The following is a 252,923-nucleotide window of genomic DNA, read 5'->3' as shown; positions in this document are numbered from 1 at the left end:
ATGTAACACATGCTCTCCATATAACTACTAGCCTGGTTTAACCCCTACATAGCCAAAATAGTCTTACAATCCCTTATCTGGAAGCCCATTGTCCAGAAAGCTCAGAATTTCTCCCATAGAGTATATTTAATCAGGGGCGCTGCTGCCATGAGGTGAGTTGAGAAACTTGCCTCAGGCGGCAGCGCCCAGAGAGTTACCAGGGGCGGCAGTGTTGGACTGGACTACCAGGATACCAGGAAAACTCCCAGTGGGCCCAGGTGTTAATGGGCCCTCCTGCTCACCCAGCCATTTTTTTTGTATGCCTATACCATGGTCATTCCTCATTTCTATATGTGAATAAAGAAAATAAATAGAAGGAGGAATAGAGAACTCGAATAATATTGTAATATGTATGAAAGGAATAATAATATGTATTGAAAAGTGATTAAGAGAATAAAGAATGTGAGTGAAGAGAGAAGGAAAAATTGTTTAGATACTGGGCCCACAGTGTAAGGTTTTCTGGTGGCCCCCTGGCATCCCAGTCTGACATTGAGGGGTGGCAAAAAGCTGCTCATAGAGCAGAAATTCCAATTTTTAAAGTGGAATTTTGTCTCACCTAGTGCAGAGTATGCTATTGCGCTCTCTACACTAGCAATGCGGACCCCCCTCTGATGTGAAACAGCCCCAGGGGAACAAGGGGGGGGGCGACATCAACTTGACCGCTTCAGGCGACTAGGACCCCTGAGGCGGTGCTGCATTTAATGTTTACATAATTTTTAGCAGACTTAAGGCATCGTGATCCAATTTACAGAATGTTCCCTTATCCAGAAAATCCCAGACATTCTGGATAAGAGATCTTTTATCAGTAACGGTTTAAAAAAAAACAAAAAAAACAGGGTTAATGATGTAAACAGAATGGGAACATGAGAAAGCACCACATGAGCATTATAAATATTAGGATTAAAAAAAACTGTTATTAGAAAAATACCTTTCATTGGTTTCCACAAGCAGGGAGCAAATACTTCACAGTAAGCACTATTCTGTCTTCTGCTTCAATTTTATTAAACACAGCTACATTTTTAACTTAAATCACGCCAGTGTCCGGCAAGCTCATTTTGTGCAAGTGGTTGGCTTTCATTAGCAAAGGCAAAGAAATAATAAACCATAGGAGCCAGGAAATTAGACACAGTCCTTGGATCCTCGTGTTTAGATTTGTGAGCACCGCTTACTGGGAAATTGTTAAGCAAAACAGTCAAATAACTAATCCCAAAAGGCATTTTCATTTCAGCATATCATTTACTGTTATGTACAGTCCAGCATATTAGTGCATGGATACCTGCAGCCTGAGCAAAATAATGATTTGTGATCATACCAGAGCTCTTTACTTTAACTGTGGAGCATAATTGTACTTTAAATGATACATATAAACATTTCAACATATAAAAGCTATTCATATTACAATTTACATTACAGAACACGGATGCCACAGCACAAAATTCAATACAGGCATAGGATCTATTATCCAAAATGTGTGGAACCTGGGGGGATCTTTCTGTAATTTGGATCTCCATACCTTAAGTCTGCTAAAAATAATTTAAACGTTAAATAAACCCAATAGGATTTTGTTGCCACCAATATGGTTTCATGCAGCTTAGTTACGATAAAGTACAGGGTACTGTTTTATTATTACAAAGAAAAAGGAAATCATTGAACTATTAGATTTATTTGCTTATAATTGGCCATATGGGAGATGGCCCTTAATTCAGAGCTTTCTGGATAACGGGTTTCTGGATAAAGAATCCCATTCCTTTATCTATATGATTCCCATTTCCCCCAATAAAGATAACAGAACATTGGTAGAACTTCAGTTATGCAGGGTGCATGCCACTTAGGTGTATTAATGGGTCACAAAGTTACAAATTATGTCTGCTATTGAATGGCACTCTTTTGTTTGTTCAGTTGCATACTGCCTTAAAAAGAATTCAGTCTATTTACTGTATAATACAATATATTTTGCTGTAAGAAATTAGCAGAAATCTGTACCAGGAATAAGAAAAGGTTTGAAAAATAATACTTATCAGTAAATTCAACCTTTCCAAAATCCCCTAGTTGATTCAGGTCAATGCAAATAAAATCCCCAACGTGAGCCAGCTGTCACTTCAACCTTACAGGAAGAAATCAATTCTATTATTAACCAAGGCATGCTGGAAGTTATGGTTCAGCAGCAGGCAAATAGCCCACAGGTTGCATATCCCTGTTGTTCAAGTACAAAAAAATGTAGTAAATGTACCTTACAATAACCACTGGCATCAAACAAACAAAAAAAGGCAAAAATATAGAACCTCAGTATTCAAAAGTGCTGAAGTCATTCAGTCAAATGAAATGATCCCACGACAACCAGCCAATAGTCCCATAATGCAGTGGTATAACAATATGCATTGATCGGTAAATACAGTGCCTCTTTAGTCATGAGAACCTCTAGCGCACAGTCATAAAACTGTAAATAAATTGTAATTGAAGTGCACTAAACATTGCCACATTAACATAATAATATTCAATTTAAATCCCACATACTTTAAGGCTGTGTAATTATTTTATGCATGTGTGTAGCAGAGTGTATAATTCTGGTAAAGATAAGTCACTGGTTTGAATTCAGTGGGTTACAGAAGGTATGTGCTTTATGGCTTACAGTCTGTTCTGCATCAGCTACAGAGTGTTATGTTGAAGCATTTCGTACCCATTACAACAGGGGTCCCCAACCTTTTTAGCACCACGGCCCAGTAGGAGGCAAAAAATTTTTTCCACGGACTGGAGGCAGAGGGGAGGGGGGCGGGGCACAGCGCATAATACATGCAACGCGCTGGGGGGGGGTGCGCTGCGGCCCAGAACTGGTCCGCAGCCCGGCGGTTGGGGATCCCTGCATTACAAGACACAATAAATGGGAACACTGTTAGCTAAAGGCTGGTCTCTCAGTTTTCACCATTAGGATTTTCTAATTATTATTATTTCTATCACCAACATATTCTACATCATGTTTCACAGATTATACATCATCCCCAGCTGAGCATACAGTTTTAGTTTTGCAAAACCTTTACCCTCCTACATACATAATATTAATTAAAATAAAGTGCATACTTAATCCTATGCAAAGGTACATTTCTCAGCCTGGGAAAGAAGTCCAAGCCCTAGTATCCCGAGTCTATCACATATACCCAATACTGTACTGGGAACAGTGATTACTCCCCAGTATTAAGCTGTGACTGGGTGCAGTGGGCTGAGTCTGTTGCAGAAGTTAGCAAGCAATTGTAACCTCTATCTCAGCTCAATAGCTGCCTTCCCGGACTAGTACCAGGAGAACATGGGTTACACTGTACTCTCTTACCCAGAATGGGCCTTTCTGTTATGCAGAAAAATGAAAACAGAGGGCGCCAGAGGTTCTTGCAAATAGTTACATAGTTACATAGGGTTGAAAAAAGACCAGAGTCCATCAAGTTCAACCCATCCAAGTAAACCCAGCACACACAACCCACACCTACCAATCTATACACTCACATACATAAACTATATATACAACCACTAATTCTAACTGTAGATATAAGTATCACAATAGCCTTGGATATTCTGCTTGTTCAAAAACTCATCCAGGCCCCTCTTAAAGGCATTAACAGAATCTGCCATTACCACATCTCTAGGAAGGGCATTCCACAGCCTCACTGCCCTCACCGTGAAAAACCACCTACGCTGCTTCAAATGGAAGCTCTGTTCCTCTAATCTAAAGGGGTGACTTCTGGTGCGTTGATTGTTTTTATGGGAAAAAAGAACACCCCCTATCTGCCTATAATCCCCTCTAATGTACTTGTACAGAGTAATCATGTCCCCTCGCAAGCGCCTCTTTTCCAGAGAAAACAACCCCAACCTCGATAGTCTAACCTCATAGTTTAAATCTTCCATCCCCTTTACCAGTTTAGTTGCACGTCTCTGTACTTTCTCCAGCTCATTAATATCCTTCTTAAGGACTGGAGCCCAAAACTGCACTGCATACTCAAGGTGAGGCCTTACCAGGGACCTATAAAGGGGCAAAATTATGTTCTCATCCCTTGAGTCAATGCCCTTTTTTATACAAGACAGCACTTTATTTGCTTTAGTAGCCACAGAATGACACTGCCTGGCATTAGACAACTTGTTATCTACAAAAACCCCTAGATCCTTCTCCATTAAGGAAACCCCCAACACACTACCATTCAGTAGATAGTTCGCGTTTATATTATTTCTACCAAAATGCATAACTTTGCACTTCAACATTGAACCTCATTTTCCAGTTTGCTGCCCAGTTTTCCAATTTTGTCAAATCTCTCTGCAAAGCGGCAGCATCCTGCATGGAACTTATAATTTTGTGTCATCAGCAAAAATAGAAACAGTACTGTCTATGCCCACCTCCAGGTCATTAATAAACAAGTTAAAAAGCAAAGGACTGACCCCTGCGGTACTCCACTAACCACACTGGCCCAATTAGAAAATGTTCCATTTACCACCACTCTTTGTAATCTATCCTTCAGCCAGTTCTCTATCCAATTACAAATATTATGTTCTAGGCCAATATTCCTTAATTTGATCATTAACCTTCTGTGAGGTACTGTATCAAACGCTTTAGCAAAGTCCAAGTAGATGACATCAACTGCCATTCCAGCATCGAGGTTCCTACTCACCTCCTCATAGTCTGGCAAAATAATAAGTGTTTATTGAACATCCACAGGGTTTACTCACAATACAGCTTCAGAGGCCAGTGGTACAGGCAACACATAAAGAGTGCAATACAGACTGACACTCCCCTGCGGGCAGACTTGGCAGGAACCTCCCTTCACCTCTGTGACACACCCCGTAGTGGGTCCCTCAGGGAATTCTCTATCCTGATTCCCTATTCACTTGGATCCCTACACTACAGGCAATGTGGCCTGGGAGAGATATCTCCAAAACTTCAAGTCCTATGCAGGAGCTCAGTACTGCTCAGTCTAGCTCAACCCTAACTGCCTTACACTCCTAGGGGCTGATTTACTAACCCACGAATCCGACCCGAATTGGAAAAGTTCCGACTTGAAAACGAACATTTTGCGACTTTTTCGTATGTTTTGCGATTTTTTCGGATTCTGTACGAATTTTTCGTTACCAATACGATTTTTGCGTAAAAACGCGAGTTTTTCGTATCCATTACGAAAGTTGCGTAAAAAGTTGCGCATTTTTCGTAGCGTTAAAACTTACGCGAAAAGTTGCGCATTTTTCGTAGCGTTAAAACTTAACGCTACGAAAAATGCGCAACTTTTCGCGTAAGTTTTAACGCTACGAAAAATGCGCAACTTTTCGCGTAAGTTTTAACGCTACGCAAAATGCGCAACTTTTTACGCAACTTTCGTAATGGATAGGAAAACTCGCGTTTTTACGCAAAAATCGTATTGGTAACGAAAAATTCGTAAAGAATCCGAAAAAATCGCAAAACATACGAAAAAATCGCAAAGTACCGATCATTACGAAAAAAACGCAATCGGACTCCATTCGACCCGTTCGTGGGTAAGTAAATCAGCCCCCTAGAGTGTACTATAAAGGGAGCTACACCTGCCACTATCTAATGCCTCATTCACGGGGCCCTGTTCCCCGACTTCACTGGGCTTGGGCCCATGCCCTGGGCTCACAGCACACATCCACCTTGTCCCTAAGGTGGAAACAAACAAACAGGAAGGTGCCACTCCTCTCCCAGCACTATACCAAAGTCAGGCAGGAAGTGGTCACCATACCTTCTAACCTATAGCACACATATGTTAATGAACTTTCTTAGATACATTCCCTTCTGCCCAGCAGCTAAGGGAATTGAACCTGTAGGGATTTAAAGCCATAGGGGCCATTTAACCCTATGGGTCCCTACACAATATTAATTAGAGCACCAATATAAGGAATCGCTCACTGGTAAAAACCAACATGGCCTTGGTGCAGAACCTGTAGCTTGGAAAGAAAATTTGCCAGTCATGTAGGCTTGCTCAATGGTCTTGAAATCAAACCAAGACAAAAGTGAAAGCTTTAAGAAGTTTTATTTTATATTTAATAAAAAGTACATGATTTACATATTTTGTACATAAAGGTACAGTATGTAATCATGCCCATTACGACTTTAGTTATTACACCTTGTATAACGTCAGGTCTGGTGCGCAAGCCTTTATGACTGATGCATACTTAATCCTAAGTATTTGGTAATGAAGCTAACTTTTTATCTGGTTCCCCTAAGCAACCTGCATTAAAGGTGGAAAGAAGGAATGAGAGGTATTTAAGGAGTAGAGAACTGATAACAAGAAGGAGAAGAGCAAAAAGTAAAACAGTCAGATGGAGGTGTAAAAAGAGATTAACAGCTATTTATAGAACACCAGCAAATTATGCATTGCTTTACAGCAGTGCTGGCCAACTGGCGACCTGTGACCCCCTCTGTGTGGCCCCCCACCTGTCTGGCTGCTTTGATGGCTTACATTTGAGTAAGCTTTAAATGGTATCAGTACTGAGATTAACTGGCCCCCTGCGTGGCTCACACCTCACATTCATATAAACTAAAAATTCAAAGACACACAAATTTAAGGCACACCTATCAATCTTAAAATGTAACTTTTAATTCTGACCAAATTAAAATAATTTAAAACTATTATTTAGCAAAAGAAAAGAAGGAAAGTTAAAAATAAGTAATAACACACCCTAGATCTCTGTAACACACTAGGCTTACTGCCTCTTAGGTACTTGGATATGATGTTGTTAGGTTGCCCGTAAAAGAGGTTTTCCTACTAATATATATACACACCTCAGATTCAGGCTGTAATCAGGCTGTATTGTTTACAAATGTAATTCCCTGTGTTGTTCACACCTTTTAATCCCTACATTGTTCACCCCCTGCACTGCTCACACCTCAGGCTCAGACTGTAATCATCCACATTGTTCACTCCTCACACCTGTAGGAGCGGTAGTAACCCACAAATAAACCCTGCACACTATAAAAAGAACATATACTGAGATGGTACTGCAATTAAAAAGTTTTTTCATATATACAGTAGTTATTTTGCAGACTGTAGGAGCAGTTAAAGCATTGTGTCACAGTATGCTGCCTGTGTGTGCCATACTCTGCCTGCCCTATGCTGCCTGTGTGTGCCATACTCTGCCTGCCCTATGCTGCCTGTGTGTTTCATACTCTGGCTGCCCTACCCTGCCTGTGTGTGCCATACCTTGCCTGCCCTACCCTGCCAGTGTGTGCCATACTCTGCCTGCCCTACCCTGCCTGTGTGTGCCATACTCTGCCTGCCCTACCCTGCCTGTGTGTGCCATACCCTGCCTGCCCTACGCTGCCTGTGTGTGCCAAACTCTGCCTGCCCTACCCTGCCTATGTGTGCCATACTCTGCCTGCCCTACCCTGCCTGTGTGTGCCATACTCTGCCTTCCCTACCCTGCCTGTGTGTGCCATACTCTGCCTGCCCTACCCTGCCTGTGTGTGCCATACTCTGCCTGCCCTATGCTGCCTGTGTGTGCCATACTCTGGCTGCCCTAGCCTGCCTGTGTGTGCCATACTCTGCCTGCCCTATGCTGCCTGTGTGTGCCATACTCTGCCTGCCCTACCCTGCCTGTGTGTGCCATACTCTGCCTGCCCTATGCTGCCTGTGTGTGCCATACTCTGCCTGCCCTACCCTGCCTGTGTGTGCCATACTCTGCCTGCCCTACCCTGCCTGTGTGTGCCATACTCTGCCTTCCCTACCCTGCCTGTGTGTGCCATACTCTGCCTGCCCTACCCTGCCTGTGTGTGCCATACTCTGCCTGCCCTATGCTGCCTGTGTGTGCCATACTCTGGCTGCCCTAGCCTGCCTGTGTGTGCCATACTCTGCCTGCCCTATGCTGCCTGTGTGTGCCATACTCTGCCTGCCCTACCCTGCCTGTGTGTGCCATACTCTGCCTGCCCTACGCTGCCTGTGTGTGCCATACTCTGCCTGCCCTACCCTGCCTGTGTGTGCCATACTCTGCCTGCCCTACCCTGCCTGTGTGTGCCATACTCTGCCTTCCCTACCCTGCCTGTGTGTGCCATACTCTGCCTGCCCTACCCTGCCTGTGTGTGCCATACTCTGCCTGCCCTATGCTGCCTGTGTGTGCCATACTCTGGCTGCCCTAGCCTGCCTGTGTGTGCCATACTCTGGCTGCCCTACCCTGCCTGTGTGTGCCATACTCTGCCTGCCCTACCCTGCCTGTGTGTGCCATACTCTGCCTGCCCTACGCTGCCTTTGTGTGCCATACTCTGGCTGCCTTATGCTGCCTGTGTGTGCCATTCTCTGCCTTCCCTACCCTGCCTGTGTGTGCCATACTCTGCCTTCCATACCCTGCCTGTGTGTGCCATACTCTGCTTGCCCTGCGTGGTGTGGTTTAAAAAGGGGGAGTGGTCAAAAGTAGCTTCCATTATTGGACCTCCACCATGTAGGCCGGAAAAATTCTGGCCCTCGGTACCACAGAAGTTGGACAGCACTGCTTTACAGTATTAAAAAAAGACATAAGACCTAGAAAAATGAATGATGAAGGGCTGCAAAATAATGCAAGAAGATATGAGAGAAATGGGGGTCTTTCTTGAAGTTTACAATGTAAAACTGGAGACCCTAAAGATTTTGTTTAGGCTTTCAGTAACATCAAGTTCCAGCACACTGGTAAACAGCACAGATTAGAATACAGGTATAGGACCCATTATCCAGGATGCTCAGGACCAAGGGTATTCCGGATAAGGGGTCTTTATGTAATTTGGATCTCCATACATTAAGTCTACTAAAAAATCAATAAAACATGAATTTAACCCAATAGGATTATTTTGCATCCAATTAGGATTAATTATAACTTTCTTGGGATCAAATACAAGGTACGTTTCATTTTTACAGAGAAAAAGGAAATCTATTTTAAAAATCTGATTTATTTGATTAAAATGGAGTCTATGGGAGGCAGGCTTTCCGTAATTCGGATCTTTCTGGATAACAGGTTTCTTTATAACGGATCCCATACCTGTACATATATTTTGCTAAGTTGGCTTTGGTTTAAGCACCTTGGAGGGCACAGCCTGCAAAATTAATTTTTACAAATGGGCATTGCATTGTGCCTTTTATTTTGAGGTAATTTTCACTAATTCAGTAACCCATGGAAACCAGTCAAATTCTTGCTTATTATTATTCTTTTTGCAACTGTCAGCCTAACTAATCACTGATTGGTTGCTATAGGTTACTGTCCGGGGCAAATCTTGACTAAATGAGCCCAAAAGCCCAAGGATCTCAGTTCTGTGACCTGGGGTTTTCTGGATAATGGATCTTTCTGTAATGTCTATCTAATACTTTAATTAAATAAATAAATAAAAAAAAACACTTTAACATTAAAATTTTTCTCCAATAAGGATTAATTATATCTTAGTTTCAATAAAGTACAAGGTACTGTTATAGAAAAAAGGAAATAATTAAAAAAAAATAATCCAGCTTTCTGGATAACACGTTTACGGATAAGTGATCCCATACCTGTACTGGAAAACAGATTTTTTTTGCAGATCTTCTCTCTTCCAGGAATGTATTTTGCCATTGTACATGTTTTTTTTTTTCTTGGAGTCTAGAGAGTTAAACCACAACATTGCTGCTCACATCTGTATTTTACCCTAGATTCCGGGATGCTTTTGGATCACTTTAGAGATTGGATGTATTTTCCAACCAGCTGACATTGTTCATTATGAGCTACACGCAGGATACACATTACTGAATTTTACACAGGCCTTTTAATTGAATATCCTTGTCTGGCTCCACAAGCCCAGCTCTGCTCGTTGCGCTAAAGAAGCTAAATGGCCTCATTTCTCATTACTAAACTAATCCATTAGCCTGACAGTTCCTTTGATTGGGATTGAAATTCAATTCCTACCCACAATTTCAGGTGCTTAAGACAGGGGATGGAGTGCTTTATTTTGCTTTCCCAGCAGTCCTACCAATGCCATGGCTTTGCCGATACAGGAGACAAAGATGTAGGAGATACAAAAGGAACAGTCAGTTATATTTGCACACAAGATATTTTCTTTGTCTTCTGTATAACAGCAAAGCTTTTTTTTTTTTTACCAAGATTTATGAACAGACTCTATGTTCAAGTACATACATTGTTAAATACAGTTTTACATACACAGAGTTTATTCTATGGATTGGGTGTGAGGAGAGCTCTGTGTTTCTTCTGTTTGGCGCTGGAATAAAATGAATAAAGACTACAGTTTATGGGCTTACACAGATAATAAAAAATGATATACATATAAATACATTTATGTATGCTAAAAAGTATATTTATAAAAAGATGGCTGACCAGTGTCAAAGTAAAAGAGAAAAGAGTTTGTATTTTCCCTTGTTGTCCTATCAGGGTGGGGGGATGCAGGGCCCACCAGGGTTGCTACCGCAGGGGCCCCACACATCCCCCCACAGGGGAGAGGTCACCAAAACCTTTGGGCTCAATTTGCCCCCACATGCAGGGCCAAACCAGGCTGATTCAATTGTTAGTCATGGGCCAGTGATCGGTCTATGGGATCTTGCATCGGGAAACCCATTCTCCAGAGAGATTCCTGTTACAGGAAGCCATCTACCATACAGTACATTTTAAGCAAATAATTACATTTTGTAATACATTTTTATTCATTCTCTTTATTAATAAAATAGTAGCTTGTACATGATCCTAACTATGTGCATGAATCCATATTGGTGGCAAAACAATCCTATTGGATTATTTAATATTTAAATCATATTTGATAACTGTAATGGGCAGTTTTCAAGTTTTTCTAAATCAAATAAACTCACATATCAAATGCTCGCTTATTTATTAATAAGGAAAAACTCTTAAAAACTCAGATATCTCAAATTGAAATATGGCTTTGCCTAGGAAAACTCTCATTGACTTCTACAGACACTCACATACTTTCAGATGGCAATTTTTTAAATGCAAGTTTTTGGGGGTTTTTGCACTTAACAAATACCAGACATTTAAGTTTTTGAACCATAATTAGAATTTGAGGGTTTTTTGCGCAAAAAACCTTGAATCATGAAAAAAAATCAACCTCAAACGTTCATAAATCTCCCCCTTATACCTGTACATGTAGTGCTTCTTACTCTGTAAAAGAAATATTGGTTTTTCCATCTTGTCAGAGTTCCTAATTTTCTGCAACTGGTGCCACTGGAGTGGACACGGGATCATCCAACGGTCTCAAAAATAATTTCTAAATCTACCTAAAAGGTGCATCTAAAAAGGCAGAAAACCTTCATACAGAATTTTGCAACATTTCCTTTTGATGCCCCCACTACTGCCCCTTTTTTACATTTCTGTAGCAATCATAATTACTAATAAATATAATATCGATGTCAAAACTGTGAGCAGTTTTCCTTCACTGCCAAATACAGAACATTACATGGAATACTGGAGGCAAAACATGGAACCTATCAGGGTAGAATCCCTTATATTCCAGAATAATGCAATAAGGCTTCACAATAACAGTAGTTCAGATTATGCAAGATCTGGTAAGGTTCGCTGCCAGCAGGTAGAGATTCCATTAGAGGACCATGAACCATCTACATTTGAACATTACCTTTCACTCTTATAAACCTACTGTAAACAATTATTTTCTTAAATTCTCTGAAGAAGCAGTAGCTATGAAAAATTATTTGTGGTCAAAAACTCTCACATACAAGTTCATACCTAACAAGTCTTGCCAACCTATGCACTTTATCTGATCATCCATTACCTGCTTAGCCCACGTATCTTGTGTACTTAGTTCTATGGCTGACATATTATTTCACCCTGGACAGTCCAACTGGGCCCAAGTCATGTGTAGAATATATCCTACCTAATCTGGACCAGGTGCCTGGTAAATGCTGCTTTTTGGATCTGTACTACCACTATGTCATGCCATGATAAAAAAAAATGCCCTTGTAACAATTACATTCCAGCACAGTAACAGTGAATCCAGCCCTAAATTGGGGTACATTGGAGTACAACTATTATTAAGCAGTGAGTCCATTGTGAACCATAATACCAGCATTGCACAAGACATTAACTATGTTACAGCTCTATATTCACATCCAGAACAGTACATGCAACAGAGTGTACACCTTTTGTTCCTCCATGACATTCTGTTTGCACTTAACTAGTCTCCTCTGAGGCTGAGTTCTGAGTTTAGCACAATTAATTGGATATCAATATGTTGTATCTATCCTTTATTGCTTATGACTTTTTTGACTTACGTTTATTGATTTTAGTAAACAATAAAATAGTAAGAAGAAACCAAACGTGCCAGGTTTCATTACTGACAGTACATAATGTGAAGAGATATATTTCACTGACTGTTAATATAAATTTAGCTTTATATCTAATAATGGGTCATTCTGTAAGGGTATTGTTATACATTATTATTATTATTATTATTATTATTGTTGTTGACTAGTGTTTAGTCTTTTTATACATTCTCCTATTTCTTTCTACTTCACCTATGGATATAGACATGGTGGGCTAAAGTTACTGTATATGGTCTTTGATCAAGGCTCTCCAAGTCTGCATTGTCTGTGTTTCTCTAGAGAGCAAGGAAGGTTGTCCTTTGTCACTAATTCTTTTTGCTTTTCCTGTGAAATCCAGACACTAAACCTTTTAAATTAGATGATAGCCATATGCCCTTACCTCATGTTCTTTAAAAAAAAAACACACATCAAATTTAAAAACTCTACTAGATCTTTAAAAGAGAAATAACTGCCTTTTAAGTCTGTGCTACAATCCAAAAGAAATATAACTTCAAAGTATATCCTAAATTAGGGTTCAAAACCACATCTAACAAATATGCTCAAATGTAGTATACGGAAATATATATATATATTTTTTTTTTCCCTATCTGCCACCGTCCAACAGTTTTCAGACAGCCCCCCTTAGCTTATAACAAGTCACAAGGCAGATATAGGACAATATTGGCGTATCAGTCCTTCGGCCACAGTTCCAAGAATCTCTAGAAAAGCAAAGTTTTCACCCTAAATCTCAACCTTAATTACAACCAAGCTGGGCTTTCAGGTGTATGTAGGAGAGCAAATAGCCCAACTCTCACCTTAACTGGCATTTAGAGACCTGACTGTCACTACTCCAAGCCCTGCACTCACATGGGGGCTATATCATCTATTTCGAAACCACTACCTTACAGACTACCTTGCATACATAGTCCCTAAAGGGTCTGTAGCTTGAGTTTAGCACTTCAGTTCTCAAGGTAGCACTATATTGCTCATTCATGGCACACAAGTGTGGAGGGGGCTTTACAGTCTGCAGGAAAACAATTATTGGATTTATTACACATCTGTTTTGTACAGTGGAACATACATCACAATATAACCACTAGGATAGTACCTTGCTTGGGGGGCATGGAGGTGAGTACTTCCTGTGTTTTTCGGTTATTTAGCTTATTGTTCAGCAGCTCTCCATTTGGTATTTCAGCAGCTATCTGGTTGCTAGGGTCTTATTTACCAGGTAGTGGTTTAAACAAGAGATGGGAATATGAATAGTTAAGGGGCTGCATGGAAAAATAAAACTGTAGCTTCACAGAGCAATACTTTTTGGTCAGTGACCCTCATTTGAAAGCTGGAAAGAGGCAGAAGCGAAAGGCAAATTATTCAAAAACTTATATAAAACACAGTCTATATATACAAAACCAGCACATTATATGCAGTGAGACGCAGTCTTTATATACAAAACCAGCACATTATATGCCATGAGGAGCAATGGGTACTGATGGCAGATATTCAGGCCCTGGCACTATAACACTGGCACTGATACACAACATTGGCTCCACTGTAACTAACTAGAAATGAAAAAAACAATGACAAAAGTAAAAGAAAAATAAAAAGTGCAAAAAACCAATCTAATATATAAAAGCACAATGAGCTTTGTCAGGGGGAAAAGTTAACTTACCCTCCATCTGTTAGGGTAGGGGATAGGGATATTATAGATGTGAGGTGACAAAAAACAATTTAATTTCAGCTAGTGGGTCAGTCTTTAGAACATATACAGTATAGTATAGTGCCTGGGTATAGTGCCTGGGTATAGTGCCTGGGTATAGTGCCTATGTATAGTGCCTGGGTATAGTGCCTGGGTATAGTGCCTATGTATAGTGCCTGTGTATAGTGCCTGGGTATAGTGCCTGGGTATAGTGCCTGGGTATAGTGCCTGGGTATAGTGCCTGGGTATAGTACCTGGGTATAGTGCCTGGGTATAGTGCCTGGGTATAGTGCCTGGGTATAGTGCCTGGGTATAGTGCCTGGGTATAGTGCCTATGTATAGTGCCTGGGTATAGTGCCTGGGTATAGTACCTGGGTATAGTGCCTGGGTATAGTGCCTATGTATAGTGCCTGGGTATAGTGCCTGGGTATAGTACCTGGGTATAGTGCCTGGGTATAGTGCCTGGGTATAGTGCCTATGTATAGTGCCTGGGTATAGTACCTGGGTATAGTGCCTGGGTATAGTACCTGTGGGATGAAAACTGCAGCAAAAGTTCAAAGTTGGTTCTTGGGTAAAGTTTCCAGCCTGCAGATTCTTCTTTTTTTAGTCTTCAATTCTGCACTTGCCTCCAGTTTGCAAAATCTCCCGATCCCTGTCTGCATCTGCGCCTTGATTGGTCAATTTTACTGCCTGTCAAGAAAGCTGTGCTCTGATTGGATAATCCACAAGAAGAAAGATCCAATCAGAGCACAGCTGATTTCTGCAGAACCCGGAGAAGATTTTCAGGACAGTGCAGAAACGGAGCCAGGTTTTAAGGTGGCAAAGCAGGTTTGGGGAGGCTTAGCCTCCCCAAGCCTTATTGAAAATCTGCCTATGATACTCTGCCCTATGCTGCCTGTGTGTGCCATACACACTGGCAGCATAGGACAGGCACTGCATACAGTGACACAATGCTGGCACTGATCCTACAGTCTGTTTGAGGTATGAACAGGTGAACTATGCAGGGGCCACTTAATCTCATCACTCATACCATTTGAAGCTTACACAAAAGTAAGCAGTACAGCAGCCAGACAGGTGGGGCCGCAGCCTGCAGGTCGCCAGTTGGACAGCACTGCCATAGGCCAATAGTACATTCCGGTGAATGAGAAACATGCTGCCTGTTACCTACAATGGGAAATTTCATGTTTGTGCAGATGGGGCAATTGGATTGCAATGAGAGAACCCCATCAACTACTTCTTTACACAGTTTGATTTGTATCCAGGCTGTATGATTATGGGCCATTGTGCTGATCCCTTATTAAGCAATTTGGTATATCAAACGCAATCACACCAGCAACCACTGCATAAGGACTGGCCAACATGCTGAATAATCAGTACAATTTGGCCAGCCACATGCATGGCTTAATTGGTAACAATGTGAGCATTTCTGACCAGTAGTGGATCCAATGCTGCAACTTTGCTAGTGGGCAATATAAGCAGACGGCTGCAGTCATTAGTTTTTGACCCCCTAATGCATGCTTGTGAAAAGTATTGCTTATACGTGCGTTTCAAATGGGGGTCACTGACCCCGGCAGCCAAAAACAATTTTTCTGTAAGGCTAAAATTTTATTGTTATTGTTACCTTTTAATACTAATATTTGTATGCAGGCCCTATCCTATTTATATTCCTGCCTCTTGTTCAAATCACTGCTTGTTAGCTAGGGTAAAAAAGACCCTAGCAACCAGATGTCTGCTGAAATACCAAACTGAAGAGCTGCAGAGCAAAAAGTTAAATAAAGACCAATTACAGATCTCAAAATATCAATGTCTACATTATAATATAAGGTATTTAAAGGCATGGACAAAGGGGCATCTCACTGCACTGGCCCTTGTAATAAATGACCCCTATGTATAATCTTAGCTCTCACCGGTGCACAAAACCACCCACCGGCGCACACACCCACCGGCCGACCCACGCAGCCAACGCACACACCCACCGGCCGACCCACGCAGCCAACGCACACACCCACCGGCCGACCCACGCAGCCAACGCACACACCCACCGGCCGACCCACGCAGCCAACGCACACACCCACCGGCCGACCCACGCAGCCAACGCACACACCCACCGGCCGACCCACGCAGCCAACGCACACACCCACCGGCCGACCCACGCAGCCAACGCACACACCCACCGGCCGACCCACGCAGCCAACGCACACACCCACCGGCCGACCCACGCAGCCAACGCACCCACCCCAGCCCCTATTGTTATTATGCAGGGGTGGGGAGATGTATAGGTACCAGGGAAACTGGATTATCTGCCCTCCCACCCGCTCACAGACACGTGTGCGCCCGCCCTGCCACCCGCTCACCGACACACGCACCCGCCCAGGTTGGGGAATGACACTTTAAGATACAGTGGTTCCAGGTATGGGACCTGTTTTCCCAAAATGCTCGGGACCTGGAGTTTTCCAGATTAGGGATATTTCCGTAATTTGGATCTCCATACCTTAAGTCTGCTAAAAAATCATATAAATATTAGATAAACCTACTAGGATTGCTTTGCCTCCAATAAGGATTAATGATATCTTAGGATCAGGAACAAGGTACTGTTTTACAATTACAGAGAAAAAGGGAATCATTTTCAAAAATTAGAATTATTTGCTTATACAGGAGTCTATGGAATATGGACTTTCCGTAATTCTGAACTTTCTGGATAACAGATCCCATACCTGTACAAGCATCCAGTGTTTCTAGGTTCTCTGCCCACACAGGTAACACAATATTTTGTAATATAACACCGTGCTCTCACACAGTGATTATTCATTTACAGTCTGAAATCTCCAAGGTCCACAGTCCTTAAAAAGGGCAACATCAGCCCTGAAGGTATGAGTGAATCAATAGCTAGTAATTTAACGCTTATGCTTTTTATGGGGTTCTCGCTGCATTGCAAGATGTAAACCAAGAAGTGCTTATTTCTCTGAAGTGGTCTCCCTGCTGAGCAGAATTGCATCTAACTATTAGTTTATAAAGATTGTTTTATTAGATTTGACCTTCTGTCCCTCGTGCCTTTGCTAGGTGAATGCTTGTTTATGAATTCTCAAACAAATCCCAGAAAACCTTGCAGGGAATATTTATTAGAAGCACAAATTTTGCTGATTTGTTGAAACTTAATGGCTGTATATATTAATAAACAGATAAACTAAACTTCATAAACTAAAAGCTTTGGTTATTGAGACAAAGTTAATAATATGATGGATTTTTAATACTAAAAGTGAATTAACACATTGTACATAATATAATAATGTTGCATACATACAGATCTCTTAATCAAAAGTGCTCCACTTCAGTTGGAACTCATAGGTAACACAACTTTACTAGTTCACAGAATTTCTCACAAGAAATGTAATAGTAATAGAAGTATTGAGCAGAGAAATAAAATAACCAATATATTCTGAGTAGTGTACTATTTAAGTACTGCATACATTATTTGCATTTATGTGGAATCAAAATAGAGAATAAACAAACTCTATCTTCTCCCCATGCAGTAGTTCCAAATTAGAAACTCACTCAGTAGGCAGGGCTGGTTATCTGCTTTGCTGGGCTGCGTGTTGCCCCTCCCAAGAAGTTGACAGTGGTTTCTTGGGGAATATGTTTAGTTTGCTGTACACAAATCCAATTCACTTCTTTGTAGATTTAGGCATCTTCATTCAGGATTTCATGCCCTATTGCAGACATGGAGACATCAGGTGCATGCCCAGAGGTAACAGTTATGTTCCTATCATAGTTCTCCAACCTTTAGGGGCTGATTTACTTACCCACGAACGGGTCGAATGGAGTCCGATTGCGTTTTTTTCGTAATGATCGGTACTTTGCGATTTTTTCGTATGTTTTGCGATTTTTTCGGATTCTTTACGAATTTTTCGGATCCAATACTATTTTTGCGTAAAAACGCGAGTTTTCCTATCCATTACGAAAGTTGCGTAAAAGAAGAAGGTTAATTGAAAATTGATAAAAAAATTGCAAACTTGCTAGGGATAGGACATGTCCATATCAGTTTACATAATTGGTTGACACTAAGGGGCTGATTTACTAACCCACGAATCCGACCCGAATTGGAAAAGTTCCGACTTGAAAACGAACATTTTGCGACTTTTTCGTATGTTTTGCGATTTTTTCGGATTCTGTACGAATTTTTCGTTACCAATACGATTTTTGCGTAAAAACGCGAGTTTTTCGTATCCATTACGAAAGTTGCGTAAAAAGTTGCGCATTTTGCGTAGCGTTAAAACTTACGCGAAAAGTTGCGCATTTTTCGTAGCGTTAAGTTTTAACGCTACGAAAAATGCGCAACTTTTCGCGTAAGTTTTAACGCTACGCAAAATGCGCAACTTTTTACGCAACTTTCGTAATGGATACGAAAAACTCGCGTTTTTACGCAAAAATCGTATTGGTAACGAAAAATTCGTACAGAATCCGAAAAAATCGCAAAACATACGAAAAAGTCGCAAAATGTTCGTTTTCAAGTCGGAACTTTTCCAATTCGGGTCGGATTCGTGGGTTAGTAAATCAGCCCCTTAGTGTCAACCAATTATGTAAACTGATATGGACATGTCCTATCCCTAGCAAGTTTGCAATTTTTTTATCAATTTTCAATTAACCTTCTTCTTGCCTCTTTCCAGCTTTCAATGCAGGCCCCCGACCCTGGTAGCCATAAACTATTGTTCTCAAGGCTTCAATTTGATGGTTATTTTTACCTTTTATTATTTAACTTTCTATTCAGTCCCTCTTCTATTCATATTTTAGTCTCTCCTTCAAACCACTGTCTGGTTGCTAGGGTAAATAAGACCCTAGCAACCGTAAAGCTGCTAAAATTCCAAACTGGGGAGCTGTTGAACAGAAGGCTAAATAACTAAAAAAAAAATAAAAAAAAAAAAAACAGTTGCAAATTGTCTCAGATGACCAATGTCTACATACTTAAAGTTAATTTAAAGATGAACAAACCCTTTAAGGTTCTCATGTTTACGATAACACTAAACCGTGCCAAGCCAGACATATGATAGATGAGGATAAATATGGATAATACAGATGGGTCTGCCAGTGGGAGGCACTGGTGCTGGACACGATGCTCAGAAGCACTCTTTGGCATTTCCTAGTAAATGGCTGTGTGCATCTGCAAGAGGTAGAGTTTCCCATACTTTCCTGACACCGTTATCTTTCCTCCACAAAGAAACCACAATGGCGCTGCTTGTGGGCCTGCTTAAGACCCGGGCATCTGCACGTGACCCCATCTGAAACCCGGGCACCCAAGAGGGTTACTATGCCTGCGGCCCTTTCAGCAGCCTGGCTTATCTCCAGTACAGTTTCTGTTCCTGCAGTTCCCAAAGGCCGATCTGTTCCTGCACACCTAAAAGCAATGGTGTACAGTATTTTGGTGCCTGGAATGTAACTAGTGAGGAGGGGGACAAAGTTAAGATCTGCTGGATTTTGAACTGGTTAATGGCTGCTCTGCCTGGGCCAGGAAAACATCCAGCAGCTTCCTGGTGATCCTAATTCCTTAACCTCCCTTTCATTGCAGCCTGATCATTTGTAAAAGTGTTTATTGTGCCATCAGAACAGGCAACATTTCGGGCTCCAGCCCTTTCTCAAGCCTACTTTGGGGATTTCCAAGCAAAGGCAGAATAAAGGTTTATTATGCAGAAAAATCAGAAATTAAAGGGGAATAAAATGAAAGCATGTCTTTGTGGGATTAAATGAGCATCAGGCAGATAATGTTCTCATGGCATATGCAAAACCCAGACATTTTCATAAGACTGCCAGATAGTTAAATGCCATTTATCACTCCATAGAAATGTTTGGCAGCAAAATCATCTCTCTACTTAAATTCCACACGATGCATGACACATTGTTAGTGTAGATACATATTGCAGAATTTTTTATAAAAGTTGTGTACTGGAACCGATTAGTATTAATTAGTATTGCAACACAAGGAGCTTTTTATCTTTTAAGGGCGCAGTGCTTTTAAATTGCCCAAATATGCAGCTGAGCAACAGAACTGAGCAGAGAAGCCACAGAAGATGCTTCCAGTAGCAGTAACTTTTGTTCTGCCCAGCCCACACCTAGAGAGACAAGCAGGGCGTTGTGCTCCTACAAGTTAAAGGAACAGTAACACCAAAAAATGAAAGAGCTTTAAAGTAATAAAAATATAATGCACTGTTGCCCTGCACTGGTAAAACTGGTGTGTTTGCTACAGTAACACTACTATAATTTATATAATAAGCTGCTGTGTAGCCCCGGGGGCAGCCATTCAAGCTGGAAAAAAGGAGAAAAGGCACAGATTACATAGCAGATAACAGATAAGTTCTGTAGAATACAATAGTGTTTTATCTGTTATCTGCTATGTGCCTGTGCCTTTTCTCCTTTGAATGGCTGCCTCCATGGCTACATAGCAGCTTATTTATATAAATTATAGTAGTCTTTTTGAAGTAAACACACAACTTTTACCAGTGCAGGGCAGCAGCACATTATATTTTAGTTACTTTTATACACATTCATTTTTTGGTGTTACTGTTCCTTTAATGATACTAGCAATGTTTGACAACTTTATCAAAAAGATGATCATCAAAAAAAAATACTTCATGTAAAATATTACATTACATTACAGAACAAGGAAACTGGCCAATGCTGCTTTGCTGCTAAGTGTTTTTTAAAGGTGTGAGCAATGCGGGCGTATTGCGGTGTGGCTTGTACGGGGTGGTCCTTTTCAGGGGCCCTGTAATATATATACATGGGTTAGCTTTTTTTTTGAAGATTTGTCAGAGGTTATGTGTCTCTTTTAATGTAGGACATTATATGACTTGATAAACTGGAACAGGGAGGAAATAGAGCAAATAAGGGACAACAGACATGTAAGGTAATACTCTCTTATATCAGATACAAAAATCAATTTAAAAGGGCCAGCATACACATATATACAATTCTTTTTCAATATGAGCAAAATAAACAGACCTAGAGGGCAGCAAGCAATATGTAAGGAAACCAAAAAGTTTTGAAACATATTCTACAGTTATAGGGGCGACAGAGCACAAGTTTGGAACTAGAAAGGGAAGTTTGAAAAGAAACTTCATGTTGGGTTGAAAAATGTGAAGTCACTGAATGAAATCTGATCTGTTGTTGGCTCTGCCCACTTTTTCTAATCTTGGGCCACAGTTAGAAGTTTGGGGACCCTGGTTTTAATAGTGTCTGAATGGCAGCAACTTAAATTTTCCCACTGAAAGTCAACGAGTGACATCTGATTGGCGGCTCCGCCCACTTTTTCTAACCTGGAACTGCAGTTACCCAGTGAAGTCTGCAAAGTTTAGGGACCGTAGGATTAATAGTTAAAGAATGGCAGCAGTTTAAATTTAAACTAATAAGTCAATAGGTGAATTTGGATTGGTGGTTGGTGGCCCCACCCACTTTCTATAACCTTGAGTCGAAGTCACCCAGTGACAAACAGTGGCACCCTGGCATAAATAGTGTGAGAATGGCAGCATTTTAAATTTAAACCAATACAATTCAATGGATGAAATCTGATTGGCTGTTAAGTGGCCCAACCCACTTTTCCTATTTTTGAACTGCAGTCCCCCAGTGACCAACTTTGCAACATTTTGGGGACTGAGGCATAAAAATTGTGGGACTGACAACATTTTATACTTCACCATTGAAAGTAAATGTGATTGGCTGTTGGTGGCCCGCCCACTTTTTTTCTAACTTTAAACGGCAAATACCCAGTGAGTAACTTTGGAAAGTTTAACAACCCTGGCATTAATACTTAAATAATGACATCAGTTTAAATATAAACCAATGAAATTTAATGGGTGGAAATGGATTGGCTGTTGGTGGCTCCACCCACTTGTTCTAACCCTGAATAGATAGTCATCCAGTGACTAACTCTGCAAAGTTTGGGGACCTTAGTGTTAATATTTAAAGAATGGCAGCAGTTTCAATTTAAACATGAAGTCTAAAGGTGAAATCTGATTGGCTGTCTTTGGCCTTGCCCACTTTTCTAAACTTGTAACATAGTCACCCAGTGACAAACTGTACAAAGTTTGGGGACCCTGACGTTAAACATGTAAGAATGGCAGCAGTTTAAATTTCCCCACTGAAAACAATGAAAGAAATTGATTGGCTTTTGTTGGCCCCGCCTACTTTTTCTAACCTTGAGAACATAGTCACCCAGTGACTGACTGTGCAAAGTTTGGGAACCCTGGCATCAAACCAGTAAAATTCAATAGGTGAAATCTGATTGGCTTTTGGTGGCTCCACCCACTTTTTCAAAACCAAAACTGCAGTCCCCTAGTGACCAACTGTGAAAAGTTTGGGGACCCTGGTGTTAATACTGTGAGAATGGCAGCAGGTTGGATTGAAAGTTAATAGGTAAAATATGATTGGCTATTGGTGGCTCCACCCACTTTTCAAAACTAAAACTGCAGTCCCCTCTTGACCAACTGTGAAAAGTTTTGGGGCCCTGGTGGTCATCTAAGCTCAATGCCAGGGTTGAAGGGAATGATTATATTAATGCCTCCAAGATAAAGGGATACAAGCAACTAAGTTGTAAGAGTTTGTTCCAAAAGGTGTGTGAGAACAATGCAAAGGCAGAATTTGGGCCTATATAGTGAGCTCTCTTAAAGTGTGACTAAGGTATAGCCCCACCCCCACAGAACAATGTAGAAGGTGAGACTGTCTGTAGAAGAAAAGATTTTTCAGTTTATAGCAGTAAGAATTGCTTATGTTTCTCTGTAAGTATTCTATTTTCTTCATTTCTTATCTTTTTGAAGGACAAACTGTCAAATGTGACTATTGTTGTACAACCTATGTATAAATAGTTTGTCATTATTCATCCTACATGAGGTGCCAAATAAGGGCTGTGATTGGCTATTAGGTAGCCTCTATGCACCCTATCAGCTTACAGGGGGCTTTATTTGGTAGTAAATCTTGTTTTTATTCAACCTAAACAGGAATTCAAAAATAACTACCTGGTTTGGGGGCACTGAGAGCAACATCCAAGGGGTTGGTGAGCAACATGTTGCCCCCGCGCCACTGGTTGGGGATCCCTGATATAGTGTTTCCACATGAACTAGGATAGGAGTGGGTTGGCCTTTTCTCCATGGAGGTGAAGGAACTGATTGTTGGTCTAAGTTGTAGCTTTCTTACAACTGCTACAGTATAATGACCAAACTGAATGCATATGACAGGCATGCACATTTAGGGTTGCCGCCTTTTAAAATTCTTATCGGCTGGCCAGGGGCAGTGACAGAAGAGGGCAGGCCATTATGTAAATAGAGTGTGACGGGGGGGGGGGGGGGGGGGGGGTGATATCAAAAAGATAACAGCTAGAGGGAGTATCTAAGGGACATCAGGGAAGGGAAAGGGTAAGACTGGGGCAGGTTGAAGGCTTTGGTGGATGGGTCAGGGGCTAAATGTAAGAATATTACAAATTTACTGGTAACTACATTGCTGGTAAATTTGTAATACTGGCCCTGGCAGGTGATTTAGCAGCTAGGCTGGTACAATTGTAATACTGGCCCTGGCAGGTGATTTAGCAGTTAGGCTGGTAAGATTGTAATACTGGCCTGGCAGGTGATTTAGCAGCTAGGCTGGTACGATTGTAATACTGGCCCTGGCAGGTGATTTAGCAGCTAGGCTGGTACGATTGTAATACTGGCCCTGGCAGGTGATTTAGCAGCTAGGCTGGTAAGATTGTAATACTGGCCCTGGCAGGTGATTTAGCAGCTAGGCTGGTACGATTGTAATACTGGCCCTGGCAGGTGATTTAGCAGCTAGGCTGGTAAGATTGTAATACTGGCCCTGGCAGGTGATTTAGCAGCTAGGCTGGTAAGATTGTAATACTGGCCTGGCAGGTGATTTAGCAGCTAGGCTGGTAAGATTGTAATACTGGCCTGGCAGGTGATTTAGCAGCTAGGCTGGTAAAATACTGGCCGGGTGGCACCCTATGCTCAAATTATAATTTACACCTTTTAAGTACTTTGGTTTTGATATTGGATATTGTTATTCATTTTTTATTTATTTATCTTACTATACCTTTGCCAGTATTAATTGCAAATGGGTCCTGCAAAATATTAAACCCCTAAGACCCATATTCCACTGAAATATCCAGGAACTGTACATTGATCCTGTGCTGCATTTTGTGCTGGGAAAATGGTGTCACTGAATTTATATATGAAAACTGTAATTGGTCAAATTTGCTTAAGAAATAGATTCATATCACACATATAAGGAAACATAAATGCTATTAGCAGTTAAGCTAGAATTACTGGCAAATGTTAACTCGTTATACAAATATTTATTAAGTGCGAAGGTCTCTGGCAATGTTGCATCATTCTTTACACCAATAAAAGTAGAAACTCAGGATTTTTAATTATGAGCCAAACAGATAAGCAGATACTCAGGAGACAGCATCCCTATGCTAGTTGGTAAGCTTACAAATAAGCACATTATACAGTGTTACAGTGAGTATACTAAGCAAAGCAATAAACACCCTTTATTTGTTTGGCTTACCTGGTCTTGTCATTGGTTTCACATATTGTGTATTGCCTACAAATGTACACATTTTTGTTTTAAAAATATGCAATTATTTTAAATACTCTTTAAAAGTCTTCAAACTCTTTGCCTGTGGGTGACTCTGGCACTAACAAAGCAAGTTACCACCATCTCCTATTTACAGTTGACTTCCTTATTGCCAATTGGTGGAAATCCTCATCCACCCCTATAGTCTATCAGATTCTTACTCTGTCAGATTCAAAAGGGATTCTGTCACAGTCTTTATGGAGTACTTTTTATTTCTCAGTTACACTATTTACATAGCCTATAATTCACTCAGCCATTTAATTTTTTTCTTGAACCAACTAATATATATATATATATATATAATTTTTTAGTTGTAATATTGGTGTGTAGGCAGCCATCTCAGTGCATTGAGCCTGAGTCTGAGCTTTCAGAAGAAGCCAGCACTACACATTAGAACTGCTTTCAGTGAGTGCTGTTCTCATAACTACTGGGAGCTGCTATCTTGCTTCCTTCCCATTGTTCTGCTGATTGGCTGCTAGGGGGGGGGAAAGGGAGGGGAATGAATATCTGTCAACACCCACCTGAAATCAAGACCAACCTAGAATGACAACCACATAGCAGACCTGGTGATCAGAGGTGCCAGACCCATACCCTATGATAACACTACCCCCATTTCTCCCTAACCCTTTTTCCTACTCCATGGAAACTGTGAAATGCAAGATCCACTTACATATCCTGAAATCCAGGGTTTATAATTTGTTCTTATTGTAAAGCTAAATAAAGACATATTTTAACAAAGCAAGCTACCATGGGATTGTTCCAAGTGTTTCATGACTATCACTGTCAGAGCTATGCTAATCTTTGCTATTTACAGTACATCAAATACTTTTGTAAGATTTGCTCTAAGAGTCACAACACTAGAGGAGAGTATGAAAATATACATACATGTAAAGAACAATAACTTTGTCACAAGTAAATGAATTTCTATAATTCATTAAAAGAATACTGTCATGGGACAAAACCCATCAGTTAATAGAGCTTCTCCAGCAGAATCCTGCATTGAAATCCATTTTTCAAAAGCTCAAAACGTTTGTTTATATTTAATTTTGAAATTTCACATGGGGCTAGCCATATTCTTCATTTCCTAGGGAGCCACAGCCATGTGACCTGTGCTCTGACTTCAGTCACACTTGGAGTGATATCATGCCATCCAGCAGCCAATCAGCAGAACAATGGGAAGGTAGCAAGATAGCAACTCCCAGTAAAAAGCTCAGACTCAGGCACAATGCACTGAGATGGCTGCCTACACACCAATATTACAGCTAAAAAAATACATTTGTTGGTTCAAGAATTTTAAATGCTAGAGTGAAATATTTGCTATGTAAACAGTGTAATTTAGAAATAAAAATTAAACCATAAAAAAACATGACAATATCCCTTTAAACCATAGACTTTCCAACAAAAAAAATAAATTTGTTTCTGACAGTGTCCCTTTAAGAAATATTAACGGAAAACGCAATAAGAAACCTTAGTTGAAAAATACTTTCTTGTCATCAAGATCTCTAATTTAACAATAAACCCTGAGCCAAATAACCCTGAGCAAAAACATACGTAGAAAAAAGAATCTAAGAGTAAATGATGTTATGAACCTCATAAAATTTACAGCACTGACACTAAAGTGCCAGCACTTTAAATGCCATTTTCTGGGTTACAGGTTAATGAATGAAGAAAATTAAATGCACCACCTTCTAAAAAAATAAAAAATAAACAAATGGCAACCTAACCACCACCACTAACTGCCCTTCTGTTTACAGTTCTAGTTCCTAGATCTAGCAAGTTGCCAGCAATGTAATCTCACTTTAATGCCATGATTGTCAATTCTGTGGGACATTTTAGACATCAAAATGTCTGCTTGCAATGTTAACAATAATCCTTGGAACATTAAACAAATCTAAGGTATTTTAAAATCATCTGTTCACTTATTTCATGATAATGTACTTGGCACTAGATGAAACTGTGATAAATTAAATAAAATGAACAGACTATAACCGCTAAAAAATGCAAAAATTGTTTCTAGAAATTGCATAGTTTACTGCTGCCCAACTGGCAGCCAGCAGTCCCCCTTGTGTGGCCCCCAACTGTTCGGCTGTGTCACTGTACAATTCTGCCTGTGTGTGCCATACTCTACCTCCCTATGCTGCCTGTGTTTGCCATACTCTACCTGCCCTATGCTGCCTGTGTTTGCCATACTCTACCTGCCCTATGCTGCCTGTGTTTGCCATACTCTGCCTGCCCTACCTTGTCTGTGTGTGCCATACTCTGCCTGCCCTACCTTGTCTGAGTGTGCCATACTCTGCCTGCCCTACCTATGTGTGCCATACTCTGCCTACCGGACCCTTGCTGTGGGCCATACTTTGCCTGCCCTACGTTGCCTGTGGAGGGGGAACCTGGCAGGGGTTTGTTCTGAGGGTTGTTAGCATTTGGAAATAGTTGTTGTTAGGGGGTCCCACCACTAAAAGCTCAGAATCCCCCCCACTAAGGTGTGTAATTAAGTGCTTGAGGTTGCTGTGCTATCCACAGGAGAGGAGAAGCCATTTGGATTTAAACAACAAAATAAACTTCTTTCACATGAGTGAAGAGTGCTATCCATACAGTGAGCACTATATATATATATATATATATATATATATATATATATATACAAACAACAACAAGAGATCCTCTGAACTCACCCATTATCAATATATATAGGACATTAAGACATTCTGTGCATTAAGCTACTAAGAAATGCCCTCCCCTTTAAGCAAAACAGGGATTGTTTGTCCATATATTGCAATATACTTCAAGCTGGCCAACTGCGTCAAAGTCATCCCTTCTGGCCAGTCCTACACTGACTTAAGCGATTCATTAAGAATTCTACTGCTTCAATATACATTTAGCCAAGGGACTAAGTTTTACCTGCAACTTACTTGCTTTCAAGGTTAAAACCCCCATATGGTTGCCCTTTTATTGGCTCCACTGGGATCACCTAACTGCAGCTGGGAAGGGTGGGAGCTACAGCTATATATATATTTATTTATTTTTGTGTGCTACCACCATTTATGCGAGTATGGTCTTAAAAGCTCTTGTGATAAAATGGGTGTGGCTTGAAGTGGGTGTGATTTAAGGGAGTGGTCAAAACTGGCTTCCATTATCAGCCCTCTGCCATGGAGACTAAAAAAATTACGGCCCTTTGTACCACAAAAGTTGGACAGCACTGGCACAGTTTATAGGAGGGTTACTGGGAAACATATACAACTAACACAAAAACAAATCAGTAACATGATGGTTGTATCGTTACAGCATTTATATTGTAGCATTTTGAAGGTAATATATATGTGTTGATTCCCATTGACTAACACTAGAATGATGGACTGGGCCTAGAAGGTCCACATATTCTTCACACAGGCCCTGCATAAAACCTTTGTTGACCTGGTACTGTGCATAAAGACCAGCACCTGTATTCCTGGCTGGACTGCAGAGAAGGTAAGGATGTCAAAGGAAATATTCTTTTAGTGAGTTCAATTTGAAATATTATATTGCAACATCAATCAACAAAAAATATTAAAAAACACCCAGCACAGTGCTTAACAAGATTTAATGTACATTTATTCTTAACATGTGGAACATATAGTATAAAGATTTTATACTGAATAAATGATATTCATTAAGCCAGAGGAAAAGGAGGAATTTACAAGTTTTTTTTCATTTTTTTTTTTTTAACTACAGTTCCTTGAAATACAAATATGTTGAATTTTATCACTGAAAAACCCCCAGAAATTTTGTTGCTTCATCCATAATATTGATTTCACTTTTATCTGTATAATATAACCATTGTCTAATTCAGTTGGCAAGCAACTAATTCCACATTGTGACCAGAAAGCAAAGTGTCCCGCTGCTGATCCGAAATAGAGCATGAATTTATACATACAGAAACTTGACCCTTTTGGGTGGAAAAATGGCCAGTGGAGATGATGAATAATAAGTCATCAAAACAAACAAACAAAAAAAAGTGTGGAAAAATTGGTAACTCACTGTAACCACATCATGGGGAGAAAAAACTAAACATTCTATAAAATTAAAAACAAATGAAAATATTTAGACCTTTACATTTTGTATATACATCACAGCCCGTGGGCAGTAGAAAAAAATAGAAAAAAAAACCTATTATGAAATATGTAGAGACTCTCATACTGTGGAAGGTCAAACAAATACCAAACATGGTAGAACTGGTGCGTACTTGTTAACTTATTTTATGTATTTTAAATGTTCAGGTTTTTTTTTTCTTTTTTTGTTTTTAGTCATTACCCACTGCTCTGTATTCATCCTGTACCTATGACAATATAACCATCTCCATAGGATATAAACAGTATATTTTCACTGACACCCCATCTCTGAATATGCTGACAATATCACTAAGTCCTATTGCACACAAGTTTGGGTTCAGTGCTGTAACTTTTTTTTGAGAAAAGTGTGCGAAACAAAAACAAAAATATATATATATATATTTATCTTGAAAGTGGAAACAAAAAGTGGAAATGAAATTGCCATTGTAGTGGTGCTAGATAATAATATAAAACTTGCACAAGGATATTAATTTGTCCCTAAAAAACATGAAACAACCAAATAAAATAACAAAGATAAACTGGAACGAAGCAACCGACTTTTGATTGCAAAAACAAAAGAAAATGACTGTATGCAACAAACAGAAAATATTTATTTCAACAGCTCATTAACCATTCCTTAGAGTTCCCAAAATTTGTAAATTGTAACTGGATATAAGGAGCAAAGACTTGTTCTGGTATCTTTCTTGCAAAGTTTTTCTTTCTTCTTTCTAAAGTCGATAAAAGTAACAGAAAAATAGCCAGTTATATGTGACTTCCTACTTTCTTCTCACACATGCTTGGCTTCCCACTTGTGTCATAACTGCCCTATTTGAAAGAGTACATCACAAATAACAGAGGCAACAACAGTGTTCAGAACAGCTGATATAGATATATCTAGCAGTCGGCCTTCCTGTAAAAGGAATTCAGATTGATTTTCTTCCACTTTGGCCATTGCCAGTAAAGCCTTGGCAGCCCTACACATCATATCCGCACTAGGTGGCTCCAGATGTGGAGGCTGCATGTGCATGAGGTTATGCTGGCTCTGCTGGTATTGGGCCATAGTGACTCCATCTTCCAGGAAGCTTATTAAGTTCCCAATGCTTCCTTTCTGAACAGCTATGGCCCTTGCTACCAATGTGTCCCCCTGAGCAAGGTTTGACAGCAGCGCCACAGACATTTCACGACAAACTGGGTTTTTGCGATCCCCAACATACCTAACAAGAGTTGCATACAATTTCTCTTGGCGGCTGAATGGTGGAGTAGCTAATATAAGATCCACATTGTTGTCCTGTATACTAAGTTTACACAATGTTTCCAGCACAAGTCTCTGAGGGGAAAGGAAAGAAATGGGCCCCACAGTCGGGAAAGGATCCTGTGCCTCCGCAGATGGACACACCAACCAGTGTAGCATGCCATCTAAAATTGGCAAACAGATACTTTCTGTGTAAGCAGACAAATCTAGCTGTCCAGAGATATTGGCTAATGTGACCAAAGTATTTTCCCTCAGAACCTCGAGACAATCCCACCACCATTCATCCTTGGTACATAATACCCCTTTGTTGTTGTCTTCTCCATCTTTCTCATATGTTTGCGGCGCTCGCTTTCTCTCTGGATGCTCATGATGAAGAAGTATTAGCTTCCCAAGGATCAACACCAAACCTGGGTGTTTTGACATCTCTGTGTCATTACCAGGCACAAATGATAAACTACGGATAATGTTTGAAACACATATACAGCGTTTGGCCAAAGAGTCTTTCCATACAGCTATTGTACACAAAGGAATTTCATCTCTGCTTCTTGGTTCATCTTCTAATAATGTAATATTCCTATGTTGTTTGGCTTGATGAATTCCTAAGGAAAGCTTGCCACTTTCTGTCTGTAAAAAATCATTTTTGGAATCTTCAGGAAGTGCCCCTGGCCTTGCAGAAAGAACATCATCAATGGTCGCTGTTATGCTTTTCTCTGGTTGCTCTTCATATTCTGCTACAGCTATATCCTCATGGCCTTTTTTCTTCTTGACTGGGGAATTGCTAGATTGCGGAGTCCTCCTATGACTGGGAATTTCCATTTTGCTTTCAAAGTGAGTTTGAATGTGCTCAGTGGTATCACCCCCACCAAGCTGCCAATGAAGCAGGCCACTATTAAATTCCTGAACACGACCAAGTCTGTCAGATCTATCAATGACAAAAAGATTGCTCTTTTTTACAACCTTAATTGGCAATTTGTCAAATTTACTGGCCTGTTTGGGTCTCTCACTTGAATCGGTGAGTAATTCCGAATTTTGGTAGGAAAAGCCCTTTTCCTCTATTTTGAGGTTATCATCTTCTTCTTTATCATATTCATCATCATCTTCTTCCTCTGTATCTGAATATTCAAGTGAAACCTCCTCCTCCATTGCAGAATAAGTATCTTCTGTGGTTGGTGAAAGAGCTTTCTGAACTGCTTCACCCACTTCATATTCCTTCAGAATCCCAAAGATGTCAATTAGGCATTTTCTAAAGTATTCCACCAAGAGTTCCAAAAATCCAGGCAGCTACAAAGAAATATATTTAAATGGTGAATATTTCCATAAATATTCAAATGTCATAAAATTTTCTGAGAAAGAAAAACTCATATACACAACAGAACTCACAACTTAATTTTAAATCACAACATCAGAAGTTAACATAATCTTTAGTATAGGTACTCTCAATGCATAAAAACAATTACTTAATTCACTACTAAATTCATTCAGCGTGATTTTTAATGTACTTGCATAAAGCCAGAGATAACCAAGGTTAAGGATAAAGTTTAAAAAAATTTTGTTTACAGAAAAGTTGATAAATATATGGAAATGCCTTCTTGCAAATCTGGTGGAAATTAATTTTCAGTGAAGGATTTCAGACATATACACTATATCTAGACTAAATAGTTATTTTAAGAACCCTGAATTCAGATTTTATAGTCAGCTACACAAAAATAATTACAAAACTTACACAAAAACACATCTCATTTTAAAGAACATACCATGGAGTAAATGGTGTGAATTAATATGATCTTCTGTGAGCTCAGAAAAATCCTTCAGGGCATGGCACAAGTCTGCTCCTCGCTCCTCTGCCTTCTCCCCCTCCCACCTTAGCTCTCTCTCCCCCACCCATTTGTGCTGTAATCTGAGCTACCAGCAGCTAGAGATGTAGCACGGAAGTTACTGAGACCATGCTATCTTAAACAAACAGAAGGAGCTGCTAGGGCTGTTTACTCAGGTATAGTAAAGCTTTCTGAAGAATAAATAGAGCGTTCTAGCGTGCACTGTTGGCTAATCTATGGGCAATTGAATGCAAAAATGTCCTTCCTTCTCCTTTAATTTCTAAACAACACAAACTATTGACTAGACTACAGTCTAGTGTAAACGGTTATCTGTGTAAGCCGATTTGAAGATGCAGATTCCCTAGAATTAGAAATTCATAGGTCTGATTGACATATCAACCTACCTGAGACAGGTTAAAAGTGGCAACCGTGCTGTCATCATATAGCAGGATATTGATAGTATCTAAAGCCCAGGTACTTTCAGCCAACAGGCCAGACTTCAGTGACATCATCACTCTCCAAGCCTCAGGTGTCACTAAATAATCCAAAAACAAATACACAAGCAAATATGTTATAACTTTTTAACTCTGCCATTACCCCAAGTATGCACTTCAGTATTGACTGATACAATTTCTATGGGTCTATTAGATAAATAGTGATAATGGCAAGAGGGCAAGTATAGTAACTATCCTATTAAACCTTCAACATAATACAATTATTACTTGTGCAAAAAAGATTCTCTAAAACTATGGCAGTCCAGCCCTGAAGAACAATTCATTCATTTTCAATTATGTAGTGATGTTAATTTCCTTTTAAAATAGAACTAAACCTTAAAAATAAATATGGCTAGAAATGCCATATTTTATATACTGAACTTACTGCACCAGCCTAAAGGTTCAGCATGTCTATAGCAGAAATGATCCGGGTCTACAATGTTGTCACAGAAGCACCCTATCTTGGATTCTGTTAGAAGTGTCAGTGACACTCATATAGCTCAGTGTGCAGCTCTTGAGAAGCTAAGCTGTTCATATAAGCTGATTCTACAGAGATAATTATTAAATTATAATTCTAAGTGCACTGGTTTCAGAGCTGTGACATTTACATTCTGTATATACAATATATTGTGAGTCGGTCCCTAAGCTCAGGTAACAGAGAGCAGCACAGAACATGTGCAGTGAATTAGCAGAAAAGAAGATGGGGGGCTACTGGGGCATATTTTGAGGCAAAGATCTTTCCTGCTAAAGGGCTGTGGTTTCCTTGGGCTGGTACAGCAGTCCCAAACATAATGTTCAACATTTCTGCCCTACTTCTTTAGTTAAGCTTTTCCTTTAATACTATGGATGCAAATTACTACTGGTAATTTTCTGGTTTTCAATTATTTTTTGAAACTTTTTTTCATAGATTTCAGCAACAACAATGTATTTGTGGGGTATAGCTGTAACAATGAGCATTATCAATTGGCAATGAGCATTTGTATTATTTCTCAATATTTTTGTAGTTCTATACCTTTACAGAAAATGCAATCAAAAATACTGTTAATCAAAATAAAGCACATAAATTTGGTTAAAGCACAAATTTGGTTATTTTTTATTCCTGCCATATGTCACTATGGCACAAAATTATATTTATAGGATTACTGTTTTCATAGGGGAGCAGAAAGGAGAGAGCACTGCTGAACTGATTATATGCAAAAGGGAAGAATTGTATTCTTTTGTACTACACTAGCCCTTAAAATCACATCATTTACTAGTAGCAGCCAATGGGCATCTGTAATGAACTCTAATGCAATGAATTATATAAAACACAAATCTGTAAGATTTGTAAATACTTATCAGGAATAGCACAGGATAGTTTGACTCTGCTTGACTGATGTATACAAAATTTCAGCGTACCAATATCTTTTGCTGTGAGTTTTCTTCTCGGTTTCAAGATTGGCTGAGTGGCCTCCACTGATCCCGGAGGAAAAGTAATTTCTCGCCTAACTGGAACCTGAGGAGAAGTCACCGTGCTTTGTGATGTTGTGGTTGTTGGCAAAGCCTTTTGCATCTTCATGGAAGGCAGAAAAGGAGACTTGCTAGGCGACATACGATTCTCCAGGGAGCGCTGAAAAGATGCTGGACTGGGAGCTCTGGAAATATGATTTGGCATCGATGGAGGGGTCTGATAAGATGATGGAGGAGCTCTTGTGATTGGCTGCATAGCTGCAGTGGGAGACATATATGAAGGCTGCCGTTGATTGCCATGGGATGACCACTGGTTGTCATGATTCATTCTTTGGTCAGGACCCATCATTTCATCAGATCGATTCATGGCTGAGTATGACCCTGTCTGTGTTGTGCTTGCGGGGCCTTGCCTAACTTGGTATGAATAAGGCATGTCATTTCGTGATGTCCACATATTTTGTTGAGCACCTTCACTTGCTGAGGACTGCATGGATCCTCCCATAAGCTGAGACCCCATGCTGTGTTGTTGCATTTGTCCTGGACCTTGCATTCTCTCTCTGTTGTATGGATATGGATACTGTCCTTGTACGGGACGCCTTTCTTGGCCAGAATATGAATTTCCATACTGATTATACATATCTTGTTGCTGGCTGCCATACTGCATATTGTACATATCGCCTTCATGACGCTTGGCTTGAGGAACATACATGCTATCCATATGTCTCTTGTAGTTCTGAAATTGTAATTTACAAAACAAAGGATTACATTTTATAAATATTAAATTAGGACAGAGGTTCCCAATCAGAACTAAACTAGCAGTTAAAACAAACCTTTGGAAATTAAAACTCCATCTGCAATACAGATATTCAACAAAAAATGAAAACAAAAATCTTGGTGCTGTTGACTACACACCATTCTAGAACTTACCTGTTGCTGGGGGTACATTCCTGGCTGGTGTCCTGCATATGGTGGTTGTCCAGAAGGTGGTCCTTGTCCAGAATACTGCTGTCCATAAGGTTCATGTCTAAAAAAAGAACATTGAAAGTATGTTTATTACATTAAACACCAGTTTACAAAGTGAAACTGAAATGCACAGATTACATATTATGGTTGCAAAAATAACAGCACTGAAGGCGGGATTTATGGGATGGCAACATAGGCACAGGCCAGACTATCCAAGAAAGAACATCCTGGAGCTGTTTTATATTCACATATATGCAAGAGGAATGAGATGCAAAGGTGGCAAGCAGGAGGGGCAGCAGATCACACTGGGCTAAGGGGCACTAAAAATGTGACAAGCAATGTGTTGCATATCAAGATGGATATGACAAATGATTTCACCTTTTTATTTGTCTAACAGAAATACAGGTATTATTTCTCTGTAATAATAAAACAATACCTTGTACTTGATCCTAACTAAGATATAATTAATCCTTATTGGTGGCATTACAATCTTATTGGGTTAATTTAAATTATTATTTAGATCATTTTTTTGCTGACAAAGATATGGAGATCCAAATTATAGAAAGATCCCTTCTCTGGAACACCCCAGGTCACAAGCATTCTGGATAACAGGTTCCATACTTGTATTGTGAGGTAAATGCACTATTACTGTATTTTCTCCTGGCTTATATTTTAGAGCTACTAGAATGCTGTTACTCACTCATACTGGAGTTCAGCCTAGCCTTTGTCTGCTGGCTGCCCACAATATTCCTTCATTTTAAGAGCCCTTCTGCAAAAAGCTAGAAGGAAAGGAGTGTTGTTGTGTGACCAAAATGAGTGATCTGGTGTCATTAGTGTAATGGCAAGCTGAAAGTGTTCATGAATGGAAATGTGTACATGTATGTATGTACACATGTATGCGTATATATACTTGGGGCATGACGTTATATAAGTTATATATGTCATATATGACAATATAAGGCTGATTAGTTATTCATTTTGGTTCTCATTACATTACAGCTCAGAAACCAGTGCAATTAGCATTAGAATTTAATAATCAGCTTATATGACAGGCCAACCTCATTTTCTGCTTGATAATTTGAGAGAACCCCTAACACGAAGTTATGTCCCAGTTAAAACACAAAGGGTAGTACTGAAAATACTGAACAGAGGTTGACCTGTCAACACAAAAAAAAAAAAATAATGTGTTTCTTCTACAGCAAAATAAGCATGGGAACACAAACATTTCCTATTTGGTAGCTCATTTGGCTTGTCACACAATGGTAACAGTAATGCCACATATAACCAAACCGATCTGAGATCTCCATATAAATGATATGTTAGAACTTTGCTTAGTTGCTATAAATCTAACCAACAGAACATACTATGGGCCTTTATTTATGCATTACACTATTTATTTTACACCAAATTTTGACAGACAAACCACATTTTCTGCTTGTTAATTTGCAACAGTTCCTAAGCTTAGCTTCTCAACAGCTGCCCAGAGCACACTAAGCATGTGAGTGTCGCTGACACTTCTAACAGATTCCAGTATGGTGGCCCCCTGTGATAATTTTGAAGTACTGAATCATTACTGATACAGAGATGCTGAGCCTTTAGGCTGGTGCAATATGTTCAGTATATAAAATATGGCATATTTATTTTAGGGTTTAGTTCTCCTTTAAAAGAGAAGATTTTAGTGGCCATCTCTGAATTAAAAAAAAGACTGTTCACCTTTGCTGTCCATGATAGCGATTTGGGGAATACATGCCCGGATCACTGTTTGAAGGTGCCATGCTGTTCTGACCTGGTGGCCCCATACTCCCTTCAGCACCCATTCCATATTCAGATCTAAAAGGTGAACAATACATTTGGGAAGATACTTAAGAGGCCACATATGATTCATTAAAGGGACAGTATAAACATAAAAACTTTAAAAATGAGCACCAGAAAGAAAAGTTGTGTTGAAATTACATTCTGCTTACAGTTAATTTAAAATAATTATTTTTTCTCCTATTTTATTCTATTATAAAGTACAAATTTGAAAGTTGTGCCATTTTCACTGACCTTACCCCCTCCCCATTCCCTTACTTTATACACAGGACAATTTGTTCAGAGCTCCCTGTCTACCTTTGAACAAACAAACTCTTCCTTCTCTAAGCAGCAGGGTGAACTCATTATCAGGGGCTTCTCTGTGAACTGGTAATTAGTTTTATCAGATCCTCAGGTTCTGTGGGACAGGCAGTTCTAAAGTGAAACTGGATTCATATTCTTGTTTAGTTACAGAAAACACAGAAACCATAGACATTTCTTACTTAAAACAATAGTTAGCAAAAAGTATGTTCAGCACAAGCTCTATTGACTGAGCATATGCTGAAAAGGGGCATATCCTGTCAGTAAGAAACAAAATAAATAGAGGAGGTCCTAAATAGAAAGATAAGTACTAAAAAGTTACAATAACACTGAAAAAAAAATAAAGACCAACTAAAAAGTTGCTAACAATAGGCCATTCTATAAGTTATCCTGAACCACCCCTTTAAAGTGGTGCCTGTACCCAGAGCCATTGCATCGACCGGGTGCAGACAAAGGGAGTGGGTTTTCAGCTCAGAACTGCCCGAGTATGCAGCTCCGTGCCGAAATCCTGTCTGTCTCTCACGAGAAAACTTCAAGCACTTTGGAAAGTGAAGTACTGCATATGTTTTGCCACCAGCGATTCACTTCATCACTGGTAGGAAAGCATTTAGGAGAGATTTGTTGCCTGTCGTAGCCCAGATTTAACTGCAGGCGACAAATCTCCCCATCACCTTTACTTGCAGTGAAACCATATCAGTTGCAAATTTTATGGTTATCTTATTTGTCTTTGAAATGATAAATCAACATGATACATGTGAAAAAACAATAAACATAGAAGTAGATTTGTTAACTAGATCCTTAGGAAAATCAAATATACCTGACATTAATCTACAAAAAAAATATATATATTCATGGATTCCCAGATGGAAAACTTTTTTCCACAACTGATTAGCTATATTACTGCATTACAGAGTAGGCAAGTGATGATAACAGGTAAGCCTTGCTTTGTAGTGTGACTGTTACATTGTACTCACCTCCTGTCATAGCCTCCAGGCCCATAAGAGAATTGCTGCCGCTGACTCATTCCTATATTGGACATAACTCCAGAGGGAGTCTGGTTGTACATATCCTGCATGTTGCTGCTGGGCATCTGGCCAGGAGCCATAAAATGCTCACTGCTTCCAGGTACTAAAATAATAAAATATGGAAAGAAAAAAACCTGAAACATTTTCCAATTTACCCTGGAAAAAAGAAAATCAGTTGCACATAAAGTTTCTTAATAACCAAGCCATGAACACGACAGCTGAAAAAGCTGAGTTCTAGAGAGCAAAAAAAACCCAATGTGTTCAAATGTGTACAAGATCACAGAAGGAACACGTAGAGTTAAAAAGAGAGTTTCAGTTTCGTTCGCTGCACTTTTTAATCAAAGATGCCTTCTGTCCGCAGATACTAAGAAAATACTGGATTGCACCCTTGTAACCTTGTAATGTCAAGATACATGAAATCTGAGTAAAATACCTATATTTACAGGCTCAGGTCTTCAAAGAGGATTAAAACAAGCAAGCCAAACGTAAATGTTGATTTACATCACTACATGGGGTTGGTAGGTCACAATGACCAAGCTGACAGCATTACGAAAAATTGAGCCAGACCCCATAAGTGGTGCACAGCCACAACTTGCTTTATTTACTCAAACACTGTATCAACTTAAACATAGCATTTAGTATGCTTTCATTTTTTCTTACAGAACAGCCTAGCCCCTGCTACACTCAGCAGGCCACCTTACTCACAAGCATCTTGCCCTGCATTCTCCTGCAGTGGATTTCTCCTATGTTCCACTGAAAGGGAGCACAGGAAGCAATGAAGACCCATTTTTCTTATCAGCCCGTACTGACACAGGCACATCCAATCGCTGGTCACATGTAGAACTGACTGCGCCTGTGTCAGTACAGGCCGATAAGAAAGAATAGGACAAGCGCTCATGTGTAAGAGCCCTAAATGTCAGATTTTTTTTAATGTACACCCTTTTATTTTTTACCTTTCCTCTAGCAAGCTGCAACAAAACCAATATTTTTTAAATACATCTATCTATCCATCTATACAAGGGGGGCACACAAACATGGATTGCTCCTCCTAAAAGAGCTAGCAGACAAGAAAGTTAGCACCTGTGCTCTGTGCCAGCTTTTAACCACTTGGCTGCTGTGTCTCTCCTGCCCCCCAATGAACTTCCACCACCATTCCAGAGGTAACCAACCCCCCCAATTAAACTACTAGCTGAAATAAACCTCTCCATTCTCAGCTTTCACCAACCCCATTGGTTTGTAGGGGGTATTTAATCCCTGCTCATTTCCCCCTAAAACCCAATCTCCAACCAAGGAGATCGAAACATGAAAATTAAGGGGCCTATTTTTAAAATGTGTTAAAAAAAAAACAAAACAGTGATCAAATACAAGCAAGTAAAGTAAATTCTAGCAGTAACAAAAAAAACGCATAAAAATGGCAACGGATGATCTCTGTTTTTTACAAAGCATATTCATGTGATGTGAATGTGAGGTGCATGTGGATTTTGGACCAAGTGCATTTATATTAAGCAAATATCACATGTCATACACAGCTTCATTTACTTTATTCCATTAAAAAAACAAAACATTTAATGCATTTAATATTATAGCGGTTTAAGTTGGGTCAGTCATGGGCTTTCTTTTAGTATTAAGTATGGGTAAGTTTCCTTCCCAGTTAAAGTTAAAGTTACAGTCACACCATTCCACATTTAGTAGGAAGTTTTATCACTAATCCTTTAATAAGCTACCCACACTTTCTTGCTATGCTACCATAAGGGCAGACTGAACCAGATATTGGATAAAATTATTTAAGTTCACCTGTTTCATGATGTAAGTTAGGTATATATATAAAAAAATAAATGCTAAAATAGTTAAAGGCAGTCATTTTAGCTACGGTTATACATGACAAAACACAAATGTTTTGAAAAACCTAGGTGCTAAGCATTCGGGATAATAGATTCAATTCATGTACAGCTACAGTTCACACTTCTCAACAAAATAGTAAAATAGCTATAGAATTCCTTGGTTTTACAGTTCTTTTCTGAATTGAATTTGACTATTACACACATCCTTAATGGCTGCCCTCCCTTTCAAGCTAAGAGACATGATGAAAAGATGTGCTTTCTAAGGAACTCAAGTACACATTTTGATTGTTGCACCTCAAGTAAATTAGGAAAGCCATGTGCTCAATCAACACTTGCTGATTACTCACTCATGCTCCCTATCAAATGTTATAACATTGATTAAAAGCAGCATTTTAAGCTTAAGGAGGTGTGATAATCTTCTTTTACATCCTTAAGGCTTGTAGTGAGAAGTGTTTGCTTCTGCATTCCCCTGCGCTGCATTCTACTGCAGGGAAGTGCAGAAACAAACGCAACCTATTCTTCCTAAAGTGATACTGACACGAAAAAAAGACTTTTCAAGTCCTAAACCTGACTCCTGCAGCACAAATATGGCAGTCCCCTTAGAGGAACATGGGGGATCAGATAGGTAATGTAAAAGCATCAGTAAGTACTTTTTTGGCATAGATATAAAGCTCATGCAAAGACAATGTTATAAAATATTTTAAAAAGTTTCAGTTTAGGTATCAATATCTCTTAAACTAAACAAGCTTCACAGTTTCAGCGTTCACAGAGGAAAGGAAAGCCCCTGCTTAAATCAGAAAACTAAAAAAAGGATGCAATTGAAACTCCAAAGGCAATTTCTTCTTCGTCCCTTCCATGTCAGTACGCATGGGCAGTATTGCCCCCACAGCTAGGAGGTAGGACCTATATACCAAAGCCAATCAAAATTAGCCCTTACCTATAAGACCATGTGACTTCCTCCTCACCACTGTTATTTTTTGTCCTACTGAACAGGAGGTAGGATCTCTCTCCTCACCATTTTGTGATTTCACAGTTTGATTTTTCTTTTGTTTTTGTCATTTTATTTATTTATTTTATTTTTTACCTCTGTGTATACATAGAGGGATGATTCCCAGGTAATGGAGAAGATTTTACCTGATGCCCCAATAAGTAAAGTAATCAAACTTTCACCTATTGGGAAGAAATGCAGGTGTGGGCATACCCATGGTCCTAGCCTTGTGCTAAAATAGCCCCCTGCTCTATTCCCATGTATGCACAGTATGCGAACAGCTGCTTAGTGGGAAAGTATACAGGCGTGGGTATTTCCACATTCCTGCCTGTGATCAATTGAGTCTCCTTTTTCCTATGGTGTTTTGAGCCTTTGAAGACTGATATCGGACTAAAGGGCCATGGGTATGGATATGGGCTAGTGATAACTAAGCCTGAATCTTAAGTATGAATCTTCAGTTTCCACTGTATGTTTGAAATGCTCAGTGCACTGAGAAGCCTGCATAACGAGCTAATTATGTCCCTCAGCTGAAGGCTGTCTGGGTTTTTGTGGGAGTTGCCATTGTGCTGACTACTCACTGCTATCTGGTAAGGTGTAAGTGCTCCTTTAGGGAACTTTGCTATTGATATCTTTAGTGTTTTTACTGTAAGCCTGAGTCCTCTGTGCAGACACAGCAGGTATGTGTGCAGGTATGGGTGCTCATTTACACCAGGTGCTTCCAAGACTGTTCTAGGAGTTGCACTGCTGTAGCAGTATGGTATCTCCTTTTCTTACAGGGAGTCTGCACCTTATAACCAGCCACGGTTCTGATTGGAGTTTGCATTTTGCCTACAAGCCAATTTTATCCTGTAAGGTGTTTGTGTGCTTCTAGGCCTCTTTGCTATTGCTGTTTCATATTGTTAGCCTTTCCTGGTGAGTCGAGTCTGCCATGCAAACTCTGCAGGTATTGGGGCTCATTATTACACTGGGTACATCCAGACTGGCTGGGAGTTGCACTGCTGTAGCAGTATGGTATCTCCTTTTCTCGCAGGGAGTCTGAACGTTATAACCAACCTTTCTCCAGGGTTCTGACTGGAGTTTGCCTTTTACCTACAAGCCAGTGTTTATCTTGTTAGGTGCTTGTATGCTTCTTGGGCTCCTTGCTATTGCTATTTCATATATGTAGAATTCCTTGTGAGTCAAATCTACTGTGCAGACACAGCAGGTATAGCAGCTCTTATTTCATCAGGGGCTTCCTGGTTTAACTGGGGTTTCTGCTATGGCAGTGTTGTACCTTTTCCTGCTTATTTTATTTCTGCAGGCCCTGGTTGGGTCTTTGGCTTAAAATGCAGTTTTTTCCTACCAGGTATGAACAGAGTTGTAGTTCAACAACTCCTTTTTTCTTTCTGGTGTGTTTTCAGGTATATTTCTGTCTGCTAGCATGATAGGAGCCAACATTAGTAAATGTTTGATTGCTATGTGACTGTCATTTTGCATGACTGCCGGCTTGTGCTATGACCTTTGCTTACGTGCCTGTTGGTCGTTGTCCTGGTTATGGCCTTTGGTCAGCGTGACCGCTGTTCTTGGTCCCTGTTAGCCAGTTTTTTGCTATGTCTCTGGCTTGCATGACTGATGTTCCTTGTTTTGGGCTTTGCCTTGTGTGCCTGTTGACCCTGGCCGTGATTATGGTTTTTGGTTTGCTTGGCCGTTGGTTCTGTCTATGGCCTTTGCCTTACTTGGCTGCAGTTCCTGCTTATGGGCTCCGGCTCATCTGTCTACTGCCTCTGACCCCTGGCTCAGACTTTCTGCTATAGCCGTGGCTTGCTTGACTGCCGGTCCTTGTCATGGACTTTGCCTTGTGTGCCTGTTGGCCCAGATTACGGTCTTTGGCTTGCTTGGCTGTTGGGTCTGTTTATGGCTTTTGTTGCCCTTGGCTGTGGTTCCGGGTTATGGCCTTTGGCTTGCTTTGCTACTGCCTCTCACCCCTGGCAGCAGAATTTTTGCTATAGGCTTGCCTGCTGGTCCTTGTTTTGGACTCTGGCTTGCTTGCCTGCTGGTCCTTGTTGGCTTGAGTGGCCACTGGTCCTTGGTTTGGCCGTTTTCTTTGCTTGGTCTCTGGCCTTGGTTCTGGCCTTGACTCACTTGGCTGCTTCTTCCATTCTGGCTTTTAGCTCACTTGGCCACTGGTTCTGTCTTCTGGCTTGCTTGCCCATTGGTTCCAGTTTTGACCTTTGGCTCGCTTGGACATTATTTTAGTCTTTGACTTGCTTGTCCATTGGTTCAGACCTTTGGCTCTGGTTTCAGCCTTTTGGCTCTGTTTTGGGCCTTAGTTTGCTTGGCCATTGACTCTGGTTTTGGCCATTGGCTCCAGTTTTGACCTTTTGGCTCACTTACCCATTGGTTTTGGCCTTTGGCTGGTGTGACCGTTGGCCCGGTTCTGGTCTTTGGCTTGCTTGGCCATTGGCTCTAATTCTGGCCTTTGGCTTGCTTGGCTCTGGCCTTTGGCTTGCTTGGCTGCTTGGCTCTGGCCTTTGGCTTGCTTGGCTGCTTGGCTCTGGCCTTTGGCTTGCTTGGCCGCTTGGCTCTGGCCTTTAGCTTGCTTGGTCTTTTGGCTCTGGTTCTGGCCTTTTGGCTCAGGTTTTGACCTTTGGCTTGATTGGCCTTTTGGCTCTTTTTTTGGCCTTCAGCTTGCTTGGCCATTGGCTCAGGTTTTGGCCATTGGCTCCAGTTTTGACTTTTTGGCTTGCTTGCCCATTGGTTTTGGCCTTTGGCTTGCTTGGCTGTTGGCTCTGGCCTTTGGCTTGCTTGGCCGTTGGCTCTGGTTCTGGCCTTTGGCTTGCTTGGCCGTTGGCTCTAGTTCTGGCCTTTGGCTTGCTTGGCGATTGACTCCAGTTTTGGCCTTTGGTCCTGGTTTGTGGCTCATTTGACCCCGGTTTTAGCCTTGGTTTGCTTGCAAACTTGCCCTGTTTTCTGTCCTTTGGCTCTCAGGGAGACTGGCCCTGGTTAGGAACTTAGGCTCATAGGATGCTGGCAATTGTTTATGAGGCTGCCAGTTTTGGTGTGATCCTTGGCGCAGGTGGCTGCTGGCCTTGGCTTAGTCCTTGGCGTATATGGTTGCCAGTCATGCTGTGGTCCTTGGTGTAGGCATGTGGTTGACTGCCTTTGATATGGTCTTTGGTTCATGTCATGGTGTGCCTTGGCGCTTGTGGCTGTCTACCTTAGCTGCTTTCTTGGCATGTGTGGGTGCTTGTTTTTCACCTTGTATTCCACTCCTTACTAGCAGTGGCTAGTTTGGGGAGCGGTTTCTTTGCAGTTACAGTATCTGAACAGTCCATCAGTGGTTGCAGAGTCATGTATTGCTAGCACAGCGCGCTAGCTTTTTGCTATTGCTTGTGTGTTAGCTGTCTTTCACTCTGGGCTCTTGCATGCAGGGATGGCAGCTGGCGTGTTCTCCAGTGCTTTGCTTGACATGTCCACCGCTGCTTTCTGGCAGGGTGTTGGTTTGTCCGCTGGTTGTTTAGCATGCATAGTATATGGCGCTTCTGACTTTCATGCAGGGTGGCTAGATGGTACATTGAGTATGGGCTGGCTGTGCACCAGTCGTTCCATGCATGATTTCCAGTTGATTCCAGTCATGTTTTACTGGTTAGCTGATCTTCCATCTGCAGGTCGTGTACAGTTCCTAAACCTGGCCCTAACATTTCTCGTTAGGTAGCCTCTCAAGATTGGTAGCTACAGTGAGTGGTAGGAAGTTGGGTTTCAGCCTGTCATGCTCTGTTACAGGCTGGAGTCCCTAGCTTGTTTGTGCCATAGGGGGGCTTGATGGCTAGTGAGTGTGCCCTTTCACTGTTCGTTGCTTCAGGTCTGTGCTTGGATTATCTTTGGCTGATCTGGGGGTTGTTGAGTTTGACGGCTGTCAACACCAATTTAAGCTGATACCGGTGTGCTTTGGAGCTAGATGCTTGTGTGTCACAATTATTTTTATAGGGCCCCATGTTAGTGCTAAGGATCGGGGGCATAGAGGCCGCTCTAGTGGATAATGCATCAGAGTTGTGGTTAACTGGTCGGTTGCTGCGGGGCTGGTAACACCAGTGAACTGCCCAGTGTCAGAGTTATGATTGTGACCATTTTCTTCTTGTTGGCAGAGGATCCTCCCGAGCCGGGCTTGGATGTTTATGGCAACCGTAGTGTGGTAATTCCTCTGGTCCCTGAGAGGATTCTTGTAGCCGGGAATGGTCAGTTTTTTCTTGTGATGCTTGGTTTGTTTTTAGCATCTGTTGATATTATTGTTCCCACCCCTTATATTTTAGGGGCATGGCTTGGTAGATCCCATGCGTACTGACATGGAAGGGATGAAGAAGAAAATGAGAATTTCACTTACCTCTTATCGTAAATTCCATTTCTTCTAGTCCCGACATGTCAGTACGGGGTTTCCCATCCCAATTATTTGCTTCTTGCATTGCTTGGCAAATGTATAACAGTGGTGAGGAGGAAGTCGCATGGTCTTATAGGTAAGGGCTAATTTTGATTGGCTTTGGTATATAGGTCCTACCTCCTAGCTGTGGGGGCAATACTGCCCATGCGTACTGACATGTCGGGACTAGAAGAAATGGAATTTACGATAAGAGGTAAGTGAAATTCTCATTTTTCATTTCATCCCAATCTCTTACACCCTTGGATACAAAGACTAAAAAATTGGGCTGTAAACTTTATTTACACGAAGTGTAAGGACAGAATGTTTCACCAGGTTTTACTGTTAAAAAACACCCATACACTCAAATGTATTGTAAGTTGCACAGTTTGGAAAAAGTTGCACAAAAAAACATCCATTGACTTCAATGTATTTTATGAATTTTCAGTGAAAGCGAACCCCTGGATGCAGTGCTGGATAGAATAGAAATATAGAACTATTGCGATCAGGCCCACACTAGGATTCGAAATAGGCCCAAAACAGCCCCCAGAATAGTGACTAAGGTATGTTACTGCAGCCCCTCTTGTATTTGCCGGAATCCACAGATTGCCAGTCCAGGCCTGATTCCAATATGAAGTAACAGAACACATACCTTTCCTCATTCCACCAAATGGATCTTTGTTGGGCTCAAATGGCATTCTTCCCATCATGTCTGGTAAATTCATGCCTTGCTGGTAGGGGACATTAGGGGTCATGGAATTACGCTTTTGAAAAGATGAATCACTTGTATCAGAGAAGGGGTCCTGTACACTCACAGCACTATTCCTGCAAGAAACCATAAAATGTCATGTGAAAAAAAAGCAACAATACACAAATGCAAAGACACATCAATGGGACTTTCTGAACCACGATTACCATACTTCCCAACATTTGAAAAATGAAAAGAGGGACAAAACGATTTGGCTCGCGCGCAGCATGCCAATTTTTTTGACCATGGCCACTTTTGTGGCCATGCCCCAATTACCACACCCCATTTAAAAAAAAATACTTTTATACAGTTGAAATGGCAGGATCATACATATTAAATACAAATATAGAGAGAAGGCATTCAGTTATAAGTGAGTTATAACTATGTACCACTTTTGCCCCCCACACACAGTACCCCCAATGGCCCAATAGACAGTACCCCCCATAGACAGTACCCCCCATACACAGTGCCCCCCATACATGGTGCCCCAAAGACAGTACTCTCCATACACAGTGCCCCCCATAGAAAGTGCCCCAAAGACAGTGCTCCCTATACACAGTGCTCCCATAGACAGTGCCCCCCATACAGTGCCCCCCATAGACAGTACCCCCCATAGACAGTACCCCCTATAAAAAGTGCCACCATAGACAGTACCCCCTATAAAAAGCGCCCCCAATTGACCCCATAGACCGTACCCCCCATACACAATGCCCCCATAAACTGTACCCCCCATACACAGTGCCCCCATAGACAGGTGCCCCCCATAGGCGCTCCGGCTTCTTCTGCTGCTTTGCTTCTTATGCGGCGGTGACAGGCCATTTATAAGGTTGTGCCCCGTGCGTAATGACATCACACGTACGCACGGGGTGCAACCTTATAAAAAGGCCTATCGCACTGCACAAGGAGCAGCATAAGAAGTAAAGCAGCTGACGAAGCCGTAGCGCCCAGCTCCAGCCAGCGTATCCCGCTGTGCTGGATAGTTCAATGAATGTCCCACATATCCGTAATCTATTACGGAAATGCGGGACATTCATTGAACTATCCGGGTCAGTGGGATGCGCTATAAAAACCGGGAGGGGTATGGATAACTAGTACAGGTATGGGATCTGTTATACAGAAACCCATTATCCAGAAAGCCCATCCCCCATAGACTCCATTATAATCTAATATTTTGAATTTTTTTTTTTTTCTCTGTAATAATATAACAGTACCTTATACGTGATTCCAACTAAGATATAATTAATCCTTACTGAAGGCAACATAATCCAATTGGATTGATTTAATGTTTAAATGATTTTTTAGTAGACTTAACGTATGATAATCCTAACTACTACTGTATAAAGAGAACATCACTTGTAGGCTTTTTGTTACTCACTTGTTAGGGACACTAAAATCTTTTTGTAAGGGGATTACTATAGTTTATAAAGGAATATGAAGTTTTGCCTTTGTTCCTATTCCTATTACTCTACCGAGCTATAGTAACTATTCAGTGGTAAAGTAATGAAATGACGGATGAAAAACTCCCAGCAATTACTGACATGCTTTGGATATGGGGACTGTGGGAGGGTTATGTGGTACTGTGATAAGGCAAATATTTGGTTTGCATGCTTATTCATTATAGGTTTTCTGCATTTAAATTGTATGTATTGTAATGGGTTCAGCAAAAGAATCGATAGTCATTGATGGTTATGTAAACCAATTATCTGATGATTGTTGGTTATAGACAAAAATGTAAGAAAGTAAAACTTACGGCCCCTTCTAAATGTCATCATTTATTGAGAACATTTTGCTAGGGTGTACAAAGTTCAACAGATAAAGTTCCACTGGTTGAATATCTGGCGGAGATTAAATACAATATTGTGTTGGGTCCCAATTCCATGTGTGAGTTAGGGAAGAGGGAACACTGACCCTTATTTTTAAGTTGGCGAGGGAAAAAAATATGGGAAACTTTGCCATCCAAGCAGTTGCTGAACCACAACTTCCAATATCTTTTAAGTTAGTGATGGTACTGTATAGTTGAATCCTGCTGCAGGTATGAAAGCCCACGGTGACAAGAATGAAATGCATTTTAAGAACATACCTTCCCCCTGGCATGGGCTGCAGTTGGCCGTGTGGAGTCGAGGCTGGTGTTGGAGGCTTTAGTTCAAGTGACATTTCTGCCATGGAGTTGCTGCCAGTGGACTGGGGTGTATGAGGACCTTGAAGCGAGCCTGAGTTAGCTGAACAAGAAGAAAACAAAAAGTGATTAGTACTCAACTCCATTAAGTGGGCATTACACAACTCCATTTAGTGGGCATCCTCAGGGCTTGTGTGTAAGGCTAATGCACCACAGGGCCTGCGTGTGCCTGCACTAACAAGAAGCTTTAACAGAAAATTCTCAGCATACAAGAAATGCCACAATAAAATCATGATCAAATGTGTCCAGGGACACAAATGTAATGGGTCAGACAGTTAACAGAGTACATTCCCATAAAAGGAAGGGCAGTTTGCAACTAAAAAAAGTGATTTTATTCATTGGGGTGCAGCAATCAATAAGGCAGGTGGTGCGAACAAGCGCATGGGGGGGAATGCAAAAGCGAGGGGGAACAAGAGATTCAAGAGGAGGGGGAGCGCGTGCAGTGGGCGTGGTGGAGGGGTGAGCGACCTTGGGGTGGACCACGGAGAAATCTGGGCCTGGGTGTGCATAAAGAGTTTTTGAGTGAACACCCGCCAAAAAGGTTTTTTTAAAAAAGAGCACATGGTTTTAAAAAATTTATACGAATGAAGAATTTTTTTTGCACTCGCCCAAAAAATCCTTATTGCCACCCGGGGACTCGGGACACGGTTTTCCTTGCCGTTAAGCTACTGCAGTTGCAGCTATGGTTCCTAGACTATAAACAGTACTGAAAAAGGTTGGTCTTACTGAGAGATGGCAATGCTAGGGTTTTTTTAATACAGCAATGTCATATTCCGTATCTTTACCAAGTTTATACATCATTCACAACAGTACCTGCCCCAGTGGAGCTTACAGTCTAAAGTCCCAATCACATTCACACACACACTAGGGATAGTCGTATCATGACAACTGCCAGGATGTTATTTTGTAATGCTACACCAGTCTAGAAAAAATGATTTTTAATTAGTCACATGAGACTAAAAAAAAACCCCAAATTGTTGTAGAAAAATGGGGCATAATATCCATTTGCATGAGCCAGTGATTTGCCAGGGACTGAGAAAAGACAAGGCAGTCTCCCAGACAGTAGGTTAATATCTGGCAAGAGATGATATGCATACCTACTGGCTGCAGTCTGAGGCGCACACTATAAAGTAAACAAAGGAGAGGTTATTAGAGGTTAAGTGCAGTGCATTTCTCAGAGTGAGCAGCCAGCACCACGCTGGGAAGATAATTTACACAGCATGAACCTACTGGCCTAATTCTGGCTGAGGTAGAGGGATAGGGTGGGGTGGGAGGAAATTGCAAGCGCCCAAACACGTCACTAGTTTTGCTCTGAGCAGAGGTCAGAATGAGGACATCTTTGTTTACTAAAGCAGGGAAGCCCATGAACAACCCCCTCCCTCCTCTGTGGGGATTCCCTGTTGGCTTCTGGACAGATTCTGTGACATCACCTGTCAGCTAATAATAGCAAAATCAGCCCGTTTCATGCCTGCAAAGATTAATGGTTTTTGTAAGCTTGCTGATTAGGGCCAGGCTCTCAGCTGTGCTTGGATTGGTCTCTTTTATTCCCTTTTCTGAAAGCCTACTCAGTGGAATTCGCTTTGATGACTGGGCTTATATCTCTGAAGCGAGGCTATTATTTATGTAGGAAAATGCTATGGCAACTTTGCAAATGTAAAAATGGAAAGATTTACTGGGTTTTTGACATGGACCCATTTGTATGGAATACAGATAAGCGGTGAGGATCTGTAAATTAGTAAATGTAGAAACTGTGCATCTACGTCACACCCTGCCTTCTGAGTGTCCATAGTGGGGTTTCCAAATGCAGTGGTGTCTAATAGCATTAAAGGATCGCTGTCATGGGAAAACATCAGTTAATAGAGCTTCTCCAACAGAATCCTGCATTGAAATTCGTTTTTCAAAAACACAAAGATTTTTTTATTTTTAATTTCACATAAGTCTAGCCATATTCTTCATTTCCCAGAGTGCCACAACGATGTGCTCTGATAAATTTCAGTCACACTTTACTGCTGAGCTGCAAGTTGGAGTGATATCACCCCCTCCCCCCAGCAGCCAATCAGCAGAACAATAGGAAGGTAGCAAGATAGCAGCTCCCTGGCACCTGTATTGCTAAAAGTGGTAGATATCAGAACAGCACTCAATAGTAAGAAATCCAAGTCCGGCTTGCAGCTCCCCCAGTTACATGGGAATAGAAGAAACAAAAGGTTATCTGAAAGCAGTTCTAATGTGTAGAGCTGGCTCCTTCTGAAAGCTCAGACTCAGCCTACACACCAATATTACAACTAAAAAAAATAATATATAATATATGAATAGTACCATAAAAATCATGACAGAATCCGTTTAAATGCTCTCCCAAATTCATTTCAGCTTGCAAAATCGCGATTTCGTCTTCATTTATACACTGCTGAAATTGAACTGGGTTAGGCATGGGCACATGGATTAACAGTAGGTGGGTGGGTCTGAAAGGTGTGGGGCAGCGAATTGGGGCTAGGGTGCTGTGCTTTGTTGTTTAATTGGTCAGGCCTAACCTGCAGATATCTTGGCAGTGGGAGATGAATAAGTAGACCTTTTTAAACATACAGTATCACACTTTTGAGTGCTCTATTGAGTTGCATATTACATTATAGGTAAAGTAGCATTGTACGTAGAAGCTGTGTTGGTGCACAACTAATACTCTCTCAGAAGTAAGTGGTTGCAAATGTGAAATAGATAATCTTGAAGCTACACCCTGCTTACTTTAGTGTCCTAGATTGGTACTTTAGGCTTTTTAAGTGTTTTATCTTTTGATCATCCCCTCAGCGATGTGCCTTTTAGGATTGTGAATAAATATAACTTTTTTTTTTTTTTTATAAGTGCACTAAAATCTTAAACTTATAAATACTCACCAAACCAGGATGAGCATCATTCGATGTGTGGGTTGCCAGACATAGCTCTGAAGATGACACACTATAGATGAAACCATATTCAGGCAAACTATTTGTAGGCTGTAGAACATAGGAGCTATCGCTCACGCTTTTTTAGAAATTTTTTTTTTTTTTTTCATTTTTTAATTTAACATTTTCTGTCAGCTCAATATTATGTTGTGTGTGCACAGGTCAGAATTTGTGTGTAAACAAGTGCACAGGTCAGACTTTGTGTGTAAACAAGAGCACAGCTTAGAGGGATAGTGGTGGAATGAAAATAAAGGTATGGTCATGGCCCAAGACAAAATGGAACAGCAAAAGCACTTCCACGCCATGATCCAATCGATCATCAGTCTGTTGTCCATATCCATGTTAATAACTTCACACTGAAGTGAACCATAATCATTTAGATGCATTTAGCATATCAATTTCATCAAGAAACTGTGCTGATTTATGCAGTAAATTCCTTGCTTACAGTGGATCCCTGAACAGACCTTTAATTGGCATCTGATTGTACCAATTAATTCCTAAAATCCTCCATAAAACACATGAATTGAGAAGAAGTGGGACAATGAACAGCTTTTACGCTCAAGATAACTGAACCAGACTACATTTTTGTTGTTTTCTTGCTAAAAAAATGTTTTGTTTTTCAAAAAATGCCCAGCCATATATTCCTGTCATGGGGTGGGTAGAGGTTTCATGGGAATTATAACTGGACATGATTTCAGCTGCTGCTGTGGCACTTGAGGTAGAACTGGATGCATTCCTTTTGCTTACCAGGAGATGGCGGCTGAATCTTAGGCTGCTTCTTTGACTCTCCAGGATTGAAAATCTCTGGAGGTGGCTCCTCCCCTCTCTCAATCTTGCATTCAAAGGCAAACAGATACTGTATGTACTGCTTTTTCAAGGAGCTGGCTGCACTGCTAGAGGTGCCAACATTCAGATTGCTTGACAGCTCTCGCCACTTCTTGTTTTTATTAACCTACAATAAAAAGAACATTATTGCGGTTAAGCACATGGTTCTGTAATCAGCAGAGGGGGTAAGGAAGAAAGCATATAGGTTATTCTGTGGTTTATCTCCCTATATTTTCTTAATATGCCTCTTTTAACTAACGCTCATTACTCCCACTCAGGGGGCGCACTGCCGCACACTTGCAGTTATAAAGCTATTAAAGAACCTGCTGATAGCAAATAAATAAATAAATATAAAAAAAGGCATCTGAGGCTTGTGAATGCTGCATCCCCTAATGCTGAGCACTTTACATTAGAGACATGCATGGAGCCAGCAATTTGCATCCCAGTAAAGTACAAGAGCATGGAAACGCTCACGCGCTCCTGATTCAATTAAAACAGGCCTTGCTGCTAAGAACTCATTTAAAAAACAATAAAAATAAGAGCAACTGTGTTATTCCACAATTTAGTATTATTGTGGGAGCTGTAAATGCGGAAAGAAAATATGTTTATTTTCAGAAAGCTCCAAGGGTGTATGTGCCAGGATGCCGATGTCTCTGTAGTGGAAACGATCTGCTGTGCTGCTTATGACTGGGTTAACACTTCATACAGACACCCAGGGGAATTTCTCAGCAAAGCCACTGATTTTTTTTTCTTTTTTTCAGGGATTATGAGATAATGTAAAATAATTCATTTTGGAGTATCGTGATGTATGTGAAGCACCTAGCGGTGTAAAAATGAATACAAGTATATTTAAATGGATGCCACAAGAGCAGGTACAGTAGTATTTTCAGAAATGAAGACATGGGGAATGTCATTAACGTGAAATTATTCTCAACGTGAATAATTATTCCTTTGCGTAAATAAATTTTTTCTTTGCACAAATTTACTATAGCTTTTGTGAACCTGGGAATTATTGTGATTATTTTGTTTGCACCAAGGATACACTGCCTGTAAGTAGGCCTTTATATTTATCCCACAATGTAATAGAGGTCTAATGAAGTTTATTACATTGTGGAATGAGGATTTTTCTTATTTATGCAAATTATTTTTTGGTTAACAACTTTTATTATCCCTTATGTTTGCCAACAGAGTGATTCTGGTCCCTGAGCCGCTCTGTACTAGAAGAGCTGTTTTTTTGTGTCCCCTGGAAACCTGCAGGGCATTACTGCCTAAGGTAAGATTCTCAACTCAGCAATACCCCTGCCAAATGTAGACTCATATGAAATGAATCTGAATTCTTACAATTAATTACTTAATAACAGTGCCATAGAGTTTACAGCAATAACCGTGGTAAATTGTAGAAAAATGCTATAAAAGTAGGATGCTAGTATTCTTTTTGCGTAACCACATGAGCAATTGGTGATGTAAATTATGAATGTGCACATTTGTATATTTATGTTCATGTATTCTATATGTAGTTGATACATATTTCTGAAAAAAAATATTCCTCACAAGCTGGAAAACAGGCGTTTAAATTAAGTGGACCATTTTAATACACCTCAAGTGATTCTCCTATTCAGTTTGTTCCATGATTTAAGAAACTGGTAAATTCACATACCTGTAAGTGGCAGACAAAGCATTATGCCATTACAATAATCATCAATTAAGTTGTATTACCTGAGCTAAACCGCCAATCTCTTTAACACAAAAGTACAGCCTGACAAGGTCAAGAGGTTTTTTTCCAACTGCAGGCAGATTTGCAACAGGAGTGCCTCGTTCCTCCATGAAGGTCAAGTACCGATCCACCCACATCTTCCTCTCTGGCTCATTTCCTAATTCATAAAGTTTTGTGATTTTTTCTCCAGTGGTTGTTGAAGAACTTGCTTTCTGCAGCATACAAAAGAGGGACAGAATATTAACATAGTCGCAGATAACTTAATACGAATATCTAGGCACACACCTTAATATGGCGTTTCTCAGACTGGTTAATGAATTCATATTTCACCTATTACATTAAAAATTGGTCTATAAATTTTCTGAACCACGACCTTCATTTTCATTACAAGTGCAATTCATGGTGTTTGAAAGGGTTATTGGCACTGTCTATACAATTCTTGTTTTTAAAATTTAATTAATTATCATCATCAATGGTTCTACATGGATGCCATATGGTCAATTGTTTTACATAGCTTCAGAAAACCCTGTGCATACCTTATATAACTACAGACAGTACAAACGTTATTTTATCAAGTTTGCCTTTGCAAGCAAAGCTTTGTGGTGCTTAATGTAAATTATATATAACATAAGAAAGACACAAAAAAGATGGTTGTGATATACAGATAAAATATCAGATTATCTTTTGGGTCAAATCAACAGCATGAGGGTGCCTGTAAGTAAAGGCTGCAGGACTAGGTAACTGGATCACTTTTATGCAAGAATAAGGAAATTGAGATGATATTTTTCAGAAAGTAAAGATATTCCTTTGCCCACATAATAAAGAAACAAATAACAAAGAATACAAATCTTAAAGCAAATACAAAATCATCTATCAACTGATTAAGCATATCAAGATTTCTTTAAAAAAAACAGGTGCTTTTATGAAATTAGGTAAAGTTGGTCAAAATAATAAAAGCAAGGTACAGCAAGTAAGAATCTGGAATGTTGTCTATAAAAAAAAAGCTATTGCATCACTGACTACTAGCTCCTCATTTAATCCTGTGTGGTAAGGTGTGCTTTTACTACAGTAAATAATTAACCTTGCAAGATACAAATTGAACTCTGAAAAACTGTAATGTTAAAAGTCTCCACTTAAAAAGAAGATTCTTCTGGTGGTGTGGTCAGATTTCTTCCTTCAGGCTGCAGCTTGTGGGAAAGTTTAAAGTAGAAAAATGGAGCAAAACAGTTTAGAAAATTAGATAATCAAAGGCTGGAAATGTCTCACGTCTGTAGAGAAAGTTGGACATTTTCTAAACAACATACGGTAATGCTGCAGTATTGTTCAGTTCTGCAACATTATGGAATGATATCACCCCAAATCATTTATAAGCGCTGTAAAAGAAGACATTAGAAGATGTATTTCAGATTGCCAAGAAAGGCCAATGGGCTGCCAGAGTCTGAAAAACTCTAGTAGGTCAGTTCAGGGAGGGAACTGAGCTATCTGGAGCGAACATAGCTACAGACATGCTCAGCACATTACAAGGCACTCCTAAGGTGCACATGAGCAGTCCAGACAGCAGCCTCCATCACACCAGTACAGGAAAGATAGTGGAACATTGCATTCCCAGACCAACAGCATTAGATTAGAAGAATGTATCAGTACCAGAGCAGGAAAAATTACATTTACTGACTCAGGTCATAGGTTGGGGGGCTGCTGTGCACAATATATGGGTGATAATACATTACATTTCCTTTTTCTTTAATTCATTACTTAGGTAATTATAAAAAAAAAACTGTACATGGCTCTGGGTAAGAATGTTTGCTTATGCAGACCCAGGAAACTTTTTTGAACCATCATATATAAGCACACTAAGCTCTGACAACACTGAGATTTCTTTATAGGCTTTGTAAACAACATGACTTAATTAGATTTTTATATACTGGTAATCCTCCACATTAAATGTGTCATTATGTAGTAAGTGGTTATTTGATCTTAAAAAAAACAAAAATCTACAAGCACGCCATACCAGCAAGATAAGAAAACTGTATTCTGTCACGCAGAATTGGACTTGCATGCCAGGAGGAGAGTAAAACCTTTCTTACTGGCCCACGCAGCAGGATTTTAGCTGCCATTTTCCTTCATGTTACAAGGTCCTGGTATGACTCTGTTTCACAGAAATTAAGTGTACTTCTTTTGAATCCCCCTGTAAATTTTTCTAATCACAGTACAGCTTACCCCCATGAATGTCCAGAACCCAGCAGCAAGGAGGAAAGTAGCTTTGAAGGGAGTGACCATTTGCCTGTCCAACATCTATGTGTCTTTAAACTCTGGGTGTCTCTGTGTCATTTAATACTGGAAGTTTTTGTGTCTTTAAATGCTGGGAATCTCTGTGTCATTTAATGTTGATAGTCGTCGTGTCATTTAATTTGATAAGTTAAGGAGAGTCACACAATTTATAGCAGAGCTCCATGGAAATCTATTAGAGGATGTCACTTCCAGCAAACGGTCAACTGGTCAGTTCTGGTTAGCACTATTCATTTTGTAGGTCGATAGTAGTACACCTTGACATTAGGTTTTCTGGTCAGCCCATTGTGACATAGTCCGCAACACAGGTATCAGCTTATGTAGATTCATTAAGCATAGTAGATTTGGAAGATTTGGAATACGAGTGGGTGTGCAACAAGTGTAAGTGCCATAAATTGAAATTAAAGAAAAACAACATAAAACAATAACAAAACAGATAACTACTGTTTAGCCAACAGCATGCAAACAATAATTAAAATCTATTTAAAATATTGAATAAACATAACATGGCCACTTACAGGGCTTGATGGAGTCTTTGGCCAGCCTGGGCTGCTAATGCTATCACTTTCATCTCCATGAAAGGAGGAGATGCTAGCAGAGCTTGGGGACAATGGGGAAGGGACTGTCAGGAGGCCTGGGGTTGGGGGCTGAGAATTACCCTGTGAACTGTAGCTATCCTGCGGTAGAAGAATACAAAACAAAATATGACAAGAATAGGGCAAACTTTACTGAAATGTAATATAATCAAGTGGCAGTGCAGTATAGTTGCATGTATGGAGAGAAACAGGTAAAAAGGCAAGCATATAAAATGCATTAACTCAAAATTGTTAATTTGATCGTTAGATATTAGTGCATTTGGCAAGTCTGCCATTTGCTTGGTAAAAAGGAAATAGGTCACCATGTTTATTTCAAGCAAACATGAAATGCTTAAGCATGGACTGCACCCTAATGAAACAATAACAAGTAAAGCCACTCGCCTTATGCCTCATGTAAGACGCAAAGCAAAATACTAAGTATGCCTATGATGGAGGTGCTGTATAGACGGCCAACAACAGAAGCTTGAACTGAAGGCAAGAAGGGGTAAATGGCTGCAGTTTGAAAACCAGGCACAAAAGTCTTTCCCCAACCCCACACTGGATATCCCCAAGCTCAAATATCTCTACTGTATTCTCTAAAGTTAAATGCATTTAGACTAGTAATGTTTAGGTTTATGGAGTATAGACATGTACAGACCCGCAAAACAAATAGGATGGAAGAGGCGTGCAGGAAACAAACCAAAGAAGGCTGGCTAGAATCAGACGATGAAAGACAATATGGCTGACACTGCTTGGCCATAACACCACATGCAGTTGGAAATACCTTTGACTTAGTTTCAGGTGGAGCAGGTGAATCTGCTTTACCATCAAGTTTGAGAGTTGATGCCATCTTAGATTCTCCAGTATTTATCATGTCAACAAGACCAAGGTGACCTAAAAAATAAAAAAGGAATAGCAATAATAAGGTCTCAGTGGTGCTTCAACAAATTACTACAGAGAACATACAAGAGACTACAAGAGAACATTGGCGCTATATAAATGCTTAATAAACTTGACCAAAAAACAGGTGGCAAATTGTAAGGACACAGGCATGCATTTACACAACCTTCCTTGCACCAAAGAGCCCTGGGCCCTTTAACTAACGCACCAAATCGCATAATGCTATTATAGTTAAGCACAAGTAAGTAAATGTCTTTTGACAATTAAGTTTAATGGCCCAGTTTTGTGCCTAAAGCTAGTAAATTAACACTTAGAACTGTTGGGAAATTTACCACATTGTGGTGCTCCAGCAAATGAGTGCTGTGGCATCACATTAGCTAACAACCTGTGGACTTTGGAAAGAAAACATACTTAGCACAATTCATCAATGAACAGCAATTGACAGGGCAAGTCACAGGCATATGAATGTTGGGGATATGGATATGACTTTAGTACACTCTATTTAATGTTCAAAAAACTAAAAGTTGCCATGTTATTACATATATATTTATATTATAAATACATAAAAATGCAGGGATTATCCAATATGAGCTGATAATACCTATATTGACAGAGCAAAAGCTTTTGAGCTTTTTACAGATCAGAAAAAAGGCATCTCAGGAAGCCAAATCGAAAAATAATTGAACATTACTACACAGATTGCCTTCTATAAAGTAATACAGCACATATTCATGTATTTCTTTGTTTTTAAAAATAATTAGTTTTAATTACAGCAATGAGAGCATGTGCAGGACTCTTGTGAATAAGCTGGCAAGCAGTACAGTGCTAATTTGTTAATATCTGTAGCATCGCTGCAGGTTCAGAAGAGCCCATGTCTGCCAAATTACCATCTATACACCATTGTGCTATGTACATTTACAATTATTTGCTGTTCACTGGGTAGGAAAACAATTTAAGCTTATTGATGTGAGATATCATATCTACTAAACTATCCTTATGTACATTCTATTGTCTGGTGACTACAATAATATAATATATCAAATTATAATAAAATAGTATACAATGAACATTACAATTAAACAGTTTAACGATTACTAAAATTAATATGATTCCATTTGTGGTACTTATTTTATCATTTTCCATTTTAAAAGTCTGTTGCACTAAACCAAAGTTATACAGATATAAAATTCCAATTTTTTTTTTTTTAAATTAATCCTTAATCCATTTTTGACTCCTTCACCTCAGAGAAGAACAGCATTATCATGCTGGTCCCGTTATGTTGCACCTTTAGTCTCCATTTTGAGTTGGGGCAGTATGAGTTTCCAATTGGCTGGAAATACTTCAGCCAATTCCAGCCTTATAGAACTTTCGTAATTAGTCTGTTTGTTTGATAAACAGCTGTTAACAATGTCAAGGTATGACATTTCATGAAAAAGTCCTATGTAACAGACGGAAAGCATCCAGTGTGTGCAAATTGTTAGAAGTGGAACCAGCCTATCACTGCACACACAAAGTGGATTTTGGCCACAAAATGCAAACAAGCATTTACAAAAAAAAAAAAATCTAAAGCTTATTGGTAGATATTATATTTTTACACTTTGTTTGGCTTCTGTGGTTAACTGTTCAAGCCAACTTAAAGCTTTTCATTTTTACACTATTACCATGAAAAACATTTAATCCAGTCATGGTCAAAAATCATGTAGAAATACTGAGTCACTAGATTTTGTAGATGTATTGGTGCGCATGACATTTACATTAAAAACTGCATATAGAGAGAATAATGACATGTTCCTTTCTGGCTCTTACTGAATATTATCCCCTTTGCCATTAAATATTCAGGCATAACCCTGTAGTAAATGATGTACACTTTTTATAAAAACATTTTGTAAAAACAGTGACAACTCTATTCTGCGGTAAAAATAATGTGTGAAAAGACTTTACAGCAGTACAACGCAGTAAGTAAATAATACAAAAGATGGGACATGGTATTCACAACCCAGATTTTATACTAATTCTCGCATGGGTACATGAGTAGATCTACATTTGGACAGGTGGAACAGGTGCCACAAGGTATTTTTCCATTAAATAGAATCACAAAACTAGCAAAAAAGAAAGGAAAACAATTAAACAAAGTCAGTCTTCAATTAAAGCAGATCAGTAGCTAAAGGCAGAAATAGGAGATCAAAGGACTTTAGTTAAACTCTGGTTTTTGCATTGGCTGCCAACAGGCACATGGAAAATATAAAAATATTCCAATATTTTGTTTTTTCTTTTTAATTAGCAATTTATTTATTTTTTAATCATTTTTCTAGTAATCATAGTTACATAGTTACATAGTTACATAGGGTTGAAAAAAGACCTGTGTCCATCAAGTTCAACCCATCCAAGTAAACCCAGCACACCTAACCCACACCTACCAATCTATACTCACATACATAAACTATAAATACAACCACTAGTACTAACTGTAGATATTAGTATCACAATAGCCTTGGATATTCTGATTGATCAAGAACTCATCCAGGCCCCTCTTAAAGGCATTAACAGAATCTGCCATTACCACATCACTAGGAAGGGCATTCCACAACCTCACTGCCCTCACCGTGAAAAACCACCTACGCTGCTTCAAATGGAAGCTCCGTTCCTCTAATCTAAAGGGGTGACCTCTGGTGCGTTGATTGTTTTTATGGGAAAAAAGAACATCCCCCAACTGCCTATAATCCCCTCTAATGTACTTGTACAGAGTAATCATGTCCCCTCGCAAGCGCCTCTTTTCCAGAGAAAACAACCCCAACCTCGACAGTCTCACCTCATAGTTTAAATCTTCCATCCCCTTAACCAGTTTAGTTGCACGTCTCTGCACTCTCTCCAGCTCATTAATATCCTTCTTAAGGACTGGAGCCCAAAACTGCACTGCATACTCAAGGTGAGGCCTTACCAGGGACCTATAAAGGGGCAAAATTATGTTCTCATCCCTTGAGTCAATGCCCTTTTTTATACAAGACAGCACTTTATTTGCTTTAGTAGCCACAGAATGACACTGCCTGGAATTAGACAACTTGTTATCAACAAAAACCCCTAGATCCTTCTCCATTAAGGATACCCCCAACACACTACCATTCAGTAGATAGTTTGCGTTTATATTATTTCTACCAAAGTGCATAACTTTGCACTTATCAACATTGAACCTCATTTTCCAGTTTGCTGCCCAGTTATCTAATTTTGTCAAATCGCTCTGCAAAGCGGCAGCATCCTGCATGGAACTTATAGTTTTGCACAATTTAGTGTCATCAGCAAAAATAGAAACAATACTGTCTATGCCCACCTCCAGGTCATTAATAAACAAGTTAAACAGCAAAGGCCCAAGGACTGACCCCTGCGGTACTCCACTAACCACACTGGTCCAATTAGAAAATGTTCCATTTACAACCACTCTTTGTACTCTATCCTTCAGCCAGTTCTCTATCCAATTACAAATATTATGTTCTAGGCCAATATTCCTTAATTTGATCATTAACCTTCTGTGAGGTACTGTATCAAACGCTTTAGCAAAGTCCAAGTAGATGACATCAACTGCCATTCCAGCATCAAGGTTCCTACTCACCTCCTCATAAAAGGCAACTAAATTAGTCTGGCAAGATCTGTTACGCATAAAACCATGCTGGCACAAACTAATAGTATTGTGAACTGCAATGTATTCAAGTACCCTATCCCTTATTACCCCTTCCAAAAGTTTTCCTACTACTGATGTCAGACTAACAGGCCTATAGTTTTCAGGCTGAGAACGGGATCCCTTTTTAAATAACGGCACCACATTAGCAATCCGCCAGTCTCTAGGCACCATGCCAGACCTCAATGAATCCTGAAAAATTAAGTGAAGAGGTTTGGCAATCACAGCGCTCAGCTCATTTAATACCCTGGGATGAATCCCATCCGGCCCTGGACCTTTGTTTACCTTTACATGTTCAAGTCTCTTTTGAATTTCCTCCCGAGTGACCCATGCGTCAGTAGCTAAATTACTAGCACTGGGCATATTACAAGGGAAGCCTTCATTATCTGGCTCCTCAGATGTATAGACAGATGAAAAATAAGAGTTCAAAATTTCAGCTTTTTCCCCGTTTTCATCAACCAACGTACCCCCCCGTGATAATAAAGTTCCCACCCCTTCTTGCTTCATTTTTTTACTATTCACATAATTAAAAAATAATTTTGGATTCTTTTTACTCCTAGCAGCAATATCCCTTTCCATCTCTATTTTAGCTTGCCTGATAGCTTTTTTGCATGCTTTATTTGCTTCCTTGTACCTGATGAAAGTTTCTGCTGTCCCAGCTAACTTGAATGCCCTAAAAGCACGTTTTTTCTTACCAACCTCGACAATAACACTTTTATTCAGCCATAAAGGTTTTGCTTTGCGATGCCTCTCCTTGCTTACTAGGGGGATATACTGTTGCGTATACCTACAAAGCAATGTTTTAAAGATGTTCCATTTTCCTTCTGTGTCTAACCCCATGAAAAGCCTTTCCCAGTTGACACATTGCAGAGATGCCCTTATACTGGCAAAGTCTGCACGTCTAAAATTGAGCGTTTTAGTTACTCCCTTATAGCGCTGTCTCTGCAGCATTATCTCAAAGGAGACCATGTTGTGATCAGCAGAAAACAAAATCCCACAGTACAAAGAGACAGCTAAAATAAAGACAGTGAAGCTGTCAGGATTTCCAGCAGGATGATCAGCAGGCAGGCATTAGTGTAATATTGTCACATATGTGGATGGGCAAAGTCTATGTACCAGATGTGCAGGTCTATGGGTTTCCATGTCAGCCAATGATAACACACACTGAGTAAAAACACTAAATTGCCTAATTTCCTATTCTGGTCAGTCAGTTTTGGTGTGACTGCACCATTGTCTGATGAGCAAATTTTATATTTCTCAAAGGGTGACAAGAATATTCTTAAGAAACTTCACCAAGCACATAAATTAGATTTTAGAATATTTTGTGATAATGTAAGAGACTTAGGGGCTGATTTACTAATCCACAAATCCGAATCCCGAATGGGAAAAAATCGGATTGGAAACAAACATTTTGCGACTTTTTCGTATTTTTTGCGATTTTTTTCATCACTGTCACGACTTTTTCGTAGCTGTTACGACTTGCGCGAATTGTCGCAACTTTTTCATAGCCATTATGACTTTCGTGAATTGTTGCGACTTTTGCATAGCCATTACGACTTTTGCGAATTGCCGCGTATTGAGCGCTCGAAAAATTTGCAACAATTCGCAAAAAAGTCGCAAAATACCGATCATTACGAAAAAGACGCATTCGGACGCTTTTCGGACGTTCGTGGATTAGTAAATGTAGAGTTGATAAAAGATGAGCATTATATGTGAAATTCACAATATGAATTAAACTGTCTTTCTTGAATCTCTCCCCTGGTCTTCTCTTTCTGACATGCTGTGCAGCCTTGTAGTAATAAAAAGGGTGCACACAAACAGATATTTACCTTCTAAAATTATAACTGTTCAATTAAAGAGTACAGTGAGCTTGAATATGCTTAAAGGATAAGTAAGCCTTTTACTTGATAAACTCTAAGAAGACTCTGAACAGCCTCCAAAATACCATAACTTTCTCCCTGCATTCAGTCTCATGTCGTTTCTACAACACATGCAGCTTTAAGGGGGATTTATCATGAAAATGTTTCATCATAAGGAAATAAGAAACTTTCTAAATATAATTAATTATGAAATAATTAATGCTTGCTCTTCAATTTCTCTTCATGCAAGGTTTCGATGGACAGTTCGAATAATTCCTTTGGAGGGTTGCACCCTTTGCCTAGAACACGTATTAAAGTGCACTCTTCCAAAATAACCAGCTTTGGCAGAAATCCTTTTTCTCTAAATAAAAAGGATTTGTGCCAGAGTCAGTTATTTTATTAGATATTGTTTGCACTGGAATCGGTTATTTAAGCTGGCTCTAATTAAACTATAGGGCAGGTCTCTTATAGCAAAACAGTAGGGCTCATTTATATGAGTTACTGCCCAGGTGCAAAATTGCCCTGTGTTTATAAATGACCCCCAATGACTGAATTGACTGAATGAGGGCTGTGTGCCTAATTAATATTTTGTAACTCCCTGGAACTTTAACCAGTTAATTGGTATGGTTACAGTGGTGTGTTAATATACCATGTTAGCAAATCTTTGCCCAAAATAACGGGCCTAAACAGTTTAGTACCTTAACCAGGGAGAAAAGCAGTACCTTTGTTATGGGTATACAAAAAAGTTTTGTAAGATACTAACTCAGTAACACAACAGGAAACCTTTTTACCACTGTAACAATTTTGCAAAGAGAATACAAGTTTAGAGCTCCTTCATACAAATATTAATATATAAACCAACAAAAGGAATGAGTGGTAAAAATAAAAGCGAGGATGAGAAAATGGGTGTTGAGTGAGTCATATATCATCATCACACACTTATAAATCAAAGTAATTTATTACACTGCCATATGTTTAGCAGAGAAAATCCAGGGATGAAAGCCAAGTTTCATTCCTAAAATTCTCAAACACACCCATAAGAGCAAGATTTACAGGTTATCTGTATTAACAGCAGGTTGATCAATCAAATCAAACCAATGTAGTACAGTTTTGTCAAAATAAACTAAATATCCTTGTGAAGCAGAAAGAAGAAATTATTTTCTTTTTTTATAAACTAAACATTGTCTTTTGGTATTTCATATTACTGTAATTGGGAATAAATCAAATTATGTTTTGCTTAAGGTAGACAACACCAGTTATAATTAAAACATGCTAGAACAACATAGTAATATGCAGTATAACATACATATACATATATATATATATACATATATACACTGGGACTTTGCAAAAAAAATATGAAGTTTATTTGAAAAGAAAATCCAACGTTGGATTTTCTTTTCAAATAAACTTCTTACTTTTTTGCTAAGTCCCGGTGTGTGCGGCTCTCTGCCTCTATACTGCTACTATTTTGTGCCAGTACCCTGGGCGTTTGAATCATCATTTATTTTTCATTAAGACCTGTGAATGCGGCATCAGACCTGTGAATGCGGCATCTATTTATTTTTTGTAGTATATATATATATATATATATTATATATATATATATATATATATATAATATATATATATATATATATGGCTGTGTCTGGGAGCATGAGCATGCTTCTATTTAAACGAGAAACTATTTCTCCTGTTTACTTGAGAAAATATGAGATATGAGAAAATGTATGTGTGCTAGCCATAGTCTTTAACCATAATTCCCCCCCCTTATCGAAATAAGCAGTTGAGGCCTACCAAATAAAGACAAGAAGAAGAAGAAATAGAGCAAGAATTGCATTGTTACCTGTGGAACTGTTCATCATATTATATGGGGATTGTTGGGAATTCATCATGCCAGAATTATTACTCATTGACTGGTTATATGCAGAATTTGACCCCATAAGCCCACTCTGGTTCATGCCAGGAAACCCGCTTTGCCTGTGTAAATAGGGAAAAAAAGTAGAGTAATTTTCATTATGCCAAACATACTTCTATTTTTCCATTTGGAAAGTTTCAGGATTACATGTGGTTAACTAATTAAACATTTACTTCCTTTTGCATTTATTTTTATTTTATTCTGAGGAGGCAGAGAAATGCGTGGGCAAAAAGTGATCATGTTAAAGTCAAAACAACATCCCTGAAGTTAGATTGATAAAAGGCGCTAATCACCATTGCTATAAGAGGTTCAGCAGCTGTCACATAATGTTTAACAAATGGCGATACAACCAGAAATGTTTGGAGTACCTGTCACAATAACAGCAAGAAGAGAAAATTGTATGTTGAAATTATGAAAAAAAAACCTACTGTAAATTACAGGAGAAAAAAAATAAACTAAACCAAATAAAAAAAAAAAACAAACTGTAGGTAGAAACAAAGGAATTCTTTACCCCTATCTAACGATTCAGCATTAACTTTATGGTGATATCCAAGGCTTTTACAAACATTGGTCTCCTCATCTCCCATTATACCCATGTTTATGGATACCTTAAGTCCAGTAGAATCAATTTAAGTAAGCATAAGTTTGGTTTAAAATATACTTTTTAAAAAAAATATAGAAGTAGCAGAGAAAACCATAAGGGTTCATGAACTGCAGGCATACATATGCTACAGCAGATGCCTTATGGGCAAATCTCATACAGACCAGACCTGATTTTACACTTACTTTTTCAATAAAAAGAGGGAATCATTTTGGTCATATTGAGTTTAAATCATACTGGATTTCCATTCGGTGCCATAGAAATATATGCAATTATTAAAGTGACCAAACTTGCAGTTAACTTGATTCCTAATGCTCAGTGCAACTGCTATCGGAAGTACTGAAGTGCGAGGCTATGCAATGTATGTGCATGAGGCAACAATTAAAGGCCATAATTCATGTTTATACACAAATATATTTACAGATGTTTACGATGGGTTTAACAGACAGATTAGGATCTGCTAATATAGTAATTTAGTTATTTTTCTTTGCAGAATCTTTCCAGTTCAAGTTTGCAGTAGGAGACTGCTATTAATTCCCTGTTCACAAGTTGTAAAAGGCTTTGGTTGCCTAAGAACCATTCTTCTGAGAAGACACTGTAGATTATATTTTAAAGAAATGTATATTTTTAAAAATTCTTGTTTCCACATTTCACGTTAGTTTCTGCTGCAACAGACCCATTTCCCCCAACTGGAAAAGAAGCACCTCCCTACTATCATTCTAGCCTGTCTTGACTTCACTATGAACCCAAGAAACAAGAGGTGACTACATTCCTTTTATCCCTTCGATGACACCAGCAGTTCCAGCCCCAGCAAGATGGGTCAACAATGGTTATAGTTTTAATTTGACTACACACTGTATCTAATAAGATCCTTTTAGTTTACAAAAAAAAACCAATTATTTAAACTACAGCTTAAATATCATTACATACCAGATTTTTATGTTTTACTTAATTTATATTCATACATTATTTACAATTATATATCTGTAAGATGCTAAATGTTAAACCAAAGCAATGAGAAATCAATTTTGCTATGACAAAGACATCATTTTAGATTTTTATCATATTGGCCATACTACACATGACCTAGTTCAAAATGAATGCAATAGAAATCTTCAAAGATTATACTGATGCTGAGGCAACAAAATAGAAAGTCTTTCACTCTACTACTTAATGTGCTCCCTACGTTAGCTAAAAAAACACTGTCTTACATCTGTAAAATGTAGATTATGTATTAACATTCCTTTTAACATTTTAAAGTTTTCTTGAAAATTAAAAGCAACGTCTCATTTCTTGATGTTACCGATCGTTTAATTACCTCCTTATATTCAAGCTGCATGTGTTTCTACAATTTCTGCTAAAAATGAAAATTCTTTACAAGCTTTTAAACGCCATTTGGCCTCATTTATGTTTCTCCTTTATCTGGCCTTTTCCTTAAAAGATTGGTGTAGAAAGACTTTTAAACAGCAAACAGATTTTTTTCTCTTTACTATTTGGAAAAGGCACGTTATGCTACAGTAAAAATAAAACATGCTTTCAAAGCGGTAAAAAAAGAAATTTATACAATTCCAGCCTACAGAACAAAATTGAAAGAAGGTGTCAAAATTGTGGGGTGTTCATTTTTTGTTTGGTCTTTAGAAAAACAGTTTGGAACAAATAATCCCAAATCCCCAGCTAAACACTGGTGTGTATTGAATAGAACAGTGCTGTCCAACTTCTGTTGTACCGAGGGCCGGAATTTTTCCGACCTACGTGGTGGAGGGCCGATAATGGAAGCCAGTTTTGACCACTTCCCTTTTTGAAACCGCACCCACTTGAAACCACACCCATGTTATCACATGACCGTACCCATATTAATGGTTGTAGTACAGCAAAAACCTGCCATACTCTGCCTGCCCTACCCTGCCTGTGTGTGCCATACTCTGCCTTCCCTACCCTGCCTGTGTGTGCCATACTCTGCCTTCCCTACCCTGCCTGTATGTGCCATACTCTGCCTTCCCTACCCTGTCTGTCTGTGCCATACTTGGCTGGTTTGTGCCATACTTGGCCTGTGTGTGCCATACTCTGCCTGTGTGTGCCATACTCTGCCTTCCCTACCCTGCCTGTGTGTGCCATACTCTGCTTGCCCTATGATGACTGTGTGTATGGCACACACAGGCAGCCTACAGTGACACAATGCTGGCACTGCTCCAACAGTCTGCACAATAACTATATATTAAAAAACTTTTTAATTGCAGTACCACCTCAGTATATGTTCTTTTTGTAGTGTGCAGGGATTATTTGTGGGTTTCTACTGCTCCTGAGGTGTGAACAGGGGAACAATATGGGTGATTACAGCCTGAGCCTGAGGTGTGAACACTGCAGGGGGTGAACAATGCAGAGATTAAAAGGTGTGAACAACACAAGGAATTACATATTTAAACAATACAGCCTGATTACAGCCTGATTCTAAGGTGAGAACCATGCAGGGGGCCATTTAATCTCAGTACTGATACCATTTAAAGCTTACACAAGAGTAAGCCATCAAAGCAGCCAGACAGGTGGGGGGCCACACAGAGGGGGGTCGCGGGCCGCCAGTTGGACAGCACTGGAATAGAACATGCACACCTCAGACCACTTTCTATTAAAATTATGAAAAACTGACCCTGAATTTTGACCTTTGTTTTATATAAATATTTCTCTGTAGGGCTGTGCATTTATACATCTCAAACAGAAGCATATTTTCATGTAGTACAGCAAAATATATTGAGGTCAAAGCATGAAGAAACCTACAGAAATATTACAGCATTATGGCAAAAAAGCTTTACAATGCCTGAATTACTGCAGTGTCTTATTCTTCTTGTCCAAAGGGTTTAAGATAAACTCCTGTTTACCCTCAAAGGCTAAAAAAAACTGATTTTAATCAGAAGAGCAGGGGGTGTTAAAGGAATAATGTCATGTGTTTTTCCAAATGCATCAGTTAATAAAGCTTCTCCAGCAGAATCCTGCATTGAAATACATTTTTCAAAAACACAAATAGATTTTTTTTACATTTAATTTTGAAATATTACATGGGGCTAGCCCTATTCTTCATTTCCCAGGTTGCCCCAGCCATGTGATTTGTGCTCTGATATACTTCGGTTACACGTTACTGCTTCGCTGCAAGTTGGAGTGATATCACTCCCCCTCCCTTTTCCCCCAGCAGCCGATCAGTAAAAAAATGGGAAGGGAGCAAGATAGCAGCTCCCAGTAGATATCAGAATAGCACTCAATAGAAAGAAATCCAAGTCCGGCTTGATACTCCTCCAGTTACATGGGGGAAGGAGAAACAGGTTATTTGAAAGCAGTTCTAATGTGTAGCGTTGGCTCCTTCTGAAAGCTCAGACTCAGGCACAATGCACCAAGATGGCTGCCTACACACCAATATTACAGCTAAAAAAAGATCCATTTGTTGGTTCAAGAATAACATTTTAAATGGTAGAGTGAATTATTTTCTATATAAACGGTGTAATGAGAAATAAAAAGTACACCATAAAAATCATGACAGAATCCCTTAATGAAAAAAAATTATCATGGCTTGAAAAATTCACATGACGTAACCCGTGGGAAAAAAAAAAAAAAAAAAAAAAAAAAGATTTAAAAGAAAAATATAAAGTAAATGTACAGTTCATGGCTAATGGAAACCACAGAACAAGACAACCAAAAATCTTGAAATAAAAAATAAAAGAATAATGTCTTCTAATACAAAGAGCAACAAAAATCTTAAGCTGGCACGACGTGGTCATAAGAATTTTAGATGGGAACAAACTGTGTCCTTGCGTAACCATAAGATTGTCTGGGTCTGCAGAATATAAAAGGTAAAAAGAAGAGCAGTAGCTCTGAGACACCAACTTTAGCACATCCATTAAATGAGATTTCTAGCCCTAATAAAAACTTTCTTAAAACCTTGCAGATGGCTGTCTTCCAGGGTTCACATTTAAGTGATATTTTGCTGATCAGAGAAGGTCACAAATATAAAAACCAACAGATTTTTTTCAAATAGATTAAAAAAAAATCCCTGTAAAGCACCACAAAATAGAAGTGTACTGTTTAAAAATTTAATTTTAAAGAACATCTTCTATGGTTTGCTTTATATACTTATAAATATATATTTTATACATGAATAATTTCTCATGCTTTGAAGTTTAAAACCTCAAGTTGTTTTTCCTCTGATTTTCTTCTCTAAGTCTAACGTACAAGTTTGTTTCAGACCAAGTTCTCACTACTAATACAATTTCACAAAAGACTGCAGGGTAAAAGAACAGAACAGTAGGGCAACTGGTAAACCAAACTCATTAACTGAAGGGACAAACATCTGTATGTTCTGACCTATTAAAGGAAAGAAGGAAATTTGTGGTAAAACAACCTAGGAAATGGCAGTGTAATCAAGACTGAAATTACAATTTTCATAAGACTCTAGACAAAGCAGGGCAATTGGAAACAAAGGGAAATAATAACTGACAGGAATAACCTTAATCTGATATTGTGCTTTGACAGTAATCGTTCTTAAAGCTACAGAAGCCTTTGAAATAGGGTCACTATTTAGATAGACTTCAAGAAACTGAAGGTAAATACAATCAAAATCACTAATATCCTGCTTTTTATTTTTATAATCAGAGAGCTCAAACTGATTTTATATTTTAGCATACAGAACTAAGAATTAAAAAAAAACGAACAAGGAGAAATTGGCAGTAGGAATCTGCCCTGGATACGACATACACGGAGTATGAATGCTTTACCTACACCTACAAGGGTTTCCTCAGATTTACAGACAGTTTAATCGGCTTCTGATGAAACTGACCCTATTATGTTGTGTGAATGTGACAGGGGCAGGTAAATAATGCTTTATTTCTGAATGACAAAATAAGCCTTTTTTTGTTACTCTCTCAATTAAGATTTGTGCAAACACATGGGGGTTTCTACCCAATGTGTAACTTTTTTATTATAATAATATTGAATATAATTCTGCTTGAAGGTATAATACTAGTTAAAAAATTAAACTAGCTAAAAATTAACTAGCTGCCACACTGCTCAGCAAAAAGGAGGGCCATCAACCCTCACTAGCAAAAGGATTGGGGTGCTTTCTTGTTTCCTATTAGAGAAAATATTTTTTTTTCTTACAAACTATAAAAATAAAGAAAATACACTGCAAAGTGGCTTGTTTTTGCTCAACAGTAGATAATGGTTGACACCGCCCTCTCCTGACAGGCCTGCAAAAGTCTTTTCATCATGATCCGATCATATAACTATCATGTAACTGGATCAACCTAATTTGGCTCAGCAAGTAGGTAGGTGGCCAAATTGGAAAAAGAACTGCTCATTTGGTAAGGCTGGATCTTTTTGTGTATGGCCATACTAAATTAAACACCAGACAAGTTAATCAACTCTGGTTTTAAAAATAGCAAAAATAGCTTTATAATAAATAGTTCAATATTATTTTTTTCTGTCTTTTAAAGACATCAAATAAAGAGTAATTCTTCAATAAATATATAAAGGATTAGTTATCACTTAATACAGTACAGCAGGTGATAGAACAGAAATTCCACCATCAAACTGTGAGATTCTTTTAATACTGTTGTGAGCAGACGGACACTTAACACAGATAAAATGGAACAATACAATATAAACCATATATGTCACACAGTACATGTCCAAATAAAAACAACTAAATAAAAATACAAAAAACTGAAGAATAATATTTTTCCTAAAAAGATTATTGTTACCCCTCGTACGGGGATGAATGGCAGAAGCACCAGAAGCCATGCAGCACAAAATGACAGTGCCTTAATAGGCATGCAGTTCTCTCCACATAGGTTAGTAACAGCACACAGCATCAAATAAGCACTGTGATGAAGGCAACACCATTCAAATGTACAAGTGCCAGCAGCAGGCAATAAAGCAGCCCATTCTGTTAACAGCCATATGCCAAGTTCACAAACAGTTAATTGCAGAGGGATAAGCTGGTTACAAAATGCTCAAGGATCCAAGTCCACATTTCATTGCTACCTACCCGTACTGATCAGTCTGATGCATCATTGAAACCTGAGCGTTGCCATAGTTGGGATGCTGTGAAGAAAACATGGGGCGTCCGCCAGCCCCAGACTGGCTGGGATAAGTAGGTGACCTAATGTATGGTGGCCTAAAGCAGGATAAAAGAACAGGCTACTTTGGATTTTAACTAAATAAGCAGGAGATAATTCAAATACAGCTATGGAAAGGCATATTCTACATTTCCAAGTTACATAACTAATTAAAATAATGCCCAGTAAAATAATAAAAGTGTGCTGCATCTGCTATTGTCACCTTTTCGTTGTTCATGTTTCAGACAGATGTACCCCGCAGCCCTGTAATTTATGCCTTAGTATCAACATCCATGCTTACACAGGGTAGATTTATAGCAAACACACACAGACCCCATGGGGATACCAAGGTGCACTGCTTATAAATATACAGTTAATTTAGTCATTGAAGCCTGAAGCTACACTATTCTTTTACTTACTATTTTACATTATTGGATACAATTCGCCTACAACATAAGCATGTGACCGTTTTCTTGCACTAAATATTAGTCTCATCGGCAGAAACTGAATTGTTTATATATATATTCAATGTAATGTCCTAATTTTCCACATTGAGTCTCATGAAGACCTCATTCTAGGACTGTTACAGATCCTGCTTTCCAGCACAGTGGGAGAGTTGCTCACTAAGGCATTTAGAGGTAAACTATTTGTAAGTACAAGTTACCTTTCTGTTTTTCTGGAAATTAATAAAAGAAATCAATTAGGGGTCTGCCAGCTAATTCAAAAGTATATATATGAAAGAGAACTGCCATATCACTTCCCATAATAGGGCAAATTTGCCCATTGTTGATAAAAGAATACCATAAATATAACATCATGTTTTGAGGCATAAGAGGATGCTGCTAAGGGAATGCTTAGAGGCTGGCACCAGCGTGGTTGCATAATAGATTACCTTTTTGGCAACACATGTTGTGAGCTGAAGGGTTGATACAGGATCCATGCCAGGCCTTTGGCAGTCACCTGAATGACTGGATCAGGCAGTAAAGTCAGTAAATATGCTCAGCTGATATGTAATTACACTCCCCCTTCAATCTTCATCTGAGCATATTTACCAGCATATTTAGTTGGAATCACCTTAGCAGACAGGCAGAAAAATCAGAATGAAAACTAGTTTAAGTCAAACTGATAAAAGTGTCTAATTTTATCAGTATTTGTGCCCAGCTTTATATAAAGGAAATAATATTTCAGCTCTCACTCATTTGTATACGTGTAGATACAATATACATATACTATGCACTAATGACGTAAACATAGCAGTATCCTGGTAGAAAATATAGATTATATAAACTGTAAAGCACAGACCAGCTAGTTTGCTGAAACTACCTAATACTGACTGTCAAAAAACATACGTTTATGTGGATTCAAAAGCTAAAGGACCTAAAATGGAAATTTTTGTTTGTACATGAAGTCATTTGTATATAACTATACATTGTTCCCTTATTGCAAACACCAAGGATGCCACCTAAACGGCTAGTATATTCAAGGACCAAGGCTTCCTAAAAGAGGTCAGTAAAAGAGGTGCAGGTTGGGTAGGGTCACCATTGCACAGTACTGTATGTGGCGTTACCACAGCCCTCCCCCTCCCTGACATCATCTTTTATATCAGGTGAAGAGATAGGGGTTGGGCCTTTAAGCTCCTTGCCCAACCTCAGGGCAAGTCAGCCGATGGTTAAGAAGCGCAGGGGTTAGGGTAACTGTTTTAAAGTAAGCATATTTATATGACAGTAATACCAAGTGTAAATTCTGGCATAAAAGCAGCCAGCAGTTAAAATTCTACATTAATTGATGCATTCAGCTACATCACTTATTGTGCCAAAATCTTCCAAAATGTTTTCTATTGACTTGAAATGGTGATGCCAGCTTTGAAGGACCGTAAAATAATGGTACTATTTATGGAATTCAAACCAGGTAGGAACATTTAAATAATAATCTGTTATTGTATAAAAGCATGCACATTTTTGCTAGTAGTGATCTATATCATGTGTCTATCATAGATTATAGCTGGTGACCAATGGCAACTGTTATTAACTATAACCAGCGAGTGACCACAATTAAATGATTGTATTGACTACTGCATTCCTGTATGTATTATGTCATTTTTTGTAGGCACTTTCTAGTTACCAATGCCTAGGTTTATTCCCTTGTATATATGTTGTGCTATTTGTGGGGACAGTGACAAGTTTTTCCCCTTTCGTTTCTGAGCTATTTTTAATTCATTTTTAAGGTGCTCTGCATTAATGTAAATTTTTGGTAACTTGCTTGCTTAGTTGATAACAAAAATATATGAGAGTGTCACACTCTACAACTATTCTTATTGGATTGGTTACAAGACACTTCTTATTACTCAGTGCTATTTAATATACTATCAATGAAACAAACCTGTTTTGGGCAGAATTTGCGGCAGCCTGCATCACAGCCGCAGCCGCTTCCTGTGCCTTACGATTCACAGTTGGCATTGGTGGTCCCATTCCTGGAGTTCCTTGCTGCGACATGCTGGAAGAGTTGGGGGGCAAGTTACCCATATTCGTGGCATATGTCCTGTTCTGCATTGCATTCCCAGGCATCCTGCCCATACTCATAGATCCACTTGGCCCTTGTCCATGTATCTGGCTGTTGGCATTCATATTGATGCCTGGGCCAGGACCACTGTAGCTTGTGTTTTGGACTCCAGTGTAAGATGGTGACCTTGAATAATTGCCTTTAATACAAAAAAAAAACAAAAAACCTATAAATAATTTCACTGCAAATGACTGGCTGGCATTTATGTCACTGGCAAAGATCTAAACTCAAGAAGCAAACAACAAGAAACTGGGCCTTAAAAGTACTTTTAGTTTGAAAAAAATGTGGGGCCTACTGACAACTTAATTTATTCCTTTTAAAACTAAACTAAACTAAACTATGGCTCTGCATTGCCAAATGCTATCTGAGGTTGTCTGGTAATGCAATTTTCCATGGTGTTAATAAGTCAGCTGTAATATGAAATAGGCTTATCCCCATCCTTTTTTTCCATTTGTGAGGAGCACCTCAGAAAAAATCCTGAAATTAAAAATGTGGTTATTGTTGAATTAGAAAAAAAAAGAACATAGCATATGAAAACGGAATGCAGGAGCTGCAGCCTGTAGACAATTCCACCTTTAGTGAAGAGGTTAAAATAAAAAAAAAAAAAATATATATATATATATAACACAAAGCTTTTCAAGAAAAAGCTTCAGGGCACAAGTAGCCTACATTCATTTCTGCTCATAAGTTACTACTGAAGTTAGCTAGACCACCCAAGGCAAAATGCGCGACTTCTAATCAAAGCTGTCAGTTTTATTCCACCCAGTTCATTTTGCTATTAAAAGAAAGGGAAATCCAGTGTGTTATTTTCAAAGGAGCAGTGCCTATTGTTATATATGACTGCTATTTAGTCAGTTCAAATGATCACAATCACTGCAGAAGACACAGAGAAATGTATTGTTGTAGGTTTTAGCAGTTTGTTGTAACAAGAACTAAACAACTGCAATAATTAATCAGATGGTAAATTGTTCCAAACTTGTAGGAGCAATAGATGAGTGGAGCAAGATTGCAGTGATTAAAATCAGCACTTAGAAGCCCCACTGATTTTAGGATCGCACATCTGCTAAAAGATGGTGTAAGGTAGTAAAAAAAGTAGTTCCAGCTTTTACTCTCCAGACAACTGCTGCCTAGCAAAAAGATGGGGAACTTCTGTCTGGGGGGCAGCCCCTGTAAGCTGACCCTGTCATTAACAGCAGATGTCAATGTGAGTATGATTTATACCACAATACTCTTACTCTCAACCCAAGATGACTTCAGATTCCAGTGTCTGCTTACAGGACTAGCCCAAAGTTGACAAAATATGGGATCTGAAGTTACTCCAACTTTGAAAGACTTCTTATAGCAATTAATGGAACTTTGCCATATCCATATCTGTTGAATTATATTCATATTTTATTACAGGGCTGCAAAAGTGTGCTTTCCCCCTATTACTCAATGCTACTATCAGCCTGCCTTTGTTAAGGAAATTTTAATTTATATATCAGTAAACCTAAAACGAAACCTTCTACCATTAAACCTAAACTAATATAATTTATGCATATCACAGATTAATCATTAATTGTTTTAAAGAAACAGGACCTGAGGTTGTTTCAAATGTACCTTTTCAGCTAAGCACTTGAGTCACCTATAGAATGAGTAAGTCTGGTTTCTTGCCTTAAAGATTAAAGTAGTTTGAACATAATAAAAATATATATTCTAATATAAACTAAACTTATTACCCATTTATTACACTTTGTCATTGAGCATCAATGTTAAATCTGACATTTACACCTTACCCTGTGGTCCATATTGACCCATCTGAGACCCATAGCTGCCACTTGAGTTGCTCTGGGGAAAGCTGCCCATACCAGGATGCATTTGGCCTCCAGGAGGAGGAGGATGAGGCGACATCGGTGGGCCAGTATGCTGAGGTCCATACTGCGGTATTTGATTGTTCCTTTGCACAGCAGATATAAAGCCTAAAATATAGTCATTAGATATCATAAATATGCATGTTAAATACATCTACATTTTCTCGAACATTTGTCACCACATGTGTTTATAAATCAAGTCTACCACAAACTGGATCCTAGAAACATTTAAACAGTGCAGTAAATCTACAAGGACAACAGAATTACATACTGTTTGATATGACCATCTGTATTTACCAACAATTTTATCTGAATGGATGGGGTAGCGAACTATGACAGTTTTTACTTTGGAATCTGCTTGTGGCTTTTTCATGCACCAAGTAGAAGCATGACCACATACTTCATAGACCAACTGCAAACCAATGGTACAAGAGTATTTGCCTCCCAAAGGAGCCATTCACTTAACAATGGTTTGGCCCTATGACCACAATCAGCCAAACCAAATTGATGCATGTGGAGTGCAGCCAGGCCTGGTCACTAAGACCAGCAGACCCAATGACAGATTGATCTCTACACTAAAAGGCTGAATTTCCAGTTAAAAAACAAAACAAATTACAGTTTCAGTGCAGTAAAATGACAACTGAGGTAAGTATCTCTTTCTAACTTGCCTCATGGAATCAATGGCACAGAAGAAACAAATTTGCCCTGAGTAGTACCAGGTGTTAAGATTAGGGAGCACATGCCAAAAATAGCAGCAGTGCATCAATCAATCAATCAGAAATCAGTCTTCCTCCAGCAAGTGCAAATAAGACAAAGAAAGGTAATGTATGATTGTTTTCTAAGTATTCTGAATGTAATTTAAAACCTGTTAAATAAATCCTCTATACCTCATTTATATAAAGTATACTGCTATATCTGGCAGGTTAACAGTTTGTTATTGTAACATTTTCAGTGTAGGTCTACTGAAATATTTATGCTTTCCAGCAGGACAAGTACACTTCTCTCTTGATTTAACAGTATTTTATCACTATATGACATCTCCCAATCATATAGTTTCTGCATTTAATTATGGTCTCACCCCTCTACAAAAGTGTCCGGATCTGTTCCTTAATACACTGACATCCAGTCATTTCAATGGCACCAGATATATTGGAAACAGCTTAAGAACTCTGAACAGATCTGAATGTTTTTGTGTTCGGTGACTTTACTGGGGTCTGACTTCACTAGTAACAATAACAAACAGGGACAAGTCTTAAGATATCTAAGAAAGTGCAAAAGGAAAAGCAATTCTCCCTTTGCTACTTCAAGCAGAAACAGAATGTAAACCAAATAATAAAGTAAATGGCAATGCACACCACACTGGCATCTACTTTATTATTTGCTTCAGTAGGAACAATCTCCAATTTGCACTGTGTGGTACTTTGCAGTCTCCTGCAGTTTGATAAGTTTGGCTGAATTAGCACATAAGCGGTGGCTCCTGTTGTTTTTATTGGATGGAAAGGCCCACTCATGTTAACTAATACAGATTCATGATGATAGCTTGTTGATTCTTTGAACTGCAAAACCTTGAACACTGCCTCTAAATAATTTCCCCTGTTTTCACTGGTCTACAACCCAGATAAAAGCCCTACACTTCCCTTATATCCTAAATGGCTATATGACTAAATGTATGCATGTTTATGTGTGTATATGTATATATGCATGTGTATAAGCTTTTGTAAATATATACATGTATGAATATATGTGTCTATGCATAAATGTGTATTTATGCATGTGTGTCATATAACTTAGGATGAAATATTAAATGAAAAGCGCACAGAACTTCTACTGTTTTTAATTTTAGACCTGGCAACCAACTAAGTAATATTCAGGAGAATGTAATTGCTTGGCAGGCTTTACACAAGTAACACTGTCAGATTCAGAGCCTGAGTAACATAACAATGAATACAAAGCTTCTGTTTATGAACAAAATTATACATTCTTCTGCTTTTTGCAATCAAAATGAGAGATTTTTAATCTATTTTCTTTGAATGACATTTATAATGAAAAAGCACAGTTTGCTTTTAGCTTGCTTTCCATCACCATTCCCAGCATTATGAACCTGTTAAAAGAAGCTGTTAAAATTTCACCAAAGTTTCTTATTTATGTCTGTCTAAAAGAGGTTAAGATGTGTATGTTTACTTATGAGGGGTCATTTGCGACTGCAAGTGCAGTGCACAAGGTGCAATTTCCAGTGCATTCGGCATGTGTTTTTTTTACCATAATGCAGCATTCCAGCACTGTTGCACATGCCAGGGGGCATTAAACATTACACAATTGCAGCTGATGCATCAAATTTAATGCAATTGCCCTTTACTTTGCCGCAAATCAGATGCAAATGTGGCTGATGTCATTCCTGGTGCTCAGCAAGCAAGTGATGTGTTGGCACTATTCTTTAGGCACTGCGCCCATTGATATAGGGCACTGAGGGAACCCTGGCGATACATGACTGGTGGGAGTTTTCCAGGACTGCAACTGCATTTGTAGTCGTAAAGGACCCCTACGGTTTTGTTGAAGAGTGAATTCCCTCAAATCTCAGTAGATGTTGCTTATATTTCTTGCAAGTCTAGTCTGCACCAAACATCTCTCACTTTACACAAAATTTAGTATGGGCCTGTTATATTAACCAAGTGGTCAGGATTGGTTCAAAATGCAAAAAATGTCACATTCGGCCATAGTTTTTGGACTTTGCAGGTAGAAAAATTGCTGCAGGTCTGTGTGCTTCGGTGACTGGGAGCACCAAATTTATGAGGGGCAGACAAAGACCCCGTGCTCTTGCGTCCGGTGTATCAGTGAATGGCCACTACTGATTTTCTTCTCCACTTTCGGAATAGCAGAGACTAAACAGTAGGGGTTATATTGACTTTAAAGTGCAGTTAAGCCTTCATGTCACAATGCTCCCTTCTATAAAAACAATTGTTGTTTATATCTTAAGCGGAGATCTAAATCTTGTATTTTAAACTAGTGTGCCATTACACCCAATCTTGCTGCTGATATTTTTAATATTATAGATGCAGATTTGCGTGTCTCAATCAACAGCTATAAATGGACACCTTAATTAAATTATTACAATTGTATTTATGGCAGAAAACATTTTGCAATAAATGAATAGAATGCAGGTTAATATAAATTGTGTTTTTGCTTGGACAAAGCAGTTTATTTACTGTTACTCATAAGGTTGTGTCACCTTCATTTCTCTCAAAAAGCAGCAGCACTTGATTAACAGCTAAACATCTAGCTTTATTTATAAACTGAACATTCTTTCACAGTCATTAAGGATCCTATCTAAAACAATGATTGTGTCATTAAGGATAAAACAAAATGATTGTGTAATCAATGAGAAAATGAAGATAGCACAGTAATATAAAACCCAATAAAGTAATTTTAAAATATGTAATTTTTAAAATCTGTATTATAAGGAGGTTTATACTCTTGTATACTTAATGATATAAATTGTTTTAATTGTTGTTATATATAATAGTTTTGTTAACCCTTTTTTCCCCTCCCATATTTTTCCATTGATTGTTTTTTCTTCATAACCAGATGGTTATGTGCACATGTAGCCTATGTCCTGTAACAGGGAATGCATCAGGCTTTTTATTGGACATGTAATATTCAATAAATATATGTTGTTACTTCATTTTTTTGGAGTGCCTGTCCAATTTGTTAGCAATATAAGTATCAACCATACCCACTAACAACACAAATCTGCTCTGCAGATCAAATCTAACCCGCTGCGTTGGACAAGGTGTTTTGTGACAAGTGTTTAGGACTATAACGGCAGTACTCTCCTGCAATGGAATCTCTAGTTAGTCACACACTGTACTGTAACAGACAAACTTGACACCAATTAGAATACCACAGAACAGATGAGAGACTGACTGTCTTTGTTGCTTCCTTTCAAACTGGGTCAGCATTCCAGAGTGATGACAAAATATTTTTTTCTTTAGCATTTGTTTTATTAAGAAATGGGCACTGGTGTTAAGGAAGAATGCTGTTTGAAGTGGGACAGGCAATCTTCTGTTGAGATATTTAAAACCGAAAAGCACTAACTTCTCAAACAGTGTGTTGTCTAGGGACAATGGAAAATCACTTGTTATGTGCTAAAAGCATCTACATGGTGTCAGCACAGCTGAGGGGATCTGAAAGAGAGCTGGCATGCCTTTCTGGAAACAATGACATTATTCTCAGGCCAGGATTCAGAACAAATACGTGTTTACTTTATGCTCGGTCCCAGCACTGTATGAAATCACTAAATATATCTGTTATAACAAATTTCTGTGCCCCTTCTATGAGCGAGAACTCCTAATTTTAAGTAATAAATAGATGAAAGTGCATTAACACAATTTTAAAGTAACATTTATAAATTACAATATTTTGCTTCTGTCCAGTGCTCAGTGGCTAAACTGGTTGTAGGTTTTACTATTAGTTCTTTAATGCCAGGTGGAGGGTACATAATATACATATAGGTATGTACATGTATAACATTATAGCAGTATAGTAGTAAATAAACACAAGAGCTGTCAATGCTGTCGTTTTGTAAATCTCTCTCCTATAAAAGCTAATGGCAGGGGAAGATTAAGCGCTGTACCGGACACCAATGCCAAGGGCGGTGCCAGCCTATGAATATAATTATTAATAAAAACCGGAGGTAAATAGTTAGAATCACTATATGGGGTTAATGTGGTAGGGTGGCTTGTTAATTTTATGATCATAAATCTACACGATCATGCAACTAAACAACACCTGTTTTTCAAAGTACAGGTATGGGGCCCCTTATCTGGAAACCCACTATCCAGAAAGTTCTGTATTACGGAAAGGCCATCTCCCATAGACTCCATTTTAATCAAATAATTCACATTTTTAAAAATGGTTTCCTTTTTCTCTGTAATAATAAAACAGTACATTGTACTTGATCACAATTAAGATATAATTAATCCATATTGGGGACAAAACAATCCTATTGGGTTTAAATAATTTTTTTTAGCAGACTTAATGTAAGAGATCCAAAATACAGAAAGATCCCTTATCCGAAAACCCCCAGGTCCCGAGCATTCTGGATAACGGGTCCCATACCTGTCTAAGCATTTGCACAGCTACTAAATTACTATTGAAATGGAGGACCAGGGAATGTGCATTGATCAATCCCCCTTCTTTTTTATGTTTGCAGCTAATTTGGCCAGATCAGTTGCAATTCTGTTGCAAATTTTTGTTTGCCAGGCTATAAATAAGGGGCTTTTCTATTTAGTGGCTAAAAATCCCTAAATCCTTGTCACTGTCTGCATATGCAAACAGTATCAAACATACAATCAGACCCATAAGACTGAAAGCACTTCAGTGAAAAAAAATATCTACCTACATAAATGTTTTGGCAGCTATACACTGAAAATTAAACACTGAGAATTAAACAAAAGTAAATAATGGGGCTATTTTTCTACAACAAAATCTACAGGAAACAGCTATAATAATGGACATATATGTATCTGCCTATCTGCTGGTGTTGGGAGCAGTGTAACATATCTCTAAACTTGATTAATATTTCAGAAGCATCAACACAGTAAAAGAACAAATATTACCAGCCAATGTTGTATTTAAAGTAAAAGTAAATGCATTTTCCAATAATTTTGTTTCCTTGCTGTACAAAAATATGAATATAAAAATACTGATGTGTGCTGAACAATCACACTTTGCAACTTAAGCACATAGAAGACGAAAACAATGCAGGAAATAGGTTGGAAGACTAGTTATTCCATGTATTGGGAAAAATTTGGTGGAAACATCCAAATCAGTTTCATCTTTGTTAGTTCCAGGTTAGTACATGAGATCCAAGAATGGGCTATAGCCTGCTTTTAAACACTATGCATTGAAAGATGAATATTTCAAGTACTTGTGCAATTTATTTCATTTTAGTTGCTGTTTCTACATTTTAGTTACTGCAGCATTCCTCTATAACTCCCACCACTTCACTACTAATAGTCTAGGATCCCGCATAAGTGTCTAGATATGGTGCAACTGTATACAATGGTTTGAATGTTTACTGCTCAACCATTATTGGTCTCTGTTCTGTTTGGATTCCCACTCTCTATTGGTTTTCATTACTTGCTTGCAACCTGGGAGCCTGCATGAAGAGTAGAAACCCACTGAACAACTGTTAAACTTGGTACAGGTAAAGGCTTAGCCTCAAAGCTAATTGTAACTGTAATATTGTGGACATTGTGGACAGACTGGCTTGAGTATTAGTATATATTTATAGAAATATTACATTAACTATGACAATAACAATTTATTGATAATCAAATTCAAATCACTATGGTCTTCAGGGAAAGGAAATACCTGAATTGGTGACTATATATATTTTTTGAGAAGGGTTGAATGCAACCAAAAAGTCTAATTTAAAGTTGTTGTTCAAAAAGCTTTAAACAACAATAAAAGCATGCCGTCTGAAGAATGGCAAGAAAACAACTCTTGTGCTGATGTGTTTCTATTAAAGTCACTAGCCTGTAAGCTCAGTCTAATAAATAAATTGTTCATCAGCTTTATTACACTGCACAACAGATCTGTAAAAGACAAGGAAAGTCCCATACTGAATAGACTGATGCATGTATCAAGCACAGCAGGAAGATGGAGAAAGCAGAACAAGGCAAATGTAAAAAGAGAAATGGTTTTGAAATGATAGGTCAAGATACACTTGGAAGTTCAGTGCAAAATCCTTGAAGCCACAGTAGCAATTTACATGTATAGTGGAATGGCTTCATGCCAGCTATTGACCTTGAGGAGCTCTAAAGAAATAGGGCCATAATTATTAAAAAAAAAATGTTAAATGTGGTCTAAAATACATTACCTATTTATAAAGGTGCAACATTAGTAGTGACACTTAGGTTTCCCATTTGGTGTAAATAAGTCTAAACAATATCTGGGAAACCGCAGTTTTTTTAAATAACTAGGAAGTCATTTTGAATAACACATTCTCACATACTAACCCCGATCCTGTGGCATTGGCGACTGGCTCAATGCAGGATGTGAACTGGATTCCGATTGGCTACCTGGAGGCTGTGGGGGCATTTGGTTTCCTACAAAAAAAAAAAAAATACAAGATCACACACATATATCAACATCCTTTTGCCATGGATATAACAAACAACAATATACCACAGAGCACCACAGATTGCTTTCTAATGACAACTACCAACAACACTGGTACAAACTTCAGACTATAAGCACTGAGAGTCCTGAGATACAGTGCACATTTCTTGGCAGTGTGAGGATAGCTAAGGCATTCCCCTTAGCTTTGAGGAATTAGAAATGGTTGGAGTGAATGCTCAAAGTAAGGACCTGTGATGGAAATGTTGCTAGATTGTAAGCTCTATGGGGCAGGGACCTCCTTCCTATTGTCTCTCGTACCATTGGCACTTATTCGCTGCGTATTCTTTGTAGCACTTTATAAATAAAGTTATACATTATATATATATATATATATATATAAACAGCTAAACCAAAGGATCCTTGGTCACTGAGCCATTTGTGTAATGCTTTGCCAGGGCCCAACAACTTATAACAACTGAAACCTTTCCCCTTTTAAGACTTGAAACCAAAAGAAACTTCAGCACCAAAGGCTATAGGATAAAACAACATAACCAAAAACTTCTTGTTTTATCCCATTGACTTTGGCGCTGAAGTTTCTTATGTTTTCATTGCTTAGAAGGATTATTTGGGTCCTACAACTTTGGCAGGGATTGGTTTGGACATTTATACATTCATTATACATTCGTTTATACATTATACATTCATTGTTCTTTTAATTACCTTTTTATGACACGCACAATGAACATGAATGTACTGTTCTAACTACCCAATATTAATAAAAATATAGTAATTTTAACGCTTGGTTATTATTTCCAAGAAAAAAAAAATATATATATATCTCCATAAATAATAAAAGGCAATAAGTTTGCTGAAGTGCAGTAACCCCTAGCAAATAAGATGCTTGCTTTTAAACAGGTAATTAGTAAATGGTAGTTGTTGATTGATTGCTATAGGTCAGTGCTGCCTAACTGGTGGCCTGCAGGCCGCATTCAGCCCACAGCCCCCCTGCATCTGACTCCTGTTATCTTTGTGTAAACTTTAAATTAAAAAATCAGTACTGAGATTAACTGGCCCCCTGCATTGTTCACACCTCAGATTTAGTCCGTAAGCCTCTGTATTTACAAACACACACACGAATCATTCACAAACTATATAACATTAGGACTGAACTGAATAAACACGCACATGCACAATTCACCCTGATCTACAACCTTCTCACAATTGTCCTGAACTATACTGAACTGTACTGAACTGTACTATACTGAACTGCATATGGGTGGAATAACAATAAAAGCCTACTTGACTTGACTTGACTTGATTGTTCACACCTGACAGAATTTAGGAGTGCCGCCAGGCACTGTGTCACTGTACACAGTACAGTATGTACTGTTCACCTTAGTGTGGTCCTGGTTGGTTACTTGCATGGTCCTGATAGGATTCCCTGTCTCCTGTCCTACTCTGCCTGTACCTGCTCTACCCTGCCTGTGTGTGCCATACTCTGCCTGCCCTATGCTACTTGTGTGTGCCATACATTGCCTGCCCTATGATGCTTGTGTGTGCCATACTCTGTTGGCCCTATGCTGCCTGTGTGTGCCATACCCTGCCAACCCCAATGCTGCCTGTGGGTGCCATATTCTGCCAGATCCATGCTGCCCATGTGTGCCATACTCTACCTTCCCTATGCTGTCTGTGTGTGCCATACTTTGCCTGCCCTACAAAGCCTGTTTGTGCCAAACTCTGCCTGCCTTATGTTCCCTGTGTGTGCCACAATCCACCTGCCCTACTCTGCCTGTGTATGCCATACTCTGCCTGCCCTATGCTGGACCCATAGGCCTTACCAAGAGACCTATAAAGAGGCAAAATGATGTTTTTAATCCTTGAGTCAATGCCCTTTTCTATGTAAGGCAGCACTTTATTTGCTTTAGTAGCCACAGAATGACACTGCATGGAATTAGACAAATTGCTATCTACAAAAAACCCCAGATCCTTCTTAATTAAGGATCTCCCCATTTAGTGTATAACTCGCATTTATATTATTTCTACCAAAGTGCATAACTTTATATTTTTCAACAGTGAACCTAGTTTTCCATTTTACTACTCAGTTTTCCAATTTTGTCAATGAAATTTAATTCTTTATTAAATGCCATCATATTACTAAGTGCCAAAGTCTCCCTTTGATACAGTTTTAACTGCTATAGGGCATGGGCCAGTGATGGGAGCTACAGTAGAATGACCACTGGACAGCTGTCCCATGAAGGACAAGAGCTACCTAACTTTACTCTTCTTCTTATATCTGCCAAATCGTCCTAAATTTGTTCTATCCTCATCCTGACTTAACCCTGTCTAATTTCAGGATACACAGCATTTTTTATTAAGACAAAAATTGGGACTCTTGATATACACAACAACTGACAGATAAGTCTACTATTTTAGACTGTATGCTCTAAATGAGCAGGGCCCTCTTTATCCCCTTTATCAGTCAGCATTTGTGGTAATTAGAAGGTTTGATGCATACACAGTTCTATTATACAGCACTGCAGAATATGCTGTCCCTTGATAAATACATGCTCATAATAATAAATATACATTTATGTAAATATACAGAGGACACACACCAATAAATGCATGAAGTTACCCGAGATTATCATGCAGCTTTTTAATTACAGTAATGTTTTCATTCTTGATCTTAAACCATGGTCTACAACACAAGAATGTCTCAGAATTTCAGGCTGTGTTTAAGCTCATGGATGATTTGCAGTTTCTACATAGAAATTAAATTGTTCTAAAAAGAACAAGTTCTCTTTATATTATAAACACTTCTAAGAATATTTAGATAGAAACACACAGCAGCTCTGCAGTAAATGAATGGCAATGTTGTGTTAAAACAAGACATATCTTATTATATGTGTGCATGCCTGAGGCACTGCTAGAGACAGATTATTTGAAAGCAGGCAATAGAAAGATGAACATAAGATGAAACAATCTTCATATTATCCAGTAAGATTTATCAGTGCTCCTAGTGGTTAACATACAAAACTGCCTCATATTTACATTCAATTCACGTCTCCCTGCACTAGTGGTACAATAGTTAGCACTGCTGCTAAGCTAGCAGTGGGAGCCTAGGTTTGATTCTAGTCAGAGCATAATCTACAGGAAATTTGTATGCTTTTTCTATGTCTAGTTAATTTGTTGCTGATTAAATTCACCATAGTTTGTGTGAATTTGATAGGGATTTGGACTGTAAGCTCTGCTGAGCTAGGGAACTGAGCCAAATGATGTATAATCTCTGTAAAATCAGAATAAAAATAAAATAACACACAAGAACCATGTATTCCCTGTAAATAAAGGGGGTTATTCTTCCCCTTTACAGAGCGCTGGTAAGGCCCCATCTAGAATATGCTATTCAGTTTTGGTCTCCAGTGCTCAAACGGGACATTATTGAGTTAGAGAGGGTCCAGAGAAGGGCAACTAAGCTGGTAAAGGGTATGGAAAGTCTCAGTTATGGGGAAAGACTGGCCAAGTTAGGTCTGTTTACACTGGAGAAAAGCGCTTAAGCGGTGACATGATAACTATGTATAAATATATAAAGGGATCATATAATAACCTTTCTAATGTTTTATTTACCAGTAGGTCCTTCCAACGGACACGAGGGCACCCACTCCGATTAGAAGAAGGGAGGTTCCATTTAAATATTCGGAAAGGATTTTTTACAGTGAGAGCTGTGAAGTTGTGGAATTCCCTCCCCGAATCAGTTGTACAGGCAGATACATTATATAGCTTTAAGAAGGGGCTGGATGGATTCTTAGCAAGTGAGGGAATACAGGGTTATAGCTCTTAGTACAAGTGAGGGAATACAGGGTTATGGGAGATAGCTCTTAGTACAAGTGAGGGAATACAGGGTTATGGGAGATAGCTCTTAGTACAAGTTGATACAGGGACTGGTCCGATTGCCATCTTGGAGTCAGGAAGGAATTTTTTCCCCTCTGCGGCAAATTAGAGAGGCTTCAGATGGGGTTTTTTGCCTTCCTCTGGATCAACTAGTAGTTAGGCAGGTTATATATAGGCATTATGGTTGAACGTGATGGACGTATGTCTTTTTTCAACCCAACTTACTATGTTACTATGTTACTATGTAACTCTATCTGAACTGTCCTAAATAAATATAATTTTTTTTTCCTCACACAGACATGCTTGACTCCACAGCCTGAAAATATGTAGCGCATATTTCAGGTAGGTAATACTGTGTATTTATTCTGCTAATAACCAATACTCTATCAGGCAGCACAGATCCAAATGGCAGCAAGGCAGGAGCAGAGAACAGAATAGAAAAGGCTACCTGCCATTCCCCAGCAGTTCAAACAATAAATGGGCCTCCATATATGTAACATTATTATCTATACACAAAAATTAATATCTAAATAATTCAAACAATCACCTTGACAAAACATAACATTATTCCATGGTGTAATATGTCCGAAGAGAAAATCCTGCAATATTACAGTTGTCAATGGTTCTTTTTCGCAGTTTTACTGGTATAGAAGTTGCCATAGTGATCTCACACCATTTTCTGGAATAGCAAATGCTCAGTTACACAGTGTAAAAATGGAGAGTTAAACCCATGAACTGTAAAAAATGCGTTTGTCACTGTACAGCAGAAGATATAAAAAAAAATTGTCAGTTTCCCATCTTTAAAGGGAATTCAGAATCAAAGACAAAAAACCCTCTTATTTAAAGTGTTATTTTGTGCAAAAAGCCACAACACCAGAAACAAAGTGTAATATTCAGTCACTCGGTTTGTCTCTTGGATCTAATTTTGGTTTTACAGTCTAAATACTGGGGATACCAATTTTTTTTTAAAAGAATATCAGACTATTTAGCTGTAGCTTTGCCAGGCTAATTGCAACCTAATTAAATATAGATTTTTACATAACACATAAGCAAAACCTAAACACAGAGAGAGGCCCAGCTGTTCTTGGACCAAAACTCACAGTATACTCGGTGTGACTTCTCACAAAGAAAACAATGCTTCTTGGTACAGGTATGTACCCAAAGCTTTTGTGAGCTTTGGTTTATACACAGTCAGATATTTTTCCACTCAGGTGAATGGGAAATGGCTTCCTCACCAGCATATTTTAGAGTGCCATCAGCCTAAAGCATTGATACAGATGTAAAGGTGCATATGGCTGGAAAAAAGCACGAAAAACTGGCATGTTTATAGACGGCTAGGCTGCAAACCAAGCTTGCTAATCCATTTAACCAAGATAAGTACAACTTTATAAACATAATAAGGGTTTTTATATATGTATATGCTTTTTATGACAAATACAAAGTGATTGTATCTCTTTCAATGCTCTTCTTGTCCTTACCTAACAGTTACTGGCTAGCCTGCCCTATGACCACTTGGGCACAAGCCTTAAGTTTGCCAAACACGTAAGGTTTTACTTTACCTAACGACCAAGGCATTTTCCCTAGCTTTAACTTGACGATATCGCTTGAAATGGTTGTCTTCATTGATGGACAAATTAATTGGACTTTTAAATGATCGCTTCATGATAAGTTTGGTTGTACCATAACAGCAATTGTTTACAAATCTACATGTGTATGGCCAGCTCAATAGTTTCATCGTCATCATCATCATCGTTTTACATTCATATATAATGGGTTCAGCCCAAGGACCCTGCTTACAAGAGCTTACAATCTTAAAGTTGCAGGACATTATTAGAAAAAAAAAAGTTAGTCTTTGACAAATACTGATCTACTTTCCTTAAACCTTAAAAATATTTAACAGCATACTTAGAATAAGGGTTCTCAGGAAGCTTTGTAGCAAAATCCCCTTTTACTTGTAAGTGGCAATAGCTACAAAGAGCTGAGGTGCCAACTACCGTAGGTCTCTTCAGAGACAAGGTGTTAAGTGGGAACCTAGAAATCTGATTAAAAATAGATGTGAGCAATTGCACTGAATATAATGTTTCCATATATACAGCATTATTAAGGGATAATAAGTGCCAAGGCCACAGAATGTGGGGTTAGTATATTTTAAATTATGCTTTAATAAATACTTTTGTCAGTGGAGTGCAGAATATATTTCTGCTTTTTTAATTAAAACACAGATTTGCTCTGTAAAAGGTAATGGTCAGCAAAATTGGTTAAACATGACCAAGACCAAATAGCTTAAACATACTCGAGTAAAGATAGGTATGAAAAGTAATCGAAACGTGTTTTTGTGTAAAAAAAAAAACAAAAAACATATGTACTTATTCTGACCCACTCACTTCTGTGCACACAAAGAAAAGAAGATGGGGAGCTACTGGGGGCATTTTTGGAAGCACAGATCTTCATTGCCTTGGGCTGGTACAGAACCCCAAAACATAATGTGTAGAATTTGCTAGGCTACTTCTTCACATTACATGGCATCTCAGAAACCAGTGTAACCAGCAGCACTCCTGTCTCTTTTAATGGAGAAAACAGAAAGTTATGTGTCCCCACTACCTGCTCAAATGCTAAAAAGATAAGCATCTGGGGTTGAGGGCACACGGCATCAGAAATGCTGTCTCAGTGAGGCATGAGGAGTAGAATCGCCCCTGAATTTGCATCAGAATTTAATAATAAGCCCAGTAGTTTCAGTTATATGACCAGAGAATCTTATTTTCTGCTTCAGGAATTTCAAAGATCCCTAAGTTTTGATTCTCAACAGCCACTCAAACCATAATAAGCATGTGCAACGTCACTGACACAAAATGGCCTCCTGTGCATAATTCTAAAGGCCTGGATCATTAATATTGTAGGGATGCTGAATATCTAGAAGTTTATAAAACACAAAATTTTAAGCCATATTCACTTTTAATGTTTCATTTTCCTTTAAGAGTTTACTGCAAAGGAGGATTACCTTTGGTTACGTAAAATATTTTCTATTTGGGACAAATTTAAAGACTGTATAATTTTCTTTGTTAATCAAATATTTTTAAATTTACAGTAAAGGTGAAAACACAAAGCCACGGATAGGAAAGTGATTTAAAGCTTCCCAGAGCCCACTCAGCAATCTCTCTCTCTTTCAGTGACCTTGTGGCCCTGTTTAATATTTAAAAGGGTGCTGAGCTGCTGAGGCGAAGTATGGGAAAAAAACGCTGACGGAAGGCTTCCGTTAATAAAAACAGATAGAAACAGAAAAACAGGGAAGACAGGGAAAAATAGAGCCTTGAAACCGTTTGGCTTATTTACATTTTTGCTTTGTTAGTAAACTGGTACGATTTGGCACTGGAAGCAAGACAAATGAAATTAGCATTAGCTACGTTGTCTGGCAGCAGCCGTGCATTTTGATGATGTGCTAAGTCAGCTCTTGCTCCTTTTGCCTTCCATGAAATCAGTCACTGTGCAAGGAAAATGAAAAATAACCCAACTACTTCAATCCGTGTTTCTTAGCATCAGACCACATTTACAATGTATATTTAATGTGGGCAATTAGTAATTTAAATGCAGGGTGCTCATTTAAAGTAAGAAATAACCATTGTGTTTACTAGAATCGGATGAAAGACTACAAATATTAGTTAACTCGCCCCTTTAACACAGAGGGCTAAATAGCATTTTGGGCTCTTTTGTGTGGCTCACAAGATGGTGCTAAAATTATTATATGCAGATTATGAGGTACGTTGTAAGTTAAAGGGGAACTATAGTCAGAAAAAAAGCATGTTCGTCTTACTTCTATAGCACAAAACAAGCCTCTTCATTTTATGCATTAATTTCTTTATGAAATAAAAACTGCTTGTTCTCCCACTTGCAAGTTAAACAAGCAGGCAAAAGATCATCTTTGCAGTAGGACAGGCAGAACTGCTATCTATTGAGTAGCGTTTCTATCAACATGACTCTAAAGGTCAGCTCTACACATGTATCATTTGAAAATATATGCATATCATTGAAAGATTTTAAACATCAGAACATAATGTAAGAAAACAAATCTAATTTATTTCCCTAGCAAATAAAAATGAATAAGATTGTAAGCCCACAACACTACATATCTAAAACATTAAACAAACAAGAATTACTTTGGAATGGCATTCACTTATACCAGTGATTTCCAAGTGAAGGTCCACAGGCCAGATGTGGAACTCCAAGGGATTTTTATGGCCTCATAAATCTATGCTATCACAATGCTTTCCACCCCCAACACATGGTATGTCATTCTTTTAGTATGCTACAGGGAAAGAGTTCTATATGTCGTACTTTAATACCTGCATTGTGTCCCTTTCCAGATATTTTTATGTAAAATTTAAAGCAACCAAATTGCGCTAATGGAGCTCGAAGAGCCAAAATTCTGATTTCAAAATTTGGGCTCTTTACCACGAGCACCTGAGGCAAAATTCTCAACTTGCCTCATGGCACCAGCAGCCTCACCACTCCCAACACATACCGCTCTCTGATCCACCTATTCCTGGACTTTGGGTAGACTACCATAGAAACACTAGTATTATTATACTACACACAAGTTATTATGAGCATCACATTAACAAATAAAGCTCAGTCAAACTACTGATATGCTTGAAGACATAATTTAATAAACAAATATACATTTACCATACAATGTCTTGCACTTACCAGATATACTAGCAGGGGATATTGGACCAGATCGTGATTGGTTGCTTCCAACAGGTGAACCCACAGGAGATGGTGATGGCCCCCCACCCTGGAGGCTTGGGAGATGTGGTGAGGCATGGGGCGAGAAGGGTGACTGTGCAGGATTGCTCTGCTCCCCCTGGCTGCTTGTAGAACCAGAAGCGCTGACTGCAGAGCTTAGCGTTGCTTCTGTCCCAGTTGGCAAGTCGTCAATAGAGCCAGATAAGTCCTGCAGATTGAAAACATTTTTTTTTTTAAAAATGACACAGACCTAGTCATACTCCCCCCCCAAAAAAAAAAAAAAAAGCACAACATATCTAAACAAAAATAAAGACAAGTTTATGTACTATACAAAAAGGTAATATGTACTTGCAGGTAAATTTGTAATACTGTTTCTATTTAAATGAGCCACTTTCTGATTCGATTAATAGAGGAAACCCTAGTAAATCCTTTTGGCTCATTTGGTTGCATTGGCATATGTAAACAATTATCAGCCAAGCAGTTTTACTGGCCTGTTCCTGATGCGTATAAAGCTCTTTCAATCCATGGATGCTATATCCACAAGTGCTTTCTACAGTACAGTAAAGATGACAATCATCTTTCATTTACCATCACATTCCACCAGGATGTACAGTACTTCAAAAGCAGAAGTATTACATTCAGTAGAATATCAAATAAAAGTATAAATAATAGCATTCAGGTAACAGCCACTGAACATTGCTAAAAAAAACCAAAAACATTATTTAGGTATGAAGAACATTCTTGGATAAAAAAATACAAATAAATAAAAGCGGTGGTAGACTTACATAGAGTAAAAACTATTCATAAACTTGAACACAAACACACATACACTTACTACTTTCAGCTTCTTTTTAATAAATATCAGCCTAATTAATGGTCACAAAGCTCTAAAGCTTGCTTTGGTTGAAATATTTCTATATAGATAGCCAGTCACTATATCAGTCTAACATTTATACCATTCTTGTTGTATAAAACTATGTATACAGATTTGTATGTTTCCCCTGTGGCTTTTCAGTCCCTTGCTTTGCTAAATTCCTTGAGATTCATATGTTGGACTGGCTGCTTCTATGAATGTCTGCAACTGCAAGCCTTGCAGGGATTTCCTCTCACAAATCTGATGTACGGTAATTCATTCATAAAAGCAAGAAAGGTCACGTGAAGCCACAATGTGTAGAGCCTAAAACATATTGGGGGGAGGAAAAGCAGCATGGGCAGGCAGCAGGCATTCTCCAGTTCTACAGCACAGACTGACCTCAGTTAACCTTGAAATGTGATTATTATTATTATTCACACAAGGAAAAGAGGGATTTCCTTGAAGGAGATTTGCCATGGAGAAACACAGATTCTCAGCCAAATAACCTGACAGTGCAGGATGCATAAAAGATGACTCGCCAAAAATGAAGCCGGCAAATCTCTTTTTCCCCAGCAAGCAGTAACTGAAAACACATCACAGCCGCTACAGCCATGGGCTGCAAAAATGCTTACGAGTTTGCCGCGGGCTACACTTCACATCTGTGTTAATTTGACAGTCTTGACAAGCTGATGTGTGAAATTGCCAAGGGTTTTTTCTTGACCTGAAAGCTTTGCTCCCTATCCTCCCCCCCACAGACATTTTTGCTCATTCAGGGGAAAAAAAACACCAGTTAAAGATAAAATGTAGGGGGAAAATCAATTGTACAAGCCATAAAACACAATTACAATGTAATTTAACAGTAATATGCAAAAGAATGTTTCTCTTGCCTATAGCCTTCAATTACATCATGAGCAGATTTCAATTACCTCACACATTACATGCCCCTCAGAGTCAGTCCTGTCTGCAATGCATAACATGTATAGCAAGCAGAATTTTGTTACACCCAAATTTATAGAAGGACATCACTGTAACTCAATAAACTGGACAAAAGGATCAAAAAAATCTTGATTTCGTGACAAGGCTTCTTTTGTGTCACAAATGCAAATATTGCACAACTTCTTCACTCAAACAAATACCATGACATGGTAAGTACTTTGCACAAACTGTATCAGAAAAATCAGTTCGAGGCACTGCCTTCAACAGTGTGTGTCTAGGCACTCAGGCTCATAGCATAAAGGTGGCCATACACCATTCAGATCCGCTCGCTTGGCGATGTCACCAAGCGAGCTGATCTTCTCCCGATATCCCCCACCTACGGGTAGGCGATATTGGGCGAATCCAGGCTAATTCGAATTAGAACGACGGGAATAGGCGAAGTCGGATCGGGGACCGCATCAACAGGCCGAATCGGTCTAAGGGGCCGATATTGGCAGCTAGAATCGGCCCGTGTATGGCTACCTTAAAGGACATGTCAACCTCACAGACAAAACTTCCTACTTACCCATAGCTGTGGCTCTGGGCGCTGAATTATGGAGCATTCTCCTGCAGAATTGCCATAAATTGGCCATAACCACTGCCCACAGAGAGTGCCCTGACCCCCTCCCCTTGGAAAGTGCTTTGGCGTTTGGCGTATACGCATGTGCTTTTTAGCCTGGACTTTAGACGCATGCGCAATGAGCAGAAGCTGAAAGCTTCCTCATCAATGACGCGGTTGACCACGTGATGTCAGCCGTGTCATCAGTGACCCTTGCAGCTGCACCCGCTTCCCCTTGCAGCCAGTAACATTTGTGCGTTGCTGGTTGCCATAGCGATGCGCAAATTTTAAAACTAATCTCCCCGCTCCTGTGCCCAGTGCTCTCCGTCAGTCCAGCAAAGGGAGCAAAAACATTTCAGGATAGGACTGCAGACCTTACAAAACATGTAAGTATTAATTACTACTCTACTTTCTACTGGTTTACTATATTTTGTGTTATTCTTACTAGAGTCTTACTACCTTCTTCTACTTTGCTTTATGTATATACTCGATTAAGACTTCATTAATCATTTTTCCTTGCCTGACAAATATTTTTTTCCCAATGCATGAATTATTCACTTTATAATAATTAACTGATTTGAACTGATTTTGGATTATATGTGTGACTGGTTGCATATGTGACTGGGATTATGTGTGTCACTGGGTGCATGTGTGACTGGGATTACATGTATGAGTAGGTTTATATGTGTGACTGGGTGCATATGTGACTGGGATTACCTGTATGAGTGGGATTATGTGTGTGACCGGGTGTATATGTGACTGGGATTACATGTATGAGTGGGATTGTGTGTGTGACTGGGATTACATGTATGAGTGGGATTATATGTGTGACTGGGTGTGCATGTGAGTGGGATTACATGTATGAGTGGGATTATATGTGTGACTGGGTGCATATGTAACTGGGATTACCTGTATGAGTGGGATTATGTGTGTGACTGGGTGTATATGTGACTGGGATTACATGTATGAGTGGGATTGTGTGTGTGACCAGGTGCATATGTGACTGGGATTACATGTATGAGTGGGATTATATGCGTGACTGGGTGTGCATGTGAGTGGGATTACATGTATGAGTGGGATTATATGCGTGACTGGGTGTGCATGTGAGTGGGATTACATGTTTGAGTGGGATTATATGTTTATAATTATATATGTATATAATTGATTAAATATATTTAATTAATTGTATACATCCATATATGATATTGCAAGATATGAGTAAAATAGATTAAAAGATCTTGTAAACTGCATTAAGATTTAATGCAGTTTACAAGGTAAGAGAATGTACATCAATGATGAGGTTTGCTAATAAAGTTACACTAGAAAAAAACTTCTAAGAAAGGTCATCAGGCGTGTCTGGATATGCAAATGTCAGTGATGATGTAGCAGATAGAAAATGGCCACCTGGTTAAAGCAGATCTTTGAAGCTGGCAAATGGGACAGTTCAGGCTAACGGAGGGAGATCAGACAGAGAAAATGATGCAGTTTGGAGGGGGAATATGTGCCCAACTTAAAGGCATAGTAAAGATTTATAGGGTTTATGTCCTTTAAGTCAGTTACACCTCCAGCAAAAGCCACATGTATGTATGTATACATGTATGTATAAAACTCTATTCCGCTCACTGCTGTGAACTTAATGAAGGCAAATTGAAACAGAAATGAGTTAACTTGCCTATTTACCCAGTCCTAACTTATATATGCTGCCAGTTGTAGTTTTCTACCACAAGTGCTGTTTCCGCTTGCCGAAAATATTGCCATACACCCCTACCTGTGCCTGCACCCGAATAAATGGAATATGCTCGGGTGCAGGCATATGTAGCTGATATCCGCCGAAGATGTGAAGTCTTGCGTTTTTTGGCGGATAGTGGCTACATGTGCCTGCACCTGAGCGTATTCCATTCATTCGGGTGCAGGCACAGGTAGGTGAAAACTACAGTAGCGGGACATATTCTCGGCAAGCGGTTTTCGGCTTGTCGAGAATACGCCCGTGTGGCATCAGCCTAAACTGTTCAACATAGCGCTACTGGCTATATATATATGCTGCCTTGCAGTGGCCAATCTACACCAGCCTTCAAATGACTTCACTATTTTTTTAATGACACTATCATTGCCCATAGCAACCAATCAGCAATAAGATTTGTATGGTCACCTATACGTTAGAAAACAAAAGCAAAGATCTGATTGGTTGCAACATCACCAGTGAGGTTTGTCAAATAAGGCCACACTGGGCAACTCTCAGCCTAGGTACTGTGTATCAGGATTACAGGGTCACCCAAGCAAACAGGAAATAGTTTGCTTTCCAGACTGGAAGATTATTAGTAATTGACATAAATCAAAGGCAGAAGAGAATACAAAAAATACAACATAAAATTATCTACAGTTGGCCCTCATGGCAAATGCATGGAACTGAATGTGGCCTTAAAGGGCACCTGATTTTTAATTAAAAAATGTTGCATATGGAAAATACGAAGCTGTACAGACATTATGATGATGGCTTACAAAGATATATACCATCATGCACAACCATTTAGTGCATCCAGCTCCCTAACTAAGCTGTCTTATAACAAATGCTACTCTGGAGAATAATTCAGTCAGCAGGACACCAGCTCATTAGTTGTTTCAAAGTACAATCAGATATATGATGTCTGCTTTATAAGTACAGTAATACAGTTAACCAAGAAGACTAAAGCATTCTTAAACCAAGATAAATAAAGTCAATTATATGGTCAATTATACATTCACACCCAAGTAACCAGCAAAAATCTAATGACCAAAAACCCCTCAGACCACTGTTAGACCACTGCCAGAAAAAGGTCCAGGATGAGAGTTGTATATTGAATAACAAGGGCGGCCGGCCGGCCAACCAACATACTTTATTTGGTTTCTGAATTATTTAGATTTTTTTACAACAACTCTCCTGTTTGGAAATTCAGCAGCTATCTGGTTGCTATGGACCAAGTTAATCTAGCAACTAGGCAGTGGTTTTAATGGGAGACTGGAAAATTAATAGGAGAGCCTGCACAGAAAGCAATATAAAGTAACAATTAATATTACTCTGCAGAGCAATAATTTTTGACTGCTAGGATCTAAATACCGGGTGATGAGTATGTGTGAAACGGAGCTTCCATTTGAAGCAGCGTAGGTGGTTTTTCACAGTGAGGGCAGTGCTTTTAAGAGGGCCCTGGATGAGTTCATGAACAAGCATAGTATCCAAGGCTATTGTGATAGTCATATCTACAGTTAGTATTAATGTTTGTATATATAGTTTATGTATGTGAGTATATAGATTGGTAAGTATAGGTTTTGTGTGCTGGGTTTACTTGGAAGGGTTGAACTTGATGGACTCTGGTCTTTTTTCAACCCAATTAACTATGTAACTATGTGTGTTTTTTTGTATATTACTCTGAGTTCTTTGGCCCTGTTAATATAAGATGATGCCTCTATATTTCTCATTTGTATCAACTTAAAAAATGATCTTGGAGAAAGTGTGTGTTGATTTTTCTCCTTACCCTAGCAAGGCAGACATGAGAATCTATATTATGATATTGCGGCCTATGCTAAAATCCATAATACCAAATGTCGGATATTAGTATGAAAATGTTATTCCATAAATTAAGTATTTTAGGACATGGGCACAAAGTTTACCATATATCTGCTATTTTACAGCAGCCATGCCAGCATGGAAAAATCTGAAACAATCTGATGGTATTTAGTAGACATTTAGTTCGTTACTTTTAAGAGGTCCTTGCCTAAAAGTAATGATGCATCTCTTTATATCCTATATTAGATATTTCAATATTACCCCTATAAAGTATGCAGTATTACTTCTATAAAGAGAGCATATATTAGAATTATAGATATCTAATTTAGAATTTAGAATTATAGATATCTAATCTTAACAAAAGAAGCAGTCAAGAAAGATCTTAAATATGAAAGCAATGGGCATTATATTGAACATGTGGCAGACAAAAAATAGGCAAAATCTTCTATGGCAACAGAAAAACACTAGCCATGCGTTTCTTTGCGGTTAACGGTTTTCAGAACAAATGGCAAAGGGTACTCAATGGTTAAAAAAAGAAAAAGAAAAAAAGTACACCCTGACATTACTCTGTGCTTGCGTTATCTGCTGAGGAAACACTCTAAAAACAATTTAAAGAGAAAAAAAAATAAAGCAGCAAGTAGTTTTGGCTTATATTGCCTTTGCCACTGTGTAAATGACACCACCATAGTGCTAAACAGATTTGCAAACAGATGTAAAATGTTCATCTCAGTCCTTAATGGAATGGGTAAAGCGACAAAATAAATGGGAAAAAAGCTGGCAGTAACGCAAAGGGAAAAAAAGCTAAATAGAATATGTTTAACAGCATTAGATCATTTGCCGGTGGATTAGAGCTGAAATCACAAAAACGGCACTGTTTGGCAGTCTCCATGCATGAGTGCCCTGGGATTTATCTGGCATGAGCACTGAATCAGGTCACCGTCAGAAGAATAGAACAATCTTTTCAAATGAAGGTTGAAACTAATTATAAACCTTGCACAGATTAATATACAAACATTAGTGCCCATGACTGGACACACAAGTGACTCAAGGAAACTGGTACCCTCGAACCATCTATTATATTGTGATGTTCATTTGCCAGCTTCTTGACATCTGACCTAACAAAAACATCAAATGAAAGCATGAATGAATGATTAATCTCACTTTTAGTGTCATAAGACTGGCTTCCAAGTGTTTATCTTCTACAGTTTGGGCAATAAAATGATAGTAAGTACTTTGTGGGAAGTAATGATAATGCTAACAAAACTCCCTAAGCACAAGACTGCTTATGATTTCAGCACTTAAAAATACATTAGTTGTAGATTTTGTGAGTACTATCACAGTTTCTATAACATTTAACCGGCTTCATCAAATACTGGGGCCATAGAATTTTTTTTTTTTTTTTTTTTAAATCAGGGTTACTTGGCCAGATTACTAGGCCAGATTAACAGCATTACATAATGTACATAAATTATATACGATCTCATATTCATTCACAATATTTCCATATCACACAAAATATATGCACGGACAGGTACCTGCCTCAGTCCTGCATATAAATGTTTTTTCCATTAGAAAAAGATACTGTACTGTATATGCTGCATTTCGAGATGCATAAAAACGTTACTGCCACACAGGAAGGTTTCTTGGCCTGCATTATAGTGCAGACACACAGAGTGAATTTTGTTCAGTAAATGTATACTTACACAATTTCGAACCAAAATCTGCCTTGTGTGTGTCTTCACCCATGCCGACACAGCATGTCTGGGTGCAGACACATTGTTCTGCAGACTGGAGCAGAGGGGGCTTATACACGTCGAGAAACTGCTCCCTGTAGCAGTAGCCTTAATCATCACCCTTTCAGTTCAATTCTATCTATAGATTCTATCTATGGGCAGGCATCACAATGAAATAAGAGTAAAGCAGAACACAATGGATTGAAAGCATTAACTGATGGGATTGTAAGCTCTATGGGACAGGGACCTCCTTAACAGTCTCTTACCACATTTTGGCGGCCCAGTCATTAAAGCACAAATTTTTATTTTGATAAAAGTTATAGAACTTTTCATAATGACCACAATAATATCGTTAAAATTGCACAACTTTTTTGTGGTTTTCACAAAGACTACGACCATTTCAGAATTCATTCAAGCTTTGGTATCGTGACTATCTTTTCGCCAGGTTGGATCTGTAGAGTGCCATTGAGTCCTATGGAAGGCTTCAAAAATCATGCATTGAAGTTTCAAAGCCAAAAAAGTTTTTTGCGTCATTTGCGATCATTTTTTTCAATCGTGCTTTTAAACAACCAAGAATCGTGGTTTAATGAATGGGCCCCATAATCAGTGTATATTTACATTTCTTTTCTACTATTTAAGGCAATTAACAACTGGTCTTCATTTTTTAGTTTGGTGGTTTTTGAATTATTTAGCTTTTTGTACAACCACAATCATGTTTGGAATTCCAGAAGCTTTCTAGTTGCTATGAACCAAGTAAATCTAGCAACTAGGCAGTGGTTTTAATGGGAGACTAGAAAATGAATAGGAGAGGGCCTTAACAGAAAGCAATAAAAAGTAACAATTAAAATTACTCTTCAGACTCACAGAGCAATAACTTTTGGCTGCTAGGGTCAGTGACCCTCATTTGAAAGCTGGAAGAAGAAGAGAAAGGCAGATAATATAAAAAATATAATAAAAATGAAGCCCAGTTAAAAAGTAGTTAGGCATAGGACATTTTATAACATACTAAAAAATAACTTCCTTTTAGGAAACTACAGGTGTTACAGTTGTTGAGGATAGTTCGAATACCGTTTCCTATACTTGTACATAAAGAATTTCAAATCAAGAGATATTAGCAAGAAACAAAAAACATAAACACATTCTGAACACTATTATTATAGAGTATATAAATACGCTTTAAAAAAATTAGACAAAAAGCAACAGCAGTGGTTTTCTGCCATTTCCCAGTTCCTCAAGAAATCACCAAGGACTGTATGTTAAGAATCTTTGCCAAGGAACTGCATTGTCTAGACAGCAAATGAGCTTAATGACTTTCTGCTTCCTCTGAAATTAGAAAATATCATCCAGATGAATTTCAGGAGCTGGTACCGAAAGTCTTCCATTATGCATGCTCTCCTGATATGCTATCTCCAGTATAAGGCACTGGAAACTTGTGAAATTACATTCAGTTTATTATGATCATTGGATAGCTAAAACCCAAAGCAGACCTTTTGCTTCATCTAGTACTACATGAACATTATATTTTTATTACAAAGTGTTTAGTATGAACCATTGGAAGATCATATTAAAAAGTACATGTTATCACTTAGCACATACACTTGCATACATACTAGTTACATTATCGTAATTTTTATTATTATTAACTTGATTCAGCTAGCAATGGCATCTGAAAATTATTAAATGGTAAACTTTAAAAAAAAAGATTCTGGTTGAATATTTGATTCTTTGCCTGGAATTGCAGCTATCACAGGAAAAGCAAAATGATTTATTCTTGATGGCAAACAGTGTCAAAAATGATGACTGCACAGACAGCATTCCTGAGAGAAAGCTTCCTATAATACAGCTGTATGCTATAAAATGCATGTTTCCCATTCATGTGAAACAGAATTGGCTTCTGGCGATGAAGGACAATTTGATCACCATAACAAGATAGTGATCATTAAAAATGCCCCTATAAGCAATTAAAATGCCCCATTACTAAAAGTAATTTATCAAAATGAATTCATGTCACAGCCTGAGCCTGTTTTTTAGACTTATAAAAAGAAACCTAAAAAATACACCTGGGAAGTCATAACATATCCTGTTAGACATGGACTAATGATAATCTTTCTAAATATTGATTGTAGGTTATTTGTCATGGATCTGAATCCAAAAGTTATTCTCAGCCACCAGTAAATATTTTTGTAATCAGCTCTTGATCAATGTAGAATTTTCCTTATGGAAACAACACACCCCAAAATATAATTCAAATTACATGCAAATAACATTCATTACAATAAAAAAGTAGCCATAAAATGTTAAAATGGCCAATCCAGAATGATTCGTTAGATATAGTTCCCATTTAAAGAAACTTTATGGACTGTAAAAAATTAACGTTTTTCACTAAGGTTATCAAACCTAATACCTGTGTCATTTTGTCAGAATGTGTTCAGCTACTTTTGAACAGTTGACCAACTTTCTGATCTGTTGGGTGGTAAGGCTCTGCACTGCTGAGGGTTGATAAATCCAACAGACCCAAGATCTATAACCACGTCAGTTCCCAGAGCACTGGGGACTGTCACACAACTGTCAGATCTCATGCGCACCAAGTCCCTAGTGCTCCGGAATGAATACAGATGTGGCTGGATGCATGCTGTCCCTTAAATCGTGTTGTCTTAAGACCTGGGCCTTTGTGGCCTCTCTCATAAATCCAGCCCTCAGACTTCAAGCACTATTTACTACAAAGTAGCTTTCACACAATACAGTTTGCCCTGAAGATTTTTATTTTCCAGAATTCCATAGTTTTCTTGCCAAGATAAAAACAACTACATTTACATATGTTTGAATAAAATCCATGCTTAATACACAGAATAAATTTGTTGCCTTGCTAATGACACAAATCCAGTGTCTGCACACAAAATCTAACTAAAGGTCAGCAAATCCCCACTTGTTATTTACTAAACCAAACCTAAGAAATAAATGAAGAAAAAAAGAAAATAGAATGAAAGAAAGCAAAAACAATTAGCCTAACCAGAATGCATTTATTCAATGGTTATTCAATGTTTTATTTAGGCTAACCTTCACTACATGCATTTGTTTGTGCCAATTAGAACATACCAAATCTGTGTTTTCTCTCCTTCATTGCAGGCCTGAGGGCCTTTCTCACAATATCAATGAAATGTGACTCCAGACCTTTATACCATTCCATGACTCGTGTTTTCTGGGATTTATACATGTTTTAGCAATCAAGTTAACAGTTATGACAATGCTCTATTGAGTTTTACATATATTAGATTATACTCAAATATTTTGTCAATTTCATTTTATATTATTGCCTCTTCTACCATGGGTGTGGCAGCTCTTTAGATACAGCAGCCACTGAGTTTTACACATGGCATTTCGTTTTGACATGGCCAATTTAAATGTAGAGAGCTAAAGAGGTTGCTTTAAAATATGAATGGAATGGGCTTAAAAGGCATGTCAGATGTGTAAGTAACACTAAAACAAGGGAAAACCATCAATGACATGTATGTCATGGTACTACTAGTACGTGGTTCAAAATAAGGACATGGACAACTGATACAAACAGGATATAATATTAACTACAAATTGGTAATGTGTTTGTGTCAGTGTGCATGTTAGAAAACAAATATAGAAGTCATTCAAAGAAAGATATTTAAATGCATGAAAGACAATGTTACCAATTGTAAGTCATTACATGTCCTTTCCTAGACACGATATTGATTACATGGCTCATAAGACTATAACAATACAAAATGAAAAAAATTTAGATTACAAATCAAACTATTAAGTGTGAAAGTAGGAGAGAGTGACTTACAGTAACAACAGGAACCTTTAATTTCAGTACAATAACAGCAAAAACCTGTACGAGCACCAATTAACAAACCCCATGCCAACCTGCTCTGATATCATTACGGTCAGAAAACAAAATTTCACAAGAGCTAACAAAGGCAGAAGGTCATAAATAAACGCAGCAGGGATGACTTGCTAGATCTTCTTATTGCTGCCAGAGGCAATTACTTTGCCTTGGGCATCTCTTAGATTTGCTGTAGAAAGCATATTATTTTACAGTTTGGATGAAGACATAAACTTCCATGCAAATATATATATATACACATATTTGTTTTACATTTTGTAGAGACATTGCCTGAGAGTTCACAAACATATAACAAATTTTAGTGCATGACAGCTTTTTATCAGATTTTTAAAATAATCTTCCTCCACAATGACAATGTTTACAAAAAGTGAAACTAATTTAAACAGTGTCAGTTACAGCCCTAGAAGCCATCTGCTCTACAAATATTTATAGGACAAAGAACTACAGTGAAATGATGCCTTAAAAATCATAGTCATTTCAACCAGATACATTGTACTAAATATATTTCAGCATATCTCTTTAAACAGAGATATTAACTAAAATATATTCAGAAATGGACCTGGTTTCACAAGATACATGGTTGGGCATAGGGCAATTATATGCTTCTGAGCAAATGTTTAGGGATTCTTATAATATAAGCTGGTATGCGGTGGCAGTGTGATGTTCTAGCAATTTACAGTTGTCCTCTGGGGAAGAATTACTTCAGTGTAAGACATTCAGTGTAAATGTCCTGCATTACATTAAGCAACCCCACTTTAAAGCTGATGTAAACTAAGGTACAGCCTTCCATATTGTATTACGATGGCAACTGAGGCATGGCCTAAAGAGTCCCAATCTTTAGCTTGAATTTGTTAGGATGCATGAGGCTGCACAGAGGGCAAGAAATGTGTTAGAGCTCTATTATACCAGGAAATGACTGCTGGGTCATCATTACTGCAATTACCAAATAGCATTTCCAGCTGACTTATTGTGCCTTAAGAGACTGGAAGCTTGGTGATATAAAGTCTCTAATTCTCACAGTTTAACAGTTTTGCCGACTGAGACCAGCAAACATTTTCAGGTCTGGCTGACAAGGACACGTATATTATTTTAAATCAGTTTCCCCAGAAAAGTGGCTACTAATATTTGGTAACTGTTTCAGTTCAAATTAATTTAATAGCATCTGTCTCACATTCACTAGGTGAAGGAGCTACAAATGGGAAGGGGTGCAAGTGGGGGAAGGCTGTGAGCATTGTGCCTGGGATTGGGGGCACGTGAGGTGACATTGGCAGCTGCTCTAAGGCATGATGCACACAAACTTTGTTCTGCTTGACTCTTAATATGTCAGAACATCAGAATGGGTCTATGATTTGCAGCAGGATTCACATTAGCAAAATTATAAAACATGGTGTACCGCAACTGTTGTATGTTTACTGAATACTATATTTAACTTTACCTCTAGAACAGTAGAGCTGGATATATTCAGGGTCCAAAAATGTAAACAAATATCAGAAAGTAAGTCAGAGTATATAAGCTTAAGAAACAGATCTTTTTTAGCAGTTCCTAGAGTTCCATCTGTCCAATCATTCTAAATTTAGGGTAAAACCTCATATTCCTCCACATGTAATAAACAGCTCTTGGTTTACACAGGTGCAATAACCAATAGAATGTTTGCTTTAAAACAGGTGACCAGTTAATGCTACTTGCTAATTCATTGCTATTGGTTACGGCACTTGAGCAAACTTACCCCCATATGTAATAAAAGGCACTAAGTTTGCTTGGGAGCAGTAGCCAATAGCAACCAATAAGATGTTTGCTTTTAAACAGGTGACCAATAAATGCTTCCTGTTGATTGGTTGCTATGGGTTACTGCTCCTGGGTAAACATAATGCCTTTTATTACATACTCCCCTAGTGGCTTTTATTACCTAACCCACTATGATATGATGTTTTTTTTTATTCCTTAATGCATTAGGAAACATTATGCAGGGTGCAAAACTTCCTGACCACTAATTACATTTTTCTGCAAAGGTTCTCCCTGCCTGGGTGTCTAAATAACTGCAATTAATGTAGGAAACTAGTAATTACAAAATAGAGCACCCTGCCAAGAACAATATCCTTCCAACTGACGGCCTGACTGTGAAGGACTAATTCACTTTGAAGGTGTAGAGAGCATTTTGAAGCTAATATAAATTCACAGGGAAAAGAAAACAAAGAGATACAACAGTTGTATCCCAGTCTAATCAAACACAATAAAAAAAAAAAGGATTTATTTAGACAAATAGCCCTATACAGTGCACATCATAAACCCTAGAAAACAAACTAACCTCATTAAAATGATATATATTAATTCATATATAAATTTAAAATAAGACTTTACTTCTCTTCTACTTTATAGCCATGACAGATTGTTAGGACTTCTAGAAAATTTTATAAAAAAAACGACATTTTTAATTCGCTCTAGGACCCCACATGGTGTAACTGATAATCCACTTTAGTCTTGGCTTTCCAGATTGTGATGCTAGCCTTACATATACAGAGATACACATCTTGTACATGACAGTTTCAAGAGTAGCAATGTATGAAATATGAACAGCAAACGTTAAGTGACATACAATTTACAGAAATATTGGGATACTTTTTACGTGCCACTTGGTGGTCTTTACAATTCTGGGCAATACCAGATGCATACATTATGAATAAAAGTTTGCCCTACAGTTATACACAAATATATATACTTTGGACCATATTTTCCATCTTGCACATCATCACCACATCATTTTTAGATGTTTTTAATATTCTAATATATCCCTTAAAAATCAATTATATGTGTAAATTCAGTCTATATATGCATATATAACAACAATTCCATATCACTGGTTAGCAGGAAAAAAATCTTGGCCCACCTAATATTATACATACAGTACATGCATCATCATCAGCAGCAACAACTGTTAAAATGTATTATTTTAGTGCAAAATTAGAAAGTTGTGTAATAAAACGATAGTGTAGCAGGACAAAATGTATTATTTATGCCTCGTGTATACAACATGTACCTACAAATATTGATAACATTGATAGTATATGCATGAATTACAAAATCTGGTTAATCTTAGTTTTAGTTTTGCATCTGCTATGAATAAATCGGAATGTGCCTAACCGTAACCAGTGGATGACGTTCATCATAGCGTTTGCTATGAAAGCACAGAAAAACAGAATCACTAACAAAGTGCACAGTTTCACCTCCCACCCCAGAAGTACATCAAGCGCACAGTAAGAAAAGTCTACAGTAAGAAATTACATCTTCAACTCAGCAGTCAAGCCTCAGGAGCTAATAACACAAGAAATAAAACTGCTGTTATGATTGATAGATACATTAAAGATGCTTATCACTTATTTCCAGTTTTGCTGGTCAGATACAGTTTCCCATTGTTGGCTGCAATGCAAAATTCTATCCTGGTTATGTGCTGTGAAAGTTGTTTTCTTTGCAAAATGAGTGGATCTTTCCAAAACATAACACATTACAGCTTTTAATTAACATTTCTTATACTGAGTAATAGAATATTAACTTATCATTATAAAATAACCTTGTGGCAAAAACAGCAGAAAATGTTTAAAGGAGACATATAACCTCTGGAACAACTTAATGTAATATTGTTTGGAGTTCTCTTTTGAGCACTTTTGCAATTTACATTATATTTTTCATTCACTTCCATGATATTAGCAGTCAAACACTGCTAATATCATGAATGTACATCACAAGCCCCCCATTGCTGTTTTGCCCAAACACAGGACAGACAAAAACCCTAAAGCTTAAGTTACTGATAATGGAAACATCTCTTGACACTTATCAGCTCAGGTCTATCACATAGTTTAACAGAATAAAACTGAATGTCTATGAAGCTTCTGATTCTGGCCAATAACAGAAGAGAACAGCAAGCATGTTTGTGATACGCAATCAGGATATTAGCTGTGTTTGACTGGTAACATAAAGTGTGCTCAAAGAAACATTAAAGGAGAACTAAACCTTAACTAAAGACATAGGCTAGAAATTTTGTAAATTATGTTTTGTGCTTTTGTACCAGCCCACGGCACCTAAAGCCCTTTAGCAGGAAAGATCTGTGCCCCCAAAGATGTCCCAGTAGCCCCTCCATCTTATTTTTTGCGGATTCCCAGCAAATGCTCTGGGCAGCTGTCAGTTACTGAGCTCAAGGACCCACTCACAATACACTGTATATACAAAATATAAATGTCACAATATAAGGCTTATTAGTAATTATCTGAAACCAGTGCAATTAGCATTAGACTTTAATCATCAGCCGGTTAGAATCAGCTTATATGACAAACATTTTCTTTGCTTGAAAATTTCTGATGACCCCTAAGCTCAGCTTCTCAACAGCTGCTTAGAGTGCACTGAGCATGTGAGTGTCGCAGACAGAAGTGTCCAGTATGCCCAGTATGGTCGACCCATACTTAAAGGACTGGATTATTACTACTATAGAGATGTTGAACCTTTAGGCTGGTTCAACAAGTTTATTTTATAAAATATGGCATGTCTAGAAATATTCATTTTTAGGGTTTAGTTCTCATTGAATCAGTGCCAAATTGTATAAACTCCTTGAAAAGATACATGACTTAAAGCTAGTGATCATTACTTAAATAAGAAAAAATGATGCACATACCTACATATGTAATGAAAGGGTGCTGTCTTAATGTGGCCACTGCTGGGCATATTTAAACTGCTGATTTGTCCCCTTCAGACCGATTTGGCAGCTTAGCTGCCTGTGTATGGGCCCCTCAGACAGGCCTACCTGACCAATATCTTTCTGAAATTCGGCAGATAAAAAAAGGGGAGGTTTGATTTTCCTGTCAGATCAAGGACCTCATCAGCTGGTTATGTATGGCCAGCTTCTTACCTTTTCTGCTTAAACTTGTAAAAGACTATTATGGTGTGCAAGATACTAGATAGAAATCGGTTGTAGGACCTTCCCTCCACCAAGCCTGGTAATTCATAGATTGCATTAAAGCCTTGGAGGGACAGGGTTTGCTGAAACATCATCAAGTGACCTTACAGATAACTGTGCATATGGAAGTATTACTGTAACTATAATTAAATCTGTTCCTGAAGTAGCTCTTGTAACCACTGTGCATAACATCATGCCTTTTGCACACTAGCAATTTGCATATAATCCTGGCAGGTACTATTAGTTTGTACAAAAAGACAGCAATTCATAATTTATAAGAACTTTAGACTAAACATCTGACTCTCATGAATAACGCTGGAGCAAGTGTTTTCCGAGTCAGTAGGAACCAAATGAATGTATAATGAACAGTTCACAACTTGTACAAGAGTTTATTGCTTGCATGAGAGATGAGCCAAATAGATTGGAAAATTTACAAGTAAAACATTGGCAGATTATACTTTATAGTCAAGCAAAAACTATGAAGAGCAACCTGCTCTGATGGGCACTAAATGCCCACAATAATGAACTTACACAATAAAATGAATGAGCATATGATAATATAGCGGTGACTTTTTAATTAAAAGTAAAAAACATTTTATGCAATGTTTTAGTGTGTGTGAGTTTAATCCCCAACAAAGTAGCCACAAGCCTAAAAAATACTCAAGAGTTTAAGATGCTAAAACTAGATAATAGGATTTCTTTTCTTAGACTTTTATACACAGAAGATGTGACTGCTGAAAATTGGATTTTTAATGCAGGTCACCTTTGAGTAAAGGTAAGGAATTTAAGCAGACTGTAATGGTAGCACAGCAGGCCTATGATAACATCAGAAAAATCAGAAGTGCGCTTCGTTGTTGAGAAGCTTCAAACTGGTTAGAATTAATAATGCAGGACCATAATTGAGCAAATGTGTTGATCGTGTTGCCTGAGTCTAATTCACCGTTACAGAAGTGTGGAAAGAAGTGTCTGAAGCACAGTATGGCTTAATGCAATGCACAGCAACATTATGTCTGAGATGACTGAAGGGAATGAAGTAGTATCATGAAAGATGCTTATCTGGATGTCTCTACTTAGTCTGCAGCTAGAGCAATTTATTGCACTTTGTAGGACTAGCACAAGGCTAGCTAATGACAGCAAGGTTAAAGGGTCATATTTCTCACACATTTTCCAGTAGAATCCTACTTAGCAGAGGTAAACACCAATGCTAGCGAAAACTTCTCTGTACAGGTTATAATAAAACACAGAGAGTTGTCCCTGGCATGGAGATTTTAACTTATGATTGTGTCCAGCTGAACATGAACTAGTTATACCACAACCCCCCTCACAACCCAGGCCACCCCACATCTGGCTTCTTGTAATGGCCTTAAGAATACAATAGGAGCCCCATAGAAGGTGATACATAATGACGGTGTACTATACTATTTATGCTGCTCCAGCTCCTCATGTGTCCAGGAGGGACTGTAGTTTGCTGTCAGCTAAAAGGAGATGGAAAGTTACAATTACTGGGAGCGCTAAATGTAGGCACCCCCCAGTAATTGTAATCACTTACACCCCAGGTCAGTGCTCCTGTTAGGTGAAAAATGCACTGGCCCGGGGTTCATGTAACTGAGTGATCCTTTTTCTTTCCTTGTCTATATTTAGGGCCAACGCATGCAGAATAGAGTGAGAAAGTTGACTTTCTGGTTAAAGTTTGGCCTTTCACTCTACTGCGCACAGTGCCGAGCCAAGCTGACCAAACGCTCTGGGCAACCTGGTTGGCTTGGCCTTGCCCAACCAGCAAACTTGCATTACATGTTCATAGCTTGCAAGCTCCTGAATGAGTACAGTCCGATAGGGAAGAATGGGCTGCCTTAGTCCTATGCTCTCCTGCAGTGGAACGCAGAAGAGATCCAATTCAGAAGAACCCAGGGCAAATGGCCTGTGTGCCAGAGCCCTTAGACTCAAGGCTAAAAAATTGCCAGCTTGTTTTGTAACGCAAAACGGGAAATATTCTAAAACGTCACAATAAAATTCCTAGCAGATTTTTAAAGCTGATGTATCATAGAATAAAATTCTTTTTATGCATTTTTAGATTACATGCATTCAAAATGTTATTTTAAAAAAAGGTTTTAAAATATGCATTTAACAGGTATGGAAAATATTATTCAGAAACCCCTTATTTAGAAAGCTTCAAAATTCCCATAGTGTCTCCTATGTTTTTGACAGATGTAATTTTTTTCCTGTGATAAATCAATACTGTTTTCTTTTTGTTTTTTTCAATGCTTAAAGATTCTTAGTAGCCTTATGGTATGGTGATTAACATAAAAAAAAAAATCCTTATTTGAAAAATGAGTTACCAAAAATGCCAGATAATACATACCCATCTCAGCATTTGTAAGATATTTTCATAATTGGACAAGTACTCAATAAGTGGCACATCTTGATTTTCCTTTTTATTTTTAGCTACATGTACTCCATATAAGTATTATTATTATGCAATGTGCAATAAAAGATACCAGCCATGGTGGTGTGTGTTCTATACATGCATGTGAAGATAGAGCTATGACCGCTGATGAGTTGCTATTGGTTACTGCATTGGCTAGTGCCTTTATTACATAACCCCTGTAATGACTTCTGCTGGATATATTTTCTTGAAGAAGTAGTGCCTGCCTTGTCCACTTGAAAAACCTGCATAGCTTTAAAATACTTTATTGGTCAGTATGTCAATGAAGGATAAACTTTGAGTTTGAGTAAACTTGTATGAAAATTGCATTATTCCCATGTAAAGTGACATCCTTTTGGATGTATGTCTGCCCTTTCTCCAAACAAAATATTTTGTGATCTGTCTCTAAGGTTGTTAACAAATTGGTAATTTTCTCCTTCAGCATATTTCAGATGGTGGAGTAGTGCTGAAAACAACCTATTCTGTCACCTCCTATTGATTTTAGTGAAAACCCCAACACCTCTTAGTATAGGTGGTTAAAAACACACATTACGATATTTTTAGGCCTCCGCGAGCAACATCAGATGATTTGAACTGAAGTAAATGGAAGGCACAAGTTAGATAACCTACTGAAGATCTCCAAATCAGATAAGCATAAATGCTCAAAAGATTTTGTAGTTTTATTTGCATTTTTAACTATGAAAAGCAATTCAGATTCAAATATACAGGAGAAGACAATTTGCTTTTATTCATATGCCTTGAGATTCTAGCATAAAGTGTATGCATAAGTAGTAGTTAAGCATAAACAGATTATGCTAAACAAGACTGTTTCAGTGTCAGCTTGCTTAAAAGGACAACCTCTCCTCTGTAGTATCACAATATAGATGTCAAAAGGGGACACATCCTGAGTCAAAAGACAGATGAATGAGAACAAAAGCATTACCATCACACTGAAGCAGATAACACGGACATATACACTTAAACCTACAGTAGAGTGCCCACTGGTTCCTATAGGCATATTTCCATTATTTTCATTTTTAACCCAACCCATAAGAAAAAACTAATTTCTAATTCATCCTTTAGTTGAGCATAACCTCTCATCTCAGCAATTAAAGCACTCTGCGCATCCCTCATCTATCACACAGCCAGCTAAATAATGCATTGCGTCCTCCGCTCATCTTTTATCATCCCAAATGACAGGTATTAGCATATCTCCCTAGTCAATTACAGTGCAGCAGAATAATCACAGCATAATTGGGCAAAAGGCACTCTAATCACCAACCCTGCAAACTCACAGAATAAAAATGGAGTAGCAGTTCAGCCAGTACTTGCTCTTGTCTGTGACTTTAGGCAGCAATGCCAGGGAGGCCTATATTCAGCTCCATTTAAAAAGGTGTGTAAATAAATATACTAATTGTGTGTGGATAAAATATTACTGTAGGATTTGTTAGCCAGTAAAATTTGAGATTATATATATGTATGATCAATTACAAGGTACTGTTTTATTACTACAGTGAAAAAGGTAATTAGTTTTAAAATTCTAAATTATTTGATTAAAATGGAGTCTATGGGAGACAGGCATTTTTTTTGTAGTTTGGAGCTTTCTGGATAACAAGTTTTCGGATAAGGGATCCCATACCTGTATGTATACCTTTTGTACTTTTTGTACTAATGTTAATGTTCTCTTGTGTTTGGGATACTATCCATGCTTAAAGATAAAAATTTCAGCCTTCATACACCACAATGTTGCAGACACAGTCATTCTGCCTGAGCTTCCAGAAGAACAAGAAAAGGACACACCAGGGGAAACTGGAAGTTATGGAATGCACCGCAGGCACTTAAGTGGTGCAGGGCTTTAACACAAAAGCCGACGTAAGACTTTAGTTAGTTCTCTATATTTGTTTAGTACCCCATGGTACTGTAAACAAAGCATGTCTGGATCCTCCTAACAAATTATTATTGATCCTGCAGTAACTCGTGCTGTAATATCAATATCTGAACTGCAAGCCATAAAACATAATAGGGCTATTTCTCTTTGAAAGGGAGAAAATAAAGTTGCATTATTACCAGGAAATAACTTCTCAGTGCATGCAGAAAAAGTGACGACTCCATAATAATTATACAGAGTATAATCTTTACAAAACTTCTCTATTCCATACAAAATTAACCCGGGTTTTGAATATAGTGTCCATTGAAGGAAATATATACTACCCTATACAATTTAATTAATGAAGGTGGCTGGCTCTTTATTAAAAATGACTTATATGAAATATATATTAAACAGGCATACATAAATTATATTTAGGAAGGATTCATATTTTGTTAACCATTTTTTTTGTTTTGTGATTTGGTGATGAATAGAATAGACCAGTGCTGTCCAACTTCTGTTGTACCGAGGGCCGGAATTTTTCCGATCTACGTGGTGGAGGGCCGATAATGGAAGCCAGTTTGGCCACTCCCCTTTTTGAAACCACACCCACTTGAAACCACACCCATGTTATCACATGATCATACCCATATTAATGCTTGTAGTACAGCAAAAACCTGCCATACTCTGCCTGCCCTACCCTGCCTGTGTGCCATACTCTGCCTTCCCTACCCTGCCTGTGTGTGCCATACTCTGCCTGCCCTACCCTGCCTGCGTGCCATACTTTCACTGTGTGTGCCATTCTTGGCTGGTTTGTGACATACTTGGCCTGTGTGTGCCATACTCTGCCTGCCCTACCCTGCCTGTGTGTGCCATACTCTGCCTTCCCTACCCTGCCTGTGTGTGCCATACTCTGCCTGCCCTACCCTGCCTGCGTGCCATACTTTCACTGTGTGTGCCATTCTTGGCTGGTTTGTACCAAACTTGGCCTGTGTGTGCCATACTCTGCCTGCCCTACTCTGCCTGTGTGTGCCATACTCTGCCTTCCCTACCCTGCCTGTGTGTGCCATACTCTGCTTGCCCTATGCTGTGTGCACACACAGGCAGCCTACAGTGACACAATGCTGGCACTGCTCCTACAGTCTGCACAATAACTATATATTAAAAAACTTTTTAATTGCAGTACCACCTCAGTATATGTTCTTTTTGTAGTATGCAGGGATTATTTGTGGGTTTCTACTGCTCCTGAGGTGTGAACAGGGGAACAATGGGAGTGATTACAGCCTGAGCCTGAGGTGTGAACACTGCAGGGGGTAAACAATGCAGAGATTAAAAGGTGTGAACAGTACAGGGGATTACATATTTAAACAATACAGCCTGATTACAGCCTGAATCTGAGGTGAGAACCATGCAGGGGGGGCAGTTAATCACAGTACTGATACCATTTAAAGCTTACACAAGAGTAAGCCATCAAAGCAGCCAGACAGGTGGGGGGCCACACAGAGGGGGGTCGCGGGCCGCCAGTTGGACAGCACTGGAATAGACAATTGCGCATTACAGTTTCAATTATTTTAAGGATTTTACTTTTTACACAATTGCTTTAGTTGGCTTACATAACCTATGGGACCTATTTGTAAATACTGTGCTCTGTGAATTATTGCACTAATTAGTGCCACCTTTGTTTATAGAATCCCTGGAGACACTGTTGGCATTTGACAAGTATTGCCCTGGGCACACTAAAGTCTGTCACCTAGCCAGTAAATCATCAGCTATTGTCATGGTTGGTATTGCAAATTTAAGTCAATGTACTTTCTGGTAAATTGCCTATCCTTTCCTTCCCATGCATTGTAACATATAGTCCCCAAATAAAGATGAATATAAATAAGAATTAAATTATTTTACAATTGGACCCCATTCTTAAAAATAAATTAAAAAATGAAAATATCCTTAACAACAAATGTAGATCTGTGGCGAGAAAAGTATACACTATAGGTAAACAAATTTCCCCTAGCCTCAGTAATACAAAAAATACTAAACACACATGGCCTTCTACTATGATATGTATAAATGTGAATCCAGACAAGCAATTACGTAAAAATAACCCAAACTTTTTTTTCTACTCTTACTAATAAGACATATAAAAGTAATTATAGTATATCTCCTAATGTGAAAAAGTGTAAAATAAAATATGCAGGTCAAACTAGCAGAAAACTTAAAAATAGGATTAGAGAACATATTTTGAACATTACCAACAAAAAATGCCAAATGTCAGCAGCTAGACCTTTTATGAACTGTAATAATGGATCCCCTTCTTATTTAAATGTTACAGGCATTGACAAAGTGGTACCTGGTCCTACAGGAGGCGATATAACCTCCTGAATTACTGAAAAGAGAAGACTTTAATACTTAAACCTGCGCATGTCAAAAATTGCCTTGATTGTTCACTTTATATCTCAAGTAGCTTTTTCTACAACCAGTTTAACTCTTTTAACATTAACAACTGCTTTAACGTTTCTACTACTGTGGGTCCAGAACAGTCCCAGCTAATAATTGTCATTGGTCTTGCTGTCTCTCCTTGCTGAAGGTCCAGGGCATGTGCACACGGGCCCACCTACAACAGTGGTAAGTTTAAACCCTACTCTATATTGCACTGGAATTTTTCTTTATTTGAGGTTGTATAGAAGTCTAAAGGAATATTCCCTAACAATTTTATTTAAAGGTAACAGGAATAACAAAAAAAAAACCTATTAGAAATGCATGGCCAAGCAACACAACATGGGGTATGTTTAACCTCATTGAAAAGGAATGGAAAAATGTTATACAAATTTGACTATTCGGTTTGAGGCATTTCTGAGATAAGCTAGCCTTTGAGAAAAAACGAAAGTTATAATTTTTAAATAGTGAAACTCAAATGTATGCAAATAGCTTTAAATTAAAGTCTGGAAGGAGCAGAGGTGTAAATCAAAGAAAAATCTTCATCTCTGACCCCGACATTCCAGATGGCAGCTTCTGGAAAAGTTTTGGCTTTAATAAAAGTTCTTTCCCAAAACTACATCAAAAAAGCTATTTTACTCCATCCTACATTTGCAGCTGTTTGAAGCTAAAGACAAGAGCTTTTCAGAAACATTAAAATTAGTGGAATGGTGTATGCCAATCTGTGCTCAGGATTCTAAATCTTCTGCTCTAATGCCTAATCTGTGCACCTTTAGTAAAACAGACTTCCTTAAAAGCCTTACATTACAAACAGCTGCCATGTTTATAAGAAACCGCAAGAGCCTGTCAGGCCTGAATTTAGTTTACAGTTTAATGTTTGTGCCTAAACACCAAGATAAACATGGGGATGTGGGGGCACTTCAAGGCTAAGTAAGTTTAAGGAAATATAAAAAAAAGTATGACTGGCCTGGCCAAATTTGCATCAAGCGTGGGATGGGGAATTATCAGGGTACATTCCCTACCCCCATGTTTAATTAGTAATTTATTCTGTGCAAGTGCATACATTTTCAAAAACAGGGGTTTTAGTTACAAGTTAATGATATTGCCAAGCCACCATAGCACTTTAAGGTAAAACCGAAAATATTGGTCTCATGCCTGACCAACATCCGTTTTAAAACCACCATTAAAAGGTAGGGGTTTGAGTGTACATCAAAATTTGGCCATCCTTCCCACTGTAAAACTGGTAAACTACTGTACACTGTATAAGTAAAGTGGAGATTTTATATGAAAACTATATGGAAGTGTAACTTGGCAAAATCTGCTTTAAGAAAATAAAGGTACATTGAGGAATCTACATGTGGTTAATGTATTAATTACACTGATAAATCTACCTGCCTGTGATAGCCACAAGTCCAACCCTAGTCTAAGTGATTTTTTTTTCCAAATGAATATCCAATAACAGACATCTGAAACAAGATTAATTCAGTTAAGTTAAAACCCATAAAATATTGAATCCATAACATTTATCTTGTTGCAGGTTTTATTGTACAGGTATCGGACCCCTTATCCGGAAACCCGTTATCCAGAAAGCTCCGAATTACGGAAAGCCCGTTTCCCATAGACTCCATTATAAGCAAATAATTCAGAATTTCAAAACTGATTTCCTTTTTTGATGTAGAAATAAAACAGAACCTTGTAACTGATCCCAACTAAGATATAAATAATCCTTATTGTATGCAAAACAATCCTATTGGGTTTAATTAATGTTTTATTAATTTTTTAGCAGACTTAAGGTATGGAGATCAAAATTATGGAAAGACCCCTTATCCGGCATACCCTTGGTCCCGAGCATTCTGGATAATGGGTCCTATACCTGTATTTGGCTCTGTGTCACTAGTAAATATACAACTGGTCAGGGTTTACTACAGGTTTGCATGTCTACACCGATATCACAGATAGAGAAAATGCAAAAAAGGTATGAAAATATGCTCTCATAATCCAACCATACAAAAAAAGCAAAAATTTCATAACATTTTTAATTAAAAAAATGCCCCATTTATTTGTTAAAATAAAGTATTAGATCTTAGCCAAAAGAATATTTTGCCAACAAAGAGTATCATTTTCTTCTAAATATAATATGTTGCTAAGGTTACAATGACATCCAATATCCAGATCCAGAGGGTATAACTGCAGTGAAAATAATCTGTATTATGGGCATGCTACAAGTATAAACCTTATTCAGCCAAACTAAAGATCTAATTTATTCAAGGGATTCTGAGAACTATAATATAAATCCTAGAAGCTGTTTTGATTTATATTTGCTAGAGCACTCCCTGAGCTTAACAAACGACAGTTGGCAGACATCCTATAAGGAAAGTACATAACTGAACAGAGACTTCAGACAAGCAGTTCAACTATATTGTTTACCAGGATATGAAAAGTAATACTGTCTTTGCTTACTTAAGGTATTAAAGATATTACAGCTCCCCCATGAGTAATAGTAGGCTATTTACAAGACAATGTCATAATATAATTTACACAAGCTATAAAGCTGTACAAAAACACAAGCTTTAAAATATGATCAAGTATTTACCACCAATGCAGTTTATAATATCAAATCTTTAGAAAAATAACTAATTTAGAATATTTTAGAACATGATGTTTTAGGCCAACCTATGTGTTAAAGAATATACAGATTGCATAAAAAAGAAAAGTATTTGTAACCCTATTTTACAGGAGGGCTGTCCAAGCTGAGGCCTCCAACAGATTTTATAGTTTACAGATTGCTCAAGAGTTTCTTTGACCTCCCTAAATCACATGATTCTTATTATAATCTGCCTATTGTAATGAATATGTATTATAATGAATATTTGCATTTGTGCATAAGCGTCTATGAACTTGTGTCTGGCATGCTAAAATTTAAACAATAGAGTGCCAATAAAATTTCCCTATATGTAACTGTCAAGGTTAAGATAGAATCATTAGTGGCGCAAGTGTTTTTTTTTTTGTAAATCTTAGAAAGTGTAATCATTAACAAAAACTTTTTTAAATACAAAAAAGTTTGGTTATACATTATATATATATATATAACATGTATTAAAATAAAATATATAAGGCTGAGACAAACGTTTTGAGACAAACATGACCAGTGATGTTGCCTACAGCAACCAATAAGATCTTTGCTTTTTTCCAATTTATAGATGACCATTTAAATCTAATTGCTAACTGGATGCTATGGACAACATCACTGGTCATGTTTGTCTCCAGTGTTACTCTGATGCCCCATTGGGAGATTAGTCACCCCTGGTTAATCAGGGCAACAGCGGGCGACTAATCTCTCCGAAATGCATTTCCACCAGCCATTAAGTCATTTGCCAGTGAATAAACATAAACATCACTTAGTTTTCCGGAATCACACAAGGTTGCGTGCAGGAGGAAACTTCATGTGACTTTGGAAATTGAAGCAGTGTGTAGGCTTTTCCACCAGCAATTCATTTTATTGCCAGTGGAAATGCATTTCAGGTTAATTGCCCGTGGTAGCAGAGATTTTACTAAGGACAACTAATCTCCTCATGGGGCATCAGCCTTAATAAAAACACCCCTTAAAGTTGGAGGCATTAAAATAGATCACAAGTATTACTTGAAGGACTTGTTACACAGAATGAGATATATCCAAAATTAGATTACCATACAGGGTTGCCACATTTGGCTGCTCTAACTTCAGATGGGGGGCAGGGACGTGACATCACTGAGTGGAGACATGACATCACAGGGGCAGACTATTGCTGTCATGGGGGCTGGGCTATGAAAACCCAACCCCTCCCCTCCCCAAAAAAAAGATCTATAAAGAAACATTTTCAGCATATTATCTAAAAGAAAGGAAAAACCTTGAATTCATTAAAATGAATTTTAAATTAAAGAACAATACTTTTATTTTATTTATTACACAGCAATTTAGCTATTTAGCACACTATTATAATAAGCTACACTTTAAGAACTTTATATGCAAGTCAGATCAGTCCCTGCCCCAGTGAAGATTTCACAGTGAATATCAAGGTGTTATAAGTAAGAGTGAAAAAGTAGTGACTGGACTTGGAATGAGTTGGACTATGCAAAATAGGTCAGGAAACAAGCTTGATATTAAAAAAAAATGAGTCTACCTTAAAGGCCAAGGTTCCAATGAGTTGGAGGCACTGTTAGACAAAGGCTTGAAAAAATAAAAAATAAGCTTAATATACCTGCAATATCCAGTCTTAGTTACTCTTCCCTGTGATCCCAAAACTACATGAACTGATTGTGGCTGGAATTACCAACCTCGTGGAGAAATTGGTTGTGTATTGCTTGTAAATACCCTGTGAGATGATATAACCTAGCATTTGGAAATGCCAGTTAAGCTTTATGAGCTACTTTGTCCTGAAAGGTACACCCTTATCTCACTTCTGCATTTATGAATTTGAGACTGAATTCATTTTTTAAATAAATTAACCAAATTCATATTTTTTAATATAAAATCACAGCTCAGTATAGTTTAGATATGTAAATAACTGGGGAATTCACATCATAAAATAATTATTGTGAAGCAGTTGATTGCATGTATTTATTATTCATAAAGTTATTCAACTAGCTATATAAAATTATTTATGGGGGATATTTTTTGTGGAAAAATACTAGATGTGCTCTATGAATTATTATTTATGTTAAATTCATGGCATTTATTGGAGGGGATTATTTAGGTTGTGTAATTTTCAAATATATATGGTTAAAGATGTGTGTAATTGAAAGCATAGCCACTGATTTAAATGGAAACTTCTTGTCACCAGCAGTGACTGTAGAGTGTTCCAATAACTTTTTCTAGTTGTGTTAATAATGACAGTTTGGTATACTGGAAAGACATGCACCACACCCCTGCATCCTGTTGTCCTTGTCTTGGTAGACCCCTATATATATATATATATATATATATATATATATATATATATATATATATATACCCCTACAAACTATTATGATTCCACGCCTGTGGCTTGGTAGGTATCACCAAAGGCCTATATCAATTTATGTTGCATTATACAGCCATTTTAAAGCTTCAAATAATGCTTTTGCTTTGATTCAAGGATGTGCACCTGTGGGTTTAGCTTTGTTTTTTGTTTTTTTTTAAACTACTTGATTGGGAGTAGAGATTACATCTAAAGACAACATAAAACCACATCAATGGGAATAAATATTTCAGTGATAAAAATCTAAAGTAAAACAAAGATCATACAATATCTGTGAAAATGTCTACTGTGAATGCAAAGCTGCACATTTTTACAATTAGGGCAGAACATTTTCAGCAAATATTTTGGTTTATTAAAAAAATGTTTTACTAATATTGAATATTGCTCTGCTATTCAAGCTAAGTACTGGCAAGTGATTGTTATTATTTATTTTTAAGTCAATAGACTATATGGCTTTTAAAAGAGGTAGAAAGGAGCAACATATTCAAACAAGGACATATTAAAAACCTTGAACAAGTACATTTTTACAGTACATTTACTGATTATTTCATTCACTCTTCTGTCATATGAGAAATACTAAAATCTCAAAATGTCTACAGCTGACAGTGGAAACAAGTTTAGAAGCTTGCGGGAAGCAGTCTTAAGTGGACCTTCACACTTGCTGGTTTCACGCTTGGCCCCTGAGAGATACCCAAGAGCCAAAGCTGAAGATTTGGAGCTCTCATCTGAAGCAAAAGCTCATTTATCAAAATTCTGTTCGTGTAAAAAGGCGGTAGTGCAGGGCTGAAACACAACCTTCATTAGACATGCAGAACATAAACTGCTGACACAATGAGATAGTCAACTTCACTGCACAAGACAAGCAGAAAGAGATGAAGAGGCAGTGATAAAGTGGGGGTGGCTATAGAAATGCTGAAAGCTAGAAATATGATGACGATTCATGAAGAAACAAATATAACTGATAGAGGACAGGAATTTAGGAAGAAAACAGTGGTAAGAGCAGCTGAAAGGGAGAAAGATCAAAACACATGCAAAAAGGATGAAGATAAGGAAGAGGAGAAAGATACAAAAAGACAAATCCTGAAATGTAAGACCATAGAAGGGCCAAGCAAAATTTACAGAAACAACCTACATGTTAATCTGTTACACCCACTTTATCATACACATAACACTGCTAATTAATTCAATTTAATACATTTTACAAAATGTGAACAATATTGAACACCAGTACAATGCAAGAATACAGTTACTATAAAAGTTAAAAAAAAAATCAGCAATAAGCATATAATTCAGGCACACCATGCCCCAGCACTTTATAGTCACCGACAAAAATAAAGCAAAGACTCTCGGAACTGATTGACGAGTCCTCTGATTTATCCAACAGAGATAAGTCAAATATTAAGTTATCAACCTGCAATGATGACTACATACAATTAGTGATGAGCAAATCTGTCCCGTTTCAAAAGATATCAAAATGCCGGCAACAATTTTTTTGATGCACGTAATTTTTTTGGATGTAAGCAACAATTTTTTCGCTCAAACTTTCGTACGATTATATTGGTGCATGTATGGCCAGTTTTAAACTAAATGAACATTGGTTTGGCCTATAACTGAATGACAAAGGTGTTTAGGGCAGACTAGGGCTAGCTAACTGACATCAAAGTAGTCGTGTACTGTTTATTGTATGCAAAAGTCAATGCATGTTCCTGCGGTATTTTCTATGGATGGAAGGTATGCTACCACTGGTACCAACAATTGAAAAGTGGAAAGAGGGACAAAAATAAAGTACCATGCCCATTTTTGCGACCACACCCCCCTACATACCACTCTCATTTTTACAAAATTTGGCAAGTTATTTAAAGTTTGAACACATTTCTGGGGCTTTTGGGGGTCATGTTTTATGTGTTATTACAGTTTTGCTTAAAAAGGTGAAATTGCCCTTTAAGCTGCGAGTCTCAGTTCCCCCCTCAAGAGACCTATTTAGCTTATTAGTTAAAATTGTATCTAAGTGCAGGTGTAGCTTGTTACGTTTTCTGGGCTCTCTGCCAAAAGTCTACTTTTTTAATTAAGTTTCAGAAAGGAATCTGTTCTAGCCTTCAGTGCAGGAGATCAAAGGGACATGAGGGACTTTTCAGTAAAAATCAGGGATTGCGGGCTGAGCTGCACAGCCAAAGCTTAAACAGATGGCATAGTTAGGTCATATGGTAGAGACCAGATCACTTGAAAATTCAGGGATACAGTTAAAAAAAATTTAGCTGGCATTTTTTTTAAAAAGTGATCTGGTCACCCTAACATATACAAGAAAACTTAATTAAATAAAATTATAAAAGGTGCTTTGTGATATATTATATATATCAGGGAATCTTTCAAATATAAGCACGAGCAGTTATAAAGCCTACATAAAGTCAAGTAAAGTCAACTGCAGTATTTAAGGGGGGCAGTTACTAATGCTTGATTTTTTTTTTCACCATTTGTGGGTTTTTTTTTGTTTTTTTGCATCAAAATAAGATTTTATTGCATAAAAAATACACAATTTTTTCCCAATTTATTATGTGACAAAACCGCAACAAATCTAAAAGCAAAAAATACAAATCTAAAACCTGTCATGATCATGTCGAAGTCAATGGCAGATGTACCTTTTACAATTGGAAGCTTTTTCTTTGCTTCGTGGTTTTAGAGGTTTTTGACACTGTCATTTGTACCACAATACAAATATTTTTTTTGTGTGTTTGTTTTTTTCCACATTTTTTGTACTTTTTCAATTTGGATCTTTTAATAAATGACTAACATTAGTGGAAATTAGTTTAGTTGTGATTTAAAAAACTCAAAGCACGAACATTTTAATTTTTGTGTATAATATAATTTAGTACACAGGAGATTATCCAGAGATCTTGATCTTCTGAATTTCCTCTAGAAATTGCAGTAAAATATGCAGCAACTGACAGTGTGTTTTTGGAAATGAAGGTATGTAACAGCAGTTCACTCTTTAACATTACCCTGTAATCTGCATACAAAAAAATGTATTATAATTTTGCTTGTCTGCTTCACGAGTGTGGGATCTACTACCAAGGAGCAACTTACTAGAAAGGCCAGAAACCCACAATGTCATTTAACATTAAGTAAAATTAAGTGTACTTATAATTAATACTTTATATTGTTCCCTAAGCATCAGTCTATTGATCTTCTAATCTGTTTAAAATATTGGAAAGTCTAAGGTGCTACAAAAGATGGAAAGCCCCTTAATTGTTCACATGCATTCAAGATAACCAATCCCATATCTGTACTACTTGGTTCTAATTTAAATTGAATTCAAAGCATATTAAAAACAGACCAACATGAAAGGCAAACATAATGACTGAATGACAGTTTGGCTGTCTTAGCAACAAATATTTTTTTTACGCATACTAATCAATAACAACTTGCAAGCTGCTAACTCACATATGTATTCCCATTCATGGGACACAAATTGTATGCTCCTGCATTTAGCTTTAAAGTAAAAAGGTGAAGGAATTTAATTAAAGTTTTGTTTGTTTTTACATTTTGAAAAATGAAGCTGATTATATATTACTGTGACCCTCCAAACCCAGTGCAAAATTGTATTACAGATTCTCTCTCAATTGCCAGTGGTATAACATGTATTATCAGTAAACACAAAAAATGCCAGATATGCAACTGGCTTTGCAAGTTTCCAGTTTGTGTAACAGGAAGAGTTATAAACGAAACAACCTACTCACTGACTAAATGCCATTATAATATAGATAAAACAGCTCAAGCAGTGCAGCAATTGCTTTATACATTTATCATCTAAATTACATGGTAATATTTGGGCAACTTGCATACCTGGGGGAGTATTTATTCAATTGTCCTTAAGTCAGATATCCCAGAAACACAATTCCAAGCATAAGCAGTCACCGTTAACATGAATATCACAGCCAACCAGCAGATGGCAGAACAAAATGTTCAACTACACATATAAACTGAGGTTTACGTTTGTATCAAGTCATATTTATTAAAATACATTTAAGTGCAGTAAAGCCATTTCTTTCTAATTTGTCATTGAGCTACAACTAGATCACCTTCAGGCTTTTCATTTATCCCTTTAAATGTAGGGACACTTAAGTATTTCTACTAAACAACATGAGGTGGGAGATAGGTAATACTGAAAGGTGGAAAAAAATAGGCTATATGGGGCTAGTATGCTGACACTTGTGCATGTCGTATTTAGCATAGTGTAAGATGCTAAGAAGTGATCCACGATTCCTAGCACAGAGTAGAAAGAAATAAAATACCACTTATGCATTGGAAAAGTTCTTTCCATTTTCAGTTAAGAAACGAGAAAGCATGTTTGAAATCATGCTGCTATTTATTTCATGACAAATTGCAAGACTGAATTCATTTCAAGCAATGCCACATAATAGTAATGATTAAGCCAATTGCATCACAGTTCGGCTCGCAAGTACACACAACAGCGGGGATTACAGCCAACTTCCGAAGCTGGAAAGCACCAGGCATTTTTCAGGATCTCCTGTAGAGACAAGAAACTTTCTGCCCATTCAGCTCCGCTGGCTGTTCTTTTTATGGGCAGATTTTTAAGCAAAGAATGGATTCACAGAACTGTGTATAGTTAAAACATTTAATTTTCATATACCATAACACTGTGGTAAAAATTGATGTACAATATGCTGGTTTACTTGATGCATTTCACTTGGTAACTACAGACTGACACTTAAATTAAAATCCCTCTCAGATCTGCCCTAATCTTACCCAATCTCTCCATAATCCGCCTTTGAGCCATTTGTGATGCCATACCACTAACCACTTTCATCATTACTGCCCTCTTTCGTTGACACCCCTCCCCCCCACTGGCTGGTAAGTACCTTTTAAAAAGGTGGCAATCCTACCTATGCCCCTTGCATATTTTAAGCACTAGACCCTTCCTATTCTGAGACCTCCCTCTGTTCATTATAATAAAGTTGTAATAATGTAGGACAAAGAAGAAATAGATGCCTTTGCATCAGGGTACTGAAGGTCATCCAAAGAATAATCTGGTTGCCTGCTCAAGAAGAGTAAGAAATGTTCTTTGCCAAATTTTTTTACTCAGTTTCTGCCTTTTCACTCAAATGAAGAAAGGTCAGCCTGAAAGGCTAAGAAAGAAACCAGCCATATTTCTAAACATGGGTATAGAGATGTATAAAGATGTATGTCAACCCCTCCTTTTTCTACAGGAGTTACCCAATTTTGAAGGCTCTCCCCCGTTCTCTCTACCCCCAGCAGCAATCTCCTGATTTTTCCCAAAGTCTCATGAAATCCTGTGATAAATTTCGGGCTTGCATGCACAGGAAGTGTTCTTGACATTTGATGCATTTGTGAATGTAGAATTTTTCGGCTTCAGTGATGATTTTGCGCATGCATGTGACGTCACTTACATAGGGTTGAAAAAAGAGTCCATCAAATTCAACCCTTCCAAGTAAACCCAGCACACAAAAAACCTATACTGACCTATCTATACACTCACATACATAAACTATATATACCAACATCAATATTAACTGTAGATTTTAGTATCACAACAGCCTTGGATACTATGCTTGTTCAAAAACTCATACAAGCCCCTCTTAAAGACATTAACAGAATCTGCCATTGCAACAACACTAGGAAGGACATTCCACAACCTCACTGCCCTCACTGTGAAAAAACACTTGCGCTGCTTATGGAAGAGTGTGTGAAGTCACTTCCGGGACCCGCATTTCCCCCGGGTCAAAAAGCTGTCAGGTTGACAGCTCTGGTATACACTTACAGACATATATTTACATTCACTGTAGCCCTGTATATTTTGCCTATGCAACATACAAGACCCTCTTAAAGGCATCAAGAAAATCCGCAATCACAACATCACCCAGTAGGGCATTCCACAACCTTAGCCCCTCATAGAGAAAAACGATTTGTGTATCAGGTGAAAATTCTGTTCCTCAAGTCTACAGAGATTACCTCTTCCCTGTCATATGACTATAGTGTCTTCTAACATTTTTGTAAAGCGTAAGCATGTCCTCTATCAAGAACTTCTTCCTTCAAGTCAATGTCATCTCTTTACTGAAGACATTTAAATTAGCTTTACTGATGACTGATGCTGTCTGGTGCTGCAAAGCTTGTTCTCAAAATTAAATGTGGAAGCTAACAGACGTTGGTTACCTATGTTAAAAGGCTCAGGGTAGTTGATTTGTACATAAGTACATAACCAGAGCCAGCATTAACTGCTATAACAGTTTGCACAAAACTATTAAAACATGCACCTGTACCAAAGTCTGGTGGATTGTTGTCTCTTGGTTACAAGTGTTGGATTTTATATTGTTCACTTTATATATTACAGGAAAAAAGTGCTTGGAGTCCTCTTCAGTATAAACTTTGCAATGATGGAACAGTGACCATGGTATTTTTGTTGTATTATATGCTGCCATGTTGTTTATAAATATCCAGCCTTTGCTTTCAGCATATTTCACCAAAAAAACTCCAGGGTAGCTACTACAGTATGGTACCCAGTGGGTACATATATACATACACACGCCATTCAGTTAGTATTTTTTGTGGTCAGAATCATTTACCTATTATTCTGCAGCAAGTTTTATGGGAGAATGGGAGAATCTAATAAAAGTTGTAAATGGAAAAAAAATTTGCACAAATATTTTTCACTAGACTGTAGTTGCATTGCGTTAGAAAGGATTTAGGGTGGTAGGGGAGTCAGTTTTAATAATGCAGCTGATGATACTCCTGTTAGGAGAAAACCGCACCAGCCCAGGGTAGCTGCAAGTGAGCTTTCCTCTTCTTTCTTTCTTCAGTCTTCTGAATTCCGGGGCGAGCGCAATAGAGTGAAAAAGCGGACTCTTTTATTAAAGTTCGGCTTCTCAATCTAAACGCGCAAGGGCACAAAGGCAGAAGAAGGAAGAGGAGACAGTCGCAGGTACCCCGGGCTGGTGCTGTTTTCTTCTCACAGGACCACCAGCCCTGTAAAGGTAAGCAATTAAAGGCACTGGGGGGTGCCTAATCTCACTCATCTTCTTCTCCTTTAAATAGTCTCACTCATCTTGGGCCACACAGTCTCTACAGTAATTTGTTTCTGTTTCTTGGGCCTATTGCATGTAGTGGTCAAATTGCTTATATTGTTTCTTTTCCCTAGTGCAGAGAGCTCTGCAGTGTCTGTACAGTAAGAATGAAACCATACTTGGAATAGACTGCCACCTAATGTTCTCTCACAATGGCACATGCAGAAAGGAAAAAAGCAATTTAAAGCTCAACTCTTTTGCTGACTTAATTCACCTATGTGCTTCTGGTATACCAGCGTACGCAAACAACGATTAGGTTAGGTTAGACATGTCTTCATAATAAAGGGAAACTTCATCCAAACAATAAAAAAAGAAAGCTTAGTGTAATTAAATAAATTCTAAGCAACAACATACATTAAATGTTTTTGTAGATGTTATCAAAAGCAGTATCGGTTTACCCATTTCTTTTCTCTACAGCATGTAGTTAAAACACAGAGGGTCTCCTCCAGCCAACACTCCAGACCCCATAATGCCTTGCATGTTTCTTCACAAATCTGATAACCAGACCGTGCAAGTCATTGTGGGAGCTGCAGCCTAGGTCTAGAAGAAGGCTGGCTTCCTCTACATTGTTGCAATTATAAATAACATTAAAACCATTGAAAATGTTTAATGTCCTGTCATTATGAAAAACTTTTTTTTTAATTTCATTATTAGGTGGTGTTCCCCTTTGAATGAAGTGCCTGCATCTGCCTGAAGTAACAAACATGTGTTGCTTGCTCAACAGTAGCACAGTTTAGTACTGTGTTACTGTCATTCCCTTGTGGTTTGCAATTATTTAGGAACCTATTGTTTTTCTTTAGCACATAGATATAAAAGACCAAACAAACGTGTCATATATGCATAAGTGAGCTATGTGAAATGGAGAACACAAAAGTCCTGTGTCAGTTTTCCCACAAGTCAATGTGCAAGAGCCTAGTTTTTGTCTATTACACAAATGGGTGCAAAGTGTGTGCTGTGTAAGTGGCATGGTGCGCTGTGCTCCCACTGCTGCTCTGGAGCCTAGAAACCAGCCAGTAACAAGCAGCAGCCGCCTTCCCACCATCCCCCACAGCCAGAGCTGCCAGGCCTAGTTTTGTCTGCTTCAGCAGTACATGTTCCTGCCCTCTTAGCTTCCTCTCTCCCTGCTGCACCTCCTTAACAACACCCCCTCCTTCTACTTCTCTCTCATCCTCTTTCATATTTCCACCCCTTTCACTTCTCTCTCATCTCCTCATTTTAATTATACAAAGCAAGTTACAACTTATATAGTTATGTGCTTGGGGGGTTGTAAAATACAGAAAAAGAAACACACAAATCCCATAAAGTAATTGGGTGTACAGCATTTATATGCGAGCAACCATCTAACTAAAACAAAGCCGCAAAACACCATGTCATAAGCTGCATGTATACACAATAAGCTGCAGAGGTACAGTATAGAAGGAAAGACCTTGTGAAATGGGAATGATATTCACTGTAATGCAAACACTTTTACATGTAGTGGCAAGAAGGCACACATGTAGAGAAAGTTATTGTCTGTGTGGGTTTGAGGCAGTGTCAAAACTGATGCAGTTCTTCCCAGCATCTTACACAATATGGTGGGGAGGGGGATCAAGAAGGAGAGCTGTATGGTGAAGAGCATGGTGGAAGCGAGCTCCAGGCTGCCATTTGCATTGGCCTCTTCCTCTGAGGGGAGGGCTTATGCCCCCAGCACTGTGTCCTTCTGCGCATTTATATGGATTTTACAAAGGCACATCTGTGCATGTTGGAGGGCCGGCTTGACATGTTTTCTACTCAGGCAGCAGCTGCGGTTTCTGAGGAAACTGGGCTGATTTTTTTTCCCCCTCCACCCCCAACTCTCAGTCAGGCTGAGAGATTTTTTGTTCCCCTGACAGTTGACTTGCGGGGGAGGGAGAAAAATAAAAGTGACATGAGGCTGGGGGGGGGGGGGGGGGGGAGGAATAAAGAATAAAAATGAAAAACTGCTAAAGAATAAAGGTGAAATAAAACTCCTTAAAACACAAATAATTTTAAAGGAATAATTCTACTACTTTCTACGAGTAAAAGAAGGACCTGCCTCCTCTGTATACCTCCACTGCTTTTCTAGGGATAAAATCAATCACACAAAAACAAATATTCATCTTAGCCCTCTGTTACATTTTTGTATAAAAACAGTAGGGAATAATAATGAATAGCTGAAAGTGTGTTTTTTTTTTTTTTGGAGAATATAGATTATCAGTAAATGGTTTGTCACAGTCTATTACTGTTATTATGATAGTGTTATTAGTGTTATTACCAATGTTGTTTCAGGGGTTTGTTTTTACCCAGTGTCTCTGTCTTTCACATGTTTTTTTCCCCATTGCAGCCTCCTTTCCAAAACAGTCCTTGGCAACCAATAAAAATAGATAAGTTGTCACGCTGGTGAATGATTAACTCTGAAGCTGACATGCAGGCCAGCATGGAAAGAAGAGAAAGGGGGAGGAGAGAGAAACATTTACAGGCACACAGAGAGCAAGCACAGTAAAATGGGGCCCTTCTAGGGATGCTCCAGCCGTACGAAATTTAACAATGGAAAACCTTTGCTGTATGAAGTGAAAAAAAAATAAAATAACATTTCTCAGAGCTAAAATAAGAAATCATCCACAACAGCAAGTATCTTCCCAAACTTTACCCTACGATTCATCACGAATGCTTATATTAAAGGGTGTTACCTCTGACAGAACAATAAATCGTGCAAAACACCAAGAAAAAATTAGTAATTGTAATATTTAGTTGTTATGAAGGCTCTAAGAACATGAAAACACAAATTATATTTTTAGCAGGTATTTTAAGTAATTATTAATGTATAATCACTGTAACGGATGGTTTCATACTTTTAACTCAATTCCTACTAAAAATATCAGTAAATATTGCCCTTTTACATCTTTTCCCTTGAGACACCATTTTGTGATGGGCTGCGTGCTCCCTCAGAGATCACCTGACAGAAAATAAATGCTCTAACTGTAACAGGAAAAAGAGTGGGAGTTAAGGACAGAACTCTATCCATTAATTGGCTGATGTGGCCTAGCATGTATGTGTGCCATGGTTTGTAAGTCTGCACCTTAAATCGTATGTTCAAGAAGGCCCTTAATTCTTAAAATAGAAGTTCTCTATTTAGGAGTGCCCAATGGGACATTCTAACTAAAAGTATATTTTTATGAAAATGGTTTATTTAGATAATACAGGGTTTTGCATATGAGCTGGTTTGTGTAATATATTTTGTATAGAGATCTACATTGTTTAGGGGTATAGTTTTCCTTTAACAAATGACAGGTAATACCTTAAGAGAACTGCTAAATGTTTTGGGCCATATTAAGCGTAGCACAGGGAAAGACAATATTGGAAATGTTTTACAGAAAACCTTGGGGGTGCTCTGGCTAAGGTTATGCATGGTTTGTCCAATGTATTATTGTAACACTACAGAATGGCTACAGGATGTGGTAAGAAAGGTTTTTGACCAAATAGCCAGAGAATAATGAAAGCTTACGCATGAAAGAAATTACAAGCAGAGCCCTTACAGAAACTATATAATTGTCAATTTCCCTTTGATTTCAATATTATAAGTTCAGTCTGGCATAAATCATTAGTAGCAATATACAAATAGCTTAGCAAGTGAGATGTTAATAATTCTTCTGCTCCATCAACATATTAAGTGCCGTTTCTTGCCTCACCATAGTTTATAAACAGAATAGAAAAGATGCTATATGATTATAACTGCATTAATGTTAGACCAATATATGAATAGAAGATAATACTAAGATATAGGTTTGAAGAACCCTGAATGAACATTTTATTAATAATAATAAATATTTATAGGATTACTGTGGCACTTCCCATGGCTGGCCACACAATGCCAGAGGGCCAAAAATGTACTGTATTATAGAGCTGCTGGTTTTAGGAGTGGCAAAAAAGCCTTAGGCCAGTGTCAGACTTTCTATGCCAGCAGAGGAAAAGGCCAGTCTGCTAACAATAATATTTATCATAGGCTTTAGTTACCCATTGAGGGTATGAAAACGAAAAAGGCTTATATTTACAAGACTAACAATGTAACTATAAACACAGAGGTCACTAAATAAAACTGAAGTACTTCCTGTTGTCACATGGGAACAGAGAATGATAGGAGGAGCATATACAACACAAGATATACAAATTAGAAATAAAGAAAATAAAAACATTATTGCAAGTGGTAAAGATAGAAAGATGAGCCCCATGTGTTATGTGTGAACAGGCTATGGCACACAGCCACAGACTGTGAGAGAAAGCAAAGATACTCTATAAAACAAACTATTTACAAAATTGTATCTATTATGGAAATGCTATGTTAGTGGTTTGGCTAAAGCAACCATGACTTGCCATTTGGCCACACTCTCTGTAAAGGTGGCCATATTAAGTAAGATCCACTCGTTTGGAAAGGTTCCCAAACAAGTGGATCTTTTCCCGATATGCCCATGGGAGAAGATATCAGGCTAAACAATCAAAATAAAATGGCGGGTATTTGGGCCGTCAGACCAAAGACCACATCAAGGAGCTCATGCGGTCTCTGATCCGACAGGAAATCAAGCCTGCCCAATCAATATATTTTAGGCCAGATATCAATCGGTAGGCCCGTCAGGAGTGCCCATACATGGGCAGATAAGCCGCCAAATTAATCTCAAGTCTGTCTGTGTATGGCCACCTTAATTCAATAGAAGTAGTCAAACAAAGTGCTCCAGAATGCATTCTTGGATGAGCCAAGGCATTTTGATTCTGTATCAAAACATCAATTGTGCTACAGCCACAAAGGTCACAGTGTTTTAACAGTGGGTTTCAGATGTCATCTGTAAATTCTGTGACTGAATGTTACTGAATGTAACAACATCACTTTTTGAAATAAAGGAGACAAATTAACACAAGTAGCAATAAATACACAATACTGTCCACAAATGTTTTTCTTTTCTTTTCTCCCACATCAAGAACAAAGGAGGTGCCAAATAAAACCAGAAGCATCATAGTTATGTCTGTGACAATTGTGTTATACTTAATTGCTTTCAGAATGCAGTGCACACAACATCCATTTTTCTGATATCAATATTTTACACAACAAAAATGGTGCAACTTGTTATATTTCAGGTATGACGGGTTCTTGTAAAGCATAGCTAGACACTAAAAAAATAATTGTCATGGACCTTTTCTAAAAGGCTGGATTAAAATCTGCTGCTGTCTGTCTACTGGGAGATAAATAATTTCAAAAATATTTCAAAACAAGCTCTGGCAATTTTCCAGTTGCATAAGAACTGTTAGCTCTAACCCTGATCAGAATGTTTGGAAAAATGTACAACTAATGCATTCTCAAAATACTACAATTATCACTTAAGAATACTTTATACAGCATGTTTACACATTAAGTGAGGCTGTATTCTACCTTCTTTCCTTGTCATGTTATATTACCTTGTCCTTCTAATGCTTTATTATTTTTTATTTTTATCACAAAACTTACACAAAAGTTATCTGTTGCATCTCCTACTAATTTATCAATATCTAGATGCTTTAAGTAGTTGGTTATACAACCTATCCTTGTATTTTTATCTCTCCTTCTCTACTCAATGCCCATGGATGGAGCAGCTGCATCTTCTATATATAATCCTCCCACCATACTCTTGCCCTCAACTTCTCCAGTCTTTCCTACCATATTCCTGCCTTCTGAATCTTAACTCAAGATCACCATTCACCACAAGGGATTATGCTGTCTGGAAAGAGAATAAGGAGTGTGGCTGGATGAGCTACAGGCACAAACTTATTTGCTATAGTTTTGCAATAAGGAATGTTGGGATATATGGGGATGCTGCTGGATTCTGATCCTTTCCAAACCCTTTCCCAGCCTGATATTTAATATATATAGCATATAGCATAGCCAAGTGGACGGTATAAAGAGCAAATGTAAATTTTATACTGCATATTTAGAAGCATATTTAACATTGGTCAGTTGGAGGATAAGCTATAGTGACTTCTATTTCACAATTCAAAATTTTGTGCATTTTGTATTATAACATTTATAGTAATTGCTTTGCTTTCTTTAGCGACAAAATAAAAATAAAATACAGGTAGCGTATTTACGGTGCCTTGTAGTTAAGCACATCAGAATTATGAAGTACCTTAAAAGCTTCAGATGCTGTTGGGATCCTGGAAATGCATGGTGCTTTGTCAGAAAATGAGCCTGGCTGGCCTAAGAACTCTAATTTATTATATTGCTTATAAGCTCAATGCTTACAACGCAGCAAGAAAAACAACAATAACCCGATATGAAACTTTACTAACTTAACATGTAATCAGTATTTTGGTTATCCACATGTATGGCCAAATCACACGACGATGCCTTATTCACCCACAGGCCACACACCAATGGAATGACAGAGACTCAGAAACTTTATCTGCTTCTATTCAATCAACAAATTGTAAGTGCTTTCCTTTTTTAATATCAAAATGAAAAACATAATGACCAGCTGTGAAGTGGTTCCGTTTTAAACAAAAATAATCACCAGGCATCAGTATAAGATTCCATGTTGATAAATATGGAGTAATAACATTGTGCTAGAATGTAATCTTAATCTTTATGGAGAAACAATAATATGGTAATGGGCAGCTACAAATTTAACACATAAAAAGTTCAGTATGTTATCCTTATTAGGGATATCCTTATATCAGATGGCTAAGTATGATTTCCAAATGTCCAATCTTCCAGCCAAAATAAATTCTGAGGAGGAAAAGGAGCAGGATAGGTTGTTTTGAATATGTATTTGGGAATATTGGCAGGTATGGCACTGAAAACTGCAGCATCTGTGAACTCACATAACAAGCATATTTATTTATTTTGCATATGCCAGCATGTTAATTACATATTGTAGGACATGAAATCACACTTTGAAAACCCCATTCGAATTTTAGCAAAAGCTAAACAGTCTTTTGCCATTTTCTGTTCATTAGAGATGTCGGTACATGTTGGAAAAGCAATGTGCATACGTAACGGGTATATTTATCATGCTGTGTAAAAAGTGGAGTGAAACATTACTTGTGATGTTGCTCATAAGCAGCCAATGAAAAGCTTTGTTTTGGTTTTCTGTTAGTCATTAACAAAGCAATACACACTTAGCAAATACACGTAATACAGTAAAAAGGGGGACCAGAAAAAATGGTGTTAAAATCCGGGAAAATGTAACATTTGGGAAGCTCAGTATGCATTATATATTTGTGGGAGCACAAAAAACAGTGTTAAATATGAGAAAACTTAAAGGAGAAGGAAAGGCTAAGTCACTTGGGGGTGCCAAAATGTTAAGCACCCCCAAGTGACTTAGATCGCTTACCTTGTACCCTGGGCTGGTGCCCCTGTTAGGAGAAAAAAGCACCAGCCCAGGGTACCTGTAGGAAGTGCTTCCTCCTTCCTCTCTCTTCTCCCGGCGAAATCCGTCGGCCGGCGCATGCGCAGTAGAGTAAAAAGCCGACTTTGTTTTTTAAGTTCGGCTTTTCACTCTACTGCGCATGCACGCGCGGCGCTATAGGAGGGAGGAAGCGCTCGCTGCTACCCCAGGCTGGTGCTGTTCTCTCCGTACAGGGGCACCAGCCCGGGGTATGAGGTGAGCGATCTAAGTCACTTGGGGGTGCCTAACATTTTTGCACCCCCAAGTGACTTAGCCTTTCCTTCTCCTTTAAAATTAGGGGATGTAAAAATAAGGTTTCACTGTAAATAGCATTGATTAGTAAGCAATAAGGTACTTGCTTTAAAACAGGTGACCAGTAAATGCTTCCTGCTGCAGTTGCTGAAGGTAAATTTAACGCTATTAAACCTTTTATTACATAATGTGTTTTGGATAACGATGCTTAAATACATACAGTAGCTAGTTAAGCCACAGAGGAATAAAACTATTTAAACTTTTCTCAAAGCACAGGCTGCCTTTCTCTAATGAATGAATTAAAGGAGATGTTTAACACATTGTGGGGTGCCAGTTTCTTAAAGGGGACCTGTCACCTTAAGAAATAATTCCAAATTGTTTTCTATTGTGTTTGTTAAGCAAAATAAACTTTACTTACACTATATAAATTATTTTAATCTTATTTTCTTCAGCCTTGGAATTCACTATTGCAGCATGCAGGCAGGCGCCATTTTGTGGACACTGTTATCAAAGCAGGCATTGCAATCTGCCAATATCTTGTTTCTGTGCCAGTATGGGGGGACCTGATGCCTATATCCATGCACTGGTAACACAATTACATGGTGAGGAGGGAGGGGGGATGTGAGGAGGGCAGCAACATCTAAAAAGTTCTGAATTGAAAGTGAAAGTAACTCTCTGCCCCACCTCTATGCCTAAGGCATAGAGGTGGGGCAGGCAATATATGATTGACAGCTGGGATTTTTAAATGCTTTTATTATGGGTATGGATGTGGTAATAAAAAAATGATTTTGGGTTTCTTGTTTAATTTGAAAAGGGCTTTTATTATACAGCTTTTTATGTCTGGGTGACAGGTCCACTTTAAGCACCCCTTAGTGGAAAAAAAAAGCAATTATTCGTTGGGCTGGCGGACCTCTTCTTTAAAATGTAAAATTGCCCAAGAGTACTGGCAGAGTGTGCCAGTGCCACCATATTATTCCTGCTCCCAGATGTTTTTTAAAATTCAATGATTTTAGTCACTGGGTGGGGGAGTGCTTAACAAATTACCAACTGCCACTGGATGTCAAGTGTAGTTGGGGTTGTGCTGCCCCTTATTAGGTAGTGTAAAATGATATTACTATGTGGGCTCACAAAATAACCATAAAAAAACCCTTAAACCAAACAAGTTATTTTTAGATTGTAAGCTCTTTCAGGCAGGGCCCTCTTTACTTCTTGTATTGTTTATTATTTGCACCCAATTAATTCTAATAGGTCCAGTAACCCATGGCAACCAAACAGATTATTGATTTCAAAACAGCTAACACACTTAGCACTATCTGCTCATTGGTTGCTATAGATGGGCTATCAGATGGTTATCAGACCTGGTACAAACTTTGTGGATTTTGTACTTTACTGGATATGAATAATTTTATTGTTGCTATATGACAATTTTTGTTTAACCCTTTTGTCCCTGAACGCTATAATTGCTTTTGTGTTGCTAGACAATACATTCATATAAAACACACAACAACCTAAAGCCCACTTAGCAGTCAGTTTGAAAATTTCATCTACAATTCCTCAAATAAGAGACAATGTTATGTGTATAGCAGGAGTCATATGACACTGTTTGATCCAAGCAGACTTTTACTATATTTATTTTATAGTAAAGTTCTTTTTGGCTCTTTAAAACCACATAACCAGAACTGTTCTGGTTGGTTTGAAGCCACTGAAAGAAGGACCAGTAGGCCTGCTTGCAATCACACCACATACAGCAGCAGGCATGACAAGAAGTTACATCAGTTTTCAATCAGAGAATACCATGGGTAGACACTAACCAATCATTAAGACAAACAGCAATTAAGTTACAAACCTATAATTCAAAATCCCTCCTGCTTTTAAACCTTTAATACACAGATTCTCCTAATTCTAGAACCCCTATTTTACATTTTCAGGGTATCAGAAAAAAAGTGGTGTAAAACCCAGAAAAATGTAAAATAGGGAAACGCATTGTGCATTATATATTGGTGGGACCACAAAAAAACGGTGTAAAATAAGTGAAAACTTAAAATCAGGTTACACAAAAGTTTTCACTGTACAACTAATTTTTCTGATAGGTTGGTGCTTGGTAAATATGCTTTAATAATAATAATAAAAGATTTGGTAACAAATACTCAACACATTTTGCTTTTGGCTAACTGCATGTGCAATCAGAATATTTTAGCACAACATATATTTAATCTGTTAATAAAGCAGACAGAATTATCAGAATTATGTAAGCAACCGTCTATGTACATTGGGCAGACTATGGATCATTTACACACTTCCTAAAAATGAATTCCAATAATGAGCAATTGTTTGAACTCTTTTATATAATGACATTTTTTCCCTCAGCATTGGCAAAAAGTGAGATAGGAGCTGATCTCCCTTACCAGTTAGAGGACCACAATCCCATTACACTAGCTAAATGCTCGGCAAACATATAATTTAGCAGGCAGCATTTGCCAGGGGTCATGCTCTTTCCTGGCACACCATTTAAGGATCCCAAGCCTGTGACATTTCAATGCAAAGCAGGCAGCTTGGGAAGTAGACTAACGCTAATCAATAGATCTGACTCAGTGAAAAAACCCTAGACTGATAAAAGAAAGCATCAAACGTGAAGACAGATCATTACCTCGTCTTGCAGCTGTCTATCATTTAAACAGAGGTGCTAAGCTCCATTCCTTAAACATCACTTTTACTCAGCTCCCTCAGATACACATTTTCAAAAGTGGCCTCTTTGTACAGAGAACAGCTATTTTACTAAAAGGGGTTGGTTCCCATTTTAGGTTTTATTATTTGAAAGCGCTGCTATTAGTGCTCAAGTACTTCCACAATCTGATATTCAGCTTTAAAGTCAGGCAGTTCAGAGGCTGCAGAAAGAAAAAGATTGAAGCTGCATAAGCAGGTCTTCAAACAAGCTTGGTTTCTCCTGCCCCAGCCGAATGTTTAATGATGTGTAGCTAATTCCAGTATGCAGTAGGTGGATCTTGACCTTTGATATTTTCTTCTTGTATGTTTCTTCCTTCAGCTAAAATCTTTAGGACCTCATGACAAATGGAGGAATAGCACTGTAATCCTTTATAGAAGAATGTGACACTTCAGAATTAAAATGTATCCACAGCACCGTATGCATTTTACTCATAAGTCTGCTCTTATGATAACAATCTATGAGGTCTATTTATGAAAATTTTCAATAACATTAGCTACCCCTATCTGTCATGTTTGGTCCTGCTATTGTAGAACCTGAAACATTCTACAAGATGCTCACCAAACATTTCCCACCCTAATACAATAAATGTACCAAACTCCATAGAAATGCCAATGACATAATGGACTGAGTGCAGCACAAAGGGAAATAGGGAAAGCATGTATAAAGTCTATGGTCGGTATTGTGTTCACCCCACCAGGAAAAAGCCCACTTCCAACTATACGTAGTTTCCTGTCAAGCTAGGGGATTAAACAAAATCACTTGCTGTTACTGCTCTCAAACAAAGTAAATAAATAAGCAGACAAAATACAAAAAAGAGTCTACAATCAACTCCCATTATTGGCAACTGGAACCACCATTAATATACCCGAGCAACAGTTACTATGAAACCAAATAAGGTATAAGGTACATATTTTCAAGTATCACACACACTGGGGTATCTGTGACAATTCCAAGTATCCACAATGGGAAGTAAGTGGATACAGTTCCCTGTAATATCATGCTTTTTAACTATTCACTGAAGAAAAAAAAAAACCTTGATGGGGAGAAGAAAATGCCTCAGTATGGAAATTTGCTCCTAATGTTTTTTCCCTTCTATAGGAAAAACAGGGCCTAATCATAGCTGCTGTCGTATTTTCATATTCATTTAGTCTGTTTCCATGCTTGAAAGAAGAAACCCAAAACCTTTGAACTTCTGTTATTCACTGTCAAAGAAAGGAAACGAAGGGGGGAAAAAAAGAGATTGTGGAAGAGAAAAAGACAGAAAGAAGAAAACAAGAAGGTAAGAAAAATACATGAAGGGGAAAGAACAGAAAGGACACATCAAGGAGAATTGGATTTCCACATCGTTTCATCTACAAGAAATCACATGCTTTAATCTACCCTGAACCAGCATACAAGTTGTTTTTTGTCTACAGGATGAAATGGCTAAGTACTGTAACCCAACTCCACTGCTTTATTGGACTGGTCTAACCAGTTTCACACCAGTTTCCAAACAACAAGTGTGATGATGCTTGCGTTACTTGAAACTGAAGATGACAGTTTTGCCTGTCTAGTTAAGTGAGAATGAATAAGGTGTAAGAAGCAGATGGATTAAAGGTACATACCATTTAAGCTTTTTTCTTAAACCTCAAAAGCCCAGGTGTAATAAAAGGACCCTGGTTCTACTTCTGACTCTGAAGTGAAAAGAATGGCATGGTATACATAAATTCTCCAACTTTAATTTAAAAACAAAAAAAGTGTCTAAAAGTCCCCTTGCTTTGCCCACCTTTCCAAATTAATCAAGTAAATAAAAAAAAACTCTACACAGACAAACTTATTCATAAAAAATATACATTACAGAACTGTAAATATTGTCACACATATTGATATGAATCAGACACTGGGATCCCTTCATTACTGGGTCACCAAGCAGCACTTGTTATGTCACAATACAAAATTATACTATAGGTTTTAAATGGCAGGAAATTAATTGGCATGTCAGCTCTGGATACAACTACTAAAGCTTTATAAATATATATTACAGATGAGACCATTTTAATGACTCAATTAACTTAAAGGAACAGTTCAGTGTAAAAATGAAACTGGGTAAAAAAAAATTAATTAGCCAGGCATGGATTTACAGCAAATTTCCGCATTTCCCCAGTGGCAAATTGTTTTGTGAAACTTCGCAGTGAAAAAATTTGTTGCACCTTCATGGTCACGTAAAAATGAGTACGGCCGTGTCAAAATAGTTTGCGTCAAAAGTTGTGCAACACCCACGTTTCACACATTTTTCTGTAGTTTTGAGAAATGGGACAGATTCGCTCATTGCTATTTGTAATATAGTTAATTAGGCAAAAATGTAATCTATGAAAGCTGGAGTGAGCAGATGACTAACATAATGGCCATAACTCTACTACCTGCTTTCAGCTCTCTAACATCTTGGTTAGTCAGTGACTTTAGTGGAGCATAACTGTTCAGTTAGTTTGTGAGCAAGCAGTTCAGGTTCAAAAGCAAACTTATTGAACAGTTACGGTATGTTTCATATGGTCCCCCCTCAAGTCACTGATTTGTTATTTACTGCTAACAGCTTAGCCAATGCTCCGTAAGTACACACAGGATCGGAAATGTGGTTTCATTGCTAACTTTTTATCATTTATTAGAAAAAAATGTTTTATTTCTATAGTTGTGACATATGTCAAGTATTTACAGGACATGTAAACCCCACACTCAAAAAATTAATCAGCTAACAGCCTTTTTCAAATCTTTCAATACCTGCCTCTGGTTGTCCAAACGTTAATAAGTAAGGCTGCGTCATCCTCTTATCCTCATGCTCAGTTCTTCTCAGCTCAGATTACTTAACACACCCTCTATTCTAGCAGCCAATGAAGAGATGGCATTGCTGGTTCTAGCTGTCTGCTCCTACTACAGTACTCAAACAAAGCAGAACCTTTTATCAAAGCTTTGTCTGTGTAAGCCTGCATTCTTGATTAAATTTATGCTGAATGAGGGTCTCTGTGCATGTATTCTGTTTATAGATTTAAATATAACTGATGATGTGTCAGAGGAAAAATGGCTGCCGGGTGAATGCTGCTATTTGTTTAAAAAAAAAAAATGTGATGGTGCTGGCCAACAGAGGGGATATATGCAGTACACATGATGCCATTTGGGTGGGAGAGATGTGCCCAACTGATGTACATTGTAGGGAAATGTAGGCTTTACATGTCCTTTAACAGAGATTAACAGAGAAAAACAGTATCTGCCCCAGTGGAGCTTACAATCTAAGGTCCCCATCTATAAGCAGTTAACCTTCCTGCATATTTTAGGAGTGTGGGAAACTTGAATGTTGAAGAAAACTCACCCAAACATGAGGAGAACATTTCTACAAATTTCTTGAAGACAGTGCCCCTAAATGATTTTGCCAAGTGGCAATAAGCAGCATACATTTTATTTTAAAGGAACAGTAACATCAAAAAATTCAAGTGTTTTAAAGTAATTAAAATATAATGTGCTGTTGCTCTGCAAAAAACTGGTGTTTTTGCTACAGAAAATCTACTATATAAATAAGCTGCTGTGTAGCCATGGGGGCAGCCATTCGAGCTGGAAAAAAGGAGAAAAGGCACAGGTTATATAGCAGATTACTAGTAGATAAGCCCCATATAATGGGGGTTTATCTGTTATCTGCTAAGTGCCTTTTCTCCTTTGAATGGCTGCCCCCAGGGCTACACAGCAGCTTACTTATATAAACTATAGTCGTCTTTCTGAGGCAAACACCCCAGTTGTAGCAATGCAGGGCAACAGTACATTATATTGTAATTACTTTTATACACTTTCATTTTTTGGTGTTACTGTTCCTTTAAATATGCATCTTCGTATTCCTGAATATATTACATGGCTTGGCATAACAATATTTGTATTCTGACAGGATGTATTTATAAATTAAAAAAACTGGGTAGTAATACTTTTACAAAAAAGGAAAATGTTGTAAAACCATAGCTCGAAGGGGTTAAATTAAACAGCTTTTATCGGGTGTGTTCTACAGCCCCATATACACACCTTTTGGAGGTTTTGTTTTGCATAAGCTCAGAATGCAGAACAGCCTCACTTGCTACCCATGGGAACCACACAGTCCAAGTCCTTTGGAGCAGGAAAGGAATGCCTGGGATTGCTGCCAAAATGTTCTCATCATAGAATACTCCTTCCCTGGTTTTAAAAGGTTAAAGAGTAACTAATTTAAAAGGACAAAAATACCATGTGCTGTATTTATGTTCTATTTCTGTCTCTTACACATGCCAATACTTGGCATTTAAAGCAGTACTCTTTTGATGAAGAGACAATTTATAAAGGAAACAACACTCCAAGCAACATTAACCATTACAACACAGAGAAGCAAAACAGAAACCCTGATTAATACATGCAATTTGCACCTAAGCCTTCAAGTTTTATACCAACTACACCGTGCTATTTCCCAGAATTCCTGAGCTGCAGGAGCCCATTAAAGAAACGTGTGGCACAATTTGTGTGTGATATACCATTGTGGGCACTAATTGCATTTGAAGTGGTAAACCATGCATCAACACAAACATAATTTTTCAGAAATATAGTTAAATATAGTTAAAGATAGCTTTTTCAGAAAGCAGCCATTAGCACTCACAGAAAAGCTGCACTGAGTCCTCTATCAAAAGAAACACAGGATTTCTTGGCTCCTTTTTTGTAAAGATGTTCTTCTGTGTCAGACTTCCTCACTCTCCCATAAGAATTCAGAATAATTCACTCCCCCTCCCATCAGATTGTGTGATCTATGCTACCAACAGGCTAGAGCTAAAGCATGAAGCTACTGAGACCAAGTTAAATGGCAGCTGCAATATTAAACAAAGGGACGGCACTTCTAGGGCTCTTTACTCAGGTATGGTAAAGCTTTCTGCAGAATAAATATAGCATTCTAGGTGGCACTAATGTGGTTAACCTATTGGCAGTAAAATGCCAAAATGACTTTCCTTCTCCTTTAAGGTGGCCTACTCTCCAACCAATTGGCCCCATGGACAACCTGATTAACGGACCATACACAGTATGTAATGTTTTGATTGTTTGGGACCCTGATTAATTAGAAAAACAGGAAGTGAAGATCAGCTGTGGCTGAGGCATCATGCACTGGGTGACATGGGGCAATCACCCAATCTCCAACCGACCAATATTCATAATATATGGGTTACAGCTGAAAGGGTGGACTGCCATTCACTTACCAATAATGTTATTATATTAAAGAAGATGGAAAGGTACCAAACTGAGGGGGTGCTACAGAAATGATACAAAAACAGAAAGACAGTTGTGATATGGTGCTCCTACAGAATTGCCTCAAGGTGGCGCAGTTTTCAGCAAACAGGAGCACAGCCCCAGGGTGTCAGGTAAGCCATTATAATCACTGGGGGCGTAACATTTTGTACCCCCCCTCCCCTTTGATTATTCCCCTATAAATGAATAAGTTATAGATTGATATTTTTTAAGCAACTGTTCAACTAATATTCATTACATATAACTGTATGGTTTTTGAACAATAGAAATTCTTATTCTATTTCCCTTAAATTCCACATTTACTCCAGTGCCATGTATGGTAAAGAGGATGCAGCTAAATAAGACTCCCAGTGCATAATAACCAATTCTTATTGGATGTACGGAAGATTGTAAATGTAGTTTTATTGTTAACTTATTAGAAAGTTAAATATAATTATGCTTTATTTATATGTATATATGTATATAAGTTATGACATATGAATGTACTTTACAAAGATTGTTCACCATTCACATTGGTGTCTGTCCCAGTGGTATATTTTTCAACTGTGAGAATACCTGGAGAAAAAACATTCAAAGTCTGAGTAAATTGCTCCTTGTTTGAAATCAAATTCAGGACCCCAGTGTGTTGCAAAGTAGAATATTTATATATATTCTGAGCAAACCGCATTTCAGCTGCTCCAACTTTTTTAGGGAAAATAACAGGGGCACACCAGCACATGTTATTAGAAGCTAAAGAAAATAAATAAGAGTCATCACGCTAGATTTCATGCAAGAGCAGTGACCCAATGTTTATTGAAGCATGGAGTAGCAACCCCAAACTTGATGGCTGAACATTCCGTATAAGCACTAAGATCCTTATAAACAATAATACTGGTACATAACCAGTAAAGGAGAAGTAAAGGCAACAGAAAAGCTTGTGAAAGAAGAAACATTTTAGGCAGAGAATGACTTTAGCATGAATCATGATGGCTCAGTGAGGATTTTTGCAACAGCTTTGCCCTGACTGACATAAAGGCCAATGCAGTATAATGAGTAATGTCACATGGGCAAAAAAATAATGTTAATGACTATTTGCACTCATTTAACATCTTGCACACAAGTAAACAAAAGGCAAATAACATCCCCCCCTTAATTTTCTGCTATTTGCTATATAATTTATGTAGGCCCATTTCAGTCTTGTCTTTAATAATACCATTTTTGTTTTCTTTGAAAAAGCAAAAAAAAAGCAATCACTACACACACATACAAAAAATACAAGCTTCTTAAGAGAAGAGAGCATCAAATAAAACCAGAAGTGTTAAATGGCGATAGCCACAACATATACTACTTATATACATATAAAATTTATAGCATATGGCACTAACTGTCCTTGGCCTTCAAAGTCCAAGTGGCAAGGAACCTGAAGTAATTATCTGAGGTTTAAAGAAGAAAAAAAAGACTGGTTTTGCACGTTTCGCTCCACTGCCGAGCTTATAAGTCTATGATACTTAGCCACATGCAGCATTTGGTTCTGTGCCCAGAGGGACAACGTGTAATTGAAACCTTTACTGCTCAAGGTGTTCCAAACAGACCTTGGAGATGGAGAGGGGCAACACATTTTGCACAGAAAAGAACTATATGATGATGGGAAGTGTCATCATACAGTGTTTTAAGCAGCCAGTATTTTACTTCATTTCATGTCTTTCTTTATTACAAAAATAGTGGTAGAACCAATATTTTTCACAAAACATTTAGGGGCCTATTTATAAACTGTGTAGTGCAAAAAATGAAGATCAACTACACAAAACATTTCTGACTTATTGACAGACAACTCTATTTAAAATGCAGCACGTTGTTAAATTTGTATATTGATTTCAGGTGACTGTGTAACCCACAGTAAAACGTTACATCATAAAATCAGCAGTCACAAACAAACACTTTTCTTGCCACTGTAATATTGATAAAAGTGGTATACGATCATGGCATAAATTACTGCTAACTATCAGGCAGCGTAAAAGGAGATACACACCTTGGTACATACGACAACTAATTCTTTGTAATGACAGCAGGGATTGTGATCATAAATAATTAGAAATCCACATATATCTTTACAATGGTGCACATTAAATTTGGTAATGTAGTCCATGATACATGATGCACCTAGCACCTCCTACACACGAATAGGTGCAACATGCACACTGATGGCAGATGCAAGACAACTCTAAAACCACTTTCATGGCAGCAGATCAAGGCCTGTACCTCGAATGACCATTTTTCATAAAAGAAGACAAAAAAAGCATTTCCCGACAAAAACTAAATAGAGACATTCAAAGATGTCAATCCCCATATGCAAGCACAAAAGGTATCTAATCCTTTGCCCCAAAAACTACTTTACACAATAGAACCCATTGTGTTCAGATACATGTAAACATTTACTGTGACAGGATCCCTTTTTAAACCTTTTTATAAGGAAAGATCTTGGTGAAGCAGCTTAAAAAATTGTTAAACAGTCTCTAAACAAGCATGGATTGCTAGTTGAGCCATCTAGCATGCATGAGTGCCTTCTAGCCAACAAAATGTTCCATCTTTCATGTCCCGGAGCACTGTGCAGTAGTGAATCTGATAATCACACAGCTCCATACAGTCATATTCATTACACAACCTCTCTGTCAATCATTATTGCGGGAAAACTGAAAAAAGTTAAGGTTAAATTTAGGCCATGTGTATCGTAAAGTTCTTTACAATAAGAAAAGTGGACAACTGGCTGTTGCAACCAATGCATAAGTAAAGTAAAAAAAAATAAATAAAAAAGTTGACATGCCTGTACATATGTTTCCCACTAACACAGGTTTATAGACACCTAGTCAGCAATGTTCCCACAAAGCGGTACACTTGCACACATATTGAGGCTAGTCTCCTCCCACTAGTACCCAATGAGGCAACATTTTGACATCTTTCAAACACAATTAACTTTAGAAAATACAACACAGCTTTTGAAAATCAAAACACTTTAGCTACAACTATACAGATCATCAGTGTACATATTTTTAAGAAAATTTTCAGTATGATGATGACGCTCAATTTTTTATTGGATCTTTGCCTTGGATATAAATATATGTATTTAACAAATATATCATTTTTTTAGATACCTAATTAAATGTATTTTAATACAAATAAATTCATGGTTTATGTAGCTCCAAGTGTTATGGATATTGCTATGTTTAATACACATGCATTACATTTATAGGTGCTAAATTGAGCATTTCTTTTAGCAAAATACAATTAATTAGAAATATTGATGAAGCCCACAATCAAATGCAACAGGTCCCCTTCAGACTTGGGCCACTTGGAAGGGGCTGTTTAGGTTTATTCTATTGCTTATTTCATCTATTTTGTACAGCACTGCAGGAAATGTTAGTGCTTTATACATTAGAAACAATAATAGCTTTTCAGATGTAGAACCAAAAGACAGTGAATTGGTTCAATAGTTTGTATTTCACTCTAAATAACCTGAAGCACCCTGCCATGCTATGAATCTCATGGCTATTGTTATATGCCTGCATCTTGTGAAGTATCTTTTCCCACATTTGTTTGTCTTGGGGGGAAAGGCAAGTCTCCAAGGCCCTAGAAGCAGACACAGGCCACTGTCTGATCTGTAGATGGGATGAATGGATTAGGAGAGAGCCAAGCCAGCTGTTGCAAGCTTTATCAGAACACAGCACTGACAGATGGATGCCCATTTTAAAAGATTCCTGTTACAGCAGGCAAGGCCCTGCTGCAGGCCTTCTGTTCAGCGTGACATGGAAACTTGGTACCACATTTTTCAGAAGTGCTAAATAGTTCATTGAAACAAACAAAAGTGGACAAAAAGTATGCTTGTAATGTTTATATTATTACCCAAGCCTTTATATACACAATGGGGAAAATATACAACTCACACATTAAAAAAGTAGGTTTTATATTGCACAGTAAGGGCATGGTCAGATGAAGTGTATCTCCGCTTCTCTCAGCCCTGTGCTTTTCTGCCTGGCTGAGAGAAACGGATCCACTTCGGTACGCCACTCTGCGTGCGTGCACTAGAAGCAATGGCAACAGCCAGAGTGTGCGCACACAGAGCGGTGTGGATCGGCAGTCGGCCTGGAAAACGTTTGCTTTCGTGTTTTCCAGGCCAACCTCCGCTCTGTGTGTGCACACTCTGGCTGTTGCAATTGCTTCTAGTTCACGCTCACAGAGCTGCATACCGAAGCGGATCCGCTTTTCTCAGCCAGACAGAAAAGCGCAGGGCTGAGAGAAGCAGAGATATGTTTCATCTGACCATGCCCTAAGGAATTATTTCACTGACATACTATAAAGTACCACAAAATGAATACTTTAGGCATGAGGAGAGCACAGGGTTAATTTACTATCCATGGGGCTACTTGAAATATTAAAAAAAAATACACAGACTCATTTACTAAACTAAAGATCTGATTAGTTGCCATGAGTAACTGCACCAGTGAAATAGACTGTTTTTCCCCAGGATAGTGCTCCTGTGCACAACACCATGCTCCAAAGTATAGAAGGACAAAGGTATTGAGATGCTGGCGCAGCAGTTAGGTAGCTTTCCATGGGCCAGTGCAGTTTTCTTTTAACAGGAGCACCAGCCCAAGGAAAAGCTTAAAAGCTTAGCGATCTATTCCACTGGAGGATGCTTAACATTTTGGCACCCCCCAGTGAAATACACTTTACTTGTACTTTAAAGGAGACATATCTTGTAAAAATTAAGAATATACCAGTGAATTATATTCCTCTAGATATAGTAGGCTTGTGTTTAAAAAAAGTTGTATTTTAGACTGATTTATTAAGAAATTCCACCAAAACCCCAGTAGTCCCGCCCATCTGTTCCACTTCCTGCCGGCTGAATTCTCTGGATGTACAGGGGAGCCGGAGGCTCTGTAGGATAGGAACCAAACAGCAGCTAGGTTGACCTGATAGGGAACTGAAGCCTGTCTTTGCTTGTGTGAGTGCAAGGCTGTAATTGGCTCTCCCCTCCTATTGTGCTTCTGGCTGGGACCATTAGGACACGCCCACCCTTCATTTCAAACATAGACAGAGAACTGATAGGCTCTATAGGGAGCTCCAATAAAGGGGCCATTTTTACAGATAGGATTATCGTTTAGCCCAAAGTAAAACCAGCACCATATTATTCATAATTGCCTACAAAATTAGGGGTTTTCCCATTAATCCAATATGTCTCCTTTAAGAACTGAGGCAAAAGTAAATTGTATAAACTACAGGCAGTCAAACAAAGAACCCCCTTAACCATCATTTATCATCTCAGACTTTGTTGCTGTTTATTTAAACTGCACTTTGGCTTTATGTTAACTGGCACTTTATGTAAGTGACCACATGTATGTGACTGTAATAAGGACCTCTATGGATGTATTAACTCCACTGGGGCAGGGACTGATAACAATGATGAATAATTTTTGTAAAGTGCTGCAAAAAATCTTAGCATTATATAAATACTACTACTACTAATATGTATGAACATAAATACATGTCTTTTCAGTTTAGAAAACTTATTACTTGTATTCCAAAAGATTATGGGGAGGACTGGATGGAGCAGATCTTTACACATTAGTTGTGGCTGTTGCAAGACATGTTTTACTTGTTTGACTGATCGTCACAAGACAGCTACTAATAATTTTGAAACTGGCAATACCACTGTTTCATTAAACTTACAAAAGGCACTGCTCACAGCTCTGCCTGAAATTAGTGGTGCTTATAAATGTAGTCCAGTTTGCAAAAAAAGCTGAATGTATTGATATATACATATGTACCTGATGTTGTCAACAAAATTCTTCATAATGGAAAGGTTACATTTCCTTGGAATATGTACATTTCCTTTTGATATTCATCCTGCACTTTTTAAAATGTTAAAAAAAACTACTAAAAATAAAAAGTACTACATAAATATTCTCCTTATATATAGACTAGTGATGACTGCAAGGGAAATGGGTGAATTCACTTAAACAAGGAGAGGAAAAAGTAATTATGATCTGAAAAATATTGCTCCCAACTTAGTTAAAAACTGAAAAAAATATCACTACTTGTATTAAAACAGATGCCACAAATATCACTGCTAGACTTTGATTGGATTACAAAAATACATAAAAACACAAAATAAAAGGGCAATTCACACTTTATTATTTCAGGGGGGTATTTTGGGAGAAATAAATTAATAATTTGTAAGTAACAATTGCAGCATATAGTTTATATACAAGAAACTTGCACATAGATGAACACTTAGGAATGAAAGAGAGTGCAACTTACTTTTACCATTTCCCTTCTTCCTCAGGATCTCCTTGTTGGGACACGGGGTAGACAAGAGTGTATTCTACAGCACGGATAGGCTTTTTGTTATCCACAGCTACATGTTGGCACGGGATTTTTTTCCACAGGCACCCAAACAGCATGTGTTGCCAGCAGAGCTTCCAGCTGTTTCATTATTCATTGTGGAGTGGGGAAACTCAAGACTACAGAGACCCGCCTACCTGTATCATTACCAGAATCCCAGAGCCCTTTAGATAGCTCCCAGCTCCTTCCTTTGTTCCTAAGTATGAATGGCTTGTGAGGTTTGAATGGCTGTTGCAGCATATAACAACAGATCAGGGTTTCAGGCTTTGCACTTCATAGCGGCTGTTTTTCATGTTTTTATTTTTTTCTACTTTGGATGTATTTTTATTTAAGCGTTCATGCTGCCTGCTGTATACACTCCTTCTCTTTTCCCAACCTCCCTTAAACTCATCTACAAGAAGTGTGTGTTTTTTTTTTTTTTTTTTTTTTTAAAGGCAAGGGGGGTGGAACAATGAGACAAGCTGTGCACTGGAGGTCTACATGACAAGCTGTTGGATAAAACATCCCATGCCTATCCTAGGCTGAACTTTTGTTGACACCAGCTACTAAGAACAATTCCATCATTCTGCTTAAGTGAAGCCTACTCGGCAGCCTGTATGCCACATACCACAGAATAGGTTTTGTTTTAACAACTGTGACAACTATATAAGTGAAACAGACACACTTAATTCCATATGAAAGTAACATTGCAGTTGCAATGGCAACTAAAAATATGAGAGCACATTTTACACCCCAAAGAATAATAAAAAAAAATGCACATGTTGAATTTTAAATGCAGGCTTTTGTTTTAATGACTATCCTTCAGCAATACTAGTTCTGGTTGACTTAATTATTGATAACACAAAGGGTAAAAAGTATTTTCACTGATGCAGAATTAAAGACAATTTTAACCAGTTTTTACCGACAGAACACAGTCTTTTACCACCAATCTTTTGCTAAATATATACTCATTGGTCAGCACTGAATAAATGTAATAGTGTAAATCCTGTAGGGCCCAACAGCACCGGATTTGTTATCGGGGCACCCTGAGGCTGACCCTATTCATCCCACACGTACGCATTTGCGCATCCATTTAAACTCACATACGGCGCAGTGGTGAGCAAATGGACGGCATGCTGCTGCAGGTGTACAAGATACCGTTTTAATATAGATTTAAAAAAATATGATTATTTGCTTTAAATGGAGTTAATGGCAGATGACCTTCCTGTAATATGGAGCTTTCATGATAATGGATCCCAGTGGATCCCATGCCTGTACCATGATTGCTTAAATATTTAAAAATCCATTTGTTCCAATAATTACTTAACCATACTTTGCATATGCTTTTATTTTAGGATAGGTACCTCTTCAAGTCATAGAAAAATTAACCAATATTTTCAAACCCAGTGCAGCCCAACCATGCATTTTTTAAGAATGCAAGTAAAAAGCAAGCCCAATCCATGACAAAAAGGATTACATTTCCTCACTTTATATTTTATTTTTTGTTATTTCTCTTTTTCACATTTCTTTTGTTTTCTGTAGTTGCCTTTTATTGCAGCTAAATTAAAATAAAATATCCAATTAAAAAAGGAATTATAGTTTGCAGTTGAAGTATGCAGAAATTATGTAGAGTCCACACTATTTTCTGCTTTATCAACGTTTTATTGCGGTATGCTTTATTAATGCATTTCAAACAATACTATACCCTTGATAAAGGCAAATGTATCTATGTTGCTAAAGTGGTGCTTGTTAGTAGTAGGGAGAAGTAGAGCTTTCCATCTTGGCCCACCATTCTTTAAGTATGGATCCATGTAAGAAAGATGTGTTTTACTTATGTGTGTACCATTACATATTTGCATTGCTTGTTTGTGTATCAGATTTTATACCAACACAGACATGAGCACAGTTAATTACTGCAATTGCACTTACTCAGTACAGTCAATGAAGGGATCAAAAAAATCAAATTGTGGCTAAAAATTACAGTACCAAAACCTTAATAGAAATGATCCCAATCATAAAAAAAAATTGTATAAAGGGGTGTTTAATAAATGTTGCTGAAATAGTCTATTTATTTTCTTTCTATGTATATATTTGCTAACTGCTCAACCAAACATTTTTTCCAACTACAAACGGTGCAATCCTGCTGTGAGCCGCTGACAAAATTCACTTGGTCTAACTTGCTGATTTTAGTAGCAGCACACTTATTTAATATTTATGTTTGAAAAAAAATCTAAAAACATTCCAAAATCTGCTTGTAAAAATATGAATTATAAAGCAGCCCCTACATTTTCTGTGCATATCTATGACAGTTCAGCATAGAGTAAAGCACATGAGGAGCAATATCATTCTGTCTCTCCCAATTCTGCAGACTGGAATACTGGCTTATTCAGACGACTCTCAAATTAGTTCAGTGTACCAATTCTTTAGAGTGCCCTTAGAGTGAATTGTTGAGCCAAGTATTTAACATAAATAGTATTTATTGTAAGAAAGGGTGCTAGGAAATAGCATTTTAGAAAGCTTTTCACAAGTCGCAGAAAGCGAAAAACAGAAATACTGTCTCACCTTTTTTTAAGTATAAAGCAACAATTTATTAAACTGAATAAAAGGTTTGCAAAATGCTAAACCCCTTCTAAAAAACGTATTTACGATTAGATTTCAGTGTGCCCTGTTACACTGAACTACACTTTCTGTTAAAGGATGAAAGGGATGTTAAGGGAAAGTGAGTGCTCCACTTGTCACTGCTCTGTAACACAGCACTAATGCATTTCTGCTATGGTCCCAAGCTATGAGAATTATCAAGCACAATGACATGATGCATGCTCAAGGCAAATCCAGTTTCCTCAATGCTGTCAGTTGTAATAAGTAATTTTCCCTTATGTTCATGCATTTTACAGTGGTTTTTGTACCTGTTACAGTTAATGTGTATCTCTACATGATTAGTAAAGGCTATTAATGCTTACATGCTGCCTTAGAGGATCTCAAGTGTTGCAAGTTTATGCCTGGGGAATTCCTCACCTAGCATTCTCATGTGAAAGCTCATTATTTGTGGCTGTCCAATGCCATAGTAATCCTACTGTCTTTATTCATTAGGACATGCTTGTAATCTTAGATCTATAACATGTATTGTACTTCTCATGGAAACACGGCAGTACTTACAACATAATGTGGGATCTTCTACTGTATAGTACAAAAACACCACGCTTTATAATAATTTATATAATTAATACGTTTTTGATTACTCATGCTGCGGCACACAGATGTAAAACTGCATGGAAAACACTTCTAGGACAGCCCTTTGGAATGGCTGAATTCACAGAAAACATATGAGGCCCAAGTAGCACCCACCCTGGCTCAGTAAAAGATGCAACAATGAGGAACTATGAGGAAAGATGGCCAAAGTTGGGGTTGGTTTTCTGGAGAATGGGTGCTTGGGGATATAACCACTCATACTTAAAAGTATGTTAGACTATACTATAGACAGATAAAGGGGAATCGTTTCCCACAAAAAGAGATGAAAGTACCAGAGACCCCCCCCCCTTAAGACTTGAGGAACTTTTATTTGAAGCGGTTACAATGGTCCTTTCACTGAGAGGGCAGTGAGGTTATAGAAGCCCTTCTGTTATGATGGTTATGTTTTTAGAGTGGCTTGAATGATTTCTTGGACAAGCCTATTATCCAAGGCTATGATAATCTAAAGATCTACAGGTAATATAGGTATGTATATAAAGCTTTATATATGTGAGTGTATAGATAGGTCTGTATAGTTATGTGTATAAACATATAAATACATGTTTACAAGTTTATTTATAGTGGTTGAACTTGATGGACTGTCATTTATTGACCAAAATAAACAATGTAACTATTGCCTGATGTAGCTTGCAGACATTCTGTTTGATATGCTATGTTCAGGTGCTTTTATAAGACCATAACCTAGCATTCTCCTTTACCCATATATTAAGTCCAGTTCAAATGTTTTTCCTTCTTTTTGAGGCAACACTGGTGGGCAACATTTTAAAAGCTCTAGAGAATTCAGGCACATAAAAAAAATCTAAATTAGACAGTTCTAGAATATATTACAGCAGCAGTAATATCAGGGCAAAACTGTTTATTTTACCACATGCTATATATCTGTTAAACTTTCACAGCAAATGTGTGATCCACATCATTTATAACCAGCAGGGACTATCTGCTATGTTATATATAACACAGCAGGTAGGATATTTTCTTCATGATTACACTGCAAAATTCTGCACATTTTAGATAACAAATAATGAATATCCTACGCAATTTATCCCCAAGAACCCATAATACATACAACGAATAGCAATGGAACAGAAGGTTAAACAAGTAAAGACAAAGGTTCAAGGAAATACTGTTATGAAATTCAGTGGAAGGGAATGCATGCCAGTAATGAGGGGATGCTGAGTATTCCGTTAACTACTGTATTAATCTTTTTCCATTATTATGAATCTTGATAGCTGTTTGTTGTGTGACACTCAGAGCTAGATAAATCTGCAGCCATAATCTCACAATATCATTTTACACGTCAAAATTTTAAATCTAAAAATTATATAATAAAGGATTTACACATAACGATCACATTGGTGAAAGTCATTAGGGTATATTAGTCCCTATTTTATTACAAATTGCACGTTGGTCATAAAGAAAGAATATTTTTTTTTCCCCAAATGACCAGTAACACAGCAGTGGCATATCTCTATGATTCCTGCATTGCAGTTTTTCACATAATAGATTGCATACTTATACAATAAATTCCTGCCTTTGAAAGAAAAAGCTATGGGTGAATCAAGCTTTGCCTTGACTCATACACATTATTCCAATATAGCTGGGCTAAAATGGGAAGATCAGCAAATGAGCCAAATTTACATTTCTTCTTTATATTTCCTGTCCAACACTAATTAATAATGCTCTGATTTTTTTTACCAATTTGGATTTTTAGTGGTAAAAGCCGTAGAGAAAAAAAAAAGTCACAGCTTTTTTAAAATTTACTATGCGACCAAACAACTAAAAAATCAGAATCCGACAATTCGCCAGCTGAAAGATTTTGAGAGATTTTGTAGAAGTGAATGGCAGATGTCCCTTCCCTTTCCTGAATGATTCATTTTCACAACTTTTCTGAAACCCAAATTCCTTTTTTTATGAACACATCCATACGCATTATTAAAGCATTTAAAAATCCTGGCTGTCAATCATATATTGACTGCCCCACACCTATGACTTAGGCATAGAGGAGCGGCAGAGAATTACTTTCACTTACCATTGAGCAGTAATTTACCCCCTCCCTCCTAACCATCTAATTGCGTATTCAGTGCATGGGCATCAGGTCCCCCATTGTGGCACAAACAAGATTTTGGCTTGATATAAAGCTTGCTCTAACAACAGTGTCCACAAAATGGTACCTGCCTGCTTGATTTGACTGTGTAATTCCAAGACTGAAGGACACAAGATTTAAATAATTTATGTAGCGTAAGTGTAGTTTATTTTTCTTGCCAAACAAAGTACAAAACAATTAGGAATTAATTTCCTAGGGTAACAGGCCCCCTTTAAAGACTGCATTTTAGTTAGTACACATATACCCTCTCCTCATTCACATTTTAATTAGAGCGGCTGACCTATGAAAAAGACCCCTAGTTGTTAAATAATAACTCGTACATAGTTGAGACAAAACTAGATTGCTCTCTGGTGCTCACCCAGCCATCCCAGCGCTTATGTACATGATGTCATTTATTTATGGTAACATGTTCTAAAGGTCACAAAACCAGCAGACATAACGTGCATTCTACTAATATTATATACTAATGCATTTAAGGGTCAGAAGAATGGCCAGGTTACAATGTAAAAAGCAATATTACTTTTTTTTCTTTACTGATTATAACACAAATGGTGCTTTATTTCATATGTTACTACTTGGAAAGCATAACAAGCATTTTACTAGTTTTATTGCTCTCTAAATGCCACTATTTCATATAAGTGTTCATTGGGTATGTTAAATATGTACCAGTGTGATTAACCAATATGAAAGCACCAATGTTCCCTATAATGTCACCTCCAGTCTTGTTCAAATTGTACCTTTCATGTAACCTTTTTTAAAAGCAGTCCACACAGTGACATAGGTGGGTGACAATAAGTACTAAATTATGTGTGTTTACACAAATTACTCTGTACAGACCAAAAGATATTGTGTGTGCGTGTACAAGTTTATGGCTTAGAGGGAAAAACGGGTGGCTGCTATTCACATGATAAATAAGTAATTGGCAATCTGTATGTTCTGGCAAATGCCTGTGGGGCTTCTGTAAGTTGCTATAGATCTGCACTATTTATTGGGCCTGCAAGAGGGCTGTTTGGGCCACAGAGTACTGGAAATGCCATGCCTATTCTGAATACACGCCAGGACATGCAAAACTCTGTGCCAACATTCCATACTGGGCCCACTCATGTCTGGTGTCCCTTGATGGAAAGTGTAAAAGCAAAAAATAAATCAGGAAGTCAAGGTCAGGAAGAGCTAATCTGGAGGAGTGGAAAAGGAAGGGGTTGGGCTGGGGAGTGGCCATGCCTGCAGGTTACAACATTAGGCAGTAATAGGCCCATCACCCTCCTGCAAACTGCTGGGTGAGTAATTGGTTTTAGGATGGTTTGTGCATCTAATTTGGAATACAAAAAAGCATTTTTTGTTCAAATTTGCATGAATTCATTTAAAATATCTTAATTAAAAAGTGCAAAAAAAGTAAAAGTATGGTATGTTTACAGCCAATAGCTGTAAGTATATTTCTATTCCTTTTTGTACATGAAAAGATACTGGTTATTTGTAAGCAGGCCTATTTTGTACAACCATGTTAAGGGGCATGAGAAATGAGTGGCGTAGTGACAAATAATTCTGCCTTCCAACTGCAAGCCTCCCCTCTCACATCATCTAAATGTGAAGACTAACGCACCTCATTTCCTTTGGTGTTTACTGCAACTTATTTGACACCTCTTCCAGGATGATGTGTGACTTGCCTTTGCTGCCGTTTTAAAAATAGCCAAGATTGTTCTCCCTCTTTGCAACTCCCTCCCTCTTCAACTGAGCAATTAAAGCTTTGATTACAGCAGATTAGATTTGATTGGCATTGTTCCTCAAGAACAGGGCTGCCTCATCCTTCTTCTGTGAAGAAAGAAGCTCCACACATTGACATGGGATTCAACAAAAGGCTAATTAGTGTGTATATAATGTGTACAGGGGAGTGGTGGCCATCAGAAAGAAACACTGAGAATTTTGCCTTTGCTAATAGATGTTTTGTGCATCTTTCTATTACAGGCCTAAAATAAAAAGGCTGCTATCTTTGTACTGGCTGCTATATGTATGTGCATCAAATAGAATTAAAAAAAAATCTACACTATACTTGTATATTACAGGGCAATACCATAATAACATAAGTAGGAAATGTCATATACAAATACTGTGCTTGAAAACAATGTGCAATGTTTAGTAAAGAACAGTGTGAGTGTGAGTGAGTGAAGTGTGAGTGAAAGAGAACATTTCAATATTTTTAACACTAGCATGGGAAGCATAGGGAAGCCAGGGTGTATTTTTTTGGATTCTAGCTTTCTTTGTGACAGAACATTTAGACCAGCGGTTCTCAACCTGTGGGTCGGGACCCCTTTGGGGATCGAACGTTCACAGGGTTCGTCTAAGACCATCGGGAAACACATATTTCCAATGGTTTTAGGAATAAATTTATGATTGGGGTCACCACAAAATGAGGAACTGTATTAAAGGGTTGCGGCATTAGAAAGGTTGAGAATCACTGATTTAGACCAAGGGGTCACAGATCCTATCTGACATCCTTTATTTTTATCAATGCAGTAAAGAGTTTTCACCTTCCTATGGTAGGATCTGCCTGAATGAAAACATTTTTGCTAATAACATTCATCAACAACGATTGCTCATTTCCATAATTTCAGTAAACAATGGAAGAGCCTACCTCATCACCTTTGCTGAAGGTGAATCCCCTTAAAGAATGTACCAGTGCATTACACTCCTGTAAATACAGAAAGACTGTGCTTAGAAAACCCTATTTGTCCCACCTATCTGTTCCACTACCTGCCCCCTGAACTTCTTGGCTGTGCGGGGGTGTTGATGCAGCAGGGTTGCCAAATTTATTTTTCCAAACTAGCCAAAGTCAGATCTAAAACCAGCCCAAAACTAGCCAAAAGCCACTTTGAAAGTAGCCCAAAAATAGCCTAAAAAGAGCCCAATGAAAAATGAAATGAAAAGCGCAATGAAAAAAGATTCTAAAAAAAAAAGTATATATGGAAAACCCAGCTTTTTAAAGCATATAATCACTGCCCATACCCTGTGCCCCCTCTCCAGTTACTGGGACGACTGGTAATTCCCTTCCCTCTGTGCCCAGTCCAGCTTGGAAGTCACTACAGAAATAGATTCCAAATGTTGCATAAACACATCACAGTAGAAAGTAATAGTACAACCACATACCCTATAGAGCAGGGAGCTGGTTGCAGAACATACAGGTTGAGTCTAAAAGAGCAAAATTAAATATAAAACAGAGCCTCTGTCTATACTGTCCAATTGCATGCTGGGTATTGTAGTTTTATATTAATCCTAGCTGTAGGTCAATTGTTAGATACAAACTACATTACCCAGCATGCAATGGAACAAGCATACTAGGAGGAAAAAAAAACTTTGGCTAGTTTCCAAACTACAAACCTGCCAAAGCTCCAAACAATAGCCCAAAACTGTACCTTGGCGGGTTTGCACTTTGGAATCCTGCCAGGGCTTTAAATTAGTAGCCCAAATTGGGAGGAAAAAACGCCATCCTGGCAACCCTGGAATGCAGGTCTGTGGCTATCCTCCTCCTACTTTTCTTTTGGCTGGGACTGTCAGGACACACCCACCTCTTGTTTTTTAACACAGTCAGGGACTATAGTGGATCTATGGGGATTTCCAATGAAGGGGTTGCCGGAGGGGGTGCAAGAACAACCTGTATGTAGGCTGAGATAAAGGCAAAGAAACCTCAAGAGCACCAGACATAATGCTGCTTCATGAAGAGACAAAACAAACTACAACCACAAGTACATATCACAACATGGGTAAGTCATTAAATGAAATTTGATAGAGAAAGATAGAGGAAGTTATTGGGTATACGCATATTTAACGTCACAAAAATTGCGATAAAGAAATTGCTTCATATATCTGTAACATAGGGGGAGGCATGGAGAAATATTGGGCCTCAAAGAGAAAATACTAGTTCAGCATTTTCATGGTCAGTTTGAAAAAAAATTTATAATAATAAATAAATAAAAAAAACTGTGTCTCCCCACTAGTTTTGTAGTATAAAAGAATAAACCACGAGGGTATAATAAAGATGCAGACTGTGGCTAGTGTTCTTAGTATAGGTACATGTAAAATTTGCAATTAATCTTTGCAACATACCTGTAATTACTTGAAAGCACTTCACTACTTGACTTGTCAAATCAGCATAATTATGTTTATGCTAAATAGCTTTATGAATAACAATCTAAAAGCTAAATTAAAAAACAAATGTCAAGCTGTTGCTATGAGAAAGCAGTTATGGCTACAAGACTTTAGATGGAGGGGGGGGGAACACTGCACAACATGAAGGCAGCAGCAATGACCAATGTTCTTTAAACCCTTGGTGCTGTGCTGGCACTTTATAATAATATGGACACACACTGATCCAGCCATGTATCCCCAGCTTTAGCAGTCACACAGTGTTTCACTAAACAACTTGTTGCAGATCTTATAACTATATATATTTTTAAATTATCTTGAAAAATGTTTGTATCTGAGCCAATACTGACCTGTGTGTGTGCTAATTAGTAAAGATCCAAATGTTCCCCTTATAATAAAGTGACATTTTATGTTACAATTGAAACTTATCATTAAATTAAGGTGCATAACTAACTGTAGGTTAGCAAAGCTGTGTGCATCACACAATTTTTTCAAGAATTAATTGTATCCATGACATTTTTACCAATATTAGTGTCAGCACAACAGAAATGGCAGAAAAATGACCATTACACTATTTGGCTTATCAGTACACATAAAAATTGTTGGCGCACAAATAACTTTTTATTAGTGTAAAAATTAAATTTTGGAAACCCAATAATGAGAGATTTTTTTCACTTTTGAAAATGTGCAATTATTATGACAAATTAGATACCTGTTGTGAATTGCGTATTTGTGAAAATTTTACTATATGGTGACTGACAGTTTTAGAAATGTGTTTTTACCAACATCAATTTCAATCCCTGCCCCTAGATTTAACCTAAACAAATGTTTAGAATCCCTGCCATAATGCATATCTCCACATTATAACCGGTCCCCCAGTTTCACAGGCAAACACAGCTACCGCAACTGAAGAAAAAAAATTGTTCTCCTATGGTCTTAATAGAAAAGGAAAACATGATTAAAGCCAAATAATTACTTACATTGAATCTTTCTTATTCTGACATCTATGTTTATGAGCTAATTTAATAGCTCCAGTCTATGGTCTAATTACGCTCACAGTTATTTCTTCTCCGACTGGAAAATGCAGCATGCTGCCACAGGCCAACTCAAATTTGCAACTTGATTTTCTCCAAATGAACTGCTCATTTCAGTTTTTCAAAAGCCCACAAGTGTGTTGATTCATGTTTTTCTTCCTTACAATATGCCCTCTTATAAGCACTTCTTCTCCAGAGTACACAATGAAAAATTAGAAAAGTCTTTCCATATAAAACTTTATGTCATAAAAATGTGCCAGAAATCACATTTCACTGACTCTCACTGTGTCAATGGAGGGTAATATCCAACATGTTCATGCCTCATATTAGGGTAAGTAAAAAAAGAAAAAGCCCAGGTGTTTGTAGCCACGTGTTTGGGCGACTTACAAGCTTGAAATCTCCCATGGGCCAAGGTACTCACAGGTGTGCGCACAAAGATGAATATAGCAGTTTGTGTTATTCATGGACTACAGGGATTTATTTCCAAATACTGGCCAGGTAGCATTATAATCAAAAATAGTTAAATACTGATATAACATCAGTGTGAAGTATTATTTTAGAAAACAAGCAGCAAAATACACAATACTAACCACACTACTTATCCGACATTCTGTGACAAGAATGTAATGATTTTACTCTGTAAATTATAAATTACTCATTAGAAAGGTCACTGCATTCAGTACAGGTAAGGTATTTGTTATCCAGAAACCCAATATCCAAGAAAGTGACAATGACTTTTTCCATAGTCCCCTATTTCAAAACACAATAAGTCATTTTTATATTATTAACAGATAAATTAACAATATTGAATCTTTTTCATTTAAAGGGTAACTGTGACCTTAAGAAATAATTCCAAATTCTTCTCTATTGTATTCAAGCAAGTCAAGCAAAACAAACTTAACTTACAGTATTTAAATTATTTTAATGTTTTTATTTTTTTTTACCTTCAGTTTTACCTTCAGTCACTATTACACCCAGCAGGCAGGCTCCATTTTGTGGACACTTTTATTAAGTTTTGTATAACCCTAACATCTTGTGGTCGCTCCAGAATAGGGGACCTGATACCCATGCACAGGCTACACAATTGTAGGCGGGAAGGAAAGAGGGGGAATTTGATGAGTGCAGTGACATCTAGGAAGTGCAGAATGGAAAGTGGAAGTGATTGCCTGTCCCAGGTATTGATGTTTTCATTTTAATTTGAAAAAAAGGGTGTTTCAAGTATAATATAGAAAGGACTTATCATACAGCTTTTTATATCTGGGTGACAGGTTCTCTTTAACTAATAATTAGTATAGCAAAACTGTGCCTTAAGGCAATGTCACATGGGTTTATTTTTTTTATTTTTAACCTACCGCACTTGGTAGGTAGATAACCATACAAAGGATAATTTTGTAAGCGATATACTATTACTATTATAACATTTTAGATTTATCTTAGAATTATTCATATTTTAAAATAATAATATTACTATTTGTAATAGTATACAATTTACACTGGTATTCATTTATGGTCTGTTACATCACCTTGTTGCTTGCTGTTCTATGTACAGTGGAGTGGATAAATAATATAATGTATTTTTTAAGCAACTATTGCCTGGCAAAGCTCAGTGCCAGTCTTTGGTTGTTTTAGCACCCTTTTATTGGGGTACCTATACAGTGGTGTGAAAAACTATTTGCCCCCTTCCTGATTTCTTATTCTTTTGTATGTTTGTCACACTTAAATGTTTCTGCTCATCAAACACATTTAACTATTAGTCAAAGATAACACAAGTAAACACAAAATGCAGTTTTTAAATGAGGGTTTTTATTATTTAGGGAGAAAAAAAATCCAAACCTACATGGCCCTGTGTGAAAAAGTAATTGCCCCCTGAACCTAATAACTGGTTGGGCCACCCTTAGCAGCAATAACTGCAATCAAGCGTTTGCGATAACTTGCAATGAGTCTTTTACAGCGCTCTGGAGGAATTTTGGCCCACTCATCTTTGCAGAATTGTTGTAATTCAGCTTTATTTGAGGGTTTTCTAGCATGAACCGCCTTTTTAAGGTCATGCCACAACATCTCAATAGGATTCAGGTCAGGACTTTGACTAGGCCACTCCAAAGTCTTCATTTTGTTTTTCTTCAGCCATTCAGAGGTGGGTTTGCTGGTGTGTTTTGGGTCATTGTCCTGCTGCAGCACCCAAGATCGCTTCAGCTTGAGTTGACGAACAGATGGCCGGACATTCTCCTTCAGGATTTTTTGGTAGACAGTAGAATTCATGGTTCCATCTATCACAGCAAGCCTTCCAGGTCCTGAAGCAGCAAAACAACCCCAGACCATCACACTACCGCCACCATATTTTACTGTTGGTATGATGTTCTTTTTCTGAAATGCTGTGTTACTTTTACGCCAGATGTAATGGGACACGCACCTTCCAAAAAGTTCAACTTTTGTCTCGTCTGTCCACAAGATATTGATCTTGGCAATCATTGAGATGTTTTTTAGCAAAATTGAGACGAGCCATAATGTTCTTTTTGCTTAAAAGTGGTTTGCGCATTGGAAATCTGCCATGCAGGCCGTTTTTGCCCAGTCTCTTTCTTATGGTGGAGTCGTGAACACTGACCTTAATTGAGGCAAGTGAGGCCTGCAGTTCTTTAGATGTTGTCCTGGGGTCTTTTGTGGCCTCTCGGATGAGTTGTCTCTGCGCTCTTGGGGTAATTTTGGTCGGCCGGCCACTCCTGGGAAGGTTCCCCACTGTTCCATGTTTTTGCCATTTGTGGATAATGGCTCTCACTGTGGTTCGCTGGAGTCCCAAAGCTTTAGAAATGGCTTTATAACCTTTACCAGACTGATAGATCTCAATTACTTTTGTTCTCATTTGTTCCTGAATTTCTTTGGATCTTGGCATGATGTCTAGCTTTTGAGGTGCTTTTGGTCTACTTCTCTGTGTCAGGTAGCTCCTATTTAAGTGATTTCTTGATTGAAACAGGTGTGGCAGTAATCAGGCCTGGGGGTGACTACAGAAATTGATATTGAAATTGAAAATTGAAATTGATAAACCACAGTTAAGTTATTTTTTAACAAGGGGGGCAATCACTTTTTCACACAGGGCCATGTAGATTTGGAGTTTTTTTTCTCCCTTAATAACGTAAACCTTCATTTAAAAACTGCATTTTGTGTTCAATTATGTTATCTTTGACTAATAGTTAGCGGTTTTTGATGAGCAGAAACATTTAAGTGTGACAAACATACAAAAGAATAAGAAATCAGGAAGGGGGCAAATAGTTTTTCACACCACTGTATATAGTCCCTGAAACAGCCCCATGTAACAATGGCCTTAGGCACCAAACTTACACTGTATTTGCTATCTGTTAAAGACAAACTGGACAGGAAAAAACCTGTTAATCATAATATATATATGATAAAGTTAAATATAAGTAGCGCTGCTAAAAATAATGTAGCATTTTGGATACATTTTTGGGACTCTATGTAACCAAAATTAAGTTCCTACTGAAAAGCTTCTATAGAAAACAATTAATCTATGGGTCATTTAAACTGGCTGTCAATTTTTCTTCACAGAAAAAGCAGGCCGGATTGCATACACAGATCAGAAACAAAATGTGTTATATTCATCTTGACAGAGAACTATTTAGAAATTATTTTTTCCATTTCAAACTGGAGAGAACCAAGTGCTCTTTATAATCATATAAATGGCTTAGCTTTCAGTAAGTGCTCTCTCTTAAATCAACAAAGAGCTGTCATAAACAGAACCTATTACTCATTGCACTCTCTGCTCCCCTGTACCAGCATTCTTAACGTTCATTTACCAACCAGTTATGGGGTCTTCAGAGGCCAAGCAGCTTTAGTAGCATATCAGTCAGATGACAGTTGCATGCATGTGGGTATTCCTGGGATTTCCATTATTAAATAATAGGAGAATGCAGGGTATTTACCCATTTAAATGTTTGGCTGTTTTGGTGATAGAAAACAAATTTATGCAAAATAGAACACAAGAAGAAGATATCGCAATATGAAAGAATAAACTCCAGCATGCATGACCATGGTATATTTAAAGCCTGTGTGGATTAGGGTGTGACCAGGGACGAGCAGGAGACTGGCCAAATTTTTCCAGCTTTTTTTTTAATTAAAATTAAGAACAGTAAGGGGCAGATTTATTATCCTTATGGTTTTCATGGTTTTAAAACCACAATAGCCTTTTTTTTCCCCGCAATTGTTTTTTTTTACCGCAAAAAATAAATTGCTGAAAATAATACAAACAGTAAATTTCCAACCCCCAGGATACATTTTTTAAGCATTACTAGACAGAAAAAATTATGTTATTATTTGGGTCATTCTGCGTAAGTATGAAATGTCGTTTTGCCTGGAATCTAAGTAATGGCTTTACATAGGGTAGTATTAAAGATGGATTATGAATAAAGTTTCCTTATTCAGGCAAGTGGACACAAAGGGGCTCATTTACAATCCACAGATGAGTTGTGCGTAAAACCACTTTTATTAAGGTACTTGCATCATTTCCGTATTGTTGGGCTAGGTGCCTCTCAGTCTCTTCTGCCTTCTCTTACAGGAAAGGTGCTGCTGTGTCTATTGACACAGGGGAAGCCTGGAGCAATCTCCTAACCAGGCAGTAGCACCAGGGTTCCATTTCAACTAAAGAAAAAACCTTTTAGAACTGTGAAGCCGTAAAGCTATTTTTTTCATTTTCTAACATTAGGTTATAAAATATTATATTATAAGGCACAATCAATAGATCCAAAATAATTGGTTCTAATTTAATAAAAAAGTTACCAAAAATACATTCATTAAATTATGAATGCATGTATTCTTAGCCTCTTCAAAATATATATATTAAAAGGCCAAATAAGTGGGGATTAAATGCATATTTTCTAAATACATTTCTGACCAAGAGAACATCTAATGCTTACAATGGGGAGATGCAAGTCTCAATAATCAGTTTTCAGTTAAATGTTTAATCTGGAAGTCCTGTCTAAATAACCGAACATTTGAATGTTGGTGTCCATTCCAATAGACAATATACTCAAAATTGCTACTTATAATTAAGTCTCTTTGCAAACCAGTCAAAAAAAAAATGTGGAATCCCATAAGATTCTAGAGTCAATGATAACAAGCATTGCTTTAAGTATCAGTTCTTGTATTCTATGTTGGTCTCTTCCCTTTGACTATTGTTTTTAGGTGTTGTGCGTATTTTAAAATACCTACATCAGCAACGAAAGTATATTTTTGGGGCAATGAACTTGCGTCAGATCCCTTTCCAGTCTGATGAGAAGAGTTTCTAAAGTAAAGTAAAAATCCGTACAATACAGGAATTAAGTCAGTCAACTCTCCAACACATCCAAAGCGTGACCACATGGATCCCTAGAGTGATGCTCTGAAGCACAAAATCATTAAGAGCCATCAATCTATTTAATGTACCATTACACAAGTGAAAGATCATTAATCAAAACACAATATTCACCAAACCTAATACAAAGTAGTATGTAAGCCATGTTTAAAAGAATGTCGTTACTTTAAAAGTAACTGAGGGAAAGGACAATGGTGCTGAAAATAAGTTTCATCTTTTACCTGCAGTCACTTCCATGAGATTACAGCACATGCTTCTAAGCAAATTCACTTGTTAAAGGGTCTAACTTGCCTAAAAATAAGAACAAACAAATTCTGAGTACAAAAGCGTAGCTAGTATATAAAATAAAGTTGAAATTGGTGGAGCTATGAAATAGCGTCATAAACTGTAAAGTATTTGTCTGTGCTTTACACTGCCTCATAATCAGCAGTGCTTTTGGGGTTGCACCCACCTGTCAATAATAACTTTGATTCAGGTCAAAATATTGCAACATGATGTTCAACTGTTAAATTGTGGGATGTTAATAGCAAGCTAGGATTTGGCTTTATGTTTGTCTTTTTCGATTAGTTCATCACTTCAAAATGCTAGACAGTAGTTATGTGTGGGGGCCGGCCCGATACCCGCGGGACCTGTGGGTTACATCAACTGTGGATTGCAGGCGGTGGGTTCGGGTGGAACGCTTCCCCTCAACCTCCCCACCCGCAACCTTACACTGGCGGCTTCCTCTTCCGGGTCTCTAAATAGGAAGCTGGGTTGGGTAGGGTTTGGGTTGAGTATTTCTCGACCCGCACATTACTACTATACAGGTATGGAATCTCTTATCTGGAAACTAGTTATTCAGAAAGTTCCAAATTAAGAGAAGACCACCTAATATAGTGTCTGTTTTAAACAAATAGTTAAATTTTAATAATAAAATGTAGTTAGTTGATCCTAAGCTTCATGAATCCATTTTCAGAAAACCAAAAATCCTCAGGTTCCCAGCAGTTTAAATAATAGGTCCCATACCTGTATATTGTTTTTGGCACAAATAAACCATTTGACAGTGCTAACACTTTGACATATATTTGACTTAAAGTGAAATGTCTATATAAAAAATGTAAAAGAAACTATGACCAAGGAAGCACGATGTATGCTGATTTTTAATACCCAGAAATATTGTGCTGCCCATACAATACTTATTAAAGTCACACATTAGCTCTTCCTGTGATTTTTTTCTTTCCGGTACAGTCTAAGAATTTGTATATCCTTATATATATATATATATATATATATATATATATATATATATATATAACATACATCTACCCATATACAGAACAACCTATTTCTAATGATCGAAAGATAGAGAACACTTATCAGTTCACATGAATTAACAAGATATAAAAAGTAGATTAAAAAAAAAAAATTAGTAAAAAGATTAGCCCAGAAATCACTGTACAAAATAAGCCTTATAGGAGACTGTGATCAGGCGTTAAATACCAATCATCAGCAGAGGCTATTACGCAGCCTGTTGTCATGGCAACCCTAACAGTGTGCTTGACTTCAAAGACAAAGATGTAATTTCATCCTTGCAGCAGCAGCAGCTATAGGGAGTGGTTAAAAATTACTGCTTCGGCTATGTCAGCTGATGATGAATTATAAAAATATTCTGGGAAGGGTATGCTTGCAGGGAATCTTTCTCTCCTGAAAGAAAGCTTCTCGGCATTAGTCAGGGCCAAATTAACTGAATGGAAGCGTTGGAGAAACATGAAAATATCCCATATTGTTTTGTTAGTGAAATAAAAAAAAATCTAAGATGATGCAGGATTCAGTGAGCTCAGTGAAATACTTTATTTTGAAAATCTTTATTGCTCCAATTCTATTATCTGATATTGTTGGCATTTATGGATTGTTATAGATTACCTGCTAAGATCTGCTTAATTTAAAATTACACTTGCAAAAAGTATTCAGAACCTTGCTGATTTTTTTATTGTCATAGTTAATGTTACTGTTATGTATGTTAGGAAAAAAAATTTCAAGAAACAAGTACACACTGAAATGTGGCATTTGCATTAAATATTCAACCCCCCAGAACAAGAAATATAGAGGTTCAGCAGTCCTGTAACAGTAATTATTAATGCCTTTAAACTGTACCCAGTAGATCTCTATAGTTTGATCTTTTAAAGCCAGCTTTTAAGTGTCAGTGATTTTATTTCCAGCTTTGCACACACTGCAGAAGTCATATTGGTCCATGCTTGTAAACAGTGATACCGATGCACAGCTCTGCCCTCCCTCTATCACCAATAAGATTGGCCATACAACAGCGTGTGCCCTTCTGACCTATCTTGGATTATATGGTAGCACCCCATAAGGTGTCCAGCATCACTTAAAGGGAAACTCCGGCTACCGAACCAAACTTTGTTACAGAGCCCCACACAAAACAGAAACCCCTAATATACCTATTACTGTAATCTGCTCCTTCAAAAAGTATGATTAGATACCATGTTTATATGATGAAATCCAACTGCAAAACAGTTTTTCTCCTTCTGCATCATTTGAAATCCTGGCAAGGGTGGAGGGACTAAAACATTGATGTTACAAATTGTAACAACTTCACTGCAGCTTACAGACCAGCATGAAGGAACTACATAACCCACAATGCATTGCACTGTGATGCTTCTTATTGATATCATGTGTGCAGGGGATTGTGGGATATGGAGGATACAAGCTGAAGGTAGGCTCAGGACAGTTTACTACTAAAGTAGTCAGCCAGATCAGCAGGAGAACAGGGGACCAGGCTTATGTAAGTGTTCTGAACCATACTATTACTTTAATAAAAATGAAATGAAAATGCTGCATGTTTTTAACTGATGTATACTGCAAAGTTGCTTAAAATTGTTTACTTTTCAAAAAGCTTAGTTGTTGTTTGGGTGGAGTTCCCGTTTAAAAAATGAGTTGTGCAGGTGAGCTCTGTTCCAACTTTTGCCATTGTAGGACCCTTAGCAGCAATAACTGCAATCAAGCGTTTGCGATAACTTGCAACGAGTCTTTTACAGCGCTCTGGAGGAATTTTGGCCCACTCATCTTTTTTGTTGTAATTCAGCTTTATTTGAGGGTTTTCTAGCATGAACCGCCTTTTTAAGGTCATGCCACAACATCTCAATAGGATTCAGGTCAGGACTTTGACTAGGCCACTCCAAAGTCTTCATTTTGTTTTTCTTCAGCCATTCAGAGGTGGATTTGCTGGTGTGTTTTGGGTCATTGTCCTGCTGCAGCACCCAAGATCGCTTCAGCTTGAGTTGACGAACAGATGGCCGGACATTCTCCTTCAGGATTTTTTGGTAGACAGTAGAATTCATGGTTCCATCTATCACAGCAAGCCTTCCAGGTTTTGAAGCAGCAAAACAACCCCAGACCATCACACTACCACCACCATATTTTACTGTTGGTATGATGTTCTTTTTCTGAAATGCTGTGTTACTTTTACGCCAGATGTAACGGGACACGCACCTTCCAAAAAGTTCAACTTTTGTCTCGTCGGTCCACAAGGTATTTTCCCAAAAGTCTTGGCAATCATTGAGATGTTTTTTAGCAAAATTGAGACGAGCCATAATGTTCTTTTTGCTTAAAAGTGGTTTGCGCCTTGGAAATCTGCCATGCAGGCCGTTTTTGCCCAGTCTCTTTCTTATGGTGGAGTCGTGAACACTGACCTTAATTGAGGCAAGTGAGGCCTGCAGTTCTTTAGATGTTGTCCTGGGTTTTTTTGTGGCCTCTCGGATGAGTTGTCTCTGCGCTCTTGGGGTAATTTTGGTCGGCCGGCCACTCCTGGGAAGGTTCACCACTGTTCCATGTTTTTGCCATTTGTGGATAATGGCTCTCACTGTGGTTCGCTGGAGTCCCAAAGCTTTAGAAATGGCTTTATAACCTTTACCAGACTGATAGATGTCAATTACTTTTGTTCTCATATGTTCCTGAATTTCTTTGGATCTTGGCATGATGTCTAGCTTTTGAGGTGCTTTTGGTCTACTTCTCTGTGTCAGGTAGCTCCTATTTAAGTGATTTCTTGATTGAGACAGGTGTGGCATTAATCAGGCCTGGGGGTGACTACAGAAATTGAACTCAGGTGTGATAAACCACAGTTAAGTTATTTTTTAACAAGGGGGGCAATCACTTTTTCACACAGGGCCATGTAGATTTGGAGTTTTTTTTCTCCCTTAATAACGTAAACCTTCATTTAAAAACTGCATTTTGTGTTCAATTATGTTATCTTTGACTAATAGTTAACGGTTTTTGATGAGCAGAAACATTTAAGTGTGACAAACATGCAAAAGAATAAGAAATCAGGAAGGGGGCAAATAGTTTTTCACACCACTGTACATTTGAGAAAGTTGGGGTTCCAGCTTTACCAGCCCTGGTGTATTTGTATTCTTTGCAGACTGCCAGTTATAGGGATAGTAAATAAAAAAGGAGAAAGGGTAGGTAAAACATAGGAGAACGAAGAACAAAAACCAGGTTTAATTAGATATCACTCTATGGTATCTTTGTGTAGGCCAGATCATGTAAGGTAAGTTTATCCAATGTCTATTGTGAGTGAAAAGGGAGTATACAGGCTCACTGGTCAACTTTTTTTAAAGCAAACATCTTATTGTTACTGCACCTAAGCAAACTAGCTGGGGAATAAGGTATTAGGTCCACATAATTAATCTTACAAATAGGAGATGCAGAACAACACCCACAAAGTATAATACCTGAAATTGAAAAGCACATGGCTAATTTGTGGCAGGCTTGCCTCCACAGTTTTGTCACTAGAAATATCAAATCAAGTAAATGAAAGGTAATGCGTGTAATTTAAGGAACTTTTATTATTACAAATAATAACTATAACAGCATAAAGTCAGAAATTTCAGGAAAAGGTGCACCAGACATTAAAAGCTTTGAGCATTCAACTTGTGTTTTATAGAAGAAAGCACAATAAAGAGACTATATTGTTATTCTCAAGGCTTTGAACATTGCTAAATACAAAAAAACATACAGTATATTCATTAGGTTTAGAAAGGAATGCTGTACTTTTGAACTGCGACAAACTGAAACAGGAATATTTTAGCTAGAAGAGCTATAAAGTGAGCGGAATTATTCTAAAACAAAAATTGTATTGATGTTACAATAAGCCTTTTCAAACCTCTAATGTTCTTGCCACTTGTATGTGTCATAAAAAGAAATAAAACTGTTGAAGATATTCCATTTTCTACTGCCTGCTCTATACCCTGCGGATTCACACCATTCTTCCAACTAGGGCACACTCCTTTTATCTCATCAAAATTGCACGACAAAGTTAACATAATGTAATCGCAGCAGTAGCTAGCAGAAGGCAAAATTGAATCGCCTCTGTAGTATAAGACAGGGTAAAGCTTGACTTTAAAGAGTTTAATAGATCTCTTTTGCTTCAGTTCCCCTTGGTATTAGTTATCACACATATTTTTACAATAACTTGGTACATGAGGTCAGCTGTAGCCAAAATATGGAAAGAAATAGAAATACTGAGAGTTCATAGTAGGAGGCAAAACAAAGATAACAGCCCTCGCAGCAAAACACTCCACAATCGATTACAAAATAAGTATTTAACCCCAGTTTCTAAATTGTTATCAGCGTCTACCACTTATAAAACAAAACAGGTGTACCATTTTTTTTATTGTTACTTCAATAACAATTTCCAAAAAAATATAAATAATATTATTCAGACAAGAGTTTATCCACAGGTAACTTGCACTGACTTTTTAAGGGTAAATGTTTCAAAGGAATCTAAGAAAGTGCATTTTAGTGTATTTTATTTATATTTTTGGTAAGCAGGCAGAGAGAAGCAGATTCACTCTCCTCCATAACTTAGTGTAAGCTGCACTGATAGGCAAAGCTTCGGCCAGAGTGCAGAAGAAAAGATAAAGAAGAAAAAAAAATTAAGGACAGCAAGGAGTCGTGATGGACTAACAAAAGATAAAATACACTGGTCAGAAAACAACCCAGTAAAGACTGTCAAAAAGAAGGTGCTCACAATTTCTTCTTTTAATGCCCTTTTGATTGCAAGGCAAGTTGAAAAGATGGCTGAATATCCCATCTTGTTGAACAAGACAACTTTTTCTGTTGTCTGTTCCAAGGAAATTAAGACTGCTCTGGAGTATAGATCTAATCTATATAGTCATAACCTAGCTGTAGGCAATTTTTGCCACATAAATTAACACAGCACTTAATGGTTAAAATACAAAACCTTTCAAATAGTGGCTTCTGCTACTGTTTAATAAAGGGCCAAACTCTTTGACAGAATCAGGGAAAAGTGCAGCATATACTATTAACTATTTAAAGAGAACATAAAGAACATGATATATAGGTGAAAATAAACAAACTACTTCTGTCCATAAACAGGCACTTTAGACAGACAGGAAAATATTGTCATATACATAAAGTTGTGTGTGTGGCTTTATATATATTTGATCTATCTATTTTTTCAATTTCTTTGCATAGCAGATTTATCGCTGAGCAAAGCATTCAGAAAAAGCTTAGTCCCTTCATTGAGTTTTTTTAAATGTTTTCCTTTATTTCAGGCTTAATCAAGGTGCAGCAGGGCATCATACTGCCAGCATTAAATTACAGTCTGTGCTCAAAAAAAGAATGAATGCTCAACATGTTCTGGAAAATGGAGGAAGGTAGCTCTATTCACTAGAAATGAAGGGCTTGAGGAGTTAAAAGGCTTCAATCACACAGTAGTAATTTTTAACTTAAATTCCTTGACCCAAACAAAGGAAAACAACATATTTCAAATAGTTTACAAATGGCAAGATGAAACCCAAAAAAAGTGAAGGGGAAGCAGACACAAATGCCTGGAGTGGGGGCAAATACTTCAACAGAGAGGCTTGAAGCCAGATAAAAAAGGAATGGTTTGTTCAAATTACATCTACAAAAACAGCTTTCTTTGATGGATGAATGTCTAAACATTATCACAGTGTATGTGCACTTTGTTATCAGAGGCTATTCAGACAAAACTCAGTGTACTCTTAGTTTTTCTTGCTGACCTTTTCACCAGACAGAAAGCTCAAGCTGAGAGCATTTTCCATTTATGGGAAAAGGCTTTTGCTGGTTTTCAGTGAAATAACATAATTTGTGTTTGTAGGGTATTTGGCACTTGACATGCACGCATTCATTTCTAATGTAAGGACTGTATATGTTGCAATGCTGGGAGGCATTTCCTTCTTAATATTGAGCAATTGGCAAAGCAATAACAAGGGACTACCAAATGATTCTAATGATTATTTTGTAGGAATCTTGACTAAAATGCACAAGCCTTATCTATATTTGACTTAAAAAATAGACTTTGACTTGAAAAATAGAAAGAATAGAGAAATATGGGGAAATTGGCTTAGTTTGTGATCTTTGTCATGGCCGTTTGAAAACATTTTAATACATTCCAACATTAAACGTGCTATATTGCAGGATTTTTTCTCAAATAATTCTAACTATTATTTCTATGCATGACTGCTTCTTAAAGGGAACCTGTCACCCAGACTATATAAAAATCTATATAATAAAAGTCCTTTTCAAATTAAATATGAAACACAAATTATTTTTTATTCAAACATCCATACTTGTTAGAAACTCATTTAAAAAATGTAGTTGTCAATCATATTTTGCCTTTCCCACCTCTATGCCTCAGACACAGAGGCAGGGGCAGGCAGTTATTTTGACTTTCAGTTCAGCATTTTCTTGATGTCATTGCACTCATCTCATCCCCCCTCCCTCCTCATGGTCTATTATTGTGTATCCTCTGCATGGGCATCGGGTCCCCCATTCTGGCTAATACACAAGATTTTGGCACGATACAAAGCTTGCCTTAATAACAGTGCCCGCAAAACGGTGCCTGTCTGCTTGCTGTGATTGTGAATTCCAAGACTGAAGAAAACAAGATTTATATAATTTATACAGTGTAAGTAAAGTTTATTTTGCCTGAGTAGCACATTAGAATTTAGAATTATTTCTTAGAGTGACGGGTTCCCTTTGACTTTCCTTGAATTTAATTATTTTTTCATATCAATACACAATTTCAGGAAAAGATGTTAAAACAAACTCTTTAAAGAATTTCAGAAGAAATTGTATATAAGTCTTTAATGCCTTTGAAGACTTAAAGGAGAAGGAAAAGTAAAAACTAAGTAAGCTTTATCAGAAAGGTCTATGTAAATACAGCCATAAGCAGTCACAGAATAGCCACTAGATAGAGAGTCCTCTATCAAAAGAAACATGATTTCTTGTCTTTTTTGTGTACACATGTACATTTATCAGACTCTCCTCTCTCAGAAAAATCCTTAATTCCTAGGGCCAGAGTCTGAGCAGCTCTCTCCTCTTTCCATTTTCCTGCTCCCCCTCCCATAAAAATGTGTGATATATGCTACCAGCAGCAGGAAGTTACTGAAGACCAAGCTAAAATGGTAGCTGCTATCTTAAACAAAGGGAGGGAGCTCCTAGGACTCGTTGGTCTGGTATGGTAAAGCTTTCTGCTGAATAAATTTAGCATTTTAGTTTGCACTAATGTGGCTAATCAATTGACAGTAGAATGCCAAATTAACTTTCCCTCTCCTTTAAAGCAACACTGACAGTTACCTTTGCAAAATGTAAGTCATGCAGTAGTGTCAGTAACTGGATCAGATGTCCTGCCAGTGCTCAGTGAATTGTAGGGACTGTATTTGTCACTTTTCAAAGGTAAATACCAAGACAGGCATTAGCAAAATTAATGAGAAAATTTTATCTTACTGGTAAGCTTGATGGCCTTTCTTGCTGCATCAGGTTCATGTCTTCATTGTTGCTTTTCCCTGGAGCCACTGAAGGAGGCTGGAGTCTGTTTCCATAACCTTCCTGTGCAACTTCCTAAAACAAAAAAAAGCCAACAACATTAATCATTAACAAGTAAACTTAAAATGCAAAGAAATATAGAAAGATTTATCATTTGAATGTTTGATCGAGAAGGGTTTGTGTTGACATGATTTTTGACCACATAACTTACATCAGGCGTAAAATAATTCAATCAACTCTATAGTTGCTAAATAATATTAATTCACTTGACAACCCTCATTCCTTACTAAAATCAGAATGAGCTAAACTATTGTGGGTCAAAGTCATGTAGATATATATAGTTTATACCTGACAAGCACAGGAGTCTTAGAGGGGTGATTTATCATCGCTTGAATTTGATTTTTATTTTTCCACGATTCAAAGTTTTTTGTGCAAAAACTCCCAATATTGAATTATGGTTTAAAAAAACCCAAATGTTTGGTATTTATTAATTTGAAAATTTGAACGTAAAACTTCGGCATCTAAAGGCTTGCAAGTTTATGTAAAAGTCAATGGGAGTCCTAGGCAAACTTCAAGAGATTTCAATTCGAGATTTTCGAGTTTGTAAATTCATGGTTTTAAAGTTTTTTTATTCAACTGAATTTTCTATATTCAGATTTTTTAATACCATTTAATAAAAAACCATACATGAACATTAATCGGCTCTGTGCAAGAAGCACTGCACAAGCTGGATGTGGCTGGCCTGTCACCACTTGTTATGTTATAAAATGGAAAGTGCCCTGGTAGTGCTAACCGGTGTACTGTGCAAAAAATGTAGCTGTTTTTCTGTGGATGGCAATGGTTGTCAAAACAAAAACCATGTGCCACAGGCCTAAATCATTTCAATTCCTGCGCTTTACAGCATTATATCATAGACATATTCTTAAGTTCAAATATAAATCATCATATCTGTATCAGTCTAAAGATTACCTTGACAAGACCTTGGACTTTATTGAGGCCAAAGAGAAAAAAAAACAAAAAAAAACTCTTTTCTCCTACCCAAAAGGGTTGGAAACCCTTTATGCAGCAATGGGGAAAAAAATAGGATATATTATGACATTTTCAAGTTAGGGGCTAATAACAGTCAAAACTTGCAAACTGTCAAGTTGCAGCTGTACCCTTAAATGTAAGTCATTCTTTCTTTTCCTGGAGGCAAGAGAGGGGATTGGTAAGGCTTTAGACAGAACTAAAAAAAAATAATGGGAAGCTGGAAGAGCCCTACTAATGAAAACAAGTGCTTCTGGGAGTTTTAATGATCAGACAATTCTGTATTTGAGACCTTTGGAAAGTTCACATCTTATTCTGCTACCAATTATTTTATTGTGTAAACCATGTTGTATAGTAAATGCTGTTTGAAAAACTAAAAATAACCCACATTTTTTCATTATAAATACAACAGTAGACAATAAAATAGAGAGAACTTGTTAGAGAGAAAATTACAAAGCATATTATTCAGGTTCCTTCACATATTAAAAAAAAAGAGAGAAAAAAAAGGAAGGTAAACATGATAATATTTGCTGCTGGCATTTACAGAGACCAGGCTCCAAAGGTCTAGCAAGCTAATTGAATAAGAAAGGTTAAGTTCCAGCATACACAGTAGGCACAAATGCTTAACCGAAAACATGTCACTGTTTATTTTTCGAGTTATTTCAAAGCAACGTTTACAGTCATGATGCAACTAATTAAAATATAGATACATTGCGGCCCTCCTACACATAGCTCAGCAAACCAATTCTTTTCTTCATACAGATAAAAGGTCATTAAATGTGGAAGAGAGATATGCATAGGGATATACCTACTGTGATTATGTCTGAGGAAGTGCTGCTGTCATTCTTTAAGGGGAATTCTCACTTATATGTATATCTTTATTTATATTTAACTACTTACATAAAAAAGTCAAACCAATTAAATACATGCAAACCCTAATGGGTCCTTAATTATTCTTTCACAATTATTTATTATAACAGATATCTACAGATAAGATATCCTTATTTGGAAAACCGTGATCCATAAAGTTCTGAATTATGGAATGACCATCTCTCATAGACTCCATTATAAGCAAATAGTTTTTTAACATTTTTAAAATTATTTTCTTTATCTCCATTTTTTTTAAGTGATTTTCAGCAGCCTTAGGGTAGGGAGATCTAAACTACAGAAAGATCACTTATGCAGAAAACCCCAGGTCCCAAGCATTCTAGATAACAGATGCTACACATAACCACCTGGAATGTTAAAATGCATGACTGAAACTATTCAGGAAAATAGGGCACAGCAGTAAAGTATTATCCAAGTTGTATCTATTCTATGAGAAAATTAAACATTCATATGAACAATATGCATTAGAAACACAAAAAGGCATCGGCCGATGCAGATTATATACTGGACTTCACTCATGAGATTCTGCTACACACAATCAGGTTTTCGCCGTACCAAATCAGTCTCCACAAAACAGTGCTCCAAGAGTAGTAGTAAAAAAAAATGCAGATTTTTTTACATTAGTAAAACATAAATAACGCTAGTTCACCACTACTTCTACCTCAACATGCTTCGCGCCTCAATAGAGCATCCTTAATGGAGGATGTGTAATTGAGGCAAAAAAAAGGTTTTTTTAAACTTGTCAGTGTTTTAAAAGTGTAATAAACCCACATTTTTATACTACTCTTGGAGTGCTCATCTTTCTGTTTACTTTCATTAAAAAAAAAAAAAAAAAAAGATTATTTGTTTAGATCTGTATGTATTCAGTGAAATACAAAGCCTTATAACAATGTTTATGATTTGTTGACGCTATTTCCATTTCTGATATATACTAGAAGCTTGTTCCATATTGTTAATGATTCTTTTATTACTTTTAAGTACTTTTATTCATAAGCCAACCATTTTGAGTGTGCTTGTTGTTTTATTGGAAGATAAACTACTGTGATGACCACATGGGTGTTTATTTTAAATTCCTGGTGATCACTCAGGATAGCAGCACTAAGATTTTATAATTTTTTTCTAGTTTATCACTGAGCAACTGAAAAGATGTCTGATGCAGTCTGTAATGACACAAATTATAATAAACAATGGGCCAATTTGCACCTGAACTGTAACCAATAGCAACCAATCAGTGATTAGCTTTTTTGCGGCAGATGCAGGTAGAACAATGAAAACAAACATCTTGTTGCTTGAGTTACTGCCTAGATGGAAATTTGCCCAGTGTTGACCCACAATTTGTTTTTCATAATAAGCTTTCTTATTCCTTTTGTAGCTATTCTGCCTACGTTTGTATAAAAACAGTAACATGCTTATACACCCAAAGCTAAGCACACACCCATATAAATAAACCCTGTATTTCTGCAGAGAAGCAATGCATATAACTTTGTTCCAAGTGCTCCAAATAAATATGCTATTTCACATGTCTATACTGGCAAAAGAAGCAGTATAACTGGTCTTAGTCACTCACTTTCCAATGACAGCCCATAGAATTGTAGAAGTCACAGAATAATGAAAAGCAGAGAAGCCAAACAGAAGACAAAAAATAGCTGCATTATAGCAGCATGCACACTAGTATGTCAGCCTGACTTGTAAATTCATCAACTCAGGCACGTGCTGAGCACTTAGACTGGCTCTTAATAGTACCTAAAAATCAGCTTCACAGAGAAATAGTTCTTTGGCTGATGGGGTCAGTGACCTCCAATTGAAAGCTGGTAACAGTCAGAGGAAGGCGGCAAATAATTAAAAAACAATAAACAAATAAAAAATGAAGATCAGTCAAACTGGCTATTCTACTGGCTAAAAATAATATAAATGTAAACTATCCCTTTTTCCCCAGCCAATATGGATGCACTGAATATTAGGATTTGGTATAATACTTATTTCAAAATAACCGATTAAGATTTTATTCTTTTTATGACACTGGCCTTTATGCTAGCTTTGAGCTACTCCATACCATTCTTCTTTGTTAAAAATTGTCCCTTGTGCTGCCCTTGCTGGTTGATTACTGACCCCTGCAGCCCAAACTGGTTGGACAGCTGCTTACTTGTCTAAACTTTTCATAGTTCTTGTAACCATTCTAACTTTTTTACTAAAACATCCATTGATTACCCAATTCTAAATTTATATTGCCATGTTTAAAGATTTGTAAAGCTACAATTATAAAAATTCCTTGTTTGAAACATGTCAAATAGAAAGAATCGAAGACAGATTCTCATTTCACTAAGATGTGACGTTTTGAGGTAAAGCTGTTTCACTTATAAGACCAAAAGGAAATTGGGTGTGTTTCATACATTTGCCCATCACATCCATGCCACTCAAAGTTTGTGCCCTGTTAAAAAGCCTATTTTGTATGAAAATGTTTTAGCAAACCATACATTATTTCAAATTGTCATCTCAGAATTGGATTAAAACACAGATGATATGACTTGCATTCTGTTAAGTTAGTGGCACTAAGAGCTCCAAAGAGTAGATTTTTTTAATGGGTGACCAGAGGCTAAGAAAACGGTGTGCATTTAGAAGGAATGTTTTTTTTTTTGTTGTTTTTTTTTTTTTTAAATAATACTTGCGAAAAAATAGCCTAAAGCATTTCTAACGAGTAAAAGGAAAAGAAAGGCAATTGGAAAATAGCACTGGAAGCTTACTTAAATGTAGAATGAAGCTGTCAGTAAATTCTGAAATAGTTATAATTCATAAATGCATTTGAGGTTTGAAACATTGCCAGTGAACGAACAAGGCCAATAAAAGAGTTTAAAACTCTGAGGGTCTAATTTAAAGATGATAGTTCAATTGCAGTGCTAGTTGGCAAGGTAATTTCACCAAATCAAATACTATGGGGCAAATAAACACTCTACCCATGAGGTTGGAACAAACAAACAAAACAAGAGCAAATGTGAAAAGTAAAGAAAAAGCAAGGTGATGTGGGGAAAAAAGCACAGAAAATAATATATACAGCAGCAGAACAATAGTAAAGTGATGCTGCATGTTTCATGCTCCCCTGGTCCAGAGAGGCTTATGCCAGATTCTTTGATCTCATCTCTCTTCAGGACTGTACTGACTACTTCCTTTGACACAAAGGTCTTCCATACTGGAAAATATTGAGGAATATTAAAGCCAGTCAAACTTCAGTTCTTGAATTATATAGTTACAACTATTTTACCTAAGTTGACACCAAATTCAGATAAATCATACAGTATATCATAAATAGGTATGCAGGAAACCAAGTTTGTAGTTCCTCTTATTCTGTGGACAGATGATTATGAAAAAATATTCCTAGTGAAAGTAGGAATTTAAAGTCTCTAAAATCACACATCTCAGATGGGATTTCTGCAATACTATGATGACAAAATCAATTCTCAAAATTTTACCAGTATGGTAGATAAAACACGTTTTTAGATACAATAAGATAAGACGAAAGTGTGTAAAACCTACCAGATGTAAGGTTGAATGACTGAAGATTAAACATCTTATGCATTAGCCCACAAATAGTCTATGGTAGTGTTGAAGAAATGACACACAAAAATGCTTGTAGCCAGCTACTCGTCATGGCTACAAAATAATAATTGTCTCTGTCTTAGCAGAGACAATTCTAAGTACTGTATATGGCAGGGTATTTTCTAGTGTTTTGTACCCACAACAAGTAGCTGGCTACAAGTACAGATTTGAAGATAATATATCTGCACAAAAGAATTTCCTATTAAGCTCCATCTGCTGTCAAGGCTTTAACATTCTACTCCATCTTCCATCTATTCCATCTATAGCAGAACATTAACAAGGTCTTGGAGTAGAATTATTACCTTCTCTTGCCTTCTTACATATGTTGTACTGGTGCACTTCTAATTGCTGCAAACAATGGAGAAGCACTTACAGTAAATTAATACTGTGATGCGCCACTAAAGTGAGAAAAGTGTAATTACAGCACTGAGGTTTCAGGCTGGATTAGATGTATACAATATTAAAGTTCTATCTCGGCTCAACAGCTCTCTGAGTGTTAGTTTCCCTAGCTATCTATGCACTTCTATGTACTTAGAAAGAGCTATTGAGACAAAACCCTGGAATTAGCATTCTAGAAATGAAAACATCTCAGAAACTACTTTGAGAGATACAGACATGTATGAAAACCCATAGGAACATATCAGTATTACTGCAGAGTTGAGGTACCTTCTTTCGGACTGTTACAAATTACTCACAGCCCATGTTAACATTAAGTTTCTATACATGGAAAAGTAGCCACAAGAAATACAAAAAAAAACATTTACTATTTAGTCAAAGCGCTCTCACAACATCTAAAGCAATCACTAAATGCACCAACTACATATAAACTCATATTAAGCTCCTATACAGATGGCATCTGATGCCACAATAGTTTACCAAAATCAAAGCCAATTACACAGCAAACTGCTGGCATGGATGTAGCTCCCTACTTCACATTTAGTGGCATTGCCCAACTGTATCACTTCTATGGCAATAAGCCTTTCAAATGACCTCACAGCTACTACAAGACTTCCACAAGTTCCCCGGAAATAGCCCTTTTACAAGTTTACCCAATCAAATACTCTAAAACTGCCGGAAAATTACAATTTCACATATTCAATGCAGCCACCACATTGACAAGTACTACAGAAGCTCCACTCAGTCCAAATGGTTTAAAGACACAATTCTTTAGCATTCGGTAAGCACTTAGTAGGCACCTTCTTGGATTTTCCTGATTATCAAGTAGGCCCAATGTGACATCAAGGTACTGAATGTGCATGGATTTAACAGGGCAGCCATCCTGAGTGACTGTGGACAGGAAAGGGTGAGAAATTAAATCCCATGGATTTACGCAGAAGTTAGATCACATGGATTTCCAGATAATGTTGAAGGAATAAGGTTAGAGAGACCCTCAGAGTGTATGTCTATCCTTGGTACAGGTATAGGACCCGTTATCCAGAATGCTCGGGACCAAGGGTATTCCGGATAAGGGGTCTTTCCGTAATTTGGATCTCCATACCTTAAGTCTATAAAAAAATCAATAATACATTAATTAAATTCAATAAGATTATTTTGCATCCAGTAAGGATTAATTATATCTAAGTTTGGATCAAATACAAGCACTGTTTTATTTTTACAGAGAAAAAGGAGATCAATTTTAAAAATCTGAATTATTTGATTAAAATGGAGTCTATGGGAGACAGGCTTTCCATAATTTGGAGCTTTCTGGATATCGGGTTTTCAGATAAGGGATCCCAAACCTACTGATACTAACATACTAACTGATTTTAGTAACTGTATTGTGCTGCACCTAAATGTTGTTTCTGACTGAGAACTGCTAGAATTTTATATTGGCTTAGGGTTCAACTTCATACTTACATTAGTTAGCCATATTGCCAAATGTAATCAGGCCATCTACTTCTCATACTTCTCTACTTCTCATACCTCTTTTACTAGCAATGTCGATATCTTAAAATACAAAAACGTTCAGTTCCTTATCTTTCATTATGTGTTAAGCCTTGGAAAGAAAGGACACCTGATTCATGCATCACGCAAAAAAATAACACATTCTGTGAGCATGTCACATGGGTCCAATACAATCTCCAGCATCAGGTCTCATTAAAAGAAAAATGTGTTCTGGGAGTTTACGATCAAGAGTGAAAAGGGGAATCTATTTCTCTCTCGCTGGCAAGCTCCATGGGTCCACTAAAACCAAATCATTTCATCGGCCTACATTCCAATAGTTTTATTATCAAGTTAATTAATAGACTCCTGTGCTAATATCTAAATGCTAAGCAATTAATGCCACTGAACTATAAATGGCCTTGTCTTTGCTCTCACAGCAAATTCTTATCAAGCAAATGCAATTCTATCACTTCAGTGATTTAACACAAACTTTGCAAGGTTAATATTCCCCGGGAAATGCAGAGAGTGGCGCTGTTTTAATTAACCTTCTGTGATTTAAACAGTGAGAAACAGTTTAAAAAATGTGTAAAAAAAAATAACAATAAAAGATAGGAAAAGACAGTGGTCCACATACAAAAATCCTTTTACTTTCATCAAACATATCTGACCTCTTAATTAGACCTGAATTTTACCCTAATTACCTAGAAAATGAGTAGAAAGTTTTGCACAAATTAATATGCAGACCGCTTTCAACTATTCTGTAATTTATAAAAGTACAAATAGAAAATGAGTAGTCTTTAAAACACGCAGTTTTGACATTGTATTTTAAAAGCCCATATTATACAGTGAATATTGTACCCCTACTGAAAAATTTAAGGATATTATAAATCACGAGTCCAAGTGCTTTTATACAGGTCCTGAAACTTTGTGGTGACTTCTAATATCCATACATTATTTATTATAATACACAAGTTACAAGTTTCAGTGAGTCATGTGACAGGAATAACACCACTGTCACTGACATCACTAAACACAGATTATAAGGATATCATTTTCAAGCTTTTTTGTGTTATAATATACAGGTATGGGATCGGTTACCCGGAAACCCGTTATCCAGAAAGCTCTGAATAACGGAAAGCCTGTCTCCCATAGAATCCATTTTAATTAAATAATTCAGAATTTTAAAATTGATTTCCTTTTTCTCTGTAGTAATAAAACACTACCTTGTACTTGATCCCAACTAAGATATAATTAATCCTTATTCGATGCAAAACAAACTTTAACTACTGGTGAAATCAGTGTTCTGCAAAAGGGCCTATCTTTTGTACCTGTGGATCGTTTTAGGTGATTCCAATGGGAGTTCTTTAAAGGAGAAGGAAAGGTAAAAACTAAGGAAGCTTTATCAGAAAGGTCTATGTAAATACAGCCATAAGCACTCAGAGAAACGCTGCACTGAGTTCTCTGTGAAAAGATTTCTTGTGTCTGTAATTCATGTGCCAGAGACACGCAGCTCTCTGCTCTTACCTGCAGGAAGCTAACTCATAGGAGCTAACTCATAGGGGCTGATTTACCAAAGCACAAATTCGAATCCCGAATGACTTTATCATATTGAACAATCGTAAACGGCGGAAGAACCTTTCCGACTTTGCATGATTTTGGAAGCCTCACAGAGGAATAAATGGCACTCTGCAGCTCCAACCTGGCCCAAGGAAAGTCACGATACTGAAGCTTGAATGAATCCGAAACTTTCGTACTCGGCGCAACAATACGATTTTTTCGCGACGGCGACGAAAAAGGCAACATCGACTAAAAAGTTGTGGAAAATATGAAAAAGTTGCAACGGCGACGTAAAAGTCGGAAAAATACCGATCATTACGGAAAAAACACATTCGGACCGTTCGTGGATTAGTAAATGTGCCCTATAGTCTTACAAACTGAGCATGTACACTTGGTCTCGGTTTCGGTGCAGGAGTGAGGCATTATGGGAACTTTCTTTACACAGCTCAGCGCTTTCTCTTCCTGTTTGGCTTCAGATCTTCTGAACGGGAGAAATATGGGGAGACTTGAGACAACTGAAGGTATGCCTGCAGCTTGAGATTAACTCTTATTAGCCTTTCCTTCTCCTTTAAAATGTGTGCCGCAATATAAATCTCAAACATCATTTTATGAATTCTGATAACAACAACCTGTCTCGATTGTGCCTAAGTTGAAGAGCTTGTATACACCTCCGGTTACTAATCCGGCTATCAAATTATTCAAATCGACTGTTGAGAGGAATGTTATGATCCATCCTAAGCCCGTTAAAGGTGGTGACATTCTGTCATCCAATGAACGGTTGGCATTGAAATCTTTGATGGATGATAAAGGTATTGTTATTTGCCCTGCTGATAAAGGGGGCAGTATCTTTATACTGGACTAGAGTGACTATCTAAGTGAGATTTTGGCCCATTTGGCCATTTGGTACAGTATACAGACTAGGTGACCCTATAATTTCTTTCAAGGCCAAAGTGTTTAATGTTTTGACGCAGCTGAGTGTCTAAATATTATGAGTAAATAACTTGGTGAGGTTTTGAAACAGGAGCACCCGGTGTGCCCAGTACTTTATACTCTGCCCAAGATACACAAAAGCCTTATACAGCCTCCTGGGCGACCAATTGTATCTGGCCACAATTCTCTTCTACATTCTGTTTGTATATTCATTACAACTGGCGGTACAGACAATTCCTACTTATTTAAAAGGACACTCCTCATTTATCGGAATGTTTGAACCAGTTCACTATCTCTGATGGTGAATGTCTCTTCCTAGCTAGCATGGACGTTACTAGCTTGTATACATGTATCCCTCATGGAGCTGGGCTGGAAGCGGTACGTCATACCCTTGAGACAATGGATTGTTATCAGGGGCCTCAGATACCTTTTGTTTTGGAACTTCTTGATTTGGCATTAACTATGAATTATTTTCTCTTTGATCATGATTTTTTCTTGCAGGTATTGGGCAACGCGATAGGGGCGGCCATGGCACCATCGTATGCAAATTTATATATGCATTGTTTTGAACAACGGCACATTACACCTAAATATGGAACAAAACTTACGTTTTTCCGTTGCTACACAGACGATATGCTTTTGCTATGGTGTGGCATGGAAAAAGAGTTCCTTGAGATGGTGAAGGACCTTAATGTTACAGCGGAAATTAATATTGAGCGCCTACATTTTCTTGACATTGATCTTTGGATTAAGGAGAACCAATTGTGCTATACGTGGTTCTGGAAGCCTACTGATACAAATGTGCTGTTGCACTTTAAAAGCAGTCATCCCTCTTCCTTAAAAAAGTCACTACCCATCTCCCATTTTTGTAGAGTTTTGATAAATAATTCATAACAGTTTTGCAAGCTTTAATTACAGCTCGCAAGCGTTGTCAAGTTGGCGCAAAGTGCCCTAAGAGCCATCCCGGGCATGGTTTTCAGTACTATAGATCCGACTGTATTAGAAAAGACATTGGTAACAATTGGAATATTCTTCAAGCTAATCAGGAACTGAAGCAAGTTTTACCAAAATCTCCCCTAGTAAGTTATAGGAGGGGTAGGAATTTATGTGATCCTTTAGTACAAAGTTATCCAGTTGGTTGCTATCAGAGGAAGTATGGATCGTGATTATCTAATGTTAGGATGTTTCAAATGCCCCAATGGCACTTCGTGCAGATACATGACACCTGGTGAGTCTTTTCTACACCCTCAGACAGGTAAACCTCTATTAATCAGGCATCACATTACCTGCACTACTTCATTTGTTATTTTCCTGATTACGTGTCCGTGTGGTATCTCCTATATAGGTAAGACTGATCAGTCCTTGAGGCTGCGAATGGACTGCCACCGCTCAACGATTTGTACAGCGTTTAGGGATGGTGTGACTAATAAACCGGTAAACAAGCATTTTCTGGAGTATGGACACAAGTTACCTACCTTTCGCTATATAGCGATTGACCATATTACCCCGATTAGAAGGGGTGGTGACAGATCTAAGCTTTTAGATTTGGATTTTTAGATTTTGGATTAAGACCCTAAACACATTATCTCTGTTTGGGTTAAATGAATATTGTTCATTCCTATGCTTCCTTAACCAACGTTAAATGCTTATTGACGTATCAGTTCGCTACTATTATTGATCTTTTATATTTGCTATATGCTTTGGTTTTACTTTTATATTCAATTTTGTATCTAAACACATTGTATATTTCACTATTACTGGTTTTGTCTCGATTGTAAATATGTTTATGCTATGCTCTAGGTGCTAGTCAATCATAGGGTTATTATTTCTCCTCGATGCAGGGTTACAACCGTTCACATGGTTTGACATGTGATTGGGAGGATATATTTCATTGGGTCTGAACTTGGTCTTTGATCTGTTTATAGATGTGTTGATATCACTTTTGATATGGTCTTGAGAAAGGTCCGAAACACTGACCTAATCTGCAATGTTTCATGGATGAATAAAGATATTTTTTAAAGGATCCCGGTGTGCACCTCTCTGTTTTGGAATGTGTATGCTAATGCCTTTTTGGTAGCAACCGGGTCAGGTGTTCATGCTTTTGGGAGTGCTGAACTCTTATATATATATATATGACACAATAAATTTTCTTTATTTTTACTAAGACCTGTGAGTGCGGCATCCATTCTTCCTTTTTGCTATATATATATATATATATACATACATACATACATACATACAGCAGGGAAAATAAATATTGAACATGTCAATGGTTTCTCAGTAAATATATTTCTAATATTTCTAATGGGGTTATTGAAATGAAATTTACACCAGAAGTCGGTAACAATCCAAGTAATCCACACATACAAAGAAATCAAAACAAAGTCCATAAATTAAGTTTATTATATTGTCAACGTTTTGGTCCAGCTAAGAGGACCTTTCTCAAGATGAGAAACACATTCTGGGCGTTTCTTCATCATTTTCAATGTTATAACCTAAATGTATAGCCAAAATAGCAAAATATATTGGTTTATGAAGAATATAATGTTAGGTGTCATACCTGCATGCAGTTCTAGTTGATGGAAAGTGATGATGATTAAACAACTTTTCATTAATTTTTGTTTACTGTATTACAGTTTGCATGAATTTGCAAAACTGAACAGACAGAAAGGGAGAAATCCCTTAGTATATTATTACTGGGTATTACAAGACTTACGACTTACGATTACAGTTTCTGAGAAACCAATGTACTCAGTAGCTCATACACAAGCAAACAATGCAATAGGAAAGTTTATGCTGCCCAACAACTTCACATCTATGACAAAATATGAGCTACGTGATTATGATATGATTGTTGTATTAATGTCTTCCACAAGCTTACATCTGCTTTGCCCACTCACTTGATACCTTTTTTCATGAGCAAATATGTATTTTATTACAACTGTTCCTTGAGTTTCCAGGAAAGAACTTTTTATGCCTGACTGAAAAAGCACTTGTGACCTGAAACATGTGAGCTAATCACACAGTATAATAACTTAATAGGGCTTGAGCAAAATACCAGAAGATTTTATGCAGGAACTCACAGTGATAGGTAAGTTTTCAGAGTTGCTGAAATTAAAACTCTAGCTGAAGAGCCTGAGTTTAAGGGCTCCCAGTCCATTACCCTAATTACAAGGCCACACTGCACACAATGCATCCGTTTCTTGTAATGCCAAATGAGAAAGAAAAACTGTGCGTAACTGGCAGGATTTTCCACGTACAGCAGACGAGAACTGAAATGAACAAGAGTTGACAGATGCTACCTCATGTTGTCACTGAGCGTCAAGCAACCTGACATTGCATATTAACGTGCCCAAAAAGGAGATCGATTTGCTTTTCAAAAGCCACCACTTTTTCATGCACCAATGCATTCATTGCTTAAATTTGACTTGAAAGCATTTTAGAGGGACTTTTTTGTGAGATGCCATTTTTTAAATAATATTTTTAGATTTTCTAATTTTATAGCACCCGGAACTTAGATTCCCCTAAAGACCTACACACTGCAACTATAACCCTCTAAAAACACAAACGCCTCACATGCTTCTTTGGGGGATCTGTTGTGTTTCAAACATCAGAACAACAGTAGTAGTACATTTGTAAATAACTTTAAAACCATAGCAAATTTTAGTGAATGATTGGAAAGTTGCTTAATAATGATTTTAATTAGGCAAAATTACTGTATATTATAGTGTATACAACCCTTTAAATAAAGATTTTTTCTTTATTCAGTAAAAACACTAGCATAGGTTATTCTGCTAGTTAAATGCTTATTTGTAATAGTAGCCTTACTGTAGAGCATCTACAGTGAAGGTTATTTGTTTCTGTGAATCATTCACATTTTGAAAGATATATATCAACTCCTTCAGTTTATCTAAGAATTTTGGGAGGTATAAATATAATTGAAAAAATATGACTGCCATACCGGTAAGGGGAGGTAATTCCAGAGAATGGGCGTACGCAACCAACATCTGGCCTAAAATTGGCCAGTTCTCAATTATCAGGTTTGATTCTCCATCGGATCAAGGACCACATTGGCTCATTGATGCGGTCCTCGGTTCGACAGTGCTTTTGCCTAACCGCTCGCCAAATCAGTAGATTGCAACGTGTATGGCCTTCTTAAAGGAGAAGGAAAGGTAAAAACTAAGTAATCTTTATCAGAAAGGTATATGTAAATACAGCCATAAGCACTTACAGTAATGCTGCACTGAGTCCAGAAACAGGATTTCTTGTATCTTTTTTTTGTAAACATGATGTTCCAGTGTCTTCCTTCCTCTCTTAGAAACAGCCTTAATTCCCGGGGCCAGGGTCTGCACAGTTCTCTCCTCTCTCCTGCTCCCCCTCCCACCAAAACGCTTAGAACTTCCTCCTCCTCCCTTAGGAATGTGTGATATCAGCTATAACAGCTAGACTGCAGGCAGGAAGCTACCTAAAATAGTAATCTTAAGCAAAAGGAGAAAGCTTCTAAAGCTGTTTATGGTTTCTGCAGAATAAATATATTGTTCTAGGTGGCACTAATGTGGCAAATCTATTGGCAGTAAAATGCCAAAATGACTTTCCTTCTCCTTTAAGGTAACTTGGTATCTCATACCATTTCTAGTGTTTTGCCTTTTTCTACAGAAGTATTAGAAGGATGATTAAGAAACTGTTAAAACTGATGGATTTCTTTTATTTAGCCTGACACCTCAGTAAACACTAATAGCATGTTGTCAGTATTTACTAACTAATAAAATTTCTCTCTCACTACAATTTTGCTTGTGCTGCATCTGTGTGCCTTCTGCTATGCTGCAGGGTTAGGTCTCTGAGGGGTTTGTGTAATACAAGTTGGATTGTTTCCATTGGGTCTACTAATGCAGAGCAACCAACCAGCAGGTAGCTGGTCTCCTGTCAGAATGCAAACATCTCCTGGTGGCTATAGGTAACTAGAACGGGAGCAAACTTTGTAAACTTTATTTCACTATTCTTTATATTACAACATAATGAGCAAGTTCCACTTTATGCAAGCATATTTAAGAATAAATTAATCTTTGCAAAAGATTTTACTCATATTAAATCATAAGTAAAACTAAAAAAGAAAAAATCATCAATCTATCAACTCCCAAGTTTTCAGCAGCTTCAATGATGTACATGTGACATCCCTTCATTAAAAGATGTAATTGGATATTTCAGCTTCATGAACCAATTTTCAATTAACCTCAAATGCAAAGTGGCATCAAATCTAAATCTGTAATTTAATGATTCATAATTCTCCATAAAAAAACTTTGAGTTGGCAGGAAAATATGTCCAGGTACTGGCCTTTAACCCCATAAGGCACCAAGCTGCTTTTGATACTTAAAACCACTTGCAGGTTTTTAGTATTGCCCCTTTTTTCATAAGCATGTCATTGCTTACCTGTTGGGGTGGATACCGTTGTTGAGCTTGTGACAGGTACTGAGCCTGGGGCTGCGGATACTGAGGCTGCGACTGCTGGTTGTAATATGGCTGTTGGCCTTGTTGGCAGTAGCCACTTACACCTTGCTGACCGTACTGAGGCGGCATCTGTTAGAAGAGCCAAGCAAAGTACAAATGTCAGGAGGGCTTATGGAAACCTTTGGCCATTAAGTTTTGTAGATGAAAATGCTCCATATGCATTTAAGTACGGTCACTTGTTCTGAACATTAAAAACTACTGCACCATTTCTAAATAGCACCTTGACTTCTGTGTTCTAGAGATATCTCATTAAATATTATAAAGAAAAGTTCTATTAAACACAACAGACATCTTCAGATTCAAAGAAAATGTTACATGTATACAACTTGACTTTTCTTACTTTTCCTAACATTATTAATAATATTGAAAAATTATTATTAAACCAAAAAATAAATTATCAGTAAGATCAGAGAAGAGAATTTGAAGATTATTTTATAATTTCACCACGCTTTCAGATTTCCCTTCCCCTTGTCTTAAGGTGGCAATACACCCATATTATCGTATGAAACGAGGTTTGATAATTTGTGCATGTATGGTGGGTTGACGAGGCGACCACTATCGGCAAAAGCCTTGGATAACGGTCATCTCGACGATCGATCAGGGTGGACAATTTTGATGGCGCCCAACCATCGGTAGTAGGTTAATGCTGAATGACTATCTTTCCTGCGACTATTGCCTGTAAGAACGATCGCTCATCCACTCCACATAAGGAAATAATTCTAATTAAAAAAAGATTTCCTTGTTCTCTGTAATAGTAAAACAGTACTTTGTACTTGATTCCAACATATGGGTAAATGTGATAAAAGTTGTAAACGGGAAAAAAAATGTGCACAAATTCCTTTACACACCTAGTTTGCACGTGTGGATTTTTTCCGGTCAATAACATACATGCGGAATATTTCAATTGTATTTCCATTGATGACGTCTTTTATACATTCCATGATTCTCTTTGAGCAGGGTTGGGATCTATTATCCAAAAAAACATTTTCCATAGACAAATGCAAATATGCCTCTTTACAAATTAGAAACTGTGATCTTTTACATGGATGGTCAGTTTGCATACACAGTTGCCACCTGTCCGATATTTTACCAGCCTGGTGGTAAATACTGAATGATGCGTGATGACCAAGCAGGGGAATTAACATATGCCCAATACTAGGGGCTGTGTCTGTAATGCTGTGTCTCTAAGCTTAAAGGCAACAAAACAAGGGGCGTTTTGGTCCTCAAATGAATTGTGCTCCCTGTGACCCAGAAAATGCCCAAATATGCCATTTCATTCTGCAGCAAGATGCCTTGTGTCACTGCCCTAAAGCTGCAATTTCCATGTACAAACTAAAGACAAGGTGATAACAAATTGGCTATCCTTGCATGTATTTTATTGCTCTTAAAATTAAGTTATACCTTTGCCTTTAATGCTGCTATATACACAAGCATACTTTATAATATGAAATGAGAACTGGATTCATACTGGACAAAGGACAATGGGAAACAGATGAACTGTTAAATTGTGATTGTGTAGAAATACTGGGTGAATTTTTGAGGCCAATTAATTTATAAGTAGGCTTGCCATCCATTATTGTTAGATTGTATATTAATTGGTGCTTAGGAAGTTCTCCTTCTCCCATAAAGTAGAAATATATTATTGCTCCCTGTCCCTGGGAATATCAAGTGATACCTGTAAGCTTCTTTGGGTTATATATTTTAAAAATGTGTTCTTATAGTACTTAGAAATACTTTATTGATCATAAAGTTTGCACAAGCCAAACCTACCTAAAATGTATTTGCATAGGAAATGCATCAATGTTGTGAGCTCAAATTATATTATCTGCCCGCTGGTTTTAATTTTTTTAGGTTCAGTGTACTGGAAACAAGTTCATGGTCACAACATTAAGACATTTCTGAAATGCTAATAGGTTTCATATTTATGTAGCAATTTGTGTGTGTTTTTCTCATAGTTATTGGTTTTTAATGAATGTCTGTTGCTATTAATGCCACAGACGCTTTTTATATGCAAGAACACCCATATGTTCTAGAAACACACATCATTCACTGCCTCTTGCCCATATGTTTAGTTTTGATATATCATATTTCAGTAGCAACGCTGCGGTATTATTTTAGGCAGTTAGGATAACACTTAAACCAGTGTTAAATAGACTGTAATACTTTGACAGAACATTAAACATATTTTCATTAATGCCTGAATATGTTGTTTTTGTGTTCATTTTGTTAGTTTTACTTGAGTGACAAATGATGTTATGCAGGGAGAAAAATCATCAGCAAAGTTTAATTTAGGCAAAGTTTTAGGGTTAAAGGGGCATTGCTGAAAAATATTTTTTTTTTTTGCCTTTTGGTTCACTTCCTCTTACTCTGATTTACTGTAAGTTAAAAAAAAATACAGCCATCTATTTCTACCCTTTTATCACAGGCTTCCCAACAGGATTTATGGTGCCCTTAAAGGGTCCTTCCCAGGTTGCATGAGTGGTCCTTGGAGTTGATTCACATTAAATCATATTTTTATTAGGATCTGACCAATAGCTGAGCTTTGCCCGTTATGAACGAGTGGCTAATTCGTTTGATTTAAATTTTATACTGAGGATTAAAAGCTGCCTTAGCCACCAAACATTTTGTGAAATCTACAGGTCAGCTACATACTGTGCCAAAATAAGTATATGTACAGTTTGGCATAGTAACACTATATGAGAATATAATAAAGATTACAATGTTGTAGATTAATTAAAAGGATCCTACAAATTCAAGACACAAGGCAAAGCGGGAAGAACAAATTAGTAAGGAATACAGTGGAACCTCAATTTTACATCCCCTGATTTTACACCATTGTTTTGTTTTTTGGGGGAAGCTGATCACCACTGGGTGGACTTTTGGACAGACATAACCAATAGACTGACCAACTACCATATTATGCCACACACTGGATATTTCTAGCAAGTTTTATAATTGCTCTGATAACCTGACCAGTAAATCCTTCTCATCCAAATTTTCATAATCTAAACTATAAAGGGTATTCGGTTTCAGCTGTTTCAAAATGTTAATTTTTCAATGAAAAAATATATTATTTCAACCAATGTAATCCATGTATTATAGGTTATAATTTTTATATACACTGGAGAATGTAATAAGCAATTCCTAATGCAGAGATGCATTACTTACAAGACAGATGCATCTGTCTTGTATTTATCCCATACAGTTGCTTTACTGCCTGACTCCTCACCCACCTTCACTCACAAACAGCTAAACAGCTCAGCTTATTGTCTTTTCTGTAAAGAAGTGATTTCTTAGGTACCTTTTCATTTTCCTAGTAACCCCCAGTTCAGATAAAATGTTCCTCCTCAAACTTATAAAGGACGCCTATAATGAAAACATTGTTTCTCCCATCAGAGGGCCAGACTAATAGAGCCTGCTCTCCAGTTGTGAGACAAAAATATTGCCTTCTTAGAAATGCTAATCCATCTGCACCAGAGGAGGAGTTGCCAGTGCAGGTGCATGGGCATGGGCATAACGAGCAAGTGCCCTAGCTTGCTTAAAGGATAACTAAACCTTAAGTAAAGATGTAGGCTAGAAATGTTGCAAATTATGTTTTGTGCTTGTGTACCAGCCCAAGCCATACACAGCCCAAGATCTGTGCCCCCAAAGATGACCCAGTAGCTCCCCATCTTCTTTTTTGCTGATTCACTGCACATGTTCAGTGCTGCTGTCAGTTTCTGAGTTTAGGGAGCGACTCACAATATACTGTATATATAGGATATAAATGTCACAATATAAGGCTGATTAGTAATTAACACAGATGATCACTGCATGGCAACTCTGAAACCAGTGCTATTAGCATCAGACTTTAATCAGACAACTATTATTTTCTTTGCTTGATAAATTCCATTGACCCCTAAGCTCAGCTTCTCAATAGCTGCTCAGAGCGCACTGAGCATTTAAGTGTTGCAGACACTTTTAACAGAAGTGACCAGTATGGTCACCCCCTTTGTGACAACTTTAAAGGACTGGATTATTACTACTATAGAGAAGTTAAACCTTTAGGCTGGTTCAATAAGTGTGTTATGTAAAATATGGCATTACTAGCCAAATTCAATTTCAGGATTTAGTTCTACTTTAAAGGATAACTAAAGGATAACTAAAAAAAAGTAGGACAAAAATATTGTACATTATGTTATGGGGGTCTGTACCAGCCCAAGGCAACCACAGCCCTTTAGCAGGGAAGATCTGTGACTCTAAAGATGCCCCAGTAGCTCCCCATTTTCTTTTCTGTTGATTCACTGCACATGTTCTGTGCTGCTGTCACTTACCTGAGCCTAGGGACCTATGCACAATATATTGTATGTATAGAATATGAATGTCACAATATAAGGCTGACTAGCAATTAATACAGATAATTACTACATGGCAGCTCAGAAACCAGTGCAATTAGCATCAGAATTGATTAATCAGCCGCTTATATGACAGGCCAATCTAATTTTCTGCTTGATAATTTGTGACAACCCCTAAACTTATCTTCTCAACAACTGCCCAGAGCTCACTGGGCATGTGAGTGTCACAGACACTCACACTTGTAGGGTGGGGGTGGAGCATTGTTTTTTTTTAAAAAATTTTTTAACAACAAAGAATTTTTTTTTTTGACGATATGTATTTTTTAGCATAAATATGTTTTATATGTCACCTACACACTACATAGCAAAATTATGTATATTAGAGAGAATTCTGCATAAACCAACAGAGCACCTAAAAGGATTTCAGCCAATAAAGGAGACACTCTTTAAAGTAAACAAGTAGCTTAATACTTTTGTAGCAATTGGCACTAATGTGCAGTGCAAACATAATATCTTAATATTGCTATATCACTCCCAGTAAAAATAGTTCACTATGAAAAGAAATACACATCCACATAGCCACTTACATCCTATGTATAAGATTGTAATAAAACCACTTTCCTAATAATGTCATGTCATTTTTTACAGTGTTTTCAGTTCCTAAAAACCTTGTCAGAATTATTACTATTACATCAGGAATACATAGCACTTCCCTATGGAAAAGGTAAATTATCTATTAAAAAAAAAAAAAAGTGCCATGTTTTCTCTAATCAACAAAGTGATAAATGGAATAGTTTTGACCTGATGTAAAAGAGGGCTTAAGCAATGAACAGGCTAGAAATTAATAGTGTGCTGCGCTCATTTCTTTTTTAATTCTTGCTTTGAAATGCATTTACCTTTCTACTTCAGGTCATTCCATCACAACTAATTTTCCTTATGTTATAATTCCAAAATGGAGCTGTTAGAGATGCACTAAAAATATATTCTTGACTGTTATAAGGACCTAACATAAGTGTATAATTATAGTGTTACGGTTTAGGTCTTCTACTGCACTTTTTTTCTTCACTTAAAACATTTCCAGAGATCAGGGAATGTCTTACATCAAAGTCATAAAAACATATCTTTCTAGAACAGTGATGCCAAACAGACAGCCCCTCTATGGCCAGCTGCAGCTCCAGCTAGAGCCACCAGAATGCCTCTGACAGCTTGCTGCACAGGTTTTATGGACAGCTCAGAGCTGTTGGTAAGCATAACAGTAATACATTAAAGGAGAAGGAAAGGCTAGTAAAGAGTTAATCTCAAGCTGCAGGCATACCTTCAGTTGTCTCAATAGTGCCCTTAAGTCTCCCCATATTTCACCTGTTCAGAAGATCTGAAGCCAATCGAGAAGAAAAAACGCTGAGCTGGGTAAAGAGAATTCCCATAATGCCTCGCTCCTTCATTGACTTTATGACCGGGACACTGTAGACGGCGCATGCGCCCTGCTCATTTTCAGTGTGCCATGCAGGCGCGCTCCCCCCTCCCCTGTGACATTGTGACATGCAGTCAGCCGAAGCACAGGCAAGCAAGCAACAGGGAGCGAGCGGGGGGTTGTTGCAATCGGGGTGCTGTTTGCCATGGGGAGGGGGGGGGGTTGGTTGCGAACAATCAAGTACAAGATACTGGTTTTATTATAATAAATATTTTTTTAAATAAAAAAAAACTAGGATTATTTGCTTAAATGGGAGATGGCCTTTCCATATTTAAGAACTTTCAGGATAACAGGTTTCCAGATAAGGGAACACATACCAGTACAATTGTTATCTGTTATTAATATCACACCAACACCTTTATGCAGAACTTTACAGAGAATACACATTGTGGAGCTTACAATCTAAGTTTCCTATCTCTCTCTCACACACACACACACACAGTAAAGTCAAGTTCATCAGATGCCAATTAACCTTCCTGTATGTATTTGGAGCGTGGGAGGAAACCAGAGAACATGGAGGAAATCCATGCAGACACAAAGACAATATACAAACTCCTTGCAGATACTGCCCAAGCTGGAATGGAGCTCAGGACACCTACACTGCAAGGAAGACATGTATAAAAAGCAATTTACACTGCCAGGTTCAATTAAAAATCAATACAGTGACACTTTATTCAATAATTGCTCTGACAAGCAACCCTGAGCACGCATTTCATACTGTGTCAGAAATTTGCAATAATAAAAAGGTATTTTATTCAACAACATGGAATATAATGTGGACTATTCTGAGAATTCTAGGGCTACATATAAGGCCCCTTAAACTTGCATGTTCTCCTTCACTGATTTGGCAGAGAAAGAATAAATTGCACAAGAATAAATCACAGATTATATACTAAGTGAATGGGAAAAAGAATAAGTACCAGATACAGTGCTTTGACAGTTTCTCACATTTTTCTAAACAACAAACCCTACAATGAAATGTTGTTTTCTTGACACAACAAACAGAAATATATGAATACATAAATACTTATGCAAACTACATATCTGTATATACATACACATATAGACTATGAACATTATGCGATGAAAGCCATGGCAGAACTCTACTCCCTGGCTTTAGGGAAAATTCAATGCTCTTTAAAGTTTGGTAGATAGGAGGGGCGGTTTAGCCCTTTCCTGCAGAGAGCCAGATGCCAAACTGAAAATGCCAAAGGGAAATTTTCAAGAAATCTAAAGAGATAACCTCTACTGAGACAGCAATGTCAGCTTTGTAACCTCATGACTGAACATGAGTGGTGAGCGTCGGATTAAAAGAAAAGTGCTTTGGGAGTAAGAAGAAAGAATGGTGAAGACGAGCAGAAAAAGGAGCACTGATTACCATGTGATTAGCAGGCAGCAGAAATTCACGGAGGGCAAATTTATAGGAATTCTTTGAAAAGCAGCTAACAAGTGACATGAAGGAGAATTATGAGAAAAAGACCTGGAAAACGTTTCTGTACATATACACAAAAGACACAAAAAAGTAATGTAATCTACATTTACAGATGACCTTGGATAGAAGGTTTAAATGGAACATCACAATCAGACACACATCATAAAATGGGTAAAAAAATAAAAATAGAGTGTTGAGCAAAGTAAACTATGCATAGGACTGGTGTATTTAACAAAATTAACAGCAACATTTAGCAAATAGCATATTTTTACTGCTATAGAAGTCTTTTAAAGGGTAACTATACCCTCAGTTTTACCACTAATGCATCATTAAATGTTGTTTGAAGCATAGGGAGTTATACCTGCTATGAAAATGGCATACAGTGCTTCTTAGGTTGGTCACAAATCCAATTAAATCATTTCACATGTCCTGGACTGATAGGACAGGATACTTTCTTGTAATAAAATTATAAACACAACAGGAGCCCAGTTGGGGGTGAAAAGGAGCTTGTGACCCGATGGCTAGAGACACAGTGGCCACTAAGATAAGCATTGAACTGCAAGCTGGGCCAGTAATATTTTTGAAGAAAATAAATTCACATTCAGCTTTTACTATTAGGCAAATCTATCTGAAAGATAAAAATATTTCAATTATTGTCACCCCAAGAGAGTGTGTATACCAATGGTCAGAACAACTATGTTTTTCATTTGTTAATATTTCATTTGAAAGAAAATAATTCAACTAAAGTAAAATTACTTGCAGATGGATGCATGCTCCTAAGGTACTACATGAACATTCAGGGACACTAAAAAATCCAGCTAGAAGTGCTGCAGTGTTTGCAATTTAATTTAATGCATTTATTAGAAGTGATCTGATAACCCACCCTATGGCCAATGCCACTAGGACAATCTGACATGCAGCATAAAAAAGTTGCAGTCAAAAAGCTCTTGTCCACCTGTCACTACAGCTTATGTTATGTAATGGTGAGTGCCCTGACTGAAACATATGGAGTGATGACAGGCATACCACCAATGCAAAAGCAACCAGCATTAGTTGTGATGAGGTCTGTTTGTCAGGGCATTCACCATTACATAAAACAAAAATCTTTTTTTTATTTGGTTTCATTTCATATATCAAAAATAACAGGTAACAAAAAAAAAATATTATATATATAGCCATGACAGTTCTTGCAAGGCTGGAATATTAAAGGACAAGGAAAGGTTAATATAAATTAAAAGTAAGTCTAAAGGCATTCTTTTTAAGTACTTACTGCATATCTAAATTCCCAGATCCCTGCTTGCTTCTCTGAGATATGGTGCTGGCAGCCTACAGCAGTGACATCACTGAAATCTCTCTTCCCTTCCTGTAGGCCAGCGGCAGCCTTCCTATTCTCTGAGCATGTGTGTAACTTGATCCTGTCTCCTGTTCTGAGCTACACATGTCCACCAGCCAATCAGAAGCGGATCTGGCAGAGGGGAGGGGGGGAGGGAATGAAACACATGTGTAGTATGAAGCAAGGAGGGAAAGGAAGGGAGAATACCTTTTTAGAGATGGCTGCCTGTTCTAGAAAATGTGAAGTAAATATTTGATTAGGTGAGCCAAAAGTGTGGTGTTTTTACTAAACAATAGGAGGACTATTGGGCAGTATGCTTTTAAATTTTGATTTGCATTCTCCTTTAAATGCACCTGTATCACTGTGTTTAGTTTCTGGAGTGGGTAGTCTTAACACTTTTCTGTGCAGAAAGACTTCCTAAAGCTAATGACGCATGCAGCCCACGGCAGATCTTTGAAGGGGTGCCATGCTTTGGAGATGGGGGAAGAAAAATCATGCTAAAAACATCTACAGGCTACCCATGATGAGAAACAGATCACAGATTGCATCCCCTCAAGTAAAGTTTTGACACCTGATTTATAATATTCATAGGGCGTTGAGTGCCTTACAATTACCTTGTACAGCAGAATAATTTGACTGCAGTTAAATTCAAATATATTTTTAACTTATCTTTTGAATAACACTATTTGTTGCTTATTTTCAAGTTAGTATATCCTGAAAGAGAACAGATCTACAAGGAGGAGGAAAATTGTAATCGCTTACCTTTTACCCAGAGCCAGTGCTCCTGTAGAAAACCACACCAGCTCCGGAGTAGCTGCAAGCCAGTGATCCTTTACCTTCTACGTGCGTGCCCATTAGAGTGACAAGCCGGCTTTTTCACTCTGCTGCACATGTGCCGGCCCCAGGATCCCAAAAGATAGAAGATAGGAGGAAGAGGATCGCTGGCTCGCAGCTACCCGGGCTGGTGCAGTTTTCTCTTAACAGGAGCCCCAGCCCAAGGTATCGGGTAAGCTGGGTGAAGCCCAATATATGGCACCCCCAGTGATTTTTATCTTTCCTTCTCCTTTAAAGGTCTGAGTATGTGACCAAAACATTGATTTTCCACACATAAAAGGATTTTTTGTTTGTTTTCTAATAAGTTCTGTGAGTGCTGAGTGCATGCTGTCCTATATATATATATACATATATGTTTTGTTAAAGAAAAAGAAACATTTGTTTCGATATTTAAGGTATACGTGTATAATGCCTACACACTCCAGGATATATAGTGATATTAAATAGAGATCCCTGTTAATTATATATAGATGGTATGGGATCTGTTAGCTTCAAATTATGGAAAGACCATCTCCCATATAGACTCTATTATAAGCAAATAATTCAATTTTTTAAAAATGTATTTCCTTTTTCTTTGTAATAATAAAACAGTACCTTGTACTTGATCCCAACTAAGCTAATCATTATAGGAGGCTGAACAACCCTATTTTCTCTATTTAATGTTTAAATTACGGAAAGATCCCTTATCTGGAAAACCCCAGGTCCTGAGCATTATGTATAATAGATCCTATATATATATATATATATATTATATATATATATATATATATATATACATACATATATATATACATACATACATACATATAAATACATACACCTATAAACAGGACCAGCACATGGAACACGCGGTGAATGAATACAAAGAAGAATTGCTGTGAAATGGTGTGCTGGTCCTGTTTATAGGTATTTACATATTTTGACTTCAGCACCCATCTGTTAAACTGGTTTAGAGTGCAGACTAACAGCTTGACTTATAATATTATTATATAAAATATATAAATATATATAAATATATATATATATATATATATATATATATATATAGAGAGAGAGGCAGGTGTCGGCACTCGCAGGATTCTCACGATAAAAACTCATGGGCAACAAAGCAAAGTAGGATGCAATAGGTGAGGTTTATTGGTCCAACGTTTCGGTTCCTTACTGGAACCTTCGTCAGGGAAACATGAGTGTGCACAAGACAGAGTTTAAAAACAGTATTTGGCGCCAAGCAGCGCGTTGCTAGGCAACCCTACAGTAAACCCAAAGACCCTGAAAGAAAGAAAAATAGAACAAAAGAGGTTTTATGTACAAACCTGTGCGTGGTGTCATTATTGTGCCAGGATCCCACATGGACAAATTGACAATCGCTGCAGGCAGTGTGCCCCGTGTGCAAGTATCTGTTAGGAGCCGTCTGTCATTCACATAAGGCGCCGCCCACGTAACCCATACGTAGCGCTCCATAGCAACGGCGCAGAAGCCCCTGTGCTTGAAGTCCCAGTGCAGGGAATCATTCGCAGCACTTCATGCCGATATACAGTAAGCCCCTCTAGGTGCTAGCGCAGCATTGAGCGATCGGTGTTGGCCACGGTTAGACATCGCTGGTTGTGTCCAGGGATGTCAGCCGGCCAGAAAGCCACCTTAGGGGAGTGTATAGTTTGCACATTTGAGGGCATGCTAATGGAGTAGAGTCGCCAAGGGTACGCTTGGGCCCCCCGCGGGGCTTTCACGTGACAGGTAGCGCTCATTGATAAGTGAACTGTCAGCACGGTGAGACGGTTCTCCTTGATACGGGCAAATAACCGGGGTAAACAGGCTGCCATTACATTACTGGTAGGGTACGCCTGCTACCCACATTACTGTCGCATAACGGGTGTATAGGCACAGTGGTATTCCAGGCAAATGAACACCCAGGGCAGGGAGGTTTAGGAAAGGGGATAGAAAGGGAAAGATAATATACAGGTATGTAGATATACATAGTAACGGGTTTCTAGCAGGAAGATATACACAGATCGCTACTTTTAGTGAACACCCAGCACATCAAGGGGATACATCTTATCAACTATGTATCAAAAGGAAAAGAACAGGTTATAGAACATGCAGGGGCAGAGGCTACAGTGAAACCAAATTTGAGCTTAAATGAAGCAGCCAAGCGGCAGAGTCTCATTAAGGCCCCTGGGGGCCACACAGTCAAGTTTATGAATCCATCTGGATTCCCTCTGTAGAAGAGCTTGGTCTCTGTTCCCCCCACGTGCAAGGGGGGGTTGAAAGTCAATTGCCATACATCTGAATGTAGGGAGCGAGTGCTTCATTTGGAGAAAGTGTCTAGCCACAGGTTGATCAGCCTTTCCTTCCTTAAGGGCTCTGCTAACTGCAGAACGATGGTTACCAATGCGTTCGCGCAATGTGGTGATGGTTTTGCCCACATAATAGAGGCCGCAGGGACAGGAGATGATGTAGATCACATAAACAGAGGTGCATGTCAGTCTGTGGTTGATCTTAAATCGTTTGCCCGTATGAGGGTGAGGGAAGTTGGGTCCCGTCAACAGGCATCTACAAGTGACACAGTCGGGACACTTATAGCACCCCAATTTTCTTTGTCATGGGTAGTGCGCTTGCACCTTCCTACGCCAACCTATACATGCAGGACTTTGAACCCAAATACATCTTTCCCCTACTCGGTAAACAGATTCTAGCGTACTTTCGTTACATTGACGATTTGTTCTTAATATGGCTGGATGGGGAGGAGAATATGCTTAGGTTCCACCGGGAGCTTAACGACCTTGACAACCCAATCAAACTGACCTTGAACTACCACTACGATAATGTGGATTTCTTAGATTTAAACATTTTCAGAACTGACTCTGGCCTGGGCACGAGACTCTTTAGAAAATCTACAGACCGGAATTCTATCTTACATGCCTCGAGTCATCACCCTCCTGCCACGATCAGGGGTATCCCCTTTTCCCAGTTCCTACGGGTTATCAGAAACAACAGTTCACCTGATACCGCAAGGATTCAACTAAAAGAGATGTATAAGAGATTCCTAGAAAGAGGATATACAGAAAAACAACTGGACCCTCAACTCCAGAGAGCTCTTCTCCATACACAAGAAGGGCTACTACAAAAGACCAATAGGAACAAGGCTCACGAGGCCCCACTGATTTTTACTACTACATATAACCACACATCGCCACAACTATCTAAAAGTATCCAGAACAACTGGCCTATGATTGGCCAAGATGAGACTCTCTCCCTATACCAAACTAAGAGACCGATGATGGGCTACAAAAGAAGTAGTAGTCTACGCAATCTTCTGGTCAAAACTGACTTCAAGGGTCACAGTGTTCCCTCTTCTAATTGGCTTTCATCACAAAGAAAATTGGGGTGCTATAAGTGTCCCGACTGTGTCACTTGTAGATGCCTGTTGACGGGACCCAACTTCCCTCACCCTCATACGGGCAAACGATTTAAGATCAACCACAGACTGACATGCACCTCTGTTTATGTGATCTACATCATCTCCTGTCCCTGCGGCCTCTATTATGTGGGCAAAACCATCACCACATTGCGCGAACGCATTGGTAACCATCGTTCTGCAGTTAGCAGAGCCCTTAAGGAAGGAAAGGCTGATCAACCTGTGGCTAGACACTTTCTCCAAATGAAGCACTCGCTCCCTACATTCAGATGTATGGCAATTGACTTTCAACCCCCCCTTGCACGTGGGGGGAACAGAGACCAAGCTCTTCTACAGAGGGAATCCAGATGGATTCATAAACTTGACTGTGTGGCCCCCAGGGGCCTTAATGAGACTCTGCCGCTTGGCTGCTTCATTTAAGCTCAAATTTGGTTTCACTGTAGCCTCTGCCCCTGCATGTTCTATAACCTGTTCTTTTCCTTTTGATACATAGTTGATAAGATGTATCCCCTTGATGTGCTGGGTGTTCACTAAAAGTAGCGATCTGTGTATATCTTCCTGCTAGAAACCCGTTACTATGTATATCTACATACCTGTATATTATCTTTCCCTTTCTATCCCCTTTCCTAAACCTCCCTGCCCTGGGTGTTCATTTGCCTGGAATACCACTGTGCCTATACACCCGTTATGCGACAGTAATGTGGGTAGCAGGCGTATCCTACCAGTAATGTAATGGCAGCCTGTTTACCCCGGTTATTTGCCCGTATCAAGGAGAACCGTCTCACCGTGCTGACAGTTCACTTATCAATGAGCGCTACCTGTCACGTGAAAGCCCCGCGGGGGGCCCAAGCGTACCCTTGGCGACTCTACTCCATTAGCATGCCCTCAAATGTGCAAACTATACACTCCCCTAAGGTGGCTTTCTGGCCGGCTGACATCCCTGGACACAACCAGCGATGTCTAACCGTGGCCAACACCGATCGCTCAATGCTGCGCTAGCACCTAGAGGGGCTTACTGTATATCGGCATGAAGTGCTGCGAATGATTCCCTGCACTGGGACTTCAAGCACAGGGGCTTCTGCGCCGTTGCTATGGAGCGCTACGTATGGGTTACGTGGGCGGCGCCTTATGTGAATGACAGACGGCTCCTAACAGATACTTGCACACGGGGCACACTGCCTGCAGCGATTGTCAATTTGTCCATGTGGGATCCTGGCACAATAATGACACCACGCACAGGTTTGTACATAAAACCTCTTTTGTTCTATTTTTCTTTCTTTCAGGGTCTTTGGGTTTACTGTAGGGTTGCCTAGCAACGCGCTGCTTGGCGCCAAATACTGTTTTTAAACTCTGTCTTGTGCACACTCATGTTTCCCTGACGAAGGTTCCAGTAAGGAACCGAAACGTTGGACCAATAAACCTCACCTATTGCATCCTACTTTGCTTTGTTGCCCATGAGTTTTTATCGTGAGAATCCTGCGAGTGCCGACACCTGCCTCTCTATTCTGTTTTTTCTGCTCTGGCACCCAGGTATCGCTCCTGAACGGTGGTGTGCTCTCCATTCTAGAAATGTATATATATATATATATATATATATATATAAAATGCTGATGCACACCAAGAAAATGTCATTTAGACTTTATTTTTTTATTATATATATATATATTTTTTTTTTTTTTTTTTTAATTAAGTCAGTATAAAAAAATTTGCACAGAGATTTGAAATATAGAACTAAGGAATAACAAAATGCTTTATAAGAAAAAAAAAACATTAATGAATGGTAAATGCTAAAATCAATGACATTTTATTGTATAATTGTTTTGGAAATTTGGGGGGGGGTTGTTGTTTTTTTTATTTAAGACACCTTAATCAATATCACCCATGAATTTTTGGGATCTTCTTTAAAAAGAAATATAAGACAACAACAGAATACAGCCCACTGTACAAATATTGAGGGCAGGTTGTGCTCTTCAAGGCACCAGGCAAGCAAATTTATTGGTGAACTTCAGAAAGGACAAAGGGAGAGCAGCTGGCTCTTTAATATGCAATCTAATAAAATGGAAACCGTTACAACATTTTTATTCAGATCCTATTATCTAGCAACAAAGCTCAAATGAAGGGGGAAAAGAATTAGAAAGGAGGTTCTGAGCAAAATTAATTTTGATAGCTGAAGAGCTATATCGCTTTTCTAAATTCTTTACAACAAAAAGGAAATCTCGCGACTAGCTGAATGGGAGAAAAATATAAAATGCATCTCACAATGGGCTTTCTTAACTGCATGTGAAGGGTATCACAACTGATAATATTTCCCCACAGCCTGCTATAAACTAATTTCCCACTGATCACAATGCAACTGCAAAAAAAAAAATTCTATCAGCCCTAGAGGCTTGAAACTGTGGGAGAAATATGTAAAATGTAGACAGACAGTAAATCTCCCAAGTTAAGATTTAACTCATTAAATGTATTTGAAAAAGGTCAAAATGCAGGTCTTTGTGACAACCTATAATTATTTTTCATAGATATGCTAAAGGACATAGAAACACATCATAAATTGTAGATAAAAAGTGTTGCAATGCTTCTTGTCCCTGCATCTCTAAAATAATATGGCTCCTTTTAAACAATAGCCCAATGTCATGTACATCTCAAGTAAATCGCACCTGGAATTAGACATATTGCATGCATAGAACATCCAGCCAAAATCTGAGCATGCATTGTAATTGCATTCTCCTAAACTTCTGATGATGCAAGAAATATCTCTCGCCTAATAGAGCCCCAGGGATCATAGATTCCAAAATAATTTGAAATACTTGTTTGTTACACTGTGTTTTATTGGTGGTCACTGGAAAAATAGATTGCAAGATGATACAATGCTTGGAATCACATGTGTACAGATAGAATGTGCAGCAAATGCAAGATGGGAAAAGGTCTTGCCCCAGTTTTAATTGCTAAAATGATTGCATATTCACACTCAAAGAGCATCAGAGTAACATAACGTAGTTGTTTTAAGAAGCAAAAGCTTCATTACTGGGGGTGCCAGTATGTTAGGCACTCCCAGTTATTGTAGTTGTTACCTGAAACCCTCCCTGCTGATGGTCCCGTCAGGAGAAAACTGCTCCGTCCGCGATGTATGCAAGCTAGAGATCCTTCTTCCTGCTTCGGTCTTTGCGCATGTGCAGTAGAGTGAAAAGCCGACTTTATCACAAAAGCTAGCTTTTTTTGCTCCACTGCACGTGTCAGCCCCAGGATTCTGAAGAAATTAGACAGGAGGAAGAGGAATGCTCACTCACACGTACCCCGGGCTGGTGCAGGTTAATAGTACGGAAGCACTGGCCAGGGGTATCAGGTAAGTGAATACAATCACTGGGGGTTGCCTAACATTTAGGGGGCTGATTTACTAAGACACGAATTCGAATTGGAAAAATTCCGATTGGAAAACGAACATTTTGTAACTTTTTCGTATTTTTTGCGATTTTTTTCGGCGCCTTTATGACTTTTCGGAAATTGGCGCAACTTTTTCAATACGATTTTCGCGAAAAAACGCGAGTTTTTCGTAGCCATTAAGATTCGCTCGTATCTTGTCGAGACTTTTTTGTATTGAGCGCTCGTAAGCGGCGGGCGAAACTTTCAGACTTAGCATGATTTTGGAAGCCTCCCATAGGACTCAATGGCACCCTGCAGCTCCAACCTGGCCCAAGAAAAGTCACCATACTGAAGCTTGAATGAATCCGAACGCTACGAAAAAATCGCAACATTTTGCGCAACTTTTGGAATGGCTACGAAAAAGGCGCGACTTTTCGCGCAAGTTTTAACGCTACGAAAAAATTGCCAGATTTTGCGCAACATTCGTAATGGTAACGAAAAAGTCGTGATAATTTTCCGAAAAAATCGCCAAATACCGATCATTACGAAAAAAACGCAATCGGACGCATTCGGCCGGTTCGTGAGTAAGTAAATGGGCCCCTTAGTCTTTCCTTCTCCTTTAAACGATTACTGGATTTTTTATAATACACAATTACCCAACACCTATACTACCACGCTAAAAAGCAACTGCCCTTTTTAGTTACTGAACTGAATACATCCAGCCATGTTATACATAAACCTTACTATATGTATACTGAACGTTACCATGAGAGTATAAGTACTCCCAACAAATTTTCTTATAACAACACTATTTGTTGCTCAAAGGAAATCCCAAAAGAGCTAAGAAACAAAGTTGCTGAAAGGGTTACAAGGCCATTTCTAAGGTTCTGGGATACCAACAAACCACAGTGATAGCCATTATCTCCAAATTTGGAGCAGTTCACCTGTCCAAATTATTCTGAGGCTGGGGCAACAGCTTATCTAGGAAGTCACAAAACATCCACAGCACTTAAACCATAAAGCAAGCTGAGAACCTTGCCTCAGGCACCACCTTACCAGGGGGAGGCAAAAAGCTGCCTCTGGTAACTTTAAGAAAAGAAATTCAGCTCCGGGAGTAGCCCTGAAAATGGTCCATGATGAACATCAATCAAATTTTAAGCCTTTTTAGCCTCAATTAAGGTCAGTGTTTATGACTTCACCAGAAGAACAAAATGGAAAAAAGTATAATTCTTTGGATACTACAGGTCCTATTATGTCTCACGCGAAGCAAACACAGCATTTAACAGTAAGAACATCATAATAGCAATCAAATATACTGGTGGTAATATGATAGTGTGTAATTTGCTACCGCTGTAGTAGGACAATCTGCCATTCCTGAAGGAATCATGAATTCTTAAGAACAATCAGATGTCGATGAGCTGAAGCATAATTAGCTATGTATATAAACTTGTTTACAGAATGTTGCATTAGGCCAGTGCAAATGGATCACTCAACAAATACACTTTGTATACATTGTGTTCCTTTGTACAAAGTAAAAAAGTCCTAAAATTCAAGCATATCTTCAACTACTCTGGGGTTGATGGCACACAAGAAGACTGGTCGCCTGCATTAGCCAAGATTTAACCGCAGGTGACTAATCTTCCAAATTTCCCAAAATGCCTTCCCACTGGCAATAAAGTGAATCTCTGGAGGATGGTCAAAGTGCATCGAAACACAGAACAATGCAAGTTTAGGAGAGGAAGGCAGCAAGGGGCAAGGGGGGGAAATCTATATCATGATAAATCAGTAATCATTTAAAGAATTAAGGATAAAAAGGTTGTGATTATAACCAGCATATTAGGGCAGTAGGAATTTTTTATAAGTCTATGAAAATTACAGTAATACAGAAGCAGCTTACAGTAAGTTATGATCAACAGGAACAAAATTAGTAAAACCAATGTATTTTGTGTTATAGTAATACACGATAATAAGCAGCTCAAACAGAAGTCCTCTTCTGGGTCTACAGAACTGAGACAGTACAAGCAATGTAAAAGTTATCATGGTAACAGGTTACAGATGTTAAAATAACAATGTGAACTATTTAGGCCACCGAGGTCCCTTTAAGGCACAGTCATTTATTTCTGTTCCTGAAGGTACAGGGAGATAATTAAATTGCCTAAGGTCATATGAACCTGATGCTCTATTACCATGTCATCCTGTTCAAAGGGAGGACACTTTTAGAAAGTTTCATGTCTTCAGAACACAATATTATACACTTGTTTGGAATAAAAAAAAAACCTGTCAAACTCAAAACCCACAGGATTTTCACTGTATTACTTTTTATCGTAAAAGACTGTAAATCCTACCTTTCTCAATGGGGATTTAAGATTTTATGTTTTTAACAACGTTATGCATCTGGCTCTGATTTTAGTGGAGTCTTGTATTAGCTCCTGTTCTTAAGCACATAAAAAGCCATTCAAAACAGTAAAAATACAACATAATGAGATGTGGAGGTAGGAGAAAATTTGTTAGGAAAAAGCAGCACTGTTACAAAGACAAATACAATGACTTGTGATGTTCTCGTAATGCTAAAACACAAAAAACACAAACAAAATTAACTGCACTCTTTTGTCTCACGGGTTTACTACTGTGACATCAATGTGTTTGCCCTAACCATACATGTTCGCTGGTCGCTCAGTCATACAATATAAGGCTTTAATGTAAAGGACATCAATTATACGTATGGAATTCTTTATCCGGAAACCCCATTATACAGAAAGCTCTGAATTACTATATTTAGATCGTATATAGAGCACCTTTAAGATATTTGCCTAATTAAAATCAATATTAAGTAACCGAGTAACCCACGGAAACTAATCAGATGATTGCTTTTAATGTTCAGGCTGCAGCTGGCTGAAAAAGCCTAAGGCTAATGCCACACGTGGCGCTATGGCGCTATTTTTGGCAAGCGATTTTCGGCTTGCCGAAAATATACGTCAAACGCCATATCTGGCATTAGCCCAATGACTGATTGGGTGCTATGGGTTACTGCCTAGGTGCAAATTTGCCCACAGAGAGCATAGAGTCATGTTTTTGGGCAGACAATACTCCTTGATGCAATGTCAAATTGCTGTACTATATATTAGTGGATGTGAAAAGCAGCAAAGGCAGCTAGTTAATAAACGGTTTAACAATAAGATGTTTGCTCACAATTGTGTTTATTAACAAGGATTAAGTGGTGGCTAACCTAGATAATTATGGAATCACAAAAACAAAAGGAATATTAGTTCCTGTTCCTGATTTCCAAAATGTGGACACTGGCAAGATAAGCGACTATATTTGAGTATTTCATGTTCTGTGCATATCTGCCTGGGCAAAGGGCATACTAACCACGCTTCCAGATTGGTGTATTACAGTAGGTATTTGTTATGCACAGTGGCAGGTTTGGTTAAAGAATGTATATACTATAGTGTTTGAACCAGAGGTAAACCCATTTTATCTTATACATCTTATCTGTAATATGCTGCAAACATGTTTATTTTAATTATTAAACAGTTTTATTATTAAAATAGTAAAAAAGTTTTATTTGGCAAGGAAGGTAATGCTGCTATATAGCCATGGGGAGTGGCTACCATTCATGTTAAAATAGGACTAAGGCTAATGCCACACTCAGGCCAAAAATTAGTCCCTGCACTGGCATCAGCCTTTCCCTGTGCCTGTACCTGAAGCCATTGCATTGTCCTGGGTGCAGGCACATGGAGTGGATTTCCACACAAAATGCATGCTTGCGTTTCAACGCTGAAATCCACTCTGTGAAGGCTGACACAATGGCTCTGGGAGCAAGCTCAAGGAAAGGTTGGTGCCAACGTATGTGCTGTTACTCAGCCTGCGTTTAGATGCAGATCTAGAATCAACCCTGTGCAGCGTTTATGTAACATAAATGGCTGCCCCCCTGGCTATATGGCAGCATTACCTTCCTTGCCAAATAAAACGTTTCTACTGTTTTAATATAACAAAGCTGTGTGCAAAAGTAATACCTCTATGTGAGTTATACATGTAGGTGACAGTAAAAGAAATTCTGCTCTTCTTAATTAAACCAAATTTTGGATCAATCCAAATTGTGGGTCCGATGCAAAAAAGCAAAACAAAAAAAAACACGCTGATTTACAAGAAGAAAGCAGAAAAAAGTAACATATTCCAAGAAGTGACATGAAAATTCAAGGCTAAGATATCCTGAATGAGCAAAGAATAAATCTTATTAGTAGAATGGCCTAAAAGACCACCGCTGTCCATTACTATAATGACTAGGGAGGAGTTGTTGCATTGCTCTTTCATGTAAGCACTGCAGTGTGCCAAATAAACTAGCAGCAATTCATCATTATTAATTCTGTTTGCGAACACTTTGTTTAACATATGCCTCATAAACCCAGAGCCAAGAAAGTGCAAATTATGCTTTTCTTGACTTGTATACTGTGAAGTGTGATTTGCATAATACTTCTACAAAACTAGCTTTGCTTTTCATATTACACTATATAATGCAATGTTTAACAGAAGGGGTATAAAGGATCAGGACAGGTGAAGAAAATAAAAAAGAAGGAGGCAAATCAGAGCCAAAACAAAAGACAATGCTGTGACCATGTAGCCTGATAGAGTACAGCAGGAAATATTCATAGAAATCTATTCTTAGTATATACAATGTCTAGTGATAATTCCATACTAGTGCCAAAACGTGACACAAATATACAATCTTTGGTCTCAACTATTAGCAGCAGGGTGTATGTTTAAGCAATTAAAGATATTATATTTTAATAACCACAGTTGTAATTAAGGTTATTTACTATATATTTTTTAATGATTACCCTTTTAATTCAGTCTACCTGCAGCCTGGAATTTAAACATAATGGCTATAAAGCCATGAATTAACATGAGTGTCAGGTTAAATTATTGTTATTAAATATATATTAACTTTTTTTATTCCTCAGGGCAATTCCTGTTTTTTCTTTAGTCTGTCACTCAAAAGATGTCTTGGTAGCCAGATACTGCAATAAAGAAAACATCCCTTTAAAAACATATGTTAAATAATGAGAAGAGAAGCATAATAATGCAGCAAGTGTAATGCTAACGCACATTCTTTATATCTATGGAATGTCTGTCAGTGGCTATAGGTCTCATCAATTCACTCTGTTGTAACAGTGTCCTCTTGTGATCAAATTGACATAAAACAAAAATGGTATAATATGGTTTATATATACTTATGAACAATGTGTACTCTTGTTTAATAAACATAATATATAAGTTGCCACTGTGTAACAGGTATACAGACCGCTTGGAACCTGGGGTTTTCTGGATAAGGAATCTTTCTGTAATTTGGATCACCATACATTAAATCTACTTAAGAATCATTTAAACATTAAATAAACAGAATAGCATTGTTTTGCCTCTAATAAGGTTTAATTATATCTTAGTTGGGATCAAGTACAAGCTACTGTTTTATTATTACAGTAAAAAAGGAAATCATGTTTAAAAATTAGAATTATTTACTTATAATGGAGTCTATGGGAGACGGGCTTCCTGTAATTTAGAGCTTTCTGGATAATGGGTTTCCAGATAACAAATCCTATACCTGCGCCTTTACTCATAAAATATACAGTCCTACCTAGTGCGTTATCTGCAATGTGGCCTAAAATTAACTATTTTTTTTAATCAGCAGTGTTGGAAAGTATGGAAAAACAAAAGTGATGACAACAATGTTTACTGGCTGCATACATTTTTTTTATTGATCATAGCACAGGTTTGTTCTTCATGTTCCTTTAATCATTACACAATGCACAATGTTTTTTGGGGGTTTTTTTGTTATTTTATTCATTTCAGCCAATGACTTCAGAAAATAATTTGGGAATTTTGAAGCATTTTTTGTACTGGTAAATGAGTAATATATTTACAGAGTACAAAAAAACATGTTAAACATGAATAATTATATCTATATGTATAAATCATGCAGGCAAAAACAAAAAGATGTTGTACTTCTGCAGCAACTAAATAAAGGCCTCAGCGTATGAGCCAAGGCACAGCAATGTTATATTTAGGCGCATCTAGGAATAGTGCTTGTAAATCCCCCTGGTCCAATGAACAGACACAGTCTTTTCATAATTCTATCATTGTGCTACATGGCTGACTGAGTGTCAAGCCAACGCCAAGCTACAGTTTCCCATTTGAATGACATATGGATCCAACCAACCAGAGAGATGTTAGAACATTAAATGCTACAAACAGACCAGAGAGGAATACAAAGTACCAAATTAGTGCTCAAACAACCATGCATACTTGAGGATCTCATTTCAGTCTATCCAAAAAGAATACATGCTATGAACATAGTAGAGCTGTTTAGAAAAAAAAAAAAAAAAACAATAATAATAATTATAATATGGTTGGGGGGAGTCTAAACCTGCACAAAAACTACATGCAATACAGGCACAGAAAGGGTCAGGAGCTAACCCTTTCCATGCCTAATTGTGTTTACATACATATAAACAATATAAAGCATACTCTTAACACACAGGCATTTTAAATGACAGCAACTTGCAGAAACGCAATATCCAAAAAGCAATCTACCATAGAACACACTTTAAGCAAAATATTTTGAAATGTTTTAAATTATTTCCCTTTTTATCTGTAATATTGAAACAGTAGCTTGCACTTGTATGGAACCTGTTATTCAGAATGCTTGGGACCAGGGGGTTTCTGGATAAGGGGTATCTTCCTAATTTGGATCTACTAAAAACTATTTAAACATTAATTAAACCCAAAAGGACTGATTTGCTCAGAAAGGATAAATTATATAAAGTAAAAGATTATTTTTTATTATTATAGAGAAAAAGGGAAAAAAAATTAAAACAATTCAAATTATTTGATTAAAATGGAGTCTATGGGAAATGGCCTACTTGTAATGTAGAGTTTTCTGGATAACAAATCCCATACTTGTACTTGATGGTAACTAAACTGCGGGAATCCTGATTGGTGGCAAAATCTAACAGGATATTTCTATTGGGTATATTTAAAGGTTACATAGAGCCAAACACTGAAACAAACCTGAATGCATTCATCACCTCTTTAAATAGAATAAAACACCTTCTGTAGCTGCTGTCTCCTTTTCCATTTGTGCCCCAAATGGTCCAGCCATCTTTTTATCTACTTTCTAAACAAAGCCTCACTCGTTACATTATGTTCAATGGAGCCTTAGATAATTCATATTCATGACCTGACTGGATTCTCAAAAGTTCAGACTAAGCAAACATAATTTGTAAATGCTTTCAGGGCATTTTCATTTCCTGCTGCTACTGACCTTAAATGCTTACATGTTTTTCTTTTGTGTGTTGCTGACTTTTTTTTTTTTTTTTTTTTAAAGTGTATATATTTCTAGGGAAGCACCCCTTTTTAACATCAACCATTTGAGGACACAGTTAAATGCATTATTTTGCAATTTCTTACAGTTTTCTCATTCCCAGGTATTTTCATTTTTTTCCTCTCCTAACATTAATGCCCTTAATTAATGCCCTGATACTTTCTATTTTACATATTACATGTTTTTTTACATATAGCTTTTTATGCATCTGAATTGTATCTTTATTTTAGTTCACTGGACAATTAGCTTTTTAGTTTGAATAATAGCAATTCTGTTTTTAATACAGCTGCTCCTCCCAGTGCTCTTGTGTCTAAAGCAAATGTGGCTAATTTTATCAACCCATGCCCTAGAATGTTTATTTATGCAGTATATATCACCTGTCCCATTTTCATTTGATATAGTAGTTCTTTTTTTACCTATCTTATATTTATTCTATGCTCCTATTTATATATTCCACCACTCTATTCTTTCACTTCACATTCCATAATATCCTATTTTATTGTCTCCTTATTTGCCATTGTGCCATTCAGGATACAATGTATGTTGCTTTTCCCATATCTCCATGTGCCAGCGCTCACTTCTGCACCTTAATTTAAGGGGTCTGTAGTATAACCACGGCCTACAAAAGGTAAGCATAATAGGTAAGTGTGGTTACACCACAACATATGAAAGTATGTTCAGGCACTACCGGGGATGTTGGTGCTACTTGTTAGAAATGGCTTCGTTCCACTTTAAGCATCAAATAAACATTGTAAACATAGTTTCAACTTCTAATCATTTACATTGTTTTTTTTTTAATATCTAATAGACACTGTATAGTTTTGGCACACACCCAAATCATACAGAACTGAAATTAGTGTTGAGCTACATATTTTCTTAATTGATCTAATATCCAGAAAATAAATGAGGAAAAGTTACAGAAAGACCCACTTTTCATCACAGGATCCAAGCATTCTGGAATAACAAATTCCATACTATACTACAAAAAGTAAACATGGTTTTTCTCTTATTATAAATAAATCCCAAAATATGCAAACATTGCAAAATAAGAAGAAGGTTTATGTTTTTCAAAAATTGTATTGTATAGGGTGAAAACATTGTTTTTACATTATGAAACATCTAATGTATAATTACAAACACTCACAACTTATCTTATTCCTATGATGAAGCAAGGGATTTATGAGAGACCAATGCTTAATAACATATTTAATCAGGATAGAAGTCCTGAAACTCCCTTGTGTTTGACCTTGCCCTAAACCAAATAAAGATCACATCACATTTACAAGCATTGACACAGGAGTCCATGGCAAGTCAGAAGACATGCAAAACCCTTTTCAGTCTATGAAACGAAATCAATGAGCACTATAAGCACTCTTTGTAGCTGCCACAATATAGGATTCATAGCTGTAGCTTGTTTACAAACATTATCCCAATCTAGTTACAATTTGCCACCATCATGAAGTATGTAAAAGAAAATTTCTTTGACACATATATTGAAAATCTCTCTTATGATCCATCAGAAATTATCATCAATACATCTGTAATGAGATAACATTCTATTTGATATAACTGTTTTATTTATCAAGCTTTTAGCATTTTAGCTTTTAGTTGTTGAAGGGCAGGAATCAATGCCTTCTGTAGGTCTTGCCCTAAGTGCAACTGGCTGCAAATAATTGGCACCAAACGCTGACCAAAGGATGGCATGACGTTGTTATAAAACAAAAATATTTATGTGTAACTCCAATCATGTGAACACTAGTGTATAACAAATACTGTATGTTATCATCATAGTGTAAGAACTTTTATGCAAAGATATCATTTTTATTTTACTATTCATATTTTTCTTTCAAGCCCTTCTTTTGGCTATTACGTTTCTTTTGTAGCATTCCTCACTACATATTATCATAATAAGAAGCCTGTTGATTGAGAGCAAGAGGAGACAAGCAGAAGGCACTCTTCATCCATTAATAAGGACATGCTGCAATGCTTATAAAATAAACTAACCTCAGGCACTGACTTAAATATATAAATGTTGGAAACCTTTACAATTATTTAGTTTCTAATGTGAAACCATTATTATTTGTATTATCATTATTATCACCAATTTATAAACCATTCTTTATTATGAAATTCAGCAATAAATACTTTATTATATTTAATTAATGTATATCTAAGTAACACACTAAAACAAATCCAATAATGCAGGGTACCTTCTACAAACATTTGGAGGTTTCCTTTCTAAGGCATACTTTAATCAGCTGACGTACAATGTACCACCATTACATCCTTAAAATAAAAATCAGAGTATTATTATAGTTTTTATTGAATTTGCAAGTTTTAAAGAAGGGGAGGTGATGCGGACACAAAAGAAGTGTTAGTATGGGCTGTAATGAGTGGGGAAAGGCCCACTGTGATGCAATTCAACAAACATTTGAAATATACAGAATAAAAAAACTGCCCTGAACTGAGTCTAATCTAACTGACATTTCACCCTTTGAGTTAGGATTTTTTGGTGCAGTTAGCTTCAGAAGGTCCGCATTTCTGTTTTGGTCCATATAGTGTTGGCTTCCAAACTTCCCTCAAGTTTCATATTGCTGTTCAGTTATTTTAGAGTCTGAGGAATAGGGGAGTTGGGGGATTTCCATATTATGGCAACAATATTTTTGACAAGAAACATGAAATGGTGTAAAATAAAAATTCTGCTTTTCTAGCCAAGAAGAGGACAGATTGCTGCTGGGTTTAGGTTAATACCCAAGGTGGCCATATACTGTAATATCCGTTCATTTCGTGAAGTTGCTAAGCAAGTGGATCTTCTCCCCATATGCCTACCTGGTGGGTGATATCAGGCAAATTCGCTAATTAAAAAGAGCATAGGAGCCATCAGATCGGGGACCACATCAACAAGCCGATGCAGCACCCAATCCAATAGAACCTGCCCGATCGAGAACTGGCTAATTTCAGGCCAGATGTTGGCCAGGGAGGCCCGTCGGTGGTGCCCATACAGGGGCCTATAAGCTGCTGAATCGGTCTACAGGACTGATATCGGCAGCTGAAATCGCCCACCTTTAGTTCCAAGTTGCTGTAAATAATTTCTCAGCCCACAATACCTGAGGTTAAGGCCAGTCCCAAAATATATGTAGGATTAATATAACATGTTGCATTTAACCAAACAAAGAAATATCTAAATGGTATGTAAGCTAACTTTTGGGGTGTCAGTAGTCAGGAATCTTTACGGTAATTACAACACTTTTTTAATTCCCATTCTTCTACAGATATGGTCTGTGTTAAATCTGTGTCCCATTAACAATTTGATTAGATTTGGGATAGGACTAGAAGTTTATATGAAGTTTAAACAATATAAAAAAGGCCATTTGAGTTTTTTAGGGCGAGACCAGTGTAGTTGGTTCAAAAAGAGCAACTTGGCATTGAGTTTAAAGTAAAGAACTGTCTCAAATTCTTTTACCTTTTAAAAGTGAGAAATAGTTGATATGTGGCTTATTATATTTGCACCTTGAATCTACAAAAAAATTCTGTTTTCCATACCTCTAACCTTCTAGTGCCTTAGCAAACCAAAGGCTCTCTCACAACAATCAACTGTTAACCACATAATGACTTCAGGCACTTTTTAAGCTAGGTGTAAAGGCCACATCCATATCCTACCATCCAGAATAGTTCTTATAATAGAGCAATGTCTCTCTGCAGCTAAAACCAGACATGAATGCAGCAGCAACAATTACACGGTTATACATTTCACTAGTGCGCATGGACACATAGTTATTATTCATGGTAGCCTGATCTTTAATTCAAATTACGTCTGGCACAGAAAAGGATGTACATGCCAGTGAATTTTAAGGTATAATGTACAGCCTGATGTAACATGGTGAGAGAAGCCAGATGTTTCTTAATCTGCAGTATACACCACCACCCCCCATTCTGGAATAAGGGGTTATTTATAAAAAGCTCATAAGTCTGAGGAGCTGGCGGGTAGGAATCCACTACACTTTTGCCTATGGAGAAAACAGTGGAGGAGCACACCAGGTACTATGTCATGAATATCTTAAAGATTTGGAAGAAATGGAAGGACTTAGTTGAAACTTCATCTTATGTACCTTGTATTAAGTATTTGTTTTCTCTGTTTGGTCCTTCTTTTACACTTTGTGGGTGGAATTTACACCCCAAATTTTACATTTAATTCTGATTGTATAATACTGTCAATTTTCTGGCAAACTATCCATAATGCATCTTTTTTCTAATGGTGCTAGAAAAATGATTTTTTGTAAATTAAACAGGGGGAAGCTATTTTTAATACATGCTCAATTTATATTGTTCATGGTATACCATGATTATTGGTGTATACTATGGCTTTAACTGAAGAGAGGCTGCTGCATTTGGGTAAGGCAGCAGAAGCCTAAAACCTGATAGATTAGAAAATGATCCTGAGATATTGAATTTACTGGGAAAAGAGAGCTAGAGGCTAATGATGGAGGGAAGAGATACGCACAGATGAATTTATATAGAAAAAAAATAAAAAGAGATAAAAGAGAATGTAAAAGCTTATAAGCAAACTCTGAGGCCAGCGAACACAACAAATTGCAATGTACACAAATAATTGTATGTGAAACATATCATTTTATACTTTTATAAAGTGCGCCCCTCAGATCATTTGTGACCACACAACCACTAAATATACAGGAAACATTGGTTGAGGAAATAACATTTTTAAACAGAAGTAATTTCTGCAATACACAAGAGCAAGGTTTGCTTCAGAGTATGACAAACACTGCTTATGGAGTGATAACTGATTGGTATTGATTATTACTGCTGGGAAAGCAAGGCAAATCTTTTCTGGTGTTTTTCAAAGAAAAGATGCAAAAAAGATTTTACCAAATCACAAGTGGCTTCCTATAGTCCCTAACATAATTTGACTTGCTGAATACATGAAGAATTCATTTTACATGATGCAGCAGGACAGGGCCCCCAAACCACCTTCAGCCAGATCTAATGCCCTACATCCAAGTAACAACCAAGAGCTGACAAATTAAATCTGTAAATAAACAATTTACATTAACAAAAAGTACTAATATTAAAGTATGCTAAAATATATCTAGTTTAAATTATTATTAGTATTAAAATTGTAAAACTACTAAAATTATGTAAAATTTACTTGTGATTTGGATTACTAATAGCGTTGATAAATTCTTAACCACTAAAATGTATTCACTGGATATATAACCACAGTTACCACAAGGCATAGCACTAGGGTAAATGCAGACAAGAGCATAATGATGTCCTTAACAAAGGGATGTCACAAATCTCATTACATCTGTAATTCAAAGTACTCAGACTGGATTCCAAAAAAGATGCTTTACTTCCATCTAGGGGAGGTACAATTAAATGTTTCTTTTCACAGTCCATTTTAAACGGTTATCATTTCAAGCCATCAGTCTGCTTTACCCAAGTCAATGTTTATAACCACATGAGTGTATTTGTCTCAAGAATGAATAGGGTGTGTGAAACTTAATGTAGGTAATACTGTATGTCGTGCAGTTATCCCCAGCCAAACATTCATTAATATGACAAAGCTAAACTAAACACAATGACAGCTTGCACCCTCATAACTCACTACCTTCCTGATCCACTGAGTCAGAGTTTAAATGAGAATGGCTTGTGAGCTTTGTTCCACTTTAAAGGAGAAGGAAAGGTAAAAACTAAGTAAGCTTTATCAGAAAGGTCTATGTAAATACAGCCATAAGCACTCACAGAAAAGCTGCACTGAGTCCTCTATCAAAAGAAACACAGGATTTATAGTCTGCTTTATTTTAAACTTGTTCTTCTGTATCAGACTTCCTCTCCTTTAGGGCTCCTTCAGGTTTGGGGCACGAGTCCACCCCCATAAGAATTCATAAGAACGCACTCCTCCCTCCCTTAGGAATGTATGATCTGAGCTACCAACGGCTAGAGCTGCAGCAGGAAGCTACTGAGACCAAGCTAAAATGGCAGCTCCAGTAAAATGTCAAAATTCCTTCCTTTCCAGTAACACTAAAAAATTAAAATTGTTTTTAAAGTGGTTACAATATTATGTGCTCTTACCCTGTGCTGGCAAAAGTTGTGTGTTTGTGTCAGAAACCCCACTATAGTTAATATAAACAAAGCTGCTGTATAGCCATGGAGGCAGCCATTAAAAATTAAAAATTAATTAAAAATTAAAGAAAGACTATTGTAGTGTGGATCACAATAAAAAAAAGTAGTGCCATTACATTGCATTTCTCTATCCTCTAGGAATATATGCTTTTTGGTTAAGTGTTTACTTATCATCAAAGATATGTTTTATATTTTTTTTCTATATTTTTGTTCTATTTTTTGTTTATTTTCTCTGTAGCAGGCTTGGACATAGCAAATAATGTATTTTGTAAAAAACAAGCTAAAGCCTCTTTTATAAACATGGTCCAAAGTATAGGAATCTTTACAAATGCTTATATTATTCTCGTTTAAGGAGAAAAGTGTAGCTTCCTAAACATAGTGGCATTGAGGCAAAAAGTTTACCTTTATAGTATTTATTATTAACACTTACTCATAAAATGCAACACATTTGCAGCATTGTGCAATAAATGGGTGTATACATTAAACATACAAGAAAACATAAAACAACTAATAAACATACAAGTGGTAAAGAGGCCCAAAAGAGCTAAGTATCCTTACATATTCCAACTACGCACAAGTTGATGGGAAAAGTGTGAAACCTACAGTGAAATTATTAAAAGTGACAGATCTCTACCTCAGCTGTGCTTTGCCCTATATAAACGTCAGGAAGCAGATGGTGCTTTTCAAGCGTACTTAGGCCAGTCTTGGAAGGACAACTAATAGATTAATACAGAACAAAACACAAAAGTTGAGAAAGCAATCCCTGCCGTGTACAGTTGTTACTACAAATATGGACAATTTTAGTCCTGGCCAACAACACGATAAATAAATGGTTTGTTCTGAGCTCTGCAATCCTTCTCCCAGGATTTCTTGTTGGATGCTTCTTCCAGCTGACAAAACAGACTCGGAGAGGCACTCCTTTAACACTAATCTCTGGATGTATTCATCTCTCCACCCTCACTAAAGCATGCAGTGAAGCATATCATGAATTATCTCTTTTGATAAGCAATTACTCCATGGTAATAAGGAAATTTAAAAGACTTTTATACAGTCTTTAAATTGTATTAAAAATATAAAATAACATTTTGAATATAAATATAATATATTGTCTTGGGACATATAAATAAATGCTGAGTTGGAAATAGACATATTCAGGGACAGTGGGGGCTCTGACCTATACAGCATTCAAATTGTTATTTTGGGCAGAGGGAAATTGTGCCAAGAATACCCAAGGCCACAAGGAGATGACAAAGGAACCTCAACTCAGGAAGCTAATAGTAATGTCAGAACTAGATTGATCCAGTAATAAAATGATTATAACATAATGTACATAGAAATGCATTTTGCAATAACTGCTCTCTAGTGCCTACAGATTGAGAGAGCATGGCAAAAAAAGATATTCCATGCTATAAATATATTTCATATCACTCCGCTGCATATAAGAGTATAATTTTGTTGTAAGATTTAATTAGGGTTGTCAGCTACCAGAAAAGTTAAGTCTGGGTAGGGGTGGGGCAATGACAGAGCAGGTGTAGTTATGACATCAGGGGACGGGCTATAACACAGCAATTAATGACTGGTCTGTAACCAAGTCCTTCAGAAAAAGTCTGGATTTACTAATTTGGATATCTGGACAGATAGTTTTGACCCGGACAGCCCTTAAGAAAACTAGGCTTTCCAGGACAGGTAGAAACCCTACATGTAATACATTATGAGTCATCTTGTGTAAATGACCTGTTACTTATATACCTGTATGTAATTAGGGATGCACCAAATGCTTCAGTTTGGTATTCGGGCAAATCCCTGAATCCTCTTCACGGGATTTGGCCAAATACTGGACCTAATCTGAACTCTCTTTGCCACCAGAAATTTCCAGTACGGAGAAGGAAAAAGGCAGTGTGCACAGCAAATGTTTTAACTTTATTTAGGGTTCAGATTCAGCTGAATCCAAATCCTGCTTAAAAAGAAAAATGCTCAGATTCGGCCAAACCGAATCCAGGATTCGGTGCATCCCTATATGTAGCACAGGCATCATATAATTACTCTTCTTTAACTGAGAAGCCATCACTTTCATATCATGCATCTCATGATGAGATACAAAAATATATCTGCGTGTTTGGTTTTATGACTCTGAATATACCGTATTAAGCCAGTGGTTCTAGATACATGGTTAGCTACATGGTTTTCATTCTCCACCCACAATTCCTGAGAGGATTATTATTATTTTTTTTCTTACTTTGTGAGGCATAGCAATAAGTTCTGCTAGATTCATTTGAAAACCTTTTCCAATGCGAAGGATTTAGTTTCAGAAATATACACAAACAAAAACAAGGTTCTGTTATTTTCATATACGTAAAGCTCAAAAAGCAGTAATGTACATTAGATTAAAAGCACACAAGTAAAGATATTTTTCACTAGAAATAAAACACCTTTATTTGAATACCCTTGAAAGCCAGTTGGGGGCTATTTTACAGCATGTAAAAATTTAAATTGTGTTCACTTGCCTTTTAATCTAGTGTTGCAGAGTGTAAACTGAGATGACATCCATTGTAAATTGTTTAAAAGCGTCTTGAAACAATAGCAGTCAAATATTTTATAGGATGGTTATACTTTCTATGAATTAATGACTCCATGAACACTAAAATAAATAACTGTATTACCAGGTATAGATTTTTATTAACTAAAAGCATAGAAATGTTTCATGGGCACAAAACCAAATATTACAGTTTAGAGCACGTCTAACAATGTTCCATTATTTGTGGGAATGCTTTCAAAAACCCCATGATAGCTAGATATGTCTACATTTTAGATAGATTCTTGCAGAAAATGTAGTTAAGAGAGACAGGCCATCGAAATTGTATCGTTATTAGTCTTTATCTTCACCACAAGAACCCAATCATTCTGCTGAAGTGGGGTAAGGAGGGAGAAGTTAGCATAAGAGATTGTTTGATTACACAAAATGAGAAGAGAGAAAAACACTGGTGCCATCTATGCGGCATTACACAATGGGTTATCCATTCATATCAGACCCTATTTTGAGCTTACAATCTACTATATATCATGGACAGGTGAAAAATGTAATTAGGAGCCAATTAAACAGTCTGTCTGTTGTTAGGATTCACACTGTTCATCACTAATTTAGTGTGACAACTGTCACACTAAATTGGTGATATCTTGCAAGGTTGCATGTATAAAATACTGAACAGTTAAGCTTTATGGATATATTTTTGTATTCTACTAGCTGGCACACCCATAGTTGCCCAGGAAATTAGATTTTACCAAAAAATGGTATTGCAAAGAATGTTTGTTGCTGAGCAGTTCTCCAGTGCTCTTGAGTGCCATGATGTAATTGGTCTGATGGGTAGTGGAGCCTGTATATGGCTTTCTTTTATACCAACAATAAACTGCAGAGTATGTTTTTGAAATTACAGAACAGAATTACAGAACTCATTGCTGAGAAAGCAGAAATGGCAAATTGAAGCTCTTTGGGGCATTTTTCTCCCGTGCCACAAGCAAAATGTGTTTTACATGCAGCAAAATGTTAGTAAAGGGAAAGGCATTTTCTGGAAATCTGTCATCCACGGTACTGCACATTTCCCACTGGTAATAAATCTCCTTGTGTCTAAGCTGTACACCCGTGCGCACGCACATGGATTTTAAGACGAAGCACACAATATATTGTGGTGTGCACAAAGAATTTTGTATGAAACCACATGAGTTTGTACTGCGCACACCAGATTTTGTGCACACGCAGTTTTAAAAAGTGAGCACAAAAGTAAATTTTTTTGCTCACACAGCTAAGAAAAAATTAGAGGGAACATTGGCAGCGGGTCCAAGTGTTTAAGTTCCAACTTGGAATAAGAATAGGCTCGCACCACCTTTGCCGTGAGGTGTAAGGACAGAGCCCAGCAAGCCCCCGTGAGCATGTAAGCTCACTGCACCCCTTAGTACTCTGGCAATTAATAAAAGGCACAGAGAGAACTAAAACAAACAATAAAAGTAAACATGCTCAATTTAATAACAAGCTACAATATATTTCTCTCCATCATAACAACTGACTAAACTGTATGGTTGGATCATGGTGGCCAGATAGCACCTGTAAATGAAGATATTTGGCTTCATCTATTACTGGTGTTATACCACTGTCATTTATAATGGTTAACTGTAGAGAGAATTTAGTTGTCCTTTCAAGGTGCTAAATTGAAATTGACCATAGCACCGAATTAAGGGCTTTGCTTTCATGTAGCAGTTAGTTTTTATCACTAACTGAAAATTTTGGTGCCCTGAAACTAGAGTGTGGGTGATGTAGGTTCTATGTTTTTGGCATTCAACAGGTTAAATATTAATTTCAGGCTGGCATACTTTCAGGATCTTATGTTAAGTGGATAGTGCAAGAGTCCCTTTAATTATGTAGGGGAAGTGCAGCCTTACACACAGACCAGTCAGTACCCAAACATTTAAGGTTGATGTGCATTTAATTTTTTTTTTTTTGTGTCAAAGTAGTCATGTGTTTGACTGCATTTATGTGAGTATTGAGAGAGAATGCTGTTTACATTCTTGTAGCAGTTTATATACATATATAAATAAATATATGTGTTAACTTGGTTAACATTTTCACACATACTTCTTTCCCTGCTACTGTATACAAATGATGCTAAGGCTTTTTAGTGTGTATTTTTACTATATGATTTACACATTCTGCTTGTGAAATCTGTTTGCGCTTATGACTAAGTGTTAAGCATGAAGCATTAAGCATTTTTAGGCATGTGAAAGATATTAATTATAAGACTCCTGGTCCTTTTAAGGTTTATATACAAAGCAATAGCAACCATTTTATAAAACAAAGAGGAATATATTTTCTGGGGCTGCAACTATATCCAGGTCCTGGAAGTGGTGACGAGATTAATTTTTGCTCTGGGGCGCCCAGGTCTCTAACTATGTCCCTGAAAACAAAAGCATATGTATTGACACTCTACTGGCATTTTCTTTGACCACAGCCTGAAATGGTGCCTATAATACACTCCTCTTGCAACTCAGAAGAGCATCAAACTAATTTAATCCAGTAGCCAAGTAAATGCAGTCCTTAACAGCAAACAGAGTTGAGGAAGCATAATGAAACATATAGTTATAGAAAACAAATAATATCTGGAAGTACCAGTTTAGAAACTGGTATCACCATAGAGCCTATAGTACAGCAAATAAGAAAGTTAAGGCCACTTCCTTAAGGGTGTTTTTATAGTGCTCTAATGGCCTGGCATATTTTCACGTGTGGTCAAAACTATCAGTAACACACCATGGCAAAAAGGTACTAGAAAATGTTAAATGGGACACTGAATGAAAAGAAAGATATAGAAATGTTTGGCCTTGCTTGGACAGCTGCAAGTTGCTTTAGATGCAAAATACAAGGAAAAAGGTTGGGAAAAAAAGTTGAATATATAAAAACAAGCACAATGTCTAGCATAACGTTTATGTAAAGAAATAAATCTGCATACCTGACAGCAGGACCCTACTGATAAAGAAAAAGAAAGGTTGAAAGAGCTAGCTTTAACTCTAGATTTTATAGAACCAGCCCCATACAGCAAGTTAATGAAACATTCCATGAAGTAGCGCTCAGGAATAATGAAAAGGAGCTGTAACAGCCACAATAATAATAAAAACAACAACTGCAATAATACATAGGATAAAGTACTCCCTGTTGGGTAGATCCAGGCTGCCAAGGTACTGTATCAAATGGCTCTGTTAGTAAATAAAACAATCTGGCTGAAGGTCGAGAGATTTGCTTACACAGTTTATCAGAGATAGAAAATAACTTAACAACACACCAAGGGGGTCATTCTCTAAACAGAAGAGCCACTGCCGAACAAAAGAGCTATACAGTTGGCTACATGATATCCTTAATAGCGTATATTCTAATTTGGTAAAGCATTGTACATTCTAAGGAATTGCTGCCTAAACTAAAGCGCCTTGTCTAGCATGAAGCTTTCCCTTTCTGAGCATTCCTTCTCTCCGACTATGATGACCTCAAAGAGGTTCCTACTGCGCATGTGTGATTGATTTCCATTGGAGCAGAGGCAGAAAGCATGGCCAGAAGGCACCTTTTTGAGGTATTCATAGATGGAGAGAGGAGTGCTCAAAAAGAAAAAGGGGGCAGAGTTTCAAACTAGACAAGGGAGTAAAAGAGCTGCAGTTCAACTGCTTGTAAAATAAAAACAAAATAAATCTACATATAGGGAGAAAGGTATATTATTCTGGGGGCTGTGCAGAGAAATTTTATTAAAAAAAAGCAGCTTACTTATCATTTAAGATTCAATGTGTTACAGGTATGGGATCAATAGTAGAAAGAAAGAGCAAATGGCACTCAGAGCTGCAAATAAGGGAATAACCCTTAAAAAGTTTATTGCGATGCTGCTTCACCGCAATGAACTTTTTAAAGGAGAAGGAAAGGCTAAGTCACTTGGGGGTGCCAAAATGTCAGGCACCCCCAAGTGACTTACATGACCTACCTTGTACCCCGGGCTGGTGCCCCCGTTAGGAGAAAACAGCACCAGCCCGGGGCACCTGTAGACACCGCTTCCTCCTTCCTTTGCGCGCTGCTGCCGAAATCCGTGGGCCGGCGCATGCGCAGTAGAGTGAAAAGCCGACTTTAATGTTTAAGTTCGGCTTTTCACTCTACTGCGCATGCGCGCGCAAGCGAGGAGGAAGCAGGTAGCGCGGGCAGCTGCCCCGGGCTGGTGCTGTTCTCTCCGTACGGGGGCACCAGCCCGGGGTACAAGGTAGGCGTTCTAAGTCACTTGGGGGTGCCTAACATTTTGGCACCCCCAAGTGACTTAACCTTTCCTTCTCCTTTAAGGGCTATTCCCTTATTTGCAGCTCTGAGTGCCATTTGCTCTTTCTTTCTACTATTGGTTTTTGGGTGGGTGCCGATCCCCCCAGCAGTGAGCACCGGGCAAAAGTATTTTTAAGAGTGCTAGGGTGTGCGGAAGAGGTCTCTCTTGTGCTTGACAGGTATGGGATCAGTCATCTGCAAGCCCATAATTCAGAAAGCTTCGAATTATGGGACGGCCATCTCCCATAAACTCCGTTTTAATTATTTTTTTTTCTGTAATAACGAAACAGTACATTTAATGTTTTAATTATTTTAGTAGACAAATTATGGAGATCCAAATTACGGAAAATCCAGGTCCCGAGCGTTCTGTACAACAGGTCCCATACTTTTATTTCATCAAAATAAAACTGAATGGCAGGTTGGGAAAATATTAGTACTACTGGAGGTGAAACACAAAAGGAAGCACTTGTTTTCATCCTAACAGACAAGATTCCTGCATCAACTCCATTTTGTTGCGCAATGGTCCTCACGAAGTATCTCTGGAATTCTGCCAAACCTGGGTGGCCTTTAGGCTTTGCCAGGCTCGGATTTGTGGCTAGGCTAGGATGGCATGCCCTAGCGAACGCGCGGGGGGGGTGACCTTGGGGCACTGGCGCTGGGCTTTGCTGGAAACTGTGGGCCAGATTTGCTAACGTTTGTATTTTGTTGTTTTATGTTGTACATTTTAGTGCTACAATCACAATTTTTGCTAATTACTCAAAAATACAATTTTTTGTAATTTATGAAGTGTAAAAACCACGAAAAAAACCCCACTCATTCAAAACTATGTCATCTAAAAGCTGCTGAGGCAATGTAGAATGGGAACTGCCCTAGGCAAATTGTAACAATATTTAATTTGTGGTTTTAGAGGTTTTGGTGTTTTGTTTTGTTTTTCAAGGATTTTAAGGTTTCCAATATTCTTATTCAGATTTGTTTTGCATTTTTATTCATTCATGCTTTTATATTCTGATCTTTTTTTAATGTAATATTGTGGTGTGGGACAGTTACCTAAGCCTAGTCCCCATCTCTCCCCCTGACCTGGCTAGGAAAGTAACATCAAAGTCCAATGCATTGTGGGTTATGTAGTTCCTGCATGCTGTCTGTAAGCTGTGAAGAAGTTGTTACAGTTTGTAATATCAATGTTTTAGGTCCTACTCCCCTGCCAACATTTCAAATGACACAGAAAGAGAACTGTTTTGCAGTTGGATTTCAGCATTTAAAAATCATATTTATTCATACATTTCAAGGGACAGATTACAGTGATGGGTATCTTAGGGGGTTCTAGTGTTGTTTGGGGCTCTTTAACAAATTTTGTTTCAGAAGCCGGAGTTCCCCTTACATAAGTCAACATTCAAGCTTTTTTTTAATTCATGGTAGAAAAATCCACAGAAATTACACAAATTCAAATGCTATTACATTTGTTAATAGATCTTCCCTTCAGAGTAGAAGAAATCTTTTTTAATTTTTTTTAATAATTCCTTTTTAATAATTCCTACATTTCACCTCCAATTTACTGGTTCAGACTTATTTTTGACCCTAACTGGTAATCTTAATAACCTTATGCATTATTTCCAACCATTGGTAGATTCTGTAATCTCTAACAAGCAAGACCCTCTTTACCTTCTGTATCACTCAGTATTTCTATGTAATGGATATGTTTGATTTACACACCCTTACACACCCTCAGATACATACAATTCGCAAATGTCCAAAAAAAGGTTTCATTTGGCTTAATAATTAAAGGTGTGCAAGGGGGCCCCAAAACCATTCAGCAGTATGTAGTAGTTTACCTTTATAGCTGTGACTGTTCACACCATTAGCAGAGAATCTTAAAAACAGTTAAAAAAAAAAGTGGCACAAAAAAAAAATGCAAAAAAATGAAACATGAAGACTAATAGCAAATTGTCTTTTTAAGATAAATGGTGACTTTAATTTTGGGTAAGGTTGCCACTTGGCTGGTATTTTACCGGCCTGGTTGGTAAAATGATGCTTAATGCCAATATTATTAATAGTGTATAAACAAAGGCAGGTATTTTTTTTTTCACAAAAGGTGGCAACCCAAGTAACTTTGTGCTGACTAGTGTATACTGGGCATACATTCTACTATAATTATAACATTTTAAAAGATTTGCAGAGAGTATATTAAATTTAAAGCCACAAACCTGCTGTTGTGGATACTGCATTCCTACTATAGCACCTTGTGTACGTCCTTGAATTCCCATTGGATACCTCTGTGGCCCTGGAGCACCATATGCTTGGCCAGGGTACGGACTGCTTTGTTGTGTTTGTGAATAAGGAGCACCGCCGATTCCATACAGCTGAGGTCTCTTCATTGTCATGGGATCCATTGGGCCACCCTGCTGCAAAACAATAAGAATTCAGACAGTGTTCTTAATACATGTGCTTAAAATATTATTAACAATCAATCACCATAGACACAAAGCTACTCTTTGTAGTTCTAACTAACAGCTAACAAAACTTCAAGCATCATACGCCACTGTCTGCTCATCATTCTAGTCCAGGATGGGCAACCTGAACTGGTTGTACTTTCCCAACAAATTAGTCACCTGTAGCTTGTTTACAGACCAGTCAGGTAATGCTTTTCAGAAATATCTTTATTTCCACCCTACTCGCTTTGGCAATAACCTCTATACAAATTCTTAAAACTGCAAGGCATGTTCAAAGCGATACGGCATAGCTTTTGATCATACAGATCCACTGAGCATGTATCTTGATGACACATTCCCATAACCCAAGATTGTCTGTGGTGTCCTAATTAAATTGGTAGATAGTGGCCCCAAATCATTTTACTGGCAACTTCCAATTAAAGGGGACCTGTCACCCTAAATAATAATTCCAAATCCTTTTCTGTCATGTTAGTCAAGCAAAATAAACTTGTCATCATGTTTCCTTCAGTCCTTGAATTCCCAATCATAGCAAACAGACGGGTGCCATTTTGTGGACAATGCTATTAAGGCAAGCTTTGTATCATCTCAAAATCTTGTTTTTATGCCAGAGAAATCTAGGAAGTGCAGAATAAGAAATGATTGACAGCTATGTTTTTTTTAAATATAACAGGTGTGGGCATTTTAATTAAAAAATGAGGTTTTATGTTTAATTTTGAAAGGACTTTTATTTTTCAGCTTTCAATGTCTGAGTGACAGGTGCCATTTAAAACAATCTAGGTTTATTTAATTTAATGCATGTTTTAACTTAACTAGAGACAGAATGTTGAAATTAGGGATGCACCAGGTTTTAGTTAGGGAATTAGTCAAATCCCATCACTGCACAACTGAGGGCACCACACTGTATAAGACAATAAATTGACCAATTGGACAATGGGCTAATTTCATTGCTAACGATGAAAATTTTCAAGCCTGCGCAATCAATTTTCTGACCAGTGTTGGATGAAAAATCGCTAGATGAGCGAACGTTCGGTGCCCACTAACCTTACAATAATTTGAAAGATTTGTTGGACATAATTGGTCATTAGGGAGAGAAAACTCTTAACATTCTGGCCATCTTAAAGCTTGCCAAACTTAAATGTGGGCTTATTAATTAAAAAGTTAGAATATAAAAAATGTGATCAGATTAAACCCTGAAAAAACTCAAATGCAGCAAATTCAAGTTCTACACATCATTATGAATGGGTCTACAAACTTAAACTACAATTAAAAAAAAATTACATTTTACAATTACATTTTGTTAAGGTCTACATGAACTTGCAAGCTTTTACAATTTTAAGTTTTACATTCGTTTTATTCACACTTAATAAAAAGCAAACATTCGAGTGTGGAAAACTCTAATTTGAATTTGTGAGTTTTAGTGCAAAAAATTTGAAATGCGGCAAAAACTCTAATTTAAATGTTGATTAATTAGCCCCATACTATTTGTGCAAAACTTTTTCTTTAAATGAAAATTGCAAAAGACAAGCATTTGTTTAAGGTGACATTTGATGAAACCTGCCCCCCCCCCCACGCAAAACAACAACAAAAAAAACAGAGAATCACAATAAAGAAGTAGCAAAAATAAATGTGTACATGTATTTAGATCAAAGTCGAAGGACAAATCTGTCGATTTAACATGCAAAGGATTAAATTAAGTGGGCTGCTGTGGAGCTTGGTTGTTTAAAGGACAAAGAAAGGTTAATATAAATTAAAAGTAAGTCTAAAGGCATTCTTTTTAAGTACTTACTGCATGTCTAAATTCCCAGATCTCTGCTTGCTTCTCTGAGATATGGTGCTGGCAGCCTACAGCAGTGTGAAGACTACAGTGACATCACTGAAATGTCTCTACCCTTCCTGTAGGCTGCCAGCGGCAGCCTTCCTTTTCTCTGAGCATGTGTGTAACTTGATCCTGTCTCCTGTTCTGAGCTACACATGCACACCAGCCAATCAGAAGCGGATCTGGCAGAGGGGAGGGGGGGAGGGAATGAAACACATGTGCAGTATGAAGCAAGGAGGGAAAGGAAGGGAGAATACCTTTTTAGAGATGGCTGCCTGTTCTAGAAAATGTGAAGTAAGTATGACTGAGTAAATATTTGATTAGGTGAGCCAAAAGTGTGGCGTTTTTACTAAACAATAGGAGGACTATTGGGCAGTATGCTTTTTCAATTTTTACTTGCATTCTTCTTTAAGAAATCAACCTGGATGTAGCTGGTCTACAGCTCTGAGTAAGCATTTACTCCAAATAGTAATAAGGGCACAGTAAAATATATCTTATTCTGTCAGAGGCCTGACTCAGATGTACTTAAACAAATTAACAAGGAAGACTGCTGTTCGTGAACACTCCCAAATAACTTGACATTGTCTTTGAAGCTCTGCAAAGATAAATTGTCATATATTGACCAAAAGTAGGGAACAAGACCTGGCTGGCACAGACCTTTCAAAGTAAACAGTATACTGGAACTGTACCAAAAAAATGCCTTCAGCAATTAAATCCCCTTTGTTGTGTTCAGTTTTTGAGCTTTTTGTAAAATGTGTAAAGTAAAATGATGCTGAACATTTTTAAAAGGCCCACAGGGGCAGGGACTGATGTGAATGATGTAGACGCTCGGTAATGTGCTGTGTAAATGTGTCAGTGCTATATAAATAACATATAACCTCAAATTTACATTTTTCAAGGGGACCATAAAAAAAAAAACAGTATAAAATCCTGGGAAATTTAAAATGTAGGAATACAATATTGAGATTTGACTGTGCCATACCCCGAATCCCTTGTAGAGATCTCTTACTCAAGCTATGTTAATCAAAACAGTGAGAAAGATAAGAGACAGTAAAACACTCCTAAAAGAAAAAACTGGAGTGTAACCGACCTTACAAAGCAATTCAGCAATCACGTGTTTAACTGGGTTCATATAAGGATTATTAGTAAAACAGTGTTGAACATGCTTTGCAGCTTGTTTATAATGAGATGTACTTCTACGAAACAGATTGCAAACTTGATGAGTTGCTTTTTAAAACATTTGCAACCTACACACCTGACACCTGGAAAGGCCAGTTTGTCATAAATTTATAGCTGGTTTCTGCTTCGTGTTTTTCATTCCTAACGCAAAGCTAAGCAGGAAAGTTCACCCCAAAGCAAACAGATCAGATGTCTGTGTGTTTTCTGCTCGGTGGCATAGCCAATGCATTCAGAGCTGCAACAGGTATTCATATGCACAGTCCCAGAGGCTACCAGGTACAACAAGTCTTTTGTGTGAACCTGAACATGCGCCAAAATGTCTGCCTTTGTATTAAACAAACCTGTTTTCTACTGATAACAAAGCCTTGAGTTGTGAAACCTTGCTGTCAGGCCTCTAACTTACAGCTGCTGTTAGAATGCAAGAACTGGCATTGGTCTAGGCGGCACTTTGCATGTTACGGTGCTAAACATTTTGACAGTCCCTTTTCATTTGTTCATTCTCTACAGAGGGATGCAGTCACAAATACGTGCACACACGTAATACATAAGTAAAATCCCTGAAACTGCACTTGTTAAAAATAAGTACAATGTTTTTGATTGGCCATGCTTATAAAAAAAAAACTTGAATTCTTTAGAGATGGAATACATTTTTATACATCCTTGCCTTTAAAGGGGCAATAAAATGACCACTTATGGACTTCAGAAGCAAAAGATGCATTATGATGTGCTTTTTACTGGATATAAATGAGATCCCCTGTTGGACAGATGCATATTAAAAAAAAAAACCTAAATAAGGTTACATTTCCTGACCTGATTTATGCCAAAAACAAGGAGCCAGGACACCTCAAACCCTGCAAAAGTTACCCTATTGGAGATGTGAGCTGATACAGCCTGTTCTCTAGGTAGCGGAAACCATTCTAATGCTGATTGTGGCACAACTAGAAAAGCTTTTTACATATAGCCCCTGCCAGACATATTGTCCTGCAGTGTGGAGGGGCTGAATACCACAGGGGGAAACAGGCATAACATGGAGCTGCTGTAACATTATTACTAGGCAATGTGTGTTTAACAGTGTTCTTCCCTCATACAAATTTTTTCAAGCCACTGGCTGCCATACAACTCCAAATCTTTACCAAGTCCATGATGAGCTGCAGACAAAGTGCCCTTTTCCAGCTATGCTTTATATTTTTGTTGTTCTGTTTTGCAGAACCCACCAACTTTCTGACAGTGCCTGTAGATATTTGTCTTGTTGTCATGCTTCTTTTCAACAGTTGTGTGAACCTCTAGTCATTAATACAGTGAGTGATGATTGTTTGATGATTTTTGGGTCAGGCTTTTTGCTGTTGAAAACCCGAGTTTGTCGGGGAAAAAAATAAGATTCTTTTGCAATTTCTTATGTATCAAAACCACAACAATTCTGAATGCTAAAATACGCCAGTTAAAACCTATAAAAAGAGCATGTAGAATCAATGGCAGATGTCCCCTTTCCTAGCTTTGTGGGTTTTAGTTTTTTGTGTGGCTTTTGTGCAATACGAAAAAGTCAGGTGCAATACGAAAAAGTCAGGTAAGTGCGACAGGTAAGTCATGGTTTTCACAACTTTTTAGTGACTTTTTACTGTTCGTGCTTTTTCAGTTTGGACCTTTTGATGAATGACTGCCATTCGTGGAAATTCATTTTTTTAGGGTTTCAAACAAGTTTCAATGCAGTTTTCGCAGTTTTCATACGACAAGTCGAAAAATTCAGAATTTTCCTGCACAGACTTTTTCTGTTCAGACTTTTTAGTAATGGATATGTTTATTTGAATTTTAAAGGACATGTAAAGCCTATATTTTCCTTCAATGTATATCAGTTGGGCATGTCTCCCCTACCCAAATGGCATTATTTGTACTGCATATATTCCCTCCGTTTGCCAGCACCATCGCATTTTCCTAAAGCAAATAGCAGCTTTCACCTGGTGGCCATTTTTCCTCTGATACATAATCAGTTACATTTAAATCTGCAAACAGCATCCACACACAAAGACTCTTATTCAGCATACATTTCATCAAGAATACAGGCTCACACCGGCAGATTGGATTTACTTGGAAGGGTTGAACGTGATGGACTCTGGTCTTTTTTTCAGCCCTATATACTGTAACTATGTAGCGTGTATGTATGTAATATATATAATTTTTAGTATCATGTATTTATAAAGCGTCAACACATTACAGAGTGCTATACAAATAAATGGGTGTGCACAGTATAATACAGATTACATACAAAAATACAATCAATGCAAGTGCTAAAGATGGACCTACCCAAAAGAGCTTACAAAATATATTTGTTAGAGTCAGGGCTGCCATACTGCTCATATTAGGGAGATGCCAGCCAGTGAAAAATGTGTACTTGACTATTTTATTAACCTTGGTGTGCTCCCACAACTTCTCATTGTGTTTTTGTACTTTAGCAGGGCTGTTCTGCAGTAAGAATGGCCAAACTTTCATGTGTTTCTAGCACCCCCATCCCTTTAAATGGTGGTCTTATGCCTTTAAAAATGGCTGTTAGTCTTGGAGATCTGTCCACTATAAAAGCTACAGCACTGGAGGATCAGCCTGTGAAACCAACGTTTTGGTCAGGAGAAGTCATAAAAAGGCATGGTATGGTCATGTCACTGGAGGTGAGAAGCCCTGCTCTAATTCTGACCTACCACCTCCTCCCAAACCTGTACATTAAACTAAGAATTTAGTCTCAAACCCATGAGACCTGCAGGTTTCAGAAAAATAAAAAGATGCTAGGTTATTAACATTCTTTCACCTGCGTAGATGCTAGTTATTTATCGTGCAGAATGTACAGAGCACTTTCTCTAGTAAAAGACTGCAATTATATGTTTGAAAATGGGACTGTAGGTGTATAATTTAAAAGCAGAGTTTTACTTCCGTGGGCCAAATAATGTGCTTGCATTATACCATTTAACATGTACATTTTTAGAGATTCTGCTGTTTTTTTCAGAATGGCAGTGGCACTCATGGCGCTTCTCAGCCCAGCACATTTTGGTGGCTTTAAAGCACCACAAAGTGGCCCCCTTTGCTTGAAAGACGAAATGCCGGAAATTTGGCTTGCAACCTGTAAAAAGATAAAAAAGTATGTTTGCCCCCCAGAATAGAGGTCGCTGGATACTAAGGTCAGTCAATCAACTTTTGGCACTTAAATGGCACCACATAGAGATATAAAAGCCCTATTGTTAGTACTTACAGTGTCACAGGATCGCAACATGGCCAAACTTGAAACAATTTAATGTCAAATACAACTCCAAATTCTGCTAGAGGCTATTGTTATCCGAACACAGTATATGTTTATCCTTAATGCAAATAATGCCTTCAGTGGGGGCATAACTGTATATAGGGAGGTCTATTGCAGTAATAGTTATGATGTGCAGTTTTTTTTCTTCATGTCTCCAGCTGCATGGACTACTTAAATCACTGACCAAACCTTGGTTACAGAGGATTGTGGGTAGATATAATAGTGCACCATTTCAGACAAGGTTGTACTAACAATAGTGCTTTTATATCTCTATGAGGTGCCATTTAAGTGCCAAAGGGTGATTGACTGAACCTAGTATCCTGCACCCCTTCAATATGATAGTCATACGGATTTATTTTAAACTGACTTCTATGCACTTTTTTGATGTCAGTGTTGCACTAGCTAGTAGCTTGTATCATGCTGCACCTTTTCAGTTTCTCTAGAGAAGGGCTTAGTTTGCATAGTTTGGGGATAACACCAGAGACCATTACTGACACAGTTCAATGGATAATTTTTGAACTAATCCATATGTGTTTCTTTGTCAATGTCCCATATTTTATTTTCATAATGACAAAACAGGTTGTCCCAAAAGGGACTGAAACGTCGGTTGTACATGCAATTATAATACACTTTATTTTAAATTTAAATTGGCCCACATATATTTTGCCAAAGTGTAAGGAAATCTACAAGCTTAAAAATGAGTGTTCAATTATTTAACTTTTTATATTCCCGTAAATATAACTGCATTCACGCACGTAGATGTACAATTAGAAATTATTTTGGCTAAATCATTCAATGCTTTGATCAAGCAGTTTCAAAATCTATGTGAAATGTGCACATTTTCAGCTACAGATGACATTGTTAGTAAGTGAATGTTTAGTTCCCCATTTACAATGCAGAAAAAATAATGCATTTTGGAACAGATCTGCCAGTGGTACATCTTCTCCATTTATGTCAAATTATTAATCAGGTCCCACCTGTAACAATCTATTAAATTGATTCTAATCACTGGGCCTCTCAAGTAAAGCTTTGTATAATCAGCATTTAATTTCACAAAATTAATTGCCTGATTGATTCTCAGGAGGCAGTAGCTGTCACTAAATCTCAAGACATCATTTTTTTTTTTTAAAATGGGGAGTCATAACAATAACAGCATTATTGATTAAAATGCAGGGCATTTTAAAATTAAGAAATTTCAATATAGTTTTTATTCTCATTGCCTGTACGGTTTTCCACTTTCCATGTAATGTGGATGAAAACAAAAAAGTAACTGCTATTGGAAAAGTCCATCCACTAATGTGTCACACATATGAAAGACTGTTGAAAGTGCACTGTCCTTTACAAACCTTTTAAGTTGCAGCTAACTAAACTGTTAACAGATGGATTTTGATACCCGCCTCTAATGGTTTCCCACATAACCATTGAAAAATAGAGGCAAAACTTACAGACCTTAACAGACCTTCTCAGCATGTCACTAAAATAAATTTGATTAAGTTACATAAGGTTATTTCTTGAGCCTATTTATAAAAGGAAGAAAATAAGCAAAAAGTAATCAAATTTAAATCACTGCACTTTGAACGTCACCCAGCCAGTATTTGACTGGCCCAGCCAGCAAATCAGCCGGGGCTGGAATTTCAAATTTACCAGCAATGTAACAGCCAATAAAACCCTCTCTTCCCTAACCCTCGCAGCTGTTGGATTCCCCCTTATAAGCATAGTCCCCCCCTATAGCCCATCCATTTCCCCACCCAGTCTGCCCGTTTCATCTCCCTGCCCCCTTATGACATCACCTCCTAGTCCCCACACAAAGGCTGGTACTACTTTACAAAAAAGGTGGCAACCCTGTCACATATGGAGGTCAATCTAGACGTGGCTCAGGTGGCTCACCATGTCAAGTCCATGTAAACAGATTATTAGTACTCCTTTTTTCATTAGTGTGCTATTGGTGCCTTATATCAGCGTTTTTCAACCACTGTTCCGCGGCACACTGTGCCGTAGGCAGGGCCGCAATTTTTACTTTCAAAGGGGGCCCGGCGATGCTACAGTTTTTCTTAGTAGCTCGGGCCCCCTTTAATAAAATCCGGGCCCTGTCATTGGTTGCGCCCCGTGTGTACGGGTGACGTCAGTACGCACGGGGTGCAACGTTATAAAAGGGCCTGTGTGCGGTCGCGTGCAGGCAGAAGTGCAGAGGCGGCGCGCGTGAGGGGAAGATGCTGCTGAAGCCGCCGAAGAGCAGAAGTAAAATGCTGCTGGGCACCAATGTATTAGGGGGGGCCACGGGGCACACTGACTTATGGGGGCACTGCTGCTGGGCACCAATGTACTAGGGGGGCTGGCTCTTGGCACCAATGTACTGGGGGGCACTGCTGCTGGGCACCAATGTACTAGGGGGGCACTGCTCTTGGCACCAATGTACTAGGGGGGCACTGCTGCTGGGCACCAATGTACTAGGGGGGCACTGCTCTTGGCACCAATGTACTAGGGGGGCACTGCTGCTGGGCACCAATGTACTAGGGGGGCACTGCTCTTGGCACCAATGTACTTGGGGGGCACTGCTGCTGGGCACCAGTGTACTAGGGGGGCACTGCTGCTGGGCACAGAGTTAAATTTTTTAACATTTTCTAATGGTGGTGTTGAAAAACACTGCCTTATATGACATTCATGATTTTAACATATATTATACTTTATCTGTACATTATCCAGTATTAATAAACACAGTGTTTATTACCAGTGCACTTGAGCTCTCTACACTAACAATTTTGCCCCACACCTGCAAAGATTCAAGTGGTCAAAGTTAAGCATGGGGGGTAAGGGGGCAGGCATCAAAGCCAGGAGCACTCGATAGAAACCATTACTATAGCTTTAAAATGAAAGCCAACCAATAAAAATCAAGGTATATCTATCTATCCACAGACATATATACATTCTATACACATATATGGTATGCAGGCATGAACATTGCCCACTAGTCCCACCCATGTGCCATACATTTGTGAGTTCCCAATTGGATGTATGGGATCTATTATCAGGAAACATTAACTAGAAAGTTTTGAAATAAAGCAATTGATTTTCCAATACTGTCTTGTTTAAACAAATCATTTCTGTTAACTTATTTGTATTTTCTGTAGTATTAATACAGAACATTATACTTGATGTGAACAAGGCTAGCATAAATACATGATGATGTCTAAACAACCCTATTGGGTTTCTAATGTTAGGTATTTAGTAGTCTTAAGCCATGGTGCTTACGCAAGTCCCACGCATTCCATATCATATATTTTTTACCTATACAGGTATGGGACCTGATTTTCAGATTGTTCGGGACCTGGGGTTTTCCATAAAAGGGATCTGGTAATTTGGATTTCCATACCTGGATTCATCAAAGTACGATTTTGAATCCTGAAAGGGGTAAAATTCAGATTAGATACGATAATTTCTGACGATCGAAAATGTCACGAAAATGCTTACAAAAAAATCGTAATAACCACGATAATATCGTATTGCCGATCCAAAAGTCACAAAATTTTCGTATCCGAACGATTGTAAACAGCGGGAAAACCTTTCTGACTTTGATCCTTCTGTGTATGTTTTTGGAAGCCCCCCATAGGACTCAACTGCACTCTGCAGCTCCAACCTGGCCCAAAGAAAGTCAAGGAAAGCTTAAATAAATCCGAAACTTTCTTACTTGTTGCGACAAATACAATTTTGTCGCAAAGTACGAAAAAGTCACACAAATTAACGAAAAAACACAGAAAATACGCACATTTCTATAAATTTGAAAAAAAATGAATTTTTTGTATTTGCAAGCAATCGTACTTTGATACAAGTGCCCCTATGTCTACTAAAAAAACATTTAAATATTAAATAAACCTAGTAGGATTTTGGTTCCAATAAGGATTAATTATATCTTATTTGGGATCAAGTACAAGGTGCTGTTGTTATTACAGAGAAAAGGGAAATTATTTTTTTTAAATGTGAATTATTTACTTAAAATGGAGTCTATGGGAGATGGCCTTCCCGTAATTCTAAACTTTCTGGATAACAGGTTTCCGGATAACAGGTCCCATACCTGTACGTACTTCTTAACAATTCTCAGATTTAATAATCTGATTTAATAATAATTTCGTATGACTACTGCAAATTCCTGGATAGAAATGATATTAACATATATTAATATCAACATCTAGGGGGAGGATTTATTAAAACACGAACGCTCCGAGCGTATTTTTGCCGTTTTTTTTGCACTTGCGCGAAAAATTCGGAAACGTTCTGCTGCTGTTTACAATCGTTCGGTATGAAAATTTAGTGACTTTCGGACTGCCAATACAATATTATCGTGACTAATATGATTTTTTCGTAAGCATTTTCTTCAGAAATTATTGTATCCAATCCAAATTTTTCCTATTCGGGATTCGAACTCGTGTTTTAATGAATCGGCCCCCTAAACTTGCATTTAAAATATATACTTTAGGAACAGATAACTATAAATACATGCATTGGTTATAAAAAAAAAAAAAATACACAAAGCTAAAGAAACACTTGAGAAAATAATCACACATTTAGAGGCCCATTTATCAACATTTTGATTTTAGTCGTTTTAGTTTTTTTTTAAACCACAAATAAACTAATTTCCTCTAAAACCACAAATGTCTAGTCATTAAAGATCCGAAAATAATAAGCATAAACGAATCAAAATGCTGAACGAAAACAAAAAAATGAAAAATCTTAAAAAAAAAAAATAAATAAATAAAAAATTTTATTTAGATAAATGTAGATGTAGATTTTTTTTTTTTTTTTTTAATCAGTCACAATACAGACAAAAAATAATTTATTTATTTCATTTGAAGGTATAAAATCCAGAGAAGACATGAAAGAAATTCCTTTTGGGAGAAATAAAAATATATCTGTCCTAAAGAAAAAAAAAACTATAAAAAAAACCTAACACAATGAAAATGATCTACATTGTTAAAAGAAGAAAAAAAAATGCTCTGCTACTTCCAAGTCATTGAATGTGTTACAGTAATGGTTTAATATCAGATTTCTCTCTTCTCTTTGTAGCCAGATGGGGAGCTGCTTCCTCCTGTAGCTTGCCTTCTTGTATTATCTGTATGCATTCCATTTGAATCCAATTTCCTTTTATTACCTCTGCCCAGGTCAGGGATGAATGGCTGTCAGATTCGCAGTGGAATAAAAAGAAAAAGGAAAAAAAAAAAAAAGCCTCTTCCTGAGGCAGCGAGTTTCAATTCAAACAGACACATGGCTAATCTGCATATGTGAAGGTCACGGCACTTCTGTAGAAGAGGTTAGCACTGGAAATGCTCCCGTTAAAAATAAGTAACTACAGCAACTGATAATAAAGGAAGCATTTAAACTTTTGATGGTTGAACAGGATATTACTGTACATTTATTCCTGAGGCATGTATTTATTTACGCATGTTGGCACAAGTTGTGTGAAAGTGTTTTATGAGCATGGCTTAAATGAACTGAAATGGCAAAGTTTTATATAAATGTTTTAACAGGAACAGAACGCACATCCCCTCCATACCTGTGAATTAGCTGGCTTTTGCTATATTGCTGCAGGAGTCACAACCAGCAGTGCAAAAACAAACATCTAGACAGCGTTCAAAAATAATTACATTTACAAATAACTAAAACATCAACATAATAGATTTTTACTTAGTATTAACCTTTGTTTAACATTATGCAGAATTTTTTTAAGGAGGTTATCCCATTTAACGTACAACGCATAGCTTTATTCTATTATTCATGTGGCATAGGGCTATTGTGCAGCTTCCTGTGCCACTAAGACTGTAACTATGGGGCCCTAATACATTTAGCTACAATATATGGTAGAATCACTCATTTCTAACAAAACAATAATGGGTATCCCAAAGCCAGGTTATGTTAAAAGCTAGTTTATTTTACGTTTTTCTTTCTTAAATCTCCCGAAAATAACTTGCCATAGCATAACATTAAGATTTTGCAAGTAAAACCTGTTACTCGCAGCAATCCAGCTTAATTGGACATTGCCTCCCTTCACATTTTCCCACAATTAAACCAGATTGTCACAAGTAATAGGTTTTACTTGCAGCAATCTTAAAGTTATCCTATGGCAAGTCATTTTTGGGAGATCTGTTGCCTGTGGTAAAGCATATATAACAAGGGTACTAAATCTTGCCCTGTGCCATCACATCACACATAAGGCATGTACAACTCATAACTTGTAACCCCCAGAGGTTCAGTTTACAAAGACAATCATTCAACCTGTATGCCAATATACATAATTACACAGCAAAATCACTGAGTTTTATGCTACAGGCAATCACAATAGTCACACGTTAGAAGAAAGCAATTCAAACATTTCCAAAACGGTTGCACTTTAATGGACTGTGTAGGTAGCTATATTTCAATATATACAAGGGCACAATGTGCTTGACTCTGCATAGATTTAAATAACCAAATACTTTGCTTGTACAGACAAGAGAGAATCCCTTGTAGGATAGGCCAGGAAACCACTAATAGTCAACCTTTTATATTTATACCACACACAGGGGCATACAGCTAGAAACACACATAGCCTGATTCACTCCATGAATTTTATTACAAACACAACCATCCTTCCTGGGAGGAAACAAGAGTGCCTGAAGAAAGCCCATGTAGACACCCTGTGTTCTAATACATCTTAACTTAACTTAAAAAAAGGGCAAGACATTTTTCACAGCATATACACTTGTATTTCTTCCCAACACACAGACATACCCAAAAGGAGCCCTACAATATAACCATACTATACCCTAAAACATAACTAATCAGATTACATAGGGTCTCATTTGCACTTTTGTTTAAGCTAGTTGTATGGCTTGCTGAATTTTTACCTTTAGATTCATGAGAGGTAGACATTCACCAATAAAATAATCTGATGTACAAAAAGTTAAAACCAAACATTGCTAAAGGCACCTACTGAAAACTGGATTCAATCACGTAACCTATAATTCCTAGATCCAACACAAGATCGTGTAGTGGTGTTCCCTTTATCAGTACTTCCATTCTGTGACCATTGTTTTTTCCAAAAATCCCAGGAATTTACAATAACCCTTAATAAGGCAGCTGTTTAATACTTCATATTTGTGAACCTATTGGTTTCTTAACCTCGAATTGAGATGACATAATTTAGCAAGTTCCCTCCCACAGCAAATTATTGATGGCAGAAACTGATTTAAAATAAAATCAACAGGTCATCTAAACAAATGTTTCACCAAATCTATATTAAGTCTGGGAAGTTTTATAACTCAGAATTAGTTCAATTATCCACCTCATTTTAGGATTACTGTTTTTTGTCATTATGTTGAAGAAGTTGGACGGAGATCCATCATAAGTATCATGGGGTCCCATTTCTGGGCCCTGGATCACAGGTTAGGAACACCACCTGCTGCTGTTCCTGGGTTGCAAAAGGGAAACTGAAGCGCCACCGTTTGATTCAGAAACACTTCCCCCATTACTAAATTAACTTTATGCCATAGGGAAAATTAGTTACAAATTCACAATATTAGTATTGTAAAACTGCTAATATCAGAAAAAATTTAAAATTGTATATGATGTAAACTGCAAAATTGCCTAGAAAAGCACTCTGAGCTATTTATTTGTTTGGGTGTGTATACTTTCTTTCAAACAATGTTCCTCTGTAATTGACATGAAATAAGCCAGCTTGAATTTAAGCCTATTTAATTTGTAGTAGTTTAAAGCATGGTGGTCCACAGAAAGATCTCATATAGAGCTTATCTGCATTACAAACAAAAAGCAAAGACAAAATCTGAATGTATGTTAAATCACAAAAAGTCCACTGACAGTGAAAGAAAACATCCCTGAGGATAAATGGTGGGCAACGAAAAACTTCTTTAATTCTGTAATAAATATTTTAATTATCTTGAAAAATAAAACATAATTAGATCAAGGTTTAGACACACACAACTAAAGCAAAAAGATCTCTGTAGTATGAAAAAGATTATACAATAGAACAATACCTGACAAAAGAAACAGTAAAAAGTATATTTGAGAACAGAGTCAAAATGGCTTCTAGTGCTTTACGAGGGCAAAATGTAAACAGGTATTCAACCAAATACCAAACAGTTTGGAGCATGAACATATAAATATTTCATCTTTGTAGAGGAGTTCAACTCTGCCACTTGAAGAAAAATTGGACACAATGTCCCCTATAGCACTGTATACACAACCAGTGCAGACTATATAAACACACAGTGATTAACTTCGGTCTCATTTAAGCTACCGGGTGTGACACCCATCTAAATGACATAGGCACTGGTTTTATACTTACTTATGGAACTAATTTACTAATGAATGATGGACACACAAATAAAAAAATGTGTGTACATATAAGGGACAGAGGACCTATTTTTATGTTTGTTAACCAGCTGGGAAAACCACAACTCAAACCAATATTTAAATGAAGCCTTTCTACCATAACAGGGGTAACTCTCCTCAAACACACAACCTGCGTCTGTGTGTATCCGCTAACACCACCACCACGGTTAAGATAACCTGATGAGTTATAACCTGATGTAAGTTACTGGGCTACATGGTTTTAAAAATAATTGCGTATGAATTATATGCATTAAAATCAGCTTTTCTAGCAGGATATTCTAGAAGCATCTCTGATTTTTTACATGTTCCAGTAACCATTCAGAAACATGAAACAGTGCTAGAGCAGCTCTTCTGTATATACCTAAAGTATAACCAGATACAAATGCTTTTTTTAAAAAAAAAAAACCCCTGCCTTGGGGGCAGTCCTTGCTTTATTAGTAGAACCACATCAGATAACCAGACCAGGAAAGGCGACCCCCTTGCAACCATGTAAACCACACAAAGAAATGCAAGTATCAAAAATTGTAACAATCGGCAGTGCAGTGTTGTGGGTATTTAAATGTTAACCCTTATTATAAAGTAGACAATCAAATCCATTAAGTTGACACTCCTGTAAATAAAAAATAGTTGGATTGTTTTGGAGGCAGAAAATTAATCAATTTTGAAGAAAGGACTTTTTAAAAATGGGGATTATTTAAAAACACTGCCTATTCAGAAAGTAACATAAAGAGGGAGATATATAATATACACACACTTCCATTTAAATGGCTGATCATTCTTGTCTGCATCTCTTTTTTCATTTACTTATATACCCCCATTATGGGTATTATGTGTTATAACAACACATAAAGAATAGAGGCAAATCTATACATACAGAGTAAACATAATCTACCAGTCCAAGATAAAGGTTTTTATGTTTATTTGTATGGAAACAAATACGGAATCTTAGTATGACAAATGGTAAAATTATCTACAAAAATAACCAAAAATGTCTAATGCTCCCGTGAAATAATCATTTTTCCTTGCTGTAACAATAAAAAGAATAAAATCCCGTATCCTACAGTTCCAACCTTAATACAAATAATATTAATTTAGAAAAAAGGTTTATTTGTTAAGGGCTGGAAGCATACAGAAAAAACTAGGCACAATTTAAATTTAGCCCCAAAATATAAAATAAAAAAGAGGATGTAGGTGGCTGTGGGTCAGTCCCAAATGGGCACTTCTATATAGGCATATGCCTAGCTCCCTTTCTTTGTCAAGCAATACAGTATCCCAAATAAAAGCAGCCAAGAAAGCAGAAACAATGTGGGAAGACTGCATTCGTCAGTGGCTGCTGCTGCTCGATTATTATTTGTGGTAAGGAATATTTGTGACTGTACTGCTCAGCACTTCTATTTACATCAGCAGTGCTAAATGCCCAATGGTGAGAGGGGAGCCAATCAGATGGCAGATTAGATGTCAACTCGGAGGCAGCTGTCTAGAGACTATTCCAGCCAGTTTACCTCCACAATTCAAATTCCAAACCTTGCAAAGGAGATCAAGTCACTCTTTAGATTCAGCCTGTTAGCAACGAACATACAGTGGAAAGATGCTGCTCGTTTGATATTGCAAACTAGCAATCCATTGAAAGCAAACAAATGCTATAGAATGATTATAGGGCCATACAAAACTGACTTGTTTATTAAATTACATTACAGGCAAAAGCTTTTTTTTGTACCTTAAAACAACAGCACCCAAACAGTCATGAAAAGAAAGCAGCCATTCCCCTTTTCTTGTACTCAATACGGCAATAAATACAATTGTCTCCATTTCCCATAGTTCTCAGCTACAGCACACACGCATATATATATATTTTATATTAAATCAGCACAAGCCTTGAGAAAAGATGGAATGCAGTGCTTTATATTAAGGCTTTAATCAGGATAAAGAACAATGAAGAACGCCATTAAATGCATAGCACATCTGAACTGATGAATATGTATGATTATAATTAACATACTTTAAAACAATACACATTTTTTTGTATCTCGACAAGGCTTGATACATGAAAGTAATAATAGCAAGCAGCCACATAGCATTGTTCGAGATTTTCATTTCATTTAACGTTTGCCACAGTAAATGAAAAAAAAACAGCCACCTAAAGGGGATGAATTTGCCCTGTCTGGAAAAATAAGGAGGCATCTGCACATATATTTGCCCCATGGGCACAATAAGGCATCACATGGGAGAGTTGGAGAGAGAATTGTGCCCTTTATGTCTCAGAATTTGTTTTTATAAAACCAGGAGACATGCATATCCTCCCCTAAGCAGCACCCAAATGGCTGCAACCCTTTATAAGGAAATAAAAAGTACATGGGACATGCAGCACCATTACTGGGGACTTGTATGAGGCTAATGGCACACAGAAAGCTGTGTACCCTACACAGGGCTAATGCTAAGGGAAAGAGACTTAGGACACTTATCTTACCTGGGGTCTGTTGCTGTTCTGGCCAGTGCTGCCAGGACTCATAGCCGGGTGATTTCTTTGTTGTGCTCCCCAAGCAGAATTCGCTGCTCCATACTGGGAGCCCATGTCCTTGCCCATTCCCATAGGCTGCTGGCTCCCCTGGCTACTTCCACTCTGCTGCTGGGGGCCACTGGAGCTTCCGAAATCGGGGTAACTGCCCCCATAGCTCCTCATCATGGGGCTGGGTGAGGTCAGAAGCTGATTGAGAGTAGGGGTAGCCCCTGAAGGGTGCGGGGTCTGTCCTTGGTACCGCTGGAAGCCCCCTGCATTGGAGGCACTGGGTGCTTTGCCATGGCTGGTACCCCCTCCCCCCATCAAAATGCTGCTGCTGGAGGTACCACTGCTGCTTTGCCTGGGGGAGCCGAGTACCCCATAGCCAGCCGCTGTACTGCCATACGCTCCTATGCCCCCTCCTGCCGCGGCGGCCCTACTGTACGATCCCTGGTAGTGCTCATAGTGACTGCCGCTGCCGAACCCTTCGTGGGAGTTCTGAATGGGCTCCATACTGCTGTTGGGGGCCGCTGTTCCAGAGTGCATCATCCCCATTCCAGGGCTTTGTTGTCTGCCATGTTGATCAAAGCAAGGCCCTGCTCTGCTTGTACTTGCACTGCCATAATAATTATTAAAGTCGGACACTGAGGAAGAAGACGAGGATGAGGAAGAAGAAGATGATGATCCCCCGCTGCCACCAATATTATTATTAGTAGTATTATTGCTGCTGTTCCCTTGCCCTCCCCCCAGCACTGTATGCTCGTACCGGCCGCTCACAGGCTCCCCAACTCTCATTTTCCCCTGCTGTAGATCGTCCTCGTCTGCCTTCGTAGCCCTCCTAGGCTGGGAGTCCCCCTGATTGCCCAAAGCCACATCCTTCCCTGCTGCAGCAGCGCTGTTGGAGCCCTCTTCCCCTACACCACCATGTTGTTGTTGCTGCTGCTGTTGCTGATTTTCCATGTCTGACGCCTCGCTGCTGCTGCCTCCTCCAGGACTGCTCTTATTTGGGCTTGGTTGCTGGATGGTCCCTGATAGCTGCTGAGGCTGCAGTTGATTTAGTTGCTGGGGTGGATGTGGATGGTTAGGGTGGTAGGGAGGGTGCTGTTGCAGATGCTGGGGTGCATGGTGGGATGGGTGCTGCTGGGGGTGGTGGGCATGGTGATGAGGAGGGTGAAGTGGGTGAGTAATGGGTGCAAGATAATCCCCACCACTTGCAGAACTACCACTACCTTTAAGCTTGTGATTTGGGACCCCACCACCCATATCCACAACATGATAATGGGGCGACACTGCAGAATTCCTGCCCTCCTTATGTCCAGCGTCTGAACTGCTATTATTGTTGTTGGTGTTATTAGCATTGGCAGAGGATAGTGAGGTTCCAGTGGCCAAGTTTACTTCATGATGATGGTGATGATGATGATGGAGATGGTGGTGGTGCAGAAGACTGTGGTGGTGGAGGTGATCCCCATTATTGTTGTTGTTGTTCGTGCTGCTATTGGCTGCTGCTCCATCTCCCAGTCCAGGTACTGACCCGGATCCCCCGCTGTTTAAGTCCTGATTGAGCCCAGGAAGACCCTGGCTTTTCCCCTTATTGTTCGTATTGGTGGCTGGAGGGGCTGCTGCAGCTGAAACCACTTGCGCGGCCATGATCATTGCAACATTTCAGTCCTAGGAGCAGCAACACCAGACCCCCCCAACAATCCAGGAAAAAAACAACAAAAAGAAAAAAAAAATCAGAAAATAATACAAATCTTAAAACCAAAACGGGGAAAATAGCAGCAAATCCGAGTGGGGGAAATTCCCTTAAATGCCACGCAATAGTAGAGTCCTAGTCATACAACTGTGAATCATTTCTTGTTAGAATGGATGCAGCAAGGTTAGCAGCCACGGAAAAAAGCCACACAAAATAGAAAGAAAAATCCCAGCAGCAGCTTTATGCTTTCTCCTCAGGCTCCAGCTATTCTCCTGGCGTGGTGGTGCATAAGCAGAAAGTTTAAAAGGAAACTTTTCTCATTGTGTATGTGTGCGTCTCTGTTTTCCTGTGTAACCCGGATATAAGTGTATACACGTCTGGCTGTGTCTATCTGGCCCAGCATGGCTTGTGAGGGAGAGAGGCTGGAGCTACCATTATCCACTTCTTTCTGATCACTCCAGTGCACATGGAAAATCCGGAGCGGACTCGCTCATTCTGCTGCCGGGGAGCCAGAGCTTGAGAATCACAGCCGAGCGCTCTGTTGGGCTGTTCTATAAACAACAAGGTGACTCCTAGCAAGCACAACTTGGGTATTTCGCCTGGGTATATGGTGCCCAGTGCTACTTTGGGCACAGCTGGGCAATGGGCATGTGATTTGGAAGAGCTTTCAGCTCGCTTGCCTCCTTCCAGCCCACCCCCCTCGCTTCTCTCAGCAAGAAACAACAGAGAGGAGTGGTTGCAGTGTGCCTGGAGAGAAGGGCTGTGGGAGGGAAAGCTTTGCCGGTTCCTGCGACTCTCAGGGCTTCGGCTCTTGGCAGTGTAGGGGACCTATAAGGGGCTTAGGGTACACGAAGCACCAGGAAGCAGGGGGCTAGCGATTTTGTGTAGTTTATAAACCGGCGCTAATGGGAACAACATTTAACCATACAGTCACAGGAAGTTAGCTTTGCTTTATTTCAGCTGTAGGCATGGGCAGGCTGTACAACAACAAAATATTGCTTGAACAATCTGTTTCTGTCACGCCTGTAAGTTTTGGGGCTACTGAGTAACTAGGAACGGTGACATCATTGGTGCCCTCCATGGTCTCTCTGTGTGGATTGTGGCAACCAAAATGCTCCTGTTCTTCTGTTTCTTAAATGTGAAAAGTTATGTGGCTAGTCTGGGATTAAAAAGGGCACTGCAAATAATATACAAATAGTTAAAGCTTAGAAAAAAGAAACATATTTAGCCCACTTGTGCGGATTCTAGTGGCACTACCTGCTGATTTCTCTTGTTTGGCGCTACAGGAGTCCTGAGCCCCCGCTTACTATGGGGGTTTACAGGGATTTCTCCCATTAAAGGCGTGCCTCCACCCAGGGATGATCTTGTGGAACTTCAACCCACACCCTGGGAACTTGATAGGTTACTGTACCCCTCAATGGGACCCACTTACTCCTGGCTGATATACCCCTAACCTGGGGTAATTCCTTACCAGCTTGGTAGTGGTCCTCTGGATATAAAGGATATTCAACACAGTAGTATATCTGAAACAGATGCGGTGGTTTATTTAGAGCAGAAACCTCTCCAGGAGTGGCATATACAATTCACACACAGCAAGGCAATACACCTCACTTCTCATTGAGACCCTTTTCCTGTTTGGTAACTTACGGTACTCTCGCCACGTGCTCCCCTCTAGGTGGTCTCCCCGGTACTCTTACCAGGAGACACTCCCTCTCACGCTAGGCAGCCTCACCACAGGGACCCACACCGGTACTCTCGCCTAAGCACCCTCAGATTCGGACTCCTGGACTAGAGGTGACCTTGACCACCTACCTAGCCACTTGTGGCCCTGCACTCCCATACCTCCCAACATTTGAAAAATGAAAAGAGGGACAAAAAGATTTGGCGCGCGCAGTGCGGCAAATTTTTTTGACCACACCCACTTTTGTGGCCACACCCCGATTACCACACCCCATTTAAAAAAAAAAATACTCCTTTTATATAGATAGGGATCAGACGCAAATGTGCTTTACCCTCATACTGAACGACCTAAGGAAAACAATATAGCAACTCCTACATTAAAATACAAATATAGAGAGAAGGCAGTCAGTTATAAGTGAGTTATAACTATGTACCAGTTTTGACCCCCCCATACACAGTGCCCCCATACACAGTAGCCCCCCATATACAGTAGCCTCCCATACACAGTAGCCCCCCACACACAGTAGCCCCCCATACACAGTACCCCCTATACACAGTACCACCCATACACAGTAGCCACCTATACACAGTACCCCCCATACACAGTAGCCCCCTATACACATTACCCCCATAGGGCTCCGCCTTCGTCTTCTCTCTTTATGCAGCTCCTTGTGCGGTGGTGACAGGCCCTTTTATAAGGTTGCGCACGTTCCCAGGGGCGCAAAATTATAAAAGGGCCTGTCGCACTGTATAAGAAGCCGCATAAGGAGAGAAGTCGGAACGTCTGGCTCCAGCCAGTGCATCCCGCTGTGCTGGATAGTTCCATGAATGTCCCGCAGGGATGCGCCATAAAAATCGGGACTGTCCTGAGAAAAGCAGGACAGTTGGGGGGTATGCACTCCAGCCGATTTAATGCTGGGGGTCTTAACCCCACTACCACTCCTGGAGGGGCAATAACCGCCCACTCTAAACTCGGTGTTACTACATGTCACTCCTGGAGCGACCTATTGCATAGAAACTATCTATAACTGGACCTGGGGAGCTTCCCTCTACCCAGAGGCTATCCCAAGCCTATGATATCTGCCAGCACATGGCTGCATCCCTTTATATAACCTGCACACCACCCTGTGGCTGCAGCCCGAACTACAGGGATATACTCCCTGTTAACTATTTAGAACCCAGTCATCCCAGTGTCCCAATAACTTGCACCACTCTGTGGCCTGTCCTAGGGGTGTCTGTCCTAAGGGCCCATTTTTGGTAAACCCCTACACATATTTTAGGCATATTATATTATGAAGTTTATCAGAATAAAGTAGGGTTTCTCAAAGAACAAGAAGGTCAACTGCTTATTGACCAATGTATAGGGCCCACCATGAGGTCTGCCCTACCGATATATGGCTGAAAATTGTCAAGATACGACTCAGGTTTGAAAATCCTATGGGACAAGGCACACTGATATTTTCCTTGTCTAAACGGTCACTGTAGGCTCCACTGTATGATTTGGTTGGACCTAGGTCCAGTAATAAGATCAGCCCAATTTTGACAAACGTGTATAGTCAAATAAGGCCCAGTTCAACTCGTTTCCAGTGTCCTGACTCTGGAACACTAATTCAGTCTGTGCAGGCATTGGCCTAAGCATGGCTGTTGCTCTGGGAGTATGCACTCAGGGCAGCTACCCACAGTGCTCAGTGGCATCTTTGAAGTAGCAGTATTGTTTCACCCATTTGGAGGTTCTCTTTAAGGGTGCATTATGAGGAGGATAATAAACCTTTTGGTCAGTGCTTTCCCATACAGGTAGTACTTGCTAAGCTGCCCATTGTAGGGCCTAGGTGTTCTGGTACCCAAAGCAAACCTGTTAAACATTCCTCCCAGTCCAAGAAGAATTAATGTGTATATAAAAATGGTAAAATTAAATGCTTTCAGAACCACCAGTCCACAAAGAAAATATATGAAGCTGAGGAAGCCTTTTTAACAAATCTTCTCCTAATCTCTCTTAAAGGAAAACGAAAGGTTAAAACTAAATAAGCTTTTCAGAAAGGTCTATGTTAATAACAGCCATAAGCACTCACAGAAAAGCTGCAAAGTCCTCTATCAAAAGAAACACAGGATTTCTTGCCTTTTTTTTGTAAACATGTTCTTTGGTATCAGACTTTCTCTTTCAGAAATATCCTTCCTCTCCTCTCTCCCTTCTCCTGCCCCCCTTCCCATAAGTATTTGCCCCACTCCCATTAGAATGTGTGATCTGAGCTACCAATGCAGGAAGCTATGAAGGCCAAGCTAAAATGGCAGCTGTTGTCTTAATCAAACAGAGGGAGGGAGCTTCTAGGGCTCTTTGCTCAGGTATGGTAAAGCTTTCTGCAGAATAAATTTAGTGTTCTAGGTGGCACTAATGTAACTTTCCTTCTCTTTTAAACATAGCCTTCACATTTGTCAGTCAGCTCAAAAACAGGTACTCACATGCATGAGTCCAACAGGCAAATGTATAAAAAAACTCCTGCATTGGTGTTAATAGCTTCTTTACGGATGGCAGCTGCTTTCAATTTACTTGAATGGAAAGTTCTCTTTGTATAGCAAACTGTTGTGCCATTAGGTGGGCATTACATGGGAATGGGAATACATTAAACCTAGACTGTACATAAATAGTAAGTTGGGTTGAAAAAAGACATACGTCCATCATGTTCAACCATAATGCCTATGTATAACCTGCCTAACTACTAGTTGATCCAGAGGAAGGCAAAAAACCTCATCTGAAGCCTCTCTAATTTGCTGCAGAGGGGGAAACATTCCTTCCTGACTCCAAGATGGCTATAAGACCAGTCCCTGCCTCAACTTTTACTAAGAGCTATCTCCCATAACCCTGTATTCCCTCAATTTCTAAAAAGCCATCCAGCCCCTTCTTAAAGCTATATAATGTATCAGCCAGTACGACTGATTCGGGGAGGGAATTCCACAACTTCACAGCTCTCACAGTAAAAAAAAATCCTTTCCGAATGTTTAAATGGAACCTCCCTTCTTCTAAACGGAGTGGGTACCCTTGTGTCCGTTGGAAGGACCTACTGGTAAATAAAACATTAGAGAGGTTATTGTATGATCCCCTTATATATTTATACATAGTTATCATGTCACTTCTTAGGGCTCTGGCACATGGGGAGATTAGTCGCCCATGACAAATCTCCTGTGTCTCGGGTGACTAATCTCCCCGGATTGCCATCCCACTGGCTAAAATGTAAATCGCCGGTGGGATGGCATACACGGCGGCGTGATTTCACTGAAATCACGCAAGTTTCCTCTCGAGGCAACTTGCGCGATTTCATTACATGGGAATACATTAAACCTAGACTGGACATAAATAGTAAGTTAGGTTGAAAAAAGACGTACGTCCATCATGTTCAACCATAATGCCTATGTATAACCTGCCTAACTTCTAGTTGATCCAGAGGAAGGCAAAAAACCCCATCTGAAGCCTCTTTAATTTGCTGCAGAGGGGGAAACATTCCTTCCTGACTCCAAGATGGCTATCAGACCAGTCCCTGCATCAACTTGTACTAAGAGCTATCTCCCATAACCCTGTATTCCCTCAATTTCACTGAAATCGCGCAAGTTTCCTCTCGAGGCGATTTACATTTTCGCCGGTGGGATGGCAATCCGGGGAGATTAGTCGCCCGAGACACAGGAGATTTGACGCGGGTGACTAATCTCCCCGTGTGCCAGAGCCCTTAAGCACCTCTTCTCCAGTGTAAACAGACCTAACTTAGCCAGTCTTTCTTCATAACTGAGACTTTCCATACCCTTTACCAGCTTAATTGCCCTTCTCTGAACCCTCTCTTATTCAATAATGTCCCATTGGAGCACTGGAGACCAGATTGCCAGTTGGTCAAGATCCTGCTGCAAGGATGCCACATCCTGGATAGAATTAACTGGTCTGCAGAGTTTTTTGTCATCTGCAAACACTGAAACATTGCTTATAAAACCTCCCCTAAGTCATTTAAGTTAAACAAAAGTGGACCCAGTATGGAATCCTGAGGGACCCCACTGAGAACCTTACTCCAAGTAGAGAATGTACCATTAACAACCACCCTCTGTACCCGAACCTGTTCCCAGTTTTTTATCCATGTGCAAACGCTTTAGCAAAATCCAAATAGATCGCATCAACTGCATCCCCACTGTCCTGCTCCTTACTTACCCAAAGTTCAACCAAGTTTCAGCAACGCCAATAACATCATAGAACTTGTGTCTGGGAAACTTTGCACTGGACTAAATTTATGATGCAGACCACAGCACTGCTTCGTGCGAGGCAGTCCTGTAATTAACATCTGCCTGTTGAAAAACACACAAACTAGAGGAAATGACTCCAACGACCACCAATACATATGCACTGCCAATGTTACATACAGCAAAACCCTGCACCTGTACTTAGTTTGGTGATCTCAAAAAGGTGCAAATTTCAATAAAATCGCATATTTGCAAGAGCAGAGAGGAGGAAAGCAGAATGAAGAATCATAGGAAAAGAAGATCTGACTAGCACATAGAACTGTAGCAGAAGGGGAATGGAGAGGTGGGTGCAATA

General features: G+C 38.0%; 1 protein-coding gene across 12 annotated transcripts; it reads right to left on the bottom strand.

The window, feature by feature from the left end:
• Positions 1-28,161: 28,161 nt before the first annotated feature.
• arid1b (AT-rich interaction domain 1B) lies at positions 28,162-247,394 on the bottom strand. Of its 12 annotated transcripts, none has more exons than XM_004914629.4 (22): positions 244,954-247,393; positions 227,587-227,784; positions 188,781-188,927; positions 173,438-173,551; positions 91,440-91,686; positions 82,748-82,837; positions 75,654-75,836; positions 73,699-74,017; positions 71,250-71,378; positions 64,549-64,682; positions 57,058-57,167; positions 56,217-56,375; positions 53,415-53,624; positions 51,621-51,825; positions 47,845-47,983; positions 45,669-45,841; positions 37,747-37,900; positions 36,374-36,490; positions 34,625-34,721; positions 33,647-34,430; positions 32,159-32,289; positions 28,162-31,221 (listed from the first exon to the last, which is right to left on the bottom strand). In XM_004914629.4, exons 1-22 carry the CDS (start codon positions 246,634-246,636, stop codon positions 29,503-29,505), a joined length of 7,242 nt encoding a protein of 2,413 aa, XP_004914686.1. In that variant the 5' UTR covers positions 246,637-247,393; the 3' UTR covers positions 28,162-29,502. The 12 variants fall into 12 exon arrangements, with proteins under 12 accessions (XP_004914686.1, XP_004914687.1, XP_004914688.1 ...); XM_004914630.4 differs by having other exon boundaries at positions 227,587-227,781; XM_004914631.4 differs by lacking the exon at positions 36,374-36,490 and having other exon boundaries at positions 244,954-247,394.
• Between the last annotated feature and the right edge of the window lie 5,529 nt (positions 247,395-252,923).

The sequence above is a fragment of the Xenopus tropicalis genome, chromosome 5 (genome assembly GCF_000004195.4).
Source record: "Xenopus tropicalis strain Nigerian chromosome 5, UCB_Xtro_10.0, whole genome shotgun sequence".
In the NCBI taxonomy this organism is placed as follows: domain Eukaryota; kingdom Metazoa; phylum Chordata; class Amphibia; order Anura; family Pipidae; genus Xenopus; species Xenopus tropicalis.
This window is presented reverse-complemented; position numbering and strand designations above follow the sequence as displayed.

Bases quoted from the DNA above. Each gene is read 5' to 3' on its own strand.
- arid1b (XM_004914629.4), bottom strand. From the start codon at position 246,636: ATGATCATGGCCGCGCAAGTGGTTTCAGCTGCAGCAGCCCCTCCAGCC. The intron at 36,491-37,746 runs GTGAGTACAATG...TTCACCTTTTAG, and splicing joins CCTGGAGGCTATGACAGGAG to ATCTGAATATGGAATGGGTG. The intron at 32,290-33,646 runs GTACGCTGAAAT...TGGATTATTTAG, and splicing joins ACTCACAGCAAAAGATATTG to TGACACCTGAGGCTTGGAGA.